The sequence below is a fragment of the Denticeps clupeoides genome, chromosome 5, assembly GCF_900700375.1.
Source record: "Denticeps clupeoides chromosome 5, fDenClu1.1, whole genome shotgun sequence".
NCBI classification, from domain to species: Eukaryota; Metazoa; Chordata; class Actinopteri; order Clupeiformes; family Denticipitidae; genus Denticeps; species Denticeps clupeoides.
Window position 1 is genome coordinate 9220640 of NC_041711.1, and position 258309 is coordinate 9478948.

Below are 258309 nucleotides of genomic sequence, written 5' to 3' on the forward strand. Positions count from 1 at the left end.
TTTTGTGTGACTACTAACTTCACATAGAAAATGTAAATTACAGAGGACAGATGGACAGCATGTAATTAAAGTATTTAAAGTTTACATATTTCACAAGTGTTATTGCATTGTTTACTTCAAAAAGTGTGAACAAATTCATTTTAAATTGATAACGCTTTAGTGCAAAAGCAAAAGGCACAGCAGCAAATTACTTCACAAAATCGACAGAGCACAAGTCCCCGTCAGTATAACACATAGTCCCGTACTGTGCGTTTGCCACTGTGGGAATTACTCTCTGGTTAAACTAACAGGTCAAAGTTGATATGCCCAGTCTGAAAAAATACCTTAAGCTGGTCCATGCTGTTTTTTTAACAGAACCTATAACAGAATCTACTATTACTATTTTTCCCTGAAAAAATAAGCTAAAACCACCTCAAAATTAGACTGAGCAGTTTATAATATGTCAAATTATATTAAATAAAACGACATAAATAGATTTCAGAGACTGAGTAGATCAGTTCTGATTTCAATGATGAGAGGGAGCATGTTCACCTTTTTTATGACTGTGATTTAATAAAATTATGAAGTAAGAAAATTATAAGGATCATGCCATACTTTTACATTAAAGTCGTTTAAACACCAAGTCCATAAAGATGCATAAAGTATTGCATAAAGATGCAATATTACATATTTTCTATTTCCATTCCCCATTTACCCAGACTTGGGAGCAGCACCAAGAAATACACTATCACATACAGTCACGTACAGTATCACGTACTCTGTCACGTACAGTGTCACATACACTGTCACGTTCACTATCATGTGCACTGTCATGTACACTATCACGTACAGTATCACATACACTGTCACGTTCACTGTCACGTATACACTGTTACGTACACTGTCATGTACACTATCACGTACAGTATCACATACTTTGTCACATACAATATCTTATACACTGTCATGTACACTATCATGTGCACTGTCATGTACACTATCACGTACACGTTCACGTTCACTGTCACGTATACACTGTCATGTACACTATCATGTACAGTATCACATACAGTATCACATACATTGTCACGTACAATATCTTATGCACTGTCATGTACACTATCACGTACACGTTCACATACAGTATCATGTACACTATCAGGTAAACTGTCACGTACACTATCACATACACTGTCACAGTATGTATGTAACAGTATGTCTTTAATATAATTCTTGCAATTTAATAACTGTATTAAATAACATGTATTCAATTTTAAGTAAATTTTTTTTTTTTTATTTGTCAAGCATATACATCTATTTTTTTTATTTGTCTTCAAGCATATACATCTTCTTAATCCCTTTTTTAGCTTTCATGGCCAGATGTGACGTAGCAGTCCAGCCAAACTCTGCATTTGCATTTCTCAAAACACAACTACAACAACTTATGGAACTCTGGTTCTTCCATTCTACAGATTCACAAATTTATTAGTTAATTTGCATAGACTGCAGTTGGTTTACTTAAAGCTAATTTAAGACATAATTTGGCTGTGCTTTCCAGGCAAAACATTGCCAGACTGCACAGACAATACAATTGATGCATACGTAATGCTTTTCTGATTAATAAATATAATCATGTTTCAGAGACACGTTATATTTTAAATGGGCTCTAAGGTCTTCATTTCTAATTTAGCTGTATAACCCTAAGTATAACCAGGCCTTAAATCTGTACTGTGTATGTCTTAAGAGTATGTTACAATTTGCAGTGATGAGAGAGTGTTAATCTGGCAACCTTTTAACTACTGCAAAAGAATATTTCAAGCCCAAGACGATAATTAACATATGTTGCTGTCAGTTGCGGTCTGCTTTTAGAAAGAAGATAAATAAAGTTCAGCGTGTTGTATAAATTAATGAAACTATTATACAAAATTAATATTAATATATCAAATCCAAGAAAAAAAAATTATCAGACCACAGAGTGTTAGGCATGAACCCAGCGAAAAGATATTTTGTAAGGCTTTAATATATTATTTTCTCAGAAACACAATACAGGCTTGATCTGAGACAGTCAACATTCAAGATGGCCACCCAGTCACACCTCTCCTTCTGCTTGTCCCGCCATGTGGTTTGACTTTGCACTCAATTTTCCACTTGAGGACTCAGTGCTAACACAGGAACACACCTGTGTTCCATTAGGATCCAGGCCAGTCATTGCCTGGCCTAAAAGATAGCACTATCTCTATCAGCTAACACACAAGAAGTGGGCCACTCCACGTGTCCACAAAGGGATTAGGCTCTGGTGAAAAACCACGTCTCTTTAAAATCAAGTCAGACGTCTAGTCACATTGGTTCTTGAGGTCTTTTCTTTGAAACTTGGAAAACAAGCCCTAAATAGATTATTACTATATTTTAGTATCTGACATACTTGTGAGAATTAAATCGATGTATACGGGTTGATTATGTGCATCTCTCCATGTCTCTTCCTCTCAGCAGACACTCACACCCTGCAAAGCTGCACCTGAGCCCACGTTCAACCCACGTTCCACAACGTGAAAACAAGTGCAGGAATGGAAAGAGAGCTCCAGCAGTGGGCTGTGAGGGCAGCTCAGGCTGAGGGAAGTCATCCGTCCTGGCCGGGAAAGATTTCACGCTCCCGGCCGTCCAGATGATTTGTGCTGACCCGGCCTGACGCACCACTACCTGCTGGGATAGTCTCCCAGTGGGTTAAGTTAACGCAGATGTATCCCCACCACAGACACATGCTCTCTCACACATGCTCATGACTACTTCTAAATACAATCAAACACATAAACAAGCACACATCAAATCTGGAACTAAAGCAATTACATCCCCGAAAGGAAAGTACTGGAACAGCAAGGTCTTGGCTGTGCATTAAAGACATTTCTAAATGAGATCAAAATATTAATATGAATATTTTATTCCTGAGTCATTTACAGCTAAATTTGTTAAACAAACTTTAATTTTAAGACATTTGGAATTGTAGTAAAATAAGTGTAAAAACTGGACTGGTCTGATTGTCCGATTGTCACGTTGCTGGTTGGGTTGGGACACCTGTTTGAGGAACACATGGCAGCAGGATGCATTATGGGACACAAGGGAGAGCTACTTACGAATGTGCAGTTGGCTATGGGTGATCAGTGATCAGCCCAGCTAACTGTGCTGTCTATTCTATTGTGCTAGACATTCTATTCTAAATAATTATCCAACAATAAATTGGGCAAAAAAAAAAAGAATCTAATTATCCGTAATAATGAAATGTCAATTGTGATAAATGATTCATTATTGGTTGCTGAGATTTTTGCTGGACTTCATTACAAATTGATTGATAGTGTAGAAAAGAATCTATACTGATTTTGTGACCTGATTTTGTTCAAGCATCCTGGTTAGAACAATAAGCTTGTTGCCAATTTAAGAATGCTAAGATGAAGAGTAATTAATAGATCTGATGATCTATTAATAATTTACAAATATTAACTGTAATGATCTGATATGCTACATATATAATATTGTAAAAATAAACTTTTCTCCGAAAAAACAAAACCAGAAGTTACATGGAGAGTCCCAGTGGAGCTACTCAAGGTTAACTATCTTGCTCAAGGACACTTTGGTAGGAAGCCTGTGTTATCCATTCGGCTCCAACCACCCCTGTTTATATTATTAACTATATTCAAATTATTACACAATAATACAGTTACAAACAAAGTGTGTGTGAGAATTCTGGGTTACGTACAATCGGGGGCAAGATGAGGATGTGACAGTAGATGTGTGTTTGCATGTAATATGATGATACAAATACATGAACGAATGTGGCTGCAAAAATCACAGCCATGTCTCTTTATACAAACATTCACTAATATAGCAGATTTTTCCCGTCAGATTATAACAAAATAGGTGGAGCAACTGAAACATTACCCATGAAACACACAACACACTAATATAATAACCATGTTTATTATATTAGTCTTATTTTTGCTTGCTTCTGTCTGGTCCAAAGGAGTGGTCCATTCTGTAAACAACAAACTGTTTCTTCATTTCTTCATTTCTTCATTTCACAATTTCAAAAAGATAACATTGCTACACAGTCTGCTCCCTTCCAAAGAATTTCATGATGTTCATGTTCCTTATCCTCACGTCTATTTTCTATGTTGTTGAAGTGATTGTCATTGAAGTGAAACACTGCAGCACAGCACACGGTGACACAACGAAATGTGTCCTTTGCTTTTAACCATCACCCTTGGTGAGCAGTGGGCAGCCATGACAGGCGCCCGGGGAACAGTGTGTGGGGACAAGGGGACCTCAGTGGCACCTTTGTGGTATGTGAAATCCGTTTTCAAAGTAGGTGAAGTGCTTATTTTTACACACAAAAATAATTATGTGATGATGATATTCAAATTAAACCTTGCGGCATTTTGTCCACAGAAACCTCCTTCATAGTTGCCACTACACTTTGTTCACAGAAATCAAAAGCAGTGATTCGAGGTGTGAACCTGTCAGTTTCATGCATGTATAAAGGTCAAAACATCATTTTCTTGAGAAAATGCATTTTGTTAACTGAAGAAAGTCCTTATGTTCAGAATACAGAATACATGTCACCAATGACAAAAAGCCAATGATAAAAACAACAGGTGTACGTATTTCACCACTATATTTTATGCACGAAATGAAGCACGCAATTCTAAATGTCCCATGTTTTATTTTTGCATGGACATTAGATTTCACGTGGGATCATAGATAACAATAAGAGTCAAAAAGTGTACCAACTACAATACATAACCTGCTGCAGTGCTATGCATTCTTTTGCCACACTATTTGTCAAGTTCTACTTTAATATTAACATCTCAGGGCCCTTTGACAGCTAATTTGGAATGATCCGAGGTGAAAGAAACAAGCATGTCTTGGATTAGAGATCTTTTCTAATGCCAAGTAGCTTTTGACTGTTTTTGATGCTAAGGCATTTCCCTGCATATCACACTGTGTATGACTATGTATGTGACAAATAAAAATTTGAATTTGAAACACTGGACTGGTGCAAACTGAAGCCGATCAGTGTAGCAGGCATGTATCTGTACCCACAGGACTTAACATTCTGAAAATGTGGTGCTGCAATGCTTTTTACTGTTTACTTGACTGCCATGGCAGCAGCAGGACAGGGCAGGAGAAAAGGACGCATTTGCACAACTTCATAACTACTTACTAAAGCACACCATGCAAGACAAACACAAAATGTCTCGACAGGGACACGGAACGTCAGGTGCAGACTATCAGGAAATCAGGACAACAGGAAGCTCTGGACTGGAACATGGGGCCAGAGTCTGGACCGTGTCATTAACTTTCAAAATAGTGATGATTCTGGTAACTGTTAAAGACAAAAAAGGACAAAAGTTCAATTTCAACTATGCATGCTAAAATGTGTCACCCAAAGACGCTGAAATAAAAAGGACGGCGATGTCACGCTCCACAGCCTTGTGGTACGTGTGCTGTACGCATCATCCTCGAGGAAGGCCTACATTCTGTGGCTTGCTCTCAGCGTTGCGCGTTTGTCTGTCCCTCATTTGTCGTCAAGCGGGAGGAGTGGGTGGGAGTGGGCGAAGCACTGGGGTGGCGCTCACATCTGGCAGGGAGTCTTGAGCACACCTCCGTGCTTGCAGGAGCGCTTCTGAACATCTGTGTCTCCAGGCCCCACCAGAAACGGGAAAGCACCTCATTGTTTTGTTGTTCTGTGCAGATCTCCTCTCCTGCTGCCCGGCCCCTCCCCCCTCAAAACCCCTCGCTCACCCCTTCATCCCGAGGAGCTGCTTGTGCGAAGCCATTTACAAGCATGCGCATGAGGTGGCCAGAGCTCAGCGCGAGTGATACCTACAGCAGGATCACCCCTGGCCACACCCGCAGCAGCTCCACCAGCACATGTTGCTGAATCAATTAGACGTTGCCCAAAAACGAAGAGTTCAGCGGCTGCCCAACCATTTAAGTTTTTTCAGGGTGTTAGTAGCCTAGTGGGTAACACACTCGCCTATGAACCAGAAGACTTAGGTTCAAATCCCACTTACTACCATTGTGTCCCTGAGCAAGACACTTAACCCTAAAATTTGCTCCAGGGGGAGCAACTACTGTAACTACTGATTGTAAGTCGCTCTGGATAAGGGCGTCTGATAAATGCTGTAAATGTAAATGTAAAATGTTTCATCTCTGCATTTAGAAACAGGCAGGAGGAGAAAGTTTACGTTCACATTAATAAGGGCATTCTCTAATGATGTTTGCACATTTGATGTATTGACAGGCACAGGTTCAGATCATCCAGAAGTGTGTGAGAGCTGTCAATCATCTGGCTCCTCCCATTTCAAATGGATTCCCCTCTGTTAGTGTGTTAGGCTTTGTGCCAGGGTTGTATGTAGTTTGTGTGTGTTTGGTTTAGGGTTTTGTGGTGGTGTATATAGCAAAAGTTGGTCTGGTTGTACGAAAATCATTATTGCACTTTGGTTTGGCCTGTGTGTTCCTCCTCCACTAGCCACGTTGCACAAATTGTCCATGTTCCCCGCCCCCTAGAAGGGAATTTGATTTTACGCCATCAATCTACATGCATCCCATTCATTGCGTGTTGTGCTGTGCATAGCATTTGTTTGAAAATAGTGCCCATGGACACAAAGAATGAAGCACACCACTGTCTCATTCCGTTTCAACTGATAACAATTCATCATAATCAGATTCTTTATTAAATCTTTACTCGTGGCTAGCTGTTAAACACAAATAATTGGCACCCTGTCCCGGTAATTTTTATTTTTACACTTTTTACTTGGGACATCCAAGTCCAGGCCACAGGAGAGAAGCAGGAACAGTGCAGGTTCACTATCGGAGTTAATGACTCCGAGCCAGAGAGCGTAATGAGGTGATGATCGAACTGTGGTCTGGTGTTTATCTGTAGTAATGGAAAAACAATGAGTTAGTTTTGCCCATCAGCCTGGGGAGCATTTTAAATAAGCACACGTGATTGCGGCCAACTTATTAAAAGGGGAATAGGGAATGTAGTGAGTTAATCAATCGGTACAGACAAGTTCTCTTTGTGTGTGTGTGTGTGTGTGTGTGTGTGTGTGTGTGTGTGTGTGTGTGTGTGTGTGTGTGCATGCCTGGTAGATGCATATGTATCATTACAAGACATACAAATAAAAAAATACACAGCCAGCCTAAGCAGCTCCATTTAAATACAAGAGGGGATGCACAATTAGCCCAGACCCCTTTTTCAACCTCTCCAACTAAACGTGTCCGCTTTAATGAGAAAGCTTTTTTATTATTATTTATTTGATCATTTTTGAGTGTTGCATTTGAACAACAATCCCTCAGCTAGTGCCTTCAATTACACATTTCTCCCAGGTTCCTGTCTTTGTGTGCCTGATTTGTTTGGTACCCTTGAGCGATCACTTTTGGGGCAGACTCCTCGCTGCGCACACAGGCTGAGCATGCTGTACCAAAACGAGATGACAGGTAATTACCAAGGCTCCTCTAAGCAACACATTGTCATGCTGCATTATACATCACTCCTAAATCGCAGCAGCGCTGGAGCTCCGGCTAATGTGCCGTCGAGTCACCCCCCAGCAGTCAGTCAGTGTTCTCAACCACAAAACAAGGCAGCCATGTGCTGTTGCCGGTGCTTGTTTATTTGTTGGTTTGACGTGACATTGGGCAAGGACGCTTTTCCGGTCCTAAAGGCAGAATAACTGAGCTCAGCGCGCATGAAGAAAACTGTTTGCAGCATTGCTTGCTGCAGACCAGAGAAATGCAGTTCCCTCGGAATGGAAAGCTCTCTGGCTGACACTCGGCTGAACGTGACTGATCTGCTGCTCACATGTGAGTCATTAAGCGCAGCTGATGGGTCCCGTCAAAATTCACACTTATCTGACCTCAGCCTCACGCCCAATGGGACGCCGAGAAGCAGTGGATGGACCCGCCCCCTCAAAGGCCATTGTGGTTTGCGCCTGATCTTGAAACAGAATATAATATTTCAAGTCGTTCCCAGGAGGGGAGGGTTGGTTATATTGCAGCACATCGGTGAAGACAACTTAATTGTGATGAACAGGACTGATTTCTTGGATTTTGGGTAAAACGCTTTAGCCCACTGCTGGGTCTCAGTCCAAATGGTGATGTAGACAGGAGGTGTTTCCTTCCCTATGTGGCCTCTTCAGTTTACAGGGTCCCTCTAAAGCAACAAAATAAAAAAAGAAAAGACAAAGTGTCCAAACCGGATGAAATTTTCATCTCTCCTAATTTAAAGCAGACAGAGGCAAAAGCACAGACATGACACACAAAAGTCACACAAACAATAGTGGAATTTCAATGCTGGTCCATTCAAATAAATGTTGGCTGCAGATGAAGAATATCTTATACTCCCCCCTCTCAAATAAATCTTTGTTTCATATATACTGTTGGGTACATTGCATATTTAGCATTTTCTGAATGCTTGTTAATAAGTTTCAAGCTAAATTGCCAACAACCCAGCAAATAGCAAACTCTACATACAGTCTTTAAAAAAATGTGCATGAATCAGAATCAAAAAGCGTATTGGTTAACCAAGAATGTGGGAATTAGGTTGTAGGCATCGGTGTCTCTCCATACAATATATAATATGAAGATCAATGCAAAAAAAGTACACCATGTGAAAAACTGTATACAGAAAAAAATGTATAATATACAATCAATCTTATTTACATTCAAAAACACTATATAGATATTGTAAAGTTCAAGTGCAATAAGCAATTCACATTAGGTATGGAATGCATGAGATTATATCAAAGGTGTGTATGGAATATGTGCCGTGATTTTGTTTAAACACGCTGTTGGAAATGAGCCTGATGGCTTGCATGTAAATAATCGGCGCATACTGAGCAGCATCATCTCGACAGGTGTTAGTGGAGGTGATACTGTCCTCCCAATTGGCTCTTTCATCCACAGTCACCTCACAGTGGCCAAAGTCTAATTTATAAATCTCTTGTATTTTTGTGGAATAATAATTTTAGATAAAAAAAAAATCAAAATGAAACTAGAGTCACATATTTATTTTAGTTGAAAAATTCACTGATTTAAAGTCATATTATGGTGAGAATGTTTCTTATCTGAATATCCCGTGATATGAAAATATGCTCAGAATGAAAGCCCACCAAAACTCACAATTTTTTTCTTCTCTCCATGGACATAGCGCTGTTGTGGGTGTCGGCCGGTGTCTCCCATCTGGGTAAAATGAAACTTCTGTCCATGAGAAGGGACATCTCGACATCTTCATCCTGCGGACTAACGTCTTTCAGAAGGACTGTGTGGCAACAAAGGCAGCTTCTTTGTCCCACCGCACTGGGCTGTGGTCTGGTGCCGCACCCATGTGTCGACTCCAGCATGGAGGAAAAACAGCCAGTCCCACACAAATTTTCACAATCAAATGCATGTAACACTTTAAGGCCTTAAAAAGTTTTAAATCAACTTATTATTCTTCACTTACTGCTAGTCTTAGAAAACATGAATTATGTATGTAGCTATTATTGCAATCCTAATTTTAACAAAATTTAATTATTATTATATTACATTATGTTATCATTTAAAAAAATTATTCAAAAATATTTGTTAATTTGATGCACTTCCTTTAAAAAAATTGCTAATGTAGGTGTCTTGGAATTGACTTTCCCAAAAGATAAATTGTCATAATGTGCCTGTAGCTCTTCATCGTAGCTGATCTCAGAAAAAAATGAGTGTCTCTTAACCTACGGCAGGCGTATGAGTTCGAAATGGATTTTCTCAATGGCTGTTCCTGGCGGAGCTCTTATGGGACCAGTCATGGTTAAACTGGACTCTGGTGTTCATTTAGCTGCAGGTGTCAGATAAGAAAGAGAGAGAGGGAGAGGGAGGGCATGTAACTGGAGACAAAGAGCAAGTGTCTGTGTGTGTGTGTGTGTGTGTGTGTGTGTGTGTGAGAGAGAGAGGGGGGGAGCGCAACTGAGGAGCAACAGCCCAGACAGAATGTTAGCCTTAAATACAGATTGATGCCGTAATGTCACGGTGCTCGGAGGTCTGTTCTGTCGGGGGCGCAGGGGAGAGCTGGGGGCCAAGTGTTTCTGCACTCCTCTCCGACGGTCAACAGAGAAGAACTCGGCTCCGTTTGTTCCTTTCCTTTTTTTCTGCAGACGCACCTTTTTTTAATTTTGCACTGGCTTGTGTGTTGGCCATTGTGCAACAGAAGCGTTGTGAAAATGCAACCGGCCTCAGAACTCATTCTCAAGACGCTAGAAGCAAAAGTCTCCCTGTGTCTCCCTGTGCCACATTACCCAAGACCATGCTGGTAACAGAGGGGAGCATGGAAGTGTTTTATAGTATAATATGTCTAAATAGTTCACATCAAACAGTACTCCAAAGAATAAAATATTTGATAATTAGTAATAAAATGAATGGGCATAAGAATGGGAGCGACCCACACACCTGCTAACTGCCCCCGCACCACCATTCCCAACTCATTCCAATGCAACTGCTCCTACTTGGCAGAGAAGTTTCCTAACCATCATCCCAAGAAAAACTTCCCCAGAACGATAAACCCGCTAAATCCGTTTCCCCGGTCATTGTCCTGTGGGTACAACAGAGACGAACGCACAAATGGGAGCACACAAGCGTATGTAGACACACACACACACAGACACACACACCAAGGATTACGATGGCATTCCACAGACCACACATCTTGCTGGAAGTGTGTTAAAGCAGTTTTTCACGGTCTGTGCGCTGCCCAGTCCCAGAAATGTCCCACAGTTGTAATGTGAACTTTGGATCCGTGTCTAGGATGAGCGGAGGCCTCGCTGTGGACGATGTGAATGTGCTGGAAAGCTTTTTGTTTTTTTATACAGAGGATGTCCTTTGTTTCAGACATTACATGAATTCGCAAGCCCAGCTCATGTCCAGCAAAAACAACACATTGTTTCATTATGATCATTCCAGCCATGGGCTATACAGAAAGAGTGAAATATTACCCGCTGCATGCTAACGTGACATTCTTTCAACAGTGGACGTCAACCTCTTTATGACCGGCCGAAAATCATTGTCTTTCAGTTTTCCCAAGAACGTTCCGGAGGCTCAGCTGCACCACCCCGAAGCAGCCAGATGTGTGGGATGCCCCCTCCCCCCATCCCCACCCAAAGCTCCTCTTGTTGGTGCCCATAGAAAATATAAATATATATATATATATAATTCAGTAGAGTCTAAAATTTTTCTCTCCATTTTTTACCCCTCCTCGATCTCCAGTTCAATTCATTTCAAATCGCCCAGATTCAGAATGTGCGTTCCCTGAATCCTCTCCTCTGAAGTGTAAGGATTTCAGCAGGTTCAGCATTGAGCTATGGATGTTTGTGTGTGTGTGTGTGTGTGTATGTGTATGTCATGTATGTCATGACTTCTTTTTTCGGAAGCCTCTGCTCAAATTATTGGTTGCAGCGTGCAGGATGGAAGGCATGGTGCCACGGAGCTGATTGGAAGATGTGAGTGTCGTTCTGCAAGACCCGGTTCAGCATGAGGCCGGGGTGCAATAATCTTAAACACGCAGGACTGCTGTGATTTAGTGTGGAACACTAAATAATAGTAACACTGTGCAACACAAAAATATTCACGTTGTACAATATTATTTATAGGCACCGTATCTTAAAATTTAGCAAAGCAGAATGTTCCTGCTTTGCTCCTAAGAACGCATGCTATGCTGTTTTGCATGATTTTTTTATATCAATAATTATTTACTACAATTTCCAATTAATTCTAAAAAATTTAGGCTGCTCTACATCTCCTTGCCTCCCTGCCACTTGCTTCGCAGGTGACGGCAAGAACGAACAGTGGGTTCCTGACCCACGTCGCCTTATTTGAGGCTCAGTTTCCATGGGTGAAAGCCAATGCCGGAGACCACCCCTTCGGCACGGCACTCCATCTAGCTCTAGTACATATTAATGTTATTTTCGGGTCATTTAACTTGCCTGAGCACAAGGCTGAGGGTGACACACCGCAGTAAATCATGGGTCAGCGAAATGGATTGGTGCCATAACAGATTATCATGAGGATTTTACCGTGGTCTGACCATGGACATCACAGAGTAGATTTTATATTTTTTACATTCTATAATCTCCATTCTGAATTCTATATTGAATAATCTGCGTTCTGTTATCTGTAGACTGCAGAGATAGATACGTCAATGCATATAAACCCCATGTATTGCATGGTATATAACAAAAACAAAAATGGAGGTTTGAATTTTTGAAGAAAGAAATATTTTAAATAAAAATAATACCCATTTACATGCACTGTGCAAACTGCAAGCCACCATCCAGCGATGCCGGTAAAACACCCCCATGACAAAATGACTCCAGAGAGTAAATTATAAAAATGAAATTAATGCATAATTTCACAAGTATGAAAATAAAACATTATTGTATCTTCCATGAAAATTTCCCTTCTGCATGTAACATATATTGCAATTTTTGCCAGTCCAGTCTGAAAATGTTTTAAATCCAAAATAAAAAGATTATCTTTTTGACTCAATAAACAAATAAAAATTGGTATGATGTTGAATGTGAAAAGGAAATGCAATAGACAGAGAGACAGATATGAATGTATGATTTTATGATTAAACATGAATATTTGCTATAATACAGAATGTTTATTCAATACAGTTCAGTACTGTTATTCTGATTGCTACTATTATTCTGAAAATATGTTCTTTATTGATTCCAAAGAGAAATTTAAGTTGAGTTACATTGAAACACAAGATGATGAGTAGCATATGTTGCATAAAAAAAACAGACAAACATTCAAATTAAAAGATGGATTAATGTGAGTTCGGTGAGCAGCACACTTTGGGGAGATGAAACCGTTTCATCAGTTCACAGTTCACAGTTGTTCTTTGTTACTGTGCCGGGGAGCCCCTGATTCTCCCGCTGTCACTCACTGCTCGTGCGGGGATGACATCACAGCCGCGCCAGGAGCCCCCCGGACAGGCGTACGTAAATTGGATATGAGTGACCGCTGGCTGGCTCACCTCTCTGCACCTCGGAGCGGCGGAGGAGGCGATGAGAGACGCCGGGCAATTTCCCCCCATCGCCCGCCGCCGTTTGAAGTGAGAGGCCGGCGCTGAAAGCTTCGCCACTAATGCTCGCCGCCACCGTGGAAGGGCCTGGCCTCTCCTATCTCTCTTCTACTCGCTCCGTGTCCTCCCTCTCCTTCTTCTCTACGCATTGCACTACTATGAGACGTTCAAGTGATACCACATGTGAGGAGCATGAAAGCCAGGGAGCTTCTTGACCACCCATCGAACGCAGACCCTCCCAGGTGCCTCTGGTGTTAGTATACCTTCATTAAAGGAAATGTGCGGCGCAGATGCACCTTTCGCCCTGCCTGTGCTCCCGAACACCCCAAAATTAGAATCCTTGTCAGTTCGTCCGCCTTTTGTTTAACACTCGGCCCTGCAGCCATGACTCAGCCAAATAGCTGAAGCGATCATCGCAAACACCTCCGCATAATTACCAAATTGCCGTTATCTCGCGATATACAAAGTAGTCTGCCATGTCATCACTTTATGGAATAACAAGATCCAATCTTGTTATTGCGTGTGCTAAGGTAATACCAGCGCTGGGAAAAAAAAAATGATTTTGCTTGTCTCAGCTCAACACTCTGGTCCGCTGAAGTGAAATTGCACTTGTATCGCATCGTCCTCCGTGCTCTACAGAGAGCAGCCTGCAAAGTCATGTAATCCCCTCTGTAGGTTCTGTCCCCGGCCGAACGGGCCAGCCCCCCACCGCCGGCTTCCGCTCCAACACGGACAAATTCCCGCTCACATAGCTGTGGCAAGACATGCTGTAATTTCCTCTCGCTCATCCTTATTAATTAAAGACGCAACAGCCAGGAAGCATCCAGAGCTCTCCAGAGTGCACTCGTCACGGCGGCGGGCCTTAAAATTACAGCCATCGTTTTTGTAAGATGCAGTTTGGAGGTAGAAATTAAATTATCTCATTTTCAGTCCAAAAATGCTCTGAAACTTAACTTCATCTTCTACTGGTGTCAACCCGTCACAGTAAAGACTACACAATATAGTGAGTATTTCAGTTATTAATGTTATTTTTTTTATCACCAAACACAGTTAAAACATTCTTTTATTTCTCTTCATGCAATCACTTGGTAAATTTGACTACTCACGTGATGTATTTTGCTACAGACAGGGCACATAACCGGCACGTAACTGTGCCATGGAACTTATTTACATATTTATGGTAGATTTCAGATGACTGTAATGACCATTTGGGTTTCTTTGCCTTGCTTCGGGCCGCAACTGTGGGAGTTTGGGATCGGTCCCTCCAGGATACTCCTGGTCTGGGAGTACGGAACGAACCGGAACCAGAGCCTTCGCTCACGAGTAAACAAGTGGCGCTGGCCTGATCCTCCATGTAATGGTGGCTTATCTGTCCCATATTTTGCGGCTGTTGCCTCGGTGCCCCCCCCTCCAGGGACCCTGGGCAGCGCCGTGGGAGGTTTTGCCCTCAATGTTGTCTTTGTCGATTTCGACCCCACCTATAGAGCAGTGTCATAAAATACCGGGAGTCATCGCTAGCCGCGGTTAGCCTGGGACGGAAGGGTGTACTTCCCGTAAATGTGTGTGTGTGTGTGTGTGTGTTTTGTCAGTGACCCTCATGACAGTAGAGAAGTCCACTTTCCTCATCTTGGAATAATGGGATCCAGCCTTGCCCTGTGTAGCCCAGGAAACCTTTTAATTTTAATACTGAGGTGATAGCAGCCTGCTGGGTAACACACTCGCTAATGAACCAGAAGAAGAAGACCAAACGTCGCAGGTTCAAACCCCACTAGCTACCATTGTGTCTCTGGGCAAGACACTCCAGGGGGACAGTTCCTGTAGCTTCTTATTGTAAGTCGCTCTGGATCAGGGTGTCTGATACATTCTATAAATGTAAATATAATGCCAGCGGCATAGCCCGGGACCCCACGAAGGCCGGCTGCTACACCCGTTACCCCCCACACACACACAGACACCACCAGCTGACAAAAGAGAAACAGGCGAAACACACAGCAAGAAAGGAGCAGAGAGAGAATAATTCAAGCAGCAGCTGTGAGGATTACGCCAAAGAGGCGAAGGACGGTCACAGAGCAATGATCTAAAGAGAGAGAGGGAGTGAGGGAGTGTAAATCTGCGCCTGACTGTGGATACATACATCTGTCTGCATGTCTGTGCATGTATGTACGTTTGTGTGTGGATGTTTGTCCAGGCTTGTGCAGTAAAATCAGTCTGTGTTGTGGATTTGTAACGCTCTCTTCGTAGAAATGATGACCGTGGTGAAGGGGCCTGAAGCGAAGAGCGGCCACAGACCAGCGAGACCCCCACCCACCATGTCTTCTTAGCGGATTAAAGCAAATTTAGCCCCAGCATTTGCATAGTATAGGTCCATTCAGGGTCACTGGGAGCTTCCGGCCCCTTTGATCGCTCTTGCATGGGTCCGCTGGTCAGTGCAGGGACAGGGTGGGGCGGTGGGTGGGTGGATTTGAGTTACCATGCAGAGCAATGAAATTCGTCTCGGAGTCACAGCGACCTTGAGTCACCCCAGCCTCAGCACCTCTGGTTTCCACGTAAATAAAGGCACGGAGTGATTTGGTTAGGGCGCACTAAAAACCCGCCAACACACCACTCCTCTTTTTAATGGGGGGCCCTTTAAAATTGAGTAATTTCTGGAGTGTCTTCGTTTATTGCTCGCGCATTTGCATATAAATTAAAGCCATATTGTAGCTGTGAGGCAGAGTATAGCGAGTGCGCGCGCCCGCGCCCCGCGCGCGCTCCCAGCCTCCTTTTGTTTCCAGCTTGAACCCTGCGCATCTGCTAAACGCCTAGGTGGGGACAGGCGCCTCCTTATTGTCTTTTATCACTTTTTAAAAAAATGTATTATTCTTTTAATTTCTCGATTGCGAGCCTCTTTGATTGTCTGTGCACATGCGCACTAACAGACCAACAAACACAAAAACCGGCACACGAACCAGATTATTTTAATTATTATTATTTGGATATTAGGAATTTTCGGCCAGGAATTCTGCATTCAATTTTCCTCCGACAAGCATAATAATGCAATATGTGAAGCGTATCTATATTAAAATAAGCTCATGTATTATGTAGTTTGTGGCCTTTGTTTCTTGCTTGTTGCACCTGATGTAGTCTTTAACCAGCTATGTTGTGTACTGTCCGTGAATAAGACTTGCGTTCTATATTCATTTTGTATTATATTATGTTTTTTTTTTTTACATACGCGATCCGTTTCTTCATTGTGAGCTGGGCACACAATTCTCGGTCCAGCTCACAGACTCGAACCTCCACGGCATCTCAGAAGGTTCGAGAACCTGTAACTTTTCAGCAAGTTTATATCAAGGTCGATTTTAATGCGCGTGGCCATAATGAACTTTTGCTCGGAATAGACAACAAATGCTTAAAACCTCTTCAAATTTAAATAATTGAATAGCACTGAGTTTCCCACGATCTCCTAATCATCTAGACGTATATTAAAATGAATTCCGATTTTTTATGCAGTGAGCTGATATGTAAAAAAGACGGATAATTAATAACGCGCGTTCTGTCCATCGTTTCATTTATATTTTCTTCTTCATAAAAGTTGCATTAATTGCGCTCTAATCTGGCGACGGTGAGAGAAATAAATATCGCGAACCTGTTCGACGCCGATGAATAATTTATGTGTTTATTAAAACGCGTCGTATTAGAATGAAGAAGAACAGGAGCTGCCCGCGGGCTGGACTCCTCTCCACTTTAATTAAATCCACGCCACTTTCCCCGCTTACGTTACATCATATTATATTCCATAACTCTACTATCTCAACAAGCAAAAAAAATAATAATAAAGCGTTAATTCGCGAGGAATGTGCGCTTTCGTGCTCTCTCTCTCTCTCTCTGTGTGTGTGTGTGTGTGTGTGTGTGTGTGTGTGTGTGTGTGTGAGACCGCACTTATCCGCCCCAGTTTGTGAAAGTGGAATTTATTGGAAGGTGAGTTGGACCGCGCCACATCTGATTGTCGTGGACATGGTGCCAACGTCTCCGTGTCTGGGCCACGCAACTTCAGTCTCGACTTGGATTGCGATTATTTATTTACGAAAACACAGACAAAATCAAAAGAATTTGTCAGCTCGTGTCACATTTATATTTATTTTAACCTCGATAACGATAACGTGAAGACACAGAAATGAGCAAACACATTTTTTGCTCGTGTTGTAATTGTTATTATTTTTAATAATTGTTTAATAATAATGATTTTAATTATTGTTCTTGTTGTTATTAGTTGTGAACTCCGGGTGCGATGATAAATCTGTGTGCAACGCAAAAAGTTCACTCTAATGCAGAACTAAAAGTGCTGAATAATATTTCCGCGCCATTTATTCATTTTCGGCCGCTGCATTGCGGAGAAACGCGCTTGGTTTGTTTTGACTGCGGCGCCCTGACCTTTGACCCAGAGGGGCTGTTCCCACCAGACGCGTCAGCACGCGCGCTGCCGCGGGAAAAAAACCACGGGGAAACGTCGCCACACGTCGCCGGGGGTCGACGGGACCCCCACGGGCCCACGGCGGCTCGGCCACGGAGGACACGAGCATCCCCACTCACACCTGCGCGATAAAACCGACAACCCCAGCATGAAGGATAAGGGGGAGTTTCCATTCTTATCAATACTGTTGGTGTGAAAATATTCCCGCGTAAATATAACACTTTATCAATACAAAAATGCCGTATTCAATCAATACGAAAAAAACGCTGCAAAACCACGAACAAACGTGCGCGCATGTGCGTGTTTTACGTATAAACCGCGTCCTTGTAAAATTATTATCTGTCCACGGTAACTGTAGATATTATAAATATGTGATTTCACATATTAAATGATCACATAATAATAATAGTCGTTTTAGTACGACATATCTTCCACATGCATTAGATTACAGTGAGTTCCAACAAACGTGCCAGGGTGTGTGTGTGTGTGTGTGTGTGTGAGTGTGTGTTTCTATCGCTGGAGACTGGGGTATTTAACAGAATTCAGGTTGAAAATGAGGTGGATGGAGTCAAAACTATTTCACTTAAAAAGAAAGAGAAGTGACGTTTTACGAACCCAGCACGCACATTTGGCACGTGACACAGAACCAGTTCACAAGCTGTAGAAGCGCCAGTCCACGCAGTTACCATGGCAGCACGCTGCCGTGGTCTTCAACGTGAAGCTCTACTCGCGCTAATAACAATATTAATAAGAATATTATTAAGAATAATCCTGATCAGCATGTACAACCATGTGTGGCCTACTGCCGACTGTTTTTTATTTTATTTGGAAAAAAAACGTCGCCGTTTTCCAGTTTAGCTCAGTTTTTGTAAAACGACCGAGTAAAAAATATTTTTTAATAAAACATTTGGAATAAAGTCTATAAAATTAGCTAAAACGTCTCACAGTATTATTTTTTTATGATTATTTTTTATATGAACAATAAACTTGTTTTAATCCTGCGTGAATGTGAAATGCCACGCGAATTTCTGCAGTTAAATCGAAGAAACGAATTCGTGCCACATTCTACATTTTATTTCAGCTGCAGCTTTTCTCTGGTCAACATTGGAAAATCTTTGGCTTGAAGCGTCGGTTCAGTGGCGCCGTTTTGTAGAAGTGTGATAATATTTTTTTTTTTTTTTTGAGAGAGAGGGGGCGGGGACAGATCACAAAAATAAAAATAAATGTTCTAGTAAGAGACATTTACTAAAACTGTGAGCAACAACATCGGTAGTAGGGGGGTGGGCCCAAAAAAAAAAATAAAATAGATAAAAATCTCCAGCAAGAAGAGATCAATACAGACATATCCTTACCTGAAATTAAATATATACAACATCGTATCGTTTGGTTATATATAAATCTGAATAACGTTCCTATTTTATATACTCGCGTTCATATATCGTACGACAGACAGAAAATCTTTCTTTTTTTTGTTGATTTTTGTTTTAATTATTATTAAATAGCGTCTGTCCGAAATCCACTTTTTTTTTTTTTTTTTTTTTTTTTTTTTTTTTTAGAAATCCTGCGGGGTTATGTGGGTGGTATGGGTGCCGGGTGCCGCGTGGGGTGGGGCGGGCTCTCACTCGCTGTCCTCCTTCTCCTCCTGCACGGTGGTGGTGGAATGGTTGTACAGTCCCTGCGCCATCAGCTGCAGCGCCAGGCCGTTCTTGTAGCCCGTGGCCTTCTTGATCTTCGCCCGCTTGTTCTGGAACCAGATCTTGATCTGCGACTCGTTCAGGCTCAGTTCCTGCGCCAGCGCCTGCCGCCGCTGCTCGGTGATGTAGCGGTTGGCCTGGAACTCGGCCTTCAGTCTCTGCAGCTGCTCGGCGGTGAAGGCGGTGCGCGGCCGCTTGTCCTCCTTCTCGCTCTTCTTCTTCTTCAGTTTCCGTGTCCTTGGGCCTAGTGTAGAAACAACAATGAGACGAAGACGTGAATACGAGCGAAATTCACATGTAAACCCCGATCTGCACATTATAAGATCATATTAATAACGTGTTCATGCGTGTTTCCTTTCACGTGGTTGTGATTTCTTACGAAAGTAAGGATTTCACACGCGGCCTTCATCTTCATCACCATCACCGGACTTTCAGCCAAAACTTCACACGTTTCTGGTCTACAGCTCGTTCACGAACGAAGCGCATGCGCACGGTATTACCGATAATAATAATACAAATAATAACTAGAACAATAACGCGGAGATCCACAGAGAGGAAGGCCCAAAGACAACTGTAGTAATATGAACAGAAAATATAATGCATCGCTTTAAATAACAATAATAATAATAATAATCACACTTCACCTCCATCCAACACAACAAATCCGAGAACTGATAACTCCATCACTCAATCAATAAGAAGCGTCAATCAATACGCGTTCCGCGCCGACAGCAGACAAATAAACCCGCGACGAGATTTAATAATAATTCCACTTCCTGTTTGGGTGGAATCTGGTCGGTGGCTGTTTAATTCCGGGCTACGAATAGAAGCGAATTCGGTCCTGCGTTGTCGGTTTATTCACCAGTAATATTTCATCTATCGGTTTATTTAACAGTATTTAATCTGTGAGAATTACGCGAGTGGGCCCGCCGATCGTCGTCGTTCGTCCCGCGTGGACCGCAGTTTATTCACCCCCTCTCTTTAATCTGTGAGAATTAAGCGCGTGGGCCCGGCGATCGTAGGCCGTCCCGCGTGGATCGCATCTTATTCACCAGTAATATTTCATCTGTGAGAATTGCACGCGTGGGCCCGGCGAGTCTATCGGTTTATTTAACAGTATTTAATCTGTTAGAATTACGCGCGGGGGCCCGGCGATCGTAGTCCGTCCCGCGTGGACAGCATCTTATTCACCAGTAATATTTCATCTGTGAGAATTACACTCGTGGGCCCGGCGAGTCTATCGGTTTATTTAACAGTATTTAATCTGTGATAATTACGCGCGTGGGGCCGGCGATCGTCGTCCTTCGTCCCGCGTGGACCGCAGTTTATTCACCACCTATCTTTAATTTGTGATAATTACGCGCGTGGGGCCGGCGATCGTAGTCCGTCCCACGTGGACCACATCTTATTCACCAGTAATATTTCATATGTGAGAATTACACGCGTGGGCCCGGCGAGTCTATCGGTTTATTTAACAGTATTTAATCTCTGAGAATTACTCGTGGGCCCGGCGACCGTTGTCGTTCCTCCCGCGTGGACCGCGCTTCATTCACCACCTATCTTTAATCCGCGAGAATTACGCACGGTCCCGCGTGGGCGGTTGAAGAACTGTGCCTTACCAGATGAGGGCCTGTCCGAGTAGCGCGTGCAGTACACCCACGCGGGCCACAGCAGCGGCTGCGACTCCTTGGACGCGCTCGAGCCGCCGTGGGCCGCGCTCACCACCATCAGGGAGGGCGCGCCGTCTCCGTCGCCGTATCTGGCCGCCCCGCCCCCCCCGCCGCCCTCGGCCGGCTTGGCCGCAGTCTGCTTGGAGGACGGGGGGGACGCCGAGGACGGCGACGACGACGACGACGGCGACGAGGAGGACGACGTGCTGTCACTGCTGCACGTGGAGTCGCGGCTCGCGCGCTCCCGGGCCGCGGCGGGCGCGCGCTCGCGGCTCCGGCAGCCGAAGTCGGGCCGCAGGATGTTGTCGATGAAGAAGTTGGTGTTCCGGTGGAGCTGCTGCGCCGCCTGGTGCGCCAGGATGGGCGGGGAGGGCAGGTTGGACACGCCGTCCCCCTCCGTCGAGTCCCGGCTGCTCTGGTCCTTTTGTTCCTCCATGACTCGCTCGGGGGACAGGGGGACAGGGCGACGCGTGTGCCACTTGTTGCGCGTGTCGCGTATCCAGTGTCGCCGCCGCTGTCGGGATTCGGGGCTGCGTGGGCGTCGCGTGGAATGCCTGAAGTGGCTTCTGTGCGGGGTCGCGGCGGCGCCGGGGCGCGTGCGGCGCGTGCGGCGCGGTCAGAACGCGCCGGTTACGCGCAGCCGACAGCACATCGCGTCCCGTCCCGTCCCGTCCCGGCCTGCCTCTGGCGCAGCAATGTCGGCTCGGGCGCCCCAAACTCCCCCTAAAAAACTCGCTTTGCCCCCACTAGCTCGCACCAACCGGAAGCACGTGAGCGCGCGCACACGCGTGCGGCGGACCAATCGGGTGCGGAGGATCCACGTGACGCGGGGAGGCCGCGTCCAATCGCATCTCGACGATCCGTGGTAAATAAATAATAAAGCCGTTTCTTCACCCCCGAAAGACAGACAAGCAGTCGGCGTCCACGCGAACCGATATTACAAACCGATAATCCGCCAATTAAAAACGATATTCCGACCAGATTATATAATCAATAAACGTGAATGTTTTTAATATCCATGTGTTCATTATTATAATTAATATACACAGAAGCAATATATATGTGTGTGTGTGTGTGTGTGTGTGTGTGTATACACGTGGCAATCGTAATAATCTTATGAATCGTAATCAATTTGGAGAATATTAATGAGTTCCATAATAAAAAAATATTATAATAGTAATATTATTGTCATGGTTTGTCACCCCGTGTTGTTGGGCCTGTGCGCCATGACGCGTTATGAACGGGATGTCGCCAGTAATGTCGCGTCCCCAGATGCGCGTGTCACCGCGACAGCACGTGCTCTGGCCATAATGACACACTTTTATAATAATCTGGATTATTTGGCCCGTAATTACCGTGTTAAATTATAACGGCGTGGATATTCGTGTTGGAAGAGAGAGGGAGAGAAGGAGAGAAAGAGGGAATATGTGGAGGGGGGAGGAGGGGCACATTTAATTACGCGTTTCCATGTAATTATTATATTTATAAAAATGTCCAATCCGCGTTGCAGGCCCGAGCGTCGTCCTGGTGGCGCAATGAAGCCCGCGGGACAGAGACTTATTCTTCCTCTTCCTCCTCTTCTTCTTCCTCCTCTTCCTCCCACAAAACAACCGGCGCGAAGGCGCGCGGGAACGCGTGTAATATTTATTCTCATAATACACGCCGGGCCTTGAAATCTTTATCCTCAAAAAAAAAAAAAAAAGGCTGGAGTGGGTACTTAATTAAATTCTAATTAGGACACCATCAATATGCTATTTAAGCCGAGTGGCCATTGTGAGACGCGGGTTCCATTCAGGCGCCAAATGAGCGGCGCGCGTCTTATCGCGCCTGCAGGAGACGCGCCGCGGGGAAAAAAAAGGTAATTTATAGCTTTTAATTACTCTTCATTCCGCCCGATCAGGCCTGCGTTCATCACGGGGAGGGTGAATAAAGGCCGGTGAGCGGCGCTGTCACCGTCCCGTGGCAGGACGCTCCATCACGGCGCGCGCGCGCCCGCCGTCTAATTCCCCCGCGCGGCTGATAAAAAACGCGCGCGTCATCGCGGACGCCGTTTGCACCAATGGCTTTATTGACGGCCGAACGTCGCTAATTCGTCCCCCTCTCGGCCTTACGGTAATGGCGTGATGGATGGCGCGGGAGCGCGCACGGCCTTTCCGTTACGGCGCGCAAAATCAATGTTGTGACTATTTTAGTTACTTTTCACCCTTATATGAATTATCGTCATATTTTACATCCATCTCCGCCTACTCCTGTGCCAGTCTGGCGGGGTGGACAGAAATCTTTTTTTTTTATTTATACACTCGGGTTGTCCTACATTTCCCGCGGAGATCCACATTTTATTTCATCATTTAAATCTACAAAGATCAAAGTTTGATGTGTGTGTGTGTGTGTGTGTGTGTGTGTGTATATATATATATATATATATATATATATAGAGAGAGAGAGAGAGAGAGAGAGAGAGAGAGGTTTTTTCTATTTCTATTACAGTCAATTCGAAGAATCTGTTAAAAAATGTCCTTAATTGACGTACGTTTTTGCTCATTATTCTTTTTGGGTTTTTTTTGCAGAAGGAGCAGCAGCAGACTGAAGTCCTCAAGAACATTTACGGGCTGTGAGGTCAAAGTGTCTCCTTCATCTGCCTACCACACACATACACACACACACACACACGCAGCTCTTCGTTCCCTGGGTCTGGAGAGGTGAGGCGGCCGTCAAAAGCCGCCAAGCCCCTTCACTGCCGTTTCAATTGGCGCGCATCGTACAGCCACTCGTACATCGTTTTTTATGGAGCGGGGAGACGTGGCGAATGTGCGCACCTCACCCCACGCAACACGCACCTCATCCCACGCACCCCGCACCTCACCTCACGCACCTCACCCCACGCACCACGCACCGCGCACCGCACCCCACGAACCACGCACCTCACTCCAAGCACCACGCACCGTGCACCTCACCCCACGCACCTCATCCGACGCACCACGCACCTGCACTGCGCCCGGTCTTAAAAAGGCACTAAAACGCCGACAGTTCAGCTGCAGGTGCGCGGGGAAGAATCATTTCCACGCGTGGACTTTAAGAAAGTTACAAAATGTCGCCACTGCCAGGATAAATGAAAACACGCGCACCCTGCTCACCCACGGCATTAAATCGAAATGATAATAATTGTTATACTACATGTGAGTATATTCAGCTATATTACATATTAGTGTTGGTGTATTAGCAAAATATAATTCGTTATGCATTTCGACAAAAAGGCATTTTAATATGAAGAAGCAAACTATTTATCCAACAAAACATGCAGAAACTGAATGAAATGATTCGATCACGGAGCGCGTGGACGGATTCCAGGTTACTGCAGCTCAAGTTTTTACTAAACCGTAATGGAGTAAAATTGGAGTTTTTATAGCGAGTTGTCGTCACATCCCCTCCAGCGGGGCCGCGTTCTGGCCTCGTTCGTGGTTCTGGATTCGCGTGGGTCTGTCGGAACTGTGCTGCTTCCCAGCGGCCACGGCGGGAAATTCCTGCATTATTCAAGTCACGTCCAAATCCACTAAAAGGGTTTCCCTCGTCAGGAAGCGGCGAGACGCGGGTGCGGGGGGTCTGTCGGTGAACCCCAATAACCAGCGAAATTCCACGATCCTACACAGGATCGTTCCACTCGGCACCCCATCATTATGGATCTTTATAAATATATTACATATTCTGCGAGGTTAACACATACGGTACAGGCACCACCTTGACATTTATTTCATTAATTCAATTAAAATGTATTTTAAAAGTCATTTAAAATCTGCTTCTTATTGTTGTTGTTAATAATAATACCAATAAAAAGCATCCATGTTATTATTGTTGTTGTTATTTTTATCAGTAAGTATTATTATCATTAGTAATATTGTTATTAATTTCATATCTTTTGTGTTAGTAAATCGTTTTTTCCGTCGTTAAATATCTTAAATATCTATAATTAATACTTACATGAAGGACACACAGTTTGTCGTCTTTAACCGAGCTCAGTAGAGCCTGCTGGATACATTTCCTATATGACAGAGTTTTAGTGGGACTTGGAGACCCGGTGTTGCACCATATTCTGCCACCGTCGTATTCTGTCCCCCCGGGGCCGCTGGTTTGGTGTGTTTTGTCGCGTTTTAGACGGGTTTTCTGCGTGTTATTTTTGCTCCGTGTTATGTGGTTGGTAAGACGACGTCAGGTATAAATACGTCATCGCGCGTGTTAACGCGTTAAAAGCGCGAACATTCGCGGAAAAACGGGGACCAGTGTTCGATATATGTGTCACCAAGAAACGCAAAGGACAAATGGAAATTAGAGCGTTACGTAAAGAGCGCGCGGGGCTCGTGCACGCGAAACAGCGCCCCCTGGGGTCGCAAGATACGACGGTCACAGAACGTGGTGCGACACCGGCGGCCGCACGGAGAGAGGTTCGAGCGACACCTAGCGGTCGCATGTAAGACTGCTTTCTCGCCGGCAGCGCCATCTGCAGGTATAACGCGGAAGTACATGGCGCAGTGGGGAGATAAGGGATAACAACAGTTTTTGTCGGACTTTCGTCAGGGGGCGCTGTTCAAGTTGCTAGTTTTAAACTAAAGTTTTGTAATTTGCGAATGTCGTATATTTCTTTATTGGATTATGGGGAGCAGCAAGGTAAGAACAAGTTCCAGTGGCCATTCTGACTTTTCTCTTCACTTTGTTTTGTGCCAAACACTGTTATATGCTATTTCACCATCTTGAGTATGTTTGAGCCATTTCAAGCTGGTAAAATATAAAAATATATTTGAAATAACAGCGAACAATTTCAGTGCCCCCCGGGTCAGAATTAGGGCGACTCCCTAAAAACCTCTGGTGACCACTAGATGGCAGCACAGGACGCAAAGTTTGTCTTTTTAACTAAAATTATAATTGAAGTCATTTGTTTCTCCCGTTCCATTTCTTATTGACTGTGATTGAGCTGGACAGGAGCGGAATGCCTTAGCCTTTCCCTTCTGTGCCTGAACTGTCTTTATCTTCTACAGGCAAATGAGGATGAATGCTAGCAGATTTTCAGTCGAATACCTTTCAGCTCCCGCCAGTTACAGCTGTTAGAACTGCGTTTGGGGATTCAAACACTTACAATGGATCCCATCAGAATGAAGCATTTCAGCAGCAGCATCTGGGGTCTCCAAATACTTTCCCAGGTCTGATGGAATGCCAATTATCTGGTCCTAGTCGCTCCGTGTATCTCATTGTCAGGAAAGGTTACCAGAAGTGCCTTAAACTGATGAATCGCCTCTTGTAGCTCACCGGCCGCTTTTCCTTGTATATTTTTCCGGCTTGTTTTACGTGTACAATGGAAGTCCCCCAAACCGCACGGCGGCTATTCAGTGTTATTGTTATGGTTTCACCAGAGAGAGACTGATAAGAGCCGCCATTTGAAAGGGCATGGGCATAAAAGGCTTGTCAAATTGATCACAAGCAAAGGTTAATTAATTCATGCAGGTCTCCGATGGAAAACTGACCCTGCTCTTCGTACTGCGATCATCTTTCCTTAAGATTTCACAGATTAGACAGAATCATGCGCACCTCTGTGCATGTTCCTCTCAGCGGTATGTTAATTAGCTGTAATAATGGGACCAGGCTGCCTGTCATTTTTTTTTTTTGAGAACCTCTCAACTTAAAAGGATCAGCCCTGCCCAACTTTTCTCAAGTCCAACAAGTGTCTTTGCACAGTTATCGAAATCCCTCCAGGGCCTTTATGCATCCAAGTCGCTCTTAAGCATGTGCCCCATGCTAACACCCCTTTGCGCTCAGACCTCCCTTGTTTGTATGCAAAGTCAGTCGAGGCCACATTTGCATACTAAACGGTAATTATCATTCAGCACTCGGCCCTCTCTCTCTGGAGAGGTGGCACTTCGTACCCCTCGAAATAAAACATGAAGGCCCCCCTCCTTCATTTATTAGTCAGAAGGGGCAGGGGTCATCGCCAGACCATCCTTGGTCTATTCATACCATGTATAATTGAAGCGTTAATGCTAATAAATAATTGAGCCATTGAGGAGACTGGGTGATGAGGAACAGCAGCTTTGTGCTCATTATCGTCTTGTGGCCCTGTCCAAGTGTACGAGGTTCTGGCTCGGGCTCAGGCACTAAACGCCTGTGATTTAGTGTCTGCGACAGTAAGCCAACCACACAACCACACAAACGACAGTGACGTCACCACTCCCACAGAAGGTGAAAGTCCACGTGGATTATTAGAGTTCACAGTATTTACAGCATTACAGTACTTTAACTCAGTTTTGACGTTGGATCAGAGAAGGACTGGAGTGGCACATCGCTGTCTTTCTCTATGTAATTCCATGTTAGCAAAGTGGCAATGATGGTGAGTCAAAGCTTCCAAACATTTACAAGATGGGACTGTTCCATGACAGTTTCCAAACCTTAAATTATTTCTTTATTGTCATCACACAAAAAATTCAACAATAATCGGTAACCTGTAGAGTGATGGCAATAGTACACAAGATACTGTCTTTAGCAAGGACAGGCGGGGCTAACGTCTTAAGAGACCTGCAGACAGGAGGCAAGTAAAAGCGGCGGGGTGACAGGCAACAGCGCAAGGTTGACAAAATTCAGCGACTAATCGCTGGAGACGGGAGCCGTGTTACTCGAATATCAACTTCAGGCGATACAGGTGATTGACAGATTATTCCCCCAATCATTGACTGTCCAGACCGTAGAATGTCAACTAGGGACCAAGAAAATATTTAATATTGTGCGAATTACTTTGCAATTATAGGTCATATTTTCTAATTCTATCATAATCATCGAACCAATATTTAATTTTACATGTAATTATTATGCTTGTACCAACACAACAAGATTCATGGCAAGGATTAATGAAACTCTACATACTTTATTTAGAAAGATATATGTTAAAACAACCTAATGTTAGTAATAAAACAAGACATTCAGTGCATCATATGACATGCAGGGAGCACGCAGGAACTTTTTGAATATGTTTAATTTGGTGTTACCATGGTACAAATCGATGTGCCACTAGAGCCCTTATATTTACCTTTTTCATTTAGGTACAAAAGCAAATGACCTTCATCATGTTATTGTCATTTTTCATGAAGCACTGGGTAAACGGATGGGATGTGGCCTACATGCAAATCGCAGCGCTTCAGACATGTCACCACCTTGTGTATAATTCAGTGCTCTTCGGCAAATAAAGGGTTAGGAACCTTCCTCTCACGGTTGTGCTTTTTTCGATAACCTCGCATGACCGAGTTTGACCTGAACTCAGTGGGGTCATGGTTTTGACCACCACAGCACTTGTCTGAAAGCATCTCGATGGCAGGTTGCACTGTGCCTTGGCGAATCCTGTGCCTGAGGCCAGTGTGTCAGTCTGCTACTTCACGCCAGGGTCATGTGATCTCCTCTCCCTCTGGACAGATGTAAACCACAGAAAAAAATTTATCGGTGACTGTGATGGCGGGAAAAAAAATCTGCCTTTATTTGACTCTACTCCTTTTTATATAGCAAGAAAGACACCACAATAAAATCATTTGAAGCTTCTTCCTAAACCATTCAATTATCCACTCATCATCTTTTTTGAAAAGTAGGCACGCCTCTGAAGGCATATTAATGCATATGCAAATATTAGTTCTTAGCATTAGCTTTTTAGAACAACTCAAACCGTGAATCCACAGCAAACATTGTTTAAGCTTGGAAGGAAACAGACTGTTTGATCAAAACATGTGGCTCTTGTCTGGCTCCTCTTCTGTGAGAGTGGGGAAGGGTGAGCCATGGTGGGGCTGATGAAGGTTGAAGCAGAGACTGCACCTTCCCTCTCTTCATCTCATTTTGTCTACAATGTCTTACAAGTTCAGTGCACATCAGTATACAGGGAGTGCAGAATTATTAGGCAAATGAGTGTTTTGTCCACATCATCCTCTCCATGCATGTTGTCTTACTCCAAGCTGTATAGGCTCGAAAGCCTACTACCAATTAAGCATATTAGGTGATGTGCATCTCTGTAATGAGAAGGGGTGTGGTCTAATGACATCAACCCCCTATATCAGGTGTGCATAATTATTAGCAACTTACTTTTCTTTGGCAAAATGGGTCAAAAGAAGGACTTGACAGCCTCAGAAAAGTAAAAAATAGTGAGATATCTTGCAGAGGGATGCATCACTCTTAAAATTGCAAAGCTTCTGAAGCGTGATCATCGAACAATCAAGCGTTTCATTCAAAATAGTCAACAGGGTCGCAAGAAGCGTGTGGAAAAACCAAGGTGCAAAATAACTGCCCATGAACTGAGAAAAGTCAAGCGTGCAGCTGCCAAGATGCCACTTGCCACCAGTTTGGCCATATTTTAGAGCTGCAACATCACTGGAGTGCCCAAAAGCACAAGGTGTGCAATACTCAGAGACATGGCCAAGGTAAGAGAGGCTGAAAGACGACCACCACTGAACGAGACACACAAGCTGAAACGTCAAGACTGGGCCAAGAAATATCTCAAGACTGATTTTTATGGACTGATGAAATGAGAGTGAGTCTTGATGGGCCAGATGGATGGGCCCGTGGCTGGATTGGTAAAGGGCAGAGAGCTCCAGTCCAGACTCAGACGCCAGCAAGGTGGAGGTGGAGTACTGGTTTGGGCTGGTATCATCAAAGATGACCTTTTGGGGCCTTTTCGGGTTGAGGATGGAGTCAAGCTCAACTCCCAGTCCTACTGCCAGTTTCTGGAAGACACCTTCTTCAAGCAGTGGTACAGGAAGAAGTCTGCAAGTCTGAAAAACATGATTTTCATGCAGGACAATGCTCCATCACACGCGTCCAAGTACTCCACAGTGTGGCTGGCAAGAAAGGGTATAAAAGAAGAAAAACTAATGACATGGCCTCCTTGTTCACCTGATCAGAACCCCATTGTGGTCCATCATCAAATGTGAGATTTACAAGGAGGGAAAACAGTACACCTCTCTGAACAGTGTCTGGTAGGCTGTGGTTGCTGCTGCACGCAATGTTGATGGTGAACAGATCAAAACACTGAGAGAATCCATGGATGGCAGGCTTTTGAGTGTCCTTGCAAAGAAAGGTGGCTATATTGGTCGCTGATTTTTTTTGTTTTGTTTTTGAATGTCAGAAATGTATATTTGTGAATGTGGAGATGTTATATTGGTTTCACTGGTAAAAATAAATAATTGAAATTTGTATATATTTGTTTTTTGTTAAGTTGCCTAATAATTATGCACAGTAATAGTCACCTGCACACACAGATATCCCCCTAAAATAGCTAAAAATAAAAACTAACTAAAAACTACTTCCAAAAACATTCAGCTTTGATATTTTTGGGTTCTTTGAGAACATGGTTGTTGTTCAATAATAAAATTATTCCTCAAAAATACAACTTGCCTAATAATTCTGCAACCCTACAAAATAAATTTGTGCTTTTACACCTCCATTGTCATGAGTTTGGTCCAAAGAGGAGGTTTCTCTGGTTTCTCTGTTGCCACCCAAAGACATGTCTGCTAGGTGAGTAGCTGTGAGTGTGTGAGTAAATGGTGCGTGCACACCCTGCTGTCTCTGGCTGGCACCGAATGTCCCGGGATGGGCTCCAGCAGCCATGGCCTTGAGCTGGATTAAGCAGTTATGGACAGTGGGTGAGTGAGGTCGATGGATTTTTCAAAATGAAATGTTTTTAAGTTTGGGACAGTTGGACCACTGGAATGTAAATCAATGTAGTAATTTATTTGCTAATTTGATCATTTAAATGATCATGTAACATTCTAAACCAAACCACTGGGAATGCATGTGACAGTGTATTATTGGTGCCGGTCCCAAGCCTGATTAAATGGAGGAGGGTTTCATCAGGAAGGGCATCTGGCATAAAACTTTTGCCATATCGATTAAGCAGACAATCATCTGCTTTGGTGACCCCTAATGGAAGCAGCCAAAGGAGGAAGAAGACATGTGCATATAAGACATTTGCTAGACAGCCTTATACAGAGCGACTTAGGGTGTGGTAGTAGCCTAGGGGTAACACACTCGCCTACGAACCAGAAGACCCAGGTTCAAATCCCACTTACTACCATTGTGTCCCTGAACAAGACACTTAACCCTAAGTTGCTCCAGGGGGGGACTGTCCCTGTAACTCTTGATTGTAAGTCGCTCTGGATAAGGGTGTCTGATAAATGCTGTAAATGTAAATAACTTCAGTGAAGTAATCATTTATGATTTACTAGGACTAGGATCATTCTATGTACTCTGTTGTCATTTTTTCTTACATAAATCAGACTATAAACGAGTTACAATTTAGTGTAAGTATTGTCTAAAGAGGAAGGTCTTAAAGAAGAAGTAACATCCAATGTTAGGCCTTATCAGCTTCAATATCATCTTACAGCTTTTGTCCACAGAAAGATAATCATCATTTTTTGATGAAAAACAAGAAGTCATCATTTTACTTTGTTCACATTAATGAAAAGCAATGATTCAGCAGTGTACCAAACTGACATCAGCACCTATAAACCAGTAAACCCAGTAAAATCCGAAAGACAGAAAATTGCCTTTTGTCACCTACAGAAAGATATTTTGCCCGATTATGCAAATATGAAATCTGAAGTAATTTGCACAAAAAACAGGTGTTCTATTTACTTTCAAAATCTGCATAGCATTTTATTTAGAAAAATTAACTGACCCCTCCCTATCTGGGTCTCTTTCTTATATTTGTCTCTCTCATAGTTGTAAATTTGCACTATAGCAATTAATCACTTTAAATTGTGATTAAAAATGTGTGATTAATAAGTCAATTGATTTAAATCAGTTGATTGCCCTAATTTGATTGATGCTCAGTTCAACAGTACACCCAAGTAGGACAGAAGGGGACATATTAGCACTCACTGGCATATTCATGTGTGATTCAGTTGATCCTTTTTTTATGTTAATTTTGAATCAGTAATAAATAGTCATTTATTGATTTTCAGTTTGCACAACAAGATTGCCTACTTGTATTCATGCCAGTATCCTCTGTCACCATACATGCCAGTAGGGGTTATTGTATCATGACATTTTACATTATTGCAGTTAGTGAGGTGTTAAAAACGACGCCACAGACCAAATCAGGCCGGGACAAATTATAGCTCCAGTAGATTATGAAAGCACAGGGCTATGTCCCTTGTAAAGTAACAGAATTAAACTCATTCGAAGCAGAGTCAATCACACTGACCCACTTGTCGTAGCCTGTGGTGACAGGGACAGTGAGTGTTTGCTCTGTTGATGACGCCGGTAGCTTGTTCTGGCAGCTTACATTTATTGTCATCCTTGATAGTCATGGAAACAATTATGATCTCTGGGCCGGGAAATGGCTTGTTGCCCCCATCCTTGTTTGGGGCTGTGAGCTGCCTTCTCTGCTTCCCGTTTCAACTTGAAAACACTCTCACTCTGCCTTCATGTAAAGTTAGTTCATATACTGTTTGTTTTAATGGTTTCTTGTTAGACTGTGAGGAAACTTGTGACTTAGTGGACTGTTACAAATCAAACACATTTTGCATCTCATCTCATTAGAACAGGAACGTGGATCCTTTGCTTCTATGCTGCATGGAGCCACTAACCTTTTCACACTGACCCATGGGACCAGTGACCTCATTGATATACAGAACATGCCAATACCAGTGTTAAAGGGCGGCCAAAGACCATTTGTGCCGAGGTGAGTTTTTAAAAGAGGGGCCGCCTCAAATAAAACCATGTTGCAGTTGAAGCTCAAATGCACTGAACACACACAAACACAGCTTTGTGGGCAAAACAGGAATTTGTCAAGGGTTTCCATCTGAAATGGGTTTCCATGAATGTCTGATTATGTATGACACTGCAGAAAGGTCTGCACAGATTCATAAGTTCTGGGCCCATACTGATACCGATGTTTAAAACAATATTGTGGCCAATATCAAGTATTGTCTGTTTGTGGGGGTTGTTCCAATGAAACAAAAAATCATTATTTGTTCAGACTATCATAGTCTCGTTCAAAACTATATGAATTAATTCATAAGTACAAACATACAGTACTGTGTAGAAGTTTAAGGCAGTAGTGAAACTAATTAAAGGTTAATATCAGCCAAAAAAGATTATTTTGCTGGAAAGAGATGAATGCATAGTGCACCTTTTGTCAGAGTCTGTTTTTTCATTAGCAAACAAAGGACCGTCTACAAATAAAAAAGACACTCATTCAATTGTCTTCTTGAAGCAGTTCAATGTGTAATATAATAAATCCTGAAACATTAAAAGTGATGAAAATCCACTTCCAAATATTCCAAAGAAATCCATGCATAAACAAGTTAATGACCCAACAAGCCCAAGCCCTAGACCCAAGCCTTGATTCAATATAGGGCCCTCCTGGTCCGTTTTTCTGGGGTTCCAAAGTCCCTTGAAATTGCTCTGGTCACGCGATCATTTAATAATGAAAGTTATATTCGTTTTTGCTATATTATATCATATACTATAGCCTAGGGGCGCGCATATATATACACACACACACACACACGCACACACACACACACACACACACACACACACACACACACACACACACACATATATATATATATATATATATATATATATATATATATGTGTGTGTGTGTGTGTGTGTGTGTGTGTGTGCGTGTGTGTGTATATATATATATGTATGTATGTATGTATGTATGTGTGTGTGTGTATATATATACACACACACACACACACACACACACACACATACATACATACATACACACACACACACACACACACACACACACACACACACACACACACATATATATATATATATATATATATACATATATACATATATATACATATATATAATCATATTTGCTATATTATATCATATACTGTAATTGTTTCCTTCATTTGTAAGAAGGTGAATGAGCTCCTCCTCTGCTTATTGTCAGGCACCATTATTTGTTAATCTCAAATACATTCCACTCTACAAAATATGTTCGTTATGCTTCATTCTGAAGAATCTAATTTCAACTTGTCTTCATCTAATGCCTTGGTCCCTTGATATAGGAGATCATGGGAAATGTGGTCATTGTTTGGTCATCCGTCTGCCCAAAGCATGAAAAGTTCCTGCTGCTCCAGTGCTTGCAGGTTCATCTGCCTCTCAGAGTAATTAAGGCTTTGATCAAGCAGAACAGAGGCCACTTCAGGGACGACAAGAGCGATGACCGTCGCCTTTTCAGAAAAAGTCTGAGTGCTGTAAAATGCAGACGACTTTGACAGGACTGCAATGATTATGTGTCGCACGGAGCAAGCGAGGGAGGGAGGAATGATGGGAAATTCTTGATAGGGGAGGTATGTCAGTGAACGTGGTGGCGGTCCCTGCGAGGGCCAATCCTCGTGATGGATTATCTCATCGTTTTCTGCTGCTCATTATGCATGTGAATGGAGATGTAACATATTTCTGACAGTTCTGCCTGGGCCACGGCCGCTCTCGCTTACGCCAAATCACTGCTCAAAATCGTCCCGCACGACAGAGATGCGGGGGCATAATTCACCCGCAGGGTCACAATGCCAATATCGGACTCTGTGAGGAAATTACATACTTGGACAAAGCGGGACAGTCTTGTGTGATAAGTGGCTTTAGCAAATTGCGTCCTAGAATGTTAATGCCGGTTTATAAGTCTTTGTGACTCTATTTTGAACGGTCCCTCCATTCAGAAGAAATGGTATGATCACTCTTGTAACTAATTCCAGAATATTCTTGAACTATTTTAAACCTCCTATTATGCCGAAAAGGTAGCCATCACGATTTACATGTTTATTTCGGGTTTATGTGTGCAGTTACGTGTTCTTATACTGCATCATGCTGACTAATAATTTCTTGTGATGTGGAAATAAACCTGGAAATAAGCCTATATTGATTATCTCTGCACCTTTCCCATAGTAAGAAACAGCTTCTCTTCCACCGTACAGAACAGATCAACACAGAACAACTACTGACATTTTTGTTTTTTAGACTGTGCAGCTCTCTTTGTGAATGTGGGTCAAAAGGAAAGTGAGGGAACCTGTATTTTATGAAACTCCGCAGTGAAAATAGGTAAACGCTACATCCCACATCTAATCTTGTTGGAAGTTGAAAGCAAATTCAGCATCACATTTAAGTTTGGACTCAATGATATTGAACCAGAATGTTCCTCTCTTCTCTTGGAATGAGGATACAAGGAGAACACACCCTATTTAGCCCAGAATGAGCCTGAACAGAGTAAATAATGTTCTTAATAAAAATGCAGTCCCTGTCGCTCAGAGGTAATTTATGCTCATTACCCTAGTCTAACTGTCTTCTATTTACAATTGCCAACAAGTGCCATTGTCATTTGGGTCTCATACATTGAAGTCCCTCAAAGAGCAACTGGCGAGTGCTGGGGTGCTTTTGGGACGGTGGACCGACACCTGGCTGCATTCCAATGCTCTTCAAAGAGCCGTCCTTTGAGAAATGAACTGAAGTGATAGAATGCTTTGTTATACCTTCAGATGTCATTAAATTAAGGGGGGGGAAAGCACCTTGTGATAGATACACCTTGGACACCCGTGAGACAGATCCAGCGATGGCTGACAAAACTTCCGCCACTTGACTTTGAAAAGCGGCAAGTGTCAGCTGCAAAGTTGCGGCTCTTTTAATATTTTAATATTTTGTCAGGATATGAGACTGGAAGTTGGTCTACATTAATAAGTACACACCACCAATGTATCCATGTTCAAGAAAGAACAACAAAACAAAATTACAATATGTCTAAGAAAAAGCAGAAATCATGCCCCCAGGGCATGATTATGGGTCCATTTCCTTACCACCCACCACTGCCCCTTATTGTATTTGATAATTACAATATCTAATACAATACTATTATAGAATAGATATAGAACACTAGTATAGAATATGGGAACAGTTCATTTATATAATTAACAGTTTGTAGTTAAAGAATGTTATCCATGTAATGGACGAACAGTGTTAATTTAAACATCTGGCTGGCTGGCTGAGGGGCTTGTGTTCACCACTCTGTCTGCAGCAGACCTAATTGGGACCTAATTATTCCACACACAGCTAGCTCTTCGCTGCCACACTCCGTAGGGTCAGCAGGAGGGGTCCAGAGGTTCGCCAAAGTCACCGCGCATGACACATGCTAATGCTGGGGGCTTAAAACTCAACACGGCAACACAAGGGTTTATTACGACCATCGACTTTCTCACCATCCATTATAACACCTGAAAAGGCGATTCATGAAAGAAGCCATCTTGTTTTCATGTATGAAAGGAGGATGTCTTTATGGATATTGTTGGAAGATTTGAAAATTAGGTGGAATAAAGTGGAAGAATTTAAATTTAGAATCATACATGGCCTATTAATATTTTATTTTAAAAATATTTAAAATATTTTATTAAGTTTTTATTTTATAATTTTGTAATTCTATAAATGGAAAATAATCTGCACAAACCTCAATCAGATGATATTGTCGTAAAAGTAACAAAATTATAAAAGTTTATTAAGATTACCATCACAATATATTAATTCACTGGTCATTAACTATTAACCCTTTAATGCTGAGTGTATCATATGAAGACAGGTGCTCGTGGAGCAGTGTGTGGGCATGGTACCTTGCTCATTGGCACCTCAGTGACACTTTGTTCGTGATTCGAACCGGCAACCTTCTGATTATGGGGCCGCTTCCTTAAGCCACCAATGCCCCTCATATTTGAAACATATAGTTCAGAGACCTATTGCATTACCATGAGATATAAACTTTGCATTCAAAAGTTTTTTTGTACTTTTTTTTGGTTGTTTTTGTATACAACACAATACAGTGCGTTGATGATTCAGTCACACAATTTACAGATTGAAATGTGATATTTACCACAAATATTAAGATATTTCTGAATTCAGATTCTAAGCCATGGCTAATTTATAGATGGCTAAAACGAAGGTCACTACTGAAGATGTCCTGTGCTTGCTGGATGGCAATTTCAGTGACATAGAGGGCCTTGTAGATGATGAAGTGGAAAATAGGAATTGGACTCCCAATGCAGAGCATGATGAAGAAGTATCAAATACAACACAAAAAACATATTGTAATGTTTAATGTATTAATGTAAGTATCAAATATGAAACAAACAAAAAAACATACTTGCAATTTAATTTTTATATTTTGTTAAAGGGCCTAATAAAGACTAAAGAGGAAAAATCTGATAAACTTTCTGTCCATTATTTCTTTATTCAGGGTTATCTATTCACTGTGACATTAACACTCATTCTAAACAAGGGTGCACAGACTTTTGCAGACCAACACATATTACAAAACAATTGTTACAAATAATAATAATTATTCAGAAATACTGAATACTGAATGACTGCAGTCTGCTGAGTCAATTGCGGGGGTTGCACCAGTGGTGACTCCTAAATCTGTGGGCCAAAAGCCACGGCAGCTTCTTTTTCTGTCTTAATGAGAACTGTCACAGGCTGCTCTGCATGTGGGAACTTCTTCATTCCACTTGGTCTGCAGCTGATTGAATTAATTATGAGACAGGCTCGTGTCACTCACCTCTGCTCCCCGAGCCAGCTTGCAGAAGGATCACAACTGCCATCCTTTAACGTCCCTTATTACACTGTCTGCTGTTTTTAGATGCTGTTTTCTGCAATTAGCGGCCTCTTTAATAGTTACACCGACGCTGTTAATCTACCCTGAGGGGACGAACACTCTAACTCTGGTTGGATGTATTTTGGTGTTGGACTGCCAATTAATTTCCTCCAGGATTAATAAAGTTTTCTCATTCTGATGCATCTCATTACCATGACCAAGACACCTAAATAGCATCTGGTCAGCAGTGGTCATCATGGGCATCACTGTTCTGTTTCCTATACAACATGTTACCTGTTGTAGGAGTCTTTTTTATTGCTTCAGGCACAGTTAATACTCTTTAAATAAGCAGCCCTTCACTATAAGTGACTCTTCACACAGACTTGCACCTTTCTGAAAGAATAAAAAAAAAGTTTTTGCGCCCAGGTTGGGGTTCTGGTTGGGGCTTGGCTGAATAACTGTGTCCTTGTGAGCATGCGGTGGTTTTTAATGAGGGTAGTGGCTGGGGGCAGAACCCTGCTGACAGACAGCTCTACTCAGTATGCCTGCCCGTGGTTCTGACGGAGGGTTTGACTGAGTGATAATTAGCTTCGCCCCACAGACCAAGAGGCCTAATTTCTAAATGAACATCCCGAATAAAAATTATATTGTTATTAGTTACCATATCATCATGTCCGTCAGATGCTGATTCCATTGGGGTGCTGTCAGTGTAGCTGGGCTTTCTGCATGTGTATGAAGTGCGTAAGCAGTTTTGTTGTTTAAAACAAACGAAAAATCTGATGAAATGACATGACGTTTGAATTCTCCTTGCTTGTGCCTCTGTCAGTTACAGGTGCACCCTGCTCAGAAAGCCATGTGACTCATCTGAGAAAAGTGCCAAGAACATGACAGACTGTTTTTCAAGCTGAGTGGCAATCAGGGGAACCGACAGTGACATGTCTCCCAAAATAAGTCAGAGTGACAAATGAGACGGGGACACTTTCCTTTCCCCTATTTGGCCCAAAACGAGAGACTGGAGGGAGATCAAAGAGGTGCAGTTGTTAAAAATAAATGGGCCTTTTGACTTTATCCATATGCAGTGTGAAGAAAGAGGAAAACAGGGACCCTCCAGGTCATCCCCTGTTCTCAGCATCGAATCAAGTGTGTATACATACATGCTAAACAGGGCTGTATGGTGACCCTGCAGTTTGCGAAGCGACTTCTGGCTCGGACCTTGTGTGTGTGGAGTTTACATGCCCTTCCCGTGCTGTGGTGGGTTTCCTCCAGGTTCTCCGGTTTAACACTAGCTAGATTGGTAATTCTGAATTGTTCCTGGGTATGAGAGGAATGTCTGTGTGTGCGTGTGTGCACACCATGTGGAGGGCTGGCGCCCCACCATGGGTGAGTCCCTGCCCTGCACCAAGTGTCCTGGGATGGGACAAAATGGCTATGCAAAGCAAATGAGAGAGCAAGAACTTCAACTTCAGAACTTCATTTATAAACCATTGCTACAGTGGGTCTGGTGATGTTGTTACAAATAATGGACAGGTATTATCTGCCATACCAATATAATTTTTTTCATTATCATTTTCCAGAGCAGAAAATAAGCAAAAGTCTGAGACTTTAGATTGGTTATTTAATCCTTATTAACATACTTGCATGCAATGAAAATACTATGTGTAATTGTAAGTATGCCCCCAAAACCATTGTATCTCTTTACAATGAAACTTATACACATGTAGAGGTGAACATGAACTTGACCACCCCAGTTCATCCTGGGCCGAAAACCAGTGATAATTTTAAAAAGGATCGTGAGCTTCCAGCAGTCACAGGCAGAGCCCAGACAATGTCAATGAGGACTATAACTGCTGCAACACACTGTTTGTAAGTCTGCTGTCACAACGCATCACGTCCGAGCTCAGTGGCCGCCTCATCCGCGCGTCTATTCTGGATTCTACCCAGTGTCCTGTCAACCTCCTGTCTCTCGCTCGTCCCCCTCGCTGGTCTCCATCTCCCCGCTGTGCCTCGACACAAGTGACACCTGCTACTGTTGATATTTCAGCTGTATTTTGTCACCAATTTAACGTAAGCCCTACATGTGGGGATGAGCAGCAAGGAGCACCGGGAGAGTATGTGGCACAGGAACGTCTGACCTCTGCCTTGAAATGGGCAAAGTAGAAAACACCCTCAGAAATGAGCTCGTTGCTGGTGTTGTTTTACTGATATCAAAGTCACCATCCACCTAATGCAGCTTCCGATCTCCGTCATGTCTGGTCCTGCATTCTGTACAGAATCTGAGACAGGATCTTTGTTCATCCATTGGCTTTGATCAAGAAATGTTTCAGATGGACACGTGTGCTGCGCAGTCAAGTACGCGGTGGTCAATAGCAGTGTGAGAGATGAATCCAGGTTCGAATTTACTAATTTGATCAAGGTACTGTCCTTACACTCTGCTCCCTGGGCGCCTTAAATGGCTGCCCACTGCTCACAGTTGGTGATTAATTAAATGCAGAGGACACATTTCATTGTGTTCACTGAGTGCCAAATGCTGTGTATACCATATATTGAATAATCTTTTTTACTTCAAAAGATGCAATGTTTAGTTGGTCCATCATTAAATGAACCGAGTGCTGGTTTTTCAAAACTTTTCCACTGAGTCAGATGTGAAGCATTTGTTTTAAATCCAAATCTGGGTCTTTTATGGGTCTTAATAGATATTATCAAAAATGTAGATGACCAGATGTAGTCTCTTCTGAGGGTAATGCCACATTTGTAGGGAGTTAAGGGCAAGTGCACCTACTCATCAGTTTTGTACCCCACTGGCCTGAAAAACTCAACATTTCAAGAATATTTTCATCACTTGTTACAAAACAGTCATATTTGGTTCCATCTACAGGAATTCTGTTTTTTTTTTTCAGAAATATTTTGAGGGACTGTCAATAAGCTAGTATCAATACATTCCCAAGTAGTCACACTCTCAATATGGTACAATAATTGATTAGAGTATTATATTCATGTTTAAAATAGTTATGTTTAAACATATAATGTTTAAAATAGTTAAATGAAATGTTATGACATAAACAAACTAATAGGGATATTAGTTGAGATCAGGTTTTTATAGGTATTTTATTGAAGGATGAACAACATGGAATTAAAGCACAAATTGCATCCCTCGTTATTCATTAGCAGTTTTATGTTTTGTTTATGGAAATGATTCTTTATAAAAGATTTTTGTGGGTTTTTTTATACAGTATTTTTTAGACCATAGAAGTCAGCCTTGTATTATAAATTTAAATGCCGACAACGGGCATTTTTGTCCCCCCCCTCCCAATGCCCATGTCATGTTACCCACTATATGTGCGTCACCCAGAGGACAAGCCCCTGTCCACCTTTTGACCTATGGTGGTCTTGTTTCTACTCGTTGCTGTCTAAGCTGTTTTCCGGTGCTCAGTGTTCCCATCATCTGAAGTGACCTTCACTCACTGAACAGAAACTTGTGTCTACAGTGGTGAAGGGAAATGGACTCCATGTGGACACCTGCCATTAAAGAAGTGGCTTTAAACTTCTATAAAGATGTGATGTCAGGTTCAAATCTCAGTTCTTCCATCACTAAACTGGGAATATAACAACATGATGGGCTGGTTCAGTGGCAGAGAAGAAACTGCTGGGACCTCTGCTGTCACCAGGGCACCAACGGTCTAAAGTGAAACTGACGGACCATCAAGTGTCCAGATTGCGAACACATTGGTGGATACTTGTCCCTGACTGAGGCAGCAACCAAAGAATAAATTTAAGGTTGACATGGTTAATATACATATACGTGTCTAAAACATAAACTTTGTAGACCATAATATGAAGTCATTCTAAACTGAAGCATTGACTGAGAAAATGTAATTATATTCTGTAAAATGGTGGCATACAGATGGAAAATCTTATGATAATATGTGATTGTTGATGATGCCTAAATTTAGCCTCCTGCTTTGCAGAACACAGCAAAATCAATAAACAGAGGTATGCTTACCATGCCAGCTAATATTGATTTTGCAAGATTGCTGTTTATTTTTTTAGATTTTGAACGGCTCTGTGATCCAACACCAGGTGTTCCTCAAGGCAGTGTGCTTGTAATGCCAGGGCAGGTTGAGGAGATGGAGGTGTAGAGCCAAACAGCAGTCAACTCAAAAACAACACACAGCGTACATGATACAATGCAGGACGATGTGTGTCCTGATCACCCAAGCCAAGTGCCTGTGAAAAAGGCACAGGGGCATCACTACAGTTCAGTTTTGCACACCTGAAAACAAGAGCTGAAGGGGTTGAGGCCGGTTTTGAGACTAGAATGGCACCAATGTTATAGACGTAGCATTAATGAATACATTATCACAAGTGCATGGCTTGTATTTGCATTAGGAAAGAGTGGATCAATCTGCAAATGTCATCATCTGCTATTGTTGGTTTTGGATTTATAAACCACCATGTTTATATAGCTGTGTTCTGAGTTGAAAAAGGCACCAATTTCTGATTGTATATATCTGATTGTATATCTCATTGTATAAAAGGTAAATAGGAGCCAGAATTAAGGTACTTCATTCTGAGTGTAGTCATGTTTGGGCTTGACTGTAGTTCTTGACTAAACCTTAATTCAAACTTAATGACAGCAGGAAAGACATAACTGTTGTTCTATGGGACTCAAGAGCTGTGTATTAAAAGTCTGTTGAACAGGCCTATATATTATTTTACTTTGGAACTCATCGCATAAGAGCAGAACTGTGACATTGCTCCAAATCTATTCAGAACTGGCTCAGGGTAGAAGTGATTCACATTAAATTTAATTAACATGCATCCTATAGGACACGCATCCATCTTCATTGATGGGGTCTTTGCTAAGGTGGTTAAGGCTCGCTATTCATCCCCGATAGCGTGGAGATGCATAGATCACGGGCAGATGGGGCCTGGCCGCCAGGATGCCCCCGGCCTTAAATTCTCATCCATCCATCAGCCTCTTTAGTCGAAGACGGCTGCAGTGACACGTGGGACCTCTGAGGAATCAAAGAGGGGGGAGCAATTCACAACAGGGAATACAGATGGCAGTGGGTGAGAAACATTAGTGAGTTTACGATGGAATCCTGATCGGATGCTTTCGTGCCCTCTGCCAAGCTGAAACTGTTTGGATGCCTTTCGATGTGTGCATGCACACAATTAATAACATTTTAATATTAAAACAGTATATCAGGGATAGGCTTAGTGCAGAAATGGGGGCCAAGGGTGCCCCAATACCATTTACTTTCATTATTAGTACATGGGCATACATTTTTCAACAAGATAATCCTTCATGTTTGAACAAAAGGTTTAGGAAAACCATAAAAAAGCATAAATATCAAAACTTGAATGCACCTGATGCATTAAATTTTTTTACTTATTCCAATTCAAGATTTTACAAGAGCAAAGAAGCTTTTCTGTGTCCTTAGCATGTCATTATGTAGAAATATGAACATAAAACCATTAATTTTCAGAAAAATATATTTTAGTAGAATATTAGAAAGTGTTGAACACCATACAACATAATAAAAAAACTTAGTTTATTGATATACATTTTCTTCTGAGGACAATGATATAATGAATTCTGAAATTATTAAAATATAACATTGTAGCGACATCACACATTTTTTTCCACCATCACAGCTTTTTAACATATCATTTTTAATAAATGTATTTATTTTATACAGATTATATTTCTACTTGATACAATACAGTGTGCTAAGATCATGATCACCATTTAACAGAATGAGTGACTACGCATCTCCAGATGAACTACGGTAGAGGGCCAGTTGGGGACCTGTGACTTCTAGAGAGTTCTCCGGTCTCCACAAGACAAAAAAAAAAAAAAAACAGAATCTCACCGTACCTCGCAGCAGGATGTGGGTCCTAATCACAGAGAGTCACGTATACACGAGCTAGCCACCGCCCTCAGTCCGGGTACAGAATAAAACCAGAGAAGGTGCTGTACTTGTTGTTGTTGCCTCCATGTGCCTTGCCTCCATCCAGTTTGACGTAGATCTCGTCCCCAGAGTCTAGATGGAGAACCACACTGTTGCTGGCGTAATCGTAGTTCTGGTCTGCGTCCTGAGCGATGGCGCTGGCCCGGACCTAAGTCGAACAACATTACACAGCCTTACAAAGAGATGCAGCTTTCCAGGTCCTTATTCATTAACTAATATGCATATTCATTTGTATATTAAACAAAATGAAGTTGCTGACTTATAAACAGGCAGTCTGAGTGAATGGCTTATATTAAGTCAGATCATGTTCACTGTTGTGTGCCCCTGATTGTCTGGTTGTGTGCACTTATTATTAGAAGTATCAATGTATCCTCATCCAGTCTTTTTTTTTAAAAACCATGTACTGTGTGTTGACGTCCTACGTGAGGGCTACCCTGCAAGGTTATTAAAACCCCTTGCAATTGCTCTTCTTCCATACTTTGTGCTCCTTGACATAAATTTTGAGAGCAAGTGAGAGCTTGAAGTGGATAAGTTTATTTGTTCTTGGTAAAATAGTTTAAAACAACTATTTAAAACTAGGGACAAAAATGATCCAGTCCTGACATGTAATTTTAGCTGAAGCGATAGATGTAGGCTTTGTTTATTTTATAGCACGTTGGAGTTGTTTAGTGGTGCAGTTGTTACAGAGCTTTAAATATCTGCTCTAAATACCCAGTCTTACGGCAGTGTAATCCCCGGTCAGCCTTAAGATTTGGACATCAGTGTAATGCAACTTCGCCGCACGACATGAGGCTGAGACGATTAAGCCTGTCGTTACTGGCAGGGTACGTCCCGTAATCTGGCTATTCAGAAGTCGGTACTGGCGGAAAGCGATTACACACGCAAAAAGAAGCAGATGCTCTCATGGTGCAAAATCTTTTTAACACTACAGATGTTACTCTGTTACACTGCTCTGCATCTGTCTGTCTGTCTGTCTGTCTGTCTATCTATATATCTTACTGTCTATGTTTTACATGAACCCTAACATATTTTCTCTGAAAATCATCATCATCACATGCTGATAACATTGATAATAATGCAGTAAACATAAAATGCTGCTCATCCTAGTATTACTGTTACCTGTCCGTTCTTGCACAGATCTGCCCACATGCTGGTCCCGTCTCCCCCTCGCATTAACACATGGTACGTGAAGAAGTAAATTCCGGACACCTGGCACGTGAACTTGCCGGTCGAAGGGTCGTACTGGTTCCCCAAGTTCGTGACCACGTCGTCGAACCTCAGCACCTCGTATCCTTCGTGCGGGTTTTTCAGTCCCACGTAAAAGGCGATCTTGGTACTCCCGAGCGGCGTGCTGACCTCCCCGGTCTCGGTCCGGGCGGTTCCCGACGTTAAGAGGGGGAAGCCGGACCTTCCGGAGTCCCCCTTCTCCCCGGGAGGTCCTCTGGGACCTGGCGGACCCGGTTCTCCCGGAGGACCCCTCGGTCCGGGCTTTCCGGGCCGCCCCGGCTCCCCTTTAGTCCCTTGCGCGAAAGGAGGAGGCGGGACGGCGCTGAGGTCCTGCATGACCTCCATAGCAGTCGCGCTCGGCTTCGGGCTGTACGGATCGCAGATCATTCGGCAGGTGCCCATCATCTCGTAGTGCGCCGACGTCTGGGAACTTTGCACCAGGAGCGGGATCGCGACGATCAGCGCCAGCATCACGACGATGCCCACCACAGCTGCTACGAGTCGCTTCCTCTGGAGAAGCCGAGAAGCCAGCGAGAGGAAGTCGGGGGGGCTTTGAGAAGTAATCGTGAAAGGTTGTTGGCGGCGCGGTCCCTGGGAAATGAAAATTTCTGAAAAGGCTTTCTCTCTCTCTCTCTCTCTCTCTCTTTATCTCTCCCTCCCTCTCTACAAGTGCCACTGTTCGTAGGTGCGTGAGCCTCCGGCGATCATGCCAACGTCAGCGCGCTTCACGGGGCAGACTGCGGGCACGCGTGTTGGCACAGGGAGCGCTCCCAGCTATCCAAACCCAACCAGAGAGAGAGAGAGAGAGAGAGAGAGAGAGAGAGAGAGAGAGAGACGCGTGTCTGACGTAGCACTCGCAAGACAAAAGCCTGTTGCAACTGGGATTACGACCGAAACGATAATCGCGCAATCTTTATGTATGAATGACAAATCCCCGTTTTAGGGTTTGGCGAATTCGGATCTGAAAATCATTACTTCGTCCACACCTCTCAAAACTCAAAAAACATGTCATATTGAAGTATTCCGAGCGCCTGCGTGAGCACTTTAATGGATTTTCTGTCGTCGTTTAATTGTACCCGAAGCGTGGAAAAGTGGTGCGTAAAAAAGCGGCACGTTTCCGACCACCAACGCGCTCCGCCCACGTCTGACACGGCCGGGCCGCGGGTCCGGGTACTGCACCTCAGAGCTGCTCGTTAGGTGGAGATGGGGTGTAAATGGGGTGTAGATGGGGTGTGGCGCTGTCCTTTCAGCACCAGCGTCCATGTTGCGCGCACCGCGACTCCTCTGACGGCGGCCAACGTTTATACATCAAAGGGCGTGTTGGAAAGGATCTGCATCGTTTTTTATTCGCAGTGTCCATATTTTAAAAGAGGTACGCTGGGTAAGGGCGTGGGAATTGTTAATAGGTGAGTGGGTAACACACTCGCCTATGAACCAGAAGACCCAAGTTCAAATCCCACTTTTGTGTCCCTGAGCAAGACACTTATCCCTGAGTGTCTCCAGGGGGAAACTGTCCCTGTAACTGCTGATTGTAAGTCACTCTGGATAAGGGCGTCTGTTAAATGCTGTAATTGTAATTGTAATTTAAAATTGTAAATTGTAATAGAAAACTATAAAGAATCTCTTGAGATTTCTGAAATAAGTTCATAGACTCACCTGTTAAACTCCCTGTGATCCCAGTGGCAGCGCGACTGATAATGCAGAATAATGATGACACTAACACTGGTCCAACTGTTCTGTTCTGTTAGTACACTTGGTCAACACCGTTCAGCACCCAGGATCACTAAATGACGTAAGCTTGCCCCGGAGGACGTGGTGCCCCTGGGCATGTCCCCAATTATCCAGATGATTAATCAGGTTACATCTGACTCACTCACATGCTTTCCATAAGTCGCACTCAGGGTCACGGCTGCCAACCCACCACAGGACGCACACACACACACACACCATTCACTCACACCTACGGACAATTTACCTAGTGTACATGCTTTTTGGTGGTAAGAGGAAACCGGAGAACCTGAGGGTCCGAGCACACACAAGGTATTCAAACTCACAACCTTGGTGGGTGTGAGGCCATGTGCAACCTGGTTACACCTCAAAGAGCAACAAGTTTTAAAAATCAGAAATTACGTGGAAAAAAAAAACGTAGTTAATATAACGGGTGGCCCTTGAACATTTGACTACAAAAGACCCGCCATACCACAAAAACAATCCTTCTTTCTCTTCTCACCATCTAATCTCTCACAGAGTGACGGCTTCACGTCTGAGACAAATCTGTTAATCTTTCTTTTCCACAGCGGGGGTTTAACTTTTCACACCCTGTCTATGCAGCAAAGCTACCGGCTAACAAAAAGCTAACATTTATTCCAGGCCACTTCCTGCGGATGAAAGTTTAACATAGAAATTGAAAGGGAGGGTGGGCCAGACTACTGAAACATGCAGGTAGAGAGACACGGGTTCAGTAATTAAAATGCGCCCATCCATTTGACTATTTCAACACTATAGAGAGGGATGGAGATTCAGTGATGTCACATCACTGAAAGGTTGAAGGACTCTCCCAGTCATCACTGAATGCAACACAGGGGATTTGATTTTACCTTTTAATAGCATACACCGTGACAAATATTTGAGGCAGATTATTCGAATTGCCCCAACAGAGCAACAAGCATCTCATGACTGTATATGAGAGATGGGATATGCAGGTTAGAATAATTCAGCATGTGCCAAATTACCTAGAAGAAGATGCAGAGAGGCCTTCTAAGGTGACTACAGCTGGCCAACATTTATTCATATTTGTCACGTCCATGCGGGCATGACGCGGCGGGTGAACGGAGAGCAGGACGAAGAGTGACGAGGAATGGAGGACGCTTTCACCTGACATCACGGAACAGGGGTTTAATGGTGAATCACAGGGGAGACATCCGAGACGTAGACACTGGTGAACACGGATCATAACGTTAAAGACCTGACAGCGGACAGAAACGAACAGGGCAGCTTTATACAATTAAACACAGGTGAAAACGATTAGGGAACATTTCACAGGACAATGAAACTCCGGTCCGGATCCTGGACCGGAGTAACCCCCATTTCGGACCGGATTCTGACAATATTACAATAATCATCGAACTGAGCATTAATGGATGGAACAGGATGAATGGGGCAGTGGTGGCCTAGGGAGGGGCAGTTGTGTCCAAGGGATTAAGGAAGCGGCCCTGTAATCAGAAGGTTGCCAGTTCGAATCCCGATCCGCCAATGTGCCACTGAGGTGCCACTAAGCAAAGCATCGTCCCAACACACTGCTCCTTGGGCACCATTCATGGCTCACTCAGGGTGCTGGGTTAAATGCGGAGGACAAATGTCACTGTGTGCACTCTGTGCTGTGCTGCTGTGTGTCACAAGTGACAATCACTTCACTTTTCTTAATTGGCAGGATGAGTGGTGGCCCTGAAGTGATGGCCCACACATGGCTCTCCGGGCGCCTTTCGTGGCTGCCTACTACTCACGAGGTGATGGGTTAACGGCAGAGGACTCATTTTGTTGTGTGCTCCGTGTGCTGTGCTTTGCAGCGTATTACACTGACAAAAACATTCACTTTTACTGTCAAGCAAGGGACCCCAATTTGTATGGAATTAATTTAAGCAAAGAAGCATGTACATTATACAGTTATGAATATGTTCGGTAACTCTGTAAACTAATGAATCATCTCCTACAGGCAAAAGTCTGGACAATAATATTCTATTGCTTCTCTTGCTTTAGACACATCATGTTATTGATTTCAAAAACCTTAATACTGAAGGAAATTGCTTATGAAAGCTTATTATTATTTTTTATAAAAATAAGGAAGCTATACTATAAACAGTCAAAATATGATCAATGTTTGATGTTGGGTTCTGATGCGTTAAAAAAAGTGCTTGCAGCTTAGATAAACAGTGTTTTTTATTCACTGGTTCATATTGGTGCACAGTCCTGTATATTGTAGTCTGAGCCCCAAATATTCTTTGCCTCTGATTGCTGCACAGAGAAAAAAAAGATTGTCTTGAGCTGATGCTTGGGTGGACTGAGGCTGAGAGTGAGTCCTTATCGGCTGTAGCAACCAGCGTGGGTTATCTCTGCATCCCATGGAACCTCATGTCCCCCATCATTAAACCATAAAACATTGGGCAACACCTCCACCAGGTCCAGGTCACAGAACACACACGGAGCTTGAAGGAGTAGCTTGGCTAGAATCAAGACAACACCACTCACCTTTGCTACTTACTTTTAGGACATTTGAATATGAATCAAAATTGAATTTAAATTAAACCTAAATTCAAACAAAGTGGTTTTATTTGTCTGTTCTTAGACAATCTTAATAAAATTCCTTCAGTTAAATGCAAAGGACACATTGTGTTGTGTGCACTGTGTGGTGTGCACTGTGGTGTGTTTCACAATGACAGACACTACTTCACCTCCACTTCGCATGCCCTTTGCCTACACCTTGTTGTGATGAGATGTGATTGTGCCATTGACTTTGGATCAGGGTGGAGAATTGAAAATAAAGTCTTTATATGCTTATGATTGAGGTCGAACAACAAGATGCAACAATGTCTGATGGACTTCTGTGTAAATGACCATGGCTAAAGCAATCTGCTGAAAGCTATCAGGTTGTTTGTCATTTTTATACATCTTCTGGAGGCAGACCCTCCAGCATCAGTCATCAGAATGTTGGAGTCTTCCTGAAAAATAAAAAAGCATTCCATAAGAGCATTCCAGAAGCTTTCTCAGAGGAGAAGCAGGAGGCGAAGCAGCATTGGCACCACCAGGAGCGACTGCATGGTGTAACACTGTTAGGGGCTGGATGACTGCAGGCAATACGCGAGACTCCATGGTGCCACAGGAATCTGGAACAGGGGGCCATTTCTTGCAGCTACTATATCTGCAGGAGAACAGCTATCCCTTGAAGTTGTGCTGCTCAGCAGCTCAAACACACAAATAAAGGAAAATGAGTACACTATTTTTTTATTAAATTCAATGTCACATACATGGAGAGTCTGGTCCCACAGTTTTTAAATTGCCTAAACACTAACACAAGCGAACTGTTAACATAAACATTCAAGCCTACATCCTGACAATGCAGCCAGTTTCTGGGAAACTTTTGGATCTCTTACTCCCATGGCATCATATTACCACAAATAAAGTAAGTCTTAAGTTAACATTATATTTATATGCAATAATAAAATCACAGTTCAATAGTGCAATTACTGTGAAAAGATGTGCAATAATTTCTTTCATGTTTTTGCTTTTATCATATATGTGCTGCATATATGTGCTGCACCGGCTCTCTTTGCCCAGCATTCTTCTCGCCAATGTACGGTCACTGGTGAACAAAATGGATGAGATTCGAATCCGAATCAACCACAGCAAGAAACTCTGGAACTGCAATGTCATGATTTTCACTGAAACGTGGCTAAACAACGGAATACCGGACAATGCTATTGCTCTAGCTGAGCACCACATTCTCCGGGCAGACAGAACGGCGGATGACTCCGGTAAGACCAGAGGTGGGGGATTGTGCATCTATGTTAACAAAGCCTGGTGCACGAACTCTACTATCATTGGGAGACACTGCTCAGCTAACCTAGAGTTTCTCATGGTTAAGTGCAGACCGTTCTATCTGCCGCGGGAGTTCACATCCACCATTATAACTGCCGCTTACATTCCTCCTGATGCTGATGCCAAGCTTGCTATGAACAAACTTCATGCGGCCATCAGTAAACAACAGACTGATCACCCAGAGGCTGCACACATTGTGGCGGGCGATTTTAATCATTCCAATTTGAAGACTGTATTTCCTAAATTTCATAAAAACATTCTCTGTCACACCAGAGGAAACAAAACTCTGGATCAAGTTTATACAAACATGGCTGAAGCCTATGCTGTGACCCCCCTCCCCCACTTCGGACAATCAGATCACCTTTCTTTGTTTCTCACCCCCAAGTACTCCCCCCTCATCAACCGTGTGAAGCCATCAGTGAGGACCATCAAAGTGTGGCCAGCGGGGGCTGACATCACACTCCAGGACAGGTTCCAACACACAGACTGGAGTATGTTTGCTTCACAGGCCACCTGTGGCTCTCACACGGACATCGACATCTACACCTCCTCTGTTCTGAACTACATTAACACCACCATAGACACGGTTACTACTCAGAAACAGATCACCACATACCCTAATCAGAAGCCTTGGATGAACAAGGAGGTGCGTCTCCTGCTGAAGGCACGCAACAATGCCTTCAGATCGGGTGATGCACAGGCCTACAGCATTTCCAGGGCGAACCTGAAGAGGGGCATCAAAAAGGCCAAGCACTGCTACAAACTAAAGCTAGAGGAATACTTCTCCAATGCTGATCCTCGACGCTTGTGGCAGGGCATTCAGGCCATTACAGACTATAAACCCAGCAACTCAGCCCCCACAACCACAAATGTCCTCTTTCTGAATGAGCTTAACGACTTTTATGCTCGCTTTGAAAGAGACAACAAGCAACCTGCTGTCAAGATCCCCTCATCTACCGACCACTCGCCCATCACATTCACCTCCTCAGATGTTTGCACTGCACTGAGTCAGATAAACGCGCGCAGGGCTGCTGGACCAGACGGCATCCCGGGGCGCGTACTTAGAGCATGTGCAGAGCAGCTCGCTGGCGTATTCACGGACATTTTTAACATGTCCCTCGCCCAAGCAGCTGTTCCAACATGCCTCAAATCTACCTCCATTGTACCTGTGCCGAAACATTCTAGCCCAACATGCCTGAATGACTACCGCCCTGTAGCACTCACACCCATAATCATGAAGTGCTTCGAGCGGTTAGTCCTGGCACATCTGAGGGACTTTCTCCCACCAACTCTGGACCCACACCAGTTTGCGTACCGTAGCAATAGGAGCACAGAGGATGCAGTCTCCATAGCGCTGCACTCTGTACTCACACACCTGGACAAGCAAAACACATATGCACGGATGCTGTTTGTTGATTTCAGCTCAGCATTTAACACTGTCATCCCCTCTAAGTTAATCTCTAAACTTAGAGCCCTGGACATCAACACCTCACTTTGCAACTGGATTATGGACTTTCTGACCAGCAGACCACAGCATGTAAGGTCAGGCCACATCCGCTCCACTACTGTCACGCTCAACACTGGTGTACCACAGGGCTGTGTGCTGAGCCCCTTCCTCTACTCCCTCTTCACCCATGACTGCCGACCTATGTATGGATCAAACTCCGTTATTAAGTTTGCAGATGACACCACGGTGATAGGTCTCATCGACAACAACGATGAGACTGCCTACAGGGAGGAGGTCCAGCATCTGGCCAATTGGTGCACAGAAAATAACCTTCTTTTAAACACCACCAAGACCAAGGAGCTCATTGTGGACTTCAGGAGGGAGAGAAGAGGCTCGCATGATCCCATCCACATCAATGGGATGACTGTGCAGCCTGTTACATCCTTCAAGTTTCTGGGGACCCACATCTCAGAGGACCTGTCCTGGAGCATTAACACCTCCAGCCTGGTCAAGAAGGCTAACCAGCGCCTCTTCTTCTTGAGAACATTAAAAAAGAACCAGCTACCCACTACCATCCTGTTGAACTTTTACCGCTCTACAATAGAGAGCATCCTTACCAGCTGTCTCACAGTGTGGTATGAAAGCTGCACTGTTGCTGAGCGTAAGGCGATGCAGCGGGTGGGGAAAACACAGGGACTCCACTTCCATCCAGTGAGGAAATCCAGAGGAAGCACTGTCTGCGTCGAGCTCACAGTATTCTTAAGGACTCCTCCCACCCGGCCCACGAACTGTTCTCTCTCCTGCCTTCAGGCAGACGGTTCAGGCTACCACGGACAAGAACCAGCAGACTTAGGAACAGCTTTTTTCCCAGAGCTGTTTCCTTGCTGAACTCCTCTGCCCCCCCCCATACACTCCTGATAATCACTGCACTGTACTATCACTTTGTACTGCACATATCACTTTGTACTGCACATATCACTTTATGTATAGCACATATCACTTTATGTATATATATATAACTTAACTTATTTGAACTGTATCCTGCACTTGCTGCTTATTGCACTTCTGGTTAGACCTAAACTACATTTCGTTGCCCTGTACTTGTACATGTGTAATGACAATAAAGTTGAATCTAATCTAATCTAAAAAAATTTACACTGTCTTATGTATTCTTACTTACTTTCTGGGTAAGACGTATAATGTTTGTAATGTCCATATGTTTGTCTTCATTGCACTTGTCTTTTAGGTCTGTAGATTGAACCTGGTGCAATGCAATTTTGTTCACCTATGCATCTGATGTTGTCCCATCCTGTTGTATGGTATGAGTAACAGTAAAGTTCACTTATTTACTCACTCACTTACTTACTACAAGCACCAGGAAATCAGGAAAAAATAATGAGCCCACTATTCTCTTTGAAAAATAACAATAGAACATTAACCTTATTTAAAGTCACAAAAGATACAAGTAACATTTTTATTTTATTAAGATGAGCTACATTATCAAGATAATATAAGATTTTACTTTATACACATTTTATGCTCACTTATTTTTCACTTGCTATTTTTTTATCACTTGCGCTAGAGCTAGTACATTACAATCTGTTATATGAGAGTTATTTATTTAGTGCACATTTTTCTATAATTTACTATAATCATTAATTGAATGTGAGGGTAACACACTCGACTATGAACCATAAGACCCAGGTTCAAATCCCACTTACTACCATTGTGTTCCTGAGCAAGACACTTAACCCTGAGTGTCTCCAGGGGGAAACTGTCCCTGTAACTACTGATTGTAAGTCGCTTTGGATAAGGGCGTCTGATAAATGCTGTAATGTAATGTAAATGTAAAACGTTAACAATGCTGCAGAAAATAATATTTACTAAAATCAGGCCGTGGCCACTAGGGGCCACTATTGGACCAATGACACTTACTAGCCCCATTACGTTTGCCTGTTTAAACCATTCGTCACTTCCTCTACTTATCTTTATATTGAGTCATGTCTTTGCCTCATCTTGCTGTTAGAGAACACTACTTGTACAACTTGCACTACCTGCATGATCTTGTTATTCTTGTTACTGTTCGCTGTCCCTGCCTGTCTTTGGGCGAAGTCCCCATTGTTGTTTTGTTTTTGTACAGTATCAAAATTTTGGTTTCATTCACTTACAGCTGCACCTGTCTCCCTTTGCACAGTGTGACACATAGTTATTAAAGGGCAATAGCGTGTCTCATATTTTAACTCATCAAACAGCACACAAGATTTGTCAGACTGTATCTTAATATATTAAATACATTTTTAATCTATTTCCAAATGAATAGCAAGCTGACAACTCAATGGGTCTTTAAAGGCTTTTTCAGCGCATGGAATGGCATCAGGGTCTTTTACAGTAAACCACCATCAGCAAACAAGCTAGATTCACACAGGCTAGCCAGTTTATTCCCGCGTGCTCGGACGACAGAGGTGACCTTTTCCAACAGATTTGCACACCTTCAGGCCATGACAAATGAAGAAAGGCGTGCAGTCCTCTTCTCACTGTGTGGAAGTCATGAACCTGAATCACTGCACTGTGGTGCAGCTTATCTTGTCAAACACCTCCTGGCGAGAGCTGAAGGCGAAAGGGAGCAGTGGCGAAAGAGCAGCTACCCACAGAAGAAACATCAGAGTGGCTCAAATGAACAAAGCATTTTGCCATCTTACTCAGTAGAAAGCAAACATAATTTGAAATGCATTTTAATATTTACTACAGCAGGCAGAAGCTTTGGGCTGAGATGCAGTCAGTTCATTATTACGGACATATAAATGTCTAGATCAGTTACAACAGCTGTATTCCTGTAGCACATTTAGCACCAACATCATGACACGAGACAAGGGGAGGACCCAGGCACAGATTATTTCCACTACTTTATTGATAATAAAGGACAAACAAACATACAGGACCAAGCTTTGGAACAGGGGGAGTAGAGAGGGGGAATGGGAAGGTTCACACTCACTCGAGGACACACCACATTCCACCAAACATGAAACACAAGACCATTACAAAACCAGGAGTGGCCTGCAACCAGTGTTCAGGGATCTCTCGTCAGATGTGCAGATTCTCTAACAAATTAATGACATGCATTAATTATTGTATTATTTAATTAATAAATTAATTATCATAGTATTGGTTTGAAAAGTGATGAAAGTGATGTCATTTCTGAAGTCCTGAGGAAAAAAAAAAACAATAGCACCAGTGGTTGATGCTAAATTTGATATTTTGTTAGGAGTATTTTTAATTAATCTTGAAATATGGATATTGTTGTCTTTTATTTAGGCCAACTGGATAATTATAATGCCCTAAGTAATAGTTATCCATTTAAATAATAATAATGTAAAATCATTATATACACACATATATATACATTATATACAAATCATATATATACACACACACACACACACACACACACACACACACATATGTGTGTGTATATATATATATATATATTCTAAAGTGCCAGCTTTTCAGACTATGGATAAAAGCTGCACTGTGACTGACCCTGGCCCCCAGCTGCTGGCCTGGAGCACAAACACTACTTACAGTAATTCATTTACTCATGATGTAACAAGTTATCAGTTGCACTTCTCAAGTAATGTGTCACAGCATCCCTACATCAAGGTCATTCACACCAAATAAGACAACAGGCCTCGGGATTGCCAAGTCATCCCATAAAACGTGCTCTCATGGAGGAGGGTTGTGGGTGGTGTCATGGTGTCAACTAATGCCTTGACAGACAGATGAGGCCTGGAAGAGCCTGAGTGGAGGGGGGGGGGGGGGGTGAAAAACTGTCATTGTTGTGAAGAGACAGTGGCTTGGAGATGAAGGGGGATGCATGTGTGCCAGCACGTGAGTGGGCATGTAAAAAGGTCAAATTAAAAGATTCTGACACATCGGGCCAGACATGGGGGTTTTGCTATTGGGCAATAAATAGCGGAATCTTTGGGGCTCTTTGGACAGCTCTTATCTCTCGGGCTTCTCCTTGTCTTTGTGAATCAGGACGTAGCGTAGAGGACAGTGGGTAAATTGTGAAATCAAAACTTGCCTCACAGACAAAATACTTTTTGTCTGCAGTTGATGCTGCAGTTGCTGTCAGTATGACCATTAATTTAATGCATTGGTAAGTGCCTTAATGAAACCTGTGTAGAGAAACAGTGAGTTTCTCTCTAACCTACTAACTAATTTCAACATGCCTGCACAACAAACTGCTAAAAAAATAAAGGGAACAAGTTAAATTCACTTCTGTGAAATCAAACTGTCCACTTAGGAAGCAACACCGATTAACAACCAATTTCACATGCTGTTGTGCAAATGGAATAGACAACAGGGGGAAATTATAAACAATTAGCAAATGATACCCAATAAAGGCGTGGTTCTGTGGGTGGTGACCACAGAACACATTTCAGTTCCTATGCTTTCTGGCTGATGTTCTGTTCACTTTTGAATGTTGGCGGTGCTTTCACTCTAGTGGTAGCATGAGATGAGAGTCTACAACCCACACAAGTGGCTCAGGTAGTGCAGCTCATCCAGGATGGCACATAAATGCAAGCTGTGGCTAGAAGGTTTGCTGTGTCTGTCAACGTAGTGTCCAGAGCATGGAGGTACTACCAGGAGACAGGTCAGTACATCAGGAGATGTGGAGGAGTCCATAAGAGGGCAACAACCCAGCAGCAGGATCCCTACCTCCACCTTTGTGCAAGGAGGAACAGGAGGAGCCCTGCCAGACGCCTGCAAAATGACCTCCAGCAGGCCACAAATGTGCTAGTGTCTGCTCAAATGGTCAGAAACAGACTCCATGAGGGTTTTATGAGGGCCCAACATCCACAGGTGGGGGTTGTGCTTACAGCCCAACACCGTGCAGCACGTTTGGCATTTGGTAGAGAACACCAAGACTGGCAAATTCGCCACTGTGATCTTCACAGATGAAAGCAGGTTTACACTGAGCACATGTGACAGACGTGTGACAGAGTCTGGAAATGCTGTAGAGAACGTTCTCCTGCCTGCAACATCCTCCAGCATGACCGTTTTGGCAGCGGGTCAGTAATGGTGTGGGGTGGCATTTCTTTGGGGGCTATAAAGCATTCACTACCTCACCAGAGGTAGCATGTCTGCCATTAGGTACCGAGATCCTCAGACCCTTTGTGAGACCATATGCTGGTGCAGTTGGGTTCCTCCTAATGCAAGATAATGTTAGACCTCATGTGGCTGGAGTGTTTCAGCAGTTCCTGCAGGACAAATGCATTGATGTTATGGGCTGGCCCGCCCATCCCCAGACCTGAATCCAGTTGAGCACATCTAGGACATCATGTCTTCATCCATGTCATGTTGCACCACAGACTGTCCAGTAGTTAGGGGACACTTTAGTCCAGGTCTGGGAGGAGATCTGAGAGGATCCGTCAGGAAACCATCCGCCACCTCATCAGGAGCATGTCCAGGCGTTGTAAGGAGGTCATAAAGGCACGTGGAGGCCACACACTACTGAGCCTCATTCTGACTTGTTTTAAGGACATTACATCAAAGTTGGATCAGCCTGTAGTGTGTTTTCCCACTTTAATTTTAAATGTGACTACAAATCCAGACATCCATGGGTTGATAAATTTGATTTCCATTGCTAATTTTTTTGATTTTGTTGTCAGCACACTCAAGTATGTAAAGAACAAAGTATTTAATAAAATATTTCCTTCATTCAGATCTAAGATGTCTAATTTTTATATTCCCTTTTTTTTAAAGGTGGGGGAGCTTGGTGCCCACTGCCAGTGTGCCTTGACCTATATGTATGATTCTGGGAGTGTGTTGTCTCCAGCAGTTGACTCACATGCCTTAGGCAGCTGGACCGGCCGGTGTGTGGTGCCACATTTTAACTCCCGCAGACAGATCTAGGACTCCTGAAGCAAGTTACAGTGCAGGCTAGCATGGTGTTCCATGACCTGTGAAAGGTCACCTATGACCCACATTTAATATAGGTGATTTTTAATAGAAGGGTAAAATAGCAGTAAAAATATTTTTTGATTTTACACATCTAGAATAGATATCTAGAACTGCATTACATGATACAATCAGTACAATATTCATACACAACTGCAGCACAGCACATGCTACATACAAAAAAAATGTGTCCTCTGCATTTAACCATCACCCTTGGTGAGCAGTGGGCAGCCATGAAAGGCACCCGGGGAGCAGTGTGTGGGGACGGTGCTTTGCTCAGTGGCACCTTAGTGGCACCTTGGCGGCTGAGGATTCAACCCCACAACCTTCTGACTACAGGTCGCTTCCTGTAATCAGACAAACATTTCAATGTCAAAATGTGCATGCTGATGGAGTCCAAGAATAATTTTTTATAATTTTATTATATGTGTTTGTTTTTGTACAGGTTACTGATCACATTAAAAGTGGGAAATGTTTTGAAAATATTTATTGTAGTTTTATTTTTTTACATCACAAAAACCTGTCATTTTCACAGGGTGTGTACACTTTGTATATCCACTGTATAAGTGTACAATTGCATAAATTCCGTGTCTCTCCTTAAATAAATTCTAAAATTATTGGATGATGTAACATGTGTCAACCTTGTTGTATGTAGAATTTATTTTAATATGTGGAGACACATGAGTTTAATTAATAAAGACATATGTGTATGACATTTTTAAGAAGTCAAGATGCAAAAACAGCTTGAAGCCACTGCTTGGTGTGACCAGCGGAATATTTCAAAAATCCCACTCCATCCTTTCTGCTGGAATGGGGGAAACCAGCCCAGTTACGGTAATGTGAAGGAGCAGTGGGGACTTGAGAGCACAGCGAATGGGGACAGACGCTACACACGAGGCAGCGATGCAGCTGTCTGTTCCCATGAATGTGAAGCAGCAGTCTGAACGTGAGAGCGACACTCTAGGCACTCTGCAGGATGGACTATTTGAAATGCCAGCAGACTGTCCAAGTGTGTCATGACTGGAGATCTTGCCTCACAGCTGGTGCCTATGATTCACTCTACTACATCTTCTAATGAACTCCTTTACGAAGCTTTGGAACAGCAATAGCATTTCACGTCATTTTCACGTGTACACATACTGGTACCAGAAATCTTTGGCATTTAAACTAAAGTTGGTTTGAATGATGTGGACTGGTTCTCTTGTGATACAAACCCATGTAACAACAACACATCTGTCATTGCTGGAATTCCAGCGCTTGGAACCTGGAGGCTTCAGGTAAGTCTTCCATAAACTGCTTTGGGAAGGTTTTAACCTTTTGCAGTCCTATTGCAGGGAGCCCTGGATCTGGGGGTGCACCAGTAACATGGCTAATGAGGAAAAAAAATCTACAATTACCACCCCAAAACACTGTGACATAATGAACAATGTCCATTCAAATGCTGCAGTTTGTGCGACAAAAGTCATTTGGATCATGCAATAAAGGCTTATGAATCCTATTACAGCACTTTATGTTATCAAGGATTCGATTGAAGTATTTCAAGGTTAATGATACAGCAATGATACTTGGAGAAAGAAAAACATGATTTAAAATAATAATTAATCCATTAGTATTTCCTTGTCACGAATGCTGAACAAATGTGGAGGACGCTATGTCAATGGCAAAATAAATAATCATATGAAGACAAAAGTGACGAGGGACGCACAGATGCAGAAGGCAGCCTGAAGGATTTAACCTTCCACTCAAAGCAAAGGCAGCCTGATGTAGCCGTGTTGACAGTCGGTGACCTGCAGTCAAACCCCTAATTTTGCTTTTGTGTGTTTTTCATTTCCAGCCAAAGGGGGAGCAACTTTAACAATACATTGACAATACGATTTAAAAGGCCAGGACGTTGATGTCCACGGGTATAGCCTTGGTATGGATTCTGTTTGAAACAGCTTTCAAACTTTCTATTTCTTTATTTATTTACTTAAATTTTGGTACTTATAGATATAAATAACACAAGTAATGTTTATTGTTGGCCTGGGAAATAGTAGAAAATCTAAAATAAAACTAATGGAAATTGTGTCTTGGATCAATTTACAAGACATTTCAGTGTGTTAACATTGCAAAGCAATTGCCTGCTAATGTTTTAGAGTTAGTATAAAATGTATATGCAAGTATAGCATATAAAACTACTGATTCAGTTGTCCTTTAATAAAATGAAATATGCATTGTTTGGAACTTAAACCCAATAAACCTATTGGAGGTTGAAGTAAGATTAACTGTATGGTGGAAATGACAGTAAACCAGAGGACAGGCAATCACTTCATGAACCATTTGTATTTTAAACAGTTCAATAGTTTAATATTGAAGAGACAAAGCCTGGTCTTAAAACACAGGGGATTTGGCTTAAAAAAAAACTCTAGCATATAAAGCTATGTATGCTATTCATACTCCCTTGTGTCTGTGCACATTTTTCATGAAATAAAAATCTGACTCGAATTTGGCTCACTGTTTGCACGTACAAAAAATTGCAGAATAAGTACAAAAAATATCCTCACTAGAGTGGACCAGCAAAAACAGCAACATTTATTTGTTATATAGCCCATAATCACATACAGTATGTCTCAATGGGCTTTGACAGGCCCTACAGTTGACACCCCCCACACTTGACCCTTCTGCACACAAGGAAAAAGACAGGAAGAAATCCTTGGGAAGGAGTGATACAGAGAGGGACCCCCTTCCAGGGTAGAGTGGGCCTGCAGTTGGTGTCAGTGCAGGGGACCCCGTTACTAAAAGTCAGCTGATCAGCTCACGTTATGTTCCCTCTCCAAACACAGCAGGCGGAACAAGACGAGTTTCTCACAAATAAGTGTTTAAACCGTGTCGACACAGAATGCGGGCTTCGGCGACCGGAACATGCGAGAAGGCGGCGCGGGGAGCGGCGAGCCCCGTTTTCTAGACGGGCACTTTATCTCGGGCGCACAGAGTGGGCGGGGCGCGGGGCGGGGCGCAGATAACCCTACGTAACAAAGAGTCAGCGCAACAAAGTATCCCGTGCGGTTCGCCTTCATGTTTTCAACCGTTTTATGTCGTTTTGTGTAATCGCGACGACTCCACGAGAACAGGTAGCGTGTTGGTGTTCGTTTGTCGTGCTGAAGTTGGGCTCGCTCACCGCGACGTCCGCCAAGGACGTTCCGCTCGGACCTGGTGCGACAGTGGCTTCTGCGTTGTAAAGTGAGAAGAAGGTTTTAGAAGCATATGCATATATTTATTTCCACACGAGTTCTGTTTTTCAATAACTTAACATTCGGCGCACGGTGCCACACTGACTGTCACGTGATGTAAGGCTTTCCGCTGTTTTGCGTTTGCAACAGATGCGACGCTTTAAGTTAATTTTGTATATTAAGAAAAATAAACTTGGAAAATGCTAAAAATATTCTGTAATATTTGCACTTTTACTTTTCCTAATATTTAAAATTCAATTATTACCATAACCGAGACATTCAAAGTTCATTTTATATGTTTTTTACTGAATTGGGAATCGGGCTTAATTAAAATGTTCATACTATTCATAACATTTTCATACCTGTCATATGTTAAACTTAACAGCACTCGTGTAGTGACTTTGTGCATCTCGTCCTGTGCATCACACCATCTTGGTCATTTTAAATGCATATATTGGTATTGTATGAATATTATTTTATTGAAGTGTTGCACAGTTTTGACACCCATTATACATTAAAATATTTGCCGCAATAGTTTTGTCTGAATGCTTGTAAAGTTTACCAAATTTTATTGTGGAAGTTGGTTTTAACAAGTGAGACTAGTTTTCTGTGTCCCGTGCATCATGTGGCCAGTTTTCAAAGTGTTTGTATGGCTTTTGTCATAACATTATATTTTAATATCCAGTAGTCGGCACAACAGGCACTATATACATGTTCATAGTTCTAGATTACTAGTTATGGGCATAAAGTAACTTGTGTTATCAAAATGTCCCATGAGTTACGTAGAGAATCATCCTAATTCATGTATTTCGTTTGTGTGTGTTGACTGTAGGCGTACATTAAAAGCACGCTGCTGTGATCGATGTTGCTGCAGTATGCCTCAGGAAGACATGAAGAAGCTGCTGCTGACATCACCCCGAGCCCTGGAGTCCTCCCAGTCCGAGCCCGGTTCCCCTGTGGTCGGCATCCTCGGCACGGGCGACTTCTCTCGCTCTTTGGCCACACGGCTGGTGGCCTGCGGTTACCGAGTGGTAGTCGGAAGCCGCACTCCCAAGCGCTGGTCTTCGCTGTTCCCAGAGGAGGCCGAGGTGACGTCCCAGGAGGAGGCGGTTTCCCAAGCTGACCTGGTCTTCGTGGCCCTGTTTGTGGAGCACTACTCCACCCTGACGGGCCTAAAGGAGCTGCTGGCAGGAAAGATCCTGGTGGACGTCAGTAACAGCACCCAGCTCAGCCAGAACCAGCCATCCAATGCTGAGAATTTGGCCAACCTGTTCCCAGACAGCGTGGTGGTCAAGGGTTTCAACGTGATCTCGGCCTGGACCCTGCAGACCGGACCTCGAGATGGAAGCAGACAAGTAAAAGCCTTCAGTCTGACCAGCTTGTTCTTTTAAAAACATATTGCTAATGCTGTGGCTTTTTATTTCATCGATGAATTCATTTTAAAGAAAATCGCACACCGTGTTCTCATTTTTTTCCCCCTCTTTTCCTCAGGTGCTGTTATGTAGCGATAGCAGCCAAGCTAAGTCCACAGTGGTCCAGCTATGCCGTGCCATGGGTTTTGTGCCCGTTGACATGGGCCGCCTGTCTTCTGCACGCGACCTTGAGAATGTGACCTTGCGCCTCTTCCCCGCCTGGCGTGCCCCAGTGCTGTGCGTCTTCGTCCTCTTCCTCTTCTTCTACTCGTACAATTTTCTGCGGGACGTCCTGCACCCCTACGCCACGGAGGGCAAGAATGCCTTCTACAAGCTGCCCGTGGAGCTGGTCAACGTCACCCTGCCCTGCGTGGCCCTGGTGATGCTGGCTCTGGTCTACCTGGCGGGGCTCGCAGCCGCCTTCACGCAGCTCTCCCGCGGCACCAAGTACAGCCGCTTCCCCGGCTGGCTGGACCGCTGGCTGCGGGCAAGGAAGCAGCTGGGCCTGCTGAGCTTCCTGTGCGCGGCGCTGCATGCTGTCTACAGCCTGTGTCTTCCCATGCGCAGGTCGGCGCGCTACAAGCTGCTCAACGCTGCCTTCAAGCAGGTGAGAATTACAAGAAGTTATTAAGAGCATCCTGTCGGCATATTCACATGCTGGATGTCTTTAGAACTATTGGCAATGCAATAATATTTTATAATTAGGCTATAACACGTTCAGACAGTTTTGTAATTTTGTTGAGAGCTGTTTAATGACATGAAAATGCACAGGCCTCGGCCTTCTCCATTTCAGTCATTTTGTGCATGGATTTGATGTTTCCTTTTAGTTGAGTTTTGTTTATTTAGATAGCATTTTTATTTAAAATATGCACATTTGAAGTCAGGGCACGTTCATCAGTAATAAAATACAGATCTCTGCATGAATAAAATGTCATGCAGAGATCATGTGACCACCTCTGAAAAACTGCCCCTTTTGTCCTCGGCGGTTGTGATGCGCACCCTGACCTTGCTTCATGTCTTGATGAAATCATATTTTAAATATATAACGGTTGACGAAAGTGGCAAACTGCTGAGCTGTCGTCTGTGTTTACATGTTGCTGCTGCCTCCTCCTCTTGTGAGGCCTGCAGGGATGACACCAGCCTCCCGCTGAACCCACCACGGTGTCACCAGCACAGCGATGGGGTGTGAACTGGTGCTAATCAGCACCCTCTCCCCTTCCATTTCCTTCCCTGTCCCTCTACTAAACAACCTTTTTATGCCCAGTCAGAATATCTGGTCAGCAAAATAAGTCTTAATTACGTCTTCCTACTTCATAATAGAATATAGCTGCAGGTGAGAAAGTATTAATTTAGATGACACCAGTACCTTTCTGCTACTGTTCCTATGAAAATGGAAGTAATTACTAGACCTTTTCTTCTTGTACTTGGTACAACAGATTTCAGTCTCTCTTTAGTGATAATTTTTTCTATTATTCCCCACATTGTGGCAAAGAAGTTTGAAAAAGTGTTGAACCTTTCTAATACAGAGCATTCATCAGCCAATCAAATTCATTTCCATGTGAGTCCTCTGGCCAAACAGTGATTTTTATGCAAATTACATCGCAAAAGTGGCAGCCAATCAGTTGGGTTTAGCCCGCTGTGCTGCCATTAGCAAGACTGATGTGGATTCTTTCTTCCACTGTGATAATGACACTGATGTTAAACATTATTTCTGTGTGATTTTATTTTTCACTTACGCTTGACCTCTCAGGACACCAGGAGTCTCTGAGATTATTGATAGTATTCCCATGCAGTGAATTAATTATTCTTAACATTCTCAATGTAATACAGTTAACATCACTTGCTGCAGTAAATGACACTTTAAGGGTTAAGGGTTAAAATGTCTTCCTGTCTAAACTAGTTAAATCGGTTCTCTGATGCCAGTCATAATGGCGCCACTTAGAAAAACAAATAGAGACTTACTGTCTTAGATGAAGGAGATAATGGAGTGTTTGTATACCTACATCCTGTCTTTAAATTCTCACCACACCCATTTTTACTCATCCTGTTTCTTAGTCAATCCTGTCTGTCATGTTGACCGCTTCTGTCTTTTCCTTAAATATTCCGCACGCTCAATCACGTGTTCCCCAACTCAAAATAACCCCCACTTCCCCATCATTAGAGCTGAGCAGACTACCGCAGTCAAACACAGGATCCTCACCTTCTGTGCTCGGTGGGATCCAGCAGCCCGCACTGCATGCCAATGAGCTGCACCCCTGCCAAATGACGTGCCTAAGTTCACAGCCAGGAGTGTCATCTGTACCCCCCTCCCAACCTGGCCACTTCTACATCCCCCTGCTCCTTGAAAAGCCCTGGGGCTCAGCGTTACCCCCCTCTGCCCTGGAGGTGGACTCAGACCGGTTTATAATGCAGCTCACACTGTGCAAGTTAGCATGTGCATTTTTAAATGCAGACATGTATATTCACAGTGTGTCTGTTGTTGAAATTAGGCTAACAGTTAGTGTTTGGAATGGCAACCAATCGGAATGCTGCACGTTCCTTGGGCAGGTAAAGGCTGAGCAGGCCAACTCGTGGGTGGAGGAAGAGGTGTGGAGGATGGAGCTCTATCTCTCTGTGGGAATCCTCACCCTGGGGCTGCTGTCCTTGCTGGCTGTGGCATCCATCCCATCTGTGAGCAATACCCTCAACTGGAGAGAGTTCAGCTTTATTCAGGTGAACACACACGCCCACACACACACAAACACACACACGCACACTCTGCTGCTTGTTCCCAGCTACTTCATGATACATATGGAGACACAAGCACAGGTCACAATGGGAATCAACAGAATAAATAACTACAAATGACAAGTGTTACTCTGCCTAGGGGCTTAAAGTCTTCTGGTGGCCTTTAAAATTAGAGATAATTTAGCCTTCTGGGTAAACAATCTGTTCACACACACAACACTGTAGAAAAATATGATTGCTTTTAATGCAGGATGTTTTTATTTTATTAACCTGTCTGCTCGGACCCTTCCTAACATGCACTGGCTCCAAGGTGACTTTCCACTGAACTGAGTGTCCGTGTTTTATGAGTATGAGAGGTACCTGTGATCATGTTCATTACCACTAAAGAAAAGTATTTACTCAAAAAGTAGGGTACTTACGTTCTTATGTACACTTGCTTTACAGAGTAGGAGGAGGAGTATGGTCATTAGTATCATTAGTAGTTGACGTTGCGTAAGACATCTGGTCACGGTCGTCACAGCAGAACCTCAGTGATCCCTGAGGCCTTGGGGCAGGGGGAGCCCATGATAATGCTCCCATTTAACAGGGATTTGTCATTCCCCACCACTCCGGACCTTTCTTCTCCCTCCATGTTCATGTTAAGCTCATCCAGGCGGCGTGAGATTAGTCACTTGCTGCCAGGCCCTGTGATGAAAGGAAAAAAGTGGGTGTCAGACCGGGCTGATTGGGCATGATCACACAACCCCTCTCAAACCCCTGTCCAAGTTACAACACAGGTCCTCGTTTGAATGTAAATCTGGCCACAGGCTTCATAGTGGCCTGTGCACCATGTTGTGGCTCATAATTTGTGTCTTGGTAGTCTGCTTAGTTTCCAATTAAAGTTTTTATGTGGTGTTCATAATCGGCACAAAAAAACGCAAATGTTTAGAGAAAAACACATGTATTAGAGAAGCACTGCCACAGACCCGCCCCATTGTTAGGGTTAATTAATTTTCAGTGGAAATAATTAGAGGATCCCACTAGCACCAAATGAGCTTGGTGTCTATACAAACACAGACTGCAGGGGGCTCATTATGGAAGTACACTCGCAGGTCATACTGCGCCCGGGGGCACGTGCCGCGTTGGCATGAGTGAGATCTGACAACAGGTACTCTGTAACCGGAGCGATCCTCCCGGCCTTACCCGCTTTTTTCCATCATGGGGGAACAATGAATGGGATCTGTGCCAGCATTCATAATCTCTTCCTGTTTGTCTGTTCCTTATGATTATGTTGACTCAATAAATCTATAAATTTCCAAAAAGGGTAAATTGACCAGCCCGGTTCCATGTTCTGGATTTACTGCATGCACTATGGCCCATCAATTCACTGGACTTGTTTAAACTGTTTTATTTTAAATAGAAAATTTTAAACAGTTTCTGGTCTATTTGCTATGTAATGCATGGGACATTTTGATAACACAAGTTACTTTATCCCATAAATAGTGGTCAGACTACTGGTCAGAACAAGTGTGACATGTATGGAGTACTTGTCGTGCTTTATTTCTTAGAACCTCAATATAAAGTTATATCAAAAGCCATAAAAGCAGATTGAAAACTTGCCATGTGATGCACCGGACACAGAAAACTAGTCTCAATCAGACAAAACCATTGCATCAAATATTTCAATGTATAATGGGTGTCAAAATGGTGCAACATTTTAATAAAATAATGTTCATGCAATACCAGTATCTGCAACTAAAATGACCAAGATGGTGTAATGCACAGGACAACAATGTCACTGGTCTTAAAGCTGCACAAGTGCTGTTAAGTTTAACATATGATAAAATGTGGTGCATTGTATGAATATTTTAATTAATCCTGATGCACTATTCAATGCAACATATATAAACTGAACATTCAATGTCTGGTTTATGGTAATAATTTGCTTTGAATTCCATTGAAAGATTTTACGTCGCAAGAGGTGTTTCAAATGTCTGCAAACTGTAAAGTTTTTAAATACACATTATCATATTACCCATCTTAAATATAAGTACAAGCAAAAGTGCAAAAATTGCAGAATATTTTTAGCATTTTGGTTTTCCAGAGAATTGCCCATCTATTCTCAGGCACTTGAGCACTGAATGTTGTGTAGTAACTTGCTAGGAAGTAAAGTTAATCTGGTTCTGTAATGTATGTGTAGCTTGTATGTAATGAGTGCATGTTTATGGGTATGTGTGTGTGTAATAATTTGGCCAACACTTGCTGTAAAATATGCTGTATTAATAAATTGCCAAATGCCAACGGAATTCACCCAAATATAGCATTTAAATAAACTGGTTTCACTTCACCAGGACTACAACAAGACAGCAGTGTTATGAAATGAATCAGCACTTCTCTTCAGACATAACACAATGGGGAACTACTGTCATTTAACACAACTCAAAGTATAAAAAGATTTGCTAGATTTGTGGCTTTTTGGCTCACTTAAATACTGCGATTTCAGAGTACATCACAAACGTGATCTCTTCTATAGACATCTCAGAACCAATCCTGGAAAAACTTTAGGAGGACTAGTGAATACTAGCAGACTTTCTCCACACACTACATCTTGTACAACATTTTAGAAATATCACCTTCTTTGATGCTTCTTGTTCCAATCTTATACATCCCAGTAACCAACCACTTGTTTTTTCAGTCCCGACTGGGCCACACAGCCCTGGTTATGGCCACGCTTCACACGCTGCTGTACGGCTGGGCTCGTGCCTTTGACCCAGCGCAGTACCGCTTCTACCTACCGCCGACCTTCACCCTGGCGCTGGTGCTGCCGTGCGCTGTGCTGCTGGGCCGCCTCTGCCTGGCGCTGCCCTGCGTTGCCCTGCGGCTCTTCAGAATCCGCAGAGGATGGGAAAAAGGCCGCCGCATCCGCTTCGAGCTGCCTGCAGAGTACCATGACGGCGCGGACGTCTGCAGCGATGTCTGACTCCACAGCAGCGGCAGTGGACATTGTTTTGCTTGTTACTTTGTTGATTTTTATGAAGGCATTGTGTAATTGCTGGTTTTATGGAGATTTAGTTCTGCCTTATCTGTTACAGAGCATTTTTGTAGCTGGATTCTCAAAATGTCCTTCTCAGCTATGCAAACCTTGACTTAATTTATTGTAACCTGTTATCAAATATGCTGAATATGAACTGAAACTGTGCTGGCTATTGCCATACAGCTGACAGCTCAGTTGCATTTTCATCTACAAATGCTGTCCCTGGGTACTGTTTTGGAACGATTATCCGAAATGCCTCAAGTTGATACTCATCTCTCCCAGCCTGGGCCCGGGCCTGGCCCTGGACACATCTGCCCACTCTCATCGCAACGAGGGAAAGGTCAGGGCCACACACTGGCTGACTTTGCTGGGAGGAGGGCAGCATTTTCAAGCTCATTGTTACTGACGGCTCAGGGCTCTGCTTGGGAAACAGGACGCTGCCTGTAACCCACCACAATCAGAAACACAGGCCGCTTTTGCAGTCCAAAGAAACCAAGGTGGCCTGGATTTCCTTCTGTTTAAAAAGTGCCTCTAATCGTACTGTAATTATGACTGTGATGTCAGGTTGATGCATTGCAGCAGTTGCCAAAGAAGACAGCATTGTTCTGAGCACTATAATCAGTTAGACCAGGTTGCTTTGTTCTGCCCTGCTCTAGTTTTTTACTGCACTCTCTCCAATCATGGCTCTATAGGACTTATTTCTCAACTGTTCTGTGATTTATATGTTCTAGTTATTTTGTGTGCTATGTGTAAATGAAGAATATAATGTTAATAGAGCAAATTTTGATTCGTTCATGTACAATCAAAAGTCAAAATAAAAAACCTTTTCTAACTTTCATCTCTGAGTTCACTAGTTTACTTGCTTTATTAGATTTTACAAAGTATCACTGTAAGAAATTAGAAATTCATAGTAGCGAGTATCTAATGATGCAAATGTGTTGCACAACCTACAAATCTAATGTCTGTGTGCATGTCTGGAATGTGTTGCAGTTGGTATTTTGGTGTCATGATTTTCTCAGATGATATTTTGAGATGTTGAGTTGTTATTTCTTCCATTTTATGCGCTCTGCTATGTCGCTCCTTGAATCACAGACAATAATAACCAGTTAGACATATAACGTAAGCTACAAATCTAGTAAAATAACCATCGCCAAAACAGTAGGTTGAACCCAAGGAAGACCATGCAGATAAGTGAAAAAGAATGGGCCTCTGCTGCCACCTGTCGGTCTCTCGTTGTTATTTCAGGCTCACGTTGGACTTCCGGTCTCCGCCCACTTTCGCCGGCTTCCCACGCCCACGTGGACGTCTGGAGCGCCTGTCGTCTGCAGGGAGCGTTCATGCGCACTGATTGAGCTGGTTTTATTAGGAAAAATGGCACAGGTAAGCGAAATAATACGTTTGTTTTCTGCCTATGGAATTATATTCTTTCGTAAATTGTTTTCTGTTGCGATATGCTGGGCGTGAAATGTACGTATAGAGCGGTGTTTTGCGCTTCGTTTCTTTTTCCACCTCTCAGGCGGAGTTTGAAAAGGCTGCCGAGGAGGTGAAGATGCTGAAAAGCAGACCCGATCAGGTGGAAGTTATGGAGATCTATGGTCTGTATAAGCAGGCCACGGTGGGGGACGTGGACGTAGGTGCGTCGGACTGGCCTGACAGGTTGAACGTGGGGCTGGCAGCCAGACCATGCCCTAACCAGTTTCCATGCCTAACTCTGTTTCAGCTCGTCCAGGAATGTTTGATTTTACTGGGAAAACAAAGTGGGATGCATGGAACGCCAAGAAAGGTACAAGTAAAAAAAAAAACAAAAACACTTAAACAGACAGACAGACAATAATTGTGAGTTAATAATGTGTTATTGTACTTGACCCCCCCTCACAATCTAAAGGAATAAGCAAGGATGAAGCCATGAGCACGTACGTCACCAAAGTGGAGGAGTTGAAGGCAAAGTATGGATTAGAGACCAAATGAAACGGGTGCTGTCCACTGTTCTCCAGATGAACATGCTGGCCCAACATGGATCTGATTCTTTTGGCAATATTCAGTGTACTATTTGGAAGGAATGTATGTATGTAGTGACCACATGGTAGTAACCTTGTGGTTTAGACACTCAACTATGAATCAGGAGTCCACAGTGTCACAGGTTCAAACCCCACGTATTACCATTGTGTCCCTGAGCAAGACACATAACCCTGAGTGTCTCCAGGGGGACTGTCCCTGTAACTACTGATTGTAAGGCGCTCTGGATAAGGGCGTCTGATAAATGCTCTAAATGTACATTTTCTCTCCCTTCATGACTGTTTTGTAGACTGCTTTTATACTTGTTCTTGGGTTGGTTCCAAACAAAAGTATGAAATGAGCAGATGCTGGAACCTTTGACTGGTAGTATATACAGATAATTGTAAATCAGATGATACCACGAATGTCTTCTTTCTTTTGTAAAGGTCATATCAACAACACTGTCCTTCAGCTTTATTCCCCTTTGTCAGTAGATCTGAAAACGTACTAAGCATGACATAAATACACAAACACATTAATTAATTAAAATACTTTCCCCCCCTTTTTTAAAACTTGAGTTTGGCTGGTAAATGTAATATAAAGTATTTCTTAAAATGTGAACTAATGTGCAAATGTATATGCACAAACTACGTGAATCCGCATCTTGGTTAGAGATACAGCATCTCTCCATAAAACATTTTGACAAGCTTCCATTTCTTCTCTGTTAACAGGATTGACTCCATTAGTCCAAAACCTAGTTTCATGCTGCAGTCAGTGCCATTCCAACAACTTTACCTGGTTAAGCAGCAGATGACAGTCCTTCATTGTGTCTGATGCCTGCCACTCGGCACTCTTCAGTTTTGAGATGTCAGTGACCATTGCAAAATATGCCCTGCAACATGGACTACTGACCCCGAAACAATCTGATCAGTGCGTCTCAGTCATTCTTTCACTGTGTTAAAAACATCCAGTGTGGGTTTTTATCCACCCTTGGTTTTGGTTTTCAAGCATGGACGGGGACATCATAAGTCACTTCATAAAAAAAAAAAAAAAAAACTCAAACTAAACTGGACAGCTGGCTGGCCGGGCCTCTCATCAGAAGTGAGACCTGGGTGACCTGGGGGCCGGTGCTCTGGCTCAGGGACCCATGGTGCGCTCCGGGCATCCCATGGAAGCCCTTTTTGAGCCTCCATCTCCTCCATTTCCGCTGGATCTCATATTGGACCTTGAAAGGGACAAGTTGAATGGGCACTAAGTGTCTTTTCAGTACCGTACAGACTGCAGTGCGGCCGATGGTAAGTAACCTACCTCTCCATTCAGAAAACAGTAGAGAACGGCTACCACAAAACCCTTCAACACAGTAAACAGAAGAGTAAATATGTGGGAAGCAGAGGCACACAATAACTGCAGAATCCTCCTTACCTGTGTGGAAGCAAGGGCCAGCTCAATAAAGTTAAATATTTTATACATTAATCCGCTGACTTGGTGCGGTAAGAAGGCAAAAAGCAGGTAGTGAAGACCAAACAGGGCCACCAGTAGAAAAGTTGATTTAGCCAGCCTCCTATTAAAAAATAAGAAATGAGCCCATTTCTGTTAAGCTCAGTGCACACAGGTCCTCTGGTTTGGAATGAGACAGAAGTAGACTTTACAGAATCAAAAATATGTCCATCCAATCAGTGGAAACGTGTTAAAAGTATATACAGTGGGTAAAATATATATTTATTTTTAACAAACCCTTTCTTCCCATCATCATATTTGAGGTTTAAATGGTTTCTTGAGTGCGGGTGTGTTTTCAGCTCACTTGTACTGGCTGAATTCTTTTCCGTGCAAATCCGACATTCTGAGCTTGCCCACCAAAATCCTGATGATGTTCAGGAAAAAGAACAGATTCACCTGTGGAAGCAAATGGACGAATGTTAAGTGTGTACATGTGCAGGATGTGTGGTGATTGAAAGGCTATTCTAAAATATGACAGCAGCCAGAAGAACCAACTATGCAGTATAATGCATCAGTTTAAAATGTACTCACAACGATAAAAACGAGGACAGGAGCTCTGAGAATCCACCATATCCAGTCATGACCTCTTGTCTCCCAGCACCTGTGAGAAATAAGAGTCATTCATGCCTCGAGAACACGCCTCTTGTCTGCACTATCTACAGTAACGTGACTGCATTGCGTGAACCTACCCTTCATCTTCGTAAAAGTACTTTGAAAAGCCCCAGGATGTGACAACAATCAGTGGCATTCCTAGAGCAAAAGTGAAGTATGCAGACAGAATGAAGAGCGTTATTTCTGTTCATCGTGATGGGTGCAGCTATACTGCATGCTTTTCCGCTTGAGTGAGATCTTCACTGCAGGTCAGAAATTTGTGTTTATTTGTTTTTAAAAAAAAGTGAGGGTGGGAGCAAACTGAATTGAATTTAAGGTACCGTGAGTGTGTGCATTATTTTAACGTGCATTTCTTTTTAAAAGTGTGTCTGCCAAGTCCGGCGTACCCCAGCCCAGGACGATGTAACACCACAGGTACTTCTTCTCTGAGAAGAAGGAGACGCTGACCAGCGTGTGCAGGTAGTGGCCCTCCACCAGCAGCCAGCTGTAGTTGGCCATGATGCAGTAGTTGGAGACCAGCAGAGCACACTTACAGGACACCTACCGGGGCGTCAATAAAATGATTGGGACCTTTGCATGCCCTCAGGAGCAACTAAAAGTAAAAAACGGCCTAAGGTGATCTGTACCGTGTAGGAGTCACAGTGGTACAGATCCTCACTGGAGAACAGCACTGAGTCCCTGACGAAAATGAAGGCTGCCCGCAGGACGAACGAGAGGAAGAGCTGGATGTGTATGCAGTTCCTAGTGCAGCGGAGTTTGCTGAGGGTGAGATAATGAATGTTAATCCTCCATACTGGGCCCAAAAAAGTTCAATGGTGACGAATCAGGGACTCACGGAAAGAGGCAAAGGATGCAGATGGCAATGACCAGGGCAATGAGCGAAACTGCATATCCAGCAGTGTACATGGATTTCACATAGGGGAAGTAAATGTGAGTAAGGGACGTCTGAAACGAATCAAACAAGCGGTATGTGTGTTAGTATAAAAATACAGCTCTGTAGCTGTATTATTCTGGGTCCAGACATCATATTTATATCACAACAGATGCAGCAAGAAGTGCACTGAAAAAAGTGAACACTGGCTCAACCTAAAGAAATGGATCTGTCACACTTAATATTTTAGTTTTGCCGTAATGTGAATAAACAAATATTTAAAAAAAAAAAAAAAAAAAAAACACATAAAACTACAGTTTACTTTTTTCAGCATGTGCGTGTGATTTAACGCCTTTTCAATTCATGCGTAAAGAGGTTTACCAGCTAGCCGCTGTCCTTTCCTACAAATTAAACAGAAAAGACAAATTGCTGTGCGAGATGTACATTACTGCCATGTACAGTCATTTTGTTCTAAATACTTCTTTCCTGTAAATACTAAAAAATTGAGACTCATACGCAAATGTTTTGTGGATTTGTTGAAAATACAAAGTTGTTTCACATACGTCACCGGGGAAGTGGAAGGACAGGTTGGCAGTCAACTCGCAAGCGTACTCGTGAGGTGGGAAAGGTTCAGACCAGCCTTGGTCAGTGCAGTTTCTGTGCACCTTCCCTGAGTCAGATCCCCACAGAATTCATTAGGACATAATTTATTTTATTACTAATTATCTGCACCATGACACACAGGACTGTCACTGTCACTACTGATTGTAAGTCGCTGTGTGTTGCTCTGGCTGTAAGTGTGAATGTAACTCCATGGACGTGTTTACTAGAGAGAAAAAGAGCCCAGTGGACATTAAATGTTACATGCAGTCTGGATCAGGCTCGATTAATCATGATGTGTATTTTATGGACGACACTGCTGTGTGTATGGTGCGTCTAAATAGACATAAATATTGAATGGCGACTGTCAAACAGGCCGTGATAAAGCACTGCAGTCGGCCAGCATCTGTTGTTCTGGGGAATTAAATGCCTTACCCTGCGTTTTAAGGAATTTGGGACAAGGCTGAGAGACGGTCTGTCCAATCTTAGCGGGGGGCCAACAGTTCAAGTGGTCCCACAGTCCAGGACAATCTAAAGAGACAAATAAACAGAGACAAATGTACACTGATTCGAAGGCCACTTGATGTCACCGTGTCCCTCAGCATGACAATTAATCCTGATCTGCTGCACAGAACTGTCCTTCTCTGCCTGTGTAAGCGCTCCACCTCTTGATTGAATTTATTCTCTGTTACCACTAAAGGGCGGAGTTGGCAAGAAAACCAACAACAGCAGAAAGAAAGCCAGGCAAGATTTACCTGGGACAGTGGCTGAGCGGTTGTAAGACAGCAAGAAGTGATAGCAATCCTCCTCCTCCGTTTCATGGAAATTGTGAGGCTCGCATTCAAATGCAACGATCTTGAGGGGATAAAATAGAGTATAGAGTATATGTCTACAATATAATAAATAAATAAAGCACATTATAAAATAAGTGTATATAAATTGATAATAAGAGAAAAATTACTGAAACGCTTATAATTTACTCACCTTCGCATAAACGCCAAATAGTATCCCCAAAATTTCAAGCCCTTGCATTTTGTGGGTCAGTAATGTAAAAAAAATCAGTATTTCTCGGGAACGTCCATCTCACCAATTCCGTATATTCCCAAATCACAAATCGACGTCGGCAGTTCCTCTTCCCGGGAGCTGGAAAGGTCCCGTCGTGCAGCGTGGAAAACCGCGAGTGCCGGGATGCAGCGCCCTGTCAGCGCGCTCTTCACACGTCACGAACCCCGCCCACCGGCCCCGCCCCCAGCCACCATCACCATGGTGACGGCAATGTTTCCGGAAATTAACGACCTCGCCTGTGGCAGGTGAGTCGACTGCGAGGTGTTTTTTCTTTTCTTTCTTTTTTTTTATTTTATTCTTACAACTCCACTCTTTTTTATTTCATTTTGTTTATTTCATTTTGTTTATTCACCCAAATTATGAGAACCTGGTCGCTGTAAAGCACCTAAAGGCAACTTTGCGATAAGACTGACTGTATACTGATAAATCAGAAAATCAATTGCCCTTGACATTATTTGCTAAGTGTGGTCCACTCTCTGTCACTGTGGCTGTTTTAAAGGTATGTGACAGTGGGTAATAAACGTTATCTAATGGCAGTCACAAGTCAAAAGCGATGTGCAGGGTGTTCTTGCCTATTGGCCACTGTGTTTTATGGCCACGGCACCTAATAGCTGCACAGTCATGCTTGTTGTTTAAAAATGAAGTGTTTTTTGCCACAGAAATGAGGAGATCTCTGGATTCGTAGTCATTTGTTAGGATGGAAGTGGCACAACATGCTCCTGAGTCCTTCACCAGCAGGAAAAAGACCCCCCTCCCCCTGAGCCAGCTGGTGGAGGAGACCAGAAAAGGAGTAGATGTTCCTCACCACCTTTTAGACACCAGTATGCCATCTTTTTACTAAATGTCCACACAGTGCTTGTATAATCCGAGTAAGATATGTAATGTTGACGCAGTGCCAGCAACTGACTGTGGTCAAGTAGACAGGCGCTGACGGTCTGTAAGTGCTGTCCACTGCGGCCTGTAATTTGCAGGCCTGTTTTCCTTTAGTTCAGATGGCTGCAAATTGGAAATGATAAGCGTCAGACCATGTGTTTATGTATTTAATGCTCAACTCTCTTGCAGAGATCTTTGCCAAATTCCATAGCAACAGTATCATTCAAGCCGAGCCTGCAGAGGTTCATTTCAGTGGGTTTGAACTGGGAAAGGATTATACAAAGAGCTTGGTAAGTAACCCCCTCTGAGGCTGGAACCCAGTGAAATAAGCAAAGAAGCCCCTCCTCTCTTGTCCAATAGCTTTTTTTGCATGGTGATTTATATGGGAAAGTCTTTATGCTGGACTGCAATTTGATGCTGACAGCGTTTTCCCTACCTCCCCACAGAAACTCATCAACGTTTCTTCTGAGGTGATAAATATTCACATTCTCCCAACCCAAACCAAGTATTTCCAAACTAAATATTCAAAGAAGGTACTGATTCATTTTTCATGTCATGTTGCACAGAGCTTTTCTGCCTCTGCAGCGCATGCAGAGATGGGCTGAATGTCTCTCTTCTGCACACAGGGACGTCTGGTACCTGGTCTCTCTTATTCAATAAAACTGTTCTTTTGCCCTGACGAATGGCGCTACTTCTATGACTGCATTCGGGTTCATTGTCAGGTTGGCGTCGAAGAGTTTTCTGCATTTGTGTATAATGGATTTATAGTTCGATTACAGAAATGAAACATTTCTGTTTTCTACCATCTACTATTATTGTCAGATCCTGTTTGGAAACTGTATATGCAATGATATGTTTGGAGGTTCTCTTTGTAATTGTTACACATATAGTAAACATTTTTTATCAAAACTATTCACAAGACTTTATTTTCTTGCATGAATCACCAAATAATTATACAATTGTTACTATTTTTTCTTAATTATTAAAAATTGCCATATTGATTACATGCTGTAGGAAGTACAAAGACAACCACTGTCAATGAATGTTGTTATAATGTTTTATAATGTTAATAAAACGTTGCACAGTCCTACATCTCGTACAGGGTGAAGAGAACTTGCTTGTTCCTGTCCATGCATATCCTGTCATCAATGACCTGCACATCCCTTCACACATCAACCTTCCGCCTGTGGCACTGGGTGACAGGTAAGGTGCAGGCTGTCCCGCCGTCCTGTGGTCAAACATTCTTTATTTGAACTGCAGCAAATGATCTCATTGTGTATAGGGTCTGCAATATTCTTAAAACAACAGCTCGGCCTTGTGTAATGTCATCTGTCATAATGTCACATGGGCTGACACAACCCTGGTCTCTTTTGCCTGAGATGCATTTATATAAGCTTTATACTGCAGCACATTAAGAAAACCCAACCACATCAAAGCTCGGAAACACCATACTTTATTGCCACTGCAGCGAAACATAAAATATGGAGCTTCTGCCAAGCTCCAGTCTCTAAAACCTTCATAAGGTAAACATGATAAGTGGCAGTTTCTGCGTGTAAAGAGGAAGAACACACACGCCATGATTATACTTTGCCAAGTAATAGGGCATGAAAGCATCTTTTTTAATAATCTCTGTTTACATTAATGGTTTATTTATTACCTTAAACATTTTGTTCTGTTTTGTTTTATGGTGCCCTCATAGTCAGGCTGTCATAGCTCAGTGGCTGCATTACAGCCATGTTATTATAATTAACTTAGCCTCAAACAACTGGAAAGAGAATCAATTTCATCTATTTAATTGGGCAACATTGATTATGTGTTTATGATAATGAGCTATTTATATAAGGGCGCTTCCCATTCTCTTTGAATGAGGTGACATAATGTGCAGATAGTTCAGTGCAAGCACCAACCACTCAAGTTAATTAATGTATGTTTCCTGAATGATGGCTAGTCAGTCCAGTTTATTGCATGTTAAGCAACTATGCTGTCATGACTGAGAAGCATCGATAGGTTGCTGCCCCTGTGCTCCATGCACAGCAGACATGCCCACCCTCAAGTTGTAAAACAACATGTACGTGCGACTGTACAGTAATCAAAACACCACCCTTTAACAGCATTGATTTATTTTAATGCAATATAAAAAATATGATATAAAAAATATAAAATGATATATTCACATAAATTATATGTTTAACATGTCTTGTCTTTAATGTCACAGACATTAACATTATTATTATTTTAACATTTCATAAGTCCAAGCAAAATAATCTGTGCAAGATCACAAACAATGGCTGCTCTGTTAGGTATTAAATTAACCTTTCAAGGCTTTATATCCAGTGAGAGTTTAGAGGGACATTTTTCTTTGCTTGGTTTGCAAAGAGGTCTGATAGAGTTTGTCTTAAACTGAATTCCCCAGCTGGAGCCATGCCATTCCCCTGAGCTGCAGCTGCCCCGTTGACTTTGAGTTCCAGGTCCACTACCTGCAGTCGCACAGGGCTTTCAACGTCCAGCCCCTTTCAGGTTTGTCCACCTTGTCCGGCCTCTTTCCTCTGTTTATGTGTCTACTGTCTGAGTTCAGCAACATTGTGCTGCAAAGTCTCAAATCTTGCCTCACCTCTTGTGAAGGACTTTCTGGGCAGAGTATGTGAATATTTTAGATGCTCAGCTGACATGCTTACACAAAGCAGTGTGAGATGTAGAGCGTGCAGGATGCAAGAGCACGACAGAATTTTCATTCATTGTTTGCTCTTATTTGATGCACTTTTTTTGGAAATGAAGCAGATTTTGGAACCTGCACAGGACATTCAAGAGAAAACTGATTAAAAATTCTAATTGTCAAATGCTAAAAAAGATTAATAAGGCTACTCAGCCAGATAGGGGTTGGGCCATGTCCTCTCATGTTTTGATTCTCTGAGAGCTTTTTTTGTTGTAAGTCAAAAGTTTGGAGGCACCTACGTGGAGGCCACCTTGAAGAATACAATGCAATTAAAACATATTTAGTATTTTTATAGCAGGAGGAAGTGAAGTATGTGTGACGTGCAGTTATTTCACCTATTTTTAACTTCATAAGATGCTCATTATCATGAGTTAATATTAAGAGATTGTTCAGCATAAACCTTCAGGACTGTTGTCCAACTTAAGGTGGTTGAGAGAAGCCGAGTATGTGAAATGCCTCCTTTGGAGAGGCAACCTTTTGCTTTGTTTGCTGTTGAGTTTTTTTGTTTATTACATAATCATATGTCACATGTTATTTCACAGTCCTGTGTTTTCAGTTTTGTTCTATGATGTAAAAAAAAAAAAAATCATAACTGTGGAGGTGTGTCCAAATGTTTGACTAGTGGTGAACGCTAGACTGAATGGTACAAGTGGCAATTTTTCCCCCTCGCTCAGTTATCACTTCTGTCAATTATGGTTGAATGTGATCATCTCTTCATAGCTAGGCTGCACTTTTCTATGAGTAATTTATTGTCAATCAATCCTGTTTTAATATATCTTGATAAGAAATTTTAATAAAAGACAAACGTCAATGCAGGAGTAAAAATGAAAATGCCTGTAATATTGTCCTGATTGCCAGGAAACAGTGCCAAAATTTAAAACACAGAATTTTATCCTCAAACATTGCATTTTTTGAAACCTTAAAGAAAAAAGTTACAACCGTATCAATAATGGATCGCCAGTGGAGGTGTGGGGTTAGACGTTTTTGTCTCACCCCACAAACACTTTCCACTTGAGCACCAACGTGTCCTCTAGACGGAGCAGCCTATGCTTGGTTCCGTCTCACCTGGTTTTCATGGTGTACTGTAAATATGTCTGCTTTGCCTTGTGATTGAAGGGGTAATTCCAGCCAACGGGGCGACAGAAGTGACAGCGACTTTCACGCCCCTGCAGTATGGGACGGCTCAGGTCACATTCCAGGTGGTCATCTCCCAGTTCAACACCAAACCCTACGTCTGCACCCTCAGCGGCTCCTCGTCTCCGTACCTGGCTCTCAAGTGCAGGTTAATTACGTCTACATTTCTAAATCGAAAGTCATTTAATGTGGTGACACCGATGTTGTCATACTGGCTGCAGCCTTCAGCCTTGCCGTGATGAGAAACAGACCGATGACAAATGGCAAACACAACCTATACGTGCCCACAGCTCGTCTTTAGTCTCTAACTCTAAACATACGAGGTGTGGCAGTAGGGTGAGTGTTATTAATAAAGTGTACAGTAGCGTAACAACATAGACACGTCTGATGAAAACAGTTGAAGGAAACCTCCTAGTAGGCTGTAAACCATTCGAGATGAGGGTGGTTTTCCATTGCATCGTGTCCTTCCACTGCCATTCCCATAGAAAGTAAGATGTCCCAATGCTGAAGCAAGGCCGACTCAGAACAGACATTTTTAATAATCTGCATCAAGCTGCTAATGTTAAAATGTTTTTACAGAACTTAAAACATGTGTCTTTAAAATGGCAGTTTTACTATGTATTTTCATAGCTTCAGAAGAGGGTTTTATACAGCAGGATTTATTGAAGAAAAGCTGCGCTCTGTCTCTGAAGACAAAGGTGTCATGATTTCGGACGGGACGAGTCTTTTCAGAGCAAACACAGATAGAGCATGGTACAAACAAGTAAATACTGACAGATAATCAATCACTCACAAGCACATCCACACATGCTCTTGTCTTTACATAAGGAGCATGGTGTCAAAATGACACAAGAGCTTGAGATAATGTGAAATTCATGCAGAGCGTTGGCGGTCGTATTTTTAAAAAATGACTTCCAAATTATTCCATTCATAAAGGCTCTAAGAAGAACCATTGCATACATGTGAACAAGACTAGTTTGTTTTGATGGGGAATGATGCCTTAGTAGGAATTCACAGGCATAAATAAAATGGCCAATGAAATTTTGTCAGCCCGAACCCCTGCTCCCATGAGAACACTTCAGTGCTCCATGATGGATTGCCTTTAGCAACGAGAAAAGACCTGCTGCACTTCCTCACTCCTGCCCGGCCCGAGGTTAACCATTCACCCAGGAATCACAATCGGCTGATATCAAAGTGATTCAGTTTCACAGGAGGCCCACAACTCCAAGACCTCTCTCTCCAAGCTCTGCCAGCAAGTGTTTGAGACCCAGCTGGTGGATGCATAAGGAGATAACGTGAAGATTTATAGGCGATTGAAACTAAATGATACCAGCTGATGCGATTAGGCCTTTTATCTTGACACTACAAAATATGAAATGGAAGTGGAAAGATGCATGTTGGTTATAATGATTAAAAAAAAACAGTAACCTAAATGCAGGTTCATTTTAATACATCAGTTATTATAGTGATAATTATTTAGTAAATTAGCTATTTCAAAGTGACATAAATCAGTAGTCTTGAAATTTGTTATCTGTTAGTCTCTACAGCGATTTAACTAAAGCCGTACATGTTTAACCAGGGCTCCATGTGATTGAACAGGAGAAACAAAGGAGTCTGATTCATTTGAGAAGAATGTAATGGGAACAGCAAAAAAAGAAAATTAAACAGCACAGAATAAAAAAAAGTCTGTGTGTTTGTGATTCTTTAGCCAGCCCGAGGAGTGTGGCGAGGGGTTCCCCACAGATACCAGAGTGCCTGGACCTTTAACTTTAGTCCCCAGACCAAAACTCCGAGATGCAACTCTAGAAAAGCGCAAGGTGACTTTTTTTTTTTTATGTCCCTAAGGTACTAACTCTGGTACTTTCTCCTCATTTGTCTGTTCTACTCTGTTAAATTATATATGCTTGTTGAATAGGTATGACCCTGGAATTAAATTACAAGTGCTTGCACTTCACTTCAGCACATGGAGAGGCTTTTCAATTATTTTTCAGGAACAGAAGAAGCCCGAAGCCGTAAATCAGAAGAAGATAATAGATATTTGCACCCCGGCTGGAGTGGCAAAGCTGCTTATTCAGCAGCCAGACAAACTGAGGTCCAAGGACATCCGTGAAGGTACAGGAATCTGTACAGATGTGCCGTCACGGTAGAAGTTGGCCTTCGCCATACATCCAGGCTAAATTGTGGCCTGTCAGCTGTCACCTTGAATTAAATATTATTATTTTAAAGCATACTTTTATGTGCTTTGCAAAGCCCTTACAACCTTGAGGAGTTCCTAGTCATCTTTGTTGGTTTTCCATTTAACAATTCTTTTCAGCCATGTCTCAAACAAATATAAAGCGCCACACCAGACAAATGAAGGAGGCACTATTTGAGAGTCAAGTGAAAAAAGAAGAGAGTGAGGAGAGAGCCAATCATCTTCGCTGGTTTGTTCTTTTTGAGAAATTTGAATCTCTCAGTCAATTAATTTTTTTTTTTTTTTTTACATAAAATATTTAATAATAATAAAATGTTATGTAAAATGTTTTACTTATTTAGGCATGTTCGCTTTGGCAAGGATCCTGTGTCACCTCAGATGAAGAAGCAGATTCTGGAGGAGAGAGGGATTGCAGATTATGAATACAAGGTGTATTGTTTTACATAATTATATACTGATAAACAACAAAATAACAGTCATTATTTATGAATGTACATGTAATATTTTGATTTATTTCATTTTCACCACATTTCGTGAAACTGTAAATATAATATAATATAATAATATTTTTATATTATTCATTAAGTTGTTCTGATTTCAAGCAGATACTTGAGAAAACAGCCACAGACACTTACCAGTACTTCCTGCACCATGGCCTGTGTGCTGTCTGTTTATGCTCTCTATTTGTGCTCTTCATATTTTATGGGAACCCTTTGGTTTTTAAGAGAGACAAGGTCTACCACTTGGTTACTTAAGTTCTCTCAGGAAGTCTGTCTTCAGTGGAATCTTGGCATCGAGCCAAAGGCCTCAGCCCAACATCTTTCCTGCTACACTCCTTCACAAGCGTATCCAATGCCTCTAATATTAGACGTACATTTGCTGCTGCCTCGATACCTAGATAAAGAAAGGAGAGCTTGCAAGTGAAGAAGATTTTGCAAGGACTACGTCCAAGCTTTCTACTAGGCGAACCCTCCGTAACGTAGAACAGGTAGGGCTGCAATAACTCATCCAGTTTTAAACTCTAAGCATCTTAGATAAGGATTCAATGAGACTAATGATCTTTTTGTGTATTAGCTTTCAGAAAGTGTTCCCAATTTTCACGTTTATTCAAGCAGTTCCTTGGAGATCAGGCACAGGGCTTTTCGGATCTTCCAGCAGGCAGCTCGTAAGGTCTGTGGGTTGGAGAACTTGAAGAAAAGAGCCTTGAAGGACCTGTAATCTTTGGAACAATGCATTTCTCTTCTAATTCTAAGTCTTGCAGGAGACTACGCAACATGAAATGGATGATAAAGATTTTTGTGCATTTTAGGTTGCCCTGCGATGTCGTCTGCAAAGAAGACTATCAGCTTTGCAACTGGTGACTCAAAGCATGAGAGAGCCATCCACAGCTGGTGAAAACTCTGGTAGCACATGCTGAAATCTCCACAAACCTTCACATACCACCAAACCACAGAGCCGCAGAAACTGTTGCTTTGTCATTCACAGAAACAAAGGCAGAGGCTTTGAAGTTGACTGCAGGCAATCTGCTTCCATTCTCCCTTCCCATCTTCACAAGCCACATCCAGCCAAACAAACTAGTGAGTAGCCTTGCATTTGAAGGATGCAACATTTAAAGATCATTAACACCACTGTGTTGCACATGAATAAAGCTTTCTCAGAGTCCTATGAGAGACCAGGAATTGAATTGAATGCTTGTTTTTGCTTAATTTCAGGACCACAATGCATTGGGACCTGTTCCTGTCAAATCTGTTGAAATAGCAATAAAACAAAAGGTCCCCTTTTTCAAACTGAAGGTACAATACATCACTTGTGTAATATAATTAATATGTTTCTTTCCATCTTTCACCTCTCGTTTCTTTCCCTTTGTGCCTTTTTTTTTATTTTGGATTCGTGCTATTTGCAAGGTTCCCCAACACTACAAGCTGATGTGCTACAAGCCTCTCGATCCCTTTGAGATGATGATGACCTACGTTCCTCCATCGCTGCCTAAAGTCCTGCGCAAAGCCTCTGAGGTGACACGATTGATTTGTAGTATCGTTTGCTTAGGGTTTGATTTCCAGTCCCACAGTAAGGGTCTTTAAGTAGTATTATTATCATTTTATAAGACCCTTTAGAAACACATACGGTTGTGGGTCGCAGTGTATTTTCGTGACTTGTTGTTCTTGGTGGCTCTTTCCCTCATCTGTTCCAGTTGGCTGAACCCTGTAGCTACAGTAGCATGTGGAACTCTACAGCATTTCATAACATTTATGTCACATAAGGATCTGACATAATTACACTCGGAGTGTAATCCAGCCACGCGGAACATCTCTATTAGCCTCGGATAGAATGCCGAGACGGTTAGCTCAGCTATCTTTAGTTCTACGTGTTTATGTTATGCTTGTTTCCCACTTTCCCATTGGTGACATTCATGAATCATTCACCCCCAACGCTCCCAAACCCTAGTCGTGCGCTCAAGGTCCCTGTGTAATGAGCGCTACATAAACATAGTGCACTTTAAAGACCTTCTGCTGGGGTTTTACAGTGGAGGCTTTCTCAACAACAGCTGGCCACTCCTCCAACTGCTGACTGGGTCAGCCATTGCATGGTTAACAGGTCACTAATATTACTCCCTAAAGCATATACAGATATCATTTGAGAGGTTGCAAAGCCAGAAGGTTCTCTGGCCTATAATAAAAATGATTTTAATCTTTGTTCCTTCAAATGGCTTAGACAGTAGACACTTTCTTTCATGTTTATAGTGTATTTACATCATGCTATTCATTAAATATGCTTTCTTGCTCATAAATGTTTCGTCATGGTATACCATATGGTTCTAAAAGGCTTTTTGATGACACTGGCAGGCTTCAAACCAGGGCCTGCTGCCAGAAATGGATTTAAGTGAAATTTCACTATATTATGTTTTAAGTGTTGCTCTCTGAATGACATGCAGGATGAGCTGTGGCCACAGGTAATGGATCCCCCAGGTTTGACGGGTGAAGATCAGTTGGTAGAGGATGCAGACCACAGTGATGAGACCCCAGGCCTGTCCTTCACCGTCCCTACAGCCCACATGGCACACCCATTTAGAGTGTTTGTAAGAAACGTATTGAGCAATTATCCTTTTTAACTTATTATTAGCTTTTTACTGGACTTTAGCTGTGAAGGTTCTATTAGATTTTATTACATTCTTTTTAACATTATATGTATATATTTTCCAAATGTACCATGTACATTGCATATATCTTAAATATTTGGAAATTGGTTCAAATGATCTGGAATTGTGTCCTGCATGCAGAATCCTACTCCTGGGCTTCATGCCTTCAGACCAGCCCAGACCCACAAGCTGCCCATGTTTTTGGATCGGAAGGTAATTTCTGTAAAAAATACTATTATTTCTGTAGTTTGTAAACTGAGGTAAGTGAAGAAAAGTGTTACTTTCATACTGATAAAGTCAGTCATAATGAGAGCCCCTTATTTCAATTCAACACAGGATGTTATCAGTGGGGTCATGACCTGGAAAAGATTCCACTCAAAAAGTGTATTCACTCCCACTCTCACCAGTGACCGCCTGTCCAGAATGTAAGCACATTTCACATAATTCTATATGGAGTTCAAGTTGAATGTCAACTGGATCAAGTGAGAATGTTTTTTCACAGTAGCCCAGAACAGACCCCTCATCTTATTTTGTCATGTGTAAAAGGCCTGTGTTGTCAACGTTCCCCTTCAAATGTAAATCTATAATGATGATTTTGCTTTAGTGATGCTTTATATATGCCATTTATAGAAAAATATTAATAGCAATTATCCATTATCAGATAAAAATGAGGAAATGCAATGATTTATTCAGTAATGCGGAAATTGCATCTTATCAGGTCTGATGCCTTCAGCTGTAATTTATTGCCCTCTGAGGCCCCCCCTCCTCTGGACGATCTTCCAGAAGAAATGAGAGGAAAGATCTTGGGCGGCCAGTAAGTGCGCTCCACAGCTCATGTTTCTTCATTTGTTTTGTGCTGAAACGCGCCAGTGGAATCTGACCAATGACATGGGCTGTTGTATAGATGTTTCATTGCTAGGTACATAAGAACTCATTTACGGCCTTATCCATTGCTCCAGAAAGCTGAACATTTCTGAACTGAAAGGTTTATGAATGCTTTAATAGGACCAAGTTTTGAGAGTTTCTGTTCCAGTTTACATGTTAGCATTATTTTTGTAATAACAACAGCTAATATGAAAAAAAATATATATATATAATTATAATTACATATTTTTGAAATCCTGATGGTTTTGTCCTTAAGGCCTTTTTATTTTTGTGAACAGAGCTGAAGGTCCAGAGGTCAGCCTGACCATGGAGATGGTAAAAGCAGAGTTTCCTCTCCTGAGCAGGCCAAAGAAGGACAAAGCAGCAAGACATGTGGGGTATGCTCAGCATGTTTCCTCTTATAGACTAAAACATTCATTAGGTGTGAAAATGCATGACAATACAGAATGAAATCCATTTGTTAACCTGTCACTGGCCTGCTCTGACACATACACATTATCACAGTAGTGCTCGCAGGGTCATGTGACCATATTCACTACATAACGAAATAGTTTTTATTTAACAGATCTTTACCGTTTATATCCAGGAGAAAACATAACACTCACTTACCCATCAATGAACCATGCAGAGCAAATGCAAATGTGTGTGTGTGTGTGTGTGTGTGTGTGTGTGTGTACCAAATGGGGAATGAGGCTCATGGATTTTATTTTATTTTAATAAGCTAATGAGTCCCTGCCATGTTTTAAATATATTAACTAATTACATTTGTGTTATAAAGGATAACATCCTTTATTTATAACATCCAACAAAGTACTGTCAGCTGTTCCCACACCAAATCAAACCTTTAAGGGAACAAAGAGAGTGGAGAAAAAAAGTAATTGTGGATCTGGACACATCTTTTAAAATGCCTAAAGCAGCCCTGACTACATCTAAATGCATGATGTGCACAACGACGTGCAGACAGCTGTCACATTAAGCTTTATTGCAGGATTTATGTATGCATATGACTCTTGGTATCGTTTGTCCATCCAGTTTGCTTATTTCTTTACATTACAGAGTGATGGAACAGCAGCTGGGTTGCTTGCAAGATTCTGAGACCAACAAGCTGGGGCTGAAGGTGATGTCACGGCTCAGCCAGCTACACAGCATGGCCAAGACCATGCCCTTCACCACTGCAAAAAAATAGCACAGTCTTTTTCTAATGTATACACTTTGATAATTAAACAAATATATGCATATTATAAAATATAAGTCGTTTAATTTTTTTATCTTAGTATAGCCAGGTTCCTTGTCCTATTTCTTCTTATTTGGCCTAGTTTCCCTGTAATCGACTGTCCTTCTCTTTTTTATGCTATTGTGCTCTGGAGGTGGTAAAAAAAGAGGCACTGATTTTGTAAATGTATTCATCTTGGCAACGTTAACTTGTCTCAACATTCCTGATAAATGTTTTCTAAGCAATTTCCATGTTATCATGCACTTGGTATATCCCTTTAATGTAAATTAATGTATTCCACAGCTAAACCTCTTTTTACAATTCAGCCACACACAGTATTCCAGTAATGACTGCCTTACAAACCGGAGAGTTTTCATTCAGCTCCACCTTGTGGCTTTAATGAGGAATGTTATGACCACAAAAGTTACCAAAAAAAAAAAAAAATGCACCCGAACTTTAAAAAAATATATATTTGTTTCTGCACTTAAAATGTAAAAAATGTTGATAATACTATAAGTGAATAGTGTAAGTAGTGTAAATAGACATGTTATAGAGAATATGAACAATCAGAGGACCGCTTCCAAGGTCAAGGAACACAACATTAATACTCTAGGAAAAACAGAAGGTATGAGTTCCTACGTTTTTTTCATTATACAGTAGGCTTCTCCTCTCCCTGTGGCTCTGTGGTTTTATTGAGCGCTCCGTCTCCAAACCTCAGTTGTATCACAATATTACAAAACATTAACTGTTGTTTTTCGTGCTCGAGGGAGAGTGTCGAGACAGTAATGTGGTATTCTTCCAAATGTTTCCAGAGCCTCCCAGATGCCGGGCAGATTTGTTGTTTTGCAATGCCGACACTCTGAAATGTGTCTCAGTGTGCCGCATCTCCTCCCGCTATTTCAGCTATTCCTCCTGCAGCCTCAAATAAAACACGTCGGGCCGCATTCTGCACCACACACGCTGCCTCGTTGCCATCTTATTTGGTTTCTGAGGTGAGAACAGCACTTCCTGGGAAGCTGGAGAATGTTCAGATCTTCAGATCAGATACAGCAGCACGGAGAGGCATGGAAATAAACTTCACATACACAATTATAGTTGTGGAGACTTCAGAGGTTGCCTCATGTTCCTGGTTCATCAGTTATAAAGAAGACAATTGGCTTTTGGTGAAGAAAATATGGGTTTTGTGATGTCCAGCAGTGGACGGCAAGCACACATACACACACACACACACACACAGACTTACACAGAACTGCACCTGCACCAAAGCAAGTTATACTTTTGCATATTTTATGTGGAAAGGTAAAAAAATTCATAACTCTGAGTGGTTGCATCCTGGCCCAGAGCCAATTCATTCAGTGCTTAAACAGCCTACATTTTTTAATCAGGATCATCAGAGCATTTACAGGACAGAAGACGTAAGGTAAAACGGTCATTAGATCAAAGAGATTAAACACCAAATGGACTATGACGGGTGATTGATTAATTTGTCATCTCTTGGAGAGAAGCTGTTGAGGCGCCCAGTGATTGTCGATCCCAGATGCTGTTAGTATTTAGTAAATTGGTGGTGACAAGGGACAGAACTGGACACTAAGAGACTGGAAGATTATCGATCTTCTTATTGGTTCTTTTAGGTCACAAATCTGATCCACCTCACACATAACGTGAAGCGAAAGTGAAAGTGAAGTGATTGCCATTGTGAAACACTGCAGCACAGCACACGGTGACACAACAAAATGTGTCCTCTGCTTTTAACCATCACCCTTGGTAAGCAATGGGCAGCCATGACAGGCACCTGGGGAGCAGTGTGTTGGGACGGTGCTCAGTGGCACCTTGGCGGATCTGGATTCAAACCGGCAACCTTCTGATTACGGGGCCGCTTCCTTAACCACTGGGCCACCACTGACCCAACACCATATTTTGGCCTTAATATTATACCATCCCACACTGCAAATAAAAGTTCAGAAGTAGTTTGAGGAACATTGGGGATCAAAATGGACTGATTTACTGCTAAACTGGCTTTTTGGTAATTCACTTTTTGCACTAAACAAGAAATAAATCCAGGAGCAGAGGGCTGGGAACTCGCTCAAGGGTACCTCAGTGGCACCTTGACGTTTGGTGGATTCAAACATATAAATAACAAATATATTAATTTAAATATATAAATAACAATTAAATAATCTTAATCAATGTGAAGTGAAGCACCGGATCTCCCCTGCTGGGTAAAAAACATCCAAATATGTGCGGATGGAGCAATAAAAATGTTCAAGATAACTATTGACTTTTCATCATTTAGATAGTATTGCTTTTTTTTGCTATAGATCACATGGTGTTGAGGTCATGGGTTCGACTTTGTCTGTTCAGAGTTTGCATGACGACGTGTGAGTAGCCCTCTGGGGGTCCCCACCCTGTGGCCAATGTTCTAAGATTTGGATTTGGATTATGTGGTCGTAGACAGTGAGTGAGTGAATGCTTTTTGTACAGTTGGTGTTGACCACCGTTTTATTTTGCCATCGAGAGGGACTGAACACATGGCGCTGCTCCAATCGTCCTGCTGTCTGACTCTCAGTGATAAGCTGCAGTGGAGATGGAGCCAGGATGCTTTGTTCACTCATGAGTAAACAGTGAGATGCGCGTTGTGTTTGAGTGTGTGTGTCGGCGCTTGTCGAGGCGTCATGGCAGGCTGTTCAAACATGACGCTTTTGCACCATGATGGGGGGGATCCCTCTCCAACAACAATTTGTTGGCAGCTTGCAGAACGACAAATCTCCCCGGTTATGCAATGGTGTTGGAATGGATTAATGTGGCAAGCCTGTCCAAACCAATCAGGCCACAGTGTGAAAGGCGTGGCATAAAGTCAACACCACCCCTCTTCTTCTATATCATGGCGGAGACGGGACAGGAGTTACCAGACACTGACAGGCATTTAAATGCTTTGAAAAATGAATGCCATTTTTTAGACATCAGTTTGATGAATCTGGGCAGGGTCCAGGTTTTCAAAATGAAAATGAATAATGTGTGTGTGTGTGTGTGTGTGTGTGTGTGTGTGTGTGTGTGTGAGTTAGAGTGAGAAAAAGAGAGAGAGAGAGAGAAAGGGGGAGAAAGCTTCACAATAGAACATCAGATAAATCACAAAACGTTTTTGCAACATAGCTTTTTTATTATTTATGTAATGTTTTTGCATATAAGCATATTCATAAAAAATGTATAAGACAATAAGAGTCGTATTTGTTCAACAATAAGATATGCCATATTATTTTGTTCTGTTGATATACACCTTTCATTTTATATAAATTGTTTTTGTACAAGTAAACATCAGATCAGATGTGTCATCAGATGTATGCATATATAAGTTTCCATATATTTAGTAGCGCTTAATTTATATGCAGAGATTCACAGAGTAACAACGTAACTCTGAACATTAGGGGGCGCCACATACCTGCTCAGATCCAAAAAAAGATTGTTAATAAGATTTTTATATTTTACTCTTATTCCATTGTTTGATCATTGATTCAATATGTAATTACTTTGTCTCTTTTTAATGTTTGTTCTCTATTATTTACAATGTGTATTATTCAATTTTTAATTAAAATTATTACACACTTGTATTAGTATTTCATGCTATCATAGCAGCCCTACTATGTATGATATAATCCAATACAGAGCAGAGGTCAGGGTATATACAGGCTCATCTCTTCAACTATGTGCCTTACAAATGATATACACTTGATATGTGACTAGCATTACTCTCACTGTTTTTATCTGCTATTCTCAGTGAAAGTGTGCATTCAGATATGAGATTTGCCCTTTGACCCTTCTGGCTGTGGGATTAAGCATATGACCTTCTTAATCTTGAACACAGATTAACAATGTTCACCGTACGCAAACACAATATATGAATGATAAATGGATGTAGCATATCTGGGAGACCTATCTTGTTCCACAACTTGTAAATATCAAGGTATTAGACCGATGAAGATGAGATTGTAGGTCTGGCAACAAAGAGATCAAACTGTGTCTCTTTATCTAATCTGATTTATTTCAAGGGATCCTTTCTGTTTTTGCAGTTGAGGTGTACAAAAAGCAGATACCATTTTAGTATCTTCCTGCTGTGAAAGAATTGTGGGTGCTAACAGACATGCCCAAGTAATAAATATTGTGGAAATAATGTACAATTATTAATATATGGCCAAAAAAAGAAACTATGTGCACAGGGGTCGTAGTACATTTGTGGCTACATATGAACCTGAAGAAATTCAACTTCACAAATTCACAGTTTCAAATCCCACTTACTACCAATGTGTCCCTGAGTAAGACACCTAACCCTGAGTGTCTCCAGGGGGACTGTCTCTGTCACTACTGATAAACTAATACTACACAGCATAGCCATTGCTTAACTCATTGGTCATAGAATTTCGCCCCAAGTAAACTTTATTAAAATGTCATGTCTATTCGATTATCAAGTTTACCATATTGCCTAAATCAACTCTTTGATGTACATACAGGCAAATCTTGGTGGAAGCAATTCCTGCTACACAATCTTGGTGGAAGCAATTCATGCTACACAAATGCTCTCGAAAGCAACAGATTCAAGTTGTAGAGCAGGCAGTGTTTTATGGCCTGAATGACATATTTACTATTGAGGTATCTTACAGTAAATTAACTTCAGTGTCCTGCCCACGAAACCTTGAACTGCACGGGAGTGCTGATTTAGCACTGCCTCCGTACTTCCATCTGCGGGATTACGAAGAGGCTTCCCTGAAGTATCCATGTCTTCCAGTACAGAGCTGAAAGGTTAAATTGACCCCTGGACAGAACTCCTACGCTCAGGCTCCTGAGTTAACGTGCTTTAGGGAAGACATGCCAGCGAATTCTAGAATTCTTTCACCAAGCACTGTAGTTTGTAGACCACAGTGGACCGTGGCTGTCTAGTAGTCTATTCTTTACTGGTTTTACTTTAAAAATGGCAATATCATGAGAAATCAGCCCCTCTAAGTGAGGTGTAGTATTCAACATACCGGATGCATCAGAATGCACTTCATTTGCGTCCAGGTATGTTGGAAGCATGTTGGAGAATAGGTTCTGAAAAATAGATTGAAAACATTTTTGAATAAAGGTTATATGCAAAGGTGCCTGCAAAGGCTCGCTACTGTTAACACCCACGGTGTCTGCAAAAAGCCTTGGAGTTTGGATCAATGACAAACTGAGTTTGAACCATCACGTTGCTGTGATCTCCAGATCCTGCAGGTTCACTCTCTACAACATTCGCAAGATTAGGCCTTTTCTCTCACAACAGGCTACGCAGCTCCTCGTCCAGGCAATGGTCATCTCCAAACTCGACTATTGTAACTCTCTCCTGGCTGGAGATTCTGCAGTCACCATAAAACCACTCCTGCTGACAAGTTAAGCCTTATCAGGGCTCTTAGTTTTGTAAACTCAAAATTCTATAGAAATCGAACGAGGATTGTTGGTGTCTTCCTCTTGTAAGTCGCTTTGGATAAAAGCGTCTGCTAAATAAAGTAAAATAAAGTAAAGTAAATTAGGCATAAACAGTTTGCTTTCCATTCATTCCATACACAATCCATTCATTACACCAAACAAGAATGAAAAGAGATTGTAGGGAACTAATCTCTGTATCTTGATATTTCTTCTAAATCTATGTGTAAATTAAATGTGTTAAATAAAATGACCCCAATATAATGGATGTGACCAAAGTTTAACATTATGAACAATTTTATTAAATCCAAAGTATAATAGCGATAAGATTCACAGGCTCTGCAGCTGTGGAGATGTGGCTCACATGTGTTAACTGGTCATGCCCCTTTTCTCCCACTTAAATGTAAAACTCCATTAGCGCTTTATCAGCAAAAAAAAAAATGTAACCAGGCAGTTGATATATAAGTGTGCTTTTCTAGGATGACCAAACACCCTCTTTTCCCCGAATATGTTGTAAGATGGGAAATCCCAGGTCCGTGGCATTTTGTGCTTTTGTCTTGCGTGAAAGGTTTACCTCCTGTATCTTTGTCAAGCTGCGACACCCCCCAAACAAGAGCTGTCAAAAACCAGGAATTGGCTGGCGGTGTCATGACGATGGAAGATGAACACCGTCTTCCTGTCTCTTTTTGTAGTAATGCAGAAACGCCAATAAGGACAAATCCTTATTGTTCTGAGGCAATTTTTTTGGGACTCAAATGTATAAAATAATTTTCTCTTGGGTGGCTGAGCTCTTCTCTCTTCCCCCTCCACTGGGAGCTGGGGGGTTTCCCCCTATCCCTAGCTTTCTGGGTCTTTCTCTCCCTGTTTCTCCAGGGCAAGGCTGCTGAAGCCTGATTCCTGGTTTTTTTCTCTCTTCCTCTGTCCCTTTCTCCTTTCTTTTATTTTGGGTTTTTCTGAAACATTGGTACCTTTTTTACATACAATATTTACATGTAACTGCAATAGTAATCTACTGGTGTTAACAAATTAGAAACTGTTCATTCTTGTAACCTCTATTGTGCCATGCCTCTTTCTGCCAGGTATCATCAGATGAGTGTTTTTAATACAGTGAGTGCCTTGTATTTTTACAATGTCCTCTTTTTGAGACCTAGAAAATGTTTTTAACATTAAGAAAAAAGTAATAAGAAAAAAGAAATGATATGAGTGATATGAGAGAAGTGATATGAGAAGTAATGTAAGCAAAAAAAGTGTGTGTTCAAAGAAAGAAAAAAATGTTCACGATTACATTAAATAATTTGGATGCAACTTGGTCTATTCTGTATCTGCTTGATTGCATCCAAAATAATTGCACACCCCTGATGTAGCTGCTGTTTTTGGAATTAATTGTTCAGCAGTACCACTACCAGCCATTAATAGCTTCATGCTGCAGGTGAGCATAATGGTGTCACATGTTTTACGCCATGAAATAAATAATAATATATATATTGCACCCTATGCAATATATATGCAACCATCTCAACAGCAGCCATGGCAATTATGAATATTAAATATTAGGGTGCTTTTGTATGGTGGTTTATTGGAAACCATCAGCTGTAACTGGCACCACACAACAGTATCTTTTTCTTGAAAATATCTCTGTATATGCCTCTGCGGTCTGCACAGGGAATTCTGCTCAGATTGTGCTGCCATAGTGTCACTGGAAGCAGGGTAGCGTGGTTTTATCGGCTTTACAGGAGTAATGCTGTGAGCAGGCAGATCTTCCTCTCTGAAGGCATGGCTGGACCCCTGCCAGTGGCCGCGTGGAGCCTGTTTGCAACAAAGGAGCCAATTAACACCATCCCACAAGCTCTTTAATTAATTTTCTGCTTTCTTTATTCCGTTTTGCCGGAAATAGACATAAACCCAATCTTTACAATATACCCACTCGTTTCTACAATGGGCTACTACTGTTCTGATGTAAGACCGTTGTGCTTGGATTTTAAAAAATAGATTTAATAGGAGTCTCAAACATCATTCTTGTTTTTGTTGTTCAATGCAAAAGCTTACACTGTGTCACATCACAACACCAAATTATTAATACTATTTCTCAAATCCTTCATTCCAGCACAACATAATGGTATTGACATGCCACTGAATAGCTGCAAGGACAGTCTGGGCTCCTTTCATGCGAATAAAAAATAAATAAACCTTTTTATATGTTAAGAATCTGGGAACTTTTTTTTTTTTTTTCAAAGTGCGCCATAAAGGCACAGGAATCTGTGTCCTTGCATTCCACAGTTAAATTAGTCTCTGGAACAGAAAAATCTATAGTCAGTGCAAGATTTAGTATGCATTTTTGGGCAGATAACAATCATTTTCAACAGCACATGGAAAACTAGGCCATAGATGTTAAGAGGACTTTATTGCTGTTTTTGTTCCAGTTGAACCTGGGACACAACCTGCATCTCAAACAAAGAAAACCCCAGCCAGTGCTGGATACATGCTGTTCCGATGAAAAGGAATAGAGGGGCATTTGTGCACCATGTCTGGAAATCTGGCCGCAGAGTGTCATTTGCTGTCAAAAGATGATCATTGTGCCTGGACAACATGCTGATGAGTTGTCCTCAGTAGGCACTGATCGTCATATCGTCACCACTTTCAACATGCAGAGACTTTGATGCAAATTTGATGACACTCCCCCCCTTTGTGATGACATGAACCTGGTGTTGGAATAGTTCATGCATTGCACCAACTCACTCTTTGTGTTCAGGAATGAAGCATGTGACAAGGACAACTCTCACCTCTTGACTTTTGTTCAATCACGCTGTTTGGCTTTTTGAGTTTGTGATTTCGCTTGAGGTCTTTGTTTATCCACATCCATTGCCGTGTAGTGTTGACTTAACTCACCTGTACTTCGGTTCCTGCTCAGCCCTTCATATTGACTTCATTTCTCCTTGTTTTCCCGGCCTGACTTTACTAGCTGCTTTTGTTTGACTACGTTGTCTGTATTCCTTGTGTTTGTGCTTTTGTTGAGCTTAATGCTTTCTTACTTCGGTCCTTGTGTTGTATCGTATCTGCAGACCTGGTTTATTATGTAAAAAGAATGAAATGGTATAAACATTTGTAGTCCCAAAACACTGTGGCATTTCTACTTGGTGGTCTTTATTTTCTCCAATAAAACAGCTACCTCTTTGTTACTGATCTGAAGTTTCTTTAAATAGTTTTAAGGGCCAAACATGATTAAAAAAAAAAGTTGGTAGCAAAAACCTCATATTTTCAGAAGAGTTTTTAGATAAGTACAGGGTTTGAACAAAGCAGAATTGCCAAGAAAACCAGATGTAGCGTATATATGTTTTGAAGAAAAACAGAAACTGGAAATTGTCAACCTTTCAGATCCCGGTGTTCTTCGCTTGCATGGTTTTTAAATGCAACATATTTCCCTGTTACTGTGAAAGAATACAAGTGTGGGATATTAGGCTCCTCGCTCTTTTCACTATCAAAAAGTGAAAGTGTTCCATACCTAGAGCAAAAAGAAGAGAAAAACCTTTCAAAACAGCATTTATTATTCAAAGCCACAGCACACAGTGTACAGCCTTGGCAGGCTGAAGGGCAGGGACAAGATCAGTATATGGACCATGGAGCAGTGGAGTGGTGTGGTGGTTTCTTTTCTATGTATGGATGGCATGCTGCAGTGGTGTTGCTCACCTGGCCAAATTTTTGCAGGCCAAGTTCACCCCTTCATTCTCTGGTGGCGCTTTCATTAATGCGTACATAAAAAATAGTTTGAGGAAAACGACAATAAGCTTAAGGTGTTGACTTGGCCTTTTAAATCCAGTCAACCATCTGTGGGATGCGCTAGCATCACCTTGCAACTCCTGAGATCTGCTACTGATGACTTGGTACCAGATATAGTAGTAAAAATGCAGTATAACTATTTTGGCAACAAAAGACCTGCTGAGCTCTGGGCTTCTGTTGCAGTCCCCCAATCTAAACATTAATAATGTATATAAATTTACATGATGTAGTTTGCTTTAAGGTGACATTTATGTTTTCATCTGGGTGCCCTTTCATTATTAAAGGGTGCAATTATGAAACACCCAATATGCATGATATATATGTATACTGTACCTTAATGGCACCCTTTTCCAATGGAAAGGCACCCATAGGGAACATCAAGGGCACCTTACAGGAAACCACATCGTGTTTTCTCCACTAAAATGGCATTCATTAAGACCATTTACAGGGCATTTAATCACTTGTACGTCGCGGTCAGCCTATGGGGCAATTTTTCTGTCAATCTGGTGAGCACTTTAGACAGCCCCCACAACCCTATCCCACCCCATTTCAGGGCTATTCACCAAGCCAACCCATGAAATATGTCATTTTAAGAGCAAGCCATTTGGCTCCACTGAAGTACAAAAGAGCATTCAATGCAGCGTGTTTGATATATTCATGGGGGATTTTCATGGCACTCAGGCAAAATTTTGTTGCCTTGTGCAACGTGCCAATCACTCCCTCAAGAAACCCCTAATGTAAGCTTTTTTACATTGGCAGGGGGGTCCGGGTGAATGAGGCGAATGCCTACGAGTAGGAATGAGGCTCATGCAGACTCCTGTTGAAATGATATAAATTTGCACAATTGCCGTGCATCCACAGTAATGCCTTGAGAGGCATGCTTGCCTTGTAGAAAAAAACTGTATTACTTAAGCCAGTACTTGTTGTCGATCTTGTCACGCTTGGTGGACAAATAGTTATATCTGGTGGACATGAATCAAAATGCATGTTATCCATTTACCAACTTTTATCCATTTTATCAATTTATCCGACAATCAGGGCAGGGTCAGTCCCTGGACAGGACATCATTTCATCTCACAGATCAAGCACACAAACACTCACTTGTAGTCCAATTTAGACTGATCAGGGCATCTGTCTTAGTTGTCTAGAGCACCTGACAGCCCATCAACAAAAATAGTACACCATGCCTCAGGTTAAAAATATTTATAATACAGTTATTATGTCGACAAATACCTCTAAACCTACGTATCCTGCTATGATTGTGTTGATGCCTCTCCTTTCAGTGTACCCACAATCAGACTTCTGTAATGCTTACAGCGCAGTGTCCGCACAGTCAACTAAGTCTGAACAGTGACCGGCTTCTAATGTGCCAGTCCCTAAATCAAACATTCGCGGTCGCAGCTTGCTGCTACTGCTGGGCCGGCGCTCGCGTTTGTTCTAGGCAACATGGTGAGATAATTCCAATCCTGCTATTTAAAGCACATGTAATAACATGGAGACCTCAGAAGACCAAATACTGACTGCATTCTAATGCCTGGCTGCCAAACATGAGGGTGCTTTTGCTGCATTTTTGTATTCACCAGGTAAAGTATTTCAGAGGTGTGGAAATCTAGTTCACGTTTCAAAGAAACCTTATTCTGGCCAATTTCTCTTACCAAGTTCCCTCTAAATGGGCTGGCTTTTCACTCACCATTCTGAAGACATAATGTACTGTGGGAGACTTCATTCTTTTCCATAAAATAGAAGCACTTATATGCTTTTTTTATGGCTGCCTGGTTCCTAAACTCTCCAAAATACTTGTATGAAAGCTGGGAATATCATTAATACACCTCTGTCTGCTTACAAAGGAATAAAACACTTGCATATAAAAAAAAAAAAGATCTTGAGTTATTCACTCTTACAGCTCATTTACGTGACTGCCTTTTGGCCCTGTTCTTCTTTAATTATGAAGAAACATGTCAGACTGCTGCCCTTTGACACTGTTGTATAGCAGCCATTTTTCAGAATGTCCCTTGAAGGGGGAAAAAAACAGCACACAGATTCATCACAATTACACAGAAATGCTAAATGTACCCTCACTCACTCCACAAAACAAGTGAAAGACACCAAAGCGGATTTTTAATTATGGATGTGCCAGAGGGTGGCTGTGAACTGGCTGATTCTATTGCAGGGGCACATAGAGCTATTACAGCAATTAAGACAGATCTGCTTTTTGCTCTCGTTACACCCAGACATTGATTAATACAAGTCGTTTTCTAAATGAGAGGGGGGCCGAAGGACCAGAGTTCAACTTTTAACCCTGCACTCGGTGTGGCTTGTCTTGCCCTCATTTGCTCATGTCTCAGCCTCTGACCCTGTGTGTTAGCTGACCACCCAGTGCAGCTTTTAAGAACAAGACCGGTGAGATGATGTACAACTCTGGCATCTTAACCACGCACGGCGATGCATTTTTAAATAGCACTGGCTACAGAGGTCTGATAAATGAAACATGCAATTAGGTTTTTACCCGTTATCCCAAAGACCTATGGGACCTGGGTCCTCCTGAAATTTTTAAAAGAACACTTTAACCGTCTGGCTTTTGGGACCACTCTTGTCATATTGGCTGTTGCTGCTCCACTTACGTTTATTAAAGCTTGAGCCCCGAAACAGCTCAGCTTTTACAAGAATCGATGCATTTGTCGAAAATGCCTGTTGTAAAAGTCATCATTTCATTAGCACCTCTTCTGACAGGTTAATGAGCGCTTCATAACTGTCTCTGTGTTAAAATATCTCTCACTGTAGTATTGAGTCTCAGCATGACGGGTCTCCAAGGACAGACCTCTTTTTCTTACTTAAAGCTGGTAGGGGGGGAGAAAGCAACAGAAACACAGCACGGGTAAATGTATTATTATAAGATACATATTTTATGAGTCATTAATATTCAGTATGAGAGTTACGAAGTTACAGTTGGTTAAAAGTCTAACATTGTTTCATCATGAAGAGACTGCATGACAGTTATGAGTTGCTAAACTACTGGAATCAAGCAAACTGGTTGAAAATTTGTTTTTCAATCCCATTACAGTTGAGCATTTTACTGAAATGTATTGTGTTAGGATGCATAAATAAAAAATTGTGTTTGAATGTTAAATAGTGTAGATGCAAATTCAAGCAGAATGATTTTAAAAAATATTGACACACACACATACACACAAAGGCTGCAAACATTATAGGTTCATCAGTAAGAGAGCAGTTGTAGTGGAAACTGCTTTCTGTACAGTGTTGCAGGACATATTTTAACCAAAGTATTTCTTATTAACATGAAAATCAACAAATGATGAACAAATCTGCACCAACAAAAATGATGAATGTTCTAAACCAAAACAGTTTCCCCAGTAAGACTAATTGATTCTATTAATTCATTATTTTTTATGGACAAATTAAAATGAACTTCAGCGTAATAAACAATATGTGACCACAGTGAGGAAAAACAACAACATCCAAAAAATATATATATGTATAAAATACACTTTTGTCCATTGAGCTGTCATACTCTGTAACTGAAAATGTAATGCATCCCGATCCATCAGATCTGGCTCATGGCCTCCACAGGTTTGCACTCCCTGCCACTGTCGTGTGGCTCAAAATTGATTGAGCGCCAGCAGAATGCACAGACACACTGTAAACATTCCCAACAATTTTGCCAATGTCACCCTTCTCTTTCAATTTAATTTTCGCTTAGCTGATTTATCCTGTTTGTCTTTGGCTATAAATCGCCCCAAGCCCTCCTTTTATTGCTTCACCACAGCCATATTACATAGGTGTGAATTATGATGCCACATATCACCAGCGGGTCAGTCATTTCCTTATTTTCAATATGGCAGGTGTGCTCTGATATTAAATACATGACAGTGACCCCACAGAAGCTTGGCCGGTTGGGGACTCCTCACCAATCGTAAACTGTCAGTGCTTTCTAATCCTGCCCAAAATGACCATTTGTGTCACAGTCAGACTCAATCAACCTATAAAATGCCAGTGTGACTTTGTCCTTCTACACCTAGTGCTTTATGACTACATCACACACATTTCATAATGCTGAAGATGCTGTTTGGCTCTCACAGTATAAAACTCACACATGGTAACCTAAATACTAAAATTTGGAGCAATTTGACCTTCTTATGTCAATTGTTCACAGATTCAAAAGTTCTGAGCACACAACACAGTCAGTATCGTAGTATCTGCCCCTTTGGCAAATATCACAATGTGTAGGCCAGCTTGTTCTGCATAATTCTTGGTGAGTGTTACATACACTGCTCTTTTGAGATCTTGCAACAAATTTTCAATAATGTTTAGAATGTGGGACTGCAACAGAAGCCCAGAGCGTAACTGGTCCATCCCCTGCTTAATAGTTGGAGAGGTGTTCCACACATGGCCAGTTTCCAAAATGCTTTGGGATGTATGTTGTGGGTATGTTTTGGTGATTCTCACATGAAGGTCATGTTTGTTCAGGTGTCACTGCACAGAAGAAGCCAATGTTGTCGATTTTTGAGGAGTCAGAGAACTTCTACAGCTTAGAAATCTACTTCTGATCTTTTTTAATCAAGGTTGTGAATGAGCTGCTGTTTAATAAGCAAATGAGAGGCTTTTAAGTCAGTTTTCAATTGTGCATAGTAAAGATGCTACACCATTCATGAACACTATTTTCAGAAAGGGAAAGCTACATGTCTTTAAGAGTTTATCTGTGTCAAGTAGCTTGTTCGATAAGGCCGTCCTCCCCAAGGGTACCCAGCACTGGGAAATAAGCATGGAGAACCGCAGCCCCAGCTGGGAGAAGACCTACAGCTCTGGCTGCTTCGCCCCATGGGCAGCCGTAAACGAATTGCCTGAATTGTGCCATCGGTGCCCTGGGATTCCAGATGGAAAAGGCCTGGCATCTAAAATCCATTTCACTTCATCCCAGAGATCACTAAGCAATTGACCCCACTGCCTATGACCACATCGGTTGGCAGCCGAATGTATGATGGATTTATGTGGTAGATTTATGTGGTAGAGTTATGTTTAAGCGCTCCTCTACTCTGTGTAACTGTGAGGTTCAACACAAAATATTGCGACAAAACAATGTTTCTCAAATTGAAACTTGGCAGTGTGTCCTCAGAATACATCTGGCTGCAGCCCTCAGCATTTAAAAGTGAAGTGATTGTCACATGTGATACACAGCAGCACAGCACATGGTGCACACAGTGAAATGTGTCCTCTGCATTTAACCCATCACCCTGAGTGAGCAGTGGGCAGCCATGACAGGCGCCCGGGGAGCAGTGTGTGGGGACGGTGCTTTGCTCAGTGGCACCTCAGTGGCACCTTGACAGATCAGGATTCGAACTGGCAACCTTCTGATTACGGGGCCGTTTCCTTAATCGCTAGGCCACCGCTTCCCCATGGTTCTAAAAGCAGATGTTCTAAAGCCATTCTTAAAAGCATGGTTCTAAAAAGCAGATGCTTTGTACATGGATACACACATCATATTTGGTTTCAGTCATTTGTATTATATTATGTATTGTATTGTGTATTGTGACATTTGTGTTGAGTATTGTGTACTACACACAACTCATCTTCTGTTTTCCTACCTCAGATCTACATGCTGCTTCCAAAATCTCCGCATGTCTAACTGACATCTCATCTTGGATGGCAGCCCATCACCTCAAACTCAATCCAACCAAAACTGAACTAATATTCATTCTTCACCACATCAGGATCTTGCTATTTTCCTGGACATCTCACAGCTCTCTCCTTCTACAACAGCCCGCAACCTTGGAGTAACAATAGACAACCAACTCTCCTTCTCGACTCTTTCCCGCAATCTTTCCCGCTCATGTAGATTCCTTCTCTACAATATCAGTCGAATCCGCCCTTATCTGTCAACACAGGCCACCCAGCTACTGGTTCAGTCCTTAGTAATCTCACAACTGGACTACTGTAACTCCCTTCTAGCTGGTCAACCTATATGTACCATCCAACCTCTACAATTTATACAAAATGCAGCAGCACGACTGATCTTCAACCTTCCCAAATTCTCCCACACCGCCCCTCTGTTCCCTCCACTGGCTCCCAGTAGCTGCACGCATCATATTCAAAATACTGATGCTGGCCAACAAAGCCAAACATGGAGTAGCACCATCCTACCTCACAGCCCTTATTACACCTCGCACTGCATCTCGAAGTACCGTGTGTGAGAGCTGTCAATCATCCCTACATGTGTTTCCTTATTTAATCTTAATTGATTTATTCTTTTTTAATAAATTTCATCTTTCGAGTTTAAGAAATATTTACACACCAACACAAATGGCTGGGTGGTAGTTTGTTGTACCAAGAAATATAACTGATCTTTTTTTCTAAGAACAAAGAAGACATATTTCATGTGCAATTATCAGGTAATGATTGCTAATTAATTTCCACATATTACAGTACAATAAAAGTATTTAAACAGGCATTGGAGTTAAAATAAATGACAATTATGCACTAATGCACATTCTGAGCCCTCTCTGCTATAAATATGGGACAAATATGGGGCAGGACCAGGTAAACAAACATTTCCTTTGTAGGTTTGAATACATATTTTAGCAGTCGTCCCCTTTCTAGACAAGCTGAAGTTGCTATTTTCCTTTGCCTCCAACTCTCTTGTGAGTTCACTGGCTTAGTTGTGCAGTCCGCTGTACTGAGAATAAGGAAAATCATGAAAGCCTGATTGGGTTATAAATAGTCTCAGTGGGGGTCTTAGCCTTATATAATATCTCACAAACAGAGGGGAAGACAAATGTAGTTTTTTTCTTTCTCAAAAGTACTTCACAGTCAGAATCATCCATCTTCTCTTAGTGCACATTAAGGACAAGCTGAAATGCGAAACGGAGTGCTGAGGAGCTGGCGACAGCGTTCAGATGCCAAATGCATTGAGCGCAAGTTGCATTTCAGGACAGGAGAGTAATAAATATGTGCAGAATCTCTGCTCTGTCACAGTGAACCATGATGGGTATAAGTAGCACATCCCGGCGAATGAACGTATACAGAGAAAAAAAGCTGTGGGAGATGGACTCAGCAGCCTCAGTACAGTGTGGTCACGGAACCAGAGAGAATCAGACCTTCACACAGAAACCAGACAGGAAAGCAACAGATGCTTGGGCAATTTATCATTTTAACCCCATTACTGGGTTGCGTATTGAGCCTCTGGGAGCTAATGTGAAAGAATTCCTGAGGGAGCTGGGAAAAAATGCTATTTACCTGGACCACAGAATACCAGACCAGTACCGGCTAGAGTGCAATTTGCCAGTGGAAATGAGTGCAAAATTATGGCCAAACACACATTCCAGGTTACTACTGCATTAATGAAATTGACCATAAAAGCATAGACACCATGGCTCTGCTGCTTCACACTGCACATAAACCAGATCTGCTCGTTTGGGTTGAGTGAAGCAGCCGATGCTGTCAATCACTTAGGTTTAACCAAGTGTTCCTATGATAATTTTACCAAAAGACAATTTATTTAAGGCGGACATCCCTTTTCAGAATTTTTTGTGCAGAACACATTACTCATTTTCAGTGACTTCACAATTGGAAGACATGTCTGCCATTTAAAAAAAACCCACAAAGAGGGGTCATTGTTAAATAGATTAAAATTGTCACCCAATCAATCTGAAGCATCTGTGATGAAGCCAGAGGGAAGTTTGTTTCAGTGAGATAAACAGTTTTTTTGTGCCTGTGATCATCGAATTAGTAGAATTTTTTTTAGCATCACCTAGCCTGTAAGATTTATATTATTATGATTTGTACCACAGTTCACTCATGAATATTGATTTGTTGATTTTGTGACCTAACTTGCTCCTGCTGTGGTTACCGTTCCTAAGCAACATCCTTCAGACAGCGTCTGGACACGTAACATCACAATCGCAATCCAAGGTAGTGTTACTGTAGAATACTGTGAATTTCAAAGGGAAACATGAGAGGGACATTAGTGCACATCTTGCACGAGGAAACACATTGAGAATGACACCCACCTGCTAACTTGGGAACAAGACTAGAGTTTATTTACAATCACGGGTTCATTAAAAATCCAATAACACTCAAACAAGGTCTAAAAACATATTTCTCCACTAGATTTTTTTCTGTAACAAAACAGGATAATCCATTTCTACTTATAAAATAGCACTGGATTTATTATAAATGCACTGGAATAGGACACTTATAAAGTGCAATATAATTTACTGGTACTGTAAAAAAAACTAAACATTTTGATAGTGGGCCAGTGATACAATGGGTTATGGTATCAAACACAATGAGCTAAGTGCATGAGCAGAATTAACCTTAAAGTGGAAAAACACTGGATGTTTCTAAAGGGGGCAGATATGCACTCGGTTAACGGACGAGGTCAAGCAGCAAGAATATTCTCTTTCAACCTTTCATTAGCCCATAATTGATGCCGTCGAGTGTCAGCCTGTCTCTAATTAAAAAGTTAATCAAGATATTGTGTACTCCACTAAATTTCCATATTCCATTTTCATGAAATTTGCACACATTTCCTTCATTATTGCTTCAATAAAGATACAAAAGTAGCCAAAAACAAACAAACAAACAAAACAAAGAAATCTTCCCTTTCTCAACTAAATAAAATTTGTTATAGAGTTATAAATTAGTTGCTCAGGGTGTGCAAGGCCTTTGGTTTATTGTCCTGAAACTGCATACCTCTAGGTGTGTTAAATGCTGAGAAAGAATTATATCTCTGTGTCGGTTCTGAAACGATACAATAGTCTTTTCTGCACGATAACTCTCTGCTGTGTATGGGACTAAACAAATCTTTAATAAATAAATAGACAATTCTGTTATTTTGACATAAAATCTAAAACAGTCACTGTCGAAACATAGAAGGAATCTGGCATTTTCTGAATTTAAACTTATATGGCAATTCTCTAGCGATAGCTACAAGGTTGCAATGGGCAAGACATCATGGAGTGTTTGAGCCAAAGTGTATGTGTAAGGTGAGAGCTAAACATGCACAAACTGGGCAATTAATGGTGAGCTGCTGTTTTAGTTCAAAATCCACATTCACATTTGCATTATGCATCTTTAAGAACATCACAGAAACCAAAATGTAAAAAATGAGCTTCAAATGAATATTTGACTTCAAAAGAAGGCACCACAGAAACAAAACAGCCACGTACGAGTAACTTCACAATCTGCCTCTGAGGGACGTCGGGCAGTGAAAGTCGTTTTTGTAAAAACTTCGGTGGCGAGACCAGTGAGAAAAGTCCATACTAATGAGTAGGCCACACACCCTAAACAAAAATCTATTCAGAAAAGGTCTATCCTATGGAACTTTGGCCAATACCAGTAATCAATATTACACTCAGATGCTGTCCGCTCTGCTTCAGTGAAGATCCACAGGTTCCCTTCCGCTCCAGCCAGTGACTATCCAGACGCTAGAGGTAGAGGTAGCCCACCCAGTAGACAATGTTGAACAGTATAAAGGAGGTCGGGAAGAAGACCCTGGAGTAGGCGTCGAGCTCGCGGATGTCGATGTGAACCCGGCCCCTGCGCCAGGCGCCACCCCTGCACTCCTCGTAGCAGCAGAAGAAGCTCTGGCAGTCCTTGCCGTCCAGGCACTCGTACATGCATCCGTCGTCGAAATCCTGCCAGTACATGGAGCTGTTGAAGGTGATCACCGCGGGGGGCCGTCCCACATCCAGCACGGAGTATGCCTGAGAAGCGGGACAGAACAGGGCCCACCTCAGTGGACAGATGTGACAGAATCCACACATTGGGAAAGGAAGCGCTGCAGCGCGCTATCATGCGTTAAATCATTGAGGCGCGCTAGATCCCCATTCCCAGCCCAGCAGGAGGATGGGATACCATCTGCCGCTCCTTCTCCAGTCGAGACAACAGAATAGAACTTAAGTGATGCTTGTTGTTTGTTGAGTAACAGGCAAGATTCTTGTCATCTCCTGTGAACTGTCTGGTTTCACGTTCCCTTAAGGCTTTAAAGTGTTTCCTATGACTTATCACTAGACTAACATGAGTCTTTTTTAAAATATGTATGTTTACATATATTTCATTCATTCTTGAGAATTGTAGGATTAAAAAATGCTGTGAACATACATTTTAAAGATCAATGTCTTTGCAATTAAACCAAATGTCCAAAATGTTTAATGTATTTTGTTATATTAGATACAAGCTAATATATCATTTATATAATTCATGTCATTTGTGTATGCAAAATACAATGTAATTTATACTGCAAAAAAAACAATAATTAGGAATATATATTTAATGAATTAAACAGAGCTGACATAGGTGTCTTTTTGGTGATGGAGTTGACAGCCAACGAACACATGCTATCCAAAAAATATAACTACTTATTTAAATACATTTTTGATGAAAACATTTTATAAAAAGCAGACCAAAAACATTCTAAATATTTCTTATTTTAAATAAATACTTTTCATAAACATGGTTTACAGTAATTGTTTGGCTAGGACATGCTTTGAATGAGTGATTTATAAATATTGAATTAGTCTGGACGTACCGGTCTGTCCACCTTGGGTGTGTACTTTGGGTTTCGTGCTCTGTAGCAGTAGTAGTTGAGGAAGGCGTACTCCATCAGTGACGCGAACACAAACAAGAAGCAGACTGTGACAAAGAGGTCCATGGCAGTGACATAGGAAACCCGTGGCAAGGACGTTCTCGCCACCGTGCTAAGCGTCGTCATAGTCAACACAGTGGTGATGCCTGTCAAATTTCCAAACAAGAGCGTTAGTGTGCTGGCATACAAATTTCTCATATTATATGCTGGCAAGACCAAGGACAGTTGCAGCACTTGTTTCCCAAACATTTTAAAATATTTCGGTTCCCATTATATTACACATTATATATTAGGTAAATCATATATAATTTTAACAATAAACAATATTCAATAAGAACAGAAATGGAAATATTGAGCAATGGCAGAAACACTGAAAAATTTCTGACTTTCCACTCCATGTTCCTGACTATTTAGTCAGGAACATGGAAAAACATATCAAACCCCAACCAGCAAACTCTTAAGTTTAAAATGATGAATCATCTCATGCTCATTGGCTCAAAGTGTAATAACGCATATTAGTTATCGTAGCTAAAATCAATTTTAAAATCACTCACAGTTTAAAAAAATTATGTTAACACTTAACTCAGTAAAGCTCAAGTTAGCCGGGGAATTTGGAAATATACTGTTAGGATTCCCTTGCATTGGCGCTTTAGGTCATCACACTGATAAATACAGGTTTGCTCAGTGGCGTGTGTGTAAACAGCATCTGCTGCAATTACAGCTCCTGGAGTCAATGAGACACTTTCTTCTAACAATGTTGACTGACAAGACTGACAGGAACTTTTCCCCCCTGACAGCTTTTGCTCTAAAACTGAAATCACGGCCCACAACTTGTTAGCCACACGGGTATTATTTCAGCCAGCCGCCCACCGGAGCTCACACCCACAGAGCCGCGCCGTTTGAAGTCTCCCAGCTGCACCTCAGCACCCAGGAATCAATTTCTCGTCCCCAACACCGAGCAGGCGCATCCTCTGTTGCAGGATGATATGAAACAAGGGCGTTTTGCAGCATCTTGTGGATTAAGAAGCTACTCAGGGTCACCACAGGAACAAAAGGTCTGGTTTTATATTTGTGGCGGTGGTGCGGAATCTAAATCCATCACCAGGTGTAATGTGCTGAAAAAGGGGAAACCAGGGAAACAAATAAAGCAGGGGGGGATTGGATGTGATCGTCTCTCATGTCGGCGTGCGACGGAGGGGGGCCTAGACCCACAACGCGGTTTAAGCGCCATTAAACGGCCGCCTCCTGAAGAGCTGTGCACGACTGGAGAATAGAGAAAAAGCTCAAATCCTGACTTCCGCCCACACACGCACAATTTATTGAACTTCTCCGCGATGCTTCTCGGGAGACGGGCCGAGCGGGGAAGCTGTTTTCCAGTGCGTTGCCATGGAGACAAGCGGGACAAGTCTATTTCAAGCGGGGGTATTTCACACTCAATTCCTTTTCCTTCTGACTCCACCGGCTCCAGTCATTACCCTCACCTGTTCGCCCGCATCCACCTGATACTCTGACAGCTCCCCCGCGCATAAACAATAAAAAAGCCCGACCCTCAAGGGCGGGACAGGCAGATAATCTTTGCTCCAACCCACAAAATCTATATATACATATGATGCTGAGGGAAATGTTAATGACGTTTGGAAAAAAGAAAAAGACACAGTGACAGCACAGCTGATAGACATACGGGACGAAGCACTGCGGGCTGTGCACTGGCGCGATAATAAACCACAGTGTGGTGCTGGCCTGACCCAGGGGTGAGGCAGAGGAACCATTACCACCACTGGCGGCAGAGTCATTTATTTCCATAATACAGCAGCCTGTTTTTTTCTGCCCATACCATGGCTATTCACCAGTTCACATAATTCTTCAGGACGAAAAATATGTTCCTATGTAAATCAGAGTGTTTATTGTACTCATGCCAGATACTAGAAAGTCCATGCTCCCCAGACTACTGGCTATTACTATCTTAACATACACATTTTTATATTTATAAGTGGAACACAATGAAATCTGGGACGTGGTTGGGCAGGATCGCAAATTTGGACAAAAGACATAAAGGACTTCACCAACCATGTTAGACTACATTTATTTGCATGTTAAAGAACCCTTGGTTCAGGATTGGGCATCACCACGAGGGAGGAAAGTAGAGGAGGAGGACGTGGACAAGGAGTGGGACACTCAACAAGTGCTTCATTTTGACCTCCATATTGCAGCATGTAGACAGAAGTCAACAGTCTCCGCAATACAACCCCCGGACTTAAAACTATAAACTACATTATTTTAGCCCTATGAGGCCATTATTCAATTTTATCAGTCATTTGTCTGTTGACGGGAGAGCTTGAAGTGATACCAACTCCAACATCATTGTATAACTTGGGACGTTTCTGCGGCTGTAACCCATTAGGACAACAGCCTACGCTGCTTTGAAATGGCTGTGGTTTTGTTGCCCTGAAGACTGGAAGTAAAGTAAAACCAATGTTTTAATAAAAGATGTGCACATGTTATTATCTCAACCCTTTACGTCTCAGGGAGCCCATGTGCTGAAATTTCGCAGTTATCTACATAGGCTCCCTTATCAGCCTTTTGCATTCTGTTGTTGACCAGAGAGGGCTGGAGAGCAAAGTGTTGTTCTAAGACAATGCGGCTTCTGTCTGAGAGTTATAGTGGTGCATCCATTTTGTCCCCACTAGATAGCAGAAATATTTTCAATAAGCTTACAAACAGAAACCCAGATCTATTTGCATATTATTATAAGGTCAGGAATGTTTTTGGTTGCCTTCATTTGAGCATTTTTTTCATTGATCTTACACTAGCAAGTGAAGTGATAGGTGAAATGTCAAAAAAACATTTAAATGAAGCTTTACTTACCACATGCTCGTTTGCAATTAAGTTCCATGGTTTACAAATGACATGCAGGCATGCATTTTAATAAATAAAATAGAAAAAAAGATTTTACAAATAAATCAAATGCATTGTGTTGCAATAGTTTCTTTTCGATGGGTATAAGTGATGCAGATCATGTGGGTATAAGTGACATTTAGGGTGAAATTGAGATATACATATAAAATTATTTTCTTCTAGCAAAGGGATATGAGTAAATTCTTAATCATTTAAAAGGTACTAAACAAAAATCAAATGACTTGAAACTGAACACAGGATCAGTGTCTAGTTTCAAATTTAAATAAAAAATAAAATATTGTTCACTATATGTACTGTCATCCATGTGTTTAAAGAAACGTGTTCTTCTTTTTAAATTAACACATATGGTTATTTTTGCTCTTCAGTTAAATTGTCAAAATGTCCCTTATTTATAAAAATATGGACAAATATGAATATTTTAAGGCATCTTTAAAACGATCGTTCATGGATCCTGCTGCTCTATGTATCAGAGAGCATCTTTGAATAAGACTGTTCCTACTCTGGCAGGTCCCCAGGGCCGATCGCTTTAACAGAGCGTACCCAGTGCTGTTCGGGCTGGAGCGGCATCTTTATTGATCCAGAAGGAGACCCAGGAGAGGACCACGGTCAGTATGCAGGGAATGTAGGTCTGGATGGTGAAGTAGCCCATGCGTCGGCTCAGATCAAAGTACACCGTCATCACCACATATTCACCTAGACAAAGAGTATAATTATAATTCATATTAGCTACCATTTATGCTGACCTAATTGTCCTATAAATGAAGGGCACAAATAACAAAACGATTCCTACAAGTAGCAGTTTACTACTAAACCACAGTTCACCTTTTAATGAACTGTGTTAATATGTTGCCATCAGTATTAATAACTGCTGAACAAAACAATGACAAAAGTGACAAAACTTGCAAAGCTCTCTCATGCCAGTCACTGAAATGCAAATTAACAAATAATATTTTTAGATCAAGCCCTGAAAATCAAAGAGGGAAGACATCAGAAGTAAATAAATAAAATAGTTTATGTGTACACAAAAGCATTAATTTCCCTTAATATTTAATCTCAAGTTTCAAACAAGTTTTACTCTTGAATAAAAAAAAGCCGTTTCAATGTCAGTGTGTGGGATGAAAATAAGGTGAACATAGGTTAATTATGCCTCGAGGATGATTATCATTTAATGTGATTTCATATATTAAAACATTCAAAACTAATAATTTTTGAAAGCCAAAGGTGGCTTGAATATGTTAAAATGTACTGCCCTAAAGAGTGAGTGTTTTAAAATGTGCTGAATGTACGTCTCTATAAACTCAGAATTCTTCAAACATCATTACAAATGGATTTTTTTTCATTGTGTTCATGTGCAAACTCACATGATTAAATCTGTTGATATAATGGTCAGGATGTATATTTTCTGTGCTACAGAGATATACTTGTATGGAGTGTAGTGTTGATGGACAGAAGCCAAGTGAAATTTGCAAGATTGGATGAGCTACTCCCTCTGTACGAACAAATCGCTAGGACCCATTTTCTGTGCGAGAATCTTTATAATTCTAGAGCGGTTGAGATACAGCACGAGAGGGATTGAGTCAAGTCGTTCACTGTGTAGTTTGTGCTTCTGCTTTCAGACCGAACAGTCTGAGGTTTTACCTTTCTCGCTGTGAACGGGTGCAGATGCAGTCCTGATCTCTCCCAGCCAATGCTGATTAGAACACTTGAATTTTGCATTAAAGAAAATCTTATTTTTATTTGCATTCGCTGTTCTCCGAAATAAAAGCAAAAATCTGAACTGGCCAAGACAATTGTAATCACTGCATCCCTTACATATTGGTCACATTAATGAGGGTAAAGGTTTTGAAATGATATCTAGTAAAAAGTCTAATTCTTTTTTTTACATTATAAAAATGTTTTCCACTGTACAATATATGATATTACCGCTATGTGGAATTGGTTGTATCACACTTTGCTCAGTGGGTCAAATTGTCCATGTCGGAATGCTTGAACAGATAATCTGCCTATAAAGCCATCTCTGTCCCTATTTGTTGACAAAGAGGAATTCTGAAGGTAGAGAATAAAGACATGGAGAGACAGGCGCTGCATTACAAGTCTGATATCTCGACGAGAGGGGGTTTAGATCATCCAGAATGGGGAATAGGGTGCCAGAGAGATGTCAGTCATCCCAATGGGTGCAAGAAGCATGTGTTGTTCTGGAACTAATCATGCAGCAAAGCGTAAGATATTGTTTCATTGAGGGAAGTCAGACTGGTCCCATATCAAGTGTCCTACCCTCACATTAAACTTAGGTACAGGTTTGAGTTCCCCACATCACATATCTGCTGGGTGACAGGCAAGGTGCGGCCTTCTATCAGCGAAGCCCCACCCCCATCCAGTGACACATGCAAGATTTAATAAGGGAACTCAGTAATGTAGCATTAGTAAACTTTGTTTAATATATTTTTTTATATTTGTATATATATATTTTTTTTTTTTGCTGTAAAAGTAACATAAATAAACATTTTCCATCACAAATTTGTCTGCAGGTCATTTGGTTAATATCACAACCATGACGAGGCAGGTGAATGGAGAGGAGGATGAAGAGGTGACGAGATGACGAAGAAGAAGGACGCAATCGCATGACATCACGAAACCGGGGTTTAATTGTGAAGCACAGGACAGGGGAGACATCCGAGACGCTGGTGAACATGGAACATAACATCAAAGACCAGAAACAAATGGGACAGCTTTATACATTTGACACATGTGAAAACGACTAGGGAACATTACCCATGACAAATGTGAAAAGGATCCCAGACCGGACTAACCACTTTCGGACCGGATCATGAAGGTTAAAAACAATTGTGAGAAAAATCATACAAGTGAATTCGTATTGAATTGCAAGTTGAGTGCCTCATTACATTGCTAGTTAACTACTGCAATCCAGTCGATGTATTTCATGTGACACACACAGACATAGTCCGACATCTTTATCACTCACACACTCTAGGACCCCAAACCCTGGTTTTAATGTGCATTTACCTGCTGTCGTCTCCATCACATCCGAGGTGTTTCTCAGGCCCGTGAAATCAAACTGATAGAGTCTCCAGGATTTCTGGTCGGCCAGTTCTATCGAGTTCTTCCTCCACTTGTAAATCATCTCATCTCGAGGGTAACCATCTGTAATTACAGTGAGGGCAAGTCTGTGACCCTGGCACCGCACTCTAATAAACGCCGACCCAGTCGTGCGTACACGGGGCTTTGGGGAGCACCGTTCGTCATTGGCTGCAGGGAAATTAATAAAAAAGGGAATCTGCAACAGAAGCAGATGCCCCCAGAAAACTGGAGCGGGCCGACAACTTGATTCACTGCGTCTCATCAAGGCTGGTTGCTTCCATGAAACTTGACTCAGTGTCTCTGAAGGTGCGCTGTGCTGGTTTAATATAACATCTGTTATCAAACCCGTCAGTACAATGTGGCACGACACAGTTAAACGTTCACGGAGACATGTTCATTACTCGCTCGTCTTTGCTTAATCTCTCAAGTCACCGCAGTTAAGTGTTGCCAGCCACTGCTGCTGGGGCTTTCATTTATTTATTAATTTATTTTCCAGAGCAAGGCCAACTAATGAGCGGTACTTTAAAATGAGAACAGAAATGCAATGTGCTGAGCCCATGTTCATTAAAAAAGGGACTGGCGGGGCTGGCAGATAGCACCAGGGTGCAGGGCACAGGCTTGAAACGCTCAATACAGGCCTGTGAGCCAGATAAACACCTTGTCGTGCTGTTGTTAGTGGCATATAAAGATTAGCCTAGATTAGACTAATCCCTATTTCTACAAATACAGATTAATGATCGGATGTGATGCCATTTATTATAATTAATAAACAATATGTGCCATTTTATTCTTGAAAAAACCTAATAGAGTGAGAATATATTCCTCATGATTCACTGATTTTACATCCTGTTCCATGAAAACATCTCATGCTTAATAACCTCAAAGGTACATTGCTTTTGATCAGAGAGAGAGAGCGGCAACCATCACCATGGGAACACAGGAGCTGTCCAGAGGGTTTCTGGTCTTGAGGTAAGGAGGTCACAGCATGAATATGCGTGGTCCACCTGATTGGACAGATTGGGTGATAATATGTGAATAAACCCTTAGATTAAGACAATTTAAGAGGTTTTATATGGGTCAAGAATATGGAATCTCTAATGTACATTACACCCAGGCCACAACACACATGTTAATTGAAACATCAATAAACAAAGTACTAACTTGCCAGGACAGCTGTTAAAATATATCAATATATCAAATGTTAAACTAATGGACCTTAATATTAAAGGACTAAAATATGAACTTTCCAATTCATTCAAATTTGCATTACTATAGCCTAAAAATAGCCTAGTTTTGCAGACCACATGGGGAACGTTGTGTACCTATCATGGCAAAAATCTATCTAATGGCGATAACTTGCATGGCACTTTGCAATTAAGCCATTGGGTGTGTCTATTAATTTCAACAACAATCTACAAATTATTATTGATGTATGGAATCCGCATCAACACCAAGCCTGCTTGACAGCAATAAGCAGACTAGAAGGAAATGTATGAGTTCACATCTCCTGCTTTCCATTTCAGAAGAAATCAAACCTGAACCAAGCACATTTGATCAGACCATTGTGGTATCTGATGGTCTAGTAAATACGTTCATTTACAGCTGCTTAGAGCAGCGCAGTGCTTTTACCTTTAATAATGAACATGTCTGGTGTTTGAGCTGCTGAACGGCTTCATTATGCAGCACCAGAACAGCACTGGTGTATTTACTGTGTAGCTGCTCATCTGAAATTCAACTTGGAAATGATTAGCATTTCAAGACCGTGCAAAAAAAAAAAGGCTTTTATGCTCACTGCAATGCACAGATGATTAACAGCAATGGATGACAGCTAATGCATAATATGCATGAATCAACCTCCTCATGCCAAAACCACATTAAAAAAACCCACGTGGGTAATAAAATAAATAAATAAATAAATAAATAAAAACAGAGGTCAGCAGGCCGCTATCATGACCCCAGTCATCAGGTTCTCCCCACACATTTCTAATCTGGGTCTGGTCCTGGGTACTCACAGCTGGAGAAACTGAGGGGGCAGGAGTGCTCGTCCATGGGAAAGTTGTGGAGCTGAAGCTGGCATTCCGCATTGATGGTCAGCCTACCGAGGAACGAGCCAGAGAGACAGGGTTAGCACGGGGCCTGGAGGCCAGGACAAAGATTAAAGCCCGCTGTTCAAAGGTTGGCCATATTAGCGCCGGGCTAATTAGCAGCAAAAACACAGCCATTTAGAGCAGTAGGCTACTGCAGGTCATTTAGCAGGGCAGAAGCAGTGGATTCATTAGGACCATCTGCATCAACATGCTTACTTGCTGGCTTGTTATGGGCGGACTAGCTAAAAGTTCTTATGTTTTTATGACTTCATTACGTATGAGAAAGCCTGCGAGCTTTGAGAGGGAAAGCCTGCAGGTCACTTCTGTACAAGGATTGTCCTGCAACTGCTTTGCTTCTGTGCTTCACGGTATGTAGGTCAGCACAGTTTCCCCCCTCGTGTTCTAGAATCAGGCAAAAACACTGCCCTCATTCCCCTTCCTTCCATTTCGCTTCTATCGGTATTGCTATCTTTCCGAGAGAAAATGTCACTCCCGCTCATCGCAGCATTGGTAGGATGCGGACAGCGAGGAACGAGTAAAGGAAGTGACACCCAGTCACTCCCAACTCTCCCGTTATAGCCGAGGACATCTCGGCCATTTATAGCAGGGGCTCCACACGAGGCCAGTGCAGTTGACCCGGCGAGTGGGGTTTTGCCTGCATGGACTCATACAAAGGCTTTTTTTCATCTATTGTCAAGTGAAAGGTGAAGAGAGCAGAACGAAGGGTTTTGATAGAGGGGGGGATTGTTTCGGCCTGACTGGCATTTCTATCACATGAAGGAAATGCCATGGGCTTATAAATGGAAAAGCCTGCAGGAACTTATGGATTTCTCAACTTTTTCTTTGATTCACTGACAGTATGCGGCCTCCTGAATCCATAAAGATAAATAACACAGATGAAACCAGGCATTGACTCCAAAAGCAGGACCTTTCTGTATTGTGAATCCATTTTTGATAGATCACATGCGATATAATGTGAGATTCTAAATTAGTAATTTTAAGGAGCAATAATCAGCAATAATCAATAAACATAAAACACTTTTCAACTAATATAAAGGTTAACCATTTTGAATTAAATTGCAAATGTACTCTGCCACAATTAATAACTTTTTGTGTGATGCACTAGTGCTTACCTTAACGTATAAAGGATCCTCCCATCATTCCATATCCGAAGCAGTTGGTTAGGAGTTGTGATCCAGTGGGCTTCAGCATTTTTGGAATTCCGGAAGATGGTGTCAGGTATCCATATGAGTCCAACCATGTTGCTTGTCAGGGTTAATAGTTTCATGGTACTGTTGTATCTTAAGCGAGTGTCTGTCCAAGTCTGAGCAAAAATAATATCAATTTGGTACTCCTGCAAAGCGGAAATGGAGAAATTAATTAATGTTGCGAATAAAATGGCCTGTAATAATGTGAACATGCATTCAGTGCAGAGTACTTTGTTATATTTTCCTCTTTTAACTGAGTCAAGGTGTATTAAAAAATTATGGCTGATTTGAGAAATCATCAAATAATCCTACTTATTGTAGGGAACAGCTAATAGAACAGTTTTCAGTCCCTAGCTCAACCTAATCTTAGGACTATTTTATGCAATTAGCCAGCCGCACAGTGTTTCTATAGAACTTGAGTTCTAGAGAAACCACCATGCAGGACTTTGTCAGGAACGTGATGAAGACCAGATAACAATGCCCATTATTCCACTTTCACTTACTCCAGGACAAATTTAGGACAGCGACAAAGAGGATGAAACCTCACAAGGCTATCTAATCGAGAAAAATGTGTCACTGAATAGGCTAGGTGGAGGTACAGACCATTTCAGTTAAGTTCATTTATCTGATATTAGTTGCAGAAAAGGTGAAAGAGTATTACTCTTTTACTTAAGTACAAAAAATGAAATCAAGTATACCATAAAAATAGTAATACGTAATGAATAGCTAATAAATGTAGCTAAATACTATTAATAGAATAAAAAAAAATCTAAACACAAAAAAAACTCCATGGCCAAGTATTTAACAAACAGTTTTTTCTCTTCGTTACACATGCATGTATGCCACCTACCGTGAATAATAGACTACATGCGAATTATGTTTGTATATTTTTACATTCTTATTCACAAATATCAAAGGATCACAATGTAATATTCGCCTTTGGATTGAAGCCTGACCTTTTTCCATCCTTCCTACATGTAAGAGAGTCTGCATAATACAAATCCAATTAGAGCCCAGCGGTCATGAGTGCACTCACTTAGTGACAATGACCTTTAGAGGAAACAGCGAATCACTGCACTGTCAGGTACATTACTACACTCTGGTTTCAGCAGCCGCCACAGTGGAGCACCAGGGATGATGAACGTGAAGCAATGATACAATGCACCAATGATTTCATAACAACATTAAAATCATCTGACTAAACTGCACAGGGCTTCTCGAAGCAACAGATCATTTGTGTTGGACTTCCTCCTCCAGCACAAACAAAAAATAATTGATGAGACAGGCCATGGACATTCAGACTGGAAGCTACACAAGTACACAACTTTTGGTTTAGAAATTTCTGCTAGAGTGGCTCTTCTGTGCAAACCAGTGTCCCCACATCAGTGAACCTACGGTGACCCTGACCAGTTTACTGGTTGTCTTTCTTTGGATCACATTTACTATAAATCACCACATACCACGACTTTGACCTTGGAACTCAGACCTTCTCCAAACACATCAATGTCAATAACTAACTTTTCACCTGCTCAAAACACATAGGAGTCTTAATTAAGGCAACATCCAGACCTTTCACCCATGTGTCCAAACAGCCGAAACTCACCGTACATGCGCAAAAATGCATAAGGAGGCACTTCACATTGTGTTTATTTTTCAAATATTACTTAATCAAAATTGTAATTAAAGGCAAGCTAATGTTTCAGCTGACTGCACTTTCGTATCAAGTACATAATTAAAACATGTCTGCAAAGAGAGAAATTTAATTTCACTTTATGACCCCCGAGAACTCGGTGAACCACATTACCTAAAGGCATTTTGAGATTTTGCATTACGCGTTTTGTTTGGAGACAAAAACAGTTTAAATCTCCAAAACCATCCCCATCTGAAAAGTGGTTTCACCACATTATTGTCCAATGGCAGGAGGAAAGGGATGATGTCAGACGAAGAACTTTCAGTTTGGTGACATTACACCCTTCCTGAGAAATGATAGCACATAAAAGGATCTGGATTATGAGCCATTAAAGCCATTTCAGAAGAAAAAAAAAAGTCTTGGTCAATTGACAGTCTGAAGGGACTTCCCTTCACTGCTATGTGCCGTGGTGTCACAGAACTTCCTAATTTCCCAATTAAGAGGAGTAATTCTGGGAGTGAGCTGAAGTCTGTGCATTAAAAAGAAAAAACTCATACCAGTCTCCAGCTGAATTCAACCAAAATGTACTATAATCTGGCAATCATATGATTTGTGAAAAAATAAAACAAGAAAAAAATGCCTACATAATACAAAAATGTATGATTAGCAAACATAAATTATTTCTGATAGTGAAATTATAAGTGATCATGAATTTATGAGCATGTCACGGCCAGGGCAGGGCAGGTAGGAGGCACACGCACGACTCAGGAACACAGATCCAACGCTCCTTTGCACAACATCAGCCAGGGAACAGGACTGCAGGAATCCTTGACCTCACTAGGAAAACAGGAATGTGAGTGTCGAAGGCCCGCCATGAACTGCCAGGCGACTGTACATCCAGCCACCCTGGGGAGTGTACACGTGTCAGGCCCAAAACTTCAAAAATCAGGGCCAACACCAGGCCTGGGCAGCAACACTTAATAATCCTTCGGAGCAAAGGGGAACCAGAAGTCTCCAAGCAGGGTTGAGTCGGCTGCTTCCAGAGGATGGCGCCAGCATTCTGTCACGGCTGGTGCCAGGCAGGTAGGATAGGTAGGATGGAGATCCTATTTATTCTATCCGGGCATCAGCATAGTTTCTTCTACACATGCTAGCCACCAATTACCATCATATGCAGCCATGACATAACTGCTGATGCTTGCAAAGTCGAGTAATTCCACAAGTGTGCACAATCTTTCAATCCTGCTTTGGGTGTATGCTCAAAAGGGTCTCACACCCATGTAGCATATATGTAACCCTGATTAATGTTATTACTTTCACCCATGCTTGGTATACTATTATACTAAAATACAGTTTGTTTTGCATATTTTATATTTTAATAAGTCATTACATTGTAATTATTAATATGGTCATGGTATATTATTTGTTCAAGCTATAGAGCTGGACAATAGCTTTAAAACAATATGAGAACCATTTCTTTACAGATTAAATATAAATATTGACAGACAAAGCCCCCCGAAAAGTTACTCTGTGACGATGAGGTTTGAAAGTGTGATAATTTGACATGGATTTGACCTTATGATAATAGAATTGGTCAAATATTTAATACATACAAAGCAATTGTTTGTACTGGTAATTCCTGCACAAATACAATGTATAAACATATCTAGCAGAAATACTGAATTTCTGAAAGATTATCTATTCAGAAAACATTTTGGCTTCTGCAAAAAGCATCATTCTGTGTGGCAGCATTAGGTGAAATCACACAGCGACAGAGAAAGCTGGCATCTGTGTCACCCACTCACCAAGTCTTCCCCAGTTACCCGCAGAGTAAATTCACTGACAGATGCAGTTCATTAAAAAATGTTAGCAGAACGTCAGATTATGCAGGCAGCAGTGCATTGAATGGCCCTGTTGTCTCTGCAAAGGAGATTGATTTCTGATTTAAACCATGTACACAAGCATCACCTGTAGTAAATTATTCAAACATGCAGAAATGGGCTTTACAGCCCATATATACAGATGCTTTTAGAGACTTTCTGTGAATTATTGAAGCGTTGAGTGATGTAAGATTTTCGTCTCTATAACATGTTGTGCTTTTGGGGCCGGTTGCTGCCAAATTCTGGTGACCCAGTGCTGATGTCAAAAATGACACGATTGAAATGGATGTCACTGGCTTTTGTGCTTGCTTGGATCACTTGAGACGCACAAGTGAAATTTTTCAGCATGACGTGGAAAAAAAAAACTGTGCAATAAATAATGCAGAATAATTGCCTGAATCACCCACACATCATTGTAAAATTAATAGTGAACAGATTGTTGCAAATCCTTTCCACTCTATAATAAAAGAAAAGAATTGAAACCCTTGACATCCCTACCTGATAGCTCTTCTTTTTGTCCCTGAGAAACAGGGAGCAGATAATCTGAAGACCTAAATGGATAGCAATGGACAGAAGGACATCTGAAACATGTCAGGCTGCATTTGCTGCAGAATCTAAAGTGAAAATCTAGGCTATGACAGGAGTTTGAAGAGGCCATGGAAAGTGGCTTTTGGGAAGACTCAAAGAGATTCTGTTAAAGCAACTCAGGAGGGAAAGGCGGGACACTAGCTGCCCAGGCAGTCCTTAGCAAGGCCTTTGAAAATTGGTCCTCAACTGGGGATTTTCTTGGAAGGTGGGAGGAAAACTTTGAGGAAGTCATGAACCCAACAACTCTTGGTTTAGAAGGGAGAGCTATGATGCCTCACAGTGGGATGGTCAGTGGGGTGGTTAAGAAGCTTTTTATTGAGTCCACTCAACATTTTGAACTTTAAAGGCTGCATTTCTAACATATTATATAAAGAGAAAGATGTCTTGACATTCCTTTTCTGAATTTATTATTCAAGCACATTAAATATTATTTATATATCAATGCACGAAATGAAGATGAGGCATTCTCAGAGTTAGCTGAAGAGAAAAATAACAAAAGCATGCCTAAATACTACAAAATTCATTAAAAAAGGCAACTGTGATTGTGTTCAACAGAAAAATGTTGTGAGGTTATGCTGGACAACTAGGAGTGATTCTGTTCTTGTGAACTGTCCAGTTTGGACTCTATCACCACCTTTGTGCATGATGCAATTCTTAACATCTTAGACTGACAAGAAAGATGTCAAGTGCAAAGGCCCATTCAATGTCTTCCAGCTCTGCCTCCTGACAATGTGTCCACTACAGCTGCTTGAAGAGTGACAATGCCTGGAGCAAGTGCTGAACCAAGTCTAGCACCTATTTATAATTAAATACAGGCCTGGAATGAATCAGTTACTACACAGAGTAAAGAAATCTGGATCTGCTCATTGGTGATTTAGCCTTAAAGAGGCTAAATTTTAGACTCTCATTCATAAGTAAGCAAATGTACATGGGATTATGGGATTGAGGTCCTGAGAGTATGTAATGGCTGCATTAATGCAGAAGCATTGATGTGAAAGGCCCAAGATATGAGGCTAAGCTTAAGTCTGTCGTGGTTCCTCTTGTCACCTGCACTCATGAAGCTTGAGGTCTTGATCAAACGGGGTTTCCCTGCAGGCTTGCTTTTAAACATCTTCAACCAGGAAAAGACCCCAGAACATGCTGGAGGGATTATATCTGCTGTCTGGCCAGGGAACGCCCGGGGATCCCCTGGAGGAGCTTGTAAAAGACGAGGGGGGAAATGGATGGCTGGGCTGCACTGCCTTCCCGCTGCAGCCAGTCTTGACAAGAACGGATAGACTTGACATATTTGTTGAATTATTCTGTAACTAGATGTCATCCTAGCTTCCTGATATCTTTACATGACACGATTGTTGAGCTGCGGTTACGCTGATGGCCAGTCGTGGTCGTTAACAGAAATCCCCCGAGAGGTGATTTGGCAGTGGTCTAAAAGCAGCTTAGTGCTCAGTGACCCTGGCACTCCCACAAACCACCTCATTATCAGAAAGAAAGGCCCTTCTGTCCTGCAGGACTACTTCCCCACATCCCTGGTACTTGGAGAGGTGAAATGCTGCCTGCCTGCATCCCAATTCAGAGGCATTAAACACATCCAATACTGTAAGCGAATGTAACAATATGATGAGTTTGTGTGCGTGTGTGTGTGTGTGTGTGCATGATACTCACCATGTCTATAGAGGAAACAGGTCCTATACTGTTCACATATATGTCAACGTCAACAACAGTCGGTTTAACTGGAGAGGGAGAGAAACAACACTTGGTCATGGAAATGTCACTCAGAGACAACACTTCACTTTTATAATTACAAAGATACCAATGGTTCCTTTAAAAAGGTCAAAACTGGGCATGAGCTCTCCTGATACATAACAAAATCCAATTTCTGTAAGTGCACCAAAAGCTATTTCAAATGAACTACAAATGAACAAAGGGAATGAGAGAGGTCCAGGCCTACTCTCATGATGAGAAAAATATTCCTATTGTGCTCCTCTGACTCACTCTGATATTTCATAAACTTGGGCATTTTCAAGAAAATAAGACGGCACAGTTAATCACAGTAGTTTAAGAGCGTTGTGTGCTCTTTTATAGAACTGAGCACCTGAGATTTACTGTCCATCCCTGCCAGAGTGCCTGTCCTTGCTTTGCCTTGGCAAATTTTCTGCTGCTTAAAATGTCAACACCCCTGCAATGGACACCCCTGCGACCCCAACACGTCACAACATGTCAATTCCTGCACCGTGATTAATCCCACCGGCTGTGGTTAATTAAACACTCTTCACAGACTTACAGATCATCCATTATTTAGCTTTTAAAGGGCTAAAATACAAGGTTAAAATTTTGTAAGCATACACACATGCTTGACATGCATCTGCAAATTATTTTAACTATGTTCTGATCACATTCTATAAAAAACATGTGTTCTTTAGAATAGATAATAAACTTAATTGTTCGCATTGTAAGGCTCAGAAGATTGTACATCAGCATTTAGAGGAGAGACAGAGCAGCAAGGCGACAGACACTGTTCTGTTGAGATAACAGCGCCGGCCAAGGGCTAGTGCCAGAACGCCATTGTCTGTTGGGTATTCGGCCTCCAAAAGCGCTCGCACACACACACACACACACACACACACACACACACACACTAAACAATCTGTCATAAAAATTCATAGCCATGGTTTCACATTTAGCCTCTGGCATCTTTTAAAAGTAATTTTTCTACACCTTTTAGCATCCAATCTTTTGAGTTGTCGCTGTATGGAGCGGATCATCCTTGCATGGTTAAGTGTGCATCTCATGCTGACTGCTCTGATGAACTTTTAGGATGGGAGATGGAATTCAGTAGTTAGGATTGAATTAAGGAGACAGACATAGACAGAAAATCTAAATGGATCAACTAAAAGGTGTGGACTCATTACCTATCCTATTATGCTACAGCATAACAAAATAAAACAGAAAATGATCTCACATATCAATTCAGAGAATAAAACAATTCATCGCAAATCAGTGCAAATTTTTCCCATAGTCACTGCAGTGAACCTGCGTAACAATAACAGTGGAAAAAAACTGTACAAACACGTCTAAATGGTGGGGAATCAATTGCCATCAGGGAACAAAGAATAGCGATTTGTGTTGAAACAGCTTTCAATACCCATTCATAAAGACTGATGAATAAACACTACAGATCCTTATGCATATGGTGCTGGACACATACCATACTGTTGGCAGCTGCTGCAGGTCCCAGCAGGTCATTGACTACATGAGCAAATTGTCAGGAGACTATTTATATCAAAGGAAGACTGAACAACATATGTGTTCAAACTTTGAACACATATGTTGTTGCTGAAGAGCTGCTGAATTTTCTGCTTTTGCTATTGGCTGAAAAGGAGTCAAATCATATCGGTCAAGACTCTACTGTTGAGTCATATGACCATACTGGCCAAAAATGAGACAGCGTTTTGCCTCAAAATTGTCTGTAAAAGTGTTGTCTGACATTTGCGATCTAAAGAAAAACTAAAGAATACTGATACATGGTTCCAAATACAGTATTTTGTAATTAGTGTTTTAGTTTTCCTTTATGGGATGCCTGTAGAGAAACAGGAGGCACATGTGCACAACATGAGTAAAAAAGGGTTGGTTTTTGATAAACGTAAAAAAAAACATAAAGGGCCACATGGTCGGCAACACAGAAACCAGTCATCACATGGGATACAACATCACATTTAACGAGTCCCAATCACCATGATCAGGACAATGAGACAATGAGTGTGAATATATATACACACACACACACACTACTTAATTTAAATGTAAGCAATTAATCCTAAAGATTAATGAAATTACTGATTTCCTTTAAACAGCCTGCCTTCAGCAGTATCTACAAATAAAATCATTTTTCTGTATTAAAGCATTACTTAAAATAGTTAGTCCTCAAAAAATAGTCTCAGAAAGGGGTTTTGTTTTATATTCTAGGTCGTCTTTTATTTGTGTCAACATGGTAATTGACATCCTGCTGTGCAAGTATATGCTTGTCCTTCACATTAACTGATCACACTGTGGTCACTGGAGCTTTCAACTCTATTTTTATGTCCTTTTCATTCAAAGCTAACGACAAAAAATTTTTTTGTGAGTGTCAAATTCAAACGCAAAAAAATTATAAAAGGCAAAACTATGTGGGCCAAGTGAAAGCTCGACTGAACCATGCTGTTTCCAACATTACAACACTGTTCATAGATTCCCTGTCCATTTGTGGATGAGTGGCGATTTGCTCTGCTGACACAACATATAAGCTCCTCTGAAAAACTGACACTAATTGTCAAATATGTCAAAATGCTGGTTTTACAGTAAAAAGATCAAAAGGAAAAAGCAGGATATGGCTGAGTCGCAAGAAGTAGAATTGCAGTCTAAGAGGAGTTTTTTTCCTAGTGTAGAATGGTCAAAATAGTAAATAGCCAGTGAATAAAAAAAAAAAAAAAAAAGTTGTCCAGTAACTGGATATATCACATCCAAGTGAAACTCCACTTTCTCCAAGCCCTGCACAAATTTAGTCAAACTCTCAACATTTCTTTTTCTTACCCCGAGCAACTTGGCAAATGTGACTTGACTAAACTCCCACTGGACTAGAACTGAGAATGTGATGAGCATGCTACTTCCAAACTTGTCAATTACACGTTCGGCACACAAAAACAGGTCGGCCAAAACACAGGGGAGGTTCCAAACGAGAGTCAAGAAGATTCTTCCACTTCCAGACTGTTTTCACTGAAACACTGGCTTTTCCTTCCCACAATGTCATGCTTCCTAGGAATCACAGAACAGGATTGGAACACCAAAAAAAAAGAGCAAATAAAGTCATTAACCCCTAAAGCTGCACCACACGACACAAAGGCACAGCCCATGGCCCATGGCTCTCTAATACGTTGGAAGGTTATGTTATTGCTACTGAGCTTGTAACAGATCATTGAAGAGGTGCACAGTGACTGCAGTTCATTAGTAAAATTGCAGAATAATTTCAAGTTTAATTCCAGTAATGGAATTTCTGCATAGTAGAAGAACACTTCAAATTTAAAGTATAATAATCATAAAAAAATGCACAGTAGTGGAAGTATTTATAGAATGTCTGTAGTGCAATAAAACCCTGTGGGGTTGGATAATGAAGAGGCATCAAAATGTGAGAAGAAGCTGGTGAAGTCTATGGGCAAGGACCTGGACCCAAGTGCTCCTGTTCTCTCACTTAGTGTCATTTTACTAGCAATAATTTCATAAATTCATGTATTTATGTCACCACATTAGGTTCTATACTAACAACAAACAGTTACTTTTGTTACTTTTCTCAGCTTGCTCTGATTCCAAGCAGTCTTTACATTGAAAAACAGAACGTAGTTTTATTGATCAGTCAATCATTCTTTGGGTGTACAGCAGTTTTTACAATGTACATTGGCAATGTACAAGCGCCTCACATAGGACCAGTGCTCAAGGCCCCTAATGAGCAAGCCAAAGGCAACAGTGGCAAAGAAAACTGCTTGTATCCTGTGGTTCTACTTAAGTAGGTTACCGGGAACTTCTTGGCTGTTGTCTGCAGAGTTGTAGCCAGGACTCAGCTGGCGTCAGGAGCTATGACTTTGACACACTAACCTCTTTTCCACCATGCCATGTTCATCTTGGCTCGCTGGCTGGCACCCTACAAGCACAGCCCATCCCTTTTGACTGTCTCCGTCTCTCCGCGTTTTCATCACTGCACAATGCCGCTGGCAAACACATAACACTCTTCTGTTCTGTGGGCCTTTGTGTGTGTGTAGCACTGCAAGTTGATTTTAGAACAAAAAGTTAAAAGTTCATTTCCTGCAGCCTCACGTGGCCAGCTTCTGAAAGGGAGTCTGTCTTTAGACATAACATTTTGTTGCTTTATTTAAAACCTATAATGAAAATCACCTTAGGCTTTGAATTGACATCACTGCATCACTCATGATAATATTTAATGGCTTTTGGCTTTGTATTACTAGGGGAAGTGGTGGCCTAGCGGTTAAGAAAGTGGCCCTGTAATCAGAAGGTTGCTAGTTCGAATCCCGATCTGCCAAGGTGCCACTGAGGTGCCACTGAGCAAAGCACCACCCCTGCTCCCCGGGCGCCTGTCATGGCTGCCCACTGCTCACTCAGGGTGATGGGTTAAATGCAGAGGACAAATTTCACTGTGTGCACCGTGTGCTTTATACTAAACTATCACAGTCAACATCCCTCACAGAGACACACTCACACAATACATGTTTATGATGCAGTAATTACATGAAGTCAAGAATGACCTTAGAATGACCTGCCAAAATGTCCATGAGGTTAAATAAGCTCATTTTGAAATTAAATTCTCACAACCAGTCTTTATAAATATTTTAGGACTTAGGCTTGCAATAATGCTTATTTAAAACATTAAATGTAAAATGTAAAAAACCTATGACTGGTTGGGGGAAAGAGGCTGAGACAGGGAGTGACAGGGAGATGAGCTGGTCATAAAACAGTCTGTAAATTAAATATAAATAAAAAAATAGCATTTTTTATAGATCTGGAAAGTCTGGAAACTTTTAAAAATATTTTGTTGTTTATTTCATTTCCGCCAAGGGTCACGTCAGATTTTCACTCTGCTGGACCGAAAAAACACACATTCCATTGTGAAACTTTTGCAAGGATGTTACTCACCTGGTTGAGCATCTTGTCTCTGGCTAGAAAGAATTTCACACCTGTGTCATAGGTAGGACACAGACAGTAACTAAATAAGACACAGCTGTGTTAATTGTGCTAATTTATTTCAGCAGGTTTCATGTTAATATTATAATTAATCGCAGTGATTAACACATTAATTTTGACAGCCTTTAATATTTTTTATTATTTGCATGCACACTCCGCTCCTACACACATAAACACAAGCCCCCCCCTCAGTGTGAAAAGCAACATTACCATAACGCCCATCTGCTGTGTCAAGTGACCCCTCCAGGGTTAATTGAGGTGCTTCTTTTAAACCCTGTTAGGCTGTCCCTGTGACGGGCAAACAAATTAGGAGTCGTCAGCGCAACCAGTCACTCCCAGGTGGGGACTGTGGCTCTTTCCCATGAGTGGACATTAACATGCTCTAGAGAGCAGCAGTTTCGCTTGGCTGGAACGCGCAGTGGCTGCAATTGTGGGGCCCGCCCTCAGCGTCGCAACCCCTCGCTCACACCACATTGGCAGCTAGCATGCAGTTGACCCCGCTGCAGCAGTCAATTACGACCTGTGTTGTTATAATAAAGCTTTAGTCATCAGGTGCAAGGCGTTGGAGTGAATGGCTCGCCCTCTTCTCGACACTTAGTCTGTAGTTGGGCCATTATGATGAATGCTTGTTTACTGGCTTTTCGAGGTGTTCAGGAGTTTCTGCACTGGCCAGATAGTCACTACCGCTTTTACGGGCACACACACATATATTTACTTATTTATTTTTATTTGCTGGGGTTGGGGGGTATGATATATGAGTGTGTTGGGAAGGTACCTTGCTCAAGGGGACCTCAGTGGCACCTTGTTGGTTCGGGATTTGAACCCGCAACCTTTCAGTTACGAGTCCTGTACCAACTAGGTCACCACAGCTAGCACTGCAATACTGGGTTGGTGCACAGAGCGAAAGTAGCAAGCCCATTTGCCGACACCTTGTTCTGAAAATATGCTTCATATGTAGATCCCCAACGTATCATATATTTGTCATGATCCGATCTGGAAGGGGTTCCCAGACCGGAGTTTCACGTTAGTCCTGTGTAATGTTTCCTAATTGTCTTCACCTGTGTGTGATATATAAAGCTGCCCTGTTTGTGTCTGTTCACCGTCGAGTCTTTGTTATGTTCACGAGTTACCAGATGTCTCCCCTGTCCTTCACAAGAATAAACCCCTGTATCGTGAATGCATCCTTCTTCCTTGTCTAGTTTTTGTCACTGTCTCAGTTCACCTGCCTCGTCTTGCCAAATGGCCATGACAATATTAAACTGATGAGAATAGATACAACAGAAAACTCTCAGTGAAGAGAACTGTTTGTAGTAAGGATTTGGAATGCTGGTTCTAGCATAATGGGTAGCACAGTAACTTGTTCTGCATTCTGTGCAGGTGGAAGTGACCACATCTTGGTGCCTGTGTGCAGTTAGCCAATGGAAGGACCAAAGGTATGAAAAGTATAAAAATATGCTGCCACCTCCATGCTGGACACTGACATCCTGCAAGTGGATGTCACCCAGTTCACTATGGTGAACTATTCAAACTGAAATCTGATTCTGACAACAAAAAACGTTAAAAAAACTGAGCATTGAGGCCTGCCATCTGAATGTTGTATAAATGCTGCTTATACTCAGGGCACCGTTAGCTGGCCTGGCCCTACTGATCTAAGAAACATGAGAACTTGTGGCACCTTGGCGGCTCGGGAGTCGAACTGGCAACCTTCTGATTACCACTTCCTTAAATATATATATGTATGTATGTGTGTGTGTGTGTGTGTGTGTGTGTGTGTGTTTCATGTGAATGATATGGAGTTGTTTTTTTTATATAGTTGGAAAAGCTAAGATCCTCATTCATTATTACACCAGGATTTCTGACTTGAGTTGTAGTCTTATTATTTCTGTCTTATCTTTGCATAATTGAAGGAAATTCGGCTGCATCCAGGTATTTTTCTTCCAGGCATCAAGATTAAAAGAGAGCTAAATATATCTGCGTATAATCTGTGCAGCTATAAGATTTTCCACTGTTGGAGAAAAAGGCTTATTTCTGCTCCAAAAACTGATTATTTACTGATTTCATTACAAGCACAACCAATTAACCTTTCATGTTTTTATGGAATGTTTATAGCTGTGTGTGCACACATTGTATTCGTTGTAGTGTGTATGTAAAAGTGATACACTCGTGAGGAGTCTGCACCTCGTCTGTTCCGTAGGCTCAGATCCTATAAATATCTGATCAAAGTCGGCGAAGAAAACTGGCTGTGACATCTTTTTCTTTCTCCGATGCTGTGAAGACATCTTCCATTTGGGTTCGGTGGTCTAATCTCATACTTCAAAACGAGACTCCAGACGGGATCAATACGCGGGCACGATATTCTGAGAGCGAAGATCCATTAGTCTGCTAATCTGTTCTCACCCAGCAGGACTGCGGCCTGTCAGAGTGACCGACAGACAGACAAAGGTAATTAAACTGCACCCAGGAATACCTCTGCGGAGGTACAGCGAGTTCACTTCAGTCTCAAACTATGCAAATACATCAGAGATAAATTCACAATGACTTTCAGAACTCTTATTCATTCTCCTCAAGTCCAACGTATTGGTAATTACATTAAGTGCTTTAGGCTTACTATCATTGTTAGCAATTCTTTACTGTATTATTAGCAATTCTATATTGTATAAAATGCTCTCTAAACCACTGTAAATTAGGAAGATGGTGAAATTTTGAATTGCTTTTTCTATTAAAATAGCAAAATATAAGTCATGAATATGTATATTAATTAGGGCTGTCAAAAGTTTTGTGTTAATCACTGTTTAATTTAAAATGCATAATGTGTTTAAATTATTGGCTAGTGCTTGCTCAACGCATCAGACCCACAATTCCGTTTGGTGGAGGATGACGTCGTTGTGATTAATTTACTATAATGAACTATAAGATATATAAAAAGTAGTCTAACGAATTGTTCAGTATATTGCTGTATTTAAACCTCTGCCTTAATTCTGAGTTGGTGTACTTTTTTATATAATTTTATTTAATATTTGTCTGTATGAATTAATCTCTGGTTTAATAAGAAATTGGTTTTCAGTGTGACCAGTTACATACTTCAACCAGAATATATATTAAATGGACCCCTCCTCTGGGTCTACATTTCTGTTCAGAATCAAGAATCTGTTCATGTCTTTTTAAGATCAGATCTCACTTAACGTCACACAATAAAAGAGACAAATAATATTTCCTATTCCTCTCTGCCAATTCAGCCATGTGCATCCGTGTTTTCTCATCCCATTCCAAGCCATTAGCTCTGTGTTTGGGTTCCCCTGGCAAGCAGCAACAGATTGATCATATTTGAAATCACCTTGGCTCATGTAATCCTGCTCATTTCCACCGAAATAAGGTGAGGACATGGGCCCTCTCGGAGAGCAACAGCAGTAATGACGGCTCCGTGGCTGCCGATACAGTGAGTTATTGCTCAGGCAAATTGCTGAGATTGCTTTAATATCATTGCTCTCACACAGAATGTCTCCACCCTTAAGAGCTGGAGGAAATGGAAACACACACCTAGCCTGATATTGGCTGAAGCCCAGCTGAAACATAGGATTACACGTGAGGAGAGTGCAAACGCAGAGATGCGAGAAGTCTTGTCGATATCCGAGCGTGGTGCATATTGCCTCGGACAAAATCTTCCAAACTGCCAGGTGAATCATATGATCCATTCATTCGGTTGGCATTGCCGTCATGAGCGAACGTGTGAAAAGGCAGCAGAGGCTACCTAGATGCTGTCACCATGACTCATGCAGCCGCGCTCACCGCGCCGCTCACCACCACGTATGTCAGGGGGCTGTTCTTCATCACCGTTTTCTAACCTGTGAGTCATGTGTAAAGGTTGGCCAAACTGAACTCGTGATTGCTTGATTAACTACTTGAGGGAATTCATATTCACCTTTCAATTTGTATATGAGGACTGTATTTGAATTAAAAATATTAAATATAGAAGCAATTTAGAGTGAAAAAGTGACTTTGCCATATGCTAATGCTACTTTAGTGTTATATTTTATAAGTCATTGTAGGACAAGGGTTTTTGATCCTTTTCTTCAAGGTTCTTCTGACCTGCAGTTTGGAAGCCCTCCCCATGTAGGCACAGGGTCCTTCTGGCTTCTTCTGTTTCCTGCCAGTATCCAGTTGAATTGGTGACTTTAAATAGGCGTGATTAATGATTTAGACCTGGTGATTGAGTCCGTGAGTGCTGTCAACTATTAATCATAATCATAAAAATTCTAAATAAAAATATTTCATTACGCATTATAATATGTGATAGTTATAGAGCCTATATCAAGACGGCTTTGCTGGTTACCCACTGGGATGCCATTGGGCTTTTTTTTTTTTTTTGGAAAAAGGTTTTATACATATACATATATATAAGGTTAAGCAACAAACTAAACACATGTATGCCCTCTATAAAATAATATAATAATAAGGAAGCATTCAGCAATTCAAATCAGGGTGAAATACGATGGTTACGCCATACTTCTGTGGTTCCTTTTTCCTGATCATTTAATCAGCAGCTCACAATGTTGCATAAAGTGGTGATGGTGTTAGGATTTAAATCATAATACACATTGAATGCATTCAGTAAGCAGAGATGAAATTTTCTGTTTTTGAATATGGAGTGATCTCATTTTCTTCCCCCAGTGCTGTATTATCATGGGCATTTGAGGTCAGGAATATTCAACCCTAACACTGAATCCAGACTTACAGAAGATTAGAGTGTCTGTCACATTCAAAATTAAAGTGGAAAACACACTACAGGCTGATCCAACTTTGATGTAATGTTCTTAAAACAAGTCAGAATGAGGCTCAGTAGTGTGAGTGGCCTCCACGTGCCGGTATGACCTCCCTACAACTCCTGGGCATGCTCCTGATGAGGTGGCGGATAGCCTCCTGAGGGATCTCCTGCCAGAGCATGACATGATGTCCCAGATGTGCTCAGTTGGATTCTGTTCTGGGGAACGGGTGGGCCAGTCCACAGCATCAATGCCTTCATCTTATAGGAACTGCTGACTCACTCCAGCCACTTGCATTAGGAGGAACCCAGGGCCAACCACACCAGCATATGGTCTCACAAGGGGTCTGAAGATTTAATTTCAGCACCTAATGGAAGTCAGGCTACCTCTGGTGAGCACATGGAGGGCTGTGCGGCCCCTCCAAAAAATATCACCTCAAACTATTGCTAACCCACTGCAAACTGGTCATGCTGGAGGATGTTGCAGGCAGCAGAACGTCCTTCATGGTGTCTCCAGACTGTCATGTCTGTCAAATGTGCTCAGTGTGAACCTGCTTTCATCTGTGAAGAGCACAGTGTGCCAGTGGCGAATTTGCAAGTCTGGAAATGCCAAATGTGCTGCTCGGTGTTGGGCTGTAAGCACAAAATGCACATTTATGGCCTGCAAGAGGTAATTTTCAGGGCTCTGTCAGGGCTACTCCTGTTCCTCCTTTCACAAAGGTGGAGGTAGCAATTCTACTGCTGCTCTTGCTGCCTCCTCCACATCTCCTGATGTATTGGCCTGTCTCCTGGTAGTGCCTCCATGCTCTGGACACTACGCTGACAGACACAGCAAACCTACTTGCCACAGCTCGCATTGATGTGCCATCCTGGACGAGCTGCCCTACCTGAGCCACTTGTGTGGGTTGTAGACTCCGCCTCACGATACCACTAGAGTGAAAGCACCACCAACATTTAAAAGTGACCAGAACATCAGCCAGAAAGCATAGGAACTGAAACGTGTTCTGTGGTCACCACCTGCAGAACCACGCCTTTATTGGAGATTTCTTGCTAATTGCCTATAATTTCCCCCTGTTGTCTATTCCATCTGCACAACAGCAAGTAAAATTGATTGTCAATCAGTGTTGTTTCCTTTAGTGGACAGTTTGATTTCACAGAAGTGTTACATTGTGTTGCTTATTTTTGTGTATTTACCCGTCTAGTTAACCTGTTTAAACTTCACTGTCTCAGTCTCTGGATAGCCATATTGAATTGTAATGCCATATTGCCTATTTTATTCATCTCACCTCTTTATATACTTACATTTTCATTTATGACAACTATCAGTAGTGACAGGGACAGTCCCCCGGAGACACTCAGGGTTAAGTGACTTGCTTCTGGTTTATAGTTTAGTGTGTATCACTCTACTATACTTGACTATTGTAAAATTGTAAAGCAGTCGTGTTTCTGATATGGAGATTTTTCAAAGCGGCAGGGACTGTAATAATGGCAAAAGTCGGCGATGCAGAGTACCTGTGGGCCCAACCACTGTTCAGGGAAAACACCAAGGAAGACGTCGCCAGGTGAAGCTGTCCACTGCAGGGAGGTGGGGGAGCTCATTAGCCCTGGATCACTTCTGTCTGTCAGAGGGGGCAGCGTGGAACCGGGCCAGGAGAAACTCGCTTCTGAGATGCTACATTACTTTTACCCTGTAACCAACGGGAGCCTTCCGAGAGCCGGGTTCCTGTGCCAGCTGTCATCATGACACGGTGTGATAGAGAGATGTGTTGTGAATGGAATGCAGAGACAGAATGAAGCAGAAGGTCCCTAGAGCGATTATGATTCCGATGGCTGAGGTTTTCTCAGTAGACGTGGACTCCAAACGATCCAAACCCTCAAGAATAAAGAGCTTCTTCCCTGGGAAATGACTAAAAGGCCAGTTATTTTTTCTTGTTTTCACCCTCATTGCCCTTCGTTGCTGTATTCTTTTCTCTTTTTGTGCATTTAAACTTATAAAACAATAATCATTTACCTTGGCAGCTTTATTCTGTACCGCCATCCAGGTGGCACAATAATAAACTCATTTGGAGTCGCCTTGCGTGAATTTGCTTGTGTCTCCTGACACAGAGGCATGCACCTGCACTCACACACACACTCAGGGCCATGCACAAAGCAGCGGCGAGAGTGCATTCATGCACCCGTTTACCCTTGGACCAGGAAATGACCACGGCGAGGCCGGCGGCACCCCGATAAATGAGTGTAAAAGGATTACACAAAGCTCATCGAGGAGCCCTCCTCTACGTTTCAGCTGATAGAACAATCGCTCCAATTCTGCAAAAATCCTCCAAGTAATTTCCCATAATCCTTCTGAGGGTGAAGGATTCTATTCCTCTGTCTGTCTGCCTGTCTGTTTGTATCACAAACACACAACCAAATGCATAATGCATGATTACACATATGCGAGCACAAACATTACATTACAGTGAATAAAAAGTGAAGTGAAAATTTCCTCCTGGTCCATTTCGAATCAGCCATTAGTGTTGTTGTTAGGTATTAAAATGCTTTTGACAGGGTCTGTTGACATGAGAGCATGAAACATGTTGGTATGTAATAAAATAATGAACGTATGCATTTGCATTTGGTCAACCGGCCTGCTTACCAGCAAGCTGTGAGCTGATTATCAATTTGTCATCCAGCTCGGAAATTAAAAAAGATGCTGACTGTTTTGGGGTTTTTTTTGTCTGAGTGTGTGTGCTTCTTCTTCATGCACTGTGTTTCCCAGCGGTAGCTCCCAGACAGATGATGGTGCACAGTTGTTTCTGGAGCTTTCTTTATGGCTCCGGTTCCTGGCCAGTGATTAAAAACTCCAGATGAAAGCTCGCCAGAGGAGAAGGGCATAATATTTTAAGTTTAGAACGCCACGCACACACTCAAAGGACCAAGGAACACCACACACTTTGAGCCAAAAAATGCCCTAGTTGTTAAAAGTTCTAAAAAGTGAGAGAATTTCACATGAATTGCAATTCACACCAAAGTACCAGTTATTCTATGAACAGAGGACAATGTACACCATTCTTTTTCCAGCATTGTAGAATACAACCACCGCAGGACACCCACTGACTGTTCAGAGTGGCCAATTCACCTCATCTGTATGCCGTTGGGCGTCAGGAGGAAACTGGAGAACAAGGGGAAAACCCACACCAACACAGGGAGAGCATGCAGATGCTGCACACCGAAAGCCAGAGCCTGGATTTGAACTCCTGGCCTTGGAGGTGTGAGGGCACATTTCCTGGCAATATCACACATTGATTCCAAAAGCAACATTTATAGCAAGTCATTTAAACATGTTATGTCAACACAGTTGTCACTATGACTTAAGAGCACATTCATTCTGTCCTATAATTTTAGTTTTACTCAGATTGTGTAGGTAACTATAATTTTGTCATTTCACTTTCAGAATTTCATACATTTTGATGCGTTGTATATAAATTGTCTGTTAGCATCAGGTGACCACAATCCTTCACTAGTTCCAGAATATGACTGAGGATGTGATTCTGCCGTTTTTTACCTCCTGCTCCCCTCTGCCCCCCAGAAGAAGAACTATGGAGAGAGTCTTTGATGCAGATCTGCGATAGCCCGAGCCCAGCAACCGCCAACGAGATGCACTAAAGTGCCAAAAGAAGAAACACAGCGAGTGGATGAAGCAGACGCTCCTCTCCTCCCACCCACAAACAACGCTGCAAAATATAAAAGACGCTGCCGCTTGATAAAGATCCAATAATGCGCTATCAATCAGATCGCTATTTTCGGAATGATAAGAGGGAAAATGCTTGCTGAGGGCAACGCGGAATATTATGAGGCTCGCAGTGAAGAGGCTGGATGCATTAGAAAGACTAATGTTAGAACCAGGAAAATGAATTAAAATGATGGCAATACAATTAAATTAGTATTCAAATGAAGACACATTTGTTATGTTTTGCGTTTCCATTTATTCCACATGCCACTTCTGAATGTTGAGAATAATCAAGTGCCATGTCATATCCTGCTGGCTGGCCCCCACCCCCTGGAATTTACTCAAATGCCTCACCGCACTTTCATTTTTTATTTTTGAGTACGTCGACAAACCCATAATCTAAGCGGGTGATGAACTACGCCGCAGCGTCCCAGCATCTCAATTGAACCGGACCATTAGAAGCTTCCATCTCGCCCATCCCGACCCATCAAAGCAGAAGCATACGGCACGTGTCTGGGGCGCAGTCTGTGCTTTTTTTCACCGCCAACCGCTCAGAAAAACACACGGCACTTAACCTTAATGGGATGTGGCAGGTACCTCCCGAGAAGAGTGGCAGTCACTCTGGAGAGTGACAGCGTACGATGCCCCACCATTTTGTGCTCACATGTGAATGTGTCGCACCTGCTCTCTTGTGTGCGTTGTCCTCGAGCACTTCAGTCACATCCATGAAGGCCCTTGTGTGATGGTAATGAGCTCGGCTTGCCATTCAGCATCACAGGAGGGGAGGAAGGCCTACGACTTTCATATAGGGGAGCGGTGAAATGACGCTAATAAGCACACACACACATACTTGCATACTCAGAAGCAAGGATTCCCACATATTCAGGCATATCCACCCACACACAGATACCGGTGCTTTACATAAGGATGCATATAAACACACACACACACACACACACACACACTCATATACGTACATTATTATTCTCTGTGAACACATTTGAGATAAATTATTCATGAGGGACTACCAATATACTTTCTTTCCCCTGTACCGAGTTTAATTGAATCCTTATGTTCAATAAATAAGCATTTGTTTTCTGAGGGACCTTCAGCTTTCCTGTTCCCTATTTCTGGCTGACGCTACCATGCAAACACATGAAGACGCGCGCTCGCGTGCAGACACACAGATGCCTGCCACGCATGGCCAGAATGTTTGTTGTGATCCAGAGTGCGAATTGGCACAAGGTCCGAGCACTTTGAACATGAGTCACAGACGTCCAAGACAGACAAGAAACAACAAGAAGTGACAGATTGCGCTGATATGGACTCGCCGGGTGTCAGGCTCTCGCCAAGGAACCTTCCCATCCGGAGGAGAGCATTCTGAGTTCCCTGCGTCTTCGGAAGCACATGCGGCTGGAACAAGAGCCCAACCTCCGCAGCAGCAAGTAGGCGTCCCAGAGACACGCCCCTGCGTAGGAATTACATGCTGAGTAATGTATGCTGACCCACTTTGTCTGGGATCCCCCGACGACCCAAAGAGAAGCTGACATAATAAGGACACATTGACAGCGCTCCAGCAACGGCTCCCGCAATCAGCCGCATCCGCAGCCACGCTGTGTCAAGAACTTTTTATGTCTGAGGACCGGTGGCCTTCAGAAGGCCAGACAACAAAGGGGCGCATCAGTGGCGGCCGACTGGTTGGCAGACTTCTAAAATGTTATAATCGATACGGGCTGCCGGGGGGGGCGGAGGCAAATCTACGAATGACTACAGAAGAAAACACAACAATGTTGAATCTGTTGAAAAGGTGTTCTGTCGTTGTAGTTTTTTGTGCAATACTAATGGGGAGGGTTGGGCAACCAGATGCCCTAATGGGCCAGGAAGGGCATCCGGCATAAAACCGCGTCAACGGCAACCAGACTTGTTGATCCACTGTGTGCGATCCCTAATGAGAGCTGCCGAAGTAAAAAGAAGAGGAAGAAGATGAACCTTTTTAAAAGTATTTATGCAAATGTATGAATGAATTCATGTCTTTCATTAGTTTTTGATGCCCAGAAACGTGTCCTCACACCTCCAAGGTCATGCTCTACCCCTCCCACCAGCCAAAGACTGGTGATGCTAAATTGTGAAGAGCGTGAGTGAATGGGTGAGTCCCCGTCCTGTCCTGGGACCGGCACCCAGATCTGGATTCAGGGGTTATGGATAGTGTGAGAGTTTTTGCCACTATATTTAAAAAATATAATTTAATATATATACAAATATAATTTATTAAAAAATAAAACATTGGATGAGAGTTGTATTTTGCTTTTGGCTAGTACTTAATAAATAAACTGTTGATGATGCAGAAGGTGCATGTATGTTTGAGTCATTATCTGATACAAAACCGAATTTTAAAGATGCAAACAACTGACAGCATAGATCTTGGCTGCTTGGTATAGAAGTTACTTTCATGCCATTATCTGCATGTTCAGAAATGACTCTAGGAGAGGAACCATCGTGTGAGAATGTTTCTCTCATTACAGATCCCTGAGGAACTTCATTAAAGCTCCCCTATTATGAAAGAAGACCCAGGTTCAAATCCACTTACTACCATTGTGTCCCTGAGCAAGACACTTAACCCTAAGTTGCTCCAGGGGGGGACTGTCCCTGTAACTACTGATTGTAAGTTGCTCTGGATAAGGGAGTCTGGTAAATGCTGTAAATGTTAATGTAAATGTGTCGGCAGCTTTAAATGCCAATGAGGAGAAGAAAGGCGGGATGAGGAGGAGAGGGGCCAATAGAAGTTGAAGGGGCGTTCGCGGATATGATGTCATCAGCACCATTCACCAATCACAAGGTGACAGTTGGTGGAGATAATGTATTAGGGGAGGGTTGGGAAATTCTCTGGGTGGACAAAGCATGAGAAACGAGAGGTAACCATTCCCTTAATGACATCATAAGGGGACAAATTACAGATCCGACCGTCGGAGCTGCTACTCTCTGAATGGTGAAGCAGAATGATCACAGCACTCTTTACAGCTATCGCCATTTCTAGCCACTGCAGGACCACAGACAGGCTAGGGGAACTCGTATTAGTGTTAAATAAACTCACAAAGTTTTATTTTCATAAGAGGACATTTAAGCAGTTGTGGAACTGAGACCCAAAATGTCCGCATGACAAGAAAAGTTCACATGCTCATTGTTTTGGTGCATGATCCAGTCATCCTGAAGCTTCATGCTTGCTTTCAAAATGCCTTATTCATAACCAAGTATGTGTCTTTGTTAGTCAAGCCTCTCCTAAGAGACAAAAACACCTCATCACCTCATGGCATGAACATTCTGGGCAGATCCACACACAGTTGTGCAAATCCTTTGGAGAACATCGATGCCAACAAATCGAGCTTTCCATCCACCTCGGAGCAGGAGGAGCTCTGGCCTCATTTGCTTACATGCCCTGAATCTGTCTACAGGCAGCCTGCTGCCCTTAGGGTCAAACCTAAATGTTTCATTGCCAGTGCAGTCTTGTAACTCAGCATCCCATCATGCAATGGAACCAGTAGACATTTCCGTTAGGATCAAAGACGGAGCGAGTGATGTGTCTCTTGAGAACATCAAACAGCAGCTCAGCCCAGACTAGATGTTCAACAAGATGGTCATGCTGGACTTTCAGGCTATCGTTCGAACTGCTTTTCTAATTTAATGCTTTTCATTAAATTAAATTAGTGAGATGAGATTCAGTATTTAAGAACTGTTTGCTTTGTTCCACAGAAGCTCTCTGAGGGAAAATGGCAGTAAAAGATGCTCGTTTTGCTTTTTGTCTGTGCAGATCTGAGATTTGGAAAAAATATATATATATGCTGTATATATATATGCGCTGTTCTCTGCCAGCCTACATGGAACAGAAACTGATCTTGCATGTTATCGCTCAAGGGCAGAGCCGACGCTAAATCAGATTCGTATCACACAGGGGCTCGCGGGGCTACTGCCAACCAACTGTGCAGAGACCACGGGCCTGAAGCCGTGATGCTAAGACGGTGCCAGGGGTACCAGGACCACAGGCGGCGCACATCACAAGCCCACCATCCAACCTTCTGCACAGTGCAGAACAACACAAACAAGCAGCACCTCACCTCCGATGTCCGGCCGGAGTTTCTTGTCATATTCCTTCAGCAGATTATTTAGGATCTGGGTGGCGTCTGTCTCTTGGCTCCTTGGAGCCAGCATCTGATTGACAGTAACGTCCTCGTATTCCTCTTCATATACGTGTGCATGGCAGCTGAAAGAATGCAGGAAAAGTCGTGTGATCCAGGAAAAGTGATGCACTCATGGAAAATGCATAATAGAGATGCAAAGAATGTTTGCGTTTATTGATTCGTTAAAGTGAATTAACATAAAAACATACACAGATATAAGTTCAGGATTTTTTTCTAGATTTATCATCCTTCAAATGAAAGATTAGCACATGGAATATCTCCATATAAGGTAGTGATTAACACAGACATGGAAAATAAAAAACTCTAAGTTTAGCACTAATTAAGACACATCGTCTTTGCGTCTCCAGAACCGAGGCGTTTTAAAGAGCCATTCTCACCCTCCACGCTCCATCGACAGCAGGGTGGCACAGATGAGGAATTTCTTCAGCATGGTGATGAGGCGGCGGTCAGTGCGGACTTGTGGAGTTGCGCTGGAGACGATCTCCTCCTCCTCCTCCTCCTCCTCTTCCTCGTCCTCGCTGGCGCGAGCGAGCGAGCGAGCGCGCGCGCGACCGGCGAGAAATCCGCTCCCGCCGCGCGTCACCGCGACCGACGTCTGAAGGCTGCAGCAGAGCGGAGCCTCCGGGACTCCGAGCCGCAGAACCAGACGGAGACCCACACGGAAAAAAAAAAAAAAAAAACTTTTATTAGATAAAAACCCAAATGCTCCTCAATGTTCCCAGTGGAGCAGAAAAAAGGGAACGACGTTAAACAGCTTTAACACAAATGGCTCTGCAGAGAAGAACTTGGGCAACAAGTGTCGGCGACAGACGCTGCCCACAAGCCCTGCACGCCTGTGTTTCATTTGCTCTGGCGTGTTGGTCAAGTTTCACATGTCGTGTGCAGTCGCAGGTCAAGCTCAGACCAAGCACTCGGGTCGAGCCCAGAACCCCAGGGTGCGTTTCAGGTGTTGTTACGCCCTAGAAACAGCAGAGTTGCGAGTCCTTCTGTCAGGTGAGGGGTTACTGTCGTCGACCGGTTGCTGACTGCCTCCTTGTGGTGGACGGAGGAATTACAGGCTCGGTTTTAAGGGCCTTTGCTGATGACGATGGTGAAAGTTGCATTAGACAGATTTAAGACAGATTTTTTTTTAATAAAAGTCATATATACATTTTTTATATTTTCGAACTGTGGCAATGTTTTTTTGCAACATTAAAACTGAGCAGCAGGACAAAACACACCCAGTCAGATGTGACAATGAAAAATGCAGGAATCACTAAATATCACTTTGAAATGGAGCTATACCTCCACCATTTGTTTTTCAGACAAGCAACTTAAAAAAATCCAAATCCAGAGAACCAGATGCACGCCAGATGTGGCAGACCCAGTGGCTGATGGGACAGAGCGAGTTCTTCCTCCCCAGCAGGAAATCCGGGTGACTGCTATCCCACTAATCCCCAAAGTCATCAGGCCGCTAACGTATCTCACGTAACAATAAAAGAAAAAAAAAAAAACACCATGTCCGAATTGTGGTCTTATAAAATCGGGTTCCGCACATAACAGCAGTTATTTGAGTCGAAAACACATTTACATAAAATTATGACCATGTCCATAAAAAATATCAAGCATTTATTTATTGCTTTAGGTAGATTTAATGAAATCATTACAGTGATCTTTTTTTACATATACGATATTTAAGAGAGCTGAAGCAAAAGCAACGTTCCTTGAAAGAACAAAGGATGACTTTTTTTTTTTTCCTTCATAAATACTGAATGAGGATCAAGTCACATTTTCGCAATAGCCCAGGTTTGGTCGTCCCCTGAAGCAATGTCACCCTCCACATACATGTGTTTAAAAAGCAGCGAGGCAAAACCCAATGGAGGTATGTCCCAGATGATGTTTTTTATCCAGGACGTTCTGCTGTATTTAACTGTATTTGGAGGTTTGGCGAATAATTGCTCCGGTCCAGTCTGACCTCAGAGCCTCGCCCCAGGGAGCAGCCAGTGAGAATCCCGGCTGTGATGCCTATTCAAAAGCTGGAGCTGCGGCCCAATTAGCTTTCCCTCCACAGTTCTCATTTCCAAAGCATGGTCCCTTCGTCATGAAACACTGCTTTGAAAGCGGACCCTGTTTGTCCTCCCGGTCCGCCTGTTCTGCAAATGTCGGTCTCTGGGTTGACGTACTGTAACACCGCCCATGCTGTTTCCACTGCTCCTTTCCTGAAACGTGCGCAGTGTGCAATTTAATACTGAATAGGAAATGCAGAAAGGCGTTGCAATGAATTATACAGATGAAAGAAATACATGGAAATATACAGCAGACTAAGAAATATGGTCTAAAACAATGGGACATATGTTCTTTTTTTTTTTTAAATGTAGCTCAAAAGCAATGCCATCAAATACACATCAGGTTTTAAATGTTTTTTTCATGTAATTAAGTGGAAATTGTCAGCTAAATAATGGATTTAGAAAGTCCTCAAACAGGCAAATTTTTATAAGAATTCAAGAAACGAAACCCATTACTGTTTATACTTGAAACCAAAATTTACACAAAACCTTGACTGCCAGCCAATCAGCTACTGTCCGGAAACAGAGGACTAGTTCATTAGCCCTTAACCCTTTAGGCATTTTTTTGTTCATTCCTTATTGCATATTGTGTTGATGTGAGAGAACGTTGTAGATGTGTTTGCATAGCCTTGTAGTTCTTCAATGTGGTGCGCTATATGAAGGGAAAATAAGAATATCTCTGACGCTCCACTCCTTCTTTAAACAAAACCAGAACCGAGCCAGCTACACTTGGATTGAAATGCAAACATTTTTTAAGAAGTTATGTATAGGATTATACAGTAGAAATAGTCAAGGCATATATGGCAATCATATTTCATTGTTTCTTATTTTGCTTTTTGTTGGGTTTCTATCATGCACATAACATCATGAGCTGCAAATTTGTCCCGGTGTGGAAAGTGTCTCCTGCCTCTGGCTCGCTGCAGAATGAGAGTCTGTTTAAGGTCACATGGCTGGCAAAGCTGATGGATGTCCCTCTATGTGGGGGACACGGCTCCTTTAATGACCGGTTCTCTGTTGAGATACGTGGCCCAGTAGACCAGGTTGAACGTGCCGAAGAGTATGGGGAAGACGATCCGGGACATCTTGTCGATCCTGCTGACACTGTTGTAGGTTTTTTTGGGGTCGGGGGCTTTGGGTTCGGCTGCTTTCATCTGAATTGTGGTGCTGTTGGAGATGGTGGCAATGGCGATGTCCTTGGTGACGTTGGGGGTGAAGTTCACTCCAGTTGAACAGACATTGTTGGACTTTTTTGACAGCACCATGGGGTCCTTTTTCTGCAGTCAGGGGGCATAAAATATATTTTTAAAAAATGAATATGTCCATAACTTGGTCACAGCTTTTTGTGAAATCCGTTAATTAAAATAAATGTCATGCCTAGAGTAGATTATACCTGCCAGGATGTTTTACTCTTTCTAAGAACACCGCAAGGCTTGTTCATTTATAAGGGATTAATTAAAGAGTAATTGGCACCACATGCTCAGATGGCAAGTAATTAAAGGCTGTTGATGTCAGGGGTATAGAGATACAGTGAAGAAATGGTCGCTTCACTCCAAATGAGGGCCACACGTGAATGACAGAATCTTGTTAAAATAATCCAGAAACCTAAATACACTTTATCTTGATTTGAAACTTTAAAAAGTAGCAATTGCTTATGTACCATACTTTACTCTGGTACACTATCTAGCACACCGGCAAATCACCAGCTCGGTTCCTGGAGACAAGCAGATTACGTGTATGCATGAAATCAGCTTTTTTCCCCTCCTCATTGCCTGGCGTACAAGTGACTCAACAGACTGCTGATATGACTGTCAGCAACATAACCCTGTCAACATTCAATTCCAGATATATAGTCTGAATACTTTATAAAGGCAGATGCTGTCGGGCACTCTACGAAACCCAGCTGCATGAAACAAACCAAAACCACAGCCTCTCTGTGATGTCAAAAAAAACCAAAACTATTCTGCACCCAACCCGGCTCCATTTGTCCCATCCCCTTTTCCAGCAACCACCATCAAGGAATTATTTTTATCGTAAAAAACACAATGTATGCAATATATTTTACACAGTTATTCTTATTATATAAGTGTAAATAATGATATGTATTTTAAATTCTTGTCATTAGAGAAAAACAAAGACCGCTGCTGCAATGAAAATATTTTTCATTAGTTTAATGTGCAGTGCATATTAAACCAATAGGGAGGAATTTACATCCTGATGTAAGCAGGAGTGTGTACTTTTTACATTTACATTTACAGCATTTATCAGACACCCTTATCCAGAGCGACTTACAATCAGTAGTTACAGGGACAGTCTCCCTGGAGCAATTTAGGGTTAAGTGTCTTGCTCAGGGACACAATGGTAGTAAGTGGGATTCGAACCCGCGTCTTCTGGTTCATAGGTTCAGAGTTCACTAGGCTACTACCATCCTACTACACCTACTACACCTTACCAGAGGAAGCAATGTGTGCTATTTACATTTTGTTACACAACTTTTGCAAACCATTTATAGATTAATCGGTATTCATCTCTGCAATGAAATTTTGATTTTGCTGTACTCACAACGTTTTAATAGAAATAGATTTTAACATAAAATTTAAAATGTGCAAAAGACTTTCATTGTTGATAGAAGCCAATTAATCTCATATAATTTCTGAACCTGTTCCTTTTAACGCTTTGTCATGCCTGTGGAATTGTGTTTTTTTTTTTTTTTATTATTATTATTGTTGTTGTTGTTTTGTTTATTTATTCCCAGGCGCAAACTGACACTGTCTTTTATTAATGCTGCAGGAAAACGGAGCAAACAGAGATCCAAGGGATGTTTAAGGGTTAACTGAGCAGTTTCTAGGCAACCAGAACTCATAATTCGTAACGTGTTTCAGAGACACAGATATTCACACTCACCTTTGGATGTTGAGCCTCCATGGCCTTTTTCCCGTCCCACGCCCAGCTCCTCTTGGTGAAGTAGTTGACGGTGGCGAATTCAATGAGGGCGGAGAAGACAAACGCGTAGCACACTGCAATGAACCAGTCCATGGCTGTGGCATATGCCACCTTGGGGAGTGAATTACGGGCACTGATGCTGAGCGTTGTCATCGTCAGGACAGTGGTGACCCCTGCAATGGGACATTCTTATCATCCATGTTTCATTCCACCACTTGTGTTACATACTACGGTACTTTATAAGACGATGACTGAATAGGCCCATAATATTAATGCTGAAATTAATTATGGAAAAAAAATGCAAATACTGGCCTAGTTTAGTCTGCAGTATTTGACAGGAAGAAAAAAAAGCACGTTTGTCTTCAGTCCTGCATTTAATTTGCATTGTGCTCACAGCCAACACATGCCGCCGGACAGCGTGGGATAAATTTCACTCACCAAAGACAGTCCTGGCGGGCACTGATTCACGGTTGAGCCAAAAGGACACTTGAGAGAGGATGACAGTCATGAAACAGGGCATGTAGGTCTGGATAACGAAGTAGCCAATTTTCCTCTTCAGGTAAAAGTGTGCCATCATCACGGTATATTGACCTGGAGCAGTGAAATAACAGAACGGCAGCGGGTGATGAAGTTTTACAACCATGGGAAAGGCTGGCTGAAAACTCTCCTGGAACGCTGCACCAGGAGTTAAAGCCCTGTCACAGCAAGTACATTATAGGGATACAACTGTAGAGGTGACATAAAATCCAATGATAAAAATAAATACTAAAGCAATGAAGGTTATGCTATACTGTGAGATACCGGCCCTGTTGGTCTGTGCTGTGGCTAACAATATTATTGTTATTATGAATAATAATAATAGTAATAATGATCATAATAATCTTTATGTTTTATTTTACCGGGCAAAACATTAAGAACAGTTTCTAATTAAGATGTATCACATTACATTTTATTATTTAAAGCAACACATTTTAGCATGTATTAGCATAAGTGAATACAAAACTGGGTGTTTTTTTTTTTGTCTTTCATTAATGTGACATTCGGAGCAGGTAAATCTTCACTGGTAAAAAACAATGCTGACGAGAGAGAGAAAACATAATATCCTGTTAACCAACTGAAGATTGCTTTTGGTGCTTTTAAAAAAAATCCCTTCTAGCTTGCCTAATGACGAGTATGATAAACGACTGCAAATCCACTGATGACTGCTGCTTTCTCTGGGTGAAATCGGATTTCTGTAGCTTGCTAATCCCTTGTCACAATCTGCATCCTGTCTTCAGCGGCACTCGCTCGCCACTCCGTCCCCTCTGCTTGCTTAGGCCACATCCTCTGGTCCCAGAGCGGGAAAATACCATCCTCAGGATCGGCGAAAACCCCGAGTGTGATGGAGGGTGGCTGACCTTCCCACATGCGAGATTGTGAAGATATGGAGGATCGCAGCAACACAAAAGGCAACATGTCTCTGGCGAGAAGGCAGCTCTGTCCACAGGGGCACCGATGACCGGCGCTCGAGACCTCGCAGCCCTGCGCCAGACACAACCAGGGGAGAGCGCGCAATCCTACATCTGGACTGATTTGCCTTTGATGCATGGAGCGGGATGAGCCCCTCAGAGGACTGAACATGTTCATGTGGTGGATTTTCCTGCAGGGATTTTGCGGTGCCTACGGGGAGCTTCCATTCACTGGCAAGAACAATGCAGCCATGCTGGTCAACTGGTGAGTCAAGATAACAGTTGCTCAGGGTTCTGGGTCGATGCAGATTTTTCCGGATGTTATTCAGTGATGGCTCAGTGCACGAAGCTGAACTGGCCCACTTGTAATTACCTGCTGCGTTTCTTTTGCCGCGTTAAGCGCAGCCACTTCAGGTCATGTCATGTCATGGCCCTATGACTGATCCGTTCATAATCTCATCTTGAATTAGGTAAGGGATTGCACCTGTGATTAGGTGTTAATTTAAGACCCTCTTCCAGCCCCAATGGGCCCAGATCGCCTTGTGGGCTTGGCTGGCGGCCACTCTGGAGGGCTGATGTCACGGGGTCTCCCTTCTCCACAGCGGCGAGGCACTTACAGGCTCTAGGCTGCACCCAGCATAGGAGGCTTAGAGGTTGCATCCTAAGCACTAGACTTAAGGCCTTATGCATGATCCTGAGAGATTGTGGACTCTTTGGTTTTATTGATTTATTTATTTATTTTAATGAGCTGGGGTCTGATTCCTTCGCCCAATTCCCACCCCTCCTTAGTTAAAATGCAGCGGAGAAATCCACACTTTAATAACTGCCCCGCAGACGGGCAGCCGGAGTGTATTACGGTTCTGGCTTGCTTTACATAAGGGAATTAAGCAGATGCCTTTCAGCTCCACATGTGCTGCCCACGCCGGCCAATCCTGTGCCAGTGATGTCATGCTCTTATGCAAAAGTGAGTGGTGGGGTATGTCCACTTGGATTAACCCTGGAATCCTAGTTGCTGGGGGCTGTTGCTACTTGTCAGCAGGCCTATGCACTGGACAGCTGCGCTTATTCCAGATATGATGCCCCACCATCCATTTCCTTTTCATATCTTTAGGAGTTGTGTCGTAATGAAATGGCAGCTCAGAAATAAAGCCGTCTGAAATGAGTACGTACACCATGTGCAAAGTATTAAATCTGATGCCACGTTGCCCCACATCAACACCATGGGGAGTGTCAATGTTCAGCGAGTGCAATTTAATCTATGAGAAAACATGGGTGGGGTTCAGCATGCACCTCTGCTGGTGTAGATGTTCTCAGTGCCTGCAGTTTGGCCAATCAGATGGTACTGGTTCAGCCGAGACCCATCCTCAGCCACAACCACAGACTTTGCCGATCCCTGGGTCCATGTGTACACAACCTCTGACACAGGATAGGCATCTGAAAGAAAGAGGGGAAATTATCCATCGGCCGCAAACTTCAAACCACCTGCATATAACTGCAAATAGCTTTCCCTTCTTACATTTACAGCAGTTAGCAGACATTCTTGTCCAGACCAGCATCAGTGCTTTACTAGTCCATTTTTTATCTTCCTACCTGTATATCTAGACTAAAACCAACAACTGTTGTTTAACAGAGACTATCAGATAAGTTACATACTCTAATACTTAATGGGAAGAGACATTCTACCACCAAATATTGACTCCTTCTAAGCAAGGTTTCCAAAACATCCTTTAGTACACTTTCCCCAGCACATACAGGTTCAACCAAATAGAACCTGTATAAATCTAAATTGATCTTGCGTTGTGACAGAAATGGTTTAGTGTTTAGGTAGCTGTTACATCCACATGCAGGGACCAAGGTTTCCCTGTCAGAACATTGCCCAAAGCATCACACTGCCTCCACTGGCTTGTATTCTTGCCGTAGTGCATTCTGCTGCCTTTTCTTGCCAAGGTACAGTGTGCACAGACCAAATCTAAAAGAATATGTGATTCACAATTTGTCCACTCTACAATGGCCAAGTTCTTATTTCTGGTCATTGTATGAGCTTTTGTTGGTGGACAGGGCACCCTGACCAGTCTGTTGCCCTGCAGCTCGATGCGCTTGGTATTCTGACACCATTCTGTCATGATTTCAGTGATTTGTTCAATAGAAATTCTACTGTGTTATCAGACCAAGTTGTTCTCAACATCTATGATCATGTTGCCGGTTCACTGACTGCCTTATTGCACAAAGAGTGAAAACATAATGAAGTACAGAAAAATAAGTATAAATAACTCGTTATAAATCTATTGATTAAAAACCTGTTATCCTTCCTGCAATTCATCTATTAAGAAATGACTGCTGACTCACAGTTACCATTGTAATGAGTTAATCAATGGTTATCACATGGTTTTAATGTTGTGGCTGATTGATGTCCTGGTAAAAAAGGTGTTTTGAATGGTTGTTTCAAAGAACCTCAAAGACACATCAGCATCTGAGGAAGGAGAGCTGTCCACCACCTAAAAATGCAACCGTCCAATGACACTGAAAGCCCATATGTCAAAAGCAAAATCAGCATGGGGGCAAAATTCTACAGTTGGACTATATTCAATGTTCTAACTACACAGGCTAATTAGAGTACATACACTTTCAACAAATTAGTGCTCCGTCACAGGATCAGATTCTCGTTGCAGGCATATTGCACATTGTATAAGCAAGAATTCAGTTAAATGAGGCTTGACTTTAAATAAGTGTTATTACTACAACACAAAATTGTGTTAACTCGGATTGGGCATGTGTGTGTGTGTGTGTGTGTGTGTGTGTGTGTGTGTGTATATATATATATATATAAATATATATAGCAAGCGTCAGGACAAGATAAAAATAGTAACTAGCATGTGATTTAATGATTATTCAATTTGGGCCATTGGCTGCAGTTGAATGGCTATCTCAAGTGAGCTCATTAGGCTTCATTAGATTAAGCCACAAAAAATCTTGGCATGTGCTAAATGTCAGAACCATAAATATTCCTATCATCCACAAAAATGGTCAGTGCTATGTTTGTGTTGCTGATCCTTGAGGTTTAAAGGGATAAGGGAAAAAGTACTAAGTCAGCACCACTAATAGAACAAAGCATAGTCAGGTCAACTAAGACACGGTGACCAGGTGTAACCATACAGAGTATGTCCTTTAGGCTTGCAGAAATTCCCAAATTAGCCCCAAAGAGACTGAAGTAGTGTAAGTCACACAATGTTCTGAATCTGGCTGACTAGCAAAATGTTTGCACGTGCTCCACTAATCACGAGCACTCGATTAAGGTGACATTGACCTTCGACATTCCTTCCTGCAGCCCTTCCCCAACAGGGACGGGATTCTGCCGGACCAGCAAAATTTGAACAAACAATATCATTGTTATCATTTGACGACAACAATATCATTGACTATGAAGCTCTGTGACAATGTTGTGTTGAGTTTTGATTAAACGCGAGAAACAAGTGAGAGTATTATATTAAATATGCTTTCACACTCAAGCCAGTTTCCAGGTAAACTGAGGAATGTATTGGTACTGATTTCTTCTGGAGTCGTGGGAGGCAGGAGCTGTGATGTGCTGTCTGTGCTAAACTCATTTAACCCCTTAGCTATAGGATTAGATGTACTTCTCTCCATGGACTTAGTCTAATGGCCCACATAATCTGCAGTTTTACCTGCAGCCTTTACTCCAGGACACACAGTAAAATGTAAAAAAAGGCAGGTAACTGTCTTCTATGAGAGTTAACATGGCTGCAAAGGTTACTTTTTGCCTGATAAAGAGCTGTATAGTTTAATAATTTCAGAATAGGTCAGATCTTGGTGAAGTTGCTATGCTTTTTTTTTAGCGCAGACCAATATGTCTACACCCAGTATTGAGTAGGAATAAACTAGAAAAAATAGTAGATAGCAATATCTGACATGCCTTTGTTAAACTATCCCTACCCACTTTTGGGGTGAAGCATTGCCCCCTGATTTGGATTCATAATTCTTTACACCACTTAACCTTTCAGGCTCTATTTACAGTTTACAATTAAAGGGTGGTGTGGTTTGAAGGCATCCCTGCTGATCTCAAGTCATGATCATCATGCACTCAGAGCGCAATCCTCTTACAGCGGCCCCTGTGTTTTCCAAGTCACAATGAACACCAAACCTCCAGAAAGCAGAAAGAATTACTAGGAAAACAATCGCAAATTCTGCCAACACATGACAGTATGCATATATCTCAAAACCACTGATTATGTCTACGGGGGAAGGAGATCCTGGGGTACTCACAGCTTCCAAACTTCAGAGGACAGGCATGAGCATCCATGGGGAAATCCTCCAGCTGCATGGGGCACTCAGCCGATATGGTTAACCTAAAATAGAGGCATGTATCATTATTAGTGAAGGCTAACAGCATCATAAAATAGAAATATATTAAATCAGCTAAATGAATGGCCATCATCCTCATCACCCTCCTCCCTAAATAAATACTCTGCTATTAAAAAACATATTATTGTCTAAGAATCATGTCCCATATTAAAGAAAATACAGGCAGTGTTTCGTCAGGGCGCACTGTTCCAGTTCATGAAGGATAGAATTTCAGCAAGGATTCATAATTGGCTAATTAGTGAAATCAGATTACTGGAGAAGAAAGTTGTGCAGAGACCTTTGTAACCCAGTTGTTTCACCACGTACACAAATACATACCGATTCGGAGCTAAGCCGCTGTGATATTCTTTACTTATGAGCAGCGGGTGAAATAGATGAGACTACACTGCCATCTTCTGGACAACACATAAACATTACTATTATTATGATATAAATTATTTATGTATATGTTTGTGTGTGTGTGTGTGTATGTATGTATGTATATGTGTGTGTATATATATATATATATACACACACACACACACACACACAAACATATACATAAATAATTTATATCATAATAATAGTAATGTTTATATCCATAAAAAGACCCCATGCAACATTCTAATTTTCCCCAATGAAGGACCATATAAAACAAAAATTGAAAATACGTGTATATATATTTCCTGATATGATGATGAACTGGACGTCCTTAAGACTCTTGTTGTTGTAATTTTTTTATCCGACCCGGTGCAAAATTATCAAATTGCATAAAGCATTTTCTGGGGTCACTGTTAAACACAGCAGAAGAATTATGAAGCATGGCAGACGAACGTCCACAGAGAATAGGCTCCTGGGAGCTTAGGGGATTAGAGCAGTCTAAGGGCTATTGGCTTGGATGCGAGTCCCAGATTTGTCAACACCGCCTTCGTGCGGCAACAAGCAAAACAACACTTTTGGCGATTGAGAATTTCAGGCATGTGACACAGAAAATTACATATTCAATGCATCGCAACCCATTTTCGTGCTTTTGTTGGATCTCCAGAAGAGGGCGTTGCGCCGGGCACGATCTAATCATGTGGAAGTGAACAAAACACTTGGGTGCTACATATGAGCGCTGCCTGACTTGTCTGCGACACATCTGGCCCTCCCAACTAATTATTACCATAGCGGGATATATACGCATACCCCCATATCTCACATGATCTGTCCACGTTGTATTACGAGCACGGAACGGCTCAGGCTTTTATTTGCCGTCGTTCTGGAAAGGTTGCATATGTGATAAATCAATGCAACGCTGTAATGGAAATGCATTAGGAGGCAGTTGTAAAACCAGCCGATTAAACGTGACATCCCAACATTTTACTGCCTTGGGGGGAAGGGGTTGGTGGCGCAAGGAGGTGCACAAAATCTATTCCCCTTCAAGCGGTTGCATCAGATGTCTGCTGTTCTCTGTGCACGTGATTGCACGTAAGACACTCCTCCGAGGCCGCTTCTGATATGGCTTCACCCCAAGTGTCATCTATTGATCCGGAGCCTCAGGCACAATTGCATCCTTTCGCTGCACGGCATGGCGAGCCTCTTATTGTACCGCAGTGCACTTCTCAGACGCGGCAAGAGTCGATCAGATAGCCTGCGTGGACCGCCGAGCTGAAGCAGCTCTCTGGTGGAATGTGAGGGCGCTCAGGCAGATGAATCGGTGATAGTGATGCCGCCTGCATGAGTGATACATCACCGCCACCCTGAGCATGACAGCAGGGATATAAATAAATAAACTAATGAAAAATAACACATTACTGTCCCTCGGACTGTCGCGTCACGCTGCCGCCACCTTAAATCAGGCTAACAACCGCGTCACTGTGGCGTCAGAGGAGAACCTTGGACACCAGTCACGGGAAGACAGGAAGATTCAACAGTGAATGTCAAATACACCTCATTACTGTCCCCTGCTCCCATGGTCCATTGCATGACAAATCTAAAATGTCCAACAGCAGATACAGCATAATGCTGTTTTTTGTGTCCTTCGTATGGAAGTGTTGGATTTAGGGGCCATTATCTGGTTCACTGATTGACAATCACGTAAAAAAAAAAGGTGCCTAGGGACAGTGGTGGCCTAGCGGGTAAGGAAGTGGACCCGTAATCGGAAGGTTGCCGGTTCAAATCCCAAACTGCCAAGGTGCCACTGAGGTGCCACTGAGCAAAGCACCGTCCCCACACACTGCTCACCGGGCGCCTGTCATAGCTGCCCACTGCTCACCAAGGGTGATGGTTAAAAGCAGAGGACACATTTCGTTGTGTCACCGTGTGCTCTGCCGCAGTGTTTCACAATGACAAAACGGTCCACGCGTCACCTCATGGTGTAGAGCAGGGTCCCGTCGTCCTGCAGGCGCAGTAGCTTGTTCGGCGTGGTCATGTTGTGGGCGATGGACTTCTTCCCATTGAGGAAGAAGGTGTCCGGTGTCCAGATGTTGCTGGCCAAAAGGTTGTTGAGAGGGAGTCTCTCCATGGGACCTTTGAAGCGAAGGCGCTCGTCCTTCCAGCTTTGCCGGAAAAAGACATCAATGGTATATTCCTGAGAAATCATAGGAAAGTTACTCGCTTTATGGATTACATGTTTAATTATATTTTAATACACGTTCAATTTAAGGGAAAAGAAGACAGAATGAAGGATTTAACAATGAATCTTAATATAAACCTTTGTTTAAGTAATGAACAATATAACATGAGTATTCAACTGTTGTCTTCAGTGACTTACCATTTCTGTGTCTGAAACCGGGCCAAAGCTTGTGACAAATATATTGGTTTTAATCTCTGTAACCTTTTCTGTCATGGAAAGGAGATTGGTGTATTAATGTAGAAAATATACAGAACATACGATATATAAAAATGATCAGTACTATAATAATTTAAACACAGGACTGCCCTGTCAAAGAAGCTGTTTGAGAGTATTTAATGAGATGATCTTTCACTGAAGGAAAAAAGCCAAAAGAACAGAAGGCCTGACTTTTATGTGACTTTTAAACAAATGTGGAGACCCTGTCTCACCATGACAGGCTGTATCTTATGGCTACTATGATATATGGAACGGCACCACAGGGACTCATTTTGACTCTGGGTTACTGTGGCGCATATATTTTAGTTAAGATGCAGCACAATAGCGAACACTGAGTTATATAGGTAGTAATAATATATATATATATATATATATATATATGTGTGTGTGTGTGTGTGTGTGTGTGTGTGTGCGTGCGTGCATGTGTGTCAGTGACATTTTTAAATATCAGTGAAATTTGCTCTTTTAAGCCCTTCACATGCAAGAAATCAGCACCTCAGAAATCAGCACCTCTGTATTATTCATCACTTGCATGAACACGCCTGTGGTCCTCTGCATGTTCTATTCTGTGCTAGAAGTGTTTTATATATTCATGCATCGAAAGCTGCCTTTGTTGGCCTCGTTTTCTTATGAAATAGTTATCGGCCACTCCACAGCTAGACAAAATACTAGCTGCTGAATCGGCATTCTCAAAGTAACCAGAGTTCATTAGGCCTTCGCAAAACTTCTATAGACCCATGAAAGTGTTATAACACAGACCCACAGTTTGATCGGTTTGTAAGGAGTATTCTGCAACTCTAAATGCAAGGTTTTGTCCACGCCGGGCTTCCTTTTCTGGCAGCAGCAGGATGGCAAATCTGATTCTTTACAGTAATTCTCCACTGCAGTACCTCCCAGTCCTGGACGCAGCCTATTGTCGTAGCCGTCCAGTAGTCCATCCAGGATCCGTGTGAATATGGTGATGTTGTCGTTGGCCTCGGCTTCCCTCAAAGCTTCTGAGGTGGTCTGGCAAGAGCTGGAAAATTGGAGGAAAATGAAATAAAACGCCCACATTCATGAGCTGCCGAGGCAAAGCCCTTATTTTCGCGCAGCTTCACCATTTTTAAGGACAACGTGCAGCTATTTGCAGGAGAATAATGTTCATTGTCAGCAGAGAGCATGAGCGTACTGGTGTAATAATGGGATTAAAAGTTTACTGTACCTCTGCTGGCATGTGAGGCTGAGGAGCAGGAACATGGTGAAGACGCAGCGCCTTCTCCCTCTCCGGCCTGGAACTTGAACAGAAACGTCAAATAAACGTCCCCGACGGGACAGCGGAGAACGACCATTCAAACGCCCCCCCCACCCCCCCCCCCCCCCCCCCCCCCCCCCAAAAAAAGTGTTATTTCTGCTCCGCCTTTAAACGTACAGTGTGCCCCCCCCCCCCTCCCCTCCCCGGCACCATTTATCACGTTAACAGCTGCGAACTCGGCCGATCGGCGGGGGGCAGCCGTTCCGGGGGCGACGTCCTTGACGACGTGCTGCTCGGGTCCCACATCCCGACCCCGTTACTGCTGCAGAACGGGGGGCTCCACACTGCGTCTCTCCGGATACTCCGGCCGGCAGAACAAAGCCCGCATCGCCGCGACACGTACCTGGGTGCGAGGCGGCTGTGGCGCGGAGTTGCATTTTATTTCACTCCAGGCGACAAAAAATGAAAATAAAAAAATCCGCAGCCCGCCGAAAGTGCGTCTCGCCGGCGGGGATCTCGTCTGTTCCGATTACGCCGCCGCCGGTTCTCTTTCTTTATTTCTTTGATTCTATTGTATTATATTAGAAAAAAAAGCACGCGTCGCTACTTCCTCTTCTCACAAGAAATAGTTGCGGACGCACGTCGGGGGCTACGCGCGTCCCCGGTGCCGCTACGCATCCTCCGCGTTCCCGGTCTCCTCGGCGGCGCTGGCCAGGATACCCTTGGATGGAAGTTGCCTGTCCGATGGTGCCACGGCGAGCTGGTCGCCCTTTCAACTGGAGACACTTTTCTCTCTCTCTCTCTCTCCCTCTCTCTCTCTCTCTCTCTCTCGTGTTCACATAATGAAATGTGGGGATTGCGCCCTGTCTTCGGGGTTGCCAGGTCCGCTTGTTGTAAGCTGCCCCCATCCTTCTCTCTCATTGAAAGTCTACATTTATTGGCAGTGTCGAGCTGTGGTTTTCGGTCTGTCGAGCTTATTAATTACATCAAACACAAAGGTATGGCAGAGCCATGCTTGTTATTTGATATTATTGTAATTAGCACCATTTGTCTTGACATTGTTACACGTCTATAAATATCTTGACTTGAAAAGTCGACCTTTGATTTGGCCTTTTTTTTTTATTTTGTTTATATAGATGCGATCGTTTGTGTCATGATCTGGCAACCGCCCGCAGTGTTTCTGTTCCAGAGGTTCGGCTGCTCCTCTTCTCACTATTCATTACGCCTCGCCTCGAAATACGCTTCCATGCGTGGGGGAAACCGCCTCTTAATGATAATGAACTCCTCGGGGAGGCATTTCCAGAGTTGAAGGGCAGGGCGACGCACCCGGATCCGAGGGGAAAGAAGAGAATATCTGTATCCCCCGGATAGGCAGGAAAACGCCTACACCTCCAATCCGACGCGGTTTCTGCTTACCTAGCACTCCCTCACTTAGGAGACACGCCAGCTTTCCCCGGGAAAAGGGGGGGACACGGGGCTGCTTAGGGGCGAAGCGTGGGTGGCCGCCCGAGCGCTAATGGTCCGATAAATGTAATTATACGCCGTGATTTGGTTGCGGTTAATCATCGCCATGAAATGAAGAAAGGGCCGGGTTATCGTTCATTTTGGCTGCAGATTTGCATGCCCATGCTGTGTGTGTGTGTGTGTGTGTGTGTGTGTGTGTGTGTCTGGTTGCTGAGATCCGTAGAGGAGGAGGGGGTGGACGCAACGCGGTGAGCGAATGAAAGGGTTTTTTTACCGACAGCCGTAAGAGGGAACTCTAGTCCCGTCTTTTCCGTGCAATTAACATTCCGACGGGGACGGACGCACGGTTGCACCGGAGAAGCACGCATGCAGTCTCAGTCACGGACCAGGCGAGAACTAGACAAGAGTTGACCGGAGGGCAGCATGCGGGGTTCAGCACCACCACGGCTCCCCGGGACGTCTTATTCTGGCCCACATGAGACCATCTCACCACCCACCCCCCGCAGACCTCCAACGTTTATACTTTTACAGCGAAGTGCTGGAGATTTTATTCCGGGAATTACAGCATGAGGCAATGCGGCGTTTTAATCACTCACCCACTTTCCATAACTGCTCAGTCTCACCAATACACACACACACACACACATACGTATTCCCTCACACTGTCTCACCTACGCCAGTTCACCCAGTGTGCATGGCTTTGGACAATCTCACCTACGCCAGTTCACCCAGTGTGCATGGCTTTGGACAGTCTCACCTACACAACAACAACATTTATTTCTTATATAGCCCAAAATCACATACAGTAAGCCCTACAGCTGACCCTTCTGCACACAAGGAAAAACTCCACACAAAAAAAAAAGCGGGACCCCCTTCCAGGGTAGAGTGGGCCTGCAAATGGTGTCAGTGCAGGGTTTGTGATGATTTGTACAATAGGTAAGTCCTACAGTTGTAGGTTTGGAGAAGTCCAGAATGTAGTCCAGTGTCATGGTCTACATTACATGTCCATTATGGTGTTACTGGTCCAATCACTTTGCACAAAATAACTTTGTACAAAATCACTTTGCACAAAATCACTTTGCACAAAATCATTCTGCGCTTTTTACTTTACTGCTCTTTTTTATGGCTCTTTTTCTTTAAACATTGTCTGAAACTCATTTGCACACCTTCACCCTACCAGTTACACATATTTTATGTTAGACGTAAAAGTGTAATATTTGCATATTGGTTCATTGTATACTTGCAACATTTGCAATACTGTGGTCTTTAGTAGTCGCAAAAAGCATTTCACTGCATATCATACCGTGTATGACTGTGTATGTGACAAATAAAATTTGAATTCTGAAGCTGTAGTTGTTACGGTGGTGGTGGCTGTGGAGACCCTCTGGTTCGTTTCATGCTATGTCTTGTTTAGCAGTTGTCAGGAACCAGGATTTATTTGCTGGTCTCTTCACTGGGGTCTGCCAGTAGTCTGTGCGCTTGATTCCGTGTCTCGTAGAGAACAAACAGAAGCAGCGGCAGATGGTGGTATTGTATGACTGGCAATGAAATATGTGGTTATAGTGGTATATTGGTGCTACAGTGGCCCGGTACCCTAACTAGGACAGCCTAACTAGGGTGAATTTAACACTGTCTGCGTCTAACAGGGGGACTGTGTCATAAACTGGACTTTATAATTGACACTGTGTCAAAGTGAAGTGAAATGAGTGTCTGGGACTTTAACAAAAAGCCAGAGAAAACAGAGAGGTTTTGAGATTGGATTTAAACACTGAGACTGTGTCTGAGTCCCGGACACTGACAGTCTTGTTCCACAACTGCGGAGCTCTATACACCAGTTCACCTAGTGTGCATCGCTTTGGACAGTGAGAAGAAACCAGAGACCCCGGAGGAGACCTGCACCAACCACATACTGGGTCGAGCCGGGTTTTGATCTCACAGTCTGGGAGGTGTGGCACAGTGCCACCACTGGGCAACCTTTCTAATTGGTGAACTGTGTATTGTTTTATCTAGGTATTTATCTGTGTATTTATTTTGTTGTTGTTGTTGTTTATTTTTTACAGGAATGCAGTGGATGGGAATAAGAAGCTGTACGCCATTTATGACACAAGGTAAGTCGCAAAAATAAAAAGGTCTACTACACCTATAACAACATCAGTGTGGCTTGTAGTGGGAATATTACTATATTTATGTTAAATATGCAGACACAATTAACATTATGCTTTGACAATTTACCAGACACCTTTGTCCAGAGTGTTGTACAACCAGTAGTTACAGGGACAGTCCCCCCTGGAGGCCCTCAGGGTTAAGTGTCTCGCTCAGGGACACGATGGTTGTATGTGGGGTTTGAACTGGGACTTTGTGGTCATCTGACTATGGTGTATGGTACTATGATGATTTGAAAGTATAAGATTGTTTTTTATTATTAAAATGATTAACGATGATGATCAGATCGACCAAATCACTCTCTTGAGCATTGTGGACCTAAACCTCCTGTTTCATCCTAGTTAACAATTTTTATTATTATTTCATGTATTATTATTGTGTCATAATGAGCGTAAGATCCCATGCCCATGGTGGCCTAGCAGTTCCACTAACGGTTCCACTGAGGTCCCCTTGATAAAGGTACCGTGTCCCCACACCCTGCTCCCCGGGCTACCTACTGCTCACAAAAAGGGGCAGAGGGCCCACCATGTGCACCGTGCTGTGCTGCCTGTATCAACTAACAAAGAAGTGAGAAAATCTCCATTTGATGCACATCATCAATTACGCGCCTCTGGTTTTCATCCCCTCCTTACATTGCAACACACTGGAGACATATGGGGCAGATGTGGGGCAGAGGGGCAGTGGTGGCCTAGTGGTTAAGGAAGCGCCCCGTAATCAGAAAGCTGCCGGTTCGAATCCCGATCCGCCAAGGTGCTACTGAGGTGCCACTGAGCAAGAGGACAAATTTCATTGTGAGCACCGTGTGCTGTGTATCACAAGTGAAAATCACTTCACTTTATGGCAAGATTTAGACATACAATATATAAAGATTATATAACTTAGCCTGCGACTACTCAGCCCACATACATCAGTGATGTTGCGTAATGGAGGCGGCGCTGCTTATTGGAATAAAGGTCTTTTTTTTTACACGAAGCTGAGATCAGAAGTCAGGTGAATGTTGGCTAAAAACGTGAAGTACGTGAAGTGTTGTCACGTGGCGCACCAGTGACTCTCCAGTGCCTAGAAAGCCGATTTCCAGCAACTGGGAGTAACACGCCGCCATGCAGCCGCCCACCGCCAAGTATTAATAGCGCGGTGACAGTCGCGACGATTTTTTTTAAATCGGCGCGCGACTTTCTCGGGTCCACACGTGCGCGCGAAGAGCGGCTCCATGGCAACGGCGCGGTGAGGCTGCAGGATGCGCCGCCGGGGTGGACCCGGGTACGAGAGCGCGCGGATTGCGCGTCCACGCACGCTCAGAGTTCAGTGAGACTTTGGCGGGTCGGCGGGGGAGGGATGCCGGGGTCTCGGGGAAGGAGCGTGTTCGGGACGCTCTCCCTGCCGGTTCTGGTGGCAGTTGTGTGTTGCGCTCAGAGGTGAGTTTCCCCCTTCTTTTTTTTTTTTTTTTTTTTTTTTTGGTGGGGGGGTTCGGCACCGGCGCCGGTTTTATTATCCAGGGGGGTCTCATCCATCTTTTTCCTGCCGTCGCAGCGCAAATGAACCGGGCAACATGTCGTTTGTGAAAGAGACCGTGGACCGGCTGCTGAAGGGCTACGACATTCGCCTTCGCCCCGACTTTGGCGGTGAGTCGATGCTGATGTGCGCCTATTTCTATTTATATAAAAGAATATATATGTGTGTGTGTGTGTGTGTGTGTGAAGCGCTGCTTAACTGTTTGCCCTTGTTGAACAGGCGCACCAGTTGCGGTAGGAATGAGTATAGACGTGGCGAGTATCGACATGGTGTCCGAGGTCAACATGGTGAGTATCGGGATTAATTGTCATTTATTATTTCACTGCTGCGATTACAAGATTATAGCCAATTTTCTCCTAAATTCAGAGAGACCTGTAGGTTAACGTATGAGTGTGTGTGTGAGGCATGTAGGATTGGTTGAGGCGTGTGTCTGTTTCTCTCCATGGTCCTGAACACAGTCTCATATTTCACATCTCCATATCTCCACATGTTTGTCCATGAGTTGATAAGGCTCATAACAGGAGAGGGTTTAACTATTAATTATCCAGGATGAAGAAGTATGGTGTCAATTATCGCTATGGGCATCTCACATTTTAAATTCTTCCAGTAATAAACCTTCTTGTTTCCATCGGATTATTTCTGTTATCCCTGCATCTACAGCTCCTTCGAATTAGGTTTCTTGAATTGATACGGCTCATAACTGTAACCCTTGCATAATTTACACTTGTCAGGCACACATAATGTTATGGTGTGATCCTTTTAACAGTTGATAGTCCCACATAAAATGACAAAATACTGACAAATGGACACATCCTTTTGTTTTGTATAATTGCGTTATAAAACATTGTCTTTAAATATTCACAACTACTGTACACACACACACACACACACACACACACCACCTTTCTGCCTTAAATTGAGTACAGTCTGCTCAGTCTGGGTAGGTCTCTAGCGCGTGTAGCACAGGCCCTCACATCTCGTTCAGCTTAATGACCTCTGCTTTCTGGCGTGGCTCATGTGTGTCTTACAGGACAGATGCCTCCCAACACACACCTCCTTCTTGGGAAGCATTTCAGTCGCAGGACCACTCCCTTGCCATATGGCGTTGACTCCCCTCAAAGCAAATTGTGTCACGCTGATGGCTTTTCTCCTCCCTAAAAACAATCTCAGTTGCGCTAGCTTTCATCCCGGTGTGCCATCTGGCCTGGTTGGTGAAGGTGTAGATTTATTTTGCTGTTGTGAGTGTTCGGGCTCTTCTTCAGTGTCCCTCTTGGTGTTTAAGGGTATTTACAGAATTTGTTCTTCACCCACACGTTGCCGGGGAAACCATTAGTACTAGAAAGAAGTCTTCACACTGTTCCAACAGTGTTGGGAATATTTTTTGGGGTTTTCCAGGGCTGTGTTTGATTAAAATTATTGGTGTGCACAGAGTGGATCTATAGGCTCCTGTTCTTTTAGGGCCTGGAGGAAAATATTTAGGTGCGAACAGTTGCTGCAGAAGACAAACGACCAAACAGAATGACAAGTAAACTGCACTGAAACTTGTACAATCTTGGATGAGCTTTTCTGAGTGTGCAGCAACAGACAGGGTTAAACAAGTGTATAGGCAAAAGTAATTTTCTCTTTTTTCAACAATGAGCTCTTGTGCAAATACCTGTAAATCAGTAAATCATGCAAATCAATGTGTGGACACTCTTCAGCAGTATCAATAATAAAATAAAATAAAAAAACCATTTGATTAAGTTTGCATACGTGCTTTACCTTGATAACAGATGTCAACTTGTGATATCTGTGAACAAAGATCAGCTCTGGAAGTCACCCTGGGATAGGGTCTGCAGGAAGCCCTGAGGTGTTGTGACAACACCATTATACATACTTGAGCTAATAGCAAACAGATGCTTGTTACAGTGAACAGATGCAGGAGTGTTTCAGTTTAATGTTGCATAGGCGAGGGTCATTAAACACAACCGAGCGAGGGATGACTGAACAGATAACTAATGTCATGAGTAGGTTCTGTACATGACTCCCTATTTCAGCAGTAATGGCACGCTCACAAGAAAGCGTAACTTTTTGCTGAGATTGCAGGTGCTTCAACACAACACACGGTCCAAAGTAGATTTTAGAGGAATGTTTGTCATCACACTGTATAAGATGTGTGACCTCACGATGCCACAGCAGTTTGTGGTCTCACACAGGGAGTTTGCATGCCCTGCACGTGATTTCCTTCTGCATTCACACTAGAAGGATCGGAGGCTCTGACTGTACCCTGTGGTGGGCTGTCGCCCGGCCCTGCATCTAGAGGGGCTCCGGCAACTGTGACCCTGAATCACATGGTCCTCAGTGTTGCCATATTGGGCGGATTTTAATAGTCATTCAAAATGGTCAATAGTCATGATTATCACAGATGTATGATAAGTAGCTGCAGTATAAAGTGACAAGCATGAGGAAGTGGGGAAGTATGGTGCATGAGAGCTGTCAATCATTGCTCTGATTTCCTCTCATTTGTAACTCTTCCACTATTACATGTTTCTAAAAATGTTAAACTTTGTCTCCTGGGTGTCAGAAATAATTAAACAAAAGGGTTGGCTGGGTAGATAGAGAAATAGCAAGCAGTCCATTCTTATTTGTTTTAATCCTAAAGACATATTTGATGTGATGTTACTGAACACATCCACAAATTATAGCCCTTTGAAGGCTTTAACCAATAATCGTCACCACAGAGACCTGAGTAAAGAAAATTTCATTATCTGACCATGGCTTGGAATAGGTGTTTGGAGTCCTGTTAAGAAAAGCTGCCTTCTACAACCCTCTTTATTTTTGGTGTGTACACTACTTGTGCCCATTGGCTTATTTGTGCTTTGTAATATTTCTGTCTGAGGTCATTTTGGGTGTGCCCTCAATAACAATGTAAGTTATTATTCATTTCCATTTTTCCATTATTCATCTCTGCGTGTGTTAGAAATTATATGAAATGTGCAGCAGTGACAAATGGCATATGGCCTTTGCATCTGAAATAAAATGAAACCATTTGGAACCTGGATGCACCCTACTCTGAGTGGCTTCCTGTCAGAAGCAGTCTTGTGGAGACAATTGGATCAGGTATGAAACACTGCCTGTGCATTGATCTATAGTTTTTAAACTTTTTAAAAGCCTGAGAGGGCTGACGTTACGATTGGAAACCCGATTCGGAATTAGCACCAGAGCAAATCCTGTGCCTGGAGCCCATGGGGAGCAGGAGTTCGCCTGTGGTGGTTGGTTGGTTGGGTAACAGGAGGCTGGAGTGGCAGCGCAGCCTGGCCAAACGCCGGGCCGCATACATCAGCTCAGGCTGTTGTGTAACCAGCGTTAGGGCCCAGGCTGATTCAGAGTGCTGCCCACACGGCTCCCACAAGCAGGAAGCTCGTAGCTGAGGGCGTTCAGCAGAGCGCCACGTAAAGGGAGCAGCTCCACTGTAGAGCGGGGGATGAGCAGAGTGCTCTGACGCTCTCTTTTGGGGACGGGTTGTTTCGAAGTGGGCTCACACACTGCAGAGGAACTCAGGAGAGAGTGGTCTGACAATCTCTTACAATCTGGGTTAATTGTTAAGGAGAGTTAAGTAACAAAACTTAATAATAACTAAAAAATAAATATAAAAATAAATACCTGTTAAAATAATTTAAATAACAGTTATCAGCCAAAGTGGATATAACCTTTGTTAAGATCCCAGGTTTATTGAGATGTAAAACATGAGCTCACTTGAAAGCTTTTACTGTTTTGTTGGACATTGGACATTGTTTGCTTTTCATATTTTTCCCCAAACAGGTTTGGTTTAAGTGTGCAAAATCTTAAAATAATACTTTGTTGATACCCCTTTTGATTCCATTACAGAATTTGTCCACTCTTCCTTGTGAAAGTGTTCCAAATCTGTCAGATTGCGAGGGCGTGTTTTGTGCGCAGCCCTTTACAGGTCATCCCACAGATTTTCTATTGGATTTAGGTCTGGACTCAAGCTGGGACATTCCAAATCTGTCTTTTTCTTCTAGTGAAGCCGATTTGCCACTCCTCCCAATCTCTTGTAATAACACTTTAAATTGTGCTAAATATTAACTTAACACTTTAACATCCCTTGACCTCAATATTAACAGCTCCATACACACACTCTGTCTTTTTTCAGTTGTAGTTCCACAAAAACAGGGCATCTCTCCAAGGTGCTGATTATGGAGTGTTAACAGCATTCATTAGTTCATTATAAAACACTGTAGACGTATTTCCGGATGGATGATGTGACATCTCTCTAAGGGTCAGCACCACAGACCCTTGTTATTCAATAGCTAAATGAATGGACAATGAAAAATACATACATTAAAAACCAATATGCAATGTGAGATTTTAATTCTAATCACCCTTGTCCTTTTGTCCTCCTTTTCAGGACTACACGCTGACTATGTACTTCCAGCAGTACTGGAGAGACAAGCGGCTGGCCTATACAGGGATCCCTCTCAATCTAACCCTGGATAACAGGGTGGCAGATCAGCTCTGGGTCCCGGACACCTACTTCCTCAATGACAAGAAGTCCTTTGTCCATGGAGTGACAGTGAAGAATCGGATGATCCGGCTTCACCCAGACGGCACGGTCCTGTATGGGCTGAGGTTGGTACTGGTATTTATTTGCAAAATTTCATTAAATTTCATGTCATTCATTTTTAAATCCTTCATATAGTAATCCTTCCCATTGTGATGAATATATATGGCAACACTAGAGCCCAGCGTCCAGGTTGAGAAACATATGAAGATATGAAGGACCCCCTAATTAGCATGTACCCTGTGTGTGGGGGCCAAGAAGTGGGTGCGACATTTGCACTGGCCCAGGTTCAATACCAGGTGGTTTATTTTCTCTATTCATGTTACATCAATATTGAGCAAAAATTTTGAAGGAGCAACTAGCATACATCAAACACTTTAGAGGAAGTGTCAAAAGCAAAGACTAAGTATAGCAAAAGGCTGTCCCAGAGCAATGCATGATGGGAGCACGATGGACTCCAGGCTCCAGGCTGTCTGTGTGTCAGACGTGACACACTCAGATACCAGCTCTGACATGGATGGACGAATGACTGTCAGGGACCGTGACTCGGGTCATATTTTATGACCCATTGCTGCTGCAGGAATTTGCTTTTATGTATCCTCACAAGAACAGATCAATGTTCGGGAGTTGAGAAATGAAACATTTATTGCAGGACATAAATACTGCATGGATGTGTTCTTCAAAGTTGCCGTTTGCTGCAAGAATGCATGATATGGATTTCTGAATATTAAATCTCAAACATCTGCAGGAGCTCTATAAAAAAAGGAAATGGGGGGAGGCCACAGATCTCTGAGAAAATGAGAAATATGTTCATTGAGTCTAATGGGTTTTGACAAACGCATTCATCTGTATGTAATTCATGTAATTCATTCAGATATGAGTAAAGCAGAGAGTCCATTTGACCTTTTAGTCCCGAGACAGTTTTTGTGACGTCATGTTTGTGTTGTGATGTTTTTTATTGTTGAACCACACGTTTTTTTTCTCTGCTCTTTCTTTGTTGACTTTTGCTATGGCATAAATGAGCTTTTACCCTTAAAAGGGGCAGCGCCAGCTCTCTACCCCCAAATCAAGCAGTGCCCTCTATTTCATTTACATTCATGAATTGACAATAATTGACATTGGGCTGGTGGCAATCAGTTGAAATCCTTTTTTCTGAGCATTCTCTTCTTCACATTTTGGACAGGGAAGTAATGGTAGGGAACGGACATTTGAATGCTCTGATCTAAGGTTACCCAAGATTTGAATAACCTCAGAGGATTGGGAACCTCAACAGATCCCATTCTATATAAACAATTACAGTTGTGTAACTCTGTTTTGCACCTCAGGATCACCACAACAGCGGCGTGCATGATGGATCTGCGGAGGTATCCCCTGGATGAGCAGAACTGCACTTTGGAGATTGAGAGCTGTAAGTCAAGTAACTGAAGTTGTGCACTGTGCTCTTCCTCAACTTGGTTTTCAGTCTGGCATCGGGTGCAGCACTGCACCCATTCTGATATTGCAGTACGAATCGATTTCTTCCCTTTCTGTGTGATTAGCAGGTGGGATTGTATGGGATTGTTGCCACAAAAGAAAAGGCAGGTTGTGTAAATAAGGTTGCATGCATGATGAGTATTTTTCAGACTTTTAAGTGTTTGTAATGTTCAGGTATCATGCAAACAGAATAAAAAGTCTAGTTCATGATGACATTTTAAAAAAATGCTTTCCTGTTAAAATGACGACTTACAAGTAGAAAACATTAGGAGTCTGGCTTTTCAAGGTCTTATCTGTGCACTGTCCCATTGACTTTTCCCATGGGATGATATTTAGTCCCAGTGCAGCTGTGTAAGCATTTAAGATGAGGCGCTAAAAAATTACAGTAGCATGCAAGTCCAACCAGAATTCTACCAGCTCACTTTTGCCCTTTCTTCATCCTCCCAGAAACATTTTGAAAAGTTTTGATGTTCAGCAGCCACTAAATAATTTTACAGCCTGGACACAGCCAGCATAGTTGCTGAGGCTTTTCTCTTAATGAATCATTTTTTTATGTACAGTCATGGCCATAGGTTTTGAGAATGACATAAATACTGCTTTTCATAAGGTTTTCCTGCTTCAATGTTTTTAGTTCTTTTTGTCAGTAGTTTCTGTGTGGTATTGAAGTATAATATTTTTTATATGTTTTTTTTTATTTTGACAATTACATCAAGTTTATGCATTTGCAGTGTTGGCCATTTTTTTCAAGACCTCTGCAGTTCACCCTGACATGCTGTCAATCAATTAATGGGCCAAATCCTGACTGACATTGACCCATTCCTTCATATTCAGTGCTTGGAGTTTGTCAAAATCTGTGGGGTTTTTGTTTGTCCACCTGCCTCTTGAGGATTGACCACAAGTTCTTGACTGGATTAAGGTCCAAGGAGTTTCCTGGCCATGGACCCAAGATTTCAATGTTTTGTTCCCCGAGCCACTTTGGCCTTATTTCCATCATGCTGGAAAAGGCATTGTTCTTCACCAAACTGTTCCAAACTGCACCAAACACATGAATGGTCTCAGGATGCTTTACTGTTGGCACAACAGCGCTCACCTTTTCTTCTCTGAACAATCATTTTTCCAGATGCCCCAAACAATCGGAAAAGGGCCTCATCAGAGAAAATGACTTTAGCCCAGTCCTCAGCTGTCCAGTTTTTGTACTTTTGAAGAATATCAGTCTGTCCATGTTGTTTTTCTTGGAGAGTGGTGGCTTCTTTGCTGCCCTTCTTGACACCAGGCCGTCCTCCAAAAGTCTTCACCTCACTATGCGTGCAGATTCCTGAGCAAGCTGTGCACTGGTGGCACACCAATCCCGCAGCTGAATCTTCTTTAGGAGACGGTCCTGGAGCTTGCTGGACTCTAGGGCACCCTGAAGCCTTCTTCACAACACATGAACTTCTCAACTTGAAGTTTTGATGATCTGATAAATGATAAATATCCTCGCCTTTGAAGCCCTTTTATGTAACACAATGATGACTGCATGTGTTACCTTGCAGGTAACCATGGTTAACAGAGGAAGAACAATGATTTCAAGCACCACCCTCCTTTTAAAGCACCCTGTCTTCTATTCTAACTCAACCAGCATGACAGAATGATCTCCAGTCTTGTGCTGGTCAGCACTCTCACTTGTGTCTATTTGTGGGAGGGTTGAAATGCAGAGGAAATTTTTTTGGGGGGTTAAGTTCATTTTCGTGGCAAATAGGAACTTTGCAATTCATCTGATCACTCATAACATTCTGCAGTATATGCAAATTTTGTGAAAACCAGTATGTTTTGGCATTCTCAAAACTTTTGGCCATGACTGTATGTTGTATTGATCATGGACATTACACCTCATCATACTATGAACATCATACAATGTGTGTGTTCCGCAGATGGCTACACTACAGATGACATTGAGTTCTACTGGAAAGGAGGTGACACCGCTGTGACCGGTGTGAGCCGCATCGAGCTGCCTCAGTTCTCTATTGTGGACTACAAACTAGTCTCCAGAAACGTGGTCTTCTCTACTGGTGAGAGCTTTGCTTGGATTAAGGCAGACAGGGGCTGGCATTATTCAACCTCTCTGTCCTTCACTGTGCCACATTACTGAAAATAGAACTGTGGGAAAGCATGTCACCAAGCACAAGGAATGTGCAAGAAATGTGTTGTGGTATGTTGGGGTAAATTAACAGTTCTACATGTACACATATACATATTTATAGTGAGAAGTACATTTAGACCATATATTTAACAGTGATTAGGTGTTTATTTAGGGTATGAGGGGAGAAACAAAGAGATATGCACTTCTAACCTTGCTGAAATGTTTTCCATGTGAATAAATTGAGATCTCAGGAGTTAAAAGCAGGTTAATCAGTGTTAATATCTTTTAACCATCTTCTGGTATTATACCTAATACAAATTAAAGTGGTTCTTAGGGCAATTATGCTTATGGCATTATTTTTGAATACTTCTTTTCTCTTTTATTGGGTTTACATCTGTCTGCTGTAAAAACATGGTGTAACAGCCATTAACTCTTCCGATCCTGTCCCACACTTCTGTCCAGTGGAAAGGCATTTCAAAGCCACACTCACAGCCCATGTAATTACCAGGTTTCCACCAAGCACTGCCTGCACTCAGAACCACATGAGAAATGGCAAACGGTGGCAGCATGACAATTACCCCAAGCAGGTCTTTTAAAGAAATGAGGTGCACAATACAGGCCGTCTCAGCTTCATGAGGAGTAAGGAACCATGGCATAAGCAATTCCCTTCTAACAGCTCTGCTTCGCAGTCATACGTTGCGTTCCAAACACACACTCGCTTCCTTTTTTCCCTCTCGCCTTGCTTTAGTCTGCTAGTAATCCGAGAGTGCTGGTGCTTGGTATTCACTGCCAATCATCCCACTCACTAATGTCACCACCATCACCACAGTCATCACGGTGACACACTGCATGAAGAAATGTCATTGCACATGCCTCCCCCTCTTCAGTGCAAGGCTCTCGGTGTTGCCACGATCGGGTTGGGTGTAGAGAAGCTCCGTTCCACAAACAAAGGGCTTGAGTTCCTTCAGCTTCTGGTGGATTGATCTGGAACCTCAGTGCACAATCACAGTTGTACCAGAGAATGGGGAGCCTATTAGCAATGTCCATTTATCTTTATTACTTTGTATACCGAGTTGATTTCAACTGTGTTTGTCACTTGACCTTATGCTGGTTGTTAATCTGAGTCAAATGTTCCCCTGGCATTTAGGTATGAAGGCGCCCATTACCAGCAATTTATATTTAAGACTTTATCAACTGCATTTTTTTGCACAGCTAGCAACATAATCATTGTGGAATTTGATCCAGGGAGGCTTGTTACCATGGTGACACATCCAACCTATCCTGCCATCACCATGGCAACTAAAACAAAACATGAAATATCCTTGTGTGCTCTTTCAAATATTTTCGCATCTCTTGACTTTTTTTCATCCCTTTTTGTTTCCCCTCAGGTGCCTATCCACGACTGTCTCTGAGCTTCAAGCTGAAAAGAAACATTGGCTACTTCATCCTGCAGACCTACATGCCCTCAATTCTGATCACAATCTTGTCCTGGGTGTCCTTTTGGATCAATTATGATGCCTCCGCTGCAAGAGTTGCACTGGGTGGGTACTGGAGCATTGCATTGCACTGGCTGTCCTCGGTCCACTAGAACTAGCGGCTGGGCTAATTCTCACAGCTTCTGAAGACATGTAGGTTTAGGGGATTAAAAAGTGGAATGATGCCAGTCTGAAATGTTTCCTGGAAGGGGTTACAGTTTTTCAGTGAATTTGAAATCAACAGAACTATTACAGAACTGGAGATTTGTATGAATTACATTTAAAAAACTGACGAAAGATTTCCGCCTAGTCAGTGAAATGAAAACGATTGCGCAAAAGGAGGTTAGCACTCATTCCTCTATATGACTGTCTTAGAGCCGGTCCAAAAAATATTTTGCCTATAGAATGGTAGTGGCCTAGTGGGTTAGACACTCGCCTCTAAACCAGAAGACCACAAAGTCACCAGTTCAAACCCCACTTACTACCATTGTGTCCCTGAGCAAGACACTTAACCCTGAGTTACCCCTGTAACCACTGATTTGTCTTTATGGATAAGGGGTGTCTGATAATGCCATAAAATGTAAAGCTGATGCTTTACATTTACTCTCACACATTTATTTAAGTTTCATTAGTCCTGAATCAGTGTTATTTTTGTGTAAGGTCCCCAGCAAAAATGGCAGGTAGAGGTGCAATTTGACGGGTACATGATGTTGCTTGATGCATGCCTGCTGGATGGATAGGATCTTTTCCGCTGCGTGTTCCTTTTGCGCATCATGCCAGGCATTTTGATCAGATGGTCCTCCTACCAGCCTTCTGTCATCTCCTTAGCCTCAGATTATTTCTCACATTTTTTTCACTATCTGCCTTGATTTCTTTTGCGGATATATTGCTAGTTCTAGAGTTCGTTTGTCCTGTCTTTGGCTGAGCCCAGGTAATAGGAAGATCTGTTTCTTGTTCTCGAGTTTCGGGATTCTGAGTCGCTCTCCAAAATCATCTGTCAAACAGCATATACTGTCTATGTCTAGTACTTTCTGTGAGCCGTTCGGTGTTGGAGGTGGAAAACTGTTTCCTGAAGGCACCAATCTTTTTTTACAGCTACTCCACACAAAAGTTTTCTTTCAGCCCAGATTCATGCCATTATTAATGGTGGCCATCTACACTTCTTCCAAAGTTCAGCAGTTGACCAATAGAGGTGCAACCCACTGAGATCACTGATCTTTTCTGCAAGAGAAAACTGGACAAGATACACAGTATACGCAGCAACACAGTTACAGTAAAAAATCACAGACATCTTACATCATAAAATCATACTTGTCAAAGTGAACTGCATTGTTATCTCACCATATACAAGTACACAGAGAGATGAGAGTGCAGAGCTTCATGCAAGACATTGTGCACCAACCCATAATGTAGAACAGGACGACGCTTATAAAAAGCACTTACACACAAACAGCCTTTTCTTAGACAAATTGCTGATTGAATCAGATACTGAAAATCCAAATGCTTTCTTTATCAAGTGAGTTCTTACTTTGGGAGCAACCAGTGTCAGAATACCCAAAAGAAATTGTACCCATATCGGCTTTATATATGAACACATACATGCGCCTGAGGCTGGTTGAGTTTACTGTAAAAACACAATGATAAGTGGAAAAGCCACAACATATCTCCATATTCAATAATAGTCAATAACTATAACGACAAATATATTTTGAGGGAATATATTTTGTGTTGATGCTATTCAGTTCATTTATGTTCAAGCCATATTTGGAAAATTGAGTACCATGCATTTTGTAGGCAGCGGTTCAATTGTTTATATGTATAGTCTAAATTGATCCTTTAACCAAGACCAATTTTTCTCTGAACGTATCAGATATACGCTTGCCAAACTGACTGGCCACAAGCCCATCACTTGTTTTCTACTTATCCTATTTTAGAGAACAAGTAATATATTGATTGCTCCATTAAAAGATGCTTACCCCGGATATGTGGTGCTCTGCAGTGGAGCCATTATGGCACATGATTTCTTATCAGCAGGAAACATACAGCATGCATTTTCCCATTGGGACTCGTGAGAGTCTTCAGTGTGGATGAATTAGCAACAGCATGACTGACTGGAAACCTGAGAAGATAATAAAAAGATTACATAAAGACGTTCTGTAAGAGTGCTGTGTTACACACAAATAGTTGTAATCCATTATTTAACTTGCATTATTATCATTCATGGAATTTTGTTATTTCATTATTGCACAGTATTGCAGTATGGGAATGAATCAGAAAGGAGTAGTGGAAAAGGTATTTAGGAAAAATTAGGCCACTTCTTTGTGGAACATCTGCTCTAGAAGAACGCACCAGAAATGAGGGTTCCTTAGAGACAAAGCCCGCCCAAGCATGTTTGATGCTCCATCCAAGCAGCACAGATCAAAGACATAAAACTTATGCTGTTCGTCATTTTTTCGTCATTTTTGAGGGGCAACTCAGGAATTGGGATGGATTGGGGGGAGGTTGAAATTAGGGTCAGGTCCATATAGTGCATCAGAAACCACACTTTTATTAAGCTACTGGGCTTGCATTGAAGGCACCAATGGAAACACCTTTCATTTTTCTTGACCCTATCAAAGACATTTAAACACATTTTCTCTTCCTAAGGACATCATGAAAAAAGGCATAAGCATTTCAAAGCCCTTTGTGGCTAATGTCAGCCAGGGCTGTGGGCAAAATGTACAGCAATATTCAAATGAGTTATTTTAGGGCTGCACCCAGAGGGAATGTGGTGGCTTCTGTTATAAATTCAAATGAGCGATTTACTAGTGGTCCGCTCCACTCCGGGTGCGTGTAAACAACCAAGTTATTACCATGTCAGAAGTAATAACTTCTAACATGGGGGTGCTGGTGAAAGAGGAGCAAAAGAAATGCTCCATTTCAGAGGCTGTGCACAAACTCAGTCTGTGAAGGTCTGTGAAGGTCTCAGTCTGTGCCACTTTTTTTCCAAAAGCTCTGACCTGCAGCTCTGATCTATGGTCACGTTAAAATTAATGTAAATAGAGGAATTTTAGAAGCTGATGATGTCTATACTGTCAGTATGCCATTCGAAACAGGACATATGTCTTTTACATTTTATTCCTCCGAACATAATGTGGAAAGTGTGTGGGAATTTTCACCAGGATTAATAGGTCTTAGGTAACTCTGACCCCATGTGTGCCCTTTTCTCATTAAAATGACGGGCAATATTTTCCCAGCGCTGTTTATGGAGGGAGTTTTCCCAAATGTCACAAACAACCACCCACCGAGCCCTTTTTGTTGGTGTGTAATTCATTCTGACACCCAGAACATGAACTTTAATGACGTTTAACAGTAGGAGGAGCCTGTGGGCATTATTAGCTGCTCCCACAGCCCTACCTCCTCATTCTGGATGATTTAAAGCCGCTGCCCTCAACCAGTTTAAGGTTGAAGTTCAGTGTCACTGTAACCTCAGGTTCCTTTGAAATTCATACAGTTTTTTGGAAACTTCTCCTCAGTGTAATTACGTCGGAATATAGTGTGCAGGAAAGGACTTTTCACCCTTTCAGTAAGAAGCAGAGATTTCTTTCCTTTTTTTCCTGCAGGGATCACCACTGTGCTGACTATGACAACCATCAACACCCATCTGCGAGAGACGTTGCCTAAGATCCCTTATGTCAAGGCTATAGACATGTACCTGATGGGCTGCTTCGTCTTTGTCTTCCTGGCATTGCTGGAGTACGCTTTTGTCAACTACATCTTCTTTGGCAGAGGGCCGCAGATGCAGAAAAAGTTGGCCGAAAAAGCAGAGAAAGTCAACAACGACCGTTCCAAATATGACAGCAACAAGGTAGGATTTTCTAGAGGTCCTGTCAGCAGCATGCACTCTGCCTTGTTGCACTGTCAAAAGATGCCGTACACCAACCAACAACACATTTCTCACAGTGCATTTTTCATAGTCTTTGGGTGGCATGCTTAATTAAAAGCAGCATCTGCAGACACCATAAATCCTTGATTCGATTGAATAAATGTATATGCAATTGCAAATGGTATGAAATGTGTTAGAAAAAAAATGAAATACAATAATATCTTTCATGGCTAGCTAACCACATTTTTCGGCCTTACCAGGTCTGATCTTGGAAACTAAGGAGGGTTGGGCCTGGTTAGAACTTGGATGGGAGAATTTAACTCATGCAGTGGTGGCCTTGTGGCTAAGGAAGCTGCTCCATAATCAGAATGTTGTCGGTTCGAATCCCGATCTGTCAAAGTGACACTGAGCAAAGTACCGTCCCCACACACTGCTCCCCAGGCGCCTGTCATGGCAACCCACTGCTCACCAAGCAGAGGACACATTTCATTGTGACACCATGCGCTGTGCTCTTTCACAATGACAGTTACTTCAATTTCCCATATTTGCATCATGTTGATACTGGCTATATCTAAAAAGTTACCTTTCACCTTTGTCCAGCCTCACCAAGCTGGCCACACAATAGATGGGGGTTTGATTATGGAATGTTCATGCCCCGCACATAAACCAGTCATGCATTCATTGACTAGTATTCATTGAATGTTATTTACCTTATTTATCTTCTTACAATGTTATAGACCTTGTGTTTTCCCCATTTTCAGACCGAAGGGAATAAAACCACTGCTGTTAAACAGTCCAACCAGGAGCAAGGCCAGCGTCAGTCACGAGGGTTGATTGTGAGCACAAATTGTATCATTACTGAATATTACTTCTATAAGTACTGCATTCAGCTACATGCATTATTGAAAGATGAACAAACACATAAACAAAAAGCAAAAGCATGATATATAAGAACACACTCCCCACTTAACAACTTCATGAAATCATGTAAAAAATAATTATTTTTCATTACATTTCAATACATTTTGATTGCATAAGGTAAATCATGCCATGCAAAAGACTTAACTTGCTATTTAAGCAAACCAACTTTTTTCTAATGTATAATACGTAATGTATGCGTTTTCATCTCATACCTTCTTCAGTCTGAATCCCAAGGAAACATCCTGCTGACCACCCTGGAGATCCACAACGAGGTGGCAAGCAACGAGGTCACCACCAGCCTGGCAGACCCCCACAACTCAGTCACATTCGATGCTTCGGGCATCCAGTACCGGAAGCAGAGCTCGGCACGGGACCCAGGCCGAGCGGAGAGGAGCGCTCAGCTGAAGCGCTCCCGACTCCGCAGGCGATCCTCGCAGCTGAAAATTAAAATCCCAGACCTAACAGATGTCAACGCCATTGACCGGTGGTCACGAATCATATTTCCCGGAGCGTTCTCACTCTTCAATCTCATCTACTGGCTTTATTACGTCAACTAAGGGCCAAAGGGTCATTGGCACCAGTTTGTTCGTTTTTTTATGTGAAATATTTTTGCAGTTGCGCAAGACTGCCCTTGTTGGACCAGAGAGAAGCCCCTTGTCCCCTCCGAAAAACATTTTCCTTCTTCCACTGACCTTCTGTGGGCTGCCGATGTGGGCATAGCATGGAGCTGTGCATGGGGATGACTTAACCCTCACTGTACATTTCTCCCAATAAAATAATATTGTTCAGCACTTTTCTACCCATGTGCAATGTAATGTAAAGATGCGATACATATTCATGAAAGTCTACAAGAACATTTTTTCTTATTTTTAAGTGTGTGTTTTTGTGCGTCTGATAGAAAACATTCTTGTTCATGCCTTGGGTGTACATGTTATTTTAAAGTGCACATTTAGCCACTATGGGTGGTGCTGTATACACATTTCTTTTTACTTTTTTCTTTTTCTTAATTAAAAATGAGTATGGAGGGTGAGTGGGTGTTTCTGAATGAAAAAAATAACATTCATATATATTTTATGTGTTTATGTTCAAAATAATTATTGGAATGTAAAATGACCCACTATTATTGAGATAATACTCATCCATTACAAGATTTTTTTTCTAAATGTAGTGTATGTGAAAGATGTAATGACATCTCAGGTTCTGGCTTAGTGTACACTGATGTATAATTGCTCTCCATTCCATCCTGAAATATATATTATACTAGAACAATTCAGCTGATAGTACCCAATTTTGTGCCAGCATGGGGAAAAAATATTGGCATACAAAAATTAATTTCATCATAATTACAAGAAGAGATTACTTTTAGTAAAGATGTGATTATTTGTGTTGAATTATGTGACAATTTTGTTGGAGCTGTTTTTGAAATACACATTAACACATTAATATTATACATCATTGTACTTTGCATTGTACTCATGCACTGAAACAATTTGACAATCCTTTTTCTTACTCTCCAAAAATTGTAACACTTTTATGTTGTTCTGCTTTAACTACACAATATTTTAGTGTGATTTGCAGTCAGCAAAAAAACAACACTATTCAATAAAACATGACATTTACGAATATTTTTTCTATATCTGTAAACCATATGCTGATTATTTTTCACTCAAGCCTTTTGGAAACTCTAGGTAAATCAAAACCTACACAACAACATGGGCACAAACAAATTAAAGACGAACGTTAAGAGAATATAGAAATACAATCTATTTTATTTTCACACCGTTTGGCACATTTATAGTTCATATTCATGTTGTTAACATGTTACAGGTGAATCATTGACTGTGAAGGGTGCAGCCTGGTACTAATCAGTCTCAAAAATCTATGCAATGTCTAAATTTGACACATTCGCTCTGAAAATCACACGCTTGCATTTCAGAGACTCTCCCATCTGTGCTAACCTGTGCTGAATTTGCCAGACGTTTGTTGTGCATTCATCTGAAGAGAAACCTCAAAGAAACCCCAAAAATGATCATCTTACTGTCCCTGGTTGTTACACCAGCGAAATGGTACAAATACTACCGTACGAGTCCTGCTTTCAGCGTGCTGCTTTTATATGCTTTGACAAGTGTCATCATTGATAATATTGCATTTTGCTTAACATGTCCCTTACATGCAAAGAGAAGAACAACAGAAGATGTTTAATTGGACGTCTACAGTGTTAAAACTGATGTTTGCAGATACAGTGTGACTAGAAATCTGAGATTTCTGGCATCTGTAATACAGGGAGAGGAACTGAAGGTCAAAGGTAAAAAGATGAGAAAGATGAGAGAAAGATGTTTAAACGGACACATTTCGTTCACTGTGTGCTGCAGTGTTTCACAATGACAATCACTTTCACTTTAAACAGCACATCACTCCAAAGTTACTAGTTATGGTTAACGTTCATACATATTTACAGCAGCTGAATCAATCCTTTAGAAATTGGAATAAAGAACACAGCTCGATGGCCAGAAATGCACATGACCACGTGCGGTTAATTGGCACATGTGGGAGATCATTTGGACGCAGGGTCACTTTCATGGGGTCAAGAAATACAATTAATGTGCAATTAATTAGCTATACATTTTTATCACATGACAACCCTAAAAAAAGAATGTTCAGAATCTTTAAAAGGAATATTTTGCATAATATACTTCAATGTTGCATTCACCTTTGCTGCCAATTGTTTTATTAAGATCGGACTTGTTTCTGCAGATGTGTGCAGAGCTCCATTCTGTGAACTGGGCCAGGAAACTGAATTATGCATTTGTGGGGGGGTGATTCCATTGCCGCCTCTTTTATATGCATGCTGACAGGTTGGGTGGATTTTTGCCAGCCACAGTTCTTTCTGGCAATAACCAATATATGAATAATTGTCTGAAAAAAGTGCTGTCATGGGTCCTGCGGTCCTCTGGCTTCTTCACACTAATGAATCCCTAGGCTGCATCGTGATAGATTTTTAATCTTTCTTGCTTGAACCTCCATAATAGAAATATGGATCCTGATCCCAGAGTTATATTACAAATCATTATTTCTTGTTCAAAAGGACCACATTCAGCAGTTTGGGCCTGAAGAGACTGTGTGTAATATCCTTGTTTTATCATCTCAGATTTTTCATTTTCCTTCTGAAAGTGCCTTAAATCTCTGAGATCAGTGATGACACAGATGTGATGTATGATACAGCAAACAGACATGCCTGTGCGAAAGCTTGAACATATCTGAGAATTGATGAGGAGCCATGGCTTGCATATTAACTTAGCAAAACTAATTGCAGGCCAAAAAAATAGGGCAGGTTTGGTAACCCTGCTGCAAAATGCAAAATGGCACACGCTCAATTTACAGCCTGACACTGACCGCTTAATTTAAAATGAATAGGAGCACCAACTAAGCAAGATGCATTGCAATCAAAACAGAAGTGACACACTAGGATGACACGAGATTACCCCTTTATCATATGACAGGTCTGATATATGATGGACCGATGACTTTCTAACCAGAAATGAGAGAAAGTCACTAGAAAATAATTAGTCCTCCTTCACTAATTACTTGGCTGTGTACTCCTCATTTAGCAAAGTTTACATGGTGGATGTGTTGCCAGCAATATTATGATTTCTTAATAATATAGAGAGTCCGAATTTAGCTATTGGTTTAAAATGTACTACTGCCCTGGGACCTTGGGTGAAAACTTTTTTTTTTGCATCTTAAAACTGAAATCAGACTGAGATGAAGACAGGCCTGGCTCTTTGGTCAAGTTTGATCAGTTTTGACTGCCCTGGAGACCTGGGTTCAAAGCCAGAAGGGATGGGGTCTCTCCCTTTGCCTTCATGGGTAGATGGAATGGCATTAATCATTTCAACACATAGCAATTTGAGTACAGTAATTGGAAGGGGACGATGGGCCCTGTTTCCACATTAGTGAGCATTCCCATGATTGAAGCAATTATTCTAAATTAGACATTTTTAACAGTAGAGTTGTGGAGGACATTTTGGATACAGATTGAATCTGGTGAGGCTTTTCTGAGTGTTTGCAATTATAATGATAATTTAATACAAACTACTTACAACATGCTAATAATATTTTTTAAATAATTGTATTTTTATTGTTTTCTTTGTGGTTTTTGCCCTGGTTTTCTGCTTCTATTGTGTTCTTTTCATATTCCTACTGGGCTACATACATTACAACATTACTAAATACTAAATTGCAGTTTATTAATATATATTTTATATGTGACTGCAATTCTTCTGAACACTCCTCAACCATAATTTAACCATATTCATAACAGTTAAGGCAATAACACCAAAGGCATGTGTGGAAAAGAAAGTCAGATACTGAAACTGGCCAAAAGATATGTCTTATAAATGGCTGCTTTATTTAACTAAAGATAACACTGAAAGGGGAAAAAAATGGCCTGGCATTTTTGACAGTTTCTCATTAAAAATAAATAAACAAATGATTCCTGTCTGAACCAATAGAAAATAACAGAATCCAATTTTTTTCATAATATATGTATGCACCACAGTAACCAAACCAAGAAAGTAATTGATCAGGATCAGAATAATGTTTGATATTTTTTTATGTTAATTATTAATTAGTGTGAGCATCATGGTGGAGAGTAGCTCATTACTGCTGATCAGGTCAGCATCACATTAGATCTTCATTAGACGGTAGAAATTCTCTCTCAACCAATGCCTTTGGAAAACTGGCACTGAGCAATTTGCACTGGGCTTAAAAAAAAAGCCTAATTATACATTCTGACCACTACGTCTGGCACAGCTAATGCTCCACAATTCTGCATTTCCATTAGAACTGGCAGAGCATTCCATATTTCCTCCGGTGTTAATGACGGAACCGTTGTCACAGTCAGAGGAAGCGCTTAAGTCTCAGAGGGTAAGGGCTACTTTGGGCAGGAGCCAGGAAGTAAATCTGATTCTGTGTGTCTGTCTTCCATTTGCCACCATCTTGCTTTGACATTTGGTGTGTTATAAGCTACAGTAGCAAGGCCATTTCTGTTTTTTTTTTGTTTTTTTTTCATAGGGCAAACACTCACCTTAGAATCTCAATGTCACAGAGTTGGTATTTAGAGTTTCTACCCTGAGGACAGCAATTCCCATTCAGCCAGCAAGTGCTCATGCACCCATTGTCCTTTTTTATTCAGCCATGTCCTGACCTCGCTCACATTGCTGGCTTTAGCATTCTTTGAATACTCTAAATAGAGTATTTAACACATTTAACATGTTGGTGGATGAAAACCATGACAGGATGTTTGTTGATGGAGGTATAAGCCAGATTTTCTGTTCTTTCAAGGACTAACTGAAACCATCTATAGAATATGAAGAAATAATAGGAAACCAGGTAGACAAAGTTAATAATTACCAAAAGCCCCAAGCTAAAAGGCTGATTATACAGGACTGCAGTATTAAAATAATTTTAATTGACAAGAGCGGAACACACCCATAATCTGAGCCTGGGTCCTTGCTACCCCAACCAGATATGGGGTCATCTACAAAACACTCTCCTGCATGATGTTCAAAACTTTTACAGAAGAGGAACCCTTCTTTAGGCGGTTTATTATATATGTTTAAATAAAACTATTATTTATTAGGATGCTTGAAAGATTTATGGATGCTCCAGAGTAGCTGTACCTGAGAGTGTCTTAACACCCATTACTCAGAGGAGGAAGTAGCTGGACATCACGTCGAATTGCACATTTATTGCCTTAATGTTAATAATGTTGTTGACCCAATGCAGGTACCTTGATGTTCTGCCTTTATTTTGATCACAAAAAGTGGGTTGAGGTAACTAGTGGTGGTTGAACAAGTAGGAGAGGTCTTGGAAGGTGGTTATGCCGGAGGAGATCGCCTGCTTTCACATCAACCCCCCTGGGATACCAAGGGAGGCTGTGTCCATTACTACCTTCCCTGACCTGATGGGTCAGGGAAGCTGTCACCTCCTGTTTTTGCATGTTCCCGTCTCCAGGTTTCACTAGCAGATGATTGGGAGTTTGCCTGTTATGGCTATCATATATTTTTCTGCAATGTTTCTACACACCTGATGTCTCTGTTTAACACTGTCATGGTTCTGACGCAGAACAGAGCGCGTGTAGGTGGGAACTAGAACCCCGGTGCGGCTGAACAGGCAGGTAAGTTTCCGCCTCTTTATTATATGAACGAGAGCCTGCTTTAGCCGCAGCACCCCACGCGTTTAGGGCTGGATCGAGAGTAGGTGATGATGAGGTGAGGAGATGAGGGAGAAGAAATTAAGAGAAGATCAGTCTTACTTTGGTCGTAGACAATGATTAGTTGTTGGTTTGCTGTTCAGGGTGATCAATGACTGAGCAGCTGGCAGCGGCCATCTTGCCAATTTATGGGAGTCACGTTACTTGGTTTCCACGGTGCTCTCGATCATGTGACCAGAATCATATGACATTAAAAGACACAAAAATGAAACATTCATGTTAAATAATGACAAGGCTGGGATTTAACATTTAATCCAGTGGTTGATATTTTAATTACTATTCAAGTATCATTGGATTTATATTTACTCTGTTCCAACCACTGTAATATAGTAGACAAGTATACATGATGGTTAGTGATATTCACAGAATATCACAGAATTCGTAATATCTGATGTCTTTCTTTATGCTTCTTTCTGATTCGAGACCAGCACACTTTCTCTTAACATCCTTAATGCAGCAACATTGTGGGAGACAGGGTGGGGAATGTTCTCTCTTCAAAAGGCTCTGTTTGCAACTGTGGGAATTCATTTTGCCTTCAACAGCCTTTTGATGATGCCTTTCTGTTTTAAGACGCAAATGACACACTTCAGCAGGGCGCTAGCCTACTTACAGAGCCTGCATCCCATGATGCGTTGCTGTTGCACAGCAAACACCATTTCATCTTCCCACTGGCATTTGCCAACAGTGCTTATAATGAACATTTTGCTAATTTTGGTAACCGCAGGATACATCATACCTACTGTGTATTTACTGAACAGCTGTATATTTTGGTAGATATTTTATTCACCTTTCTCCTCAAAAGTCACTCTCTCACTCACTTGCTTTCTATACCCACCTAGTCCTGTTACTCAGGGTCAAGGCCCATCTTAGGACACTGGACACAGGGCGGGGACTCACCCAGGGCACCCACTTAACAACTACGGACGATTCAGAGTCGGAAATCGACCCAGTGTGCATGCCTCTGGATGGTGGGAGGAAACTGGGAGGAACTGGGAGGAAAGCTGTGGTAACACGGGGAAACTCCACACACACGTTCAAGAACAGCCGCATCACCATACTGCCATGCTGAATATCATGAGAGATCATTTTACTTCTCTCAGATATCAGAGAGTCGACTGCAACTGGAATAAAACATTCATTTGTTTTCATTTGAGAGTGAAAGTTATTGACCCAAGTTTATCAAGAGAGGTTTTCTGAAGGTCCTCCACATGTCTAAGAGTCTGTTTCATCTTCAGACCAGATTTAATTACACAAATTTAAATTGTATACACTTAACAAAAAAGTAATGTAATACAAAAAAAACAGGAATAGTTTAAATCCATCCCTTATTGCTTCTCATTAAACCTTTAGAGGATTTACATATATTTTTCGCCTTCAGTGCTTTGCCGATTGTTTATTTACTGGGTCACTCGCCCAAATTCCCAAACGAATAATAATTTTTTTGCCAGATGTCCTTGAGTTCTCAATAAAGCAGCGCAGCTGAACCCAAGTCCAGCAGTGCAGCCTCTCACCTTTACTCACACCAGAGCGGGCTTATTGATTTCCTGGCTTTTTTAAGGGTCATAGTTTGTCCATATATTCCTTTCTGCTCTTTTCTCAAGTGAAGCCACTGGCCGTCTATTTTTAGAGACCCATGTTTTCATTGTTTTGAGTATAGCCTGACACCCCCAAACTGAAGGACTGGGTCATGCTATGCTGGTGTATTGGGCTTTAGTTTTAGCAACCAAAGAAAAAAAAAAAGGTACATTGAATGAGCTGTAATGAATGTTTTCTTCCAAAGGTCATTCTGTACGGTGCTGGCCAGTGTTTGTGTATTCTTTTGTGACCTTCTGAGCACAAGCTGTCAGTGACACTGAAAAGCCTTACCTATCTGCAATCTATCATTTTAATTTCATGTAACCTACTTTGTAGCGACACCCATCCATGCACCTCGACTCTTCCTGTGCCCAAAGAATCCGTTCAGAGACGATTGAATTGTGCCGTTTTGTTTTTAGTTCTAATTCATTTCTGGTGTTGACTCCAAGCCATCATTGGACATCATTGCGGCAGACTGATCCACACCTTCACTTGCATAAGCACTCTGCATGAACTTCACCGCAGACGCTCATCCATTTTTCCTGGTGACAGGGGCAATATCTATGGCTGGGAGTCATTATGAGGAAGCTGGGTGCTGCAGCTGGTGGGGCAGCTCATATTTCAGCCCACATTTGCTCAGCACGTGTCTTCTGAAGGTTACCTTTTCTTGGAGTTTAACGAAGCGCCATTCATCACCCCAGTGGCTGTTATTTATCTGTCTCGGCTCCACGCAGCCTGAATTCGGACCACCTGCGTGCACTGGGTTGCTGTGGCATCCAGTTTGCTCCCAGTGTGAGTGAGAAATGGGCACATTTGGGTGGTTTTGCAGGTAAACCTCAGATAGGTTGCAGCACAGATGGGGATGTGCGAATTTTAACACATTCACCAGTGTTTATTAATTATGAAAAACATGTGTGAGACAAGCATGGTAGTTTGCTTGTTCAGTTTACCATTTAATTTGCTACAATGAGCGTCCAGTACAAGTTAAGAAGTTGTCACTGAGGTGGTAAAAAGAAGCCACATGTTATAGTTCATTTTTTTATATTTTATAAGGGCTTATTGAGAACGTGTTTACACTTTGGTTGCTTTTATATAGTCAAGTGCACTTGTGTTGCATTAGCGCTGCTTGGAGAGTGTTGTGGAGTGTTAACACTGTGGTTTCCACATAGTCGTATCTCCAGGCAACAAGGAATAGTAGGGAGAGTGCTATTTATATGCTTTGTATTTGTATGGTCTTATGAAATCCCACCGAACTTTGGTTCTTGTGCATTCTGAGAGAGCATTTTTCACCAGTTGTTTCCCTTAAGGGTGTATTTTATCCAATTCTACTGCAAAAATACTGACTGAAGCATGAGCCAAATGATTGGTAGTAACTGGAAAAGAGGATCCACATGGCAGGGAATACAATGCACCATTAATAATCTAACATCTTATACTTAACAATCTATACTCTTATATGGTACTTGAGCCGAATGCTCAACACCCGATGACAAGATGTCACACCAGGTTCATATGCTGTGAGGAAATTTAATTAGAAAGCCATTTATGACTTCTGTTTATTGATTTGAACTGTGTGGCTCAGAGAAACCATTAGCATCATGTTGTTTCTATGGGAATGGTAAGCTATGGTCTTAGTGCCAATGATTTCAGTGCTCTTGTTTATCTTGTATAGGACATACACAGGGCATATATACAGCTCCAAAGTTATGGCTTTGATTCCTGGCTTTGTGTGTGCATCGATTTCGCGTGCTCTCCGGGCTCTCCAGATTCAAAGGCATGCAGAATAGGTGGATTTGTACTGGTCATAGGTGTGAGTGTGTCCCAACTAGGGTGTGTTTCCACATAGCACATACTGACCCAGGACAGGCTGCAGCAATTAATGGGTAATTTAAAGCAAGTGAAGGAGTGAGTGAGTATTTACTCAACACAGTCATAAAATTGACTTTATGAAGGTGGCAGGCATGAAAGGCATCCAGGGAGCAGTGTGTGGTCACCTCAGTGGCAGTTTGGGATTCAAACCTGCAATGTTCCGATTATGAGTTTGCTTCCACATGATATTTCTTCAAAAAATAAAGCATATGATACAATGACAGTACTTTGACTTAACGAATTAAACTGAACCATAAGACTAAAAATGAACACCTTGCTTCAAATATCTATGCAATAGCATAGATAAAAATGCACACTTCCCTTGCATTGCATTTATTTGCATAATCCTGCTTTCCCTGAGGTGTAAGTGAGAATTTTACATTGCATGAAGACTGAAAGTGATAACAGATTTAAATGACTGATACCAGAAAGCTCTGATTCTGATGAAAAAAAAACAATTACATGATGCCTGAATGTGGTTTTCAATTCACTTCCAGAATTTCAGCACTGTTGGATGGGACGGTAGGGAAGCCAGAACTAGATTCTACCTCCCCCTGCTGGAGTCAGTGATTGCTTCTCCTGCCGTGTCTCCTTTTCATCTCTCTATCTCTTTCTTCCTCTCGAGCACAGCTCCAGGCACTGCACTATGAGGAACAGTTCCATCCAGCTCATACGTGCTGCAGTAACCTGTAAATCCTGGTCACAGACGTTAATAATTCATGGTGCTCAGGTGGATTCAGTGAAGTGTGCCAGCCTTTCATGAGTGCAGAATCATTTCAAAATCAAAGGCTCACACCACACTGTGAAGGGAACTTTTGAAAGGATTTTTCTGCTCAGAGAAAAATCCTTTCTGCAAAGTGTCCAAAAATCCAAATTTGGTTCAATGGTGAAGAATCCCCATTAACCTCCTGCTGCTCAGTCATCAATGGCATGACTGTTGGTGGCACTATAGGGATATACCCCGTATATCGTAGGCTTGGAGTCTTTGTCCACACATTCATTGGTCTTGGTCAAAACTCCCTAAAAAGTTCTATAATTATGGTTGTAAATTAACTAAAATTTTAAGACTGGTTGCCTGGCTTAATGGAACCTATTCATTCACACACACCAAAAAAAGCTAAACATGAGTTTTCACACTCAAAGGAATTGTTGATAACACGTCTGTCTTAATAATGTAATAAAATGCATTATTTGGCATATTTTTTTTGCGCCAGGGGTAATTATATGAGCCTTTATTACAGTGCAATGCAAATTTGCCCTTCAGTTCTCTAATCTTACACTAAAGTGACTTGGTCTTCCGGTTGCAGTTCATGGAGTATTATAGTAATAAATACTAATGCGCTCACTTTCAGCAACCACCTAATCCACACAAGGTGCCCGGGACTCACCCTCAGTGAAGGATCATAAATTCAGAAAAGAGGCAGCTTGCATCAAGACAGGGGCTTGGATGCAGCAAGCATTGAGACATTGAAAGTGGTGAGATCAGTGCCCCGCTGCTCTGGATGAAGTACTCGGAGGTGGTCCATCAACAAGTATGGTTCATGACACCCCCGGTGACTTTCTGAGCTGTTACAGCAATATCAAACTCTTCAGAAATCACTTCGCTTCATCCCATTTGCCCACGTGAGGGCAATCTGGGTGCTGCAGATAACTATTATGAAGCAACGGAACATATCTTTTCACATTAATCCCAGATTTCTTGAGTGGCTGCACATCTTTACAGGGCAAGCTCCATCACCTCAACCCCTCCCTCGCCAATCCTACACACTTTGTTAAGTTGCTGACATTGTATTATCGAAGCAGGGTGAAAGGACGATTAAATAACTGGCAGACTAAGGGTTGCTCTAAGCAAAGATTTCTGGGCTATTTAACAAACGCTCCCATAATCCTATAAAGGTTTACAAAGTTATGTTAAAAGCTCTGAAAATCCTTTGAAACCTGGATACACTGTCTTAAACAAATTTGATAGAATGCTTGATGTAATTTAGAATTCTGTTAAGAGCTTTAGAAGGTTATATAGTCCTTAGCACAGGTCCGATAAAGTCATTCACCCAGGACAATGGCGGAATAATGTTGTTTGGCAGCATGTGTGAAGGACATTCTGCTTGTGCAAATGGCCTGATAAACAGTTACCTTTTCACCCATCACCTCAGCTGAACCAGTGGAGTGAAACCCTGACTGATCTAACACAGCCTCTGGTCTAACATTGCTCGAGCTTTTCGGGGTTAACCAAAGGCCCTGCAGTAAAGGAGAGGTATTATGAACTGACACCCAGGGTGGCATTTCAGTTTAGCCTGGTCATGGTGCTCCCAGGTCTGGACAGCTGGATAGGGCGATATTCTCTCCTAAGCTGGCCAGGAGCCTACACAGCTTGCAGGCCAAGATGGAGCCAGACAGCCCCCGTAGAGAACCAAGCCTTTCACACTGCAGGGTTAGTTCTGCTGCATTTCATATTCATTGTTCAGGATGCAGTTTTTATGTTTGTATTTCTTGGTTACGATTAAGTGTTTTATATCAACAAGCAAATAAGATAATTGAGAAAGTGTTTGAGTTTGATGCTCTAGACTAGATTTGTTGGTCACTCACATGCAGATGCATGGCGTCCATGAGTCTGTGTTTATTAATAAACTACATGGTGTGCCGCCTTGTTGTGGCCTTGTCCCCTTTTTTTGTGTGTGTAGAGGGCTTGTTACAAATGTGAGTTTTGTTCTCACTTTTAATATCATAAACTGATTCTGCCTGATGCTTCACTGTAGAATTTTTTGGCTCACCGTAGTTGCAGTATGCACATGAAGGTGTGGTTGGTTGTTAGCATTTCGTGCATGCAAACCACCTCACAGCCGCTTTGTCCATTAATGCTGTTTGTATAAAGCCTCTGGATCCTGCCGCAGAAGTGCTTAGCAAGGGCTTGCCAGCTCTTTAGACTGAAGTATTGCAAAAAGAGTTGTGATGGGAGACCATTTTGGGGAGGGTTTTAATGTGCCTGAGAACAGGAGGTCTCCAGGGAGCATACAGGCTTTGGCTCTGGCTCCATGACTCTGGCATAGCTTGGTGTGTGTTGCAAGTCCCATTTGACGTTTGCACGTTGGAGGTGCTGTTTAAATGTAGAGTGTTTGTTATTGCCACAGGCAATGCGATGTTTGGCACAGAAGAACAGGTACTGCAGGGGTTAACCTTGGCCCACCTAAAAATTCAACACTAGGTATGATTCATGCAAGCGTTACATCACCGGATTGCCTACAAGCTCAGAGGTCTAATACACAGCTGCAGTTTATATAAACTATAAGATTCTGGAAGATATTGAAGGCATTTCTGTATTTTAGCAATCAACTTTGAATAATCATTTGACAAAATACACGAAAGTGGAATTAAACAATAATAGGAGGAGCTTCACTGTGAGATGTTGAGATGCCATGATTCCACGGGGGAGCCCAATCAGTCCACCAGGCCAATATCTTACAGCTGTACAAGTTTTGTAGGTAATCTCCCATGATGCAACACGGACCATTGTGTCCCTCAGATGAGATATTTTGTTCAGGTAGCAGCGTTACATTACATTTCAAAAGAATTACATTTTAAGATATTTATCAGAATCCCGATATTGCGAAGAATACCCCAAAGTCTCACCTGGCCCACATTCATTAGAGGGGAAAAGAATGAGATAAGTCAGAATGACATTTAAAGATATGCAGATTGCCTAGCAGGTACGGAAGCAGAAGTTTGCAGGTTCAATTCCCAAACCAAAGATGCTGGTACCGTCCACACGCTGCTCCCCATTTCATAGCAGCCCAGTGCTCACAAAGGGTGATGGGAAAAAAGCAGAGGACTCACTATGTTATGAGCACCATATGCTGTATCTTTCACATAAAAATTTAATTCGTCTCAAAATGTAGTAATGCTTACCTTCAGAACACTAAAAGACTTTTCATGGAAAGTTAGAGAAATGCCCATATATGCCCTTTATAGTATGAAGCTTTAAACACTTGTTCCTTACTGCTGTGGGGTGAGGAATAGTGGCACAGAAGTGCAACATTTGAAAACAAGGGTTTTTAATAAATGAAAAGGAACAGGACACGATGGCCAAAAACACATACAAAAGAAGCCGCAAATACTCAGCAGGGCATACGGTTAAAGGTTTGTGCAGTACAGAACAGGAGTGAGGTAAAAAGTCAACTCCAAAAGGCAGTCTAATCACCACATACCTGTTATTCCTGTTTGGTTTTGAGGACCGTGGGTCAGTCAAGTGGTGCTTCATGGTGTCTCCAGCGGCACCCGTGGCATCACATATACACAATGTGAACAATGCTTCCAGATGGATTTAGTGGTGAAGAATGCATTGATCAAGACATGTGTCCTTATACCAGGGGTCACCAACCTTTAACAATCGTTTCACTTAACGAGCCTATTCAAGGCAGGAGTGAGGTGAAACCAACCTGGAGGATAAACTTGTGGGCACAAGCCAACTTCCCTCAAACTGACAAAGTTCTGTGGATGCAGAATGAAACGTCTCTACTTAAAGTCCAGTGGCAATGACTCAACTTTCAGACAAATTCACCTAGATGACTGAGAATCTTCTCAGACATCTTTCCACAAAAGCAGCCTCCTTCGGACATGTAATATGAAGATAACACTGCATACGTACCTCCTTTTATCTTATGTATAAAAAAACCTAGGCTAGTGTGTTGCTTGTGAAATTTAATTCATAGGGGCATTGCTTCACGAAGATTGCACGTATGCTGATTACCTTAATGTGCTTCTTCTTGAGCCACTCCTTTGTTGCCTTTTCTGTATGTTTTGAGTCATTGTCGTGCTGGTACACCCATCCATGACCCATTTTCAATTTCTTGGCAGAGGGAAGGAGGTTGTGGCTCAGGATTTTACGATACATGGCTCTGTCCATTTTCCCGTTGATGTGGTGAAGTTGTCCTGTGCCATTAGCACCTTCTGTGGCAAACTTCTGTGGCCTGCACATGTGCCTTCTTGAGCAGGGGGACCTTGCGAGCACTGCAGGATTTTAATCCATTGCGGAGTAATGTGTTTCCAATGGTTTTCTTGGTGACTGTGGTCCTGGCTACTTTGAGGTCATTAACTAACTCCTCCCGTGTAGTTCTAGGATGATTTCTCACCTTTCTCAGAATTATTGAGACCCCACAAGGTGAGATCATGTGTGGAGCCCCAGACCGAGGTTGATTGATGGTCATTTTGTGCTCCTTCCATTTTCAAACAATTGCAGCAACAGTTGTCACCTTCTCTCCCAGCTTCTTGCTAATGGTTTTGTATCCCATTCCAGCCTTGTGCAGGTCTACAATTTTGTCTCTGACATTCTTGGACAGCTCTTTGGTCTTTCCCGTGTCGGAGAGTTTGGAGTCTGCCTGATTGATTGATTCTGTGGACAGGTGTCTTTTATACAGGTGACTAGTTAAGACAGGTGTCATTAATGAGGGTGACTAATTGAGTAGGAGTGTCTAACCACTCTGTGGGAGCCAGAACTCTTAATGGTTGGTAGGGGTTCAAATACTTATTTCACTCAATGAAATGCAAATCAGTCTCTATGTTTTATTTAAAGTTATTTTTTCCTCCACTGCATTTCTAAAAAATTGTCTGAAACATGGGATTGAAAAGGGAGCTAACTGATCCTGAAATTCACCAGCATTCACAGTTAATAATGCAACACTTTCAAAAATGTATTTTACATGTATTCTATTAGTATTCTGAATACATTACTTTTTATGTACTGTAACAAAATACATTACTGTATTCATGACTATGTATTCAGTATTCCACGGAACCTTGCTCATGAGACCCAGACAGGACAGCAACTGAGGGCACCACTACCCTCACTTAGTAGGACTATTGCCCAGCCACCTTTCTTCTACTACCCACAGCACCACCAGTGATTACAGCACTCATGGAAAATATGTTGCCAGTTCCTAGACAACTGGAGAGCCAAATAATAAAACAGGGTCAGGCCACAGCAGCTGGGAAAAAATTGAAGGAGGGAAACACACACACACATTCATTTTTAAAGGCACTGGAAAGGCTCAGCTCAGCAGGTTAAACACAACGTGACCACAATAGATAACACACCATCTGTGGACTTTCATCAGCTGCAGACCATTGGGTTCTTCCTCAAGTCAATGAACCCTAGAAGAATCATGGAAGAACAAAGGAAAAAGTGTCTGCTTCAGTGTATAATCTCACTCCGCCGCATAACATTCTATTAATATTAAAAAAAGATTGTTCACAGGGGAGAGCACCCATGTCCAACACAGAGAGATGAGGAGAATAAGGGAGTCTGGCTCGCATTAAATGTTTATTTTCTGCTACCTCGTAAAGTCTGATGCTGCTGTATTTATGTGTCTTCAGATTCTGCAAGCCAAGCACTTAGTCATGGCTGCTGTGGTTGCATTAGACCCGGCTGACTTAGTACAAAACACAGAGAAATGGGGGGAAAGGCAATTCTCCACAGAGCACTGCATCAAGGTAGTCCAGGTAGGACCCTCTGCTGTAAAGGCTGGCACCGAATGCAAAGCATGGGATGTTACAAACCCAGAGGGTGACCTAGTTGGACTGTGTTTTGTTATCCTGCTCTCACTCGCTTGCTAAAAAGATGTGGAGAAAGAGGTGTAGACCAACATGTCAGAAAATTCGGATAATACGATTGTCACGCTTTGATGGTGCAAGCAGTGCGTGCTTGCATTTTCCTGCATTCAGAAAACAACAGAAGGGTCTCAAATGGGACCGGGCAAGAGGGGGCAATGCCCCCTTAAATAAATGTCCCGTCCCTTTAAATCAAAATTTAGCAGTTGAGAAACACAAAAGATCACCCCCAAACCGAATATACTGCAGTAGCTAAAAAACGCACAAATTAGAAAAACAGTTTGACCATTTGTTCACTCCTTCCCTCCATGTTGTGTTTTTGTGTAGATCCCTGCTCACCTTCCCCCCCAGCGAAACATCCAGTAACTGTATGCAAATGGGTCAGTGTCAAGTTTCTCAGCTGCACATGCTCTGTGCAATATTAGAGCCGATTTTGTGATAATTCCTGATGTCCTTGATGATGCGTCGTACATCGTACAGTGTACATGATGTACGATCATCGATTCATCTCTCCCGACCAGCCACGACCCGCAATCGGCTGGTTGTAAGAATGTTAAACCTGTTTGAAATTGGTTGCCCAGTGTGAGGTTTGTCCTCACTGCACTGCCGTTCAAGTAGCAGCACATGGAATCTCAGCTTGTTCAGCTGAGCCAGACACAAGCAATCCTTTTAAACATGGTCTAGCCTACATATCATGACTAGAACAACAGGGAGAAAAGTTATTTACAAGGGTAAATCAAATGAGAAGTGTAGACATACATGATGCCGCCTCTTGTTTTATTTTTCTGCACACAAAATGGCCACAGCAGTGTGTTTGGCTTTGTTCTGCATCACTACTGTGGGGTTCCTCTTCATGTTAATCATGAAGCGGTGGTGGTGGTAGTAGCCTAGTGGGTAACACACTTGCCTATGAACCAGAAGATCCAGGTTCAAATCCCACTTACTCCCATTGTGTCCCTGAGCAAGACACTTAACCCCAAGTTGCTCCAGGGGGACTGTCCCTGTAATTACTGATTGTAAGTCGCTCTGGATAAGGACGTCTAATAAACGCTGTAAATGTAAATGAAGCGCTGAAGTGAAGTGCACATTTTTTATTATTCAATTTATCCGTACAGTTTGAGCTGGGTGTTTAGCCCACGACAGGAAATGATCAGATAATATCGCGTAGTGTATGCCCATTTCAAGCAGGTAAGAGCTAAATCGAGAGGGAGAATTTCTTCAAAATACATAGCGACTGGTGAGATAATTAACAACTAAAAAATACATCGATATTTGCACAGTAAATGGGGGACTGGTCTACTGTTCTTGTTACAGTTTCAGTGTCCTAGAGAAGTGTTACTTTCTCAATCCCACAAGCTCCACTGTCAGCCTGTCTGCTGCACAGAACTAACTGGAGGACCCAGACGCAAAATAAATCTTATTCACTTTCCACCCCAGCTGCTCACAAAAGAAAAGTTAATGCTGAGAGATGCATCCTTTTTCAACAATGCCAACCCTTGACGTTTTGTTCATATTGGCAATAGTAAGAAGTGTTATTGTTGGGTTTGAAATTTTTATTAAGGTAAATGTTGTTTTTAGTTATAATCTGAGGGCGTTTGTGTGCCTCAGTGACCCTAAGATCAGAGTTCAGGTGTGACAACCAAGTTGGACAGGTCTTATGGTAGAGGCCTGACAAAATGCAATCCAGGTACATGACAAAAAGAATAATCTAGAGCACCCCACCTCGCCAATTCCTGCCTCCATTACCACCGTCTGCCCCCTCATATACGCCAGTATAGAACCGGCCCTGTTCTCAAAGCAACTCACATAGGCCCTTGTTTCTCGACACAAGCCTAGATTTGGGTGTAAAAATTTGTTCTTACTCACATTTCCAAATTGATAAATTCCACTGCTGAAACCAAGCACAATTCACAACATGAAGGAGTGGAAGTTTGCAAAGAAGATATCTCCGAAGTGGAAATTGACCTTATTAAAACCGAGGTAAAGAAGACTTTATCTAGTAATTACACACTAAAGATTGAAGATGTTCATTTATTCAAGTGGAGAGGGATAAAATTGTGCTGTTTGGCAATTTAAAAAGGGTGTGATAAAGCTGGGATTCCATGAACCTGCATCTGAAGTCAACAGAGACAAATGGAAACCTGACAGATGTTCATTTTATTTAAACAGATGATTCGGCACTAAGCAGCAGTGGCCTCCAGGCGATGATCACATGAAATCTGGAGATTCGATCTCCCATCTAGAGACAATCGAAGATTTGTGGTTTATTAATGGTAATTAACTGAACTCACATTCCGATTAATGAAACATTAAAAGAAGTAAATAATGACTGAAACCACAAAACAATAAACAAGAATAAAGCACACATGCCAAGGATACTTATTTAGCAATTATATTTTAGATGTGCTGGCTCTACATTGGAATGGAATCTGGTTGTCCAGCACTAACTGCAAAAAACAGAATTATGTCACCGGCTTATAGAACAGAGTTCCTTCAGCTGGTCCGATACAGAGTTCCACTGTGCACAATGATGGACACGCAGAAGTCCTCTACCATGACCAGATCTGCAACGGCTGAATGTGATGACTGTCAGTACTTTTATTTAAGAAGGTGTCTTTAATTCTTTAATCTACAATGTTACATCAATTAAATAATGATTTCATTTATCCTGGAAGTGTAAAAGAAATTTTGACAGCTGTACGCAAGGTACTTATGAGTGAAATATAATCTCATGAAATATATAAAAATAATGGTAGCCATAAAGTGGAGAAAGTCAGTCAGTGATACATCATTAAATTAAATTATTAAAATCCCAGTCAACGTAGTCCATTTTATGCCCATTATGTTAGAGCTTCACAATTATAGACATTCTACAAGTTGGTATGCCTAATAATGAACATAGAGAGTACATACAGCATAGTAAAGATGGCCAGTGCCTGTAAGGATTCTGTTTCCAAATGAGCAGCACTGCAAGGTCCCACTCGGGAACTGAGAGACTCATCTTGACAGTGACTAATGAAAAATGGACAAGGATGGTGAGCATGACAACGTCTCCCTTCCATCCCATGGCATGCAGTAGACAAGACCACAAGGTTTCATGGGAACGGACAAGGCAGGAGAGGGACTGCAAGGCGAGAGGCAGAGAAATAAAATGAGATGAGTTCACAAGAGAATGAATGAACAAAAAACATGAATGGGCACCGAAAATGAGGACTTTTAGAGGCAATGAGGCATGCAGCTCCATATGCCCCCGACGTTCCCCATGCATGCCCAGTCGGCACCATGTCATGCCCTAAAAATCTAGCAGTTGGTATTGCACCACAGCCGGGCCTTAGCTTCCGGCAACCCTCTGGACAATCAACACACAGACTAATGAGCTGTAATTGACACTGCGGTGCCTTGCTTCTGTGCAACTGGCACTGCGTTGGGGGAAGTAGGGGGGTTGTGACAAAAGGCTTGCTCAACTGCAGCTTGAAAGAAATGCACAAACAAAACTGGGGATAGCCTGTTCCACTTCTCTGACCAAGACCTACATTTCCATACATGCATGTATACGCTTTGCAGCATTGATTTATTTTTTTTAATGGAATGCAGGTACTAAATTAAAAATTCCTGATACTTAAGTTTTCATCCTGGCAGGAATCCTGGATTTCCTGTTTCCCTGCATTTTCAGGGTCGGAATCATGGAAGCTGAAAACTATAATTTAGTTAACAGAGACTCCTTGTGTTCAACTGTGATACTACATCAGGCCACAAAGGTGGTCTCACTTACTATCAGACAATCTGGTGACCAGAACAAAGCACCCAAGTGCAGCGTGCTGTGAGATTGGATAGTCACATCCAAATTCTCAAAGTTGCCATACACAGTTTATTTATGGACAGTCTGTGTGGAACCTTTCAAAAGAAGAACATTTGTTGCAGATGGTGCATTGGCAAGTAATTTATTGCATAATGTACTGGAAACAGTTTGGGCCAAAATTCTACAAATATTCAGTATTATGTCATTGGAAAAGTGCAAAATGAAATGCAAATGCACTGTGACTTTCTGAAAGCTGTGCGCTGTGTATTAATGATTGCATAAAAATTTATGATACGTTTCACTTTAAAGTGCAGCGCATTTATCCTGTCAGGTTGTAAATGCCAGTTTATGAGATGTGTGCACAAGTGTGCGTATGTTGCTTGCTTATTTTGTCTTGTAAAGTTGACATTTTTGTAATTAACACCATTTTCTGACACTGATAGGATGTCATTGTGAAAGGGCATCTAAAATTGGTTAGGGTATTTGACAGATTCAGTGCTTCATTGTTCACAATGCTGCAAATTGGCATTTCGAAAGCTGCCCATCTCATGCTAAATTAGTGACACATCTTTATTTTCTGATTTGAGTATCCTGTGTTTGTTTAACAATTAATAAAAAAAATTAATTTAGCCAAGAAAACGAATGCAGATAATATATCCACGGTACTTTGATAAATTAGATTAGCCAATTCATAGGTCAGTGGGTTCAAAAACATAAATTAAATGTGGCCAACATGCTCACAAGCTACTTCAAAGGTCAAACACCTCATACCCTCAGGGGAACATTAAACCCAAAAAGCCCAGAAGAGAATGTTTCTTGTGGAACTCATTACTATGAGAGGTGCAGGGTAATGCATGCATTTCCATTCTCTTTACTCGCTTTGCTGTCCAGCACCCTTCTACATTCATTTTTCAGACTTCAGAATTGGGGCACTGCTTTATTTATATTGTTTTAGTCTGGGACACATGATGAAGACCATTGATAACAATCTATATTATATTACAAAAATCAAGTGTCCGCTGTGATCTTCATGATTTAGGCACCATTTCTATGTCAAAGAGCCCATAACCAAACAGTACACAGTACTGCTAAATTTCCAACTTGTAATAAAGGGTAACAAAGAATCGTGGTATATCTCTTGTTGTGTTTAAATGTGTGTATTGTGGAATCTCAACAACAAACGTGATTAGTTGAATTTACAGAATCTTGTTATCGGACAATGGAATGAAAATTCTAGATTGCAGGTTTGCCAGCAACAGGGAGCCCATGGGAATCCTGCAGTGCCTCCATCCCAGCTCATCTCCATGATGCTTTTATATCAGGGAGGCCACACACCACATAGCATTCCTCTGATTCTTCAGCAGTACTCTTATATTATTTGCCTTTTTTCTGTGAATATGACCTTGTAAAGCGATTTCAGTGTTTTATGGTGACTCTGCCACAGTTGCATTGCTCTCATGCACAGCTCCGAACTGATGTGCATGCTTGCAGGCTAAAGAGTTCTGCAGTCAGGAACCTTTGATTGATTTCAATTACACACCAGCCTGGTCATCAGGAACAAAGGAAGGGAAAATAGAGGTTCAGCACTAATCCCATTTTCTTGTGATCAACTTGCATTTAAACCGTTTAATGAACTGATATGTGCATGTCAATGTGTGACGATCCATCAAACCTTTAAACTGCAACTGTTGCTGCAGTGCTTTTATTATGTAAAGTTTATGCTTTAAACATGCATGTTGGCCAAAAACATGAGATGTTGGCCTTATTGTATTTATTTTTCATTGAATAATTAATAGTGTGGCTATGACTTTTTTTTCTATTGTTTTTTTACTTTGGTCCTGTATGCAGCACTTTGGTTCACTTGTGGCTATAGAGTGCTCCATAAATAAAATAAAATAAACACCGGACATCACGCAGACAAACTATAGTTTGGATCATGTTGGATCATTTATTTTTCTTAGGTTCCATCTTTCATGCAGATAATATTCATTTTATCTATTGCTGTGGCAGAAAATAGTTAAAACAACTGAATTGAAATAAGTGCATTCTATATTTTGAAATTACATATAAAAATAAATGCACAGCGGCTAAATGCATCTCTTATTGCAAAGAATTTCTATTTTTTTATTACAATAAAAAAAAAGTCCTTTTGTGGCAGGGACCCGCGCGGGACGTCGGTGCGTGACCCCAGTGCGTGACCCCGGCAGGTAGGGGCACGCGGCAACGTTGCATGCTGGGATGCGTCCCCCTGGCGTTCGAGGAGCCTCGTTGAAGCGAAGATGGCAGAAAACGGGAGTCGCCGGACGGAGAGAGAGACAGGCCTGAAGTGAAGCTGCTGCAGCCCGAGACGGAACCCACGGTCGCAGCGTTCTGGCGGAACACGCGGCGGGCGAGAGAGGAGAAGGGGAAACGGGAAAACAGAGGGATAAAGTGTCGTATGAATCCCGACGAGACGGAGGACTGTGAGTGTGCGCCACCACAGGCCGTGTCTGCCCGCGCGGGAGGACACGACAGGTCGGCCATGGCTCCGAGCAGAGCGCCCGGGCTGCGTCAGCTAGCGGTAGCATTAGCGTTAGCACAAGCGAGGAGGGGACGCGATGACTTGTTTTTTTTCAACGAGCGTTTTGCTGGTCTGTCTTGCGTCTGAAACCCCCAACTCCACGTTTTTATGAGCCGCTGGCCTGTTCGCAATATAAACAGTCGAGACATGTCGCCGCTTTTGTGTTCGAGGCCGCGGCGCCCGGGACTGTCCCACCTCGTCCCTCCCCCCGGTCACCGCTGCAGAATGCGGCCTGGGCTTCATTTAATTCCCGCTTTCCGCCGTCACGTTAAAGCGAACACCCGAGAAGAGGGCCGGCTTCGCGTTACGTGTGACCGAGGTCGCGTTGCGTGTGACCGCAAGCGAGCCGGGCGGCCGCGGGGCGTGTGCACCTGTCGCCCCGGGCGCTACCGCCGTTTCGGGAAGGGACCGTGCAGAACGCGGGCTAGCTGTTAGCCGGCTAGCCGCGCTCCGGCTTCCACGAAACTGCTGTATCATGGGGCGCGTACGCGCAGGCGGCGTGCGTGAGTGAGAGGGTGCTTCTTTTTTTTTTTTTTAATTTCATTTTATTTTCTCCGCCTTCTCGGGTTTGCGTTCGATCGCGTCGTCCATCGTTCTTTGCGAGCGTGTGGTCGAGCCTGCGAACTATTGTCAGGCGGCGGCCGTGCGCGTCGCCGGGTATATTTCGTGCTGCGTCGTCGAGCAGCCGAATGCTCCACGCTGACAGTGTGCAGATTTTTTTTTAAATAAACTTCTTATTGCTGTACCGCGATGAGAATTTGTTCTCTGCGTGCATGATAACCATGTTAATGGATGGTGTGTTTTTCCAATGTCTCCAGAGAACAAGAGGAGTCTGACTTTGAAAACCCCGAAGCAAGCCGAATGTAAGACATTTTAATGGCTGGTATTTACATAGGTACTGATTTTGTCCTGCATGATTATTCTAGTGAATCGCCCTGCACATGGATTGATGTGTGAAACTGCCCAAACAGAAAACTTTGAAGCAAGAAGCAAAAAAAATAAGTACAGCAGTAGCTTCATCTCCCTGTCCATATGCTATAGTGGAGCTGCAAAAGTGTTTTTTTTTTTTTTTTTTTTTTTTTTTTTTTTTTTTTTTTTTTTAATGAAGGAATACTGGGAAGGATTTATTCCTGGCATGTCGCGTGTGTACGTTAGCATAGGGCCTTTTTGTGAGTAATATGAACAATTCACTTGTTATCTACTGTTTCTCAGTGCGTAGCTTGATTGATCGACTGATTAACTTTATTGTGTTGTGGTGTTTGGCTGCTAACCCCCTTGCCCTTTGCAGGAAGCGAGCAGCTGCAAAGCATCTAATAGAGCGCTACTACCACCAGTTAACGGAGGGCTGCGGTAATGAGTCTTGCACAAATGACTGCTGCGCCTCCTGCCCCACCTTCCACCGCATGGACAATAATGCGGCGGCAGTCAAGGCGCTGGAGCTGTACAAGATCAACGCCAAGCTGTGTGACCCTCACCCTTCCAAGAAAGGCACGAGCTCTGCTTACCTGGAGAACAGTGCTATTGGAGGCCACAACAACTTGGCTTGCGCCAATCGCAAAATTAAGCACAAGGACCTGCATTCTATGAGGGACAACTTCAAAGGTGGGTCCAGTTGTGAGACATCGAGCATGCTTAAATACACGTCATCAGAATCAGGTCTTTTCATTAAATATGTAACGCAGGGGGAAAAAATCAGCTCTGCCTCTCAAACAATACAACACCTTAACTACATACGTCTCGTTTGTAAAATATAACATAATGCTTAAATTTTGAAGTGTTCATCAGTGTACGCGGAATGAATTTCATTTATTTCATTTAAAAACTCATCATATTAAAGAAAATGTGTTGATTCTGACATCCGAGACACTGTGCAATACACAAGATACAGATTAAATAATTCATTCAATGTTCAAATTATTAATAGTTAATGAATAACTTCAGACCAAAATTTGAATGGTATTTGCAGTGCCCGTCATGTTGCATTATCTATCTGTTGTAAAATTCTTTGGTCAGCTGGATATATTTCACTTGTTTTGCATCTACGTATGAATGAACCGTTGCTGGCATGAATACTATAACATGGTGGGCTCCGGCTGTGACTGACTCTTTTTAAAGGAACATTGTACCTGTTTTTATAGCTTATTTATTTCTTAAAATTATTTTACTAAAATCTTAGTGCCTTAAGATTTTTTTGTTTAACGTGAAAGTGAAATGATTCTAATAATTAAACACTGCAGCACAGCACATGGTGACAACGAAATGTGTCCTCTGCTTTTAACCATCACCCTTGGTGAGCAGTGGGCAGCCATGACCAGCACCCGGGGAGCAGTGTGTGGGGACGGTACCTTGCTCAGTGGCACCCTGGAGGTTTGAAACGGCAACCTTCCAATTACGATTCCGTTTTCCTAACCCACTAGGCCACCGCTGCCCAACAGGCTGTCTTGTTGTCTCATTGTGTTTATAAAAATGACTGGCTGAAGTATTGATCCAGATCTTTTTGAAGCTTATATATGATTTATATAAAAATGCTTTGCTCTTTAGATGTGAAATATCTGACCGAGGAAAAGGTGTACGAAATACTTGAGAGCTGTGGAGAGAAGGAAGACTACTCCCCTCTGATCCGCGTCATTGGCCGAGTGTTCTCCAGCGCCGAGGGCCTGGTGCAGAGCTTCCGCCGCTCCAAGCAGCACACCAAGGAGGAGCTGAAGTCCCTGCAGGCCAAAGATGAGGATAAGGATGAGGATGAGAAGGAGGCCGCCGCCACCGCTGCCTGCTCAGCTTCGGCCATGGAGGAGGACTCGGAGGCGTCCTCGTCAGGTCTGGGCGAAAGTGACAACGATGTTCAGAAGCTGGGGCCTGACGAGGTGTCGGTGGACATTGATGCCGTGCGCCGGGTTTACGAACGGCTGCTGTCTAACGAGAAAGTGGAGGCGGCCTTCCTCAACGCTCTGGTTTACCTGTCGCCCAACGTGGAGTGCGACCTCACCTACCACAACGTGTACTCCCGCGACCCCAACTACCTGAACTTGTTCGTCATTGTCATGGAGAACGGCAACCTCCACAGCCCAGAGTACCTGGAGATTGCGCTGCCGCAGTTCTGCAAGGCCATGAGCAAACTGCCGTTGCCGGCCCTCGCTAAACTGGCGCGGCTTTGGTCGTGCTACTCGGCCGTGCAGATACGGCGCATGATGGAGACCTTCCAGCAGCTCATCACCTACAAGGTCATTAGCAACGAGTTCAACAGCCGCAACCTGGTCAACGACGACGACGCTGTGGTGGCGGCCACCAAATGCTTGAAAATCGTCTACTATGCAAATGTGCTGGGTGGCGATGTGGACACGGAGCACAACGATGAGGTAATGCAGTCACGCTGCAGCCAGTTTACCGGTTCGTAATTTTGGGGGGAACTTATAAAGTGTTCATTTAATAACATTTGCGAGTGATTTATTAAAAAATTTAGGTGCTTAAAATCTTTGGTTTTTACTGAAATAATTTCTTACAATATTTTTTAAACACTGTGCTTGTTCATATTTTATCATGCAGTCCCTCCAGGAGTCCCAAGATTTTATTTTTTAAATCATAATGACTTTTTTTTTTTGTACAGGGCACCAAACAGGCTAGGATGCCCCTGGTTATTTCCATGCGAGCGTGCCGCAGTTCTGGGTTTACTAAGTGCAGCGAGCACACGGACCAGTGACTGGTGTATTACTGACAGATTGAAGGCTTGTTTCGTTTTATTTATTGGGTCTTAATGTTATTTAAGGCCTTATTGTTTTGGGAACTCAAATGTAGGACTTTTATAAACATCTGCGGAAACCCTGCTGTCCACTCTCGCCCAAAACGAATGGCTTGTGCTGCATGTCGGCGTGGTTTTGCGCAGTTGATGCAACTTTGTCATTTTCTGCTGTAGGCCAGTATAATAAAAATCTCTCCCTTTGGCCAAATTAATATTGCATACTGTTTATGCCACACAGCCCTAATTTGAACTTTTTAGAAACTTGTTTGCCGCGTCCATGAGCAAATAAAATAATTTGTAAGGTTGGTTAACCAGTGTTGACACAACTGAATGCATGTGGTCTCTGTATGCAAATGCCCAGCAGCTAATATCAGGAGTAATATGTCAGGAAAAAAAAGAGAGTGACTGTGAGAAAGGGCTGTGTGAAATCGGTCTGCATACGTTTGTACGTGCATTAGACTTTGTATTTATTTTGGACCCTGCTGACAAATAATACAAACTTAGTCGATACTTTGGAAATACAGTGACAGCTTTAAGTTACTGAATGACTGAAGTGAAGGTATAAAATTTGGCCTTTAGTCATTGAATTATCCAGTTATTGAAGGCATACTGTTTTCTATTTATATGTATAGGAGGATGAGGATCCGCTGCCCGAGTCCAGTGAGTTGACCCTGCAGGAGCTCCTGGGTGAGGAGCGGCGCAGCAAGAAGGGCCCTCGCGTAGATCCATTGGAGCTGGAGCTGGGCATCCGCACCTCTGACTGCCGACGGCCGCTCATTTCCTTTGAGGAGTTTGTGAATGAGCCGCTCAACGACGTGCTGGAGATGGATAAGGACTACACTTTCTTCAAGGTGGAGACTGAGAACAAATTCTCATTCATGACGTGCCCGTTCATTCTGAACGCAGTCACCAAGAACCTGGGCCTCTACTATGACAACCGAATTCGCATGTATAGTGAGCGCCGCATCACCGTGCTCTACAGTCTGGTTCAAGGGCAGCAGCTCAACCCTTACCTCCGCCTCAAAGTGCGGCGAGACCACATCATCGACGACGCTCTGGTCCGAGTAAGTGTCGTAAAATGAGCACATTTTCGCTTTCAGTATCTTGTGTATGTAATATGTGGTTTTGCCATTCTTGTGTTATTGTGATGTGCATTATCTGATATCATCGGTATTGCTGCTTTTAGCTTGAGATGATTGCCATGGAGAATCCTGCAGACTTGAAGAAGCAGTTGTACGTTGAGTTTGAAGGAGAGCAAGGTGTAGACGAAGGAGGAGTGTCCAAAGAGTTCTTCCAGCTGGTGGTAGAGGAGATCTTCAATCCAGATATTGGTACAGTCTTTGCTGCAGACCAGTACTGGACCATATTGATTTTTGTTTTTGTATTTCTTTACAATGTACTTACCCTACAATGTTGTTCCCCTGCAGGAATGTTCACATATGATGAAAGCACAAAGCTGTTTTGGTTCAACCCATCTTCCTTTGAGAATGAAGGCCAGTTCACACTCATCGGTATTGTCCTGGGCCTTGCCATCTACAACAATTGTATTCTTGATGTCCATTTCCCGATGGTTGTCTACAGAAAGCTTATGGGAAAGAAAGGCACTTTCCGAGACCTATCAGATTCACATCCGGTACTTGTCCCCTTCATCATGTACAATTCCCATTTTGTAGTAAAGAAAGACAGCACAATGTTCATAATTCTGAGGTAAAAAAAAACAAAACATGTTTTTTACCTCACAATTAAAAGTAAAAAAAGGATCTCTCTTGACTAGTAACCGATGTGCAAGAGAAAAGACAGAAACTTTGTGCTTAATGTCAGAGTCGTAATTGCATTCGAACAAAGATTTCATATCGGTTACGGCAACCTGCTGTAACCGTACATGGTGGAGGCACTGCATTGTGTCATTTCATGATGGTCTGTGTGGCAGCCATGCAGCAGGGAGCACAGGAGTGGCAACAAACTAGTCACTTGTGACTACATAGTCAACATAACAGAAATGCAACTAATTGGCCATAATATTTGCATGGATATGGTCTTGATTAGCTGGCCCTTGTCACCACAGCTCTTTAAGTGATGGACATAATTCACTTTTGCTGTATATTATGTCACCCCATTGAAAGTGAATGGGAAGCATTTCAGCATGAAAAATATTTTTATGGGGGATAATAGAAAGAGTTTCAGAACCACCACTTTAGACATTTAACATACTCATATACACACAGACATGTGCTTTATTATCACAAAAGTGTTTTAATTACTTTTCCATTAACCTTATATATGCAGATTCTGTACCAGAGTTTGAAAGAGCTGCTGGAATATGAGGGCTCAGTAGAGGAGGATATGATGATCACTTTCCAGATATCTCAGACAGACCTCTTTGGAAACCCAATCATGTACAACTTAAGGGAAAATGGTGACAAAATCCCAGTCACAAATGAAAACCGAAAAGTGAGTAAACAATCAGTTACATTTTTTATTTTACTGCATAAGTAATATTGGTGTGTTGCTTATGTATCATTGCATTGAGATATTAGAGTGGGGGTCTTGGAATTATTTACATCTTTCTTAAATATAACATGTTTCTCTTTGCTGCCTGTAGGAATTTGTGGCTCAGTATGCTGATTACATGCTTAACAAGAGTGTGGAGAAGCAGTTCAAAGCCTTCAGAAGAGGTTTCCACATGGTTACCAACGAGTCACCCCTGAAATATTTATTTCGACCTGAGGAAATTGAGCTGCTTATCTGTGGAAGCAGGGTGAGATGGGCACCTGTCAATAATTGATCTTTTGTTTTCTTCTGCAAAAGTTGTTTATTTAATGGCAATATTTGCTTGAAACTCAGAACCTAGAGTTTCAAGCACTTGAAGACACCACAGAGTATGATGGAGGCTACAGTAAAGACTCACGCATCATTAGGTACGTAGTCCCTGGAATGGGGACATGCAGTTTTTTTTCTTTTGTCAATAATGATTTTAATGTATGCTTCAGTGGGGCAAAAAAGTATTTGGCAGCCACTGATTGTGCAAGTTGTCCCACTTAAAAAGATGAGAGGTCTGTAAGTTAGAATAAGTACGCTTCAACTGTGAGAGAACTGTGTAAGTAAATAAATAAATAAATATCCGGGAAGTAGCATTGTATGATTTTTAAATTATTTATTTGTATAATTGTGCACAAAAGAAGTATTTTTGTCAATAACATGAATAGTTCACCTCAGTATTTTGTAATGGTCTTTGCCAGGTTTGTAGACACTTTAGCTGGCCTTTTGGTCCATTCCTCCATGCAGATCTTCTCAAGAGCTGTGATGTTTTGGGGCTGTCACTGGGCACAGATTCTCCATTGGACTGAGGTCTGGAGACAGGCTGGTGATGAGTTAAAAGTAGAGGACACATTTCATTGTATGGACCATGTCCTGTGCGGTTTATCACAGTGGCAATCACTTCACTTGAAGTAGCCACTCCTTTGTTGGCTGGTTTGGGATCATTGTCATGCTTGAAGATCCAGCTACGGTTTTTGCTGAAAATCTTGCTGAAACCCTTCCAAACACAACTTCTGTTTTGGTCTCATCTGACCATCATCCAGATGATCTCTGGCAAACTTTAGATGGGCCTGGACATGTTCTGTCTTAAGCAGGGGGACCTTTTGAGCACTACAGGATTTTAATCCATGACTACGTAGTGTTACTAATAGTAACCTTTGTTACTGTGGTCCCAGCTCTCTTCAGGTCATTGACCAGTTCCCCCTGTGTACTTCTGGTCTGTTTCCTCACTGTTCTCAAGATCATTTGCACCCCACGAGGTGAGATCTTGCATGGAGTCCCAGGTTGAGGGAAATTGCCAGTAATTCCATTTTCTAATAATTGCTAACAATTGCTTGCTGCTTGTAGATTAGCTCGTCCCAGTCTGTTTGAAGGTGTGGGCAGGCATCTTTTAAACAGATAACCAGTTCAAACAGGCGCCCTTAATGCAGGTAACGAGTGAAGGATAGAGAAGTAACAGGTCTGTTAGGGACAAAATTCTTGCTTGCTTATAGATGCTAAATACGGTTTTTGCACCATATACAATAAATTAATCATACAATGTGATGTTCCTGGATTTTTGATTCTGTCTCTCACAGTTGAAGTGTCCCTATGATAAATTACAGACCCCTCTAAGTGAGACATCTTGCACAATCTATGGCTGCAATATATTTTGAACTTTAAGATAAGACATTTGAGACTAAAGGGAATCATTTTCAAAAGTGTTCAGAAGTGTGATTGATTACTGGTGAAACATAAGTAACTTATCTCAGTATGTCTCGGTCCTATTTCAGTTAGTTGTTTTTGTAAGTTTATTTTGTTTTATTTATTTGACAAATCCATAGCCTAGGGATAGTGTAATGTGAACATAATGGTTCCATCCTGCAGAGACTTCTGGGAAACATTACACTCCTTCAGTGAAGAGCAGAAGAGGCTCTTCCTGCAGTTCACCACCGGCACAGACCGGGCACCAGTAGGAGGGCTGGGCAAACTGAAAATGATTATTGCAAAGAATGGTCCTGACACAGATAGGTAAGCCCACACTGGGACATTAGACTAATAACAGAAAGACGTAGTGATATGTGAAACAAGTTTAGGGCTTCTTGAGGGGTTTTCATTGCTCTGCACTCTTTCTGCTGGGCAGGTTACCAACTTCCCACACCTGCTTCAACGTGCTGCTCCTCCCCGAGTACACAAGCAGAGAGAAGCTGCGCGACAGACTGCTGAAAGCCATCACCTATGCCAAAGGGTTCGGCATGCTCTGAAACAGCGCTCCAGCAAGCAGAATGGACTCCTTTTCACACAGTCCCTATCTGAAAAAAGAACTGAGAGGAAATTTTAAAAGAGGAAATAATTCACACTATAATATAAAAGAAAAGAAAAAAAGCAAATCCAAAATGGCGCATTCAATTAGAGTGCTCTAGTTGTCCTTTTTTTTTGTTTTTGTTTGTTTAGGTTTTTTTTTTTTTTTTTTTTTTTTTTTTTTTTTTTTGGGGGTTCGTGCCTGGCTGTGGAGCAGCAGAAAAATCATGATCAAATTCTGATTCCCCTTACCAACCTCCTACTCCAGCTCATGTAAATGTGGTGTCTCCTTGTTTTTCTCTGTATAGAAAGGGTTTTGTTTTTCTTTACTATTTATTTTAAGGTTTAAATCAGTTCTTCGGACATTCGCCTGGTGTTAAACTTCTCACTTTTTTTTTTTTTTTTCTTCTCGTCAAGGGATGAAAATGAGAGCAGGGGTTATTTAAAATGGATATATGTGAATGTTTAAATTTTCATGTGACAAATAGAAAAGAAAAAAAAAAAGGAAATGACTTCTTTCTTGCTGCATGGTCTTCATCCCGTATTATCTTTGCCTGCCTTATTGTTGATGCGGGCATAACGAAACATAAAGTCTCAAAAGTTCTTCAGCCCATCTTATTACTGTTCTATAATCCCATTTTGGTTATTGAGGCAGAGTGTTCACGGATGTAATTTCCACTGGCTTTTATAGCATGTATGGGATGGAAGGGGGGGTGAATGACTGATATCTCTCAATGATGGTTGGTTCAGAAACATTATTACTTTTTTATTTTTTTTTGGAAAGCACTGCGAAGTGAGACTGTGTAAGTGCACTTAGACATATGCCGAATGTTTCCAAAATTTGTTTTTTTCCTCCCTCCCTCCTAAGTAACCTCTCCAGAAGTCTAATTCATAAATCTTTGTTTTACTAAGCATGGTTTTCCTAAGCACATTTATAATAAATTCGAGCATTTTTTATAGCTCGCCATTAATGGCATTTTACTTGGTTCAGCCAGTTTGTGGGAGTATTACAGCTTAAATGTACCATTCTCTGGATTGGAATCTCGAGTGCTTCTAAGTCTTCTATTAATGATCATAAAAGTTGTTGCTGGGGCCTTTTTTTTATTATTATTTCTAAAACTAACTGTGAAATGCCCCTGTTGTCACCACAAACTGTGTTGTTGGAATGGGATTTAAATGTCGGTAGAAAAAAAGTGACATTGGTGTTTTTGAAAGCCACCCTCTGCAGCAGTAGCTTTCATGCATTGTGTAATTTATACAGTATGGCTCTACAGATTTAGCCAGTAGATTGCTGCCTAACCTATGACTTACAAATCTTTTCATGTAATTTGATGTGCTTTGTTGTCATTTTCAGTTTATGGTTTTGTTTCTGATTAATTAGAAGTTGGAGAAGCAATGTCTGATGAGTACAGGTACATAGACATAAACCAACAACCTGTGAGGTGTAAAGGCGTTATGAAAGTTATGAAATTGGCCTTATGTATTGACATCACCTCAAAGCTCCTGGACTGTTAAGGTCAGGCTGTGGAAGTGTAAACCATTGAACCACTGAGAAGCGAGCCCCAAAATCTGCACTTGTGCAACGCCATCCTTTCTTCATCCTCATGAGCATTCTGAGCCACTGGTCGTCATTTCCTCACATACCCCCTCCTGTCACTTTGTCCACAGTAGTTTTTCCCGTTTGTGCTGCTGCTGCACACGCCCATGTCCGAAGGACTCTAGAGCCGTACAAGAAAAGGAGGACTAGTTTCAAGCAGGTCTTCTGCGAGAAGCTGTACATTGTAGATTTGTCCTGACAGTTACTCCTCTTTTAAAGGAACTAGAAGGCTTAAAGTATCACTTGGTGTGAAAACATAATGCTAAATAAAAGCGACTGCTTTTTTCCATCTTGTGGTGTTGGGTGAATTCTATTGACTGTGACCTGCACATTCTAATGTCGAACTTGTTTGCAAGTTTATTACAAATTTACATTTATGGCATGTATCAGATGCCCTTGTCAACAATTTATGTCTTTCTTGTAAACAACTAAGCTTTGAAATGATCAAATCTGGCTAGTGCCCAGGAGTTAGGGTTCTGGAACAGGAATGATCCCTTTTAAGTAATATTACAGCATAAGTTTTGGAAAAGCTGACTTATGCAAGAAGCATAGTTTCATATTCTTTAAAAGTCAGTTATTGACAGTTGCATCAATGCAATGATCTTTTGTTGTAGCAGAGATATTACATTTAATCATTATACCTCATTTTAATAGAGCAAAAACGTTTACAAAAAAGACTATTGTACATGAATTGGGAGATCCTGGTAAGAAATCAAAACACTACAAATCTAAGGGAATGGAAATTTTGTAACAGGTACAAACAATTATATAAACCACATTTGACATGAGATTTAATGTGGATGAATGGTGAGGATTTATACTTTCCTCAGAATGCAAACTGATGCAGTTGTTTTAAAAAAAAAAAATGCATTTTTCTTGCTAGAACATAGCATTGTTAAGTGAACAAGCTTGTGGAAATTGTCCATTTGAAGGCTATACACCTACAGGAAACATAAGCAAATATCCCTGACAGTCTGTTGAACCATAATTTGTGGATGTCTTGTAGCATGAGAAGATATGACATCATATTTCACCTGCCTTTATGATCCCTTTTGGTAAAGGTTGAAATACTGCAAGACTACTTCTTTTTCTCTTCCTCTTTTTTATCCTCGATAACCTCAGAAAAGTCTTCTACTCTCAGAGTTTTTACTCTGGCCTCCATGTTCGTAATCCTCTGCTTGATCTTGTTTTGGCTGGTTGACCAGTCAGACATCAGTTTTTTCATTTTCAGTTGCATGACCTCCAGGTTGCCCTCCAGCACGCCAAGTTTCTCATCCATGTCCTTGGGGTCACTTGCTGAGTTAGCAATGGACTCATCTATCAAATTGTCCTTCATCAAGATTGCTTTACCCTTCTCCTCAATGGCCTTCTTGGTATCTGGGTACTCAGTAAGCGCCTCCATAAGATCATCTTTGGAAAGAGCAAAAAGGTCAGAATAACCCACGCTCCGGATGTTGGCTGTCCGGCGATTGCCTGCCTTACTGCCCTTAATGCCCAGGATACTGATCTCCCCAAAATAGGCGCCATCACTAAGCACAACAAACTGTGTTACTCCATCATCCGCCACCACAGCCAGCTTGCCCTCCTTTATGATGTACATCTCACGCCCAATGTCACCCTTCTTGCAGATGTAATCCCCCGGGCTGAACACTTGGGGCTGTAACTTGAGTACCAGCTCGATAAGCAGGCCCACCTCGCAGTCCTGGAAAATTCGGACTTTCCGGAGAGTGTCCATGTGTACGTTGATGGCGATCTCTGCCTTCAGCTTGTCTGGCAAGTTCTTCAGCACCTCCTTCTCATCACAAGTCTTCTTCTCCGTCCAGAGGTAGTCAAACCACTTGACGACCCTGGCCTCCAGGTCCTTGGTAACCTTACGAAATTGCATGTATTGTTTGATTGAGTCAATCTTGGCCTGGAATTCAGCACGGGAAGCATTCATGTTGGATATCATGGCACCAACATTACCGACGATTGTGGCAAAAATAAGTACGCCAATCAGAAAATCACAGACTACAAAAAGATATTCGACGTCTTGTACCGGTGGTGGTGTCTCTCCAATAGTGGTCAGTGTGAGTGTGGACCAGTACAGGCAGTAGATGTACTTTCGGGCCAAGCGCCCATACTCGGGGTGCGAGATGTTAGGGTAAACCCATGTGTCTGAGCCAAAGCCAAGGACTTTTGAAATGGCATAGAATATGCAGGCATTCCAGTGGATAATTATCAAAATGTACAGCACAAGGTTACCGATTCTGAAAATGTTGGGGAAATTGGTTCTCGTCTCAGTGCGGTCAAAGAACTCAAAAAGCCTCGCCAGTTTGAACAGCCTGTTGAACCGTAACTCTGGGTTGTTGTAGCCGACATATAAAAAGAGAAGATCCGTTGGAATCATTGATATGACATCGTATTTGAACTGGGGTGTTTTTTTGTAGTACTCGATCAGTTTCTTGGGGTCTCTCACAAGAAGTCCTTGTTCCAAGAAGCCTTATATAAAGAAATCAAAAACATATAAGGAATGTTACTTGCATTCCTTCCTTAAAAAATTATAAACATGCACTGAATTTGCATTACAAAAGATTATTATTGATTTATTTTTCACCTGTTCGTGATCGCACAAATGTGTCAAGGTAGTAGATCACATCTGAGGTATAGTCAAGAACAACCCAAATCTTCACATAGTTTGATTGTAGTTCGTTAAAGCAAGCCCTGAAACAATAAAACTGCATGAATACTTACTATTCTTCATAGTATAACTGATGTTTTCTCTTAATAAGAAGTATACCTTGTCACAAGCAGCATAAGGTTGTAGAATGCTGGACATGCAACTACTGTTAGCCAGTGGTAGTACATATCTGCGGAAGGGTCCATGATCCAGACATTCTTTCTAAAAAAAATCACGTCAAAGGTACAAAAGGTTATAGTCACTGTACAGAGACACAGCTTTAGACCGTATTACCTGTAAAATGCCTTTTGTCACTCTGGTTATACTACTTTTTGTCCCATCAACTACGTTTGTGCTTCAGAACTACTTAACATACTTACGGCGGTTCTTCCTTCTTTTTATCATCTTTCTTGTCATCCTTTTTATCGTCTTTCTTCTCATCCTTCTTTTCATCCTTTTTCTCATCTTTCTTCTCATCCTTTTTCTCATCTTTCTTCTCATCCTTTTTCTCATCTTTCTTCTCGTCCTTTTTCTCATCTTTCTCATCTTTCTTCTCATCTTTTTTCTCATCTTTCTTTATTTCCTCCTTCTTGTCCTCTTTTTTGCTAAAAAAAGTGTCGTTCAGATTGAGATACTGGACTTAACCTTGAGGGCTGATCCTCTATAAAGTTAGGGGTTATCAGGGAAGGGAATTACCAAGTACAAGAGTCATGGTATGTTGAAGAATGATCAGAAGATTGCAGGTCCACATTGCTGAGTGATGACGTCTTCGGATCAGCATAAAGCTTTGTTTAAATAAAATTCAGTCCCACTTATTTATGGAATTTTTACAACGTGACGCCAGTAATGTGTGTTTAACATCAGGAGACACACATTACTGTGTAAGCCCATTTCAGTCAATAGGTGGCAGCTGAAGTCTTAATCTGAAGTTCACTCTTCCAAGAACCATGAAGAATGATGTTGGGAAGTTGCTAATAGGGAATAGGTTGGACTAATAAAAGACTACTGGAGTTAAAGACTAGCACCTACTTTGACAATCCCACTTACTCATCGGTGTTGTTGCAGTTGTTCATGTTAAGAGTAGCAAGAGGCCACTGAGAAACATGACTTGTAAAAAAAAAATGACAAGTTTTAAATCATAATGACACACCCCTTTGGAAACATTAAATACACCAAGACATTTTTTTTTATATCTAAAGTCTTTTTCAAAAAGAATGACTGGCCGCCATGACACTCACTTCCTTCTGCGGACTTGACCTGGCTGGTCTCTGCTGTCTGTGCAGGTCTCCTCTTGGTGCTCAGGGTTTCTGAACCTCTCCATGAAGGAGTTACTGTGCCCATCATCTTGGTGTGGCGAGGCCCAGTCTCGCACCAAGTGCACGAAGTGGGACAACCTGAGTGAAGGAAAAGACTCATTGTGCTCCTGGACTCTTTCCTTCTGGTTTTTAAATCCCTTGTTCAGATAAATGCAATTTGACAGGAATTGATTACAGGAGTTTCTTAGCACTACCTGGCCATGGCTCCGGTGCCAGCGAAGGACGGCCTTCTGGTGTCTGCCAGGTCATCCTGCTCCCTGTGGATAGACGAGACAGGATTGTGTGAATGTATATTCACCAGTGAGAATAGTGCAGAGGATACTTCTACAGCTATACAAGTTACATTTATTTTTTTTACATTATCCATAACATCACTGCTGACACCTGAAGTAAATAACATTGACAGTGCGTCAGTGTGGGATATTTTAGGCTGCATGTGAACATTTTGTCATTAAAGTTGTGTTAGAAGCATGAAAATGGACCAGCATTAGGACTTGAGCAATTTTCATGGTCAAACAAGTCTGCAGTGATCATGACCTACCAAAAGTGATCCAAGGAAGAACAACGAGTGAACTGACCACATAGTAATGGGCCATGAGGAGCTCCTTCAATGGGCATGTGAACATCAGAACTATATCACAGGGCAGAAGAAGAAAGAGGCCTGAACTAATAAATCATATAGATGCCTAGGTGTGTAGGATGCACTGTGGAAAAAAACTGGTTGAAGACAATGCACTGATGGCAGTGCACTTCTTCAGCAGGATAATGTATTCGGCCAAATAGCAAAAATGGTCCAAGAGTGATTTTAGGAAGAATTTATGGTTTTGTTGTGTTCACTGGACTCCAAATTCTCCAGACCTCAATTTAGACAAGACTCCCCCAGTTAATGGATGATTTTGTACACTATAAGCAAACCCCTAGATTGAAGGCTCTATGAATAGGAGTTATGTGTTCATGCTAGAGAGATGGCTCAGGGTGGACCTATTTAATAATATCACGTATTTATTCCTATTCATGGGTAAAGCATTTTTGAATGGAGAACTTTGCATGAACGCGAAACAGACACTTGATGTTTATACACCCTTTAATATGATATTTTATAGGAATTACACCAGCATCTTATTACGATTCCACACTGCAACATGTTCACAGCATTATGTACAGCACATGTTGTTCAGTGTTGTGAGGCACGTGGTTACAAATTAGTTTCATTAAAATCCAGTCCCCTGGATTGTCCAATTAGCACAACTATTCAGCCAGGCAGTCAACAATTGCGTGAACTCGGCAGGTTTAGTGCGGTGCTGAGGTAAAAACACATCGCCATCTTGCTGCATGTGCCTTTTAGGATACCTGGTCCTCTTACCTTTCATCACCACTTTCTATCTGCTGGGGGGTGCGGGCAGGGTACGACTGCTCAGTGCAGATTTTTGGCATCTTCCCTCACTCTATGCCATCCAGCACTTCAGAGTGTCCAGTGAGACACTGCCCTTAGGAAAACAGAGTTTGAGTAGTGTATCTACTGTACAAATAAAGTGCTACAGGTCTTAACTTTGCTTGTTTTGACATAGGATTCATAGTTACACCTGCCGTGACCCAATAATTTCATCCGTCCAGCTACCTAATCCATCATGTTCAAATTCTTGACCATCAAACCTATTCCATCTCTGAGAATAAATAATAAATAAAGAAAGAAAGAATTTTGTTTCCAATTTAGGCATTATGTAAATGCAAAGGAAAAAAGACAATGCAATGAAATCACCATGCAACTGCAGAAAATTGCTTTCTATTTTGTCCCCCCGCAACAGGATTGTGGGAGATTATGGAGCTTCCAGCCTAACAATCCCACTGTCCAGGAGCAAGGGCCAAAATAAAAAGTAAATACATGAGCTTCAGATAGGCTGAGCACCTGGTGAAAGGTCACCTGGGGTCATGTAACTATTGGGCTGGGTGCTGTGGTTTTAAAAATGAGAGGACGTTCATTTCCAACCAGCAATGCTCCCACAAAACACACATTGTCCAGCAAGTGTGATCACAGATCACACCGTTTTAACTTCACTGTAAAACATTCATGTTTACAAGACAGATAGATGTAAATCTATTTTAATACAGATTGTAGATCTGTTTTTAATCAGCATGCCTGGCATTCTAAATAAAGCCAACCTGTAATTCTGAGCTCAGATGCGGTCGAAGAGCGTGATGTGAAGGAGCTTAATGTAATGGGATTACCTTTCACAGGGCAGCGTGGGACCTAATGTTCTTTACGTGGTCCTCACTGCAACCCCATCAGCACTAAAACAGACATAAATAATTACAATCATGTCGTTTTATAAAAAAAGATGGATCTTATATCATCAAAAGCACATTAAAACTTATTCCATGTAGAAATGCAGTAATTCGGAAGAGAATTTCCCTGGACATTTGCATTTCATAAATATTGTTTATGCTCTTTATATAGTATACTACTATACTAATTGCTATAATTCTATCAGAAAAGTGAAATATGCCTGTACTTATAAAATCAACACATTAGACAACGCTTAGAATTGTTTGCAGTGACTCAGTTTCATTTCATGCTTTTTTACAAAGTTATAAACCAATCTGAAAATGAACAATTTACTCAGCTTTGAGAAAGTGGAGGTTTCTTGGCACGACTACAAGACTCCAGTGTGAAATCTACCACACATATAACGGGATTTTAACTATCTCGATATTTTCAGACAGCATACGTTTTCAACACATGAACATATTTCCACGCTCCAAATTCTGAAGCGCGTATTTATCTGAACCGGTTCCCCTGCTTTGGATGACTTGGCCACATCAATTCATTTTGAAGCACAAGAGGCGGATTTACCTTGGTTTTCAGAACAAAACAACAACAAAAAAAACCCATTCAGTTCTGCGCGCGTTCCTCCTTGGCCCCTGGAAATAATCCCATTTCCGACGGATCTCCTGGCGAATCCACGCACGGCGACGCGGCGGGCTCTACTGTGGAGTCGCTTTGCGCATCCCCAGCCCTCCCTGCGCCATGCGCCTCCCCCTCCGCGCACCTGCAGCCTATAGCATGCACCTGCTCCAACTGTGTGGTCCCTTCACGTGGAGATGCGCCTGTATCTGGGCCAATGCTTGGTTGGGAACACCAGACAGCAGATGACACTAACGTGAGCTTGAGTCGCACATCCAGTGTAAAGGGCTCCGCTCCATCCCAGGAGGCTCCTTTTGGCGGCAACCTCCAGAGCCTGCATCCCTTTTCCAAAAAGGCCCGTCCACTGGTGCTGGCAGCGCCTTGATCCACATGCGCTAGATGAAGCAGTAATCTTAGCTTACAGCTTTCTGTACCCCTGAGCCAGCTAATAGGTTTCCTTGGCCCGAGCGTTAAGTGCTTGTCAAGCAAGGCTTACCCCGAACAGACCAAACGTGAGGTCAAAGCAATTTAATTATTGGCACAGACAGACCGTCTATCATGGGAAACAGCTATAAATACTAAGGGAACAGACTAAAATGGGATGGTATTCTTTCACCTAACAAATCATTTCCAGGAGGCAGACGTATTCTATGCTGGCACAAAATGAATTTAATAACGAAATAAATCAACTTTCATTTATCACATTTTGTCCACAAAAGCAGAAATTGTGAACAGAAGGCTGGGTGTGTCTGTACTGTATGTAGGAGAGAAAAAAAAGTATCCACAAAATGGACCACAAAAAGTAATTTTGTAAAAAAGAGCATGAAACACATTCTGTCAACAAGAAAAAAAAAAAGTCCCTTCATTCATGAAATGCATTTTGACAATGACAAAGTATTTTTGTCCACAAAAATTGATTTTGTCAAGGACAGAATGTCATTTTAGCTACATAATGTATTTTGTCAACAACAATTGTCCAACAAGCAGACAAATTTACTTTTTGCTGTGGACAGAATGAGTTATTGTTGTTGACATCATGCATTTCATTGACAAAATGGCATCTTCATGTTGCCAGCATGCATTTCATGGATGAACTGAATTCTCGTCAACAAAATACTTTTTAGTGCTTCCTACAATACACAATGCTGGTGCTGATTTCAGGTTGGTGCATAAAATGAATCATTGCTCTTGAATGCCTCAGTTTCAACAAAGAAACAACAAAGAAAGAAACTACAAAAAACTGAACAACAGTCTTGTGCTTTTATTGATTGGGTAATTACATTTTATTGCAGGTATTGCTTTACGTCTATTTGAATTCATTTGCCTGCGTGATAATGGTACTCAACAAATAACTGTAGATAAAAAAGATAGAAAATGTACTGATGCGGTTTTAACTCAGCTGCCCCATGAGCCTTTCTGCTTACATCCAGACGGTACGAGCCATCTTTGAGAGGGGATAAGCATTGGCAAATGAGATTGGATTTAATCTTTTGATGTCATTTCAACTTCAGATGCAGTTGACGTGGCAGTTGGTACTTGTGGAGCCTGAGGTGTGTGAAAATGCACACAGAAAAAAGGCACCCAAAAAAACCCTTTATCTTAACCCCGTCCGGTGATTCAGTCTGAGCGCTGTCATGGCCTGTACTCTTTCCTTTACACACTGAGCAGCTTGTTTGGTCATGTTGTGGGTAAGCCTTGTGCTAATTGTTGAGCCCATGTGTATTTTTAATTGGCCAGCCTGCGTTAACTTCACTTTCTTCACACCGCTGGGTGTCGTTTGGTGATTAGTGCATGGTGTCCCTGGTGGGAGATCTTTTCCACACCACTCTCAGGCTCTGGGGACTCCACTGTCAGCTGTTCACGCTGTGTTCTGGAGTCTCTTTATCTGAATTCATTCACGTCAAATAGCGGTTTATGTGTTTCTATGTTCATTTCTAGGTAAAAGTTTTTTTTTTCTGATCTCAGTGGTTACTGCTTGGGAACTAAGATTTAATTATGACCACTTGTTGGGCCCTTGAGCCTGGCCCTTAACACCTCAATGCTCTGTGGTTGCTGACTCTGTGCTCAGATCCCAGCCTTCTCTGGAATATGCAAAGAATAAATGTGGCTCTAGTGTTTTTTGAACAAAAGTATTTTTTGCTGAACAAAAACATGTGTTTATTCAAATAACTGTAATACTATATTTGAAGACATTGACTATTTGCTTTCACAGATGCTGGATATTAAAAGTTTTTTGCTGTTGCACACCTCTTACTTGTTCACATGATTCTATACTTCTCATTATGGTGCTCGGTTATGAAAACCCCTGGAAACTTTACCCTAGATTTTATGTGAGAAAATCCCAGGAGAAAAGCAGCTACGCCCATAATTAAATCAATTATTCTTCCCTTTCTTCTGGAAGTCTTTGCTATTCTTCCACCATGAGAAGTATCACAAGCACAATTTAATGCACTAATTAGACTCAACTTGTTCAATCATCTTAATAACTAAAACAACTGTAACATATATTATGAAACTATTTGACTGCTTTGAAGCACTGGGTTACAGTAGCGTATGGCTGCATTTTGGATTTTTTTAAATTATTCTGTAAATGCCTTTTGATAAATGTTCAAACTGTGTAACCAGAAATGTAGTAAACATTTAACAATATACTAATTTATGTTATTGGTTTGATCTGTTTGAGTACTGAAAACAAAATCCACCAAAGCCACCTTTTTAGCAGTTTCATCTAGAACTGGAGATATTCAACATTGCACTTTCCTTGCCATGTCTTACATTTCAAGATGCAATGCAAACTCAGTGCTAAATGTAAATTTGAAGTAACCAAGCCTATGCTTTGAGTTTCGCATTGAGGTTGGATAAGCACAATATATATTGTTTAGATGTGCGCCCTTGTTCTATGGCTTGAATGACAACAAAGTTCACTTTGAGTTATTACAGTCGATACAGGAACTCTGTTGATGTAACTGGACTGAGTGCATGTTTTAAATTGTAGTATCAGCAGAAATGATTCTTTTGCTTAAGTGAAAGTGATTAATTGTCACGTGTGACAGCACAGCACCCAGTGCACACAGTGAAATGGGGTCTCTGCATTCACCCCATCCCCTGAGGGTACAGGGTGTGGTGACAGCAGTTTTGCTCGGTGGCACCTTGGCGGGTCAGGATTCGAACCGGCATCCTTCCGATTCCGGGACCGATTCCTAATTTAGTACAGATGAGTAATTTTGGTGTAAATTGTAAGAGAATGGTGCCTCTTGTTGACGTGGTACAGTGGAGGATCTGCAGCACACGATGTGGCCGCTAGGTGGCGACAGCGCAGCGCAGCGCGGCCGCCCGCAGCTTGGTGTTTATATCCGCACGCCAGGCTGCGCGTCCCAGTAATGACACCCAGACGCGGCAGCATGGCGCACCAGCGGCCAACTCAGAGCTCCCGGAGGCCGGTAGTACGGACGGCGATGGCGGCGTGCCTTTGTGCCTCCCGCCTTTTACTCTTCGCACTCTTTCAGGTGGCGCAGGCGAACAAGCAAGGTTGGTGTGCGCCTTTTCACCCCCCCGCGACTCCTGCGCTGGAACTCCGGCTTGACATTAACCAGCTAGGCGCCTCGCTAGCCTCCCGCTAGCCGAAGTAGCTGGCCATTCAGCGCTTTGGTGCCAAACGAAGGCCGAAGCTTCACGTTCCACCCTCGTCCTTGTTCCGCCATCGAGCGCAGTAGCGGAGCGCATTATTCAATCGGCGAAAAGGCGCGCAGCCCGTAACTAGCCGCGGTTCTCGGCCACGTAGCCTGTTAGCTAGCCGCTCTGTAAACACGTAGCCAGCTAGCTCGCCCTGTTCCGCCCCGCGGCTCGCCGGAAAGTTGCGTGCCGCCGGACTGGGCACCGTCAGGCGGACAAGGGCTCGGTGTTCGAACCCGAGGGCGGCCTCGCAGCCCTCGTTCGGTTCTCTACGCGGCGGTCCGTCGCGTTAATGCGGTATCAGCGCAGTAGCCGAGGCGGCTTCCTCGGAAACTTCGTGCTGCTGAGAGACACGGGCTCCAGTCCCTTTAATAATGATAAAAAACAAGTCCCATGCCACTCGCTAAGTGCGCTTTTAAACCCGAACTAAATCCATTTAAAGCAGGGTTCTCTTTCAAGTCTGGAAAATTGTAAATATAAAGTAAAAAAAAAACTTTCCTCACCCGTATAAGTATGGATGTTTTTTTTTCTACTCGACATCGAGAAGTTTGTATTGTGAACAACTTTAAGTGTTAATTTGAAATGAAATCTGTGGGAAGACGTTAAGAAACGTCTTAAAAGTCATGGAAGTATTAACGAAATCTAATATGTAATATTATTACCTCGTTTTTGTAATGGGATAATGGCATCGTTGACCATGATCCGGTTTTATTTTATTTACTTTACATCAAGTCAGCTCTCCAAATGTGTTATTTAATTTTCATAGCCATATCATTATGTATTATAGGTGTATTTATGCTCTCTTAAGCGTTTCTGGTAGGTCTGTTTTGGAGGGTTTTCTCCACCTGCATGATCTTGACAGGTTCTTCAATGAGGTTCTTTTTCTCCCCTTTCTGGCGTGGAGCTGATAAATATCAGACGCTGTCTGCGTGCTGCCCGTGCTGCGATCAAAGCGATGGGCAAAAGCTGCAAGTTGAGCGGCGGTGACGGAACCGCATCTCTTGTGTGTTTTGAATGGGTGTGAGCAGTAGGTGGCACAGAATGAGGAACCAAAACGCGTTGCTCAAGACAAAATGTTTGTGTGACTGCTTGCTTAAAAAAAAAAAATCTCACTCACATACTCCACCTTCCCCTGTTAGACTTCTCCAAAAATGTTGCAACCCCGCTGTTTCATGGCTCTTTTGAATGTGTGTGTGCGCTCAGGTAAACACGTTGCCACACGTTGGTTTTCGCGATGGCAGAAAAAACAAAAGTATTTCATATTTGCTCCCTTTGGAAAACACTCGCGCATTTTCATACGCGTTGCATAAATATTTTACGGTGTCGTGTTACCGCTCATGTGCAGAGGAAGCCATTGTGCTTCCAGATTCATATGGACGTGCCTTTGTTTTGGAAATGAGTTTCCATGGACAACAGTCACCTCATTTTCATTCGCAAGTGGCGGCAGCCATCGCCTAAGCCCAGGCCGGGCTGGGCAACCTGATCCCCCAATGGGCCTGTGTGCGTGCAGTTTTTAAAGATAACATTTTGCGGGAGGTGGTATAATGTGGCCGAATGAGTCCGCTCTTTTTAACTAACGAAGTGGAGAATTGGTGACGTGCCTGCCACCTGAAATCTGGGCAGTTATACGCCATCGATGATGGCGGTAAAATTCAGGTAATGTTCAAATTCAGGCATTTTCATAATCGTTGCAAACATGGCAGAAGTTGCCATCTCTGACTAGAGGTATCTCCTAATTCGATTCAATAACGATGATCAATGCCTCGATATCGGTGCATCACGTCACAGCCCGTTATTTTCTTCTTACTTGTGAGTCGCTTGTGAGACTTTCAGAAGTTTGACACACATATGATTCCATAGAAAAGCACCTGGTTCAGACGTCCGTGGCGTCAGGTGAGGTGACTGAACAGACCGTTTTTCTGCTCGTTGGAGAAAATCTAAAGCCACTTTCAGACCGAGTGCGCCTTGGCACAAAGGGTATGCGTGTTTTTCCAAACTCCCGGTAAGACGATAATGTTGTGTTGTAGAATTCTGGACACTCGGAGAAAGATCAGCTTTTCCTCCATTCCCACTTCAGGTGTGTCTTTCGAAGTGGCAGAAAGAAAACTTGTCCGCTTGGATTCTATTGGCTGCGCCAAAATACGTCATGCAAAATTGTCATTGCAGGTTTTTATTAGAATCAGAAAACTTTATTAATCCCAGAAATTGGAGATTGATTGAGTGCTGCATTTCCCTTATTTGACTCATATAAAATCTATAGTGGTGGTGTAACTGGTAAGCAGTTATTTTAATATCATTTAAGGGAGGTCCATCTGCATCAAAACGGAACTCAATGATTAGTTTCTTCCAGAATTAGTTTGGTTCATCTGTTTTTCAGTTTACTGATTTAATTAGGTGAAACCCCCCTCGTTTTACTCCTTAGGCAGATTTTGAACCAAATTTACATGAAAGCAGTAAACTTATTGTTTTATTTTTGTCTTTTCAGCTTTTATTCAGTCAAACACAATCTTAGAAGTACTACATTTTGCCGATGGAAGCCATTTGCAGGTAATGTGTGTAAAATGTCTTGCCTACACTTATACAGCGTAGACATTTTCTTAACGTGTAAAACATAGTGATCTGATATATAATCTTTGTGTTTTTACAGAGAGAACCTGATATTGACTTTAGTTCATATCAAAAAAGGTAAGGATCCATTATTTATTTAAATTTTTTAGCTGTATTTCTTAAAATAATGAAATCATTTTAATTGTACTGGACTTCATTTTTAAACCCAACATCATTATGTTTGAGCATGGTCTAACCTTGCTTTCATTTTAACACCACACACGTTCTGCAGAGGAAGGAAGTGGCAGGAGTTGGCGTTGTGAAGCTATTTTCTGCTCTTATTTGCTCTTCAGCCAGTGACCCCTGCAATGGGTTTGACTGGTTTTAGATTAGGTCTGGATGATATGCAAGAAAAATGAATAGGCAAAATAAAGCCGGTTTTAGTTTGTGACATCGCAAAAACATAGCGTGTTCAGAACAGGTGCGTTTCGTGACACTCCGTGTCTGATAATTTGCATTAGTTATCTTTAGTTGTTCCTGAATTGCCCAAAGCAATGCAAAAATGAGCTTTATAGCAAAACTAAGTTTCTACCAGCTTACTAATTTGATACGTATTATTAATATTATTGCAATTTTAATAATGTTACATTTATTCTATTCTATTTAAAAAATTATTTGGGTTTCCGCTCTTAAAATGGGTGACATCTGCCTCAACAGTCATGGCTAAATGCCGGGGCAATAAAAAAAGCAGAATTTGAACCACATGATTGAAATTGCAACATGTAGGCTACAGGTCTGAGCTTGTGGACCGACTATAACCTTCATCATCCTTCTGACGAGGATGTGAACACGAGTGCAGTCATGCCACATAATTTTTTCATGCCATGCCAGTATTCATACAATATTTTGACTCCGGTTCTATTCAATAAGGTTTTGGTCAGAAGTTTACATACGTGAATTTCAAGGTCATTTAGGGGGTTCAGTGACTTTCTTTAAACTGCCTTTTCTGACGGTGGAATGATTGTACCACATGATTCAAAGCTCAAATGATTGGTTTAGATATTTGAGCAGAACAAAACATTTACATTTACAGCATTTATCAGACGCCCTTATCCAGAGCGACTTACAACCAGTAATTACAGGGACAGTCTCCCTGGAGCAACTTAGGGTTAAGTGTCTTGCTCAGGGACACAATGGTAGTAAGAGGGATTCGAACCCGGGTCTTCTGGTTCATAGGCGAGTGTGTTACCCACTAGGCTACTGCCACCCAAAATTAACCATATTGCAAATATATGTAATCTAATGACATAAAATGTACTAAATGTACATTTATAATGTTATTAGGATACAAAATGATAAGGATATCACCTGCTCTATTTTGAGCTGCATAATGTATAAAAATGAGCAGATTACTTGCCACTATGGTAAAGTTGTGAGGGAACAGACAACTGTCTTACTGAGATGGTGCAGAGGCTGATGGTTCCCTGCTACTCTTTCTGGTTTTTAGCCACATGTGTACCAAGGGGTTTTTTAGATTTAGGCAACCTGTTGTGTTCATGTTTAGCTCCCAGTAACCCTATCTGCGCAAACCCCAGAGCAGAGATTCCAGTAGAGTAGCATGCAATCAGTGAGGCCAGAGCCAAGCTGTGGAAAGCTCTCGAGCTCCTGGTTTTGTTTATTTATTAATTTTTTTAAAATTATTAATAAAAAGTGCTTCTTATTCTGCCTTTTAATCAGAATTAATTCAGTACTTTGCAGTTTACCATTTGAGTTATCAGTAATGCGGTTTTCAAATCAGTTCAAATCAAATAGAGGACAATTGATATCAATCTAAGAATGTTAACTACATATAACTACAGTTATATGTATAACTGATGGTCATGAAGTACATAATTATTTAGATTTTTATTAAGTAGCCTATTTTGATCTAATAATGTGGTTGCGTCTATATGACCAAACAGGAAATTTGTAATTTAATGTCTAATTCTGCATTTATTTGAGTTTTGAGTCATTGGCGCTTCCTCTTTTGACTAATATTATGCAGCTAATTGAACTCATTAATTATAATGGAAAAATAAGGACTGCTGACAATACATACAAAAAACGCAAATTGTGAGACAAGCTCAGGGACATAATGGTAGTAAGTGGGGTTCTGGTTCATAGGCTAGTGTTACCCCACATATCCCTTCCTCATTGCAATTTAGGGTTTGACACGGTAGCGCTGTCATTGTTTTGGTTAAAGTATAACCCAACCAAAGTTGGGCACTTCCATCCTTCCTTTTTTCTTTGAGAAACTTTTATAAGACACGGGCATCAGCCAGACAGCAGGAAGAGACTTCCTTTACTTCCTTCCTTTCCTTGATGCATAATTATTTATTTTTTTCTCCTTCCCAAATATTTTTTTTTCTTCAGTGTTGGGCACAGACATGTACCCGGTCCGGGTACTATTGTTTTTATGTCAGCAGTCTGGTTGTTAGTATATTTTTTAATTAATTGTAAGAAGGTCTGAGCTGCAATGAGAGCTTTGCTTCAAAGCTTAGCCAGACAAGACATCTTGACTGGTCATAACCATGGCAGGGGTTGCAGCCTGTCCAGAAAACTGCTTGCAAACATGTGCCTCTTTTTGTTTTTTTGTGGTATTATGTGGCTTCGGCCTCTTGCATCACAAAACATTTGTGATGCAAGTTAAACATTATTATTATTTTTAATGCAAATTAAAGACACACAGTGACTGCATTTTAGAACGGCGACATACAGTGGAATTCAAATGTTGCTGTGAATAATCAGCAGAGGATGAACCGATAGCCAAAAGGCATTAGGTAAACAGAGACAATTTTTTATTTATTTAGTTATTTGTTTGCATAGTGACCCTGACCCAAGCACTGAGCTTAGCCCTTAAAATGGCTCCTTTTGGAGCCAATATTTTAGTTAACAGTTTTTTCTGGTCTGTAGATGACCCTCACAGCTCCAGTTTCATCACAAGTCTGGTCTTACAGTAATTTGAGCTCTGAATGCAAATCTCCAGTCGTGTTGTGCAGTATTGAAACGCTCTTCATTGGTAGCGGTTTCCAAGATATATATATATATATATGTTTATTTTTAAAAAGTTGTCCGCCACACCACTTTTTAAAATTGTTTTTAATAATATGAAAAAAGCCCCATTCCTTTGTCCAGGTGAAATTTATTAAGGGGCGGGGCGGCAGCACTGTAGGAGTAAATGCAATGAGACACCTGCAGTCACCAAGCAGGTTAGACAGGATCTGCCCTATTTTACACGTTCCCTGATGTTCATCTGCCAGCTAGCACACACCCTCCCACACAACTACACACAGAAACAAAGAGATACATGTTTCACAGGCTCCATGGTCCACCTGCAGGAAAATAGCCATCATGGGTGGCAGGCCAGTGTCTTCTCTGGTACAACTTCTGTCTCTTCTTCTGTTTTCCAGCTCATCATTGCATAGGGTGAACTGCAGACCTATACGATTTGAACCACCCATGCAGGACTTCCATGAACAGTAAGTCACTGTATGATCAGTGAGTCTGTCTACATGGTATCCACTTTTGTTATGGGAATGGTAATGCTGTATTCTATGGTATTAGTAATCGTCTTGGACTATTATTAGTGCTTTATTGTAATTATTAAAGTTATAAGACTGCTATATTTGCATAAGACCATTTCCTGTTAGGTTGGACGCTTCCTTTTATGAAGTCTGTGTCTTTGTTTGTGCATGCACGCTATTTTCCTCTTCCATTTCCTTAAACAATTGCAGCCTTGATCCACTGTGCTTTCATTATTACGTTTTTTGCTTTGGCTTTTGCTGAGGTCAGCTATGAACATCAAGCTGTAATCTGTTCTAAATGGACCATGATCTTTCCACATGCTGGTATCTGCTTTTCATGCTGGTTTATTGAACTTCTAAGTGCAGTCTTTTTTTGTTTGCGGTTACTAGAATGCCTGCAGTGTTGGTGTCTGAACAGATTCAGGACAATCTTGTGTTTGCACCTTGGGCGATGGTGGTTGATATGACAGCTAGTGAATTATATAGATGGATCAGTAATTCTTTGCTGATTTCTAATCTAAATTTTTTTCTTCAAAATGTGAGGCTTCTACTACTTAGCCATCTAAATTAATCCAAAAGTTATGTTTTTTTTTTTTTTTATCATCCTTTTATTAACAAAAATAATTGCAGACCATACCATTACACATTTTGTAATAAAAGAGAATACACTTACATAAACTTTCAAAATACTTTTATACGGTTAGTTAGTGCTACTCTGGTGTGTACCCCAGGCATAATGATGCCCCATAATTGTTTGAAACTAAAAAAGCCTCATGGTATTGTAACATTTGGTATTGTAAACTCAAAAAATAGAATTTCATTCTTTATAATGAAATCAGGCTCTAGACAAAAGTTAGCACCAGCACAAAAGTTAGGTGCACCAAATTTTTGACCAACCAGTTGGTCAAACAAAGGCCCCTGGGGGCAGCATAGTGCACGCAATATTAACACCTATAAACATGGACCATTTCATACATATCACATATCGTCTCAACATGGAGCATCTTGACTAAAGGTACACAAAAATCATAACTACCTAAACAAAACACAACTGCAAAGTCATGCACATAAACACGTCCCAAAATTACAGGCAAAATGCGCTTTCTGTACATTCTGAAATAAGACCGAACTATGATGGCGCGGCAAAAAAGCAAGATTTTATGACTTGAGGTTCTGGATATTCTGGAGTTTATCCTGTTGAATCTTCGTCTGATTAAGTGAGTCTCCTGTGCATTCATAGGGTGAAAACTCATACACTGCAGAAAGCATAAAAATTAATGCTGTGGCAGTGAATTGGAGGCTTATCTATGCCAATTACAAAAGCAATTTTGTAATGTGCTCAAAGCATGTTGGTATAGTCAGTTTGGCTCACATGTGCTGTCACAATAATGTCGGGTTCGGGTTTTTGAAAAGCTGTACTTGTCTGGCTCTGCTCTAACTTTAATCTGGAACAAAGCCAATCAGAGGTGGGCCCCACCCTTCACAATCTCTGATTGGTTTAGAATACGATATGGGCCTTCGTATGGAGACACACCGGTGTGACCTCAGATTTCATGTGCAACCAAATTGGTCACACGCTTAGAACCCTGATAGAGTGCGGGTGGGGTTTTTTTTTTTTTTTTTTTTCTTTTTTGTTTCTTACCACACCAGTTCTACAGGATTCTTAAAAGACTGCAAAAGTGAAAAGGGAATTTGTGTGGAAAGGCCTTCCACCTCATTCTAGCTTACTGCAATGTGCAACTGGCTTACTTCAAAATAAATATTATGTCCAATAGGGATGTCCCTTATATTCTGTAACACCAGCTCATATTTAAGTTATGATGAGACACTTAATTATTGAATGCTGCATAATCCTTAATACCGAGACTGCTATACATATAGTGTGGACATTTCAGTGGGAACTGGTGTTTTGAGTGGAACGTTGATTTCTGTTTCCTTTCCCCCAGGCCAGTGGGAATGCCAAAAATGGAAAAAGTTTATTTGCACAACCCTAGTTCAGAAGAAATTAGTTTAATATCAATATCAGCTACAACAGCTCATTTTCATGCTTCTTTCTTTCAAAACAGGGTAAGTACATGGTGTTAACTGGAAAATAGTGTAATTATAGATGGATTTTTAATTACACAGTTATACATTCTCAGAGATTAAAAAAGTTCTGGTGATTTTAACTTTTGCTGAACAAATCACCGTAACGCTGGTAAAAGTTTGTCAATGAAATTTTGGTGATGTTATGAATAATTAAACATTTACTTATAGCTTTGAACACTCAGAGCAACAATAATCCTATTATAAGTACATTATTTTTTTTTTTTATTAATTGTGTTCTGTAATTATTGTATTGATCTCTTTGGTTATGGTCATTTATAAATGTGAGCTGTTCTTTCATTACAGATCATTCCTCCTGGGGGGAACACATCTTTTGATGTGGTCTTTCTAGCTAGAGTAGTAGGCAATGTAGAAAATACTTTATTTATTAATACATCGCATCATGGAGTGTTTACATACCAGGTTGGTGTCTGTGTACACACACAAGTTGCCGTCAAGAGTGCTTAGTTCAGTCAATCTTACTTGCGTGCTTTTCTGTGTCACTTAGGTTTTTGGGGTGGGTATACCTAATCCATACAGACTTCGGCCCTTCATAGGGGCCCGGGTCCCAGTAAACAGCAGCTTCTCCCCCCTCATAAACATCCACAACCCATATAGTGAACCCCTGCAGGTGAGAAATCACTTCCTCCGCCTTTACATCAAAGCATTTAGTGATTCATTGTTGCATGCCAGAACATTCACATCTGAACATCCACAACGTACCTGTCTGTAATTAAAATCAATTATTCTTTTTATATTGCCATTCCTGAATGTTACATCAGCATACCTTGGATGTTGCTAGAATGAAGTAGTATGTCAGTTATGTGTTCTAGAGGAGCAGTGTTACAATTGCTCCCAAATGGCATTGTTGCACCTCTCCTTAGTTTGAAAGCCTCCCTTTTTTGTTTTATTTCTTTTTAACTTCAGGTTGTGGAAATGTACTCCAGTGGAGGGGACCTGCATTTAGAGCTGCCCACGGGTCAGCAAGGAGGGACTCGAAAACTATGGGTATGTATCACATTCATAGATCAATCATGAATTTTTCATAGAATTCTTTTCTCTAAATATTGCTATTAGCTCACTATAACTGTCAATCCTCAGGAGATTCCACCCTTTGAGACAAAAGGGGTGATGAGGGCTAGTTTCTCATCTCGAGATGCTGACAACCACACAGCCTTCATCCGCATCAAAACCAATGCCTCAGAGGAGGACCAGTTCATCATACTCCCTGTTGAAGTGGAGGTCACCTCAGGTCAGCTCATATTAATGAATCAGAAACTGTATCGTGAAAGCCCAATCAAATGTATGCTAAAGTAAAACCGAGAAATCTGCATCACACAACTCAAGTAACTTGTTACCTCTGTTTTAGTAGTGTGCTACTATTTTCCTTATTTGATCACTTGGAAATGTCATTCGGTTGTATAATTCAGTTTGTCTCAACCAACATTACAGTATGCTTGTTTTCTTTTTCCCCCTTAATCAAAACTACTTCAGCACCTGGCATATACTCTTCCATAGAAATGCTAGACTTTGGTATGCTGAGATCTCAAGGTATGTGACATGTCATTGTAGTCCCATTTTATTTGTTTTAATAAAGAGATTTGTATATTAGGGCTGTAACAATATGCTCAACTCGGGTTGTCTTTCAAAATAGATATGTTTTCCTTTATCTTTGTAAAATGTCCACTTTGTAAAATGGGCAGTGGTGCCGGTTCGATCCCCGATCCACCGAGGTGCCACTGAGCGAAGGCTGTCATGGCTGCCCACTGCTCACCAAGGGTGATTGGTTAAAAGTAGAGAAGCAATTTCCTTATATATATAATATAGAGCGAGATTATATTTATAGAGATTATTGTTATTATTTTAATCAAATAATTTATGATCACAGAGAAGCCAAAAACCCAGGCTGTTAGAGATAATAAAAATAAATAATAATGTGGTTAAAAAAAAATTTAAATCACAGATGAGAAAAACACTGTTCTGGCTTGTGTCAACCTCTGAATGTTATGGGGCAACATATTTCTTCCATTTGCATAATTATATCAGTTATGAGTACTTGAGTAACTTTTTGGAAAATACATTTTTACTTAATTAAAACTTTAAGTACAAATTTAGGAAATACCAGAATTGGCACATTTATATTTGTTCTGTTTGAATAAATCATTTCTAAAAAAAAGAATGTCTTATTAAATAAGATATTAGTCCATCAGTTAATTGATACTTATCTTACCACTACATACTTGTGTACTCTTGAGTAATTTTTTGTATGACTGCTTTTTTCTTGTATTGTATTATTTTGGAGAAAAGCTTCCCATGCTTGAGTAAAATATTTGGCTACTCAACCCAACTCTGGTTACATGTTAATGTCTCTCCCCAACACTTCCATTTATTCTGAAGAATTGTCTAAATTACTTCTCCAACCCTACAACTGTAGGACTCATTATATCATATCAAACCCTGCACTGACACCATTTGCAGGCTCACTCTACCCTGGAAGGGGGTCGCTCTCTGTATCACTCCTTCCCAAGGTTTCTTCCTTTCCTTTTTTCTCTCTCCTAGAGTTTTTTTTGTGTGGAGTTTTTCCTTGTGTGCAGAAGGGTCAAGTGTGGGGGGTGTCAACTGTAGGGCCTGTCAAAGCCCATTGAGACATACTGTATGTGATTTTGGGCTATATAAGAAATAAATGTTGTTGTTGTTGTTGTTATAATGTGGTATTTAAGTTTTTTTGGTGGTACTCATACAGTTAATAGGAGCAGGAGATGCTGCATTTTAAATTTGTGCTTTTGTTTTTTCCACAGATAGACCAAAGCAATTAAATTTACATCTTCTAAATTCTGGATCAAAAGATGTACCAATAACTGTGAGTAATGTATTGTTAGTTTGACTTTTCATAACCTTTTTGTAATCAATAAAATGCAATTAGATTATTTTGTAGATCATATAAATTACCTGGTGTTTCAAATTTAATTTAGGCAATACTATGTCACAATATTAATTAATATTTGCTTATTTCCCACAAACCATTCTGCCCTGTTTGTAGCTTTTTATTTTTTTTTAATCAAATGTCAAAATTTTACAGAGTGTACGGCCAACACCATCAAATGATGCAGTGTCAGTAGAATTCAAGCAAATCACGCTTAAAGCAGGCGAGAATAAATACACCAAAGTTGCAAGTATTAGTTTTGATCGTAAGTATTATTTGATGTGTACATTTAAAAATATATATTTATTAAATTTTTGTTTTACTCTAGTGCATCTTTTATCCTTTGCACCAGTTATCCCTTTGGGTTATGCTTATTCTGGTTTTTACTGACACATTGTGAGCTAATTCTAAATTACTTTTATCTTTCAAGCATCAAAGGTCAAAAGGCCATCACAGGCTCTTGGTAAAATTACAGTGAAGGCAAAAGAGAAAAGCTACTCCAAACTTGAAATACCATATCAAGCTGAAGTCTTAGAAGGGTATATATATATACTTATTTATTATTGTAACTAATTAAATAATAACATTTAAAATGATAAAAAATCAGTTTTGCCCTAAATTTGCATGTGTTGATATTGTGTTGTTCCAGGTATTTAGGGTTTGACCACACGGTCACCCTGTTCCACATTAGAGACAGTCCCCCAGATCCTATGGAGAGACCTATAGTTCTCACCAACATGTTTAATTTCCACATCCTCATTCATGACATCTCCTTGCCAGAGGAGGCAAAGACTATGTTCAAAGTGAGTTGAATTGTGAGGATAATTGGTCAAATTAATTTCTCCTTTGTTTGTGTGGCAGGCTTGTCATGTGTGTGTAAGGCTTTGTGTAAATGGATCTCTGCTGATATGACTTGTCATTATTCTCTCATTGTTATCCTGCTTCTGATTCATTAGGTTTTGAACTTCAGTGAGCCCGTTCTCATTCCTGCCCACGAGTCCCGATATATATTTTCCTTGCACTTCCGCCCTTCTCGGCCCTCTATCCACATAGACAGCAACATCCTCTTGGTCACCAATGCCTCTAAGTTTAACCTTCCCGTACGGGCCTACACTGGCTTCCTGGAGGTAAGTCTGTGCTTTTGTTAATCTCTCTCACTTTTTTTTTTGTTTATGTATATATATTCTAAATTCTTCTAATTTCTCCATCTTAATCAGCCACTTGTTCTGCCTCCCAGTCTGGATGAGCATCTCATGGACTTCAGTGTGCTCAGTGCTACAGACACAAGCAGCATTGTATTTGTTGTCATCAACAGTAATCCTATTGAGGTATCACATCTTTGAGTGTGTGTGTGTGTGTGTGTGTGTGTGTGCATATATAAAACACAAAATAACACATCCTACATCTGAATGGATGGAATGAATTCTTTGTTCTTTACATAGTTGAATTTGCTGACAACAAAATCACACAAAATTTATTGGTGGAAATAAAATTGATCAAACCATGGCGGTCTGGATTTGGAGTCACTCAAAATTAAAGTGTAAAAACACACTACAGGCTGATCCAACTTTGATGTAACGTCCTTAAAACAAGTCAGGTTGAAGCTCAGTAGTGTGAGTGGCCTCCACGTGCCTGTATGACCTCCCTACAATGCCTGGGCATGCTCCTGATGAGGTGGTGGATGTTCTCCTGCGGGATCTCCTCCCAGACATGGACTAAAGCATCCCTGAAGTCCTGGACAGTCTGTGGTGAACGTGGCGTTGGTGGACTAAGTGAGACATGGTGTCCCAGATATGCGCTGTCATATGCGCTCAGTGGGAATCTGCTTTCATCTGTGAAGAGCACAGGGCGCCAGTGGCAAATTTGCCAATCTTGCCAAATGTGCTGCACGGTATTTGGCTAGAGCACAAGCCCCACCTGTGGACGTTGGGTTTTAGGTCTACTAAAGCATAACTTGTTGCCATTGTGCTCAAGGTCCGTGATTATCCCGCTTTAAAATAAGTGTCCAGTTTTTATGTACCCACAGCTGGTGATCCGGCCATGGTTGGTGACAGGAGAAAGCCTATCTATGGAGCTGCTGAGGGCCGAGAGGGGTAACCGAAGCACTGCGCTGATTCGTGCTAGAGAGCTTCAATTCACAACTGCATCCTCACAGAAAACCGTAAGAGTCGTTCCATCTTCTAACCTTTATTTTTTTTGGTTTATCATAAGAAGAGGTGTGAACCTTCACTGGTCTCATGATTCAGTTACGATAATCAGTGCCTTGATATCAATGCATCACAATGCAGCCCATACATTTTATACATGGTCACATGATGTTCTAAAATACAATACACCTGTGCGGACGCTTTAATTTGCCCTTAACAACGCGAAATGTCTCAAAATGTCTAATTTCACTGTAGTGACAAAAGTTAAAGAATTGAACTGATATTATTGTTCAACTGTCTTACAAATCAACAGTGAACAGGTAAATGCTAGTTTTTCAGTGTTTTATCAACTCAGTCACAGCATAGAATCAGTCACGCCTGGATCAGATGGGCCCGGACTGATCACAGACCAGTTTTCTGCTCATTGGAGAAAGTAGGGGTCAGCGGGGCTCAGCGCAAAAAAATTATGCATGTTTTTCTAAACTCCCGGTAAGACAATAATGTCGTGTTGTAGATCTCTGGACACACTGGACATCAGCTTTTCCTCCTTTCTGAAACCATCATCCTTGGTGAGCAGTGGTCAGCTATGACAAGCGCCCGGGGAGCAGTGTGTGGGGACGGTGCTTTCCTCAATGGCACCTTCTGATTACAGATCCACTTCCTTAATCGCTAGGCCACCACTGCCTCTGTTTTTTTTTTTAAGGTTGACTAAGCCGGGATTCAAACCCCAGTCGGCTGCTCCAAAGACTGATGATATACCCGGCAGGTGCCGCACAGCATGAAACTCCTACCCTGTACTCTGTAGAACAGGCCGCCACAGTCACTGGCACTACTTTTTAACAAGAATTTTTATGCCGACGAGAATCACCAAGCAGTGTCATTATGATATCGTTCATGTCTGCATTGCGATGTATCGATTATACGATTAATTTCAACACTCCTAATCATAAGCATGCAGCAATAATAGTTACCAACTTTATTTTTATTGGAACAAGTCAATGATAATACTAGTTCTTTGATGTCTAATCAAACCTGAATTCCTGTAGGAAAAGAATTGGATTGCAACAGCCAATGACACACTCAACATCTTGATTTAGTCATGAAGTATTTCATGCGATTCTCAAATTCTCACCTGTACTCTACCTGCATGAAAGCCTAGTAATGTATTTATGCATTTATTGCCTAGTATGTAACATGGGAGTTATTAGATTTTCTTGGAACCACTTTTTTTCTTGGAACAATACAATAAATATTTCAACCATGCAGCCTCTGCTGCAGTGTTATCTATATGAATGCACACCTTGATTGATTTATTGCTTTGCAATACCTGCTCAAGCTTATGCAAATATTGTCTTGTGCATACACTGTAAGGCATTAGCAGCAGCAGTCAGAGCAAAGATAGAATAACAGAAGGTGGTAGAGATGGCAGAATGAAAATGCATAATATTTTAATTAGCCTGATCAGTTGGTTGGTGATCATTTAAAAATGAATATATAATAGAATAAAAGTTTGTAAACTAGTATTCCATGTCTGTCTTTTACAGGTAATTTTAGCCTCAGGTTACTACGCTGCCTTCAGAGTAACGCTTGTTGCGAAGAACCTCGAGGGCTTCTACGATGGAGCTGTGCATATAACAACAGACTATGAGGTCCGTACTGGTCACTCTGCTCTGTGCTTGAGCCACTGTTTAGTCAACATACTGGTTTCAGGATATATTCTTAATGCAACTGAAGTGCAGCCATTCCTGTCCTGAATCAGGCCATTCTTGATCACATGATTGAGTTGCTGTGCTGTGTGTACACCCAACCAGGCTTTTTAATTGTTTAATGAGTTGTGGGCAGTCACAACTTGGAGAGCTCAAAATGTTTCGTTGAGTTCTCTTAAACAAAATGGAATTTTCAGCATGCCTCCCAGAAGAAAACAGTGTTTTACTGTCCCTATGTGTGTGTGTTTCCCCCTTCTCTCCACAGATATTAACAATTCCAGTGAAAGCCCTCATAGCAGTGGGCACATTGACCAGCTCTCCAAAGCACATTATCCTTCCACCGTCATTTCCAGTAAGAACCACAGCATATCAACTAACTACACCATTTATTTGCATATGACTTTTTATTTAATCTTTGTAATGTAGTCCATAGTGCATTGGAAATCAGGGCAGTAAGTTGACAAGAAGATGGTAGATGGTTTTGGTCCCATTTAAGCTTAGGATTAGTTCTATACCTGCTTGAATTAAACATGACGAATGATTCATATAGAATTTCAGTACCTTTGTGGATTATATGCTTTTTTATATATGGATATACACAGTAATTTGCCTGTGTGATATCAGGGTAAAGTGGTTCATCAGGGCTTCAGCGTCAGCAGCTCATTCTCTCAGAGGGTGAAGGTGCAACAGATGGGCTCCCTAACAGAGGACCCCCGCTTTTACCACAAGAGGCTCAAAAACAGCAGAGATGAGCTGGAGCCCAAACGCAAATCCAAGGTATTATTATTATGAAACTCATGGTGTAATATTAAAAATGTATTGAGATGTTTATTTCAATGGTAATTTTAAGCAGTGAACTGAACCAAAAAGATGACAAGTTGGTGAAATAATTTTTAAATGTGTGTTCAGCGCTGTTGAAATTCAGGGAACTGCTTTTAGTTGTAAAGGCCACAATAGTGCTATCACAAGCTTGGACATTTTATTTATTTTTTTTCCCCCTATAGGTTGCAAATATTTATTTTGATGCCAGTTTGCAGTGTGTAGACCGCTGTTACGTTGGGCTACCTTTCATGCTGAAATGTAAGTAATGCTCATATTGTCCAAATCTTGTGGTTACAATGTTTATCAGTGTATAGTCTCAAGGAGATTTATTTTTTCCCCCTCTATTTCAGCTGAGCCAAAAACTCATGGAATGGCGATGCAAGAGGATCTGTGGGACACGGATACAGATTTCTACCAGACTATGGTGAAGCGCTGGAAAGAGCTTAAAGAAAGGTCCAGGCACGAGTAAGTTACAGGTCAACTTTTCAGTTGGTTGTGAGGACGTGCAGAAATAGTTTGTATCTATGTTTGTTGGGGTAGCAAAAAAAAGGGCATTATTAAGTGTAACTTGACCTATTCAGTAATACAGTAATAAAATATACAAATTCTAAAAAGAAAAAATTATAAAATAAGTTATAAACATTAAATAGTAATTTAGGATTGCATGTAATGTACTCAGTAATTTGCGTTCAGGTTATGTGGTTGTATGCAAACTCTGGCTTGCTGGATTGGTCAACTCTGAGGAAAAATAGATGTTGAGGAAACTTGTAATTTGTGCAGTTTAATACTATTTAAACACCCTTCTGACTGAAGATTGGCGTGTGTGTAAATTGCAAATGCAAATCCTGCGCCATAGTAGAGGCACAACATTTAAGGAAGATTTGCTTTATTGTCATCGGGCAGAAAACAGAACTTTTCTATATTTGTCTGTGAATAAGCGCATAAGTACTATTCATAAAATACTCTTTTTGTTCTTTTGAATACTGTTTGTATTTAGCTCAACTTTCTCTTTCACGTTTCAGAGTTTAAAATATTGGTGCATTCCCTTACATGAGTAGAATCAATAGAAGTAATAGTAATTGTTTGTGTGAATGTAATAATGTATAGTAATGATTCTTTTGTTTTTAGGGCGGAGGCTGTATTTGAGGTGAACACAGACCTCCAGAAAAACGTTCAGGCCAGAGTGACTGCGCAGATGATGTGGCCATCTATAATCCAGTCTGCACGACAGATCCTCTTTCCCCTGACCAACACGAACAGTTCCTCGGTAAGTGCCCATACCCTTCTGCTCTGAGTGCTTCAGTAATGGAATGCCGTGCACGATGCAAGCGGCACTGTCCAAATGGCACAAGCAATTATTTCAGCTCATATGACTGCCATGTTACCTTTTTAATATCTTTTGTCTAGGCCTGAAATGCCAGGATCATTGCACTCAGACATTTTCCATTAGAACAGTGTGACTATTGTCAGTGGAATGGCTTAATTAAATTGAGTTGTGAGCCACTTTTTAGACCATGGTGGTGCTTTTTCTTTTTCTTTTTTTCCCCTCTGTCTTTCTGTCCCTCCTTTCCCATCCCCACTCAGACATAAAGATTTCTGTATCTGTGCAGGAAGTGGAGGTGTTATTTGAAAATCCGGCAGATGTGCCTGTCTATGTCCAGATCCTGCCCCTGGCACTGTACCCCAACCCTTCAGCGCTTTCAGAGAAACTTTTGGAGAGGTAATTGGGCTGTTCCATTTGCTGCTTTTGCTATGCAGCCTTCATTATGTGGCTTTTAATGTCAGAACATTTTAATGTGAAACTATTCACATGTGCTGTTCCCAGACTGCCGATAAAAAAACTCCCAAATATTGACACAACCACTCTGGAGTTCCAGGTGTACAGAAACCAAGTAAGTAGTGTCAGACATCCAGCTCTCAATTTGTCATTTTTCAGGCTTGCTTGTTTCATTAAGTTCCTGTGCCCAGAAGTTCAGTTCTTTTGGTGCTGTATGTATAAAATCTCAGGTCATTATCTTTGCCTGTAAATAATTGGTTTTAAGTGTTCTTACCGAACAGACATGTGCAGACATGTTCTTTCCCATGCCATAGCTTCTATGTATGCTGAAATGAGTTTAATTACAGTGTGTGATTTCTGTGGTCTAGATTAACAGATAAACTGGAAATAAGCTTTTCAGTTTCTCATGGAGAAAAGAATCCATGAAAAAAATAGCATGGGTAATATCTTGTGAATGCATGGACAACAGCCTCTTCTTGACTTGCAGACCTCTTTATCGAGAGCCAGCAGCGGTTTTAGGGAAGGACCCACACGACCGTATGTGCACAATGTCCTGCTACAGCCAGGGGAAGATAAGTCCTTCAGTGTGAAATTCACTCCTTTTAGTAACCACACACTCAGCTCCCTGATCATCGTCAGGTACGGGTGTTCGTTTTTTTTTTTTTTTTTTTTTTGTGTTTGCTTGTCTGAAAGCTGAACAAGGACCAACACAATCTGTTTAAGTGGTTTTTTTTATACTGGATTCAGAAAAGGTCATGGATTCGAGTAGAACTAGTGATAAAGCCAGATTCATACCAAACGTGGCAAGCACAGCGTTCTGATTTCCATTGTTTTCTATGGTGTTTGCCTCTGTAGAGTGATTTAGCGGGCCTCTGTGGACATCATGGTCAAAATTGAATTTTGTTGATTTTGTGATATAACATATCATCTTACGCTGAGGAAGGTGGTATGCTGGAGAAAAATTGTGGATGCAGTAGGCCATGTGTTGACAGAGTAGGAATAACGTGATTCCTATGTATCTACTGAAAGTATCCTATGTATTTACTGAAATAATGTCGTGGAGTCATTAGGATGTTGCACAGTGATTTGCTTTAACCACTCCTACTTTTTGAGCTCAACCCCACTGCAAAAACTGCTTATGTTTGTCTGATTATCTCAGTCTCTCTTCACCTCAGCCGGTTTGTTCACTGCATATTCTGCGTTCTCTTGTTCTGTACAAAAAAAAACATGTTCTCTGGAGTCCCTCCCACACGGCCAAGTTACAGTCTGTCTTGTCTGGCTTTCACAGGATGTTCAGCTGATTTGCAGAAATGTGGAAGTCTGTCTATATAACTTCAGAGAACTTTGTTGACATGCTGAACATGCATAAAATGAAAATGCATCATTCTCTTAAGCACGAAGAGCGTTGTTGCCCGTGAACTACTTATTAACTAGCGCAGTGCTCTACATTTACGTTTTCCAGTGTATCAACCTTTCATGAGATGACTGCACGGCCTGACAAAAATCTGCTCTGTGTGTGCATGCCCCGGACACCGCAAAGGATAGATGTCAAAATTAGTTTCTGTGGTCATATATGTATGTGTTTTAAAGACATTACCTACCTTTTATCTGTTCTTCTAAGCCTTTTTGATGAGCTCTGCCCTCTGGAGGTTGCTTTACCTCCACACACCTTTTATTTGGAAGTGCTCCTCACAACCAAATGTGTAGGTTTTACATTTCCCTGTGTGTGCAGAGCTCAGGTTTGTTTACACATAAGCAGCCATTATTCATGTTGGCCCCCTTTCCTCTGCAGGAACAACCTGACTGTGCTGGACTTTCTCCTAGTCCAGGGGCAGGGCACTTTTGAAAGCCTAAAGATGGCTGGGAAGTATCCAGGCCCTGGCAGCTCCTTGAGATTCAAGTTGACAGAGTCTCTTCTGAAAGACTGCACAGAGAGTGAGTTCCTTCTCAAAGTATGAGTGCATTCAACATCCTTGGATGGCGTTAATTAATTGAAGTGAATTTTGCTGTAGTTTATTCTTCTTTCACCAAGTTTAACTGTTTTTTTTATATTGCAGAGGTTAAATTGAAAGAGCCAAACTTCACCCTTAAAAGAACCTTTAAACTTGAAAACACAGGACGGCTTCCCCTCCACATTCAAGCCATGGAAATCAATGGATATGCTTGTGAAGGATATGGTTTTAAAATAGTCAACTGTCAAGAGCTTGTGTTGAGTCCAAACACATCAAAGGACATTGTTATCATGTGGGGAACATTTTATTTAATGTATTCGTATTGTTCATTATGTAGCTATTTATGATTAATTGCACATTACATATGTTTTCTGTGAACCTTTCTACCTCTTTCCAAATATGTATCTGTATCTTACAGGTTCACACCCGACTTCACAGCGTCGCGGGTGATCCGGGAGCTGAAATTGGTCACAGCGGGCGGCTCACACTTTGTATTTGTTCTGAATGCCTCATTGCCCTATCACATGCTGGCCTCCTGTGCTGAGGCCCTTCCCAGACCCACCTGGGAGCTGGAGTTGTATGTCATCATATCCATCATCATGAGGTAGGAGCCTCCACACACAGACTGTTGAGAATTTGCTTAATGTCACTATGAATCAAATTCTAGTTAATAAATCAGGAACCTTTTCTGTACGTATTTAAAATAGAATATCTGTTTATCATTAATCAAACCACATGGTACTTTCTTTTCAAATTAAGTACATTTTATTTACTCTTTTAAATATATACTCACAGGTTAAAGTCAGAAATGAGGTCTTCCCTTCTGACTTGTTTTTTTCTCTCTCAGAATAATACATAAATGGTATTCATTTGTCTAGGCCTGAAGTTAATTTGAAGTTAAGGCCTTGAAAAGTTATTGAATTTTGTTAATAAGCAACAGATTAATAAGTACCATCATTAATCCAATTCTTACCAGTCGGCGGCATTCAAGCTGCTTGTCTACGCTGTCAGAGACATGACTCATAATCCAAAAATAAAAATATATATAGTGCTAGGTATTTTAAACTAATATCAGTAACTCATTGAAGGAGTAATTTTGCTAAATATTGCAAAACACTGCTCGTGGCACGGAACCGCAATGCCACACGGCAGGGCAAGTGTCAGGCTGAAACTTTCAGGCCCACGCAGCATTTTCACACGTGCTCATATTTTTCGTATTTTTAACCTGTCTCTGCGACAAGCAGGCATTTTTTCGGCATATAAAACCAGGAAGTCAAACATCACAGCCTGAAAGAAACTCCGTCCTTCAAAGGTGACAATAATAAGTCAACTTAAAGCATCTTCACAGCCAAATCTTTCAAGATAAAATTACGATTTTTGACACGTGGAATGCTGAACTTGCCTTGATGTGGTAAATAGATATGAGCATAAAGAGACATTAGGGAAAAAATAATTACACATTTCAGTGCAGGGATCTCAATTAGAAACATGTTTGTCTTAAGATGACATCACTAGGTTTGGTGCTTGTAGGTTAAAAAAAAACATGTGCTTTCTGGGACCAGTTGGTGGCACTATACAAAACTGCCAATATTTTTACATGGGTGTGACATCACCCTGAATATGCCTGTGAAATTTGAGGTGGTTTGAGGATAAGTGTGTAAGATTTTGATCATGGGAAAGGCCTCAAAAATGCCCAAAACCTCTAAAAATAATAATAATTCTTACAGATATAATAGGGAATTTGCCCCTTGTAGGGTTCTGGCCCTTCATATGCCAAGAAAGGTGCAACTTTTGTCTAAAATTAAATTTAAAGTGGTCTTAACAAGGTCTTACAAAGTCTTAAATGTCATATAAAAAATCCTGGGGATACCCTGTTTACTGTGCTTCACTTCATCTTGGACAGAAGAAAAAATGTAGCTTTCTCTTCTTCCCCCTTTTCCAGTTCCATGTTTCTTCTAGTGTTAGTAACAGCGTACCTTGAAGCCCTGGGAATATGGGAACCTTTCAAGAGGCGTTTATCTTTTGAAGGGTCCAATTCTACAATGGAGACAGGGCGACCTTTTGACCTCAGGGAAATTGTACGGAACCAGAATGATGCAAAGTGAGTTGAATTTCAGGCACTTTATGCATTTTTTTTTTTTTTATGCATTCGGAGTTATGATTTCTGCATTGCTTGATGGGTTTACAGTTCACATGACAACAGTGAGCCAAACCACATCTCACGAGGCGCATCCAACTCCTCCAGGTTCAGCTGCAGGCAGAATGGCCTGCAGTCCCACCACAATAGCAATGGCCACCTTGAGAGGTTCCCCAAAAGCAATCACAGCAAAGCAGCTATGCAACCATGTTACCCACCAGTGACCAGCAAGAGCCAGGACATCCTCACAGTCAAACAGCGTAAACTGCAGGTCTCTAAGCCCCAGCCGCAGCAGCAGATCCCTCAGCAGGACGGCACAAACCGCCTCTGTTCAGAGGATTCAGACTACATCAATCTGGTGGAGGCCATGGACCGAGACCTCGAGCAGCCAGAGTCTCCAGCTGTGGAGGTTTTCCAGGAACACATCTCGTCTCAGTCCACTCAGAGTAAAGGTGCAGTGTTAGCAACAGATTTTTCTAAAGTTTTATTATGTTTTTTTGCTAGCTTGTTTTAAATTTCCCTGTAATATTGCAGCCCCACTATCAAAAGGGAAGGTTCATAAGAAAAAGACTCAGAAGCGACGAGAAGAGAAAGAAAAGAGAACAAAGGGAAAACCTCAGATAGAGGAGCTAAAGAACTCACTGCCCGACAATGATGACAGCTCCTCTACCACCACAGAGACCTCCAACCCAGATGTGGATGCCAGCATCAAAGAGGTAGGAGTCAGACCTCACCATGGACTGTTGTCAGACCATCTCTGGACTTAGTGTTCCTTGCATCCTCGTAGGAACCACTGAACAAAAAATCACAACCATCTCAGGTTGAAAGCGATAGCAGGGAGGAACCGTCAGAGTCCAAATCCAAACTACAGAACAAGAAAACAGCCAGCACAAAGCTAGATGTGCCCACAGACACAAAATCAAGGTAAGATAAGAGGCAGACAGGTCATGCCACGTAGAGATATGTCATCTTTGCCACACACCTTTTCAAGAAAAGGTATGTGAACAGTTTGGAATGATAAGGAATTCTGCAGAAATTGGTCATAAAATGCGATCTGTTCTTAGTCACAACAATAGACAAACACAGTCTGCTTAAGCTAATACCACACATAATTGTTTTCATGTTTTAATTGCAGCTGTGTTTCTTTTGATGTTCAATGTAACTTTTAAACATAAAGTGCATGTGTGCAATACAAACCAGCTACATAAAGTGCAAACGGGACACAGACAGTGCAAGAGAAGCAAACCATTGCTATGTAGAGTCCCTTCAGGATGGACAAGAGAGTCTTGTGGTTAACTGTATCAAATTCTGCAGACAGGTTGAGGACAATAAGAGCAGGTGAGTGTTTTGCTCATCTGGCCGCATGTAGCTTCTTAGAAACAGCCAGAAGGCCTCTGTCTCAGTCTAATGACCTGCTCTGAAGCAAGACTGGTTGGGACCTAGGAGGTTGTTCTGAGACAGATGAAGTGATAGCTGAGTGTAGAGACAGGGCTAAAGGTCTTTAGAAAGAAATGTGAGAAGACACTGGTTGGTAGTTGTTGATGTCTGCAGGATCAGTAGGATTGGAAGAACCCTGGCGGTTTTAAAGAGAGATGGTACATGACCAGTTGTAACTGGACCGTTTATGACATGAGAAATGAAGGGGATAAGGTCAGGAGAGTATTTTGCAGGGCATTGGATCCAGTGGACAGGATGATTTCATCTGATGTGAGTTCTGAAAATAGTTCTAGGGCAGTTGGCAGGTCTTCAGTGTGTGGAGTAGGGGTTGTGGTGGCAGATTTGCTCAGTCTTCACTGTAAAGAAGTTTTTCAGCGGTTATGGAAGAAGGTGCAGGGGGAGTCGGAGGGTTCAATAGAGATGAGAATATAGGCAGAGGTCTCCAGTTTTGTGTTATAGAAAGTAGATTTAGCAGAGGTGAGGGCAGTGGAGAAGTTGTGTAGGAGATTCTGATAACGCAGCAGGTCCAAGTCATGCTGTGATTTCTTATATTTCCTCTCCACTGCTGTTAGCTCCCTTCGAACAGTCATCTCTTTGGTTTTGTCCATGTTCAGAAACAGATCTCCTCTCTGTATGCTGACTAATTGTTGTTGCTGATGCTTTGGCGAACGTTATGTGGTTGGAGCTTCACAGTCAAGGGGTCATTGGACTCAGCACAGAGCGCTGAGGAGCTCCAGTGCTCAGTGTGGTGGTGCTCAGTGAGATGAAAGTAATGTGATTTATCATTGTGAAACACAGTACAGCACACGGTGACACAATGAAATGTGTCCTCTGCTTTTAACCATCACCATTGGTGAGCAGTGGGCACCCACGAAAGGGCGCCCAGGGAGCAGTGTGTGTTATGATTAGGGGTCTGTTTCCTTACCCGCTATGCCACCACTGCCCCCACGTTGAAGATACCGGTGAGAACATCTGCCAGCACGTTCTGTTATGCTTCTTCCAGGGATACTGTCTGGTCCAGCAGCCTTTTGTGAGTTAAATCTTTGAAAAACTCTTTGTGAATTTTCCTCATGTTCGCCGTGGTTACAACACCTGGTCAGTGGAAAAAGGGTTTGATTTCCTCTGTGTGTCGAATCCCATGTAGAAGTCAGTCAGTGCATCTGGTAGGGAGGGCTCACTGTTGCAGTCAGAGGTTTTAGTCCTGTGGTTTGTGGATGCCACTGGCACTGCGGTTCTCTGCTGTCCTGGAAGTGGCTGTGGATTTTCTGCCCGTGTGCACGTTTGATGCTCTAATGGCTTGAGACAGTTTGGTGCTCACTGATCTTAGGGCCACCTTGTCACCCTTCTTAAAAGCGGAATTTTGAGCTTTCAGCAGTTCACATACTTCTGATTGATATTTTATTGTTGAAGACATTCTGTTTAATTTACTTGTATGCTTTGGGTTGTTGTCCTGTTGAATCACCCATTTTCTGTTGATTTTTTATTCGGTGGACACATGGCCATCAGTTGTCTTGATAAACTTGGGAATTAATTTTCCTTTAGCTGGCGCAGGATGACCAATTTGTGCATAATTCCATATAATGTTAAAATGAACAATTGAATAAATAGGTGGCTTTAATAAATGAACTTTAAGCTTTATACAAGCATTGGTCAAAATGGTAGACTACAGTCCCTGAAAAAAGTCCTGTCGCTTGTGTACAAATTGACCTCAAATGGCACTGAAATATATTTCTAGTCCAGATTTTTCTTACAAGAAATTGATAATTTTTACATTTTTTTTCTAATAATGTTTCAGTGCAAAACAAAACTGTCAAAAGTATTCTAATATTCAAAGTTTGTTAAAGCCCATTGAGTCAGTTTTTGCAAAGACATAAGTGTTGTCGCCTTGTCATATGAGCTTCACCTGTGAATAATAATGGATCAATTAGGTCTCAGGGGTGTATTAAAAAGACCCCCAGTACACTAGACCTTCACATCAACTGCAACTAGACCTCTGCTAACATGCCTAAGATTCACCCTGAGACTAAAGTGTTGATTATCAAGATGTTGAAGACCAGATCCACTGCTAATGTGGCAACACCTTCAACATGTCTCAGCGTCAAGTACAGAGGATTTAAAAAAAAAAAAAAAAAAAAAAAAAAAAGATTTGTAGAGACTGGAGACGTTTTTGACAAGCCCAGGTCAGGCAGACCCTGCAAGACAGCTGCTCAATAGGACCTTTTGTTGGCTTGAAAATCCAAGGCCAGCCCATTTCCCACTGCAGCAGAGCTTCACGAGACCTGGTCACCTGAAGTCCCTGTGTCAACCAGAACAGTTTGTTGGATTCTGTCTCGAAATGGCCTCCATGGTCAAACCCATGCCCAGAAGCCAGCACTAAACAAAAGACAATTGAAAAACCATGTGGCATTTGCCAAGGCCCACAGCCTGCTAAATGGATGAACAGAAGGGGGATTTTTAGATGAATCTTCTGTTTAATTACACCACAGTCGCCGCAAATGTTGCAGGAGACCTACTGGAGCCCACATGGATTCAAGATTCACGCAGAAAACAGTGAGGTTTGGTGGCGGAAAAATCATGGTCTGGGGTTACATCCAGTATCGGGTGTGCGAGAGATCTGCAGGGTGGAAGGCAACATCAATAGTCTGAAATACCAAGAAATCTTAGCTACCTTTTTATATTCCAGACATGAACATCATTGAGCATGTGTGGGGTAGGATGAAAGAGGAAGCATGGAAGACGAAACCAAAGAATATTGATGAACTTTCTTTGCTATTCCTGATTAGTGCATCAATAAATTGTATGAATCCTTGCCAAACCACATGGATGCAGCCCTTCAAGTCATACAAGATATTCAATTTTGATCTCACAGCACCACTTCTTAATTTGCTGACACATTTTTTGTATTTGCAGTGAATTTGTTCAATTTCTTTATAGGCGACAAAACGTTTGTCTTGACCAGATTTGACCTTTCTGTCTTGATTCACTGAAAGAAGATTTATCATTTAAACTAATTCATTTCAATGCATTAAACCTCATTTGATAGGGTTTTAACTTTTTTACATGAACTATTTCTAACACCAATTGATTAATTAAAAGGCAGGTTAATCGCAGGTGTTTCTTCAAAATAGAATAAAATAGCGACAAGACTTTATTCAGGGGCTGTATATTAATCTAATAGTAATAATGTGCACATGAAACACTTCTGTATTTCAGTTCATTGGAGCTGCCATATGTAACCCCTATTGAAAACAGACAGCGCAAGAAGTTCCCTACAAAGAATTTAGTCCACCAGAACTTGGCAAATCCTTCCAAACAAAGACCCCCACAAAAGCCCCGAGGTTAGTTTTTGCATCACTGCTGTATAGAACAACAATGATAAACTTCACACTTTAATTTTGAATGCAAGGAAGCCATGAACACACACAAGATGACTCCTTTGGTTACCCACCAGCAGCTGAAGAGAAGGTGGTTTGCGAATACCGGTCTTCTCCTGTGGGGAAACTGCTCTCCAGCAGCCCCATGCAGGAGCTTATGAGCAGCAGCAGCAGCTCAGAGGGAGAGAAGGACACGTCCCCCCCACCAGAATGGGACTGTGTGCCGCTCAACAAATTCCCCAACTGTAAGCGTGTTTTGCATTAACATATATTAACATGCTTTTTCTAATGAAGGACATATTTGTACTATTTTTTTTTTCTCTTCTGAACAACATCTTCTTTATGAGCATTAAGGATTTTATTTTTCAGAATGCTTAGGGGGCTGCTTAGATGGTTTTGGTGAAAGTTTTTAAACGTTTTTCAATCTGCAGACGTAATGCACTTTGTCGTTGTGTAATCATTTTATTTATTAGTAGTGAATGAGATTCCTTTAGCTGCTAGAAATATATATTTTTTTCTCACCAGCTGTGGACAGTCTCCAGCAGATCTCCATCCAGACCATGAATGCGGACCCATTTCTGAAAAGAGCCAGCTCGTTGGCTGCTGCCAGGACCTGCTCCCCTCCCCCCTCTTGCCCCAGCCCCACCACCACCCGTGGGAGTTACACCAGCACCCTGAGCACCATCAGGTATCCTCCTGTACAGCTCCTGGTTGGAACGTGCGGGCTTATATACTCTGGGGTCGTAGATGTTAGATTTGATGACTGACTGGTGTGTGTGTTTGAATGCAGTGATGTTGCTCCACTGGGTGTTGCTGGTACGAAGAACAAGTTGACCTCGTTGCCTGGCAAAAATGGGAATCCCACCTTTGCTGCAGTAGCTGCAGGCTATGACAAAAGCCCTGGTGAGTTGTTTTTTTTTCCTTGTCCTTCCACATGAAATAAAAACGTTTAAGTGCTTGGTTTCATGGCTGTGTCTGTTTTTGTGTTTGGGGGTCTGTCAGGTGGCAGCGGTCCAGCTAAAGTCACTTTTAGTCGACCCGATCCATTGGGAAAGGTCACAGTACCTCACACCATCTCTGTAGACAGTGACTGTTCAGACAGGTAAGATAGTTTTCCTTCAACTGCAGAGCAAAAGAGCAACCTTCTAGAACGGATTACTTTATTAGCAAATTAGCTGTGGCAATTCCATCTGATTATTATTATGTATTATTCAGACGTGCACAAGTAGTCCTGGGTGATTTATAGCTTGATGGCTGTCATCAGCTTTTGGACCGAATTCAGGGTTTTATTTAACTTCCTCACAGAACTTATGATAACTTTGAAATGTGGCATCTGTAATTGGTTCAGTGGGGCATCATGGCAGAGGGAGAGTTCTCCAAAAAAGGAAAATACTTCAGACTGCTGTTTTTTTCAGGTTCGGATTGCTCGAAACAGAGCCAAGGAGGGAAGTGATAGTCGTGGTTTTATATGTTAATAAACTTTTTATTATCTATGTTTATTATTTGGTTTTGCTCCAGCAATATCAGAAAAAATTGTGATTTTTTTTTAAAACTCATTTTTTAATCTCTTGTCATGTTGCCCAGCCCTAGGCACATGGCATAAATAGCTTTCTCTTCAATCCATACAAATAATATTATATATTATAGTCTTATTTATATTCACTAGTTTATGATTATTGAGTTTTTTGTGAAGCTGCTGTGTACCAAGTTCCGTGTTTTTGTTTCTCTGCAGCTCTGGCTTAAGAAGTCCAATAACTGCCAACAGCCCAAGCTTCAACGCAGACAACTCCTTTTCCGCATTTGGACCAAACACCTTTAATTTGTCTGGAGGTGAGCATCTGTAGCATAATGACCAAATAAGTTTCTGTAGTCTCAGCCGTATTGTATTAACAGATGGCGATAGGTATGTATTTCTCACATGTGCATATGTGGATGTTTTCCAAAATGCAGTCTTCAGTGGAATGACATCCCCTAAGCACAGCGAGGCTCCACAGACCTGGTCTGAGATCAGTCGGGCCTCCCCGTCTATTTGGGATGCTCCCGTCTCCTCTGACTCCCCGCATTCATGGCCCACCAGTTCTGGCCCGCCCACCAGCCCTACTTCGGTAAACACTCGCAACGAACCTTTTTGATTAGCTGCACAGGAAGTATTGATTTAAAATAGATGTTTCAGTTACAAATGTTTCCTTTTCTTTCTCTCCCTCCACTTTGTAGTCTATTTTGGGCAACAGCAGTCTGTGGTCCTCCTCTTCACCCTTCAGCTCCTCCATCTGGTCTGCCTGTGGGGACAGCGGACTGTCCTCGTTTCCCTCCCCCTCATCCCCCACCACCCCCATCTCCCCCATTGCTGATTTGATAAGCAATTCCGATACCACGTGCCCTCCCCCTGCACTGGGCGTGGCACCAGCAGTGGAGCAGACCCGCACCTACAACCCATGGAGTGCATGGAGACCCACCCTGACGCGCCGCAGTTCTGAGCCCTGGCCCAACCCTCAAGATGGAGGGAATTAGGCCACGTGCGCTAGGAAGATGCAACTGGAGGTGGTTTACAAAGTCAGACAAGAAAAAGAAGTTTATCATATCTGCAGGAAATGGTGAACACTTAATGCGTAGTAACACTGACATTCTACAGGTGGGTTTTGTAATTGGCTATCATGCTGTGTGTTGTGCAGCAGTCTTTTGAAACGATGGATAAAACGGCTCAGTCTAGCCAAAAAGATTTTTTCTTTACCCCCGAACCCCAAAAACCACCCAACCCCCCCAAAAAAGGTGTTCAGGAAAGCAATGTTTATTTATTTTTATTTTTTTATGTTTGCAACTCTTTTTGCTAAACCAGAGTTGACATAAGTAGCATGGGCCCTTGTTATTATTTTACGTCCCGTATCCCCCCTCCCTTCCCAGCATTTTTGTGCTGATCCCGTGGCAGCACTGTGTTATGGTCTGGTATTATGAGCACTTTTGTAAATGCCAAATTGTTTTGAAGAGAGCGATCCTTTGTTTCTGGGCCAGTTTTTTTTTTTAGGTTTTCGGTGCAATAGATGGATTAATTGGAATGTCAAATTTAGCTGACATCGACCATTTTTGTTGCATCAATGCTGATGCCAGTCACTCATTTTTAAGTTGTGAAGACAGATAAAGGTATTTTATGCCCGTTTTAATTTTCAACAGTCATTTTTATATTGGGCATCAGCAATAAAAAAATATTTTATTTTGAGAAGCTACCCTTATTTCTGTCAAGGTTGATGTTGCTCACCAAGTCTAAATAAATGCATACGGCAGAAACCCTGGTGTCTTGTCTTCACTACATCATGCGCCCATTTTTCAGTATTTTTTTGTGAATCAAACATTTTTATTCACAAGGAATTATGTACAACGCCATATTCCAATGAAGTTGTGAGTTAAATAAAAACAGAATACAGAAAACAGAATTCAATAATCAGATCCCACTCAGCTTTTGAACTATAGACAGATATCGAAAGCTGTGTGCGTACTTACAGAGCAACAACATTAATAAAGTATATCAGTCCGGATTAAGACCTCATCATAGTACTGAGACGCTGCTGGTTTAAGTGGTTAATGTCCTGTTTCACCTTATTGCAGTGTTTTAACCATGCTATTCTCCTCTACCTGATGGAGGATGTTGTTGGGATTGAGGGAATAGCCCTCTGGTTATGGTTCAGATCATAATTGGTATCAGTTTCTGGACATTTATGGTGATTCACTTTCCCCTAGTAAAGTGGAGTTTGGTGTTCCATGAGATTCCATTTTAGGTCCTTTGCTATTTCCTTATACATGTTACCGGTCACGCTATTCGCGAACACCTTTAACTTTCACTGTTAAGCCGACCACACACAGTTGTATTTATCAGCATTGTCAGATGAGAGGCAGTAGCTGAACGGAGTTGTACATCAAGCAAGAATGGTAAAGAATTCCACCTACACGGCTTCAACAATTTCCTCAAATTCAAAATGAGCAAAGAAATACAATATTTTTACAATGTGCAAAAATACAACTAAATTAATCAGTCTGAACATTAGGTATTTTGTCTTGTAGTATATGCACACTGCTCAAAAAATACCCTGTACCTTGTTCTTAACACAGTTCAATGTGCTGTCAACAAAATCACGCAAAAGTTATTGGTGGAAATAAATGTTATCAACCCATGGAGGTCTGGATTTGGAGTCCGGTTCAAAATTAAAGTTGAAAAACAGTACAGACTGATCCAACTTTGATTATTTGAAATTAATTTGTAATTACATATGTGTTTATAAATGTTTATATAATATAAATGTTTACTGCATTTGGTAGATATGAGAACACAAAATGAAGCAGCAGCAGGGCATTTGCTTCAGTGTGTTTTGATTTGATCGATTTGCTGTGGCTCCTGCCACAAGGTGGCGCTGCATGGTGGTGTCACTCAGCCTGGGCTGACTGTGGGTAGTGTACAATACACAGTTTAAATTATGTAAGTAAATTCTACATATTACATGACTTGTGCTAAATGTACAAATTATATTTTAATGATAATCAACATTTAACTAAATTAAAAGCCAAGTAATATCGTAAATCGACTGTATTACTTTTACATATTTTGCATAAGTCCAGTATTTTTCCCCTGCTTTAAAAATCTGATTATTGTTCTCATTCATCACAATAGTTAGGTTTGATCTGTAAATTATGCTGCTGTACTATGTCCTTCATGATATCTGTGGTCTTTTAGTGGACTTTTACAGCAAGCCTTGGAAACAAATCAGTTTCATCCCCAACTTCATTACTCCAGTGTTTTAATTCTGAATAAATCTGAATCTGCAGGTTCCATTTCTGTGCAATAGATGGTAATGGCCATTCTTGACGTATGACTTCCTCCTCCTATTTCTGGTGGAGCCCAGTGGCGCTGGCGTCAGCAGTGAGGAGCCGAGGCTTGTTGTGTGACTTGTGAATTCTGAAGATGAGTCAGACTGCAGCTGGGCTCGCTGCTGAGGTGAATACCAAGTAGAGCACCTCGCTCTGCAGAGACCTCAACAGGCCGCTCTCTCTCTCTCTCTCTCTCTCTCTCTCTCTCTCTCACCTGGGTGTGATGTTTGCAGCACGGGACACCGATCCAGCTAATGAGAAATGAACGCCCAACTCAACCCCTCCTCCCCCTCATGCCCTCATTACACTCAGACCCTCCACTTCGTTAGGTGGAGTGGACCATCTACAGAAGGGGGCAGCACCCACTCAGGGTCTGACTGCAGCCCGGTGGGTTGTCAAGAGGTAAATGAGGTGCACGGGGATGACAACATTCATACTGAGGTCACCTGAGTGAGCAGATGATGGGAAGTGGCTGGCGATTGGTATGAGTCTTCCATGTATAGCGCTTTCCAAGGTAGCACCAACACACCTCCTTCAACACGATCCACTTCAACAAATCTCACTGAAAGAGGAACGGACCTCTTCCACAGTGTTTTATGTGTTAAACTCTAACTTATTATTTTCAAGTGTTTTGCCTTGTGATGTATATTTCTTTCTAGCTTTGATTCAGCTAATAAAAGTTTTTGATGAATCTATTAAATCTATTAAAATTCGGCACAAAGTAATCTTTGCTAGTAAGCATAATCAAACTTGAATAAGAGACAGATGTACAATATTTTAATTAGCTCCTTTATTAAATTTTAACAGTGGACATGAATTGTGTTTACACCTGTGTAAACATGCTACAATAAATAATTTCTAAACTTTTCCCATCTGGGAAAATGGGTATGTAAGAAACTGCAAAAAAGTACAATAAGTTGGTTAGGGTTAATTCATTAATTAAATTGATGCCTGAATCAAAAGGTATTAGTTCGCACACTTATGCGTCCATTGTATTGTATGGAATTGTCCACTGAAAAGTAATTGGGAAGGTCCGATGTGCTTTCTAATAAAAAAGCACAGTGGGAGAGGCCCAGTGCAGGTGACGCCTCAATTTGTCACCTCAGCCCTTCCAGAAAACTCTGAGGACGTTTGATGGTCATCCCGCATGTGCAATGCGCTACACATGAATACAGCCGTTCTCAGTGTGAAACCCGACTCCTGGAGAGCTGCATTTTGTAGGGCGGAAAGGCGCATCTTTCCATGGAATCTGCTGAGTCGTCTTAAAAACCGCCAATAAGAGTGACGCAAACATGGAACTGCAGTCACTGGGCTTTGCCTGTACAGTATACTGATTCTGTCTACTAAAGGGGAAAAAGAGCTGGACGGGGGTATTTAATGTCTCCAGTGTTTATCCATGTGTGCCATGTGGTCATGGATTGCTGTGCTGCTGTTTTTTTTTTTTTTTTCTTGGGGGTGTGTATTTTTTCAAACAATGACATTCTTTATTCAGATAGAAGCAGTGTAATCCCGTCATTGGTCTCTCCTCTCCTCCACGTGAGGCGGTGGCTCCACCTGCTCCACCGGCAGGCGTGTCTCCTACAGCCGGCGCCTGGCATCAGCATTCCTGTGACATTGCAGTGACTTTGCAGCACGGTCACATTAAACTGGCCGGGAAAATAAAGCTGCCTTCCATCTGGGAGAACGCCGCACCGTTATGAGCTGTCAGAGAGAAAAGGTGGAGAGACGGATGTAATGTGTGAGTAACACACCGGCCCCCGGAGAGCAATTACTGAGCATCGTGGGTGTGTCTGGATTACGACCCTTGTCCCGCTTTCTTAGAACCTTTGCAGTATATATGTGCAAGTATATATGTGCAAGTATATGTGGTCATGATGGGTTACATATATGCCATTAATTGTAGCTCAGTGTCATCACCCTTGAGTGACCTTCATGAAGCAGACTGTATTCTGTGTTGCCATGGAGCCTGTAAAGCAAAACATGGACCAGCAGTCTCCTCCAAGCCTCTAGATGGTGGCCCCACCATCTCTCAAGGTACAAGGAAGACGTGCATCTAGAAATGTCCAGTAGGCACCTTTTTTTTGTCTTTTAATGCTAAAAAAATATTTGTGACCTCAGCTTTTTACATCAAATTACAGTCACGGTATTTGACAGACCTAAATATATGCTTAACGTCTAAGCATATATTTAGGTCTGTCAAATACCGTGACTGTAATTTGATGTAAAATCATGCCTCGGTTGTTTCCGTGCTCATTTGGTGATTGGCTGGGTCGACATACTAGGCCACGGCACTTTAAATATCATTCTGCCGTAATGACCTTATTTTACCCCTCGCTGTGCCAACTACCAACGGCAGAAGCTGAATTTAAATATCTTTGTGTCTTCACATAAGCAGATGTACATGAATTCATGACACTGGTGAGTTAATATTCATGGTGTGGCCGCTTCCCCTGGTGTATCACGGCTTGGGCAGGTCTATGATCTGGAGTTGTCATTCATTGTAAAGTAGAAAAAAAGAGAGCTGTGAAATGTCAGGGGAGCCCAGCGCCCAAAGTTGACCCCGGTCAACCCCAGAATCTGCCCCTGCTGTGTAATAGCGAGATTAGAGGATGCTGCTGAGTCAGCAGGAGGGGATCTAGACCAGAGCTGAGGATAAGAAAAAAAACCACACACACACACACACACACACACACACACACACACCAAGATGAACGTTTGGAGAACATTGTCACAAGAGCCAACTGGCAGAAACATTATGTTCTTGTTTTAAATGACAAATGTAACACAACATGCATGCTTTTGGTGTACATCGTGTTCTGTTTTTTGTTTTTACGAACAAGATCTGAATGTGGTGAGGAAGCATTTAGCTGTCAATGATTAAATAAATGATTATTTAATCATTTTGTTCATAATCATTCATTTGAACACTTTAACCACTTCTGTCACTTTTTAGTGATCTAGCAAGTTTGCATGTTGGAAATTGCCTCTGTGCATGAAATTTAATATTAAATAAACTTGACCATGGCCAAATCATTAAAAGAGAATGAAGTCCCCACTGTTTCTGAAAGCCCTGTAAAGGGCAGATGGCCTAGCGGTTCAGGAAGTGGCCCTGCAATCAGAAGGTTGCTGGTTCGAATCCCGATCAGCCAAGGTGCCACTGAGGTGCCACTGAGCAAAGCACCATCCCCACACACTGCTCCCCGGGCGCCTGTCATGGCCGCCCACTGCTCACCCACTGCTCACCAAGGGTGATGGTTAAAGGAGGACCCCTTTTCACCCCGTCTGACTGACATGGACTCTGACCCTGAGGCCACCCGCTGTATGGTCCAGACGATGGCACTACAGCTAAGTGTACTTGAGGTGACCTGTGGGGGAGCTTTCTGGGATTGGGGCTCTTGACTGTGCCGCTTCAAGAGTCGTGTTTTCACTGAAGAGTTTTTCATCCCACTGCTCTTTAGCCAGCCCACCCCCCAACTAGTTTCCTTTCAACAGTGGTGTGGAAAACACTCAGAATACAGAGAGCCGAGTCTACATAATCATGACAAATAGGCATGTTCCTCACAACACATCATATTTTGGTCACCTGGCCTCCATTAGACATTTTTTAATTATTCTGCTTCTATCTGAAGTCCAAGCTTCCTTTGGTGTTTGGTTGATTTCATTGGCTGATTTGATTGGTTGGTTGGGCTGCACCCATTTTTTCCCCTCCATTCTATATCCCTGACCGACATCAGCCTATGTCCTACCAGCAGGTGACAATGTTCTCACCTTCTACAGCTGAGTTGCCATGTCTGCTGATCACAGTCCTGACAGGAATAGGAAACATCTGTTGCCAGGCAGCAGAACAACTGTTTCCTAGCAACAGTGTGAGCCTGGATGGAGGGGATGACGTGCCTGAGCGATATGGACGAGTGAGATCCAGAGAAGGTGTGCATGTACTGTATGACCCACAGCTGAATGAAGTGAAACCCAAGAAAGAACTTGTATATTGCACAATCGGGACAGGTTCCAGGAAATGAATGCTTTTAAAAATAGAATTATGCCTGCTCAGCACCTCCACTTCGTCCCCTGACCCATGTGTGACTGTAAGGTGTAATGGATCTTGCCTCAGTTACGCATCAGAAACATTCATCACATTGCTGCCATTGTTCCATATTACAAAGACACAGACATTCTGATTATCTGATGGGAATCCCGGGAGTGGCAATATTGTGCCACTTTTTCACCTTGTTCAGAATTGGTGACATGACAAGCAAAATACTGGCTGTCTGAAAAGTCAACTCTGTCTGTCACATGCGTCTAACTGGATAGGATTATGACGCAGAGTTAGTGGATGACACTGAGATGACTAAGAATGATGACTTGAATGGTTCAAGAAGAAAGAGAAATTCTGCTGTATATTTGTTATTTTTTATTTCAGAAGAAAATGGGAACATTATGATCACATCGTGTTTAATTTTTACTATACATTTTGCAAATAATTAATCATGATTAATTCTAATAAGTAAGAACTGTGGGTTCGTCGCTTTATGTTGCTTGCAGCAGAAAGTTAAAATATGTAGAAATATTTTAAAAATACTGCACTACTTTTCTAAAATGTATATGTATGCATGCATATGTGTATACGATGGCTTTTTGCCATCTGTGAGATGAACTCTTTGATCCGGATCAGTCATCTTCACTGGGTCACTTCTCATCATCCTAAAGCTGCTAATCCATGTTTTTTGTGGGATGCTGCGACGTCGGGTCACTGCTAATGAAGTATTTTACGTGATGCTTCTTTTCTGAGTCAGACATTTTGATTGGATCTCGACCTGTGGCGGAGTGCTCATGCAGACGTACTATTAAAAACTGTAGAGCATTCTTCATGTTGATACTTGCGCTAAACCTTTTCAAAACGGTGTCTTTGTAGTGTACAAAAGTTTACCTTTTCATATTGTCATCAATTTTGAATTTCAATCTTGAATTTCAGAACTTTTTCATATGTACCATCAGATTAATATTAATATTATTTTTTGGACCCTCTTAATAAAGCAGATGTACCCTATGTATGCCATTTACTCCACAATTGCTTTGCATTACCCACTGGTGAAGAAGAAAGCTGGACTGCCCTTGATCTCTCTGCAGTGAAAGTCACATGACTTGATGACCAGCTCTATTGGTTCATTGTTTTCCTTTGGCCTCTGCCATGAACAGGCCAATTATCACTCAGAACAGTGACCTTCTTTAAGGGCTGAGTGGCCACAGCACAATGGTGGCTAAAAGCTCTGCTGAGCTTGTTAACATCACAGGGAACATTCAGCTTTTCTGAAACCATCACACTTTAGTGGAATTCAAATGACTGACACATAACGTGACTGATGTCAAGTTAGTTAGTTTTAAGTTATTTAGATAGTTATTTAGTTTATTGTCATATGTACCAAGCACAATGAAATTCTTAATTGAGTACCATCTCTACAGAGAAAACATATAAGACTTCCGACTGGACATCGAAGACATAATAGTGCAACAATCCCTAAATAAATACCTAAGTAAGTAAATAAGAGTTGCATAACAGTGTCAGTGCCATCAGGAGACAGAATCTTATTGCCCAGAGAAAGAGAAAGAAAAGCCTCTCCTATTACTGTGTGTTGAATAGTCCTACAGCACTGGGGTAAAAGCTGTTTCCAAAATGTACTGTGTGTGTATGTATTGTTCTGAGTCTATAGTCAGATGGCAGAAAAATGGAGAGGGACAGTGCAGGGTGGCTATAGTGGGGCAGTGGTGGCCTGGCGGGTAAGGAAACAGACCTGTAATCGGAAGGTTGCTGGTTTGAAATCCCAAACCGCCAGGGTGCCACTGATCAAAGTACCGTCCCCACACACTGCTCCCCGGGCGCCTGTCACTGCTCACCAAGGGGGATGGTCAAATACAGAGGACATTGTGTGCTGTGCTGTGGTGTGGTGTGTCATATGTCATCACTCTCAGTGCAGTGTAGATGGTATTCTGATGATCTTCACAAGTCTCTGCAGGGCCTTCAGTGCATCATAGTGTCCTAAAACACACACACACACACACATAAACCAACATAAACATGACATATTTGTGAGATCATCTGTCCAGTAATCTCATTAGTGGAGCTCTTACTGAACAAGAACCTTCTCTCTCTCTCTTATTTCTGGATCGGCTGAAATGACTCACTGCCGCTCCCTGGGACAACAGAAACAGACAGACACCTGCCTTCTGTCCATCAGCTGCCAAAGAGATTAGGGGTCCGCTGACACATCCACTCAGGGTCAGTCCCTCACGCTCATGTTTGTTTTTCCGCCTGAAGCATGGCTTCATCTGCGTCTCTGTTCGGGAGAAAGCCGTATGGGAGAAAAGGCCACTTCAATACCTATAAAACAATTTATTCATTATTTACTGATTGATAGTGTTACAAAATCAAATATGTCTCTCAAGAGTCCTTTATTTCTACACCATTTTATGATGCGTTGACAGCAGTCACTATGCAACAAAGAACAACAAAGTTGGTTTGATGATTAGAATGGTTTTATCAGTGTTGTATTTTTAAGTTTTAACCAAGCATGTATATTTAACCACCAGGGTGGTAGTTGCCTACTGTGTAACACACTCGCCTAACTAGAAGACCCAGGTTCAAATCCCACTTACTACCATTGTGTCCCTGAGCAAACACTTAACCCTGAGTTGCTCCAGGGGGGGACTGTCCCTGTAACTACTTATTGTAAGTCCCTCTGGATAAGGGCATCTGGTAAATGCCATAAATGTAAATTTTGCACAGGCACTAACTGATTCCCAAACACTAACTGAAAATATATTCTGTTATGACTGGCAAGATATCTATATGTTCTCAGTTCTGCAGCTACCATATCATCACAAGGACAGTGATGTCATCAAGAAGCTTTGGACAGAGCGAGATCTTCTCCAGCAGATGATCAGCATCTTGGCTCACAACCCTCCTGCTACATGAGAAGGTCTCAGCTGCATGTGTCCTGCTCATTTGTCCAAGGGACGCCAGCCTGGCTGGTTGCCATGGTACCCACACAGCTCACATCTGATTGGTCTCCGGTGGGACCACCTGTGTCTTTTCTTTCTTTTCTCACGTTAACACCAACACATGAACCTGGGTGAGCGGAATGACTCAGGTATTTCTGATTTTCTCCAGCCGCCTCTCTGTTTCGTGACCATCCTACCTCACAGCCCTTGTAACACCTCGCACTGCACCTCATATACTCTGAGGCTCCAGTACTGCTTGCCTGGTCCCTCCATCTCTGATGGTAAAAGGAAGACCCTCATCTAGACTCTTCTCTGTCTTGGTCCCTCGGTGGTGGAATGAACTTCCCCTTGAGGTCACAACACAGTCACTGAGCACTTTCAGTGCTCAAGACAGCTCAAGACCTTCTTCTTTAGATGATATTTAGATTAACTTGTAACCTTCTTATTGCCTGACTTATGTATAGAAACTGAGTGAATAAAAAGATTGTATTCATAGTTGGGGGGGTCCTAGTGAACCAGAATTGATCACATCATTGATGGTAACATGGAAGCACGTTGTAAGTCGCTCTGGATGAGGGCGTCTGCCAAATGCCTTAAATGTAAATGTAAATGTGTCACGTGGCCAGGTCCACTTCTTCTTGCTGTCTGTCTCCTGTCTTCACCCCGAAAAGCTCTCAGCGCCCTGCTGACTCCTCTCTCAAGCCAAGTACTTGCATGCCATTTAAATGAGCAAATGGGATAAACATCTCCCACATAATGTGTATTGGCAAAAACAATAACCTCTTCATTTATTACACTGTGTGACTCTTGCTTATTAAACGTTTTGGATTGAGATTGTGGGAAGCAGATACACTAGAATGTACAAGACGAGTCCCAGCACATCCCATGACAACATTGTCAAATTCTTCAAATGTGCTATGTTCTTTAAATGTAAAGTTGCATCTTTTTTCATGGTCATGATGCAGGAAAAGAAAACTGCATGTTGCACACGATCATTTAAACAGAATACAGTCATGTTTCCTTAATCAAATTGCAAAACCACTGTAATTTTATGAGACACACTAGTATTTGCCTCACATTACATTCTGTACCCAGTTTTCAGTTTTAATATAATTTGCAATTTGTGAAGGTAGATGTCACTAATGGCAACAAGATCATATTTTGCAAAAGCAGCTCTACTGGATATATTTTCCTGCCAGCCTGAGGCTGGATCTTCACTTTTTTCAGCCAACGCAGGGAAACAGTCTGAACCTGAGATGCTATCTAACAATGGGTCAGACCAGACCACCAAACCCTGGACTGAAACAGACACCGTAAACGAGTGCTGAACATCAGACAACAGTCCTGGTCTAGACACCATTGTCACATTGCATTCCCTTCTGTTATTGCATCTTCGTTCCCTCAGTTCAGAAACTACACCATAGCTGCTACAGGATCCAGGGACGGGTCAGGGGGGATCCTGGACATTTTGCCATAATTTCCTTTCTTGGTTTAGGCTACAGTGTTGGTTAAATAATAATCAAAACATTTCTACCCGCACCACAGTAATCTACGCACCAGTCTTGCACAGACAGTGAGCCCAGGGGGTATGTTGCTGGCAGAGCCATGGTGTTCTTCTTTTAGTTTGTGATAAGGAACAAGATAATCTGCGATATTTGATGGAACATGCCTACATGCCTATTTTATATCAGATGTCGTTCTTTTTTTTTTACCTCTATATGTACGTTTTGCTGTTCTTTTGTCTGACCAGGTCCTCACTATAAATAGAAACTGGTTCTGCAGTGGCCTAGTCAATTACACTTAATATATTGTTAATTATAAAATTGTTTAATAGTTCCATTTGTCCTGTGGATGATTCCATTACCATTGGTCTCAATCGAATCTACCCAATATTATAAATCAGTAAGATCAGAAGCATAATAAATTACTGACAGATTATAACCCCAAAACACACATAATAATGCGTGATTATTTATAATTCTCGTTTTAATTACTATTGCTAATCTGTTGATGCTACGGCCTGAAGGACAACGGAGGGGATTTGGCATCACGGGCCAACAAATCCGCGGGAAGAAAGTGTGGATAATTGATTAGCTGTTAGCTGTCACTCATATAGCAGAGACCAGCTGAACACAACAGCAATTGGTTTCTGAGGAGACTTCATCACTCAGCCCAGGTCTGTGAGAAGGACTGCTGGTACCTTCAACGTGACAATCTAAAAAGCAGAGACACGCTGCATTTCAAACCATCCAGCCATTCTTTAAAATCCATTAACATGTACCCGTATATTTCACCGCTGCCTTATAAGCCGTCTGCGTGTGTGTAATCGTTTTCAAAAAGCCTCCAAAATCATTTACCCAGAGTGCTCTTCTCTGGGGAGGACATGCTCCAGTGTCTCATGATGCCTCCTGAGCAGAAAAAACACCTAAACTGCCCCAGCTATTTAATGTAATTGAAGAACCATGTTCCAGGGGCATGGCGCACACACACACACACACACACTCTTTATGGAGTCAGTTTGCTTAATTAAACACGGTCACATTCCTAAAGCAGTGACAGCGGCAAAAAGAACTAAAAACATTAAAAAAGAAATAAATAAATGCCAGAATCACCAGGACAAATCTAGAGAACTGAAAGCTGCACATATGTGTGGCAGTCAGCACTAGACAGGAAACCCCAGGCTAGTCTTTTCTTGCCTGTGGTTCTCAGGTGGTTCAAACCAGCATCTGAAGACCTCTT

General features: G+C 42.0%; 11 protein-coding genes and 1 long non-coding RNA gene across 24 annotated transcripts; 5 read left to right on the plus strand and 7 right to left on the minus strand.

The window, feature by feature from the left end:
- Positions 1-6948: 6948 nt before the first annotated feature.
- On the minus strand, positions 6949-10780 carry LOC114791064 (uncharacterized). The gene is made up of 3 exons (XR_003749900.1): positions 10668-10780; positions 9154-9365; positions 6949-8185 (listed from the first exon to the last, which is right to left on the minus strand). It is a non-coding gene; the product is annotated as an uncharacterized LOC114791064 (long non-coding RNA).
- A 7812-nt stretch (positions 10781-18592) lies between these two features.
- On the minus strand, positions 18593-21781 carry LOC114790740 (homeobox protein engrailed-1-B-like). 2 transcript variants are annotated; one of them, XM_028981047.1, is made up of 2 exons: positions 20848-21781; positions 18593-19484 (listed from the first exon to the last, which is right to left on the minus strand). In XM_028981047.1, exons 1-2 carry the CDS (start codon positions 21332-21334, stop codon positions 19153-19155), a joined length of 819 nt encoding a protein of 272 aa, XP_028836880.1. In that variant the 5' UTR covers positions 21335-21781; the 3' UTR covers positions 18593-19152. The 2 variants fall into 2 exon arrangements, with proteins under 2 accessions (XP_028836880.1, XP_028836881.1); XM_028981048.1 differs by having other exon boundaries at positions 18593-19472; positions 20848-21778.
- A 21266-nt stretch (positions 21782-43047) lies between these two features.
- On the minus strand, positions 43048-45488 carry LOC114790430 (complement C1q-like protein 2). The gene is made up of 2 exons (XM_028980493.1): positions 44609-45488; positions 43048-43637 (listed from the first exon to the last, which is right to left on the minus strand). Exons 1-2 carry the CDS (start codon positions 45185-45187, stop codon positions 43458-43460), a joined length of 759 nt encoding a protein of 252 aa, XP_028836326.1. The 5' UTR covers positions 45188-45488; the 3' UTR covers positions 43048-43457.
- A 15216-nt stretch (positions 45489-60704) lies between these two features.
- On the plus strand, positions 60705-70531 carry LOC114789930 (metalloreductase STEAP3-like). Of its 4 annotated transcripts, XM_028979417.1 has the most exons (7): positions 60705-60935; positions 61758-62280; positions 62417-62944; positions 69323-69457; positions 69594-69711; positions 69798-69860; positions 69963-70531. In XM_028979417.1, the coding sequence occupies exons 2-7, from the start codon at positions 61801-61803 to the stop codon at positions 70043-70045; spliced, it is 1407 nt and encodes a 468-aa protein (XP_028835250.1). In that variant the 5' UTR covers positions 60705-60935; positions 61758-61800; the 3' UTR covers positions 70046-70531. The 4 variants fall into 4 exon arrangements, with proteins under 4 accessions (XP_028835250.1, XP_028835247.1, XP_028835246.1 ...); XM_028979414.1 differs by lacking the exons at positions 69323-69457; positions 69594-69711; positions 69798-69860; positions 69963-70531 and adding exons at positions 64885-65049; positions 67739-68915 and having other exon boundaries at positions 60705-60946; XM_028979413.1 differs by lacking the exons at positions 69323-69457; positions 69594-69711; positions 69798-69860; positions 69963-70531 and adding exons at positions 64885-65049; positions 67739-68915.
- A 598-nt stretch (positions 70532-71129) lies between these two features.
- Positions 71130-74806, minus strand: sctr (secretin receptor). Its single transcript, XM_028979282.1, has 13 exons — positions 74637-74806; positions 74408-74507; positions 74088-74183; positions 73616-73722; positions 73017-73126; positions 72808-72940; positions 72568-72721; positions 72259-72319; positions 72101-72170; positions 71874-71965; positions 71495-71633; positions 71381-71422; positions 71130-71297 (listed from the first exon to the last, which is right to left on the minus strand). Exons 1-13 carry the CDS (start codon positions 74682-74684, stop codon positions 71130-71132), a joined length of 1320 nt encoding a protein of 439 aa, XP_028835115.1. The 5' UTR covers positions 74685-74806.
- Positions 74807-74922: 116 nt separating this feature from the next.
- Positions 74923-87579, plus strand: cfap221 (cilia and flagella associated protein 221). 2 transcript variants are annotated; one of them, XM_028979411.1, is made up of 24 exons: positions 74923-74962; positions 75377-75538; positions 75780-75880; positions 76037-76123; positions 76217-76312; positions 76693-76793; positions 78004-78107; positions 79420-79585; positions 81146-81254; positions 81429-81549; positions 81752-81860; positions 81973-82060; positions 82530-82619; positions 82706-82801; positions 82941-83034; positions 83117-83208; positions 83344-83424; positions 83536-83643; positions 84564-84707; positions 84909-84980; positions 85104-85192; positions 85486-85581; positions 85931-86029; positions 86709-87578. In XM_028979411.1, the coding sequence occupies exons 2-24, from the start codon at positions 75415-75417 to the stop codon at positions 86836-86838; spliced, it is 2397 nt and encodes a 798-aa protein (XP_028835244.1). In that variant the 5' UTR covers positions 74923-74962; positions 75377-75414; the 3' UTR covers positions 86839-87578. The 2 variants fall into 2 exon arrangements, with proteins under 2 accessions (XP_028835244.1, XP_028835245.1); XM_028979412.1 differs by lacking the exons at positions 74923-74962; positions 75377-75538 and having other exon boundaries at positions 75777-75880; positions 76037-76060; positions 76157-76312; positions 86709-87579.
- A 16518-nt stretch (positions 87580-104097) lies between these two features.
- On the minus strand, positions 104098-140024 carry LOC114790744 (gamma-aminobutyric acid receptor subunit gamma-3-like). 2 transcript variants are annotated; one of them, XM_028981052.1, is made up of 9 exons: positions 139845-140024; positions 139384-139529; positions 121743-121810; positions 115908-116128; positions 114700-114782; positions 112613-112750; positions 110129-110281; positions 106616-106818; positions 104098-105791 (listed from the first exon to the last, which is right to left on the minus strand). In XM_028981052.1, the coding sequence occupies exons 1-9, from the start codon at positions 139895-139897 to the stop codon at positions 105513-105515; spliced, it is 1344 nt and encodes a 447-aa protein (XP_028836885.1). In that variant the 5' UTR covers positions 139898-140024; the 3' UTR covers positions 104098-105512. The 2 variants fall into 2 exon arrangements, with proteins under 2 accessions (XP_028836885.1, XP_028836887.1); XM_028981054.1 differs by lacking the exon at positions 121743-121810 and having other exon boundaries at positions 139845-139985.
- Positions 140025-141058: 1034 nt separating this feature from the next.
- On the minus strand, positions 141059-155147 carry LOC114789673 (gamma-aminobutyric acid receptor subunit alpha-5-like). Of its 2 annotated transcripts, none has more exons than XM_028978908.1 (10): positions 154724-155147; positions 154291-154357; positions 153980-154104; positions 153012-153079; positions 152608-152828; positions 150179-150261; positions 147191-147334; positions 144891-145043; positions 144414-144625; positions 141059-142786 (listed from the first exon to the last, which is right to left on the minus strand). In XM_028978908.1, exons 1-10 carry the CDS (start codon positions 154755-154757, stop codon positions 142487-142489), a joined length of 1407 nt encoding a protein of 468 aa, XP_028834741.1. In that variant the 5' UTR covers positions 154758-155147; the 3' UTR covers positions 141059-142486. The 2 variants fall into 2 exon arrangements, with proteins under 2 accessions (XP_028834741.1, XP_028834740.1); XM_028978907.1 differs by having other exon boundaries at positions 154291-154363.
- Positions 145697-175264, plus strand: LOC114789672 (gamma-aminobutyric acid receptor subunit beta-3-like). Of its 2 annotated transcripts, XM_028978905.1 has the most exons (11): positions 145697-146165; positions 157845-157892; positions 159478-159569; positions 159679-159746; positions 163868-164088; positions 165346-165428; positions 167404-167541; positions 169001-169153; positions 172690-172934; positions 173714-173788; positions 174095-175264. In XM_028978905.1, the coding sequence occupies exons 1-11, from the start codon at positions 146038-146040 to the stop codon at positions 174428-174430; spliced, it is 1587 nt and encodes a 528-aa protein (XP_028834738.1). In that variant the 5' UTR covers positions 145697-146037; the 3' UTR covers positions 174431-175264. The 2 variants fall into 2 exon arrangements, with proteins under 2 accessions (XP_028834738.1, XP_028834739.1); XM_028978906.1 differs by lacking the exons at positions 145697-146165; positions 157845-157892 and adding an exon at positions 158955-159362.
- Positions 175265-196220: 20956 nt separating this feature from the next.
- Positions 196221-206990, plus strand: LOC114791188 (ubiquitin-protein ligase E3A). Of its 2 annotated transcripts, none has more exons than XM_028981819.1 (12): positions 196221-196504; positions 197369-197413; positions 197839-198152; positions 199092-199906; positions 200919-201350; positions 201473-201617; positions 201714-201919; positions 202573-202737; positions 202889-203044; positions 203131-203204; positions 204691-204834; positions 204947-206990. In XM_028981819.1, exons 1-12 carry the CDS (start codon positions 196428-196430, stop codon positions 205065-205067), a joined length of 2694 nt encoding a protein of 897 aa, XP_028837652.1. In that variant the 5' UTR covers positions 196221-196427; the 3' UTR covers positions 205068-206990. The 2 variants fall into 2 exon arrangements, with proteins under 2 accessions (XP_028837652.1, XP_028837653.1); XM_028981820.1 differs by having other exon boundaries at positions 196221-196452.
- A 343-nt stretch (positions 206991-207333) lies between these two features.
- Positions 207334-213961, minus strand: LOC114791189 (cyclic nucleotide-gated channel cone photoreceptor subunit alpha-like). 2 transcript variants are annotated; one of them, XM_028981821.1, is made up of 10 exons: positions 213528-213961; positions 212903-212965; positions 212040-212158; positions 210871-210933; positions 210599-210754; positions 210408-210467; positions 209741-209965; positions 209481-209582; positions 209298-209404; positions 207334-209182 (listed from the first exon to the last, which is right to left on the minus strand). In XM_028981821.1, the coding sequence occupies exons 3-10, from the start codon at positions 212108-212110 to the stop codon at positions 207780-207782; spliced, it is 2187 nt and encodes a 728-aa protein (XP_028837654.1). In that variant the 5' UTR covers positions 212111-212158; positions 212903-212965; positions 213528-213961; the 3' UTR covers positions 207334-207779. The 2 variants fall into 2 exon arrangements, with proteins under 2 accessions (XP_028837654.1, XP_028837655.1); XM_028981822.1 differs by having other exon boundaries at positions 212040-212163.
- Positions 213962-216939: 2978 nt separating this feature from the next.
- On the plus strand, positions 216940-247002 carry tmem131 (transmembrane protein 131). Of its 3 annotated transcripts, none has more exons than XM_028981817.1 (41): positions 216940-217106; positions 219736-219797; positions 219898-219935; positions 223247-223315; positions 225307-225427; positions 225752-225868; positions 225954-226076; positions 226373-226453; positions 226547-226697; positions 226940-226996; positions 228244-228305; positions 228525-228633; positions 228799-228907; positions 229018-229171; positions 229325-229495; positions 229586-229696; positions 230395-230529; positions 232060-232164; positions 232487-232573; positions 232846-232998; positions 233226-233301; positions 233394-233508; positions 234172-234310; positions 234654-234763; positions 234869-234935; positions 235308-235459; positions 236613-236755; positions 236878-237064; positions 237191-237376; positions 238715-238873; positions 238961-239361; positions 239444-239625; positions 239697-239833; positions 243560-243684; positions 243801-243965; positions 244246-244408; positions 244511-244623; positions 244723-244822; positions 245453-245550; positions 245671-245825; positions 245935-247002. In XM_028981817.1, the coding sequence occupies exons 1-41, from the start codon at positions 216959-216961 to the stop codon at positions 246229-246231; spliced, it is 5433 nt and encodes a 1810-aa protein (XP_028837650.1). In that variant the 5' UTR covers positions 216940-216958; the 3' UTR covers positions 246232-247002. The 3 variants fall into 3 exon arrangements, with proteins under 3 accessions (XP_028837650.1, XP_028837651.1, XP_028837649.1); XM_028981818.1 differs by having other exon boundaries at positions 239018-239361; positions 243798-243965; XM_028981816.1 differs by having other exon boundaries at positions 216941-217106; positions 243798-243965.
- Positions 247003-258309: the final 11307 nt, after the last annotated feature.

Coding starts and splice junctions, on each gene's coding strand:
- LOC114790740 (XM_028981047.1), bottom strand. CDS start 21,334: ATGGAGGAACAAAAGGACCAGAGCAGCCGGGACTCGACGGAGGGGGAC. Junction 19,485..20,847: donor CTCGGACAGGCCCTCATCTG/GTAAGGCACAGT, acceptor GTCTCATTGTTG/TTTCTACACTAGGCCCAAGG.
- LOC114790430 (XM_028980493.1), bottom strand. CDS start 45,187: ATGCTGGCGCTGATCGTCGCGATCCCGCTCCTGGTGCAAAGTTCCCAG. Junction 43,638..44,608: donor ATCTGTGCAAGAACGGACAG/GTAACAGTAATA, acceptor TGTTCGACTTAG/GTCCGGGCCAGCGCCATCGC.
- LOC114789930 (XM_028979414.1), top strand. CDS start 61,801: ATGCCTCAGGAAGACATGAAGAAGCTGCTGCTGACATCACCCCGAGCC. Junction 62,281..62,416: donor CTCGAGATGGAAGCAGACAA/GTAAAAGCCTTC, acceptor TCTTTTCCTCAG/GTGCTGTTATGTAGCGATAG. Junction 62,945..64,884: donor TCAACGCTGCCTTCAAGCAG/GTGAGAATTACA, acceptor TTCCTTGGGCAG/GTAAAGGCTGAGCAGGCCAA.
- sctr (XM_028979282.1), bottom strand. CDS start 74,684: ATGCAAGGGCTTGAAATTTTGGGGATACTATTTGGCGTTTATGCGAAG. Junction 74,508..74,636: donor TATTTGGCGTTTATGCGAAG/GTGAGTAAATTA, acceptor TATCCCCTCAAG/ATCGTTGCATTTGAATGCGA. Junction 73,723..74,087: donor CAAATTCCTTAAAACGCAGG/GTAAGGCATTTA, acceptor GATCTGACTCAG/GGAAGGTGCACAGAAACTGC.
- cfap221 (XM_028979411.1), top strand. CDS start 75,415: ATGGAAGTGGCACAACATGCTCCTGAGTCCTTCACCAGCAGGAAAAAG. Junction 81,255..81,428: donor CAACTCTAGAAAAGCGCAAG/GTGACTTTTTTT, acceptor ATTATTTTTCAG/GAACAGAAGAAGCCCGAAGC. Junction 85,582..85,930: donor GGAAAGATCTTGGGCGGCCA/GTAAGTGCGCTC, acceptor TTTTGTGAACAG/AGCTGAAGGTCCAGAGGTCA.
- LOC114790744 (XM_028981052.1), bottom strand. CDS start 139,897: ATGCTGAAGAAATTCCTCATCTGTGCCACCCTGCTGTCGATGGAGCGT. Junction 139,530..139,844: donor CTGTCGATGGAGCGTGGAGG/GTGAGAATGGCT, acceptor GCATTCTTTCAG/CTGCCATGCACACGTATATG. Junction 110,282..112,612: donor TGTGATGGAGACGACAGCAG/GTAAATGCACAT, acceptor CTCTTTGTCTAG/GTGAATATGTGGTGATGACG.
- LOC114789672 (XM_028978905.1), top strand. CDS start 146,038: ATGGAGCGGGATGAGCCCCTCAGAGGACTGAACATGTTCATGTGGTGG. Junction 146,166..157,844: donor GCAGCCATGCTGGTCAACTG/GTGAGTCAAGAT, acceptor TATTTTTTACAG/GAATGCAGTGGATGGGAATA. Junction 167,542..169,000: donor AAACGTGGTCTTCTCTACTG/GTGAGAGCTTTG, acceptor GTTTCCCCTCAG/GTGCCTATCCACGACTGTCT.
- LOC114789673 (XM_028978907.1), bottom strand. CDS start 154,757: ATGCAACTCCGCGCCACAGCCGCCTCGCACCCAG. Junction 154,364..154,723: donor CACAGCCGCCTCGCACCCAG/GTACGTGTCGCG, acceptor TTTCTGTTCAAG/TTCCAGGCCGGAGAGGGAGA. Junction 145,044..147,190: donor GAACATCTACACCAGCAGAG/GTGCATGCTGAA, acceptor TCACTGCTCCAG/GTCAATATACCGTGATGATG.
- LOC114791188 (XM_028981819.1), top strand. CDS start 196,428: ATGAATCCCGACGAGACGGAGGACTGTGAGTGTGCGCCACCACAGGCC. Junction 196,505..197,368: donor CGCGCGGGAGGACACGACAG/GTCGGCCATGGC, acceptor CAATGTCTCCAG/AGAACAAGAGGAGTCTGACT. Junction 197,414..197,838: donor AACCCCGAAGCAAGCCGAAT/GTAAGACATTTT, acceptor TGCCCTTTGCAG/GAAGCGAGCAGCTGCAAAGC.
- LOC114791189 (XM_028981821.1), bottom strand. CDS start 212,110: ATGCCAAAAATCTGCACTGAGCAGTCGTACCCTGCCCGCACCCCCCAG. Junction 210,755..210,870: donor GGCACCGGAGCCATGGCCAG/GTAGTGCTAAGA, acceptor TCCTTCACTCAG/GTTGTCCCACTTCGTGCACT. Junction 209,183..209,297: donor ATTTGTGCGATCACGAACAG/GTGAAAAATAAA, acceptor TCTTTATATAAG/GCTTCTTGGAACAAGGACTT.
- tmem131 (XM_028981816.1), top strand. CDS start 216,959: ATGACACCCAGACGCGGCAGCATGGCGCACCAGCGGCCAACTCAGAGC. Junction 225,428..225,751: donor CTTCTTTCTTTCAAAACAGG/GTAAGTACATGG, acceptor CTTTCATTACAG/ATCATTCCTCCTGGGGGGAA. Junction 228,908..229,017: donor CAAGCTGAAGTCTTAGAAGG/GTATATATATAT, acceptor GTGTTGTTCCAG/GTATTTAGGGTTTGACCACA.